Raw genomic sequence first — 233,399 nt, 5'->3', positions numbered from 1 at the left:
TGTGGTAAACTAATTCCCATTTTCCTGAGGAACCGCCATTCTGATCTCCAAAATGGCTATATGAGTTTGCACTCCTACCAGCAGAGTATTGCTGTTAAATAAGGATCAGGATAAACAAATAGGCAGAATAGATGTTTATTCAGGGAAAAATAACTTACAACCTAGACAGATGAACACCAGCAAATTTCACTGGATGCTCTCCTGTCTGAGTCCTGCCAGCAAGAGAGTTTTTCCCGGCTCTTCCTCTGACCTCCTTCCACAGGTCACTTCTGCCCATGGCTCCACCCCCAATGGGCGTGGTCAGTGCCACAGAAGACTATCTCACTACAATTCCCCTTTTAGTCTAAAGAAAAGATTTAGGCTTAATACAAAACTATATACAAAAAAGTGAATAACAAGTGTGCTCTAAGAAAAGGAAAATCAAGAACAAAACAACCTACATATCTAGTCCTAGGGTGAAGGCATAATGGAGGAGTTTACAATAGAGTGGTCCTAAGCTGGAAAACGTAAGTCTAGTACCTAATATATCTAACTAGGAAGAGAGAATAATAGTTGTGATAGTTAAATCTTCAACCTCATTAAGACCTGAGAAGGAAAATAACGATACTAGAGTAGACAGGAAGTGCGGATGGGCAACTTCCAAAAGGTGCAGCAAGGACAGAAACAGCAAGCCACCTGGACAGTCACCCTAGGTCTCATAGCAACATTGGTACACCCAGTTTTGGCTAAGGCCAAGAGAACTTGACAGACCATAACAACAGCAGGGAGGTAGAATGGCTGTCTTACCCTGACTTGGCAAGGTCCTGCAGTCTTCTATATTTGTCTCCTGCAAGCACATAGGACTGCATGTCCAAATCAGTGGTCAAGGTGGGGGCAATTCTTTGCCCAACAGGCCATTAGCTGAGGCGAGAATGAACTCCAGAAGGAGCAACAACAGTGTCCAACATATTTTCGGGAAAGTGCGCAGTGCTGTCAGGAGCTACAGTGTCTCATGTCAACATATTTTTGGGAAAGCGCTCAGTGCTGTCAGGAGCAACAGTGTCTCATGTCAATGGAGTACTAATATTAAAACATTTAAATGCCATGTTCTGCATGTCTATGAAGTGATTGAAGATTAAGCATCTATATCTGACTAATCTCATAGGTACAGGAAACATGAGTGAAGATAATCTGTAATACTCAGGAACTTAGCTAAAAAACTGATTAAAACTTTCCTGAGTAAAGCAGGAACAAATACTTAAACAATATAACTATATACACATACATACATATAAATCCCTAAAATAAAGGTAGAGTAGAAATGTCAAGACAAGAGGTAGAACTATAAAGGGCAGCATGATAAATATTCCAAATTGTATCAATATACAAAATGTCTTGAATACAAGAAAAGTATATATACATAGAATATGGTAAAAATAATGTGCATAAAACATCGTAAGTGGAAAGATTTCACACAATATAACAAAATATAAACTTAATTTTACATAGCTTACCACATATAAGAATATATAACAATGTAAGCTGTAAAATACTATCTCATTCTTACTCAAATTCACAAGAAAATAGGCTAATGTACCTGGCACAATTGGATGAGAGGGTTTAGAAGACTGCAGATAGACCCATGTCTGTCGCCATGCACAAAACTCAAGTCCAAATGGATCAAAGACCTCAACATCAATCCAGCCACATTGAACCTCTTAGAAGAGAAAGTAGGAGGTACCCTTGAACAAATTGTTATAGGAGACTTCTTCCTGAACATAACTCCAGTTGCACAGACACTGAGATCAATAATTAATAAATGTGACCTCTTCAAACTTAGAAGCTTCTATAAGGCAATGGACACAGTGGACAAGACCAAACCGCAGCCCACAGACTGGGAAAAGATTTTCACCAGTCCTACATCCAAGAAAGGACTGACCTCCAAAATATACAAAGAACTCAAGAAACTAGTCAACAAAACACCAAATAACCCTATTAAAAAATGGGGTACAGAACTGAAGAAAGAATTCTCAATAGAGCAAATCAAAAAGGCTGAAGGACACTTAAGAAAGTGCTCAACATCCTTAGCTATCAGGGAAATGCAAATCAAAACATCTTTGAGATACCATCTTACCCCTGCCAGAATGGCTAAAATTAGAAACACCAATGACAACTCATGCTGGAGAGGATGTGGAGGAAGGGGAACACTCCTCCACTACTGGTGGGAGTGCAAACTTGTACAGCCATTTTGGAGATCAGTATTGCGGTTCCTCAGGAAAATGGCAATTAGTTTACCACAGGACCCAGCAATCCCCCTCTTATGCATATATCCAAATGATGCACATCCATGCAACAAAGACATGTGTTCAGCTATGTTCATAGCAGCATTATTTGTAATAGCAAGAACCTGGAAGCATCCTAGATGCCCCTCAATTGAAAAATGGATAAAGAAGATGTGGCACATCTACACAATGGAATACTACTCTGCAGAAAAAAATAATGGTATCTTGAAATTCGCAGGCAAGTGGATGGCACTTGAAGAAACCATCCTGAATGAGGTAACCCAGTCACAAAAAGAGGAACATGTTATGTACTCACTCATATATGGATTTTAGACCTAGAGCAAAAGATCAGCAGCCTATAATTCACACCAGCAGAGGAACTAGGATACAAGGTGTATTCTAAGAGATTCATATAAAGTCCCTCACAGAACTGGGAAGGGACAAGTCCCCCAGAGCACATGGGATGTGGTGGGGGGCAGTGAATGGAGAGAGAAGTAGGAGAAAGAGAAGGGGAGGAGAGGAAAACATGTGTGACTAGGAAGATTGAGTCTGTGTAGGAATAGAAGACAGAAGAGAGAGAGAGAGACACATACACACACACACATACACACACACACACACACACACACACACACACACACACACACACACACACACAGAGAGAGAGAGAGAGAGAGAGAGAGAGAGAGAGAGAGAGAGAACATAAAAGAGGGAACCCATTATTGGTTTGAAAAGAAAACTGAGCCTAAAGAAAGATCTAGAGACTTACAAGACTGCTGCCAACTAACAATTTGAGCAACCATGGATAGGCTACCATAAATGCCCTTCCTGGATAGTGAGATCAACATCTAACTTATCCACCATCATGGAGCCCTCATCTAGTACCTGTTGGAAACAGAAGCAAACACCCATACCTAATCACTGAGTTGATCTAGAATCCAGGTGCAGAGGGAGAGGACAAGACCAGGTTGCAGAAACACATAGAGAGTTTCCTGAACAAGGAGGAGCTAAGGGGCCCCTAGACTGATAGCTTGGAATCCAGCATGGGACTGACTCAGGCCCCCCTGAATATGTGTCTCAGCCAGAAGGACTGAGCATCTAAGGGACCTCAGACAGTGGAACCACGATGTATTCCTGGTACACAAAAGGACCTTGTGTACACATCACCCATGGAGGGATACTGCCTTAACCTAGAGATGGGAGAGAAGTCCTAGTCCCTACTTCAAATGACTTGACAGATCTACATGACCCCACCTGGGTGGCATTGCCCTATATGTGGAATTGGGGTGGAGGGATGGGAGGGGAGGGTGGTCAGGGTGCATGTGAGGGGGCAGAGAGGGTAAGAGGGAGGGAGGGACAGGGAACTGGAACCGACATGTAAAATAAAAAAAAAAAATAAACATTAAGAATAAATGACTGATAAGAACAGATACTACAGTTGATCTTAGCCAAAAGGCCCCATCATCATGCCTTGACATCTTTTACTGAGATTGTATCTGGGTCCTGGTTTGTAGGGCCCCATCCTGCATTTTCATTCCTCATGGTCCCCTGGGACTCTAGTAGTTTTGAGCCAACTTGCCCTGGTGTCCACACTTCACTGTACAGTAGAGGCTGGCTTCCCATCCATTGAATATTTATTTTTACTTGTTTTTTGAGACTAGGATCTCTCTATGTATCTCTGACTGTCCTGGAACTTGTTACGTAGATTCAGGCTTACCTCAAACTCAGAGATCTGCCTGGCTCTGCCTCCCAAGTGCTAGGATTAAAGACATGGTGCCACCACCGCCTGGCATGGATGGGTATGGGGTTTTCCACAGGGCTCACACTTTTGTTTTGAGGTCCCTGTAGCCTGCTGCCCACATAGGGCCTGAGGTCTGGCTGCTTGGACATTTATCTGTTTGGACTGCTCTTTATCAGCATGCTTTTTTTCTCTCCATAATTTTTTCACTCAAACTCTTCAGAATGTAGGAGGGCTGCTGCAAACAGGATATGCTGTGAAGAAAATAAACCAAATAAAGCCTGACCCCAGTGCCTACTTGGAGAGCCCAGGCATCCTGGCACTCCACCCATAGCTCTGCTCCAGCTTTTCAAAATCCCGAGAATCTCAGGAGCCCAAGAATTTGACTTTTTGGGCAAGCCTGTTCTCCCCCAGATGATTGATGGACAATACCTCTAAAGAGGAGGACATGGACCCAACTTAAAAATCACAACATTTCCCACAATTATTGCTGTTCTACAAATAAAGAATAATTTCTCAAAAAAAAAAAAAAAGAATAAATGACTGTTGAATGAACATCCACACACAAGACACCTGTATCACCCTTTGAAGGCTCAGGAAACATCACACAAGAAGTGCGGGAAAGAATGTAAGAGCTGGAGGTAGTATGTATGTGTCTCGGTGTGCAATGCTGACTTCTACACATAATATGGCTGATGCATTCGTTCATTCATTCATTTTCATTTTATGTGTATAGGTGTTTTGCCTGCATACATGTCTGTGCAACCCGTCTATTCAATGCTCTTGGTGGTCTGAAGCTAAAGTTACAGATGGTTGTGAACCACTGTATGGGTGCTGGGAATTGAACCAGGGTCCTTTGTAAGAGCAACAAGTGCTCTTAACCACTGAGCCATTTCTCCAGCCACCATTGTATTCTCTAATATATAACAACTATGATAACCTGCATATAATGAAACCTGTCAACATTCTGTCATGGAAAATGGAGGGTCTCTGGGGTATCCACCCCTCCTTGAGGATTTTTATACAGTTAACAATTGATGGGGGAGGGAGAGATATTTTCTTCAGAGGTAACGACAGGTAAGATGCCCAGGTTTATGTGAACAAATTCTTATGCTCTTGTAAATATCCCAAATGTTTACACACACACACACACACACACACACACACACACACACACACACACACACTCCACTGCTTTCTGGAGTGAAGGGGAACAGAGCCTATGACTGTCAGTTATACAGCATCTCTTTCCCTCCTGGCCAGACTTCCCATCCCCTGTGTTTGCCACCACTCCCCAATGCCCTAGCAGGGAGGAGTAGAGGATTATGGGTAGGGTTCATATGCCTCCTTTCCCAGGCCAGACTTCTTGATCTGAGGGACTTCTAGGTCACTGGACTTGCCCTTCTCCAGGCCAGTGAGTTTTCCTTTTTATTATGACTCACAAACTGACTGAGTTTCAGTTTGTGAGTCTCCCCTCAATTTCCCAGAATAAAAGCAATTCCAGCATTATGACACCACTCCGTCTTCCTCCTTTGACTGGGGTAGACTTGCTGCAGGTTTCTGATACACAAAAGGAAGCTTCCCTTGTGGCTCAGTTCAACTGAGGTGTAAATATTTGCCTTGCAGGGAAGTATAACCAAATGACAAAATAATGAGACAGAACAGAATTCTGGCAGCCCCAAACCAAATCTTTCATTCTGACCTAGCTCACTTAGAGCTCTCATTGCTCTTGAAGACCCATGGAGACAGTCAACCCAGTAACAGGGGCCTGGCATGTGTGCAGCTGGTTCTCCACTCCACCTTTATGTGGGTTCTGGGGCTCCGACTCAGGTCACCTACCTGTGTGGCAAATGCTTTTACCCGTTGGGCCATGGTGAGGGTGGAACAGACAAGTGAAGACAAGGAGAGGGGCGCCCGAAGAGGGAGGAAGGTCCACAGAAGTAAATCGTTTGTGACAGTGCCACAAACAAACAAAATAAAACAAAGAACAAGATAAAACAGAAACCCAGCAATGATACAGCTTCTTGGAGCCTGACCCCCTTGTGACATACAATGTCTTACACAGACATCTGCATCTTAACTGACTGGTCCATGGCTCCTAACCAAATGTGTAGCCTTAAGAAAAACAGCAAGGAGATCTGTGTATCTTGATGTGGGAGTTACACCAAAGTTCAGGAGATAAGACCAAATAACTCCCCTCACAGCTACTATAATTTTGTCATATGCTGAAGCTAGATGGTTTTACACTAGAAGTTTAATGTTTTCTCCCTAGATTCTCACAACCAACTTTTAATCTAATTTTTGAAGCTTCATCATAGTGGCAGGTACAAGGTAACAAAGTTAAAGTTTCTCATGATTATTCTGAGGGGAAAAATATTACATGAAGGGCTTGGATGGTGTTGGGGGTGTTTCCCTTGTCCACATGTAGTGTTCTTAAGACATTCCTGGCAATGGAGATTTAGGAAGACTAGAAACCCTGGTTTGAACCCCTGATTCTGTCTATTCTTCAATGCAAATATTATGTATGGTTGGTTTTAATATCACCTTGCCAAAGATTAGAATCACTTGAGTAGGAAGCCTCTGACAAGAAATGTTCTGATTTTCCTGAGAAGACCCAGTTGACTGTGAGTTACACCTTCCAGTACTGTCTGGACAAAAGGGGTGTGGCAGAGGAAGATCACCAGGAATATTCCAGGCTTCCAGCCCCAGAAGGGGATTTCTGAGGCACCCAGCCTTTCGGATTACTGAGGTTATAGTCTACCATCAGAGAGGCAGCCACTGTGCCAGTGTGGGACTAGTGTGACCACTGGGACATCAGCATCAAGGACCAATTAATTACTGGGTCCTCAGTTTCCAGGTGTGATTATGCTAAAGCTGACAGTAAATTCACATACATGCAAGTGCGCATTTATACATATCTAATTAGTGGTTCTCAGCTTTCCTAATGCTTCAACCCTTTAATGCAATTGTTCATGTTGGGGTAACCCCCCCACCCATAAAATGATTTTCCTTGCTACTTCATAACTGTAATTTTGCTACTGTTATGAATCATAAAGTAAATATCTGTGTTTTTGATGGTCTTAGGTGACCCCTGTGAAAGGGTCATTCAACCCCGCCCAAAGGGGTTGAGGAACACTGTTCTAGTGACCCTGCCTAATGAACTGGAGTTTGAATCAATCCTTTCTGTCACCTTTGTTTGAGCACTAAGGACTGAAGCAATGGACTGTAAATCTGTGTCTCAGTGAAGGCACCAGACACCCGGACAACTCTCTGTCTCTCATTTCAGCCAGCCTAGTTGTTCCAGAGCTTGAATGTCACTCATTGGTCTCTGGGGACACTGATCTGAGTCCTCAGAATTCAGATACCTAGAACTGGACCTGAAGGACCATGTCTGCATGAGCTTAGAGTCCTCTGACAGGACTGACATATAAGATTGCTAGGACTCAGAACCCCATATGTAATGGAGCCAGCAACTGCCCCACACCCTTCCTCCTTAAGTCCTAGTGTGGGACCCTTGGTGGAACTAGGTCTCTATAGGATTGCCTCAGATGCTGTTGCTGGTGTCACTGGTCCCATACTCGGAGCCCCAAATCCTAACATTTGGGCCTACTGTCCCCATGGGTCTTGGAGGAGGTGAGAGTGGGCAGCGGAGAGAAGGAAGATCATGGGGACAGATGAACAAAGGGTCAGTAGCATAAGAAAATAGAATGCGGTGGTGCTTGGGAGACACAGTTTGTTCTGTGGATCTGAGACTGATACATTGGTTCACCGTCTTTGTCAACACCTTTATTGCTACCACTGTGGCTTCCCAGATGACTTGTGCCATAAATATTTGACATCCTTCATGTTGCTGTCCCAATCTTGGGCCAACACAGCTACTATCTGCCTGTGGTCAGAGTTTGTACTTTATGATATGTTGGGAACATATGGTTCCATTGGTGGCCAAGTCCAATTGTCACATGGTATATATGGAGTGGAGGCTGTCGTGTTTATCTTACCACTGGGGTATTCACCCTTGGGGTAAGCACAGGGCTGCTCTTGCAGCCACAGATGCAATTGCTTTGTGACTCTGGCAGGAGCCTGGGGTTGTCTGGCAGGTGGGTCAGGGATCTGAGCGCACCCTGACCCCTATCCCCACCCTTCTGAGTATGTGGCACGGTAAGCCTTGCAGGATGTGGGAATGGATGATGGCTCTTCCCACAGTGGAGGTTGCCCATTAGCACTAAGTGTTCCAGGGAAGGTGAAGGTGGGAGGCGATGAAGGGAGAAAGAAGTAGGCTGGTGAGATGAGTGCACTGATATCAGAGCAAGGCCCAGGAATGGAGTCACAACAGAGCAGTTCTGAGTGTGAGAAAGCAAGACAGTCGCGTGTCCTCAGTTTTTTCGACTGTTCTTGGAATTGTTCTTTGAATGTGCTTTTGTGCCCCTCTTGGATGTAGCAGGTAGGAGTCAGTTTACTTCAGATTATTCGTTACCACTGGCTATTGTTATTTGTTTATACACCTCTGTGGAAAAACATGTTTTAGCTGCATGTGGCTTATGTTTGTGATTGCACGCTTTACTCACACGATTCTTCTTAATTCTCAGGGGATTGTTGTAGAATATTATTTTAACATGTATTACATTTGTTTATGTTGTGGAACATTTGTTTAATGATGCAAAGATATGTTTTGTTCTTTTATGTTACATTTTTTAACTCTGTGAAGCTGTATCATTTTGCCTGCCTAAAACACCTGATTGGTCTAATAATGACGAGTAGCTAGGCAGGAGAAAGGATAAGGAGCGAGAAAAGAAGGGGCTAGCCACTGAGCCACACAACCAGCCACAGGGTAAGAAGGAAAGTAAAGATATACAGAAATAGAGGACAGTAAAAGCCTAGACGCAAGAGATAGATGGGATAATTTAAGTTAAGAAAAGCTGGCAGAAAACAAGCCAAACTAAGGCTAGGCATTCATAAATAAGAAAAAAATTCTCCTGTGTGATTTATTTGGGTGCTGGGTGGTGGGCCCCCAAAGGGCAAAGAGCCAAAGGGTATAAAGCAACAAAGTAAAGGGTATAAATTATCTGATACCCCGAATAATGTTGGCTATTGTCTGAGACTTTAGTCTGCCTCATTTTAGGCTCTATTCTCCCAGGTTCCACTCCCTAAGGGTCAGTAGACACACTAAAAAGGGGAGTGCATGTTGGGCTCCTCTCGGGTGTTCCCACATGGCGTGAATTATACTGGGAAATTGTCACACATTGTTTACACATGCCAAAAGTGGATTCTGGGAGCAAGAAAGACAGCATGTTTATTTCAACTGTGCTCCAAGACTCCTTGTCCTGGGGGCAAGTTGACCCCCTGACTCTGAAATAGGGAGGAAGCGGGGAGCAGTTGTAGGCATTAAAAACGCTGTGCTCTTGAAAACAAGTAGAAGGTGAGTCATTTCCAACATGTCACTATTGTTTGTCCCAAGGGATAAAATGTCTGCTGTGAGAACAAGAAACCAGAAGCCCAGGTATGGAGAGAACCCTCAGTGGCACCCGGACAGTTCTCAACTAGGAGCTTCAGCATGACATGCAGTCATTTCTGTTAGATAATGTAAAGGCCTAATTTGGTAATTTTTTTTTAAATTTTAATTGTTACTTATTTATTTTTGAAAAGAAAGAAAGGAAAGAAGGAAGGAAGGAAGGAAGGAAGGAAGAAGTACCTTTTGGTGGGCCCTACCAAGATGTGTCACTAAGCAAATACACCACACGCAGCACAGTAAACAAGAGGCTTACAGGGAAGGAGGAGCATGAAAGAGAAAAGGCCTTGTGGGAGTGTGGACAGGAGAGAGGTAGGCACAAGGGCAGACGTGGACAAGAGAGAGGTAGGCACAAGGGCAGGCGTGGACAGGAGAGAGGTAGGCACAAGGGCAGGCAGGCAGACAAGCAGATAGAGAGACAGAGCAGGGAAGAGACAAGAGCAAAAAGAGAGACAGGAGAAGCAAGAAAGGAAAGAGAGGAGCAGGAGAGGGACCCATGCCTGGCAGGCACTTTCAAGAGGAGCACTTGTTGCACAGCTGGCGGTGCAAAGACACAGGGCGACAGCTGAGGTGATTTACCTGCCTGGGTGGCTGAAGCAGGCTGCTGGAACTAACACTTGCATGTAATCCTTGAGTGGGAGTTTCCAGGTTTTTGTTTAGTTGTGTTTTCCTGTCTTACTGATTCTTTCATAAACTAATTTTAAAAATTTCATTAATTCATTTTTTAAAAATTTTATCCGGGGGTGTTTTGCTTACAGGTAGGTATGTACACCACTGGTGTGCCTGATACCTATGAAGGTCAGAAGAGGGTACTGGATTCCCTGAAACTGGAATTTGGTTGTGAACCACCATGTGGGTCCTGGTCATCAAACCCCTAGGTCCTCTGCAAGAGCAGCAAGTGCTCTTCATCAGCAAGCCATCTCTCCAGCCCCAGCTAATATCTTTATACACATACACAATGTACCTTGATCCTCCCCACCCCATCTCCCACCTCTTCACTCCCTTAAATACCTCCCAACATAAAGACTTCCCAGTCTCCTTTCATGTGCTAATCGAGATGCCCCTCTGCCTAGGACCTCACTCTCCCCACAGTTGTTTGTGAAGTGGTCAGCCCGAAGGAACCACTGGTTTCAAATATCTTACAAACTCTTCATGGAATGTTCTGTCTGGAAAATGATCCATGACAGCCAAGTTTCTGTTTCAAATGAGTGAGAGCACCCATGGGTGGGAGGAGGGGAAACATATTATACAAAAATGGGAGAAAGCAGGCGCTATGTAAATGTCCCATAAATATTCACAATTCCCGTTGGCTTAGTGCCATTGAGCCTTTGACATTTTCCTAGCTCTGATTTATTTCCACTCTCAAATGTTTTTCTCCCTTAATAAATCTGAGCTCAGGTCCTCAAATTTGAGCAGCAAGAGCTTTATTCACTGAGCTATATTCCCAGCTCCCATTTCAATCACTGTTTCCCATATTTGAAGTATTTTATTGTCTATTGGTTAGAATCTCCAAATAAAGCATAAGAGTGGTTATCTTTCAAAGTCTAGAGGTGAGACAGATCTCTCTCTCTCTCTCTCTCTCTCTCTCTCTCTCTCTCTCTCTCTCTCTCTCTCTGCTATGCATGTCAGGCAAGTTTTTCAACACTCAGCTACACCCTTAGCCCCAATGGGACTATTTCTAACTTTTAACCATTAAGATATTGGTAAATAATTTGGTTGGTGAGCCAATGATCTGGGACTCCCGAGAATGTAGCCCATAACTGATTTGGTTGAACTTTGATACCTTGATCGAATAGACTGACCTGTTAAGTACTCATGATCCCTTCTGTGTAACAAAGCTGCTTCCTGGCTCCCACTCACCCACTTTGACACAATTATGTACAAGTGCTTTGTCTCTTTGACCTTAATGATACATCATATTGTGGGAGTAGTGACCTGTGTACAGAAATAGCCTCCTGCCAAATACAGACTGTATATATCTACCTCAAGTTTTGAGACATAAGAGGTAGACAAGGCATGGGTGTTCTTTTTTTCTTTTTCTTTCTTTTTTTTTTTTTTTGTTTGTTTTGTTTTTTGGTTGTTTGTTTGTTATTTTGTTGTTTTGGTTTTTTGAGACAGGGTTTTTCTGTGCCTTTGGAAGATGTCCTGGAACTAGCTCTTGAAGACCAGGCTGGCCTTGAACTCACAGAGATCCACTTGCCCCTGCCACCCAAGAGCGGGAATTAAAGCCCCAGTGCATGAGTGTTCTTTACTCCCAGTTTCTACAATTTCACAAAGAAAGCTTATTGGTCCAAAAGCCCCAGTTGCCTCGTGAGATCTAGCCCTTGCAGATACTTCCTTCTTTGGGAAATTTCTAAAACTCCAAGGTTTCAGCCAAATAGTCCGTAATAACATTTTCATGTTTCCATATCTTGTTAGGCAGCTGGGGATTAGGAATTCCTTATGAAACATTTCAAGCTGAGGCTGGAGGTTTCCCGGCTTCATTTGTGCATCTGGGTCTTCCATGCTGATCAGATCTCTCGCACTGGGTACAGTTGAACAACTGAGCAAGTCTCTTCCCAGCCTCACCGCAGTGTTATGATCTCCCAACCTCATGAGTCTATAGAAGAAGTACACATTGTTTTTTTCCCCCATTTTTTGAGAAGCTTTTCGCATCTTTCTCCATCATGGTGACTTCCATGCATGTTAGGTGAGTTCTTGCAGGGTCCATAGCTGATTTGGGAGTGCTAGCACCTGGATCTGATCTGCCTTTTGTGACAACTACCTTTTGGGTTTGAAGTATGTAAATCTTTTCTGAGAGTTTCCTAGGAGTTCAGAGTGCATGCAAAACTTGGTTGGGGGAGCATCCTGCAAACCACGAATGTCTTCTTTCTTTCTTTTTTTTTTTTTTTTTTAGTAATTTTTTATTTGAATTTGAAACAAGCTTGTTTATCTGTCAGTCCCAGTTCCCTCTCCCTCCCTTCCTCCCCTGTTTCCTCCACCAATCCCCCTTCCCATCCACTTTCTGTTCCCCAGGGAGGGTGAGGCCTTCCAGGGGAGACTTCAAAGTCTGTCATATAATTTGGAGCAGCACTCAGGCCCTCCCCCATGTGTCTAGGCTGAGAGAGTATCCCTCTATGTGGAATGCGCTCCCAAAGTCCATTCATATACTAGGGATAAATACTGATCCACTAACAGAGGCCCCATAGACTGCCCAGTCCTCCCAACTAACACCACATTCAGGGAATCTGGGTCAATCCTATGCTGGTTTCCCAGGTATCAGACTGGAGTCCATGAGCTTATTATTCAGGTTTCTGTGGGTTTCTCCAGCTTGCTCTTGACCGCTTTGCTCATCATTCCTCCCTGTCTGTAACTGGATTCCAAGAGTTGGGCTCAGTGTTTAGCTGTGGGTGTCTGTTTCTGCTACTAGATGAAGGCTCTAGGATGGCAGATAAGGTAGTCATCAATCTCATTACTGGGGAAGGGCATTTAAGGTAGCCTCTCGACCATTGCCTAGATTGTTAGTTGGGGTCATCCTTGAAGGTCTCTGGACATTTCCCTAGTGGTAGATTTCTCTTAAAACCTAAAATGTCTCCCTCTATTATGGTATCTCTTTTCTCATTCTCTATTCTTTCCCTGACTCAATTTTCCTGCTCCCTCATGCCCACCTCTCCCCTCCTCTTCCTCCTAACTCCCTCTCCCCTCTCCTCACGTGCCCAATTTTCTTGGGAGATCTTGTCCCTTCCCCCTTCTCCAGGGAACCATATATGTTTCTCTTAGGGTCCTCCTCGTTTCCTAGCTTTTCTGGCAGTGTGGACTGCAGGCTGGTGATCCTTTGCTCTATGTCTAAAATCCATATATCAGTGAGTACATAGCATGTTTGTCATTTTGTGAGTGGGTTCCCTCACTCAGGGTGGTTTCTTCTAGATCCATTCATTTGTTTATGCATTTCAAGATTCCATTTTTTTTTTTTTCAGATGAGTAGTACTTACTCTATTGTGTAAATTTACCACATTTTCTCCATCCATTCTTCAGTTGAGGGACATTTAGGTTGCTTCCAGGTTCTGGCTATTACAAATAATGCTGCTATGAATATAGTTGAACAGATGTCCTTGTTGTATGACTGTGCATCTTTTGGGTATATACCTAAGAGTGGAATTACTAGATCTTGAGGTAGACTTATTCTCATTTTCATAAGGAACCACCATACTGATTTCCAAAGTGGCTGTAGTACGAGTTTGCACTCTAACCAGCAGTGGAGGAGTGTACCCCATTCTCCAAATCCTCTCCAGCATAAAGTGTCTTTGGTGGTTTTGATTTTAGCTATTCCGACAGGAGTAAAATGGTATCTCAGAGTTGTTTTGATTTGCATTTCCCTGATGGCTAAGGATGTTGAGCACTTTCTTAAGTGTCTTTCAACTAGTTTAGATCCCTCTATTGAGAATTCTCTATTTAGTTCTGTACCCCACTTTTTAATTTGATTATTTGATGTTTTAGTAACTAGCTTCTTGAGTTCATTGTATATTGTTGGAAATCATCCCTCTGTCAGATGTGAGGTTGGTGAATATCTTTTTCCATTCTGTGGGCTGCCATTTTGTCTTGTTGACCATGTCCTTTGCCTTATCGAGGCTTTTCAATTTCAGGAGGTCCCATTTATTAATTGTTGATCTCAGTGTCTGTGCCCCTGGAGTTATGTTCAGGAAGCAGTCTCCTGTACCAATTAGTTCAAGGGTACCTCCCACTTTCTCTTCTAAGAGGTTCAGTGTGGCTGGATTGATGTTGAGGTCTTTGATCCATTTGGACTTAAGTTTTGTGCATGGCAATAGGTATGGATCTATCTGCAGACTTCTACAAACCAGCATCCAGTTATACCAGCATCATTTGTTAAAGATGCTTTCTTTTTTCCACTGTATATTTTTAAGCTATTTTGTCAAAAATGAGGTGTTCGTAGGTGTGTGGGTTGTTATCAGGGTTTTCTAATTGATTCCATTGGTCTTCCTGTCTATTGGCATTGTGCCAATGCCAAGCTGTTTTTAGGACTATAGCTCTATAATAGAGCTTGAAGTTGGGGATGGTGATGCCTCTGGAAGTTCCTTTATTTTACAGGGTTGTTTTGGCTATTTTGGGTGTTTTGTTTTTCCGAATAAAATTGAGTATTGTTCTTTCAAGGTCTGTGAAGAATTGTGCTGGGATTTTGATGGGGATTGCATTGAATCTGTATATTGTTTTTGGCAAGACTGCCATTTTTACTATGTTGATATTACCTATCCAAGGGCATGGGAGATCTTTCCATTTTCTTTTATCTTCTTTAATTTCTTTCTTTAAAGACTCAAAGTTTTTATTATATAGGCCTTTCACTTGTTTGGTTAGCACTACCCCAAGATATTTTATGTTGTTTGTGGCAATTGTAAAGGTTGATATTTCTCTGATTTCTTTCTCAGCCCCTTTATCATCTGTTTACTGTAGGGCTACTGGTTTTTTCTTTGTTTTAGTTAACCTTGTATCCTGCTAGTTTGCTGAAGGTGTTTATCAGCTGTAGGAGTTCCCTGATAGAGTTTTTCAGGTCACTTATGTAAGCTATCATTTCATCTGCAAATAGTGACAGTTTGACTTCTTCCTTTTCAATTTGTATCCCCTTGATCTCTTTTTGTTGTCTTATTGCTCTAGAACTTCAAGTACAACATTGAAGAGATATGGAGAGCATAGGTAGCCTTGTCTTGTTCCTGATTTTAGAGGAATCACATTGAGTTTCTCTGCATTTAATTTAATGTTGGCTGTTGGTTTGCTGTATATTGCTTTTATTATGTTTGGGTATATTCCTGTTATCCCTGATCTCTCCAAGACCTATGTCCTAAAGGTGTGTTGGATTTTTCAGCATCTCATGAGGTGATCATGTGGTTTTTCTTTTTCAGTTTGTTTATATGGTGGATTACATTGATGGATTTTCATATGTTGAACCATCCCTGCATCCCTGGGATGAAGTCTCCTTGGTCATGGTAGATGATTTCTCTGATGTGTTCTTGTATTTGATTTGCCAGTATTTTATTGAGTTTTTTTTTTTTTGTTTTTTTTTTTTTTTGCATCAATGTTCATGAGGGATATTTGTCTATAGTTCTCTTTCTTAGTTATGTCTTTGTGTGGCTTGGGTACCAAGGTAATTGTGGTCTTGTAAAAAGAGTTTGGCCATGACCCTTCTGCTTCTATTGTGTGGAAAACTTTGAGGAGTATTGGTATTAGCTCTTTTGAATTTTTGGTAGAATTCTGCACTGAAGCCATCTGGCCCTTGGCTTTTTTTGGATAGAAGGCTTTTGATGACTGCTTCTATTTCATTAGGGGTTATAGTTCTATTTACATTGATCATCTGTTCTTGAATTAATTTTGATAAATGATAGGTATCCAGAAATTTGTCCATTTCCTTTGAATTTTTTGGAGTACAGGTTTTTAACGTATGACCTGTGTTCTTATACTGTCCCTTCCTCCAATGTGTACGGTGGGGTCTCTCTCTCCTGGTGGGTACAGGACCAAGGTTCTCTTTTGGTGGGTGCAAACAGGGCCAATATTCTGATGGCTCTCCTCCTCCAGTGGGTGGAGGTGGAACTAGGGAGCTGGCAGACCCCAGATGGGCTGGTCCACTGGGACAGCTTACCCTGTGCACAGTCCCTAGTCCTCAGGAGGCTCCTAGCAGGACACAGGAAGGTGGGCTTCTTCCCCTGGTCTGCCTGGATGGGCTCTCCCATGAGCACACAGGCCCCAGGCCTCAGGAGGCCCTGAGCAATGCCCTGGAAGGCAGGCCCAAGCTTATCTCCTATAGTGGTTGAAGTGGAACTAGGACATTAGCAGATTCTGGGAAGGCCAGTCTGTGGGGATGGCCCCTCTGCACACAGTCCCTAGTCCTCAGGAAGCTCTGAGCAGGGTACAGAAAGGCAGGCTTCTTCTGTGGGCAAAGCCCAGGATGTCTTTTAACTGAGAATTTGCATTTGGTGTTATCCCTTTGGACAGTTTTGATAAGCAGTTTTAGTGTATGGAAATTGACTTGCTAAAGGTGTAAACTGTTTAACAATAAAAAAGCCCTTTGTTTAGCAACAGTGAATCTATCTGCCAGAGACTGATCCCTTTGTAGCTGGAAAGGCTAAAATTCATCCTTAGAGTGCCTTAGTGTCTTCATTCTGTGGACCATCGTGAGCCCACACTTGATACAACACATAAGAATTTTGAGACAAGTTTTTTCCACAGTGAAAACAGGATTCAGGTTTTCTGTCTGGATTCCATTATGTTGATTGAGATTTGTTTTAGGACTGAGTCTTCTCCCAGAGGGGCCACAGTCTGAAGGCTTCTCACCAGTGTGAGTACTTTCATGGGAATTAAGTTAAGAAGTTTCATGAAACTGTTTCCTGCACAGTAGACACAGACAGCGCCTCTTTGTCTTCTGATCTCAAGTGTGGACAGTAATTTGACATCCACACAGTTTGAGAGGGCCTTTAGTGAACCACCATTTTCAGTAGCAGCTAAAAGACTCTTAAATTTCCTTTGCTCTGGAATATGTCATGTATCCTTCTTGGCAAGCCAGCAGTGGTTCAGTGACCATGGAGCAGTCCATCACATTGGCATCTGTGAAGCCTTCCTCTACAATCATCTTTTTGGAGCTCTTTACCTCTCTTCATTCTGGTTTAACCAGTAACATCATGTCTTATTTTCTGACTCTGACTTGTGTTGTTGAGCAGGATCTGTGCACATACATTTTTGGAAAGATGAGACACTCAGATCCCCAAGGACCATTAGTTCCTCAGAGTTGGTTTTAAAGCATGGTGAGACTATCTCCTGCTGGTCTCCTTCTCTAGCAGACACTTGACTGAAGGGTGAGTCGTTGTGTCCCCCTTTCCCCCATGTACTGAGACCTGGGCTGGGAAATGAAAGCCATTCCTTTGTCCTTCCAAGTGTTCCCAAAGAACCACTGGAGCTGGTTACTTTGGAGGACCACGTAGCATGTGGTGCCTTCTGGGAGAACAATAACCTTCATTTCTGAGAGGTCACAGCCAAGTATCTACTTACATCAAGAAACCTGGGCTCTCCATTCAGAGAGGGCACCTCATGCTGGGAGCGGGCAAGGCTATGGCTGACTGGCAGAAGCTACTGGATCCCTCTCCTCTAGAGGTGGGAAGCAGGTCCTCCTGCTGGGCTGGTACCCACAAGAATGGCCCAAGATGTCTTGTTTTGCTTTCACTTCAAAAATTTCTACTTGGGAACAATCCTTTAGTTTAGGACAAACTTCTCATTTAAAGTCACTTTCTACCATGTGTTCCCCCCCCTTTTTTTTTTTTGATCTTTACCCTTACTAGTTTTTTCTTTTTTTCCCCCCCAATTTGACATCATTTGCAGTTATTTGGGAAGAGGAACTTCAAATGAGAAAATGCCTTTATCAGACTGTTAGTAGGCAAGTCTGTTGGGCATTTGATTGATTAATGATTGATGAGGCAGAGCCAGGCCTACTGGAAGTGGTGCCACTGTTGAGCCCATAGTCCTGAATGGCGTAAGAAAGCAGGGTGAGCAAGCCAGTAAGCAGCATCCCTCCATGGCTTCCGCTTCAGTTTCTGCTACCAGGTTCTTGTCTTGAGTTTCTGTCCTGACTTCCTTTGATAACGGACTGTGTGATTTGAAAGTGTAAGTGAAGTAAACCCTTTCCTTCTCTGGCTACTTTTGATCAGTATTGTAGCAATAGAAACCCTAACTAAAACAACCATTTATTTTACTGAAAATATGCTTTATACAAATGGCTTTTCATGTTTTGTTTTTCACCTAAAGATGCAATTTTAGTCTTATTCTAGTAACTATATATTGCATTAAAGCCCAGGGCCCTATCTGAAACACAGGTAAAAATGTTTTATTTATTGTCTTTTCTTTCCACTAAGTTTTAAGTTAATCGGTTTGTTACAGATTGAAGCCCCACGGCACCGCTCTGCAGCTGTTTTATTTTGTAGGAATCCAGGGGAATGTTCTGGATGTCTGATGCTCAGAACTTCATGAATTAAGTAATCATGTACCTTGGGGAAACAGAGGAATTGGGAGGAAGACAAAAGGAAGCTTAAATCAAAGAAAAGGAAAGAAAATCCCACCTTGTTTCTCAGTAGGCTAATTGACACTTCAGACAATCCATGTCTGGAACTTCCATTCCAGGAAGACAGACTCTTCTGGGCGTTGTTCTATCTGCCAGTCAGTTCCTGATACCCTTAGAAAGCTTCACAAGCTACAGATTGGACTTCGGACTTGACACACTCTGCAGCTGCACACTGCCTTCCAGTGTTAACAACTGAGATCCGGAAGAAGACAGAAAGGTGCAGAGAAAGGGAGCTGGGGATTGAACCTGGGATTTCTGAAGTGTGGTGGATGCTCTCCACCACTAAGCTGTCATTCCAGCCCCCTTTAAATGCTACTTGTTTATTTTAAATGACATTCATTGAACTATAAAGTAAACATTTTATTAAGCTTCAAAATATTTTATTAGCAAAAGTGACACTGATAAAGATTTTCTTCCAAAACATATTTGAAAAAAAATTATTTCATTTTTACAGTCAATAATAACAAATATAAAAGAACACACAAATTGTTTATGTTAATCAAAATAACTCTAAATAACATACATTAAATACATCATTTATTATTGTAATTTTTATGTATTTATTTTCCAAGAATTTTCTTTCTATTAAAGATCTTACACTCTTGTTTCTTTTCAGATTGCAAAAATCTTTGGCCTTTAAAAAAATCCTTTTAATGTTATTACCTATTTATTTTTATGTGTTTGGGTATCTTGGTTGTGTATGTCTGTGTACCACATGTATGTAGTGCCTATAGGAGCCAGAAGAGGGTACTGGATTCCCTAGAATGGGAGTTACAGAGAGTTGTTATGAGTGTTGGGAATTCAACCTAGGCCCTCTGGAAGAGCGCTCAGTGTTTTTAACGGCTTAGCCATCACTCCAGTCATTAGGAATTTTCTTAATGTACAACTAGTAAGTGTAATATTTGAAAGCTATGATATGTAAAGTGACAACTATGTCAATAAAGATTCCTAGAAAGAAACTGTGTCAGCAAAGACTGATTGACTGATAGAACTACAGTAATGTGGAGAGGTCAGAATGTGCAGGCCCAGAGGCTAATGACCTTATTAATTACCCAAGAGTTAGCCTTAGCCTTCTGAATAGCCAGTCCTTTCCAAGATCTGTGCTGGAACTAACAACATGTACTAATAGGTAAAAGCTATCAACTTAAGCAGACCATTAGCTCTTGCTACCCTAAACCAGGACTATTATCAGGCATCATGAGACCTGTAGGAAACCCCATTTTGCTCTAGCTGCCTTTCTGATGTTCCCACAAATATATTTTAAAAGTGCCTTGACTTATGACTTTCTTTTTTCTGTAACCTCCTAAAATTACTTTTTTTTCTGTAACTAAAAAAAAAAAAAACAAAAAAAACTATGAAACTATTTCCATGTTGGATTTGAGGTGAACTAATCCATGTTTCTAAGCCATGGGCATTCAAATTTGGCTCCAGAATAAATTATCTTTTATTTCTTGTGTTTCTTACATCAACTGATGTATACATCTGTCAAGGATCATTGGGTTAAATTTCTTTTTCACAGTGGAAGGTACCACAGACAGGATCCCAATAATCAGTAACATCCAGGATCTGGGTCAACTTCCTCAACATGTAATTAATGGGGGCAGAGGCAGAGCATTAAATCATACCAAAGACACATAGTTTATGCTACAGTTTTAGGATAATCCCTAACTTTAGATTGTGACATTAAAGTATGAAAGTTCTTGCTTGCCTATACATGTTCACGTCCTTCAAACAAAACAAAACAAATTTTCCAAGGTTCTTATGTGCTCCAACTGAAAACCTAAAGAAAAAAGGTTTTAAAACCAATTTGCTAATGCCTGCTCAGTCTGCTTAGAAGTCTTATCAATAATCAGGCTAGGCTCTGTCACTAAGATCTACATTCATACTTTGTGAGTCATGTCATTAGAAATAAAAAGTTTTGATTAAAGATTGCTTAATCATATGGAATAAATGATGTGATATACAGTCTAATTTAAAAACTAACAGATGACCTAAATATAAACTGCAAAATCTTTTCTTTTAGAATGTCTTTATTATGAGTAAGTGCACATATGTGATGTCTATGCTGATTTGTTTTTCATTATTTAGAAAAGATTTATCTTTAATCATGTCTGTATGTATGTGTGTGTGTGAGGGGGGTTGTTCATGTGACTGTAAATTCACACTGAAGCCCAAGGCATCAGATACCTAGAACAAGGGTTACAGGAAGTTGTGAGCCTTTAGCTGTGGGTACTGGGAAGCAGTGTGCTCTCTTAAGTGCTGAACTGAGCCATTTCTCTGGTGCCATTTGAACATTTTGTATTATGAACATGATACAAACATAGACTTATAAGTAAACGGTTCTGTAAATTATACTTGGATGTTAGCATCAATTCCTTTCAGTTCATTGTGTTACTGGAATTGTGTAGGGAGCCGTCCCTGCATTCTCCATTACAAGATGGTGCCTGCATCCAGCTGGCGTTGAGAGTAAACAAGTCAGTGCGCAGGTGCAGGGTGATTTTCCCTCCCTTGGCCTCTGCCTCTCCCGGGGCGTCATATGGGCCGATGGGCTGCAGCCAATCAGGAGGTGACACGTCCGAGGCCAAGGTTGTAAACCTATATAAGGGTTGGGTTTTGGATGTTTGGGGTCTCCGCTCTGTAAGCTTATGCTCTCCCTCTCAAGATGCATTAAAGCTTTACTGCAGAAGGATCCTGAGTGTGCCGCGTGGTTCTTGCTGGTGAGATGGTAGCGCGGGACAGAATTGTAAAACTAAAGGTCTTGGCTCTGACAGCCCCCACAGCTTAACCTTAAAGGAACAGCAATGGAGAGGAGGAAAGTCAATTAAACTAAAACAGAAGACAAGAAGAATGCAGTCCTAGATAAGATGTTACCTGGTTGATCACTTCCTCATTTTGGATTTTATACCATGTTCCAAATAAGTCTCTGTTGTTTCGAGAATAAGCTGGCTCCCAGGACACAATTGTTCCTGCTTCAGGGTCCTGGTCATAGAAACCTGCCATCATAGGCTGATGGTGTTATCAAACTTGGGGTTCACAGCCTGTGCTTGGGATTGGCCACCCCTCCTCATTAATCCAATTAAGAGTCAAAATAGTGAAAAGTGATAGCTTTTTGATTTATCTCATAAACAGTGCTATGAAAATGAAGTGAAGGAACACAGTTGGTATTAAAAGGATATCATGATAGGGCTGAAGAGACGACTCTCTTGCAGAGAGCTTGGGTTCAATACCTAGTTCACAATGATCTCTAACTCCAGTTCCAGGCTCCCTTCTGACCTCCCTGGGTACTAGGCACACCAGTTACACATTGCTGTATACAACTCATACATGTACAATAATAGGGCCTGCTGGTTCACACCTAAAATATCAGCACCTGCAAGGCCGAGGCAGGAGGATTAGGAGTTCCATGCAAGCCTAGGCTACACAAAAGATCTAGTTTCAACAACAACAACAAAAACAACAGAAATAGGTAAAAGAATAAAAATCCATTGTTGGTTATGGATTGATTCATGGTGAGTTTGGACATTTGTCTGGTCCCTCCTGAATCCTTAAACTCTTGCTATGCTTCATGCCTCCTCATAGAACAGCCAAAGCCTTAAAAAGTACTGCCAGGGCTACTGTTTTAAAATTGTTAAAAAATGGTTTAAATAAAAAAGTTAAAATGTTTGTCCGGTCTCAAATCCTGGGAAGATTATTAAGACTTCTGGTACTTACAGCATTTGAAGGACATTTGTCGAGGGGTTTCACTCAACTGCCATTTTCAGTTTGTGTGGAAGCTTTCCCATGTAGGGTACCACTTGTAACAGAGTAGCTGGAAAGTTATTTGAAAACGTGTGTCTCTGAAGAAAACCCCATTGATGGAGACACCAAAGCTCATGTTGTCACCCCAAAGGCCAATGACCTGAGAGACAGGCACTGAATTATTCAGTTATACTGTCTGAAAAGACTGCAGATTAACACCCTAAAACTGCCTTCCTTCTCATCTCCAGCCAGAATTCTAACCACATCGGGGGAAGGTTTGTAGCCAGGAAAGGCAGGCAGTTTCTGGAGCTCAGTCTTGCCCCTCCTGTCCTGGACACTGGGTTGTCTGTCCCCCATTCTGCAGATGTTTGGGCTCAGATACTTCTAGAAACATAAAGTCAAGTCAATCTCTGCTGGTATTGCCTTTGTATTCCTTCAGGGTGTCTAACCTGGAAAGACAGGGAAGGCCAACTCAGTACAAGCAAACATTAATAACATGTACACACTAAGTGATAGGAGATGTCATTCTGTAAATATGTTTCTCTTATTGGTTGATGAATAAAGTCCTGTTGTCCAATAGGAAAGCTAGATAGGTGGGACTAGGAGACTAGGAGGAGAGAGGTAGAAGTAGAGAGGAGAATCAACATGTAAGACCAATAGAACAGAGGTCCAGGCCCTCTCTCCGGTAAGATAAGACCATGTGAAAATACTTAGATTGATAGAAATTGGTTAATATTTAAGACAGAGCTAGCCAATAAGAAACACTATTAACAAGCCAACAGTTTTATATGTAATACAGCGTCTCTGTGTGTTATTTGGGGCTTGTGCAGCAATGGGACTAGGTGGGTGAGAAAAACATATTGTAACAAAATGGTGCAGCAACGTGGCTACTAAGAACTTTCACTTAAGACTTGACAAAAGCTTAAAAAGGGGCTTTAGAAATAAAAGAACAGAGACAAGCAAGGCTTCTTGGTAGCAGCATTTTTCTCAGTTGGGCTCTATTTTGCTAGAGACAGAGACTTGTGCAGCTCCTTTAAGGGAGATTTCCTGACTCATCATAAGCGGCAAAAACACACACAGCTTTTAAGAAGCTCTGCTAACAATTCAATGGTGTGTATGAGCAGCTGGAGAGAGTAGCTGGATATGGTGGTGTATGCCTTTAATTCCAGCACTTGGGAGGCAGAGGCAAACATATCTCTATGATTTCAAAGCGAACCTGGTATACAGAGTTAATTCCAGGACAGGCAAAACTTACACAGAAAAACCCTGTCTCAACAAATAAAAAAAAAAAAAAAAAAATAAAAGAAATAGAGTAATAAAAAAAGCCACATAAAGATGGAAACCACAAAAAGAGTCTGGATACTATATGGTATTGTGTTGCCTTTGTATTGTTTGACTGCTGAGGAAATAGCAACAATTGTTAAAAGAAATGCTGCTGGATTATTATTTATATATTTTAAAAATGCTTTGAATTCAAAATTTAAGTCTAAGGACAGGTTACTGTGGAAAAGGATTTCTATTTTTGTTTCCACAGAAAATGAAAAGCTGTGGATTCCTTCCAGACTAATGTGGTTTGATCAAGCAAGACCCCCCTGAAGCAGTGTCCCAGGTGATCCAATATTCAACACAGCTGGGATAAGGCAGACTTGCAAACTACAGCCAGGATTTCTGCATCTTCTTATGATCCCCATGACAATGCCCCCTACCAGCAGGAAGCAGTTTGGAAAGAATAACGCTCAAATCCTCAAATATTGTCTATAAATGTTTGTTTTTATTTAATGGACTTGGTTATAAATGGTTAGTGATCACAACCAATCTCTTTTTAAAGGTAAAAAGGGGATTACGGTATAGAATGAATACTTTGCCTTGGAATGGATTTTCATTTATTGATACAAATTTAAGGTCAATTTTGTGATATGTATATTTCTCCTCTTGTTTAGGTACTGTGTTTATATAACTCATTTAGAAATGTAATGTATAAATTAGTACAGATTATAGATAATTACCTATGACAGTCAAACTTAGAGTTAAGTTAGTTAGGTTTTCAAGATATACAGAGATATATTTGAGATGGATAGGCACTCTTCAAACCTTTCAAAGACCAACAGAATATGGCATTTAAAATGGTTTAGGGTTTTTCTTAACAGTGAGACATAACTGCTTCTGGCAACACCACTTGTGTCAGAAAGGAAGATGGACATTGAAGAAACACATTATAGAGTTTGCTTTCAATATGGTAAGACTATATACCTTTGTTTCAGGAGCCCTAGGCTACAGGGGACTAACTTAGGGAAGAGCTGTCTTTGCAGGGATGCTATCAGGGTCAGCAGAGCAGCCTCAGGTTCGTACCTGAGATGGGGAGTATGAACTAAAGAAAGGATAATTAAAGACAGTAAAGGAAAGACAAAGACACGAAGTAAAATCAGGAGGGCAGATTCAGTTAACACTGAATTGCCACAAGTTTATTTTTCACCACTCTAATATACCTTAACCAAAAAGGGGAACATGGTATCATGTATACAGAGCAGAAAGTTCTTCCTTATTTCTCCAAGGATTCAATGACCATGCCTTAGATTAAACTTCTTGTTACCTGGCCTTGAAGGTCAGGAATAACCACACCGTAGACCAGTCGTTGTTATTTAGAGTAAGACAGCCAAGGCCAAGATTGAACATCCTACTGTAGCCATACCTTTGATCTGTAGGTCTTATGACTTATTGAGGACAGTTTTGGACTCTCTGCCCTTGAGCAAAGATGGAGTGTAGCCATTTTATGGGTACTATCAGGGAAGCCTCAAAAATCTGGTCTGGCCATTCACTCCAGAAGTCAAACTGAACATTTAATTGACTAAGTTCCCTTTCAGAGAGGCAGAAAGGGAATGTATTCTATGTTGCTAGTTTATTGGGAGAATAAAGAGATCAAGCAGCTGGCCTGGTGTTGGGGATGGGGATGCCAGCACCAAGACCATATAGTGAAGCAAGGCAAACACTGTATAGTCTGCAGGGTTGGCCAAACTGGACTTGGATTTCGTCCTAAATCTGTAAGGAGCTGGCAGAGAACCATCCTATGAGATGGTTCCTTCCTTCTGCTTGTGGGTGGGAGTCTTCTCATTATGGGGCTACTGTTCCTGTCAGGCTTAGGGCAGTGCCTGAAACAGAACAATCTGTCAATTATAATATCTCTGCAAAACTTGAAAATAGTTTTAATTGCTTTTCTCTGGGTTTTCAGTCTTGAAAGAAGAGGAGGAGAAGCTTTAGAGACATGTTTGTTAAATGACTAACACGTGCAGAGTTGTGCAGGAACCTGACCCAAGGGTATTTTTATTTTTTATTTTTGTCATAAAATTGCTTAAATGAGTTCTTTGAGAATTTTGTATGGTGTGTCTTAATTATATTCTCCCCTTTCCCAACTCCTCCCAGATGTCCTTTTTTTCTTTTACCCAACCACTCCACTTGGTTCTGGTCAGATAGTCTCAGATGTGTGGCCTTCTCCCACAGCATGGTCCACTTACTAGGGGCAGCACTCTTAAAGGAAAACTGACTCATCCTCTCCCAGAAATTATCAATTGCTTACTGTACTGGCTAATTTTTCTTATCACCTTGACATGAGCTAGGTTATCTGGGAAGAGATAACCTCAGCTGAGAAAATGCTTTTGTTTTGTTTTTTGTTTTATAATTTTTTTTCATTTTTATTTTATATATAGATCCCAGTTCCCTCTCCCTCCCTCTCTTCCTCTCTCCCACCTTCTCATACCCCCCAACCACCCTACTCTCCAAATCCCCACAACCACTCCACATGTAGGGTGATCTCCTCCAGGAGGGATCATCTAAATCCATCAAGTCATTTGGAGTAGGGACTAGGCCTTCTCTCCTGCCTCTAGGTTAAGGGAGTATCCCTCCAATGTTCTTTTATGCACCAGGAATACATCCTGGTTCCACTGTCCGAGGTCCCTTAGACTGCTTAGGCCTTCTAGCTGAGACCCATGTTCAGTGGGTCTGAGTCAGTCCCATGCTGGATTCCCAGCTATCACTCTGGGGGGCTCATTAGCTCCACCTTGTTCAGGTAAGCTGTCTCTATGTGTTTCTCCAGCCTGGTCGTATCCTTCCTCTCTGCATATGGATTCCAGTTCGGCTCAGTGTTTAGTTGTGGATGTTTGCTTATGTTTCCACCAGCTACTAGATGAGGGCTCCATGATAGACCCATATCTATCCCCATGCTCAAAACTTAAGTCCAAATGGATCAAAGGCTTCAACATAAATCCAGCCACACTGAACCTCTTAGAAGAGAAAGTGGGAGGTACCCTTAAACAAATTGGTATAGGAGACTACTTCCTGAACATAACTCCAGTAGCACAGACACTGAGATCAACAATTAATAAATGGGACCCCCTCAAACTGAGAAGCTTCTGTAAGGCAAAAGACACAGTTGACAAGACCAAATGGCAGCCCACAGACTGGGAAAAGATCTTCACCAATCCTAAATCTGACAGAGGGCTGATCTCCACAATATACAAAGAACTTAAGAAACTAGTCAACAAAACACCAAATTGTTAAAAAAAAAATGGGGTACAAAACTGAACAGAGAACTCTCAATAGATAAAATCAAAGACACTTAAGAAAGTGCTCAACATCCTTAGCTATCAGGGAAATGCAAATCAAAACAACTTTGAGATATCATCTTACTCCTGCCAGAATGGCTAAAATTAGAAACACCAATGATGACTCATGCTGGAGAGGATGTGGAGAAAGGGGAACACTCATCCACTGCTGGTGGGAGTGCAAACTCATACAGCCATTTTGGAGATCAGTATGGCAGTTCCTCAGGGAAATGGGAATTAGTTTACCACAGGACCCGGCAATCTCCCTCTTAGGCATATACCCAAATGATCCACATCCATGCAACAAAGACATCTGTTCAACTATGTTCATAGCAGCACTATTTGTAATAGCAAGAACCTGGAAGCAACCTAGATGTCCCTCAATTGAAGAATGGATAAAGAAGATGTGGCATATCTACACAATGGAATACTACTCTGCAGAAAAAAAATAATGGAAACTTGAATTTCACAGGCAAGTGGATGGCACTTGAAGAAACCATCCTGAATGAGGTAACCCAGTCACAAAAAGAGGAACATGTTATGTACTCACTCATATATGGATTTTAGACCTAGAGCAAAGGATCAGCAGCCTATAATTCACAACACTAGAGGAACTAGGATACAAGGTGTATTCTAAGAGATTCACATAAGTCCCTCACAGAACCAGGTAGGGACAAGTCCCCCAGAGCATAGGGGAAGTGGGGGGGGCAGTGAATGGAGAGAGAAGTAGGAGAAAGCGAGGGGGAGGAGAGGAAAACATGTGTGACTAGGAAGATTGAGTCAGTGTAGGAATAGAAGACAGGAGAGAGAAAGATATATATATATATATATATATATATATATATATATATATATAGAGAGAGAGAGAGAGAGAGAGAACATAAAAGACGAAGCCAATATTGGTTTGAAGAGAAAACTGAACCCAAAGAAAGGTCTAGAGACCTACAAGACTGCCGCCAACTAACAATTTGAGCATCTTGGAAAGGCTACCATAAGTGCCCTTCCTGGATAGTGAGATCAACAACTAACTTATCCATGGAGCCCTCAACTAATACCTGTTGGAAACAGAAGCAAACACCCATACCTAAACACTGAGTCGAACTAGAACCCAGATGCAGATGGAGAGGACAAGACCAGGTTTCAGAAACACATAGAGACAGCTGACCTGAATAAGGAGAAGCTAACAGGCCCCCAGACTGATAGCTGGGATTCCAGCATGGGACTTACTCAGGCCCCCCCTGAATATGGGTCTCAGCCAGAAGGACTGAGCAGTCTAAGGGACCTCAGACAGTGGAACTAGGATGTATCCCTGGTACACAAAAGGACCTTGTGAACACATCCCCCATAGAGGGATACTGCCTTAACCTAGAGACAGTAGAGAAGTCCTAGTCCCTACTTCAAATGACCTGTCATATCTACATGACCCCACCTGGATGGCATTACCCTATATGTGGAATTGGGGTGGGGGAATGGGAGGGGAGGGTAGTCAGGGTGCATGTGAGGGGACAGAGAGGGTAAGAGGGAGGGAGGGAAAGGGAACTGTGATTGACATGTAAAATAATAAATTAAATAATAAAAAAGTACAGGAGATATGAAGTATGCAATAGAATGCTGAAGGGTCCTCAAATGGGGAAAGATTAGGAAGATCAATAAAGACAGAGGAGGTATTGAGGGGCATGTAACATCAAGAATGTTTGATAATAGCCTGAACCTGGAAACAACCTCGATGCTCATCAACTGAAGACTGGATAAAGAAAATGTGTCACATTTAAAAAATGGAATATCATTCAACATTAAAAAAAATGACAACTTGAAATTTGCAGGTAAGTGGATAGAACTGTCTCCTCTTAGAGCATTACTTGTAATTCTCTCTGGGTCTGTGGGCTGTATTGTGATTATCATTTACTTAGCAGCTACTATCTACTTATAAGTGAATATATACATATATATATATATGTATATATTCATTAATTTCTAGTTATGGGACACCTCACTCATGATGATGTTTTTCTAAATCCATACATTTGCCTAATATCTAATGATGTCATTTTTAATGGCTGAGAATTACTCCATTGTGTAAATGTTCTACATTAACTTTTTGCAGTTTTTAATTAGGAGATGAGTATGCTGCTTCCAGTTTCTTTCTATTATGAATAAAGCCACTCTACATAAAAAAAAAAAAAAAGAAATTGCTCAACATCCTTAGCTATCAGGGAAATGTAAACCAAAACAACTTTGAGATACCATTTTACTCCTGCCAGAATGGCTAAAATTAGAAACACCAATGATGACTCATGTTGGAGAGGATGTGGGGAAAGGGGAACACTCCTCCACTGCTGGTAGGAGTGTAAACTCATACAGCCATTTTGGAGATCAGTATGGCGGTTCCTCAGGAAAATGGGAATCAGTCTACAGGACCCAGCAATCCCCCTCTTAGACATATACCCAAATGATGCACATCCATGCAACAAAGACATGTGTTCAGCTATGTTCATAGCAGAATTATTTGTAATAGCAAGAACCTGGAAGCAACCTAGATGCCCCTCAACTGAAGAATGGATAAAGAATATGTGGCACATCTACACAATAAAAAAACAATAGAATCGTTTTGCAGGCAAGTGGATGGCACTTGAAGAAACCATCCTGAATGAGGTAACCCAGTCACAAAAAGAGGAACATGTTATGTACTCACTCATATTAGAGCAAAGGATCACCAACCTGTAATTCACACTGCCAGAGAAACTAGAACACAAGAAGGAACCTAAGAGATTCATACAAGTTCCCTCACAGAAGGGGAAAGGGACAAGATCTCCAGAGAAAATGTTTTCAATAGATCGGCCTGTGTGCAAGCCTGGGGCAATTGAAAGAATGCTTGATGTGGTAGGGCTACAGTTGTGCTTATGAGATAGTCCTCAATTCTAGTCTGTTTATTATTGGCTCTGTTTTTATATCAGCACCATCGTGTTCTTATTATTGTAGTTCTGTAGTGTAACTTGAAATCTGGGATAGTGATGCCTCTAGCAATGTTTTCATTGTTCAAGACATTTTTAGCTATCCTGGGTCTTTTGTGCTTTCTCATGAAATTTAAGATTCTATTTTCAATTTCTGTGCAGAGCTGTGTTGATAATTTTCTAATGAATGCATTGACTCTATACCTCCCTTTTAGGGCTTCCTTCCTTTTGTCCCATAAGGTTTGGTATGCGATGTTTTTATTTTCATTCAAGCCTACGAAATTTTAAATACTTGATTTTTTTGTTGAACCAGTTGTCATTCAGTAGTGTGTTGTTTCTGTTAGCTCGTGTGCTGTCTGTGCTTTCTATTGATGTTGCTATCTAGCTTTATTCCATTTTAGTCAGACAGATGCAGGGTATTATTTCAGGTTTTCTGATCTCAGTTTTACCTATGATTGTGTCTGTACTTAAAGCATGGCCTACATATTTTTTCTCTATGCAATAAAATGTATCCAACCTTGATATGTAAATACAGCATTTATACGTAAGAGGAGGGTTACTCTTGTGACAAGTGTCTGAGTCTCAATCAGGAGACAACTATTCAAATCAAGTTCCAAATGGTACTCAGGAACTATGACCAAACAGATGTCTCTGTATCTCCCATGATTTCCTTCATGGTCCCTCCTTCTCTCTGCCTCTGACAGCACCTTGCTCATGTGCTCAGACCAGGCACTCTGATCCATTTTGGGTCTACACTGTTGCTCAAACAAAAAAGGACAAAGCCATCTAAAGATCTATGAAATTAAGTAGGAGAGCTCTTTCAGTCAGTTAAGTCAGCATGAAAATCTGTTTGAAGTGGAGACAGGCCATCCCTGGAATTCCCAGGTCAGCCAGCTTAGCCTCTTCAGGGAGTTCCGGCTTCAAATATCAAGGTGGACAGCATTTGAGGTGTAATGTCTGAAACTGATCTTTTGCCTCCACTTGATAGACATTCCTATCTGCATGAACACACATACACACACACACACACAGGATCTGTGAATCTAGCTTTGTTGTAATCTTCTCTCTTAAGACTGAGAATATTTCTATTGAACTACACATGCTCGATCTCATTCTAAGAGGCAATATACAGGTAACTAGTTTCACAAAGATCACAAGCTCTGCTCTTGCTATCCCAAGAGTGGCCAGTTCTGTTCACTTGGCTTTTTGTAGCTAAAACCCCTTTCCTAATATTTGGAGTCCTCACTCTGAGCCTCTATTCTACATGTCAGGGGGCACTCACATTGGGAGTAGTCAGCCCTTTCCCTGCAGCTGCCTGAACTACCTGTCTAGTCAATAGACACTTGTTGAGGGCATGCTGTATTTCAGGAAGTCTTGAGCTGCTGGGATCCAGTAATGAATTAGATGCTGATAGTCTCTGCTCTCACCAAAGCATGGGTTTATAGGAATGACATGTAAAATCCCAACCCTTTGGTTCAGTTTTTGCTTAAGACATGAGACTGAAATCCAGCTTACATTGGATTTGGAGTTTGATGCAACTGTAGAGTGCTTGCAGGGGTCAAGGTAAGGGTATGGACACAGACTCACAATTCAAAGTTGAATTAAGGTCAATGTCTTGAGAATGAAAAGTTCTAGATTAATGTTTCCCTTGACTATGGAGATAAAGGAGACAATGTTGGAAGTGTTCAGTTCTCAAAAGGACACAAAGAGTGCAGAGTACCACCCATGGGTGATGTTGCTGGAGTTATTCATGGACAATCCCCGTGTCTTGTCATAAAATGAATTTCTTTGCTTTATTTGTTGAGGAAGACAGGAAGCTCTTCTCTTCGAGACTGCATCAATTTTAAGGAATGATGATAATTTTTTCCTCTCCAAAGTAGACTTTTTCCTTTAATCTTTATTTCTGAAGTGATTAGAGTTGAGCCTGGAACCATGGGCATGCTTTCCAAGTGAGAACAACAAAGTTACATCCCATTCCTGGAAAACAGTCTTGAAATTCCTGAACTTGAGATGTAGCTTTATGGAATTGTTGTGAGAAAGTATATTTTCTTCACTATATTTGTTTCCAAAGGGTGTGCTGAATGTATTTACTACACAGAACTGAAATGTGCACATCAGCTGTGTGTGAATCCCCAGCCTCACTAACCATAGTCTGTGGTATTATTGTTCTAGAAATGACTGATGCCTTTGACAGTCATAAAACAATAGATTCTTTTGTTTTGACTTTATGAAATGCTTATAACATTATTAAAAAATTATGATGTCTAATAAAGGAATTTCCATTCCTTTTCAGTGCTAAGAGTTGAACTCAGGGCTTCATATATGTTAAACATACGCTCTACCATAGAGTTAAACCCTGAGTTCAGTAATTTTTTTTAATGTAATGAGAACTTGTCTAACTAAACCTTATGGTTGGAAAGATAAAAACAGACAACCCCCCCAAAAAAAAACCTCAAGAGGATACAGTGTAACATCAGGTAGGTGCTGGAAAGGAAATACCCGAAGCATTGGCTATGCAAGAACACAATCACGTCTGTTTAGAGTGTCATGGTCTTTGGAGAAGGGCTCTGAAGACAGTGAGCTATCCACTGGCAGCATGTGGGAAGCATTGCCACAGATGGTGGGGACTGGGAGGAGAAGAGAAGCCAGAGTGCATGTCTCACCTGTGTCTCGCCCCCTGGGCATTTCCCCAGCTGTGTGTTATGCTCTTTTGTATTTCTTGCTTTGCAGGGTATGTGTTTTTTTTTTTTTTCCCTCCAGAATCTGGCTCTGTGGCCACCAACAGGAATTACAAGTGTGTGTCACCAGGCCTAGACTCCTTCTTCTTCTCCTCCTCCTTCTCCTTTTCTCCTCTTTCTCTTCCTCCTCCTCCTCTTCTTCTGGATAGTTTTATTTTTGAGTGCTGGATTTTTTTTTACAGTTATAATTATTTTTGTTATTTTTCTGGACTTGTTATAACCTACAGCGTGTGGTCTGGAGTGGACAGAAGAAAGGATGTGTGTGCCAGAAGAGCAAAAAAATTCACAAAAAATGAAAACACAGTGAGAATAAGAAAATAAAACACCAGAAACACAGAAGCCCACGGGAAATGACAGAAGACATGATGTTCACATCATTGAGTAATGGGAGGAGACAGGGAAAGAGCAGGCTGAAGGGGTATTTAGTAAACTATCACATCTTTCATTCCTTTGGTTAGGTTTGCTCCAAGCGGCTTTTAGAGAAGGCGATTGGGAATGGGCTTGTTTCCCTCATTTGTTTCTCAATTGTTCTTGGTATTCAGGAAGGCTGTTGATTTGCTATATTAATTTTTTAACCTGTTGCTTTCCTCAAAGTGCTTATGAGCTCTGTGAATTTCTTAAAGGAGTCTTCTTGACTGTTCTCTCTCCTCTCTTTGAATATCTCTCAGTGTTGTGAGCCAGCTGGCTGGACACACAGTGTGAGAAAGCCAAGGCCGAGATAATAACCCTGCTGATCCTCCCGTTTTATTCCCAGTGCTGAGAGGTATTTGGGTGCAAAGGGAGCCTGGGATACCCTACAGGTTCTGACGCACAGTGTCCAGAGCCAATAGCTGCCCGTGGACACTGTCCCTGAAAACTGACCCAGTCACTGACTGTAGTGGATGCTGGCCTGAGGTGGCACTGTTGTGTCAAGGTTCTGGGAACCGCCCCCAATTCTTGGGGCATTTCATCCAGTCACCAGCAGTGATTGGAGCCTGAATCAGACCTGGCAGCCATAAATCTCCACTGAAGGTTGTGTTTCTGAGGCACCCGAGAGAGCAGGAGCTGCATGGACCTCTGCTCCCTGGCTTCCAGCAATGGCATACCTCAGGTGACCCTTTCTGCTTCCTCTGGAGTTGTCAGAGTCTAAGACCTCAGCCCTGCCAGCTCTTTGAGGCACATGCCCTTCCTGAACTCCCAAAACCCCATCATCCTGAGTGTGCTCACCTGGAGGCCTCTAGACTTCCCATACCGCATTCTGTAGGCCAGCCAGCCAGTCCACATGCAAGGATTTGTGGTGCTAGTACCCAGACTACCTTTTCAAGTCTCTATTCCAGCTCTTTCCTCTACAGACCCCTCTCTACCCTACCCTGCTAAGGGGCTGCATATTGACTCTGGGCATGACAGTGTGGTGTGGATGGTGAGGAGGTGCTTTGGTTGGGTCCTCCCTGGACCCTGTGCACGGAGAGCCCCACCTTTCCTAAATCCCTTACCCCCAAGTGCCTCTCCTTGTCCTGATGCGGCATGTCCTAAGTTTCAGGTCCAATGGGAGAGGATTGTGGGAGCCCTGGAGTTGGGGAACTTGGGTGGAGCCATGTGGAACTGCAGCCTCCCTTACACCTGGGAGAAGACCTGCCTGTGATGGGTGTCCTTTGCCACGGGCCTCTGAAAGGTTCTGGAGCAGTTCCCAACCCTCGTGGCTCACAGAGCCACTGTGTTCCCCTTGTCATTGTCTCTTTTCCTTGCAGCAAATGTCTTTCCTGGAAGATGTTGATGGCCATCTTCTTCCTGCCACTTGTTTTATCAGGTCTTGTTCCTCCCTCTAAATACAGAGATGGCATGTTTAAACTGTCTGCTGCCAGGTTGGTGCAAGCAGGGAGCGGGGAGCTTTGTTTCTTTCCATGGGGGGAGTAAGGAACACAAGAGGTCTATCCAGTCCTGCTAATGGGAGCCTCATTGCCCAGGAGGTCTGCAGCAGCCTCTATGCACTTTGCACCTCCTTCCTCTTTTCCCTCCAATCCAGGTTTAGCTGGTCTCGTCTCACTCCTTCCAAGCTGAAGGACAGAACTGTAGGACTTAACACTGAAAACAATGCTCAGGGCAAATTGTACTTCACCCTGGAAGGTCACAAGTTCATGATAGTTGGAGGCTCCATCCACTATTTCCGAGTGCCCAGGGAGCATTGGAAGGACCGCTTGCTGAAGCTTCAGGCCTGTGGCTTTAACACTGTTACCACGTGAGTACCTCTCTTCAGCCTTCCTGACCTAGCAGCCTACAGGGCTCCTGTCAGGATTGTAGACTGACAAAGTCAGGTTCTGTGTTTGACAGCACAGTGTGAAGAGTTAGCTCTGACAAGGCATTTCCAGAAGATCCAATTAGATTGTGCCCATTTGTCTCTTAAATAGCATACTTAGCTTTGTGATTCAAGTCTTGGACAAAATTGATAGAGTATTGGTGCTTTTTCAGCAAGTATCATTGGGTTACTTAGTGGATACATATTTTAATTTTTTTAATGGAGGAAACAAAGAGACCTTTCCTAAAAACGCATTAACTTATTTATTCTATATGCTTTCGTATTATGAATTTTGATTGTGTTCATTTCTAGTCCCTTTGCATCTGCCTCCTTCCCAATAAAACAAAATTCAAGAGGGAAAAAAGGGAAGAAAATAAAAAGGGGAGGAATTTAAAATCTCATCATGGAGGTTGCATTGCAACCCAAGTCACACAGTATGTGCCTTTGTCCACACATCTCTACTTGCAAATGTTCATTGCAAAGAGTCATTGGTCTGCTTCAAGGCCCCTGGTCTCCAATACACATTTGATACGGACCCCCTCTAGGACTCTTCCTGAATATCCCACTGGTACCCTGTGTTGTGGAGATCCTACAGCTTTGGGTCTGTGGGTCAGGTCCCTTCATGTACTCCAGCAGATATAGATTGGATGAATGTTGGGGCAGGCCAAGTCACAACCCATGGTCTGGGCCTACCTGTAGGGTTGGTCTGCCAGATGGGAAATGGAATGAGGACAACTCTCTCATGGTCACAGAAACAAAGATATCTCAATCTGAAGCTTCTATAACAGCCACCTATTCTTTGTTTTTTTTTTTTTTTTTTGTTTGTTTGTTTGTTTTTATTCCCTGACAGTCTCATACATGTATATAGTGAATTTTGGTCATTTTTACCTTCTGTTACATCCCAGCTTCCCACAGAAAACCTTCTTAACAAATACCTTTTCTATTTTCATGTCTACTTTCACAGACCTAGTTTAGTTAAGGGTTTCTTGCATGAGCATGAATGGGAGGTTGTTTCCTGGGGTATGGGCAACTTATCAGTGACCACATCACTAAAGGAAGTGATGTCCCTTCCCCTAGTCTGTCTGTAGTCCCCAGAGTGTTCATAAATTCTCCTCCCATGATTAAATTGACAGGTACAGTCTTGTGAAGATTTTTACAGGTAACAACAACCCTAAGGACGTCGTGAGAGTAATGGCCATGCCATGTCCAGAAAAAGTCATTCACAGCACACCCCACATTCCTTTGGTACTTCTATTTTCCCTCCTTTGGTGACATTTCTTAAGCCTTGGAGGGTGACACAGGCAGACCATTTAGAGTTGAGCAGTACAGCATTCCTTCCTCACAGCACTTTGACCAGCTACTATTTTAAATTTCTTTGATGAAAGCCAAGAACAGCACTAACCTATGGGCATAAACACGGGTATATAGAAGTTAATGTTATTCTATTTATATTATGTCATCCAGTTTAGTGTTTTTATAAGACTCTAATGTGTTAATGAATGGGCCTTTGATTCTTGTGCTTTCTCTTGGGCTTTTTTCCTTCTGTTTGTTTGTCTGACCAGCTCTGATGTGATAGTGCCCAGATCCTGAAGTTTAGCTATCTATTTGAAATCTATATCCACATCATTTCTTTGCTGATCATTATCTTTGTTTCTTTTTCATTTCATTCCTCCAACTCTGGCATTGGAGCTGCTTTATCCTTCTCTTCTCTGAGCAAGTTTCTTCTTTACTCAATACTACATTATTAAGTGGATAGAAAGCCATGATAGTGTATTTGCTGGATAGATCCTTTTCTGTTTTTATTTTAGAGCATATTTACTATCAGTTCACAAATTTAAAATTGATTTTCCTGCTAGTAGTTGGAGGAGCAGTTTTACCTTACCTTATGTTTTATTTTTACTTTTTCCACACCTTTTCCTTAAAGTCACTTGTAAGTAGCGTTCATAATATTCATTATGTTTTCACAGGTTATAACTATAAATGTTGCTATGGATATCCTTTTCAGAAGACCAACTTTTTTCCTTCCTCCACCGAAATGCAATCAGTTCCATTCTCATACAACACTCTTACCACCCTAAATCTCTCACTGCATGAAATTGTGTGTTTAAAAATCAGAGCTTCATCAGAAACAGAATGTTAGGAGCCCTATGCTCCAAACTGTGTCATCAACACATGCAAAGTCATACAGTATGAATAAAACACATGTCCTTTGACATGGGGTACTCTTAGCCCTGTGGGTGTTGGCACTGGCTGCTTCTCTCTTTCCTGAGTTTATCCTACTTGCTTGTAGAAACTATTTGATTATTCATATTTTAGTTAATTCTTAGTAATAATTGTTGGGAATATTTTTGTTGTGTTTTCCCATTCCATTTATAATTTTTGATAGTTATTTAAAAGAGTGGGGCTTTGGGAGAGCATATATAAACCTATGTAGACCTAGGACAATCAGTATCTTGAAGCATAGTTGTATAATAGGGGAAATATTGTTTTGTCTGTGTAACAGAAGTTAATTTTCATTGGAAGCTTCAACTCAGTGCAACTTAGAGACATACTAGGGCTTGGTATGCCATATGAATAGGGGGAAATATGATGTTTATTGTACTTCTTTGTCCCCTCTTCTAGCTACATCCCATGGAACCTCCACGAGGAGGAGAAGGGGACATTTGACTTTTCTGAGATCCTGGACCTGGAGTATGTGATCATTCTGCTTCTATGAGCTGACCCAAGGAAGCCTGTATCTGGGTGGGTGGGGGGTGGGTACTTGGCATCTAAGAGGAGCCTTCAGTGTGTCTCAGATCTGAAGTCTTGTTCATAGGGAGAAGGGTCTGCACCCTGAATCTGGGCATTCCTTAGCCATTACCTGCAATCCTGCAGCTTCTGATCTTCCTTTTCACAGAAGCTAGGGGACTAAGACACCAGATGTTGCCAGACTATAGAGGAGTCAATCACCTGAGTTGGGATTGGGGCTTCTTCAGGTTACCCTGATTCAAGCTGATGCTGGACATTGAGCCTGTGTACTCAATGGGACCTCTCTAGTAGGCCTCTGGGAATGGTTGTGATGTTGGGAGCTAGTACAGACCCACCTCACAGGGCCTCTGGTCTCCTCCCTGGAGCAGGGATTCTCTGCTAGGTTGGTTTAAGGAGAAGCCACTCCTTTCCCTGGTTGAGAGAAGAAGGGAAGGAAGATAGAGGACATCCCTACATCCTGTTATGTCTGTGGGTTCCCTCTGCCCAACCTCCCCTTTGGGCCATCCAGAAAGGGGCTAACTTTGTTTCCCCTCTTAGGGCCTATGTTTCGCTGGCTGCAACTATAGGGCTGTGGGTGATTCTTCGACCAGGGCCGTATATCTGTGCTGAGGTTGACCTAGGTGGGTTACCCAGGTGAGCTGCCCCAGAATCCAGTGTGTGGCTTAGGAAGGTGTTTTCTTTACAGTGAATAAAATTTCAAGGCAGTGAGTATCACTGTTCCTATCACCGGTTGTGTCCTGAATTGAACTCTGGACTTCCTGCCCTGACAGTGATTCTTAGAGTGGGTGGGGAGGTTTCTGTTCATCCTGGGTTGCAGAAGCAGACTTGACATGGAGGTCCTGGCGCATTGAGCACATACTGTGAAGACCAGTGCAAGGGCAGCTGTGGCCATGCAGGGATCACCTTCATGTTGCTTCACAGAAAGGGTGTAATGGACATGTGTGTTGTTTTCATGAGCTGGAAGAAAGGGACTTTAGAGGAACATGATGACAACTTCTGGGCTCATTCTAGAGACCCCAATTGTATGTCTGGCTGAAGACAGGCCACCTATCCACATGCTGAGACCTCCATTCCTTTTCTGCCTTCTTGCTTTTCTGGTTTGTTCTGTCATCATAACATCTACCCTGAGCCCAGTTGATAGAGGCCCAGAGTGAGAATACAGGGTCCTTTTCTGTCATCCTCCTCAGTGACAGGACACTAGTACTTCTAGGTTCTGCCTTCAGGTTTGCCCTGCTGCTCCTTGGATCAGAAAGCAAAACAAAGCTTTCCTTCAAGCTAAGGATCTGCTACAACCAGGTGATGCACAGAAGAAGCCTGAGCTTAAGTTGTGGGAGGACTGGGAAAGCCAATTACTCCATGAATGGCTTGGGAGCCTGGCCCTTCACCTCCCCAGTGACACGTGTAGGATATTCATCGGCCTGTGAATCTGCTTGGAATCTCAGATCTTAGAGAAAAATGTGACTCTGAGCGTGAGGCATGGAGACTATGATCAGTGCTAAAGATCACGCTATATTCTCGAGAGCTGAAGGAGTATGGAGTTCTGGTTAGCGTGGAAAAAAGCTAGCACCTGTGAGTGTTGCCAGGCTCAGTCCTTCAGCTTGATTTCCCAGAGCTGATCTAAAGTGCCTTGAGCTGGTGATGGCTTCTTTCCTTGTTTGACTCACACATTTCTGAAGTCCTTGGGGATATTGTGGAAAGCTCATATGATACAGATCTCTTGAACACCTTGAGGATTGTTATGCTTTGGTTGGTAGGAGGACCGAAAGACACCCAGTGATAGGTGGCTCTAAGCAGAGACTTCTGCTGCACTCAGCTGGCAGAGCCATCTTCTTCCCACTTCCTGGTTCACATACTAATGTTTTCCTTCTTTGTCCCTAGCTGGCTTCTGCGCTACCCTGAGTCACAACTGAGAACAACCCATCATGAATTTATTGAGGCTGTTGATAAGTATTTTGATCATCTGATTCCCAGAATACTTCATCTCCAGGTGAAAATGTCCCTCCTTATGGTCTTCAGAAAGAGTAGGGTGGTTGTGGGAAATGAACGCAGAGATGAATTACTGTTCAGGGGCACTTTATTAACAGGGTTAGAAAGCCACAGACTGAAGTTAGAAGAGTAATGACATCATACCACAGGCAGTATGATGGCATCTTGGGAGAGCCTCCAATTCCAAAGGATAGGGGGAGTTTATAATTGCTACAGACTTTATTGTTTCGTGTTTTGGAGAGGTCTGGGTGAGCTCCATACTAAGTGTCCTAGCTTGACCTAGCCTATAAGCCGACAGTCACAAGGCAGGGAGGGAAGCACTAGATAAAAGTAAGATTGTAGTTCAGACTCCCACAACATGGTTTATCAGTTCTCTGTTTCAGAGAACTGCAGGGAAGCCTGGCCTGACTTCTGAAGGGTGGGGGCTGCTAGAAGATCTGTGGTCTAACAACATTTACTTTAGAGAAATACTATGGTGCATCATTGAGTGTGTCATTCCCAGTCTTTCTGGTATATTAAACTGACTTTCTTACAAGTTAGATCTAGACCCTCAGTTAAGCATAGACCTCTTGATTGGTCCTTGTGGCTCTCCCTGGAGCTTCTAAAAAGACACCACATGAGACAGGGATCACACAAAAGGTTGCTCTAATTGTCTGTCTGTATGTGACTGATATCTACTAAACTCACTGATTAGCAGTCACTACTTAACGTTGGGGAATATTCAAAATAATGTAAAAAATCATGGTAAATTAAATTCTTTCCATGCTTCCCATAGTAACTTTAGTTGTCTTTTTTGGGGACAGCCAATCTTTTAAACCATATTTTTATATAATCCCCCCCATTTCAGCATACAAAAGTATGTGTATGGATGTTCTTTTTAATACAAAATATAGAACTCCTTGGGTTTGAAGACAAGAAGAAGATGACTAATGAAGCCAGATCCTTTCTTCCTGGGTATTGATAGTATCCAGTTAGTCCTTACTGTGCTCTGTGCCACATCCATGGTAACAGGATAATGGAAACCAGCCAGCTTAGAAAGAAAAGAGGAAGTACATAACAGATGGGGGACTATGTGAAGTAACTGCTCATGGGGGGTGGGGTGAGAAAAGAGAATGGAGGGGGTTCATTCTAAGGCAGGAAGAGTGGAGAGGAAGCCTACATGATGAATTAGGTGGAGAGGTAGATAGGGCAGATGTGGAAATGAGCTCACAGGTGATGAATATGAGAAACAGAAAAGAAACTGTTGGTCCTATAACCACAAAACATTGTGGAAGGTAGAACACCTTCAGGAGCTTACATGCCTGGAGATAAATGAAGGTACCTGAGAGAAAGCACCATATCAGTTCTGGTATCGTTATTAGCAATCCTAGGCTCCAGGCTTCTGCTCCAATAGCAAGGTTGTTTGTTCTTCAACCATCATCTGGTTCCTTTTTAGTACCTCCATGGTGGCCCTGTTATTGCTGTCCAAATAGAGAATGAATATGGTTCATTTAGTAAGGATAGTGACTACATGGAATACATTAAGGAGGTAAGTAAGAATAGTTGCTTTGCACCCATATTTTTAAGACTTCTTCCTAATTTTGTACCTCTAAATTGTATACCTGATTTCCAGCCTCATGGGTATTCAGTGACTTTTCTTGGAGAGATGTGAACAACCCATTAGGAAACTAATGATAGAATGAAGAGAAATGATTTCTCTCAAGCCTAGGTTAATGAGTCAGTGATCTTATTGGGGTAATTTACAGAGGCATGGGTGAGTCAAAGATAGCTGCATCACCGAAAAGCCCACACAGCGCTGACTTTAGAGCTCCTGGCATGATTTGCAGGTAATTTGGCAGGTTGTAGTCTCCCCCTCCAGCAGTTGTTACTGACTGTGTAACCCTGGGAAGGAGCAGTGTGAATCTTCTGTTTCAGGAGCTTTCTGGTAAACTTTGTTTACTTCTCAGGCTTTTGCGGTTTCATTTACTTTCTGAGCTTCTCTCTTCTGCCCAGGAGGTAATGTTTTAATTTGGAGGAAATAAATACTTACTGATGATCTCCATTATTAGCACATGAACATCAAGTTTAATTTTTTATTAATGTCCCACATAATCATGTCAATCAAGATAAATATGAATAACTTTGTTATTAGACAAAATGTGATGTTAGGAACCATTGCTCTAAGGACCTTATTAAAATATGGAAATTTGGTACCTCCACTCAAAATCCATTATGTCTTGCAGCTGTTTGGTTCATAGTGTTTATATCTGTCTTCTTGGATCCAAGATATTTACAGTCATGCTAGTGTATGCTATCTTGTAGCTTAGAGCCCTTCTTGTGCTTGACTTCCCTCCCTTAAAGAATCCAGGAGGCTCCAGTATCAGCTGGACTCTGCCCTCGGGGTACAGAGCATGTTACAACTTCCAGGTTCTGACCTGACTGAACTAAATATGGTTCTGACAATGCAGAAACTGGGAACTGATAGTCTGAATGCTGAATGTAATGGGTGGGAAGACCCTCTGCTTTCTGAGCCATCAGTCTGATTTCTAGGTTCTATGATACAAGCAGAGTTTTCAGAATATATCTTCCCCCTTCCCACAGACACGGTAGAATTTCTTGTTTCTGCTGATAGAATCCATGTAGAATTCAAGCTTTGTTAGTTTATTGGTAGTCTTCTTAGGACCCGACAAGGTCAGCCTCTCCTTTATAGTGTGGGGGAGTTTGAGGCAACTAGAAAGGCTATCAGACAAAACGTAAAAGATAAAAATCAATAGCAACATTATGGCAACAGCCTCTTTTGCCAATCTGAGAACCGCTGCAAAAGGGGAAGACAGACAGGGACTGGAGTTTTTGAAGGCACACACCACAATTGTCTCAACCCTGGGGATTTTCTGCTATGTGAGACATCCGCCCTCCCCCAGCAAGCAGCAGTTAAGTGAGATTACAGAAGCAGAATGAAAATTTCATTACTATTATTGGGTAACAATTGCATAATAAAGGAAGGGGAAATAATTTTGAGAGATAAGCCAAATGGCTCTGAGATCAGCATCCTCTTTAGAGCGCTGTCAAGACTCAGCCTGGGGCTGACCTTAGGGTCCATGTGTCTCATGGTTACCAATCCTTGGACTAAGAATAAGGGCCCAGGGTCTCTCTCTCTCTCTCTCTCTCTCTCTCTCTCTCTCTCTTAACATAACTTCATTTGAAATAGAGCTAGTTTTTAAGCATTACAACAGTACCAAATGTCTTCCATCTTTTTCCTCTTTATTGTAATTTACACACTTCCATAGTGTGGTCATCGAGAAACTCAGCTTTCATTTACCATGTGTCAAGTCCCAGAGGCCTCCACTGCTTTAGTGTAGCATCTGGAACCACATCAAGCTGAGCCTAAAGCAGCAATTTCCTCATTGTCTAAGTTGTAGATGGTCACTTCATCTTCAGGCCTTTCTGTGTTAGCCAACTTCTCACTACTGTAACAGATACCTTATATATAATCAAAGCAGTCTTATGCATGTGTGAAAAATCATGATGAAATCTATTATTCTGTATAATTAATGTATGTCAATTAAAAACTAAAAGATACATGAAATAATTAACCTACAAGCACAATAGACTTATATTCACTCATAGAGTAGTAAATCTAATGGGACTTGTATTGGAAAAGAGTGCATATCACCACACAAGTGCCAGGAAGAATCAAACCACTTACTTCCTGATCTGGTAGTTCAAGGAAAGAGAAAGGAACTGAATTACCACTGTCTCCTTTCAGAACATGCCTCCAATGACCTAAAGACCTCCCCTTAGGCTCCATTTTCTAAGGTGTCTACCATGATACCAGCTAGTACCATGCTGAGCACCAATTCTTTACCGTATGGACATTTGGGAGACATTCCATATACCTGTTTTGTAGTTCACACACTCTCCATCTGAAACAAACTGCCTTTATTATGTAATTTCCCAATCTCTGCTCTTTTCCATGGGAGTGAGAAAAGTGGAGTTATAATCTTCATTTTCCCAACAGGCTCTGCTGAAGAGAGGGATTGTAGAGCTCCTCTTGACCTCAGACAATGATGAAGGAATTCAGACTGGCTCCGTCAAAGGAGGTACTGGTTTACAGTCATTTTAGAGGACAACAAAGGCTCTTAGCCAGCCAATATACATTGTAAAGAAGAATAAAAGAGAACCAGATATATTCCTGATCCTCTTTCCCATGTCTATTGAGATTTGATATGATATAAAGTGAGGTTCAATATCAAAGTCCTGAGTTTAAAAATAACCATCTGTGTCATTAGTTTTCCTCTTTGAACAGAGCATTGATGGAGCTCTTCATCCTGAGTATACCTTTTAATTTTTAAAATAATTTCATAGGAAGGAATCTAGGCTGGTTTGGAACATGGATCAGGGCTCTGCTCCTCTCCACCAGCATGGGTAGTCACATAGGCAGGTTTTGGATGGGTATAAACAAAACACATGGCAACCAAACTGTCAGTCCTGGTATCGAATAGTCTTAGTCATAGTCATAGACTCAACATAGATACTTAGCAGATCCCGGAGAATTCAGTAGAATCACAAAGTGATAATAGTATGGGAAAATGCCAAGAGTACACGGATGGATCTAGGGAATATAATGAGGTGATCTTTACTACAGACTGGTAGCTATTGGGGACTGCTTCCTTCTTCCTTTTGGTAGCTCTGCTCTTATTACTATACCACAGAAAGTGCTGAGTCTGGGCTCCAAAGCTTTCATTCAGCTCATAGGTGTTGCTATTTTAATTGGACTTGCCTTGGCCATTTGTATGTTCACAGTGTGGTTAAATTTAACTGTCCTTACCAACAAAGATAGTGTTCCTGTATGTATGATGTGGCAATAGCTAGGACAGGCCTTTATGCTTTGCAAAGTAGGTTACGAACAACATCTTGTTATTTCTTTTACTCATCCCTTGTCACAATGTTTCAGAGGCACCTCTCTTTCCCTACAGCATTGACTACTATCAATGTGCCCTCATTTAAGAGAGATTCTTTTATTAAGCTTCATCAAATGCAGGTAAGGTTTTTCAAGCAATGCAGACTTCTGTCTTTCTTCAAGATTTGCAATTGATGTTAGAGAACACAGGATGTATGACAAGGATATGACCATCTTACCCTGAGCCTTGGTGGAGTCAAAAGCCACCTGGTGAGAAGTGGTAAGAAGAAACTTTCTTCTTCCATCTCCACTCATGGGTCATATCAGTGAGATTACTTTGGGAAGCATGAGGGTCTTGTGTTCAATGAGAAGTAAATATGATAAGAGAGGGTTGAAAATGGGCTTTTGCTAGTGCTTATGGGAGCTTATTCTCACTTGCTGGTGCTTCTATTAGGATGTTAGGGTTCTGGGCTGGTTGCTCTACTGAAAACCCAGAAGAAATATTTGTGAGAGGAGATGGCTATATTTAAGATCAGACTTAAGGAATGTTTCCAACCTTGATTTTAAGGGAGTAAGGCATCTTAGTTATAGTTTATGTTGCTAGCAGGAAACATTGGGACCAAGGCAATTTAGGGAGGAAAGGGTTCATTTCAGCTTATGCTTCCAGCTGATAGTCCATCATTGAAAGAAGTCAGGGCAGGAACTCAAAGCAGGAACCAGGAGGCAGGTGCTGATGCAGAGGCCATGAGCGAACACTACATATTGGCATATCCTCCATGTGGATGGCAAGCAGGCTACCCACCTCAGCCTGCTCTTCATGGCCTTCCCCTCTTCAAATCTATCTCTTTCCACAGGATATGAAGCATTCTATCTCTCTGTCTCTCATATCTCACCATATAGTTGCTTACCATAATAGTGACCAAACCAGGCTCCACAAGGTGCTAGGCAGGCCCGTTTTCTCCTCAACAGGGTAGATATGTGGGTCCCCTTCTCCCACTAAATATTTTTTTCTTTCATTTTTACATACCAACTCTAGTTCCCCCTCCCTTCCCTTCTCCCACACCCTACCTCTTCCCTTCCCACCTTCTATCCACTCCTCAGAGGAGGGGGGGGGTTAAGACCTTCCTTGAGGAGTCAACAAAGTCTGGCATACCAATTTGAGACAGTACCAAGTCCCTCCCCCCTGTATCAAGGCTGAGCAAGGTATCACACCATAGAGAATAGACTCTAAAAGTCAGCTCATGCACCTGGGATAGGTCCTGGTGTCACTGCCCCAAGATCAAGTTGCATAACTGTCACCCACATTCAGTGGGTCGATTTTGGTTCCATGTAGGTTCCCCAGCTGTCAGTCCATGTTTGTAAGCTCCCACTAGCTCAGGTCAGTTGTCTCTATGGTTTTCCCCATCATGCTCTTGATGCCCCCTTGTTTATACAATTTCCACCTCCTGCTCTTGAACTGAACCCCAGGAGCTCAGTCTTAATGGCAAAGGGAAGGGTCATGTTTTCTCCTTGCTGCCCTGGGTGTCAGCCTGCTTTCTTATAGAACCCAGGACCACAAGCCCAGGGATGGCACCACCCACAGTTGAGCTGGTCCCTCCCCCACCAATTCCTATTTAGTAAAATACCTTAGAGTTGGATCTTGTGGAGGCATTTTTCAACTGATGTTCCCCACTTTCATATAATTAACTGTAGCTTGTGTTAAGCTGACATAAAATTAGCCAGCATACAAGGTTAGGTGTTGAAGGCTTTAGTGCAATACTGGGTAGAAACTTCTTGCAGATGTTGAAATCTTCATGTGCAGCCTCTCCTTTCTTTGAAAGTGGTAATGGGTAAAATTTTATTCTGAATATAGTTTCTTGCCTTTTTCTCTGAAAGTCAAAGTTTATCAGGACCTTCCTAAGGTTGGATCCTCTATTTTTCATTTCAGACAAAAAATGGCTCTTCTCTCTTACCTTCCTTCCTTCCTTCTTCCATTCCTTCCTTCCTCCCTTCTTTCATTCTTTCTTTCCTTCCTTCTTTTCTTTGCCTTTTTAAAAAAGAACCATTTATGTTAGCTGAGGATGGGGGAGATAACTTACCTTAGTTATCTTGTCTTTGAAATAAATGCATACGTTCTTCTCTTAGCATGCAGGTTCAGGAAGGATGTGATGAGAGGTTAGAAGTAACTTCCTCTGCTGGAGTTTACTTTATTCTGTAGTGACAAATCCAAAGCTTTATTGTGAAAATGCCAGTTGTCAGTGAGAGGTTGGTCCTTAGTAGTATAACATAATCTTTTCTACTTTTCCTTTTTTAGAAAACTTGTGTGGGGTATGTGTGTGTGTCTGTGTGTATGTGTGTCTGTGTGCATGTGTGTGTAGTGTGGGTACAAGTGTATTGCCTATGTAGGTGCATGTATGGAGGTTAGAAGACAACTTTGAGAGTGGGTTCTCACCTTTCATATTAACCTGGGTTCTGGAGATCAAAACAATTTGTCAGGCTTTCATAGCAAGAGTGCTTTCCCACTGAGCCATCCCACTGGCCCCCTGTTCACTTTTAGCCAGCTGTTTCTCAGTGTTTTGGGCTTCCCAGGTTTTATCAATATCTCTTCTTGTGAGTGAAAGGGATGGAGTGGCTCATACTTTGGATGTGAAAACCCAGAGAGTGCAGACTAATGAAAAGACATCAGACTATGGCTTAACTGCTGTACATCCTTTTTAATCCCAGCTTCATCTTCTAACTTATTGGAAGAGCAATTATCATAGAGGCTAGAAAGTCTCTTTCATGCACAGTTTTAAAGGGACTTAGGTCTGTATTGAGGAGTCACATCATAAATAAAGCTTAGTGGATAATTTGAAAAGATTAGCCAGTGTATTGTTCTTTAATTAAAGTTTTATTTATCTTTATCTTATGTTTGAGTGTTTTGCTTTTGTGTAAGAGAACTATCAGTGTCATACTTCCAGAGAACAGAAGAAGGCAGTGTATCCCCTGGAACTGGAGTTACTGGTGGTTGTAGTCTGCCACCCCAGTCCTTGAACTCACAGAGCTCTGCCTGCCTCTGCATCCTGAGTGCTGGGATTAAAGGTATGAGCCATCACTGAGGCAGCACCACCTTATTAAGGAAATGGTTCACCTTTTTCATTTTTCACAAATACCATACATACAAATACAGTCTGATGGACCAGACAACACTAACCTAAAGATTACCAAATAACCCAAATTTGAGAATGCCCATGGTGAATGTAATATTTAAGTTATTAGGAAATCTTTCCTCACCATTTAGGTGACTTCAGAAACAATGGGTTGCTGTTTACTACCTTGAATCAGGCTCGGTATGCCAAACAGGAAAGAGTTTCCTTGAGCAAGCTTTAATTATTGGAGTTCTTTCCTCAGTTCTAGAAGGCTTTTTCCACCAGCCTGAAATCTGGTATTTCCCTGTTCATTTGTTGTCAACCAGTGTCTTCTCTTTTGTTCCAATAGTATTAGTACCTTATGAGGAAGAAGTCCCACATTAGACACTCTCAGAGAATTCGAATGCCTTCACCTAAAAATCTCACCGAAGATTGCAGGAGAATTTTCATATAATTTTTATAAATTGTTTGAGAATTTCTTTCATGGATAAAATGTACTTTGATGATATTCCCTGCTCCTACACCTACCCCGAATTCCTCCCAGATTTATCCCCAATTTACCCCTTCTAACTTTATGTCCTCGTTTGTTTTGTGTTGTTTGTTTGTTTTGTTTTTAAAATAAACTATGGACTGCAACTTGTGTGCTAGGTAGTAGGGCCATCTGTTGGTACTTGGTCAACCTCTCAGGGATCATACCCTTAAAGAAACAGGACTCCTCCACCCCTGGTAATCATCAACTGTCAGCCTGTCAAGTAGGATTGGGGCTTGTGGGCCCTCTGTGTTGGACTATTGACTGGTTTGCTCTTATGCAGGTTTTGTGTAGGCAAACAAGGAGAACTTTTGAAACCGAGATGGTATAGATCAGGAGTATTAGAAGGTTTTTGATGTTGGATTCCTGTAAAAGCAAATAACAATCTTTGGCTTTGGCTTTGAGTGGACTGTAAAAACAAACAAACAAACAAACAAACAGAAAAACAAAAACCAAAACAAAAAATAAAATGCTCCCAAGCAAACAAACAGAATGCAAACTAAGTAAAATATAAAGCAGATCCCCAAACATATACACACATACACCAAGAGAAACAGACACTGAAATAATCCTAAAGGACCAAAATTGGAAACCATACATTATTTCCCAGTATAAAGTTATTGAAGGTTTGGCATGGTGTTCGAATATATTATACAATATACAAATATGTTCTCAAATTGTGAAAAAAGTACATTCCTTTATATATTGTTTTTCCTTTTGGTTTCTTTATGTAGCTTTGGAGCCTGTCCTGGAACTCACTCTTTTGACCAGATTGGCCTCAAACTCACAGAGATCTACCTGCCTCTCTTCCTAGTGCTGGGATAAAGGTGTGCATCACCACCACCCAGCTATATGATTTTTTAAAACTGTCAGAATTGGAGTGTTAGAGGGAGGGCAATTGGCATTGCTGGATTAGTTCACAGTTAAGGAATTTTGCAATACTGCCTGAATCCATTCCAAAGTCTGTTATTTGGGGAACTAATCCTTCCTCTGAGATCCTGTAATTATTTTAAATCCAGGCTTTACCAACTGTGCATCTGAACCTCACCAGGGGTCCCCATCTATCCACATGGTTTTATTTTCTCACACGTCTCAGGACAAAAGTTCCTGGGTTGTCTGCTCGGAGAGAGCAAGCAGCATTTATAAGCATATGGCTTTTACTAATTGGGACCTGTAGGTGAATTCATTATCTTTCTTACAGGGAATGCCATTTGGAGAACTTAATTTACATAATAAAATATGTCCAATAGTAGAGCTCGGAATTTTAGTATATAGAGGAGACAATATTTTTAATTTGGTTTAGTCCAGGTTCCTATTTGACAGCCTCCGGTTAGGGGAAAAGTCTGTTGCATTCCTTTTGTTACTTCTGATTTCTGTTGTTTTGAACTATTGTGCATTAAGAACATTATAATTAGAACCTGTGTCCAAATGAAACTCCATAATTTGACTTCCCACTGCTCGCTGTACTGGGGGCTCCTGTGGGAATTTTGAATTGACTCTGAAATATTAGGGGAACACCTAGGCCCTTGTATGAATCCTCTTTTAATTCACAGTTTTGTCTTTCCACCTGGCTGTGAACTTTTCCTTCTCTTGCTTCTTTCACTTTATTTAAATTTCAGTCTTTGTGCTGGCAGTGTCCTTCTCCCTTAGAACATGCACACTGATCCAGATATTCTCTTTCCCACTTTTGCCTCATCAATTTCTCTTCTCTCCTCAGATTTTTAATATTTGATTCTTTGCATTGTATTCTTTGAAAGCAATACCTACAGCTTGAGGTATATACACTCCTGTAGCCATGTCCAGCTCTTTTCATCTTCTTTGAATATCAGGGTCACTTTATCCTAGAAAGGTGATGCCAGCCATTGCTATATTCCCTGGTTCAGCATCAATGTGCTTTCAATACACTTGAAGCAATATTTTTTAAAGAATTCTGAAGGGTTCTTATGTGTTTTCTTTAATGGCATTTCTTGTATTTTGTTTAAACTTATATTAGCTAGTCATTGGCTTAGCCCTTCCAGAATGCATTACTTAATCCAAGTTAGGCATTATCCTGATGTTTGGATTACAATTAGAATCTTCCAATGTGTAGCCTCTAGTATCAAGTGTCTCTACAGGATTTCCTTGGTGGGGTTGCTATGCTTCTCACTAACATTAGCTGTCTGTTACTAATGTTTTCTTTTCCTTTCTTTTCTTTTAAAGTTTATAGAATATTTAAAAAGATCTTGGATATATGTTCAGGTAGGGTGGCAAACAATAAAAATGGACACACAAGTCAGCCATTTTTTTCTGTAAATTATTTGTATGATTAGTGCTTTTCTAGTTTAACATATCTGGAGATGAGAATTGACTGTACGTTCAGAAGTGTCTTGTTGCTTTGCTCTCCTCATTCAGTCCTCTGACTAGTACTATGTTAAAGGATATTGTCTTACCTCAAAGTGGAATGCTTCCTATCCTGGCCAAATACTTTGTTAACTTTGCAAGGGGAAAATGTATGCCTGTATTTCAAATAATAGGAGAACGGTGCCGTGACTTCAACACTAACTGGATGGATTTAGAGGAGAGTAAAAACACAATAACACCAAAACCAAACCAAGTCACACACAGACATGAAACCAATTCATTATTTCCTGCTTTCTGCCAAGGAGAGGAATGAGGACTTTCACTCCTGTCAGAAACCTCAGTTTGACTTCTTCCTCAGAATCCTTATTAAGCAAGAGCATACAAGCTTATACACAACAAACCCGACTCCACTCACCCAACTTTTGACAAAAATGATTCCAATTAAAAATGATATGACAATTTAAAGAATCTTTAGTCAGTCATCAGTCACAAGAATCTGTCATATAAATTGTCTGACTCCATGTTTTGATAATATGTTAATCTTTCTCAGAGACCCAAAACAGTAATTTATCCAGTTAGTGAATATGTGGCTCCAAGTATTTCTGATACTGAAGCTGTACCACACATCCTAGGAATCAAGTTATAAGAAGAAAAAAATAAAGAACTAAACCAAACACATGACTACTCCTCATAGAAATACATTTTTCTGGGACTTGCTGCCCTCTGGTTTTCATCTTATACTAGCAATGCATCCTCACATTTGTCCAAACCACATATCAGGGAAATATTGCAGAGTGATCTAAGCAAGGTCAGATGGCGGTTTAATCTACAAACATGGAAATAATGAGCTTTGGTGTGGTTGTACCTAGGCTGGAACTCATCAACTCATAAAGCAAGCAGACAGCCAAATGAATGAAGGTCATTAAAAACAAAATCAAACAAATAAATATTTTCCAACAAAATAAAACAGGCAAGGAGGTACCAAACAGCCTGAGGTTCAAGCTAGAGCCTGCTGGCTGTCAAAATCCAAACCCTCTGTCTTCCACCAACAAGTTGTCTCTTGGCAGCCAATGCTATGATCTGGAAAGAAAGAATCTGAGATATAATGTGTCTCCCAGGAGCTGCTAGGATATCCCAGAACCTGAGTTATAGGTTTGGTTGTCTGTAGGTGAGCAGTTGAGTTTCTTCCCTAATGATTTCTGCTCCCCCTAGTGGGAACTGAGGGGAACCATGCAGTTTGGATGCTCTTGGTTGGCTCCATGGAAGCTTTCACCAGAAAGTGAGGTTTTTACTGCTGCACGCTCTACCAGAGAACCAGAAGATGGAGATAGATGGAAAGAAATGGCTTGATTCAAGCTCTGGCTTGAGGGAAATAGAGCAGTTTTCCTTCAGATCTCTGTCTTCAGAGAGAGAGAGGACTAAGTGTGGGACCTTATGGAACAGTGGGTAGGAAATTCACAGCCTGGAAGAGTCCTTTCCATTTTTCTGAGTAGTCATATGTCTAATATAAATATAGCTACTGTAGTTTTCTTTTAGTTAGTGCTCTGTGTGTGTGTGTGAGTGAGTGAGATAGATAGATAGAGATAGATAGATAGATAGAGAGAGAGAGAGAGAGAGAGAGAGAGAGAGAGAGAGAATTGGTGTGCAGATCAAAATTTAATACATTTGGTTCAAGAGCAGGGCTTGCTAGTAACATACTACTTTTTAAACAAGGGCCTTCATTGCTGCACTGTCTTGAGAAGGCTGGTGGAAATGGAGTGGATATAGTTATTAACTTGAAAATGTGTTTGATCAAGAGTTTAGGCATCCATAAGATAAAAGTTAAAAGGTAAACATGAGTTCTGGGGAGTTGGGAAATATAAGACTTTAATATATTTCCATATAGTTTGTGTTAACAAGTCTTTTGTGATCACCCCCATAGCACAGAGCAATGGTCAGGACTGTAGCTACAAGAACTACACTTGCTAGTTCAAATTCCAGCTCTAGCACTTCCTACCTGGGCCAAGTTGAGCAGTAGCCTAACCTCAGTTTATCATTTGTACAGTGGGGTGGTAGTTTATCATTGTGGGGTTGTTACATAGAACTACATACACAAAATGCTCTACTCAGTGCCTTGTAATAGTAAAAGTTCAATAATTACTAGTCATTTTGATGTGTTAGCAGTACATTTATAGCCATAAAAGGTATAATTTAGAAAGACAGGAGAATTAAAAACCCTTACAAAATAGTTTCTTAGCAAGAAAATATACAAGTATATACTGATAGAAATAAAAATTAGGGCTGGAGGGATGGCTCAGTGGTTAAGAGCACTGACTGTGCTACCAGAGGTCCTGAGTTCAATTCTCAGCAACAATATGGGGGCTCCCAGCCCTCTATAATAGGATCTGATGCCCTCTTCTGGCATGCAGGTGTATATGCAGATAGAGCACAGCATACATAAAATAAATAAATCTTAGAAAATGAAATAAAAATCATATGAGTATGAGAGAGTTTGTATCAAATAGGAAAACATCTGCATGGTGGGGGGAGGTGGCAAACATTGCAAGTGTTCTTTCTCATGGTACCCTGTTCTGCTTTATTTTCCTGTGTTACACTTACTATTTGATTTGTTTTCTTTCTAGAATGATAAACCCATTATGGTTATGGAATACTGGACTGGCTGGTATGACACATGGGGGCAGAAACACAATGTTAAAAGTGCAGATGGTAAGTGAATCATAGTTTCTGACTATGTCATGGTCCTATGCCATGGGTCGTTCACATAGCTCTGCTCATTGACTTGCCTGCACATACACAAATATCCATCTAATTTTTGCTAGTTACAAGCACCATCCATGTTCTGAAGATGACCTTGTGAGTACAAATTGTATGCTACCTACCTCACAGGAATCTTACAATTGAGTGAAACTAAGAGTGTTAGAAATGAAGACATTACTGTATAGCCCATATTTCTCAGGCTGTTCCCTGTAACAAAACACTTACAATGAGAGAACCGAAGCAGGAAATGGTTCTCTTCAGTTAGGGAAGGTGAGCATGAAAGTGTCCTAGAAAAGGTGCTGGTCCATTTGCATGGTGTCTTACTCATCTCTGAGAAAGATGATTCTTCGGCATTGTCAGCACAGTGGTAGTGATTGTGAGGGTCCCACAAGCACTGGGAGTTGAGAACTTGGATCTTGGAGCCAAAGAGCAGGACTTTAATCCCAGCACTTCAGCAGTAGCTTTGTGATTTGAGGCAGATTTTGTTCACTTCTAGGTTGAAATATCTATGGTCTCCTACCCTGCCCAATGGGGATTATTTAATTTAGGTGCCTGCCCATCAGTGACTGAACGGGTCAAAAGAATGTGGTAAACAATATAATCCCAGATGGAATCCACTCCCTATGGTGGGATACCATGCTCAGTCTTAATGCATGGGAGAAGAGCCTGGTCCTGCCCCAACCTATTGTGCTGGACTATGTTGACTCCTCATGGGAGCCCTTATCTGTGAGAAGGAGTGGATTGGGGATGGGCTGGAGGAAGATAAGGGGGTGGGGGTGGGGTGGGAGGAGAGGTGGGAGGGGAGAATGTAAAATGAAATCAAAAAATAAAAAAAGAAAGGATAAAAGAATGTGGTAAATATTCACAGTGGAGCATTATTCAGTCACAAAAGAAGGAAATCCTGCCCTCTGCAGCAGCAGGGATGAAACTGGAGCTCTCTGTGTTAAATGAGGCTACCTAGTTAAAGAATGACAAGTATAATTCCTCCTACATTTGTGGAAATTAAAAGAAAAAAAAGAGGTTGATCTCACAGAAGAGTGGAGTGGGATAGAAGTAATTAGAAAGCGAAAAGGATGTGGAGAGGAGCAAAGAGGAATCTGAGTAAGAGACTCCAAAATGCAGCAGAAAGGAGACATTAGGGCTGGCTTAGTGAGGTGACTGCTCGTTAAAACAATCTGTGAGGAATTTACAATGACTAAAGAAGATGGTCATAAAAGACACAGCATAAAATGGCCAGTGATTAATGATACAGACACATTTCTGGTTTAATTATTGTGCTTTGTACACATATATCAAACGACTATCAATCACTTGTAAAGATATACAAAGACTACATCTCAATCAAATAAGATGGAAAAAAAACCCTTTTACAAAAGCAAAGAAAGAGGGGAGGAGAATCTAAGATTTTTGAAAAGACTTAATGTTGTCACTCAGAATAATGCCTGGCAATTCCCATTTATCTAGCAAAAATGTGTTGCCACAAAGCTATTTTATTATTGCTGTATGAAAAGCTCAGTTGTCCTGAAGTGGGGCAATTACCTAAGTATTGGTGACTGAGAAGCAGACAATAGCAAGCCTCAGACTGCAGAAGTGAAAAGAAAACCCAAGCCAAGAAAAATATGACCACCATAACCTTGAATGATCCTGTAAAAATAACACCAACATTGCCGCAAACCTGGCCTCCATCTCCAACCTTTATGTCCCCATCAACAGATGTGTTCACTGGTGTCTAGGACACGATGTCATGATTGCTACACATAGCTTTTCATCAGTTAATTTACTCATAATCCCTGTGATGGTGTTGGAATTAAAGCCTTCATTTGATTGGTAGCCAGACAGAATCCAGAATCCAGGAGAGAGAGAGAGAGAGAGAGAGAGAGAGAGAGAGAGAGAGAGAGAGAGAGAGAGAGAGAGAGAGAGAGAGGAGACACAGAGAGAGAAAGTCATGTGTGGTCTTGTAAACAAACAGTAAAGAATACAGCTGGAGTGAAAGACCCATGCTAAACTAATGGCAGCCAGAAGGAAAGAGGAGCCCACTGTTAAACATGATGGCAAAATAGAAGTTTTTCCCAGCACTCGGGAGGCAGATGCAGGCAGATCTCTGTGAGTTCAAGGCCAGCCTGGTCTACAGAGCTAGTTCTGGGACAGGTTCCAAAGCCACAGCGAAACTGTCTTGAAAATCAAAAAAAAAAAAAAAAAAAAAAAAAAAAAAAAAACCAACCAACCAAACAAACAAACAAAACAAAACAACAAAACCCCCAAATAGAAGTTTTTGTGGTCAAAATTGTAAATAGCCATGGGCACAGTACAGTGATGTGATGCTTTTAACTCAACACCTCTAAAGACATTATTCTGGAAAGGAAGGAACGAAGTTATACTAGTTATGTGTAAATATTTTTGAAGTTTAGATATTTGCCAGAGAGTTTTAGACTATCACTTAGTATGTGCAGTTTGGATTCAGTTTGTACTAAAGCTATAGTGCAGGGGGAAAATTTTAAAAAAAGTAGTATTTTGAGTGCCAGGACTTGTTCTTCAAGATTGGTTCTGGATGGTTCCATCCATTTTCCTTCCATTTATTAGTATAAAAGATGAATAATTGGTTGTGATGGATGGAACTGGAAATAATAGTTTTTACCTAAGGTCTCTGTCTCCTTTTTGTTTTCACCCCCCCCAACAGAAATTCGATATACTGTGTCTAGATTTATCAAATATGGAATCTCTTTCAATATGTATATGTTCCATGGCGGAACCAACTTTGGCTTCATAAATGGAGCCCTTTATTACAATGAGCACCTAAGTGTTGTGACTAGCTATGGTAAGTGATGATTGTGGAGTTAATTCTCTGGGATGGGTGGTCCTACAGCATTGAGGAAGAGACTCCACAACCATGTACTTAGATCATGAGATTTTAGCATGTGCTCTGTGTCGTTTTGTCTGCTTTCCTTTATTCTTTGACATGTATGCTGCCCAGCCATATGTCATTCTAGCAGGTAGGATCCTGGGTATTAATGTGCTGCTTCATTTTTGTGTGCTGATCCCATTGTTCTCAGACCTAGCTAGGTGGGACTAGGACACCAGGTAGAAGAGACAAGAATACCTGTGAGAAAATAAGAAAGCAGGGTGAGCCCTGTGTTTCCAGATAAGAATTGGGGAATGTTTCAAGGTTGACATTTCATACCCACACCTCAGCCTGTAATAGACAGTGATGGAGACAGAGGGTGCATGTTCCATCTATCCAGAATTTGATGGATTCGGGTTGCCACATGTCCCCATGCTGAAGCAGGGCCTGCTGTGGAGAACTGTATGGCCCAAACATGGTCCTTTGCCTTGTAGACTATGATGCTGTACTGACTGAGGCTGGAGATTACACAGAAAAGTATTTCAAGCTTCGGAAACTTTTTGCTTCTGCTTCAGGTACGTAGCACCTTGGTGGGGGATGACACTCTCATAGGCTGCTGATAGATTGTGGAGGAGCGACAAAAGGGTGAAGTAATTTTGGGGGGGCTAGAAGCTTATGGGCTCTAATGAGCAAGGGCAATCTTACTTCAACTTCCAGGTTTCCTTCTTAAAAGCTAGATGGGCTGTGTTGGTTCTTGCCAACCTTTAATCTTCTTTACTGAAATATGAAAACAATGAAACTGGATTCCTATATGATGAAAGCGGAGTAATTTCCTATTTGCAAAGCTTAGTATTATGTGTGACTTAGTAACCACAGATGCAGAAAGGAAACTTACGATTTTGACTTTAACTGAATGTATGCAATTAGCTGTTGGTTGAGGGTTAGACTATAGGTAAAAGCCAATGTTGCAAAAGATGTAACACAGAACTTTCTACTGGTCTTCTTTCTCTATGTCTCTAGTTATACCAGGTACACATATTTACTAGGTATATGTTTCCTAGATATGTGTCTCTATCAGATCTCAAAATGCAAAGTGGCTGCAATTATCTCTCTTAGAGAAGCATGTCCTAGTATAAAGCTTGTTTTCCTTCTGTTTCTGGATGCGAGGTCACAGGTAGTCATGGGAATGCTTAGAGAAAGGAATGTTCACTTTAGCCACTTATCCCTGTGACCTTTTCTCATTGCAGCAGGTTCCCTGCCTCGGTTGCCTCACCTTATTCCCAAGACAGAGTACCCCCCTGTGGTTCTATCATTCTACTTGACATTGTTTGACATCCTACCATACTTAAATAAGGTGAGAACTGCTTCAGCACTAGCAGGGGCAGGGGTGGAGGTGGGACCATGGAAAAATAGAGCAAAAGGATATGGAGAGGAGATATTCCATCAAGGAACTTTTTTGTGGGGGAGTTTAAAAACTATTTCATGGCATTATTGGTCAGGAATTATTTTTCCTTTGGAGAAGATGGCAAAGAACTTGAAGAATTAGCATGGGAAAGGGGGCATAGCAGGATATCCTATCTTATAGAAGTTCCTACTCCCAGCTTAGATAACTACCTGGTGAATGCTGTTATAGGGTCTGCAAATGGAAAAAAAATCTCTTAGCTATGAATCCATGGAAGCTATCTTTCAATCTTCTTCATTACCCATTAGTTAGGATATATATATATATATATATATATATATATATACATATATATATATATATATATATTTAATTCTATATGTTTTCTTTCCCTCTAAATGAGAAACCTCTCTTATCTGTAGACAACAAACTCATGAATTTATACTGGCTTCACCTCTACTGTTGCTATTTTAGACAAGAAGCAGAGACTAGTAAATGTTTGCTGAGCTGAAAATCTGTCATATTCAGTTATTTTGCAATACATTTGCTTATTCTATTGATTCATTTTTATGATTACAGTGTTTATGCAGTCTTCACAATGCACTATCATTCCAAATTTCATGGACAGTAAATATATTATCATGGAAGCATTGCCATAGCATCTATTATATGATTATTTTATTTTCTAATTTTAATATTTTTTCTTATTTTACATCTTAATCCCAGTTCCCTCTCCCTTCCTCCCTCCCATGGCCCCTGACACTCCCCTCCCATCCTATTCCTCCCCACTGCACATATAGGGTGATGCCTTCCAGGAGGGATCATCAAAATCTATCAAGTCATTTGGAGTAGTGTCTAGGCCCTTCTTCCTGCCTCTAGGCTAAGGGAGTTTCCCTCCATGGGGAATGTACTCCCAAAGTCTTTTCATGCACCAGGGATACATCCTGGTTCCATGTCAGAGGTCCCTTAGTCTGCCCAGGCCTTCTAACTGAGAACCCCAGTCAGGGGATCTGAGTCAGTATAATGCTGGTTTCCCAGCTATCAGTCTGGGCGTCCATGAGCTCCCCCTTGTTCAAGTCAGCTGTCTCTGTGAGTTTCTGCAGCCTGGTCTTGACCCCTTTTCTTATCACTCCACAGTGTTTAGCTGTGGGTATCTGCTTCTGTTTCCAGCAGCTACTAGATGAGTGCTCTAGATGGTAGATAAGTTAATTATTAATCTCATTATCAGGGAAGGGCATATAAGGTAGCCTTTCCACTGTTGCTCAGATTGTTAGTTGGGGTCACCATTTTAGGTCTCTGCATATTCCTCTAGAGTCAGTTTTCTCTTCAAACCTATAATGGTTCCCTCTATTATGGTATCTCTTTTTTATGCTCTCATCTATCCCTCCCCTGACTCTATCTTCCTGGTCCCACATGTTCCTCTCTCCTTACTCCTCTTTCTCCTAACTCCCTCTCTACTCACTGCTCCCTCATCCACTCACAATATGTTTAGGAAATCTTATTCCTTTCCCCTTCTGTGAGAGACCTTGTATGAGTCTCTTAGGTTCCTCTTTGTATCCTAATTTCTCTGGTGGTGTGTATTATAGGTTGGTGATCCTTTGCTCTATGTCTAAAATCCATATATGAGTGAGTACATACCATGTTCCTCTTTTTGTGACTGGGTTACCTCACTCAGGATGTTGTTTTTCAAGTTCCATCCATTTGCCTGCGAATTTCAACATCCCATAGTCGCCCGCCCCCCCGCCATAGAGTAGTATTCCATTTGTAAATGTGCCACATGTTCTTTATCCATTCTTTAGTTGAGGGGCATCTAGGTTGCTTCCAGGTTCTTGCTATTACAAATAGTGCTGCTATGAACATAGTTGAACAACAGATGCCTTTGTTGCATGGATGTGGATCATTTGGGTATATGCCTAAGATGGGATTGCCGGGTGCTGTGGTAAACTGATTCCCATTTTCCTGAGGAACTGCCATGCTGATCTCCAAAATGGCTGTACGAGTTTGCACTCCCACCAGCAGTGGAGGAGTGTTCCCCTTTCTCCAAATCCTCTCTAGCATAAGTTGTAATTGGTGTTTATAATTTTAGCCATTCTGACAGGAGTCAGATGGTATCTCAGAATTGTTTTGATTTGCATTTCCCTGATGGTTAAGGATGCTGAGTACTTTCAGTGTCTTTCAGCCATTTTGGATTCCTCTATTGATAATTCTCTATTCAGTTCTATACCCCACTTTTTAAAAGGGTTATTTGGTATTTTGGTGACTAGTGTCTTGAGTTCTTTGTATATTTTGGAGATCAGCCCTTTGTCAGAATGGGATTGGTGTTTGTGGGCAGTCTGTGGGCTGTCGTTTGGTCTTGTCAATTGTGTCTTTTGCCTTACAGAAGCTTCTCAGTTTGAGGAGGTCCCATTTATTGTCGATCTCAGTGTCTGTGCTACTGGTGTTATGGTCAGGAAGCAGTTTCCTGTACCAATTTGTTCAAGAGAGCCTCCTACTTTCCCTTCTAAGAGGTTCAGTGTGGCTGGATTTATGTTGAGGTCTTTGATCCATTTGAAGTTAAGTTTTGTGCATGGAGATAGACGTGGGTCTATCTGCAGTCTTCTACACACCATCATCTAGTTATGCCAGCACCATTTGTTGAAAATGCTTTACTCCTTCCATTGTATGATTCTGGCTGTTTTGTCAAAAGTCAGGTGTTTGTAGGTGTGTGGATTAATATCAGGATTTTTTATTTGATTCCATTGGTGTACCTGTGTATTTTTGTGCCAATACCAAGCTTTTTCAAGACTATAGCTTTATAGTAGAGCTTGAAGTCAGGGATGGTGACGCCTCTTGGAGTTCCTTTATTGTACAGGGTTGTTTTGGTTATCTCAGGTCTTTAGCTTTTCCATATAAAGTTGAGTATTATCCATTCAAGGTCTGTGAAAAATTGTGCTGGGATTTTGATGGCCTTTGCATAGAATCTGTAGATTGCTTTTGGCAAGACTGCCATTTTTACTATGTTTATCCTACCTATCCAAGAACATGGGAGATCTTTCCATTTTCTGGTATCTTCTTTAATTTCTTTCTTTAAAGCCACAAAGTTCTTGCTATATAAGTCTTTCACCTGTTTGGTAAGCTTTACCCCAAGATACTTTATGTTGTTTGTGGCTATTGTAAAGGGTGATGTTTCTCTGATTTCTTTCTCAGCCTCTTTATCGTCTGTATATAGTAGGGCTACTGATTTTCTTGAGTTTATATTGTATCCTGCTAGTTTGTTGAAGGTGTTTATCAGCTGTAGGAGTTCCCTGGAAGAGTTTTCTGGGTCGTTTATGCAAACGATCATATCATCTGCAAATAGAGACAGTTTGACTTCTCCCTTTCCAATTTGGATCCCCTTGATCTCCTTTTGTGTCTTATTGCTTTAGCTAGAACTTCAAGTACAATATTGAAGAGATAAGGAGAGAGAGGGCAGCCTTGTCTTGTTCCTGATTTTAGAGGAATAGCCTTAATCTTCTCTCTATTCAGTTTGATGTTGGCTGTTGGTTTACTGTATATTGGTTTTATTATGTTTAGGTATGTTCCTGTTATCCCTGATCTCTCCAAGACCTATATCACAAAAGTGTGTTGGATTTTTTTCAAAGGCTTTTTCAGCATCTAGTGAGATGATCATGTAGTTTTTCTTTTTCAGTTTGATTATATGGTGGATCACATTGATAGATATTCATATATTGAACCATCCCTGCATCCCTGGGATGAAGCCTACTTTGTCTTGGTGGATGGTTTTTCTGATGTGTTCTTGGATTTGACTTGCCAGTATTTTACTGAGTATTTTTTGCATCAATGTTCATGATGGATATGGGTCTTTCTTAGTTGTGTCTTTATGTGGCTTGGGTACCAAGGTAATTGTAGTCTTGTAAAAAGAGTTTGGTAATGTACCTTCTGCTTCCATTGTGTGGAACACTTAGAGGGATATTGGTATTAACTCTTCTTTGAATTTCTGGTAGAATTCTGCACTGAAGCTGTCTGGCCCTGGGCTTTTTTTGGTCGGGAGGCTTTTGATGACTACTTCTATTTCATTAGGGGTCTATTTTAAATTGCTTATATGTTGTTGATTTAATTTTGGTAAGTGATAACTGTATCCAGAACAGAAATTTGTCTCTTTCCTTTGAATTTTCGAATTTTGTGGAGTACAGGTTTTCAACGTATGACCTGAAAATTCTCTAAATTTCCTCAGTGTCTGTTGTTATGTCCCCCTTTTCATTTCTAATATTGTTGATTTGCATGCTCTCTCTCTCTCTCTCTCTCTCTCTCTCTCTCTCTCTCTCTCTCTCTCTCTCTCTCTCTGGTTAGTTTGGATAAAGGTTGGTCTATCTTATTGATTTTTCTTTGTATTGTTTTCCTAGTTTCTACTTTACTGATTTCAGCCCTAAAATTGATTATTTCCTGGCATCTACTCTTCTGGGGTGAGTTTGCTTCTTTTTGTTCTAGGGCTTTCAGTTGTGATGTTAATTCTCTAATGTGGCTATCTTCATATGGGCACTTAGTGCAATGAATTTTCCTTGGAGCACTGCCTTAATGTGTCCCATAAATTCAGGTATGTTGTGTCTTCATTCTCATTGAATTGTAAGAAATCTTTAATTTCTTTTTTATTTCTTCCTTGACCCAGGAATGGTGCAATTGCACATTGTTCAGTTTCTATGAGTTTGTAGGGTTTCTGCAATTTCTGTTGTTGCTTTAAAGCATAGTGGTCTGATAAGATACAGGGGGCTATTCCAAGTTTTTGGTATCTGTTGAAGTTTGTTATGTTGCCTAGTATTTGGTCGATTTTAGAGAAGGTTTCATGTGGAGCTGAGAAGAAGGTATATTCTTTTGTGTTTGGATGGAATGTTCTATAGATGTCTGTTAAACCCATTAAGGACATAACCTCTGTTCTTCTTTTCTTTGTTAAGTTTCTGTCTCATGGTCCTGTCTAGTGGTGAGAGTGGGGTGTTGAAATCTACTATGAGTGTGTGAGGTTTTATGTGAGCTTTGAGTTTTAGTAGCGTTTCTTTTTCAAATGTGGGTGCCTTTGTATTTGGGGCATCAGTTGAGACTGATGGATTTCTCCTGTGATGAATATGAAATGACCTTCATCTCTTTTGATTAATTTTGGTTTGAAGTCTAACTTGTTAGATACTAGGATAGTTAGACCTGCTTGCTTCTTGGCTCCATTTGATTGGAAGATCTTTTCACAGCCCTTTACCCTGAGATAGTGCCTATCTTTGAAGCTTAGATGTGTTTCTTGTATGCAGCAGAAGGATGGATTCTGTCTTTGTATCCATTCTGTTAGCCTGTGTCTTTTTATAGGCAAGTTAAGACTATTAATGTTGAGGGAAAACAAGGACCATTGATTGTTAATTCTTGTTTGTTTTATATTTGTTGTTGTTGTTATGAGTATATTTGCCCAGCTTTTTCTTTTGTGTTTTGGTGAAGTGGGATTATCTATTGTTTATGTCTTTGTGAGTATAGTTAACTTCCTTGGGTTGGAGTTTTTCTTCCAGAACTTTCTGAAGGGCTGGATTTGTGGATAAGTATTGTAAAATTCTGGCTTTGTTGTTGCATATCTTGTTTTCTCTGTCTGTAGTGATTGAGAGTTTTGCTGGGTATAGTAGCCTGGGCTGGCATCTGTGAACTCTTTGTACTTGTAGAACATCTATCCAGGACCTTCTGGCCTTGAGAGTTACCATGGAGAAGTCAGGTGTAATTTTGATAGGTCTGCCGTTATATGTTACCTGGCCTTTTCCCTGGCTGCTCTTAATATTCTTTCTTTATTCTATATGTTAGGATGTTAGGTGTTAGGTGTTTTGATTATTATGTGGCAAGGGGCAAGGGTTTTTTTTTTTTTTTTTTTTTTTTTTTTTTTTTTTTGGTCCAGTCTATTTGGTGTTCAGTATGCTTCTTGTACTTTCAAGGGCATGTCCTTTTTCAGATTGGGAAAGTTTTCTTAATGATTTTGTTAAATATGTTTTCTGCACCTTTGAGCTGAATTACTTCACCTTCTTCTGTGCCTATTATTCTTAGGTTTGGCATTTTCACAGTGTCCCACATTTCCTGGATGTTTTGTGTTAAGGATTTGTTGGACGTAAGATTTTCGTTGGTCGATGAATCTATTTCCTCTATTTCATCTTCAACACCTGAGATTCTCTCTTCGATCTCTTGTATTCTGTTGGTTATGTTTGCATCTGTAGTTCCTGATCGTTTGCACAGTTTTTATTTTTCCAACATTCTTTAAGTTTATGTTTTCTTCATTGTCTCTATTTCAGTTTGAACTATTTGAATAGTTTTCTTCATCTTTTTGATTGTTTTGTTTGTTTGTTTGTTTTTGTTTTTGTTCTTTGGCTTTCCTTATTTCCTTTAAGAGATTTTTCATTTCTTGGAGTTTTTGCTTTGTCTTTTTCTCTATTTCTTTCAATTTTTTGTTTGTTTTTTTCTTCCACTTCTTTAAGGTATTTTCTCATATTGTCTTTGAGGGCTTCTATAATTTTTATGAAGATTTTTTAAGTCGTTCTCTTCTGCTTGAACTGCTTTGGTGTGTTCAGGTCTAGTTGGTGTAGAGTCCCTAGATTCTGGTGGTGTCATGCTGGTCTTTCTATTGTTGGGTTTCTTCTTGTATTGCCATCCTCCCATCACTTCTTCCAGTTGGTGCAGGTGGAGTCTGTCTTTCTCTACTCTACTCTCCCAATGGGCGTAGGTGGGTCATGAGTTTGATGTTTGTAAGTCTGGATGGTCCAAGCTCTCTTGGGGGGTCTCTCCTCTGGCAGAGGGCAGGTGATGCGGTCCAAAGATCAGGCTGGTGTGGTCTTAGAGTGGTTCAGCATGGATAGGCGTGTCTGCTCAGAGCAGACCCAGGGAGTTCCATGGAGGTGGAAGGGTTGTTGAACCTGCACTCTGGCCCAATGCTCACTTGGAGCAGTGGAGCAGCAGAGCATTGGGCCCAGAAGGACAAAGAGTTGGGGAGGGCAGGCTCTGGGTCGGTTGGTATATGTAACAGTACTTGGACTGTACTATCCAGGGCAGGATATAGGAAGGAGGAAAATGCAGAGATGACCCAGGGAGTTCCCAGGGAAGGATGTGGGGAGATTCGGCCTGAACTGGTCCCAGACTCACCTCTTGTAGTGGGCCAGTAATGGGGGTCTGAAGATCAGGTGGGTGTGGCCTCAGGGTGGTCCTGCATGGATAGACAGTGTGTACAGAGCAGACCCACAAAGTTCCATGGAGGTGGAGGGGTTGTTGGATCTGCACTCTAGCCCAATGCTCACTCGGAGCTGTGGAATAGAGGAGCAGCAGGCCCAATAGGGCCTATGCAATCGTTTTCATTCAAGAACTTCTTGAGGACCATTGTGTGGCCCAACAAATAGTGACAAGAGTCTTCAGAGAAGGAACATAGCCTCTCCTCATTTTGTTTTCTGTTCCTGTCCTGTTTCCATCCTAGCCTGTCATGTTATCCAGTCCAGTCACCATGGAGAATCTTCCAATAAACAATGACAGTGGTCAGCCATTTGGATTGGTCCTATATGAGACTTCCATCTGCTCTGGAGGCTATCTCCATGCTTCAGTTCACGATACAGCACAGGTAGGCAGCAGCAGGTATCTCTGATGGCATGTAGCCTACCTCTGCCATTGAGGAGTATAGTCACAGATTCATTTCATTATGTGCTAATATTTACTTTACTAGTATTCCAGAATCTTAGGAAACTTAGAGCCAAATCAAATAAATTTTTATTGTTTGTTTTGATGTAACAGTCTCTGAGGGAGTCCTGTTCAGTTTCTAGTCATCTGAGTCCTAAAGGCATTACCTATCTTTCTTTTCTCATGACCACTTTCTACCTAAAGCTCTATCCCTCAGATAGGCATGTCAATCAATCTGATGCAAACTCTTTTTTTCATAGGTGTTTTTGAATGACACAAGTATAGGATATCTGGACGAGAATACTTATGGCTTGACTATTCCTGAAATTCAGGTATATAATCCCACAGTCCAGATAATGCTCTTGACTGCCCCTTCCAAGCCAGCCTGGTTCTGGGGCTTGGCTTATCACCTTTGTCCATTGGGCTCCTCTCAAAGGTCTGTAGCAGGAAGTGTGTAGGGCTGTAATCTTAGGGTATCTTCTAGGCTTTAGTGATCTAAGGACCTATATTATGGATTATTTAGCAAGAGTAGAAGTTCTTCTTGGGCCCAATTCAACCACCAGCTCCTGTTTGGATCACTTATCAGAAGCAGATTGAAAGATTCTTTCAGTCTGTGCTAATGATATAGCAATAAAGAAAGAGCAGATTGAGTATGGGGTAGGAGCCCAGTGGTGTGTGTGTGTGGTGTGGTGGGGGGGGGGCAGAATGAATTGGAAAAAAGAATATGTTCTAGAATATGAGCTCTAGGCAGCTAGTAGTTTTCCACTAATTTGTTCGCTTAAGCAGGATTGTCAACCTCTGAGGATCCTGGTTGAGAATCAAGGCCGGATAAATTATTCAAGGAAAATTCAAAATGAGTGGAAAGGTAGGCTTTGGTGCTAAGAAACAAGGTGTAACTTCTCTTCACTTACCTGGAGTATATAGCTGTGGCTGTTTGGGGGTTTTGATGACAGAAATGATCTTCTGAGAAGTGGGCTACTTCTGTCTTAGGACGGATGATGTTACTCCATACCCTCTCCTTTGTTCTGCCTTTTCTTGTTATCCATAGCAGGAAAGCAGAGCAATTATTTTGAAAATTGGCCCAACTTAGATCAGGACTCATTCAGTCTTCTTTTATAAAAAGTCCCTATACTAAGTAGTAAACGTTTTCAGTAGTGTGGATGCACAGAACAAGACATTTTAAGTGACAATAGGTCAGTGTTGTATTTATTCTCATGGCTGTATTCCTCAACAAAAAGCATCCACAGTCTTTATTTCTCTGTGCCAAACTTTGAAGAATATCCAGCCTCTGTTGCTAGTCTCTTCTCTGCTTCCCATCCACAGGATTAGATGGTGATGTCAGTATCAATGACACTTTGCTGAAGAATTTCACCATCTATTCTCTGGACATGAAGATGAGTTTCTTCAAGAGGTATGCTCCTGCCTACTCCCAATGCATCCTGAGGATCTGAGAGTCATGACTTCTTCCTCCACTGATGAGAAGCCCAAGATATAGACAGCTGAAGGGGTACACTGCAGTTATCAGATGCTCTACTCAGCCTAGAACAGAATAGGTCTTCCAATGGCTCCCCCAGTACTTCTAGTTCAATGTGTAGATGGAATCCTGGTCTCTGTGGGAGAAGACTGGGTCGGTATTGGAAGGAGAGCTAGAAAGAGTTCTCCTGTCAATTTGATTCCTCCACCAGGCTCCGCTCTGCCACCTGGAGGCTTGCCCCAGAGTATTATCTAGGTCCTGCATTCTATCAGGGGACCTTGAAAGCTGGCTCTTCTCCCAAGGATACCTTCCTGGACCTATCAGTAAGTAAGCCTCCTCTTCTTCTCTGATGTTCTAAGCATGTTCTTTCTTTTAAGATGCATTTTCTTTTAAAAAAAAATCAAATGTATGTATGTATGTTTGTATGAATGTGTATGGCCTCTCCTGGAAGCCAGGGGAGGGAGTCAGATCCCCTGGGAATGGAGTTATAAGCAGTTGTGAACTGCCTGACATAGGTGCTGGTAACTGAATTCAGGTCTTCTGTAAGAGCAGTATGTATTCTTAATGACTCAGCCATGTCTCTAGTAACACACATCATTTTAAAGACTCTATGACATTGCCAAAGAGGAGCCAGAAAGAATGCAAGAACATGAATGATTACAAGTGTGTCTGGACACAGTAGAGCAGATAGACATGTGAACTCACAGGGGCTGCAATAGCATGCACAAGACCTGTGCAAACCTAAGCAAGGACAATCCCAGAATGGAGAGGAGAGTTGGCCCTAAAGTTCTACCCCTACCTGAGGAGTTATTGATAATTCTTAGCTGTTGGGAGTTGTTGATGATTCTACCATGATCCAGTGGAAACTGAGCACATCCAAGAATACTAGGGAAGCACAAATTAGCCTTGATGGAGAAAAACAGCTCAAAGTTTAATAGAAAGTGAGGTAGTTGGAGGGGGAGTTGGGGGATGAATGTTGATTATGGCATATATATATATATATATCAGAGAAAAAATATATATATATGTGTGTGTGTGTATACATGTGTGTGTGTATATATATATATATATATATATATATTTGTATGTATGTGTGAGAGAGAGAGAGAAAATAAAAAATATGTAAAAACTAAAGCAAATAAAACCCAAGCAAGGTCATGATATACCTGGAGGAATACTTGCCATTATTTATAAGGTTTATGAAAATGCAGTTGGAAAATTCAAACAATTATAACACTTACAGAACAAATGTCAGAGTCTCCTTCAGACTTATCACAGCCCACTTCATATCTGTGTTTGCCCAAAGTACATATTTATATTCAAATGTGCAACACATAAAATTTCTTCTTGGTTAGTCTACTAAAGCTTTGTGAATTTTGTCTTTTCAGAAAAGCAAATGATAGTTTTATTGATAATTTGGAAAAATACTTCATCTTTTATCTACATTTGTTTTTAGGGTTGAGTCTATCATCTTTTTTCTTCTATACATTTACTGTATTTGGGAATTGTACATTTTAATTGCTTTTCTGATTTTAGTTGTCATATTTTTGCTTTTAAATGTAGAACTCAATTAAGTATTTCTTGTGACTGTTGTAATCCCTTGGTGTCCAATTGTCTTAAGAAGGATTTACTCCTCTTTCATTTCTGAAAAACACATTTTCTAGGTACTGTGTTCTTATTTGGCATATTTTTTCTTTCTGGACTTTGAATACACCATTGCATTCATTTCTGCCTATATGTTTTCTTCTGAGAAACGTGTGGCTATTCTATTGAAGATTCCCTTCTGTTCAGCTTGATGCTTTGCTCTTACTGATATTGAATTTTCTTTGAAGTTTTGTTGGCTTGATAATAAAATGCTTCAGAGAAACCCGTTTTTTTGGTAGAATGTAATTGAGGTTCTTTGAACTTCTTGAGTGTCTAGGTCTTTTCCCTTATTTGGTTTTTTTCCCATTATTTTATCAAGTATGCCACTTCTCTTCATTCCTACCATGATGTTTGTGATGTGAACATTTATTTGCTACTGACATTTCACAATTTTCATAGGCTCTCTGTCTCCTCCTTCCTTTTTCTCCTTCTCTACCCCTTTTTGTCCTCCCCCTTCTTTTTTCGCTTTACTGGTGTAATTCAAACAGAATAGTGTTGAAGTTCAGAAGTTCTTCTGTTTGATCTGATCTGTTGTTGAGGATTTCAACTGTGTTTCTTATGTACATTTTTAACTTCCTTGATGCCAAGATTTCTGCTTGTTTCTTCTTCAAAATAACCACTATCTCTGTAGCTTATGTTATAAGTAGCTATGTCTTCAAATGTTGCAGTAAAACAATACAAAGAAGCAAATTATAGTGTTATGGGAGGTCCCAGGGATCCTTATACTTACTTAATAATAATTAAAATAATAATCTAATCCCCTATTATTTTATACATCATGCCTAACCATCCATGGCTCCCTTCTAGAATGAGTAGTAACATATCTTAGTATGGTGGGTAATAGTAGCAAATTTGTTAGTAGCTAAATGAGACAAGTGTCCTTGAAAGGCTTAAGACTTTCTGAGGAAAAGAAGCTCAAATGCCTAAAGGGCTTTTGTCTCCCATTTTAATAACATAAGCTGACTATTCCCAGAAGTGTTCCTTTTAAAATTTAAACATGTGTCCCATGACCTCAAAGTCCTGCCTAGTAATGTTTCCACCATCTTTCCTTATTGAGCTATGACATTAAACTGGGAATGCTTATTAACCTACATCTTAAATGGAGCTTGCTTATGAAAGTGCTTTCTTTAAAAAAGCTTTACTATACAATTATGTATAGGCTTCCTAACTGAAATTGCCAGAACAACCCAGGTAGTGTCATTTATTCTGGTGCTTTTGGGGATGCATGTCTTCTTATTCTTTAAAAATAAAATTTAAGTTTAGAGAAAGTGGGAATGAAAACAGAAGAAACAGTTGTGATAGAATGTATCTGTGCTTGCTGAACCACAATATGGTCTAAGGTGATTTGGTTATTGAACATGTTTGGCTGAGGAATTTATCCTTCTCTATTGAGCAGAAATGGCCCAGGCATATTATTAGGTACTTTCTTTAGAGTTTTGAATCATGTGTTCATGATGTCCCACCAGGGCAGAAATGTATTGTCAGATGTATGCTAGAATCCACTTTCCTGGTTCCAAGGCAAATAAATACTCAGAGGGCTTTCTTAATTCTCAAAAGCAATGTTGGTTAGCTGGACCAGTGTTTATTCTTTCTGTCTATCTATCTGTCAGTTGGTCAGTTGGTCTATCTGTTTGTCTGTCTGTCTTCTATCATCTATCCCGCCATGGGTATATATAAACCTCCACCAAACAAATGGGTATCTTGTTTCTAGTATATTGGTTCTGTGCTCTCTTTACTCTGGTGTAATAAATCCAGGGGGCTATGCTTGTATGAATATTCAATGAGGTTGTGGTAGTTTGACTAAGAATGGCCCCCATGGGCTCATATATTTGAATGCTTAGTAATAATGGGATGGCACTATTTGAACAGGACTAGGAGGTGTGGACTTGTTAGAGGAAGCATGTCACTAGGGGTCAGCTTTGAGGTTTCAAAAGCCATACTTGGTCCCCTCTCTTACCCTTCCCCACCCGCGGTACTCATCAGAGTGTAGCTCTCAACTACTTCTTCGCCACTGCCCTGCCTGCCACCATGTTTCCTGCCTTGATGATAATGAACTCGGCCTCTGAAACTAAAGCGAGTTCTCAGCTGTTTTCTCTTATAAGAGTTTCTGTGGTCATGGTGTCTCTTCAGAGCAATAGAACAATGGCTAAGACAAAGGTCTTTTTCAGGTTTGATTAAATGACTTGTCTTAGTCATTTTTCTATTGCTGTGAAGAGACACCATGTCCATGACAACTCTTATGAAAGAAAACATTTAATTGGGGCTGGCTTACAGTTTCAGAAGTTTAGTTCATTATCATTACAGCAGGGAGAATGGCTGCACTCTGGCAAGCATGTTGCTTGAGAAGTAGTTGAGAGTTCTACTTCTAGATCCACAGACAGCAGGAAGAAAGACTCTGGGTCTGGTATGAGTATTTGAAACTTCAAAACCCATCCCCAGTGATCCATTTCCTCCCACAAAGCCACACCTCCTAATCCTTCTCAAATAGTGCCATTCCTGATGACTAAGCAGTCAAATATATGAGCCTATGTGTACCATTCTTATTCAAACTACCAACCACACTACTCCTAAGTGGATCCTGATTTCCAGGTTTTGAAACCCCTACTTTTCTGTTAATAGGGGTGAAATCTTACCCCTGAATGAGAGTACACATTTAAGTATGTATACTGAACAAGGGTGAGCACTGCTTGCCCTAGATGGGTTGTAAGATTTATTGGCAGTTTAATTTATGCATCCATGGGTATGTGAAAGTTAATGCCTCCCAAGAAGAATTATTCATATAACATTTCACAGACATGAACTTGAGCTTCTTTAGTAGCAGCCCTGATGTGAGTCAGGGCAATGGGTAAAAGTAGCTTTCTGGGAAAGTTTGGCTAGGCTGACCTTAAGTGTGATTGACCCTTTCAGGTTTGCCAGAGGACTAGAGTGTCCAAAATGCATTGCCTATCATATTCTTGGCTTCTGGGAAAGCCTATCCACTATCTTTGAAATAAAAGTGAGCTCATTGTTACTATGGATAAGCTGGTATAATTCAAACCTGGGGATAATTTCTTTTAAACATCCTTGAATAACTTTCCCTGCTTTTCCTGTTCTGTCAGGGAAGGCTTCAACTTCCCCTTCCCAAGCCAAGGAATCCATGAAATATTTAAACACTCCTGGGGTAGTTGTTATGACTTTGCAATCTACTTGGAAGTCCTCTCCTGGCGGCATGCCTTTGGCTTGTCCTGCTCTTAGTTGAAGGTTATTCCTTTGGAAGTACACTGCCATGCCCTCCATGGCTTTGTTTTGAAAATCTGACTAAGGTGACAAAGAAATGAAGACAGTACAGATACATGGACAGAGAAGCTAGGCTCAGAGAGGCTCCATGTAATCTGACGAAGACACACTGGCTCAGCAACCTGGTAAATCTACCTTATTTTGTACATCTGAGTTGAGGAGGTGGGTTTATTGTGTATAGCTGGAAACAGAGATGGGTGTGATGGTTTGAATGAGGATTGCTCCCATTATCTCATAGTTAGTGGAAGTGTTGAGGATTAGGAGATGACTTTGTTGGAGGTGGTGAGTCACTGATGATGGTCTTTGATGTTTCAAAAGCTAAGACCAGGCCCAGGCTCTCTCTTTCTCTATTACTGCTTCAGCATCTTGCCTGCCTGTTTTGTGCTCTTGTGCATGTTATTTGTGAATTAATCTCCTGAAACTGTATGTAAGCCCCCTATTAAATGCTTTCTTCTATAAGGTGCCTTGGTCATGGTGTTTCTTCATAGAATAGTAACTGAGAGCGTGGGTTTGTGGTACCCCACTGCACCAGGAGGCAGGCTTAGCTAATTTAGGGTAGGGGTTGTGTGTAGGATAAAAGTTTCAGGCTGCAGTAATCCTGGAAGCTGTGGCTGATAGTTTCTGCACACACTGATCAATCCTTCAGAAACACAAATCCTTGGACTGGAGGAAGGCTTTGCCAATTCCCTGAGCCTGACCTAGGGAAGGCTTTGTCCTTCCCTTCCCTAGATAGGAGATGTCTGAAAGTCTATTGTTTTGTTTTGGGATGTTTTCCTCAGAGTAGGAGAGAATGTTTTCTATAGAGGCAGGAATGGGACCAAAGTCAGGCAGAGAATCAGGACAAGGACACTAACTTAGCTATAGTGCCAGTTGGAGTTTTCTTTTACTGTTTCTGAATCTTCTCTTCCATGTTCTCTGCAATATATAACTGCTCTTCCTTCTTTCCTTCCTTCCTTCCTTCCTTCCTTCCTTCCTTCCTTCCTTCCTCCCTCTGTTCCTTCCTCCTTCCCTCCCTCCTTTCCTTTCTTCTTTGACAGAGTTTCTATGTGTATCTTTGGAACCTGTCCTGTAAATTGCTCTGTAGACCAGGCTGGCCTTGAACTCACAGAGCTCTAACTGCCTCTGCCTCCTGAGTACTGGGATTAATGGTGTGCATCACTATTGCCTGTTATGGCTGCCATTTCTTCTGAGTCATTTACTGCCTGAAGCAACCTGTGGATTCTCTTTTTGTGTTAAATTTCTTTTACAATTGTATTTAGAAGACTTCTTTCTTTCTAGATTGTACCATGCATACGAAACTGAGAAGACAAATCTGGACTCTAAAAACTAAAGTTAACAACACTCTTTTCTTTTTTCTATTTCTGAGTCAGGATTAATTTTTCAGACTTTATCAAAGACTTTTTGCCTGGTGACAAAGACTTTTTGCCTCATCAGTCCCATGGGATAAGACTGTTGTGTAACCAGCTTGACACTCACTATCATAGAATTACTCCATCTAAAAATTATATTTTTTCCCTACTTGGTCAGAGCTCAGTCTGGATTTTCTGTTTAATGTAGCTGGTTAGTAGCTCTGAGAAAACCCACATTAGAGGCTCTTGTGAAACAGGCAACAGAGTGACTGGGTTAAGTTCCTGGCAAGATTTTAAAGTAAAATGGGGGGGACAATAAGTCTGCTGACTGAGAGTAGGATTGTAATCTTTATTCACTTATAAGCCAGTGATAGCTTTGTTTCTGAAACACTAGAGACCCGTGTGGGATTCAAACTGTCCAATACTGTAATCAGTATTTTGTTGTCTTTTATTAAACAGTGAAGTTTTAGCAACTGCACGGAAGCTTGATAACCACCCCCAAGGAGGCACCTAATTGTTGGGTGGCCACTCCCTTTCTTAAGAGTACCACTACCTGTGTCAACATCAACAGCAAGCCTCAGCCTTTTTAAAATAATATTTTAAAATTATTACCTAGTTACATAATTTCCTCATTCCCTTTACTCCTCCCAACTCCTCTCATATATGCCCTTTATTTTCCTTCAAGTTCATGGCCTCTTTATATTTAATTGTTGAATATAAATGTGTATATGTATGTATATATGAATAGATATATATTCATAAATACATAACTATAACCAGCTCAGTCCATATAATGTTACCTGTATGTATATGATCTAAGCGATTGCCACTTAGTATTTTTTATGTTATTTAAATTAAATAACCTATTTTTTGTCTGGTAGACTCAGTCCAGGAACTCAGTCCAATATTGGCCTCTTGGGTTACAAAGTTTTGATTATCTTTTTTATCCCCATTTACATAAACCAATCTTTAGTTTTTCCAGCAAGTTTCATGGAAGCTTTACAATGAACATAAAAGTGGAATCATATAGAATTTTGCTCCTAAGGGTGTCATGCAGTTGCTAGCATATTAAGGCTTCTGGTGAATGAACAATATCTATTTTACCCTTCCTAGGGTAAAGTCCCAACTCAGAGAGTACGTTATTTGATGAGTTTCCTTGATACCCATGTTTTTACCCTTTGTGAGCTAAGAAAGGCTCTATTTAGGTTCTCAGCAGCTTTCTCTGAGTAAGATTTCTCTAGTGGAAAAAAATCATCATGAAGTCTCCTTGCTACTTCATTTTCTTGTCATAAATATTCTTCCTGCAACTATATGGTGTATTGCTAGTAGATTATAAAAGATTATGTTCAGCAGTTGAAAGCACTGATTGCTCTTTCAGAGGATCTGGGCTTGGTTCTTAGCACTCATATGAGGGCTTACAACTGTCTAATTCTAGTACCGGGGGGCCTGATGCCTTCTAATCACCATCCAACTCCCAAATAAATACACGGAGATTTATTTTTACTTATGAATGCCTGGCATTAGCTTGGCTTACTTCTAGCCAACTTTTCTTAAATTATTTTGCTTCCCTTTGGCCTCTGAGCTTCTACCTTGCTCTGTTTCTTATATCTTTTCTTTTTTTCTTACTCTGTGTCTGCTTGTGTGGGTGGGTGGCTGGCATCCTCCTGTCCTCCTCCTTTTCTCACTCCTTCTACTTATTTTATCTGCCTGCAAGCCCCACTAATCATTTCTCCTGCCTTGCTATTGGCCAGTCAGCTCTTTATTAGACCATCAGGTGTTTTAGACAGGCAAAGTAACACAGCTTCACAGAGATAACAAATGCAACATAAAAGAATACAACACATCTTTGCATCATTAAACAAATATTTACCAGCATAAATGAATGGAACACATCTTCAAATAATAATCAACTCTCTACTCTAAAAATGCAACACACACATCATTCAGCAAAACCACATCAGCATCTCCACACATCATTCAGCAGAACCACAGCATCATCTCCATGGCAGAGTTGGCCCCATTTTCTTCTTGCTTGTTCACAGACAGTGGGGGGAAAAGAAAAGCTCTAGATGCTTTCCATTCTAAGTTGCTTTCATACTCCGTACCCTTGGGCTCCTTAATCTTGCTTTCACTCCATGGTGCCTTAGTTCTCACTCCATGGTGCCTGTCTCAAACCCCCATTCCTTTCAGAAGTGGCATTATGGGTTTGTATTCATCAATGGACGTAATCTTGGAAGATATCAGGACATTGGGCCTCAGAGAACACTATACCTTCCTGGTCCCTGGCTTCATCCAGAAGACAATGAGGTAAGCTACCCAACTTTGCCTTGAGGTGTCATAAGCTTTTAGATGACCTTTGTTCTTGAGTTCCAGTGTTTTCTTCTTCTTGTGCCAACCAGGCCTGACTTTTCTCACCATCAATTTTCTTTCTCCCCAGATCATTGTGTTTGAGAAGATAAAGAAGGGTTTCTACATCCCAACTACAAGTAAACCCCAGCTGCAAGGCTAGTACAACACAAGTCTTGGATTGTTGGAGTCATCCCAGAATGTTTCTTCAGGACACTGATCACTGCTAAGAATATCACGCATAGTGTTGCCTGCAGAAAAACACAAAACTAACCTTAATGCCCAGAGAAATTATTACATATCTTATACAATCAATTTAATTCCCATTTTTAGGTTATAGTCTTGAAAATCTTTAATAAACAAATTTATCAAGTTAAATGCTTAATCCTTAGTAGGTTCTTATTCTCTTCTAGATGTGCTTTTAGAAAGGGACAAAATAAAAACAAGTTTAACTTCTGCTTCCTCATTATTTCTAACTTAGGGGAAAGTAAGTATGCTGGCCTTCCACTGCAGCATGGTGTGTGTGTGTGTGTGTTTGTGTGTGTAGTGGAGGCAGCATAGGTCACTGTTCAATGTATTTAGGCATCCACCCACCATGTTTGTCTTTCAGTTGATCTCTTGGGTGACATTCAATCACAGATCAAATAGCCATTTGGTTTGGTTCAGACATATGTGGTGGCAAAGCCTGGCACTAAGTATGCTATATTATTCCTTCTTGGTTATTTGGGTATAGTGGACTCTCTTTCTTGCAATGGACAAGTATTAGTGAATAATGTATGTTTGTGTTCCACATTGTAGTGATAATCTGTATGAGCCCAACTTATTTGTGCCCCATGTTGAGAGGCCATCTGTAGAAACCATCTTTGTGGGGACTTCAGTTAGATCTAGTAGACTTGCCCGGTTTGTACCTGAGAGAGGGAGTATGGAGTAAGAAAATGTCAGGTAAAGATACAGAGAAAAGGACAGAGACACAGAATAGAGTCAGGAGGGTAATCTAGTGAATACTGAATGTCCCAAGTTTATTCTTCAACATTCTAATATACCCAAACCCAAAAAGGGAGAAAAATGGCAAGAGATTTCCTTACAAGGAACAAATAGACTTACTTCCTTAATTTTCCAAGCATTCAGTAGACTAAATTTCTTGTTACCTGACCTTGAGGGTTATGATTAACCACATCTTAGACCAAATCTCTTGTTATTTCCATAAGACCTAAAATCCTACAGTTGCCACACCTTAGACCTTTAGGTCTTATGGCTTTAACCTTGGAAGAGTAAGGATAGTTTTGAACTTTATGACTAAGCCAAGATGAAGCTAGTCATTTTTATGGACCCTGACAGAATAATCCAACTAATCTCAAATCACACCATTTGAAGTCAGTCAAACATATTCTCTAACATAAAAAATATTCTGGCCCAACTTCTAGTCACTAATCCTTTACAAGATTTTACCTTGTTTATTATAGTGGCCATGAACTTCAAGCAACGCAAATAAGCAGTTAAGCCAGGTTTTCAAAATAGGAAGAAACTACCTCTCTTTTGTATACTCTGATTTTGATTATTAAATTTTTTTGCAATAAAAATAGAAATACAAAAAAGTGACACTGATCAAAGAGTCGTTTTTAAGGAAGATTTTCAATAGTGTGTGTGTGTTGTGTATGTGACTATAAACATCCCTGGAGACCAGGGATGCAAGGATTCCCCCGGATCTGAAGTTGCAGATGGTTTGGAGAAACCCAATATGGGTTCTGGAAATGGGTAAGAGCAGTGCCCACTTTTATTGGCTGAGTCTTCTTTAGTGTCAAGGTCTTTTAAAGAAGCAGACTCTGGGTAACCAGATAACAGCTGTTAGCTATCCAAGAAGCTAGTGTCTTAGGCTTGAAATCATTTGTAAAAATATTGGGAGAGTAGCATAGGGGAGGGAGATGTACACAATTCATAATAATTGGCATCTCACACATGGGTAACCAAATCTCAGTTCTCGAGATGTTGTTTCTTTGATTTTATCCTTCATTGTTCACATTTTCCTCTCAAATACTGTTTTTCTTTCTTCACAAATTTCTCCTTCAAAGTGTCAGTTCTATGAAAAAAAAAAAAAAAACTATAAATACACCTTTGCACAGGACAGTTACAAGTACACAATTCAGATGTTACCAGGCCATTTGCATACAGATAAAATACTACTGAAGTTTGGGTAATCTGATACTATACATCAAGGGACAGGGGAAACTAAAACACTTCATTTTGTTAACACATGAGATTCAGATCTTCAGCCTAGAGACAATCAGTCACATTGTTCTTCTTCAATACTAGCATGGTTCCCTTGTGAATTCATGTTCCATTAATATTCTAAGCTAGGTTTCAAACTTCAAAACCAGCCAGCCAAGTCAAATAGGTAAACAGATGATTATCTGTTTCAAGACCTTCATCCCAGTAGCTATGAAGCCGATTTAGTGGCATGACTCTAAACACTAGATGGTGATCACAAATATCAGGTCCAGATTATATGGTCCTATTTTGCTGCAGCATATTGGCAGAACTCAGAGTAGAATCCAACATTGATTCTATTGCCATGCAAAGTCTAGTCAAGTCAGATGGATTAATTATTTACATGGTACAATAGGTTTGGACTCAAAGAATAGAGATGTCCTGATCTACTTTCTTTTACCTCCATAATAAAATCCCTGAGTTAGGTACTTCATAAAGAACATAGGCCTCTCTTTCTCTGAGTTCCAGAAATTCAAGAGATGGAATGAATATCAATGATAATGGGAGTCATGAGAGAAGAGTATATCTATAAGGAAATTTCTAGATTGAGTTAAGTGGTGTGGGAAAACCCACCCTGACTGTGGGTGACACTATTCTATGGGTTGTGTTCCTAGACTGCATAAAAAGAAAAAAGTCAACTGAGAACCAATATTTAATCTAGCCAGCCACCTGATGCTCCTGTCACCATGACTCTACCATCATGATGGACGTTATCTTCAAAATGGGACAAAATAAACTTTCTAAGTTGCTTTAAACAGGTATTTTGCCACAGTAATGAAAATAAATTAACAAAGTGGTGTTATTTTTAAAACTTTGTGAACATAAGTTGCTTCAGCACCCCAATATCTGTAGCATCCCACACACATTGGTCCTTTCTCAGCAGCTGCATTACCACAGTTCATCACTGCTTCTACCTGGGGACTTTGTTCTCGTGAATTTCAGGACACCCCACATTCTGACTTCTCTTATTTCCCAGGTGCTGCCCAATGAGTTCCTTCTCTTTTCTTATTAGGTGTACTAGAGTTTGTACTTGGTCCTCTTCATCTGTCAATCTTAGTTCAAATTAGTGATCTCATTCAAAACCCTTAATTGGTACCTTCATCCTCAGACTCTTTTTCAGCATCAGGCTTCTATATTTAACATTATACTTGCATTTACATTTAGTATCACTTGTATGTCTCACACACAGTTCAAACTCTGTAGGCTAAAGCCTGGTTCCTAGTACCTCCCCTCAGTAAATTAATTCTCCTCACAGTCTCCCTGTCTCATACAATGACAACTCCAATTCTTACACTTTCTCAAGCTTAATCTGTTAGCATCATTTCAAGTCCTCTTTATTTCCCGCTCCACAATAGTAGACTGAAGAAATCCACTTATCTTTCCTAATATATATATCCAGAAGTCCAGCATGTCTCATCGTCTCCATTGCTATCTTCCTCTTTTGAGCCAACATCAGTTTTCTTGCTGATATTATTTGGATGATGTCTGTATTAGTTACTTTTCTATTGCATGTGTCATCAGGTAGGTGAACTATAATGAGCCTTGCAAATCTATTGCACTCAGATGCTTTTTCATTCTTAGCTTTTGGGTTCATGGACACTAGACAAGTACAAGCTTAATAACACTTTCTGTGAACTTACACAGAAGTCACGGAGGGTTAGGTCAAATAGGCATGATGATAAAAATATGGCTGGTAAGACATAACTCAAGTTAATTTTGGTTCTTCATGTGTAACAACCCATACCACCACACTCACATTGTTCAGCTCACTCATGGGCCTGGTAGTCTAAGGCTTTTGAATGTAGATGTGGCTTCTCCAAGGAACTGGAGTTCAGTCTTGTAAACTATTTATCGAAGATGTTTTGTGATAGTAACAGAAGGTTGAGTAACGCACAGATTACAGCCATATCCCACACCATCTATTTTTTCCTTCATCATTCCTGCTTCTGAGATTCTTAAACACAACAGCCAGAATGACCTTCCTACATCATCATCAATTCCATGTCCAAAGTTTGAAGTGACTACCACCTCACGCAGGATTCAAGCCCCTACTCTTAGGCCCCACACAGCCCTGTTTCTGCATCTCCCTGATCTCATTTTCTGCCTTTTGATATCACCCTCCTCCTTCACTGGCATCCTTGACTATCCTTGAATTGGAATACCTGGCCCTGTCCTGCTTCAATGCCCTTGTACTGGTTGTTTTCTTTGCTTGGGCAGCCTTTCCTCAACTAATGGCTAACCTCTATCTCCAGATCTTTGCTCGGTTCACATTTTCCAGGGAGTCTTTCTTCTCTGCAGCCCCCTAGAGCCCACTGCTAACTCGCCTCCCCTTATCTACTTTTATTTTTGTTTGGTGTTTATTACCTTTGAACATATTCTACAGTGTACTGTTTTGCTATGTTAATTTTGTCAGTTTTCTTTCCTAGCCAGAATAATGAATTTTAAAGGGAAGGGATCATTGCCTGTTTTGTCCACTGATATATCCAAAGCACCTGAAAGTATCTGAAACAGTGTTCAGCATTTAACAAGTGGGTTTTGCTGTTTATTTTTTAATTAAAGATTTTTTTGAGTTTATAATGTAAATACATTATTTCCCACTTACTTTTCCTCACTCTAAACCCTCCCATATACCCCTCCTTGGTCTCTTTCAAATTCAGGGTCCCCTTTTCATTGTTGTTACATACTACACACACACACACACACACACACACACACACACACAGAGCCTGCTCAGTCTGTATAATGAATAGTGTATGAAACGTGTATTTGTATGCATGCATTTCCAGGACTGACTGTTTTATATTGGATAACTAATTGGTGAGCTCTTCCCTGGAGAAGACTATTTCTCTTGCTCTCAGCTTTCCGTAGTTTCCCATAGTTCTTTGTGTAGGGTTGAGGCCTCATGAGCCTTCCCCAGCCCTTGTTGGCATATTTTTAAATGAATTTTATGGTTATTGAGTTAGATCATGGTCACCTAGCCTTCAAAGGCTGAGGTGAGTGGTTTTGGACTATGAAGGCCACAGACATAATTCTGGGCATTCCTTGGGTGTACACAGGCTTCTTCCAATGTTGCTACCACATCATTTGGGATTTGGAAGCTTGTCTGCCTCTCAGCTTAGTCCTTTTCTTTCCCCAGGGCTAAAATCTTTCTTTCAGGATTTCCTGTTTCCTTTTTTCCTCTGGTTGAACTGGTCCTAACTTATTTCCAAAATTTCCCCCATATTCTTAATTTTTTTCTTTACAAATCCTGGCACTTTCTACCATAACAGGACATGGCTCCCACAAGCAGAATAGTATCTGGGCCAACCTCTGATGCTTCCTTTAATGTCAGGAAGGACCATTTTTTTTTTTCTAAATACTTATTAATGTAGCAAATTGGAGGGAGGGGAGGCAAAAGCTAACTTTTTATCTTTGTTCTTGGAACTGAAATTTCTCTTAATGCTTACCAGCTTCACCTGTTAGGGAAAAATTCAGACTGCAGCTGGAAAGATACTTTACAAACCCACATTCTGAAAGCCTGCTTTGCTTTACCCCAAAGCATAAATGCCACCCAAATATCAGATAATGTTGCTGGGACGATTGTATATCAGAGTAACTATACTCAGCCTTTCCTAAAATGTAGTAATTTTTATTTTATTTTTAATTATGTGTGCACTCACACACATGTGTGGGTGCAGGTGATAGTGGATGCCAGAAAATGGTGTTGGAGCCCCCAAAACTGTAATTACAGGCTGCTGTGAGCCACCAGTGCGGACACTAGGAAATGAATTCAGGTCCTCTGCTGTTAACAGCTGAGTCATGTCTCCAGTAAATGTAAAATCTAACTTATGACTCTTTTAAAAATAAAAGTTGAATATGCTCGGAGCCAGGGCATCTTCACCTTAGTGCTATTGAAACTTGAATTACACTCAACTATCAAATGTCTTAAAATTCCACAATGTCTTGACTTTTAAACTGAGTTATACTTCAAAACCATTTTTCTTTTTCAAACTTTGAATTGTTTTAAAAGACTTTTTTTTTTTTTTCCCCTTTGTACCTTCTAGTCAGGCACAATCAATCCTTGTTTCACACTGTAATGGAGTGACTTTCCTCAGACTCCGTGTATTCAAAGGCCACAATATTCAAAAGCAACACAGGCCCCATAGTTCTGCACCTGTCTGCATTTCATATGCAGGACCATATTTAAGTGCCTCTGGGACTCAGGGTGGGAAGCAGGCCGACCTGGGTAGATGTTAAATGTGAGGTACCTGATTCCTGCCTAAAGTCGGCAGCAGGGAATTCTGGAGCACTCCAACAAGCCCGGGCAAGGGCTGAGACCACCCCGCCCGCTCCTCTCTTGCCCGCCCCTCCCTTGACCACTCCCACCCACGCCCCGCCCTCCCTGGTCTTGTTTTGCCTTCGGCCAGGCAAGGCCCGGGCGCAGAGGCGGGGCCCCAAACCTCAGCCAATGGGCGGCGTCACACGGTTGCCCGGGTGACCTGTGTGCGGCCCGCCTCTCGGAGCTGAGGCTTTGGTGTGCCGCTGAGTGCGGCTGGAGTGGGAGCCCGGGCGTCTTCCCGCAGCGTTCGCGAGATGCTCACGTGGAACCTGCGGCGGAGGCCGGGCCGCACACTCGGACTCGTGCTGCTGCTGATCTTGAGCTTCTTGGTGCTCCGCAGGTGAGAGAGAGAGAGAGTCCCGCCCAGCACCCGTGGGACTCCTTTGGTCCCAGCCCTAAGCCTCGGGTTTCTAGCCCGCCACAAGCCTGGGAAACAGAGACCCTAACTCTCCTCAGAGCGCTGCAACAGCCAGGAGTCCCTTTGAGCTTCCAGTCACTCACACCTTGCCTCTGCATAACACCAGGCATGCGCTGCCCGATCACTTCACTCCCTTGGGGTCAGTGTGTTGTGTTTCTCAGCACGCCACACTTGGTGCTAGTCTCTCTGTCCTGTGGAAAGATCTGCAGAGCTGGCCTTCACATCCCTCGACAGACGCCCCTTCACTGCTTCACGTAGCCTCCCTCTGCTTTTTGGTTAGATCCCCGCATTTCCTCCCAAAGCTGGACGTTTCTATTCTGCAGTCAGTGTTAGATGCCCACGGCTAAGATGGACTTAGAGTCCCGAGGACTCGGTGCCTCTCGCAGACTCCCAGCCCCGGATTTATTTACACTGCGTTGCTATTTAGGTGTCTTCACTTTGCTTCTTCACTTTTGTGTGTTCCCCTCCCCTCTTTATAAACTGCTGCTTGTGGCAGTCGGTGGTGTTCATTGAAAGAATGGTTTTCCCACTGCCCACGAGCAAGTTTTCTGATGATCCACACCAGAAGTTTTCAAAAGCATATCTATTTATAGGAGCCTACAGTCCTGACGATCTTCCAGGTCGATGCCTGGCACTTTACATATTCAAAATCTCCAGTGTTGCCCGGAAGCACAGCAGCAGCATGGAATGTTTTGGCAGCCCTGGGGGTGGCCATCACCCTCAGTTTTGACTTTGACTCCTTTTTTTTATTCCCTTTCCTCACTTCTGTGAACTTCCTCTGGAAGACAGGAGCTTTTTCCTCCTCTCCTCTTTCCTCCTTCTTTTCAAATGAAGTTCTATGCTTTTTGCTGCCATGAGAACACATGGGAATACTCTTTGTTTCTGAGAGGATGTCATATTGTTTGGGAGAAGAAAATGGATCTTTTCTCATTCTAGGGCCCAAGAAACCCCTAAGTAATTTTATTTCCTTAGTTGTTCCAAGCACTTTCCCCATCTTATCCATTCTAACCGCCTTTGCTTTGAAGTTTGGTCATGGCTTCTGTCAGATACTCAGCTTTCCCCAGGGACAAGGTTGATGCAACTCCAGAAATATCACTGAGGGCTGAGCCAATAGGAGGTCCTTCCTAGAGCAGGGAGTTGTGAAGCTGGGCTCCACAGAAGTGTTTGCTTGTTTTTTTGATCAGAAGTGTACCTGTCCCTGCAGGTGACTGAGAAAGGTGACTGTGAGGGCAACTCTGGAAGGAATGAACCCGGTCAGGTAGCATTTTCCAACAGTCTTGAGGAAAATGTGTGGGAAGGAGGCAGGATGTTTGTCACCTGTCAGGACACTGATGAGTGTCAGGCAAGTGACTGGGCTGTGAAGAACCCTGACCAGAATTTTCATAGGTGAGTAACTGATTCCCCACCCAGGCAAGGTGGCCATGGCAGGAATCTGCCTGGGGCTGTGGAGTGGGTCAGGAATGGCAGCAGAGAACATAGCGGTGGTTTTAAGTCCGGAAAACGGGTTGAAATGCGAAGTTGCTTCAGCAGGTGAGGAAGCCTAGAGAGGTTCTGAGCCAAGGTCAGGACCAGTTTTTGGATCCCTGGGAATCCAAGTCTCTTTGGCATCATATGGACTTCTGCTTCTTGCCCAGTTTTTCTGTCAGATGTGTGTGGAACACCAATGACTATGAGTTGCATTAATAGCTCAGGAGCCAAAGGAAAACAAAGTGGCTCTCTCTTCCTGGCTTACCCCAGCTTTGACTGGGTCATTAACTGAGCAGGTGGGTGGGTGCCTCTCCCAGCTGTTGTTGGGGAATGCTGGCGTGGCCAGTGGAATATAGGTCACATGGAAACTGGCTACTCTGCTCACAGTGCTCTGGAGCCCAACTGTAAGGACCAGCCTTTCCTTTTCCTGGACCCTGACAGCAGGCATTTGGAGGTTGCCAGGGGTAAGATTGTAACATTGCTTTTCCTTGGATTGGTTCTTAGTCAATTATAGTTGTTTGGTTATATCACATTTAAGAAATAGGACTAAAAAATGACTTTGGGGGAAGATTTCATTCAACATTTTTTTTTTTGTGCCCCAGACAATGTCTTTCTTAAAAAGCTATTTTTTATATCTAGAAGTGTAATTGTAAGTGTACATAGTAGATTGATTAGCTTTGATATAGATAACATGGGATAGTACCAACACAATTAAAAGTAGTGGAAATAGCCATCTTTCTTCTCCCTGTATTCATTTGTACTCCGCTGTAGTCCTTCCCTCCTATTCCTTTCTTTATAGTACTCAGTATCCACTGGCATTTCCTGTGACCCCGTATGTTATCCGAGGTGTGTATTTTCCTTCTGTGTGGCTTCTTTTCACTTGAGAGTGGTAGCCTGTGTTATCAGTTTGAGCCATGGCTTTGAGCTGTTTGTATTTTCTGTTGTCCTTCCACTCAATACCACACAAGAATGCCTATTTGATACAATCAAGGCACGCTCTTTTTACGACCTTTTCCCTCAATATAAATGCTTCACTGAGCAATAATTCAGTCAGCTCTGCATATCTTAGACTTGAGATTTTATCTGTCCAAACTGGGGGAGAGAGAGAGAGAGAGAAATGGGAGAAGGGGAGAGAGAGGAAGGAAGGGGGAGAAAGAGAGAGAGGGAAAGAGGGAGGGAGAGAAGGAGGGAGGGGAGAGAGAAAACTAGAGGGCTCCATTAGGTTTCCAACTGTATGTTTCTAGTAGATGTGTTCATTTCTTCTCTCAGCTCTTTGTTAGTCGCTGTTCCTGTACTACTTACTAGTCTCAGGGCTTCTAGGCCCTGGTGTCTTCCTCTTAAACGTTTCCTTGCTAAAAGTGGCTAACTTAGCTATGATGGCTGATTTAAAAAAAATAAAAAATTAAATCAGTGTGCTTTCTAAAGGTAATCTGTGGACAGATTGTGTCTCTCTTCTGTGAAGCTACTGATTTTATGAGCTTTACAAACTTTAGGACTCAACTCTGAGGCCTGAGTCACAGACCCTGGAGTGTTACAACTCTTTGAGTGCTGTCCCTTTCATCTTTTAGTGGTAAAGCTTTTAGAATCTGGGAAGTGTCTCTGGGCAGGCAGTCACCTTACAGTGGTGAAGCAAAGTCACCTGGGAAGTGCTCACTTGCAGGAGAGCTAAGATGTCTGAGTTACTCTGTGCAGGCAGGATGGGGTTGGCACTGGGATTTTTATGGAACCACCTTAGCCAGTCAGTCTCTAAGGGAGACTGAAGTTCTCTTAGAACTTTGACACTTTTAATGGGAGCACAAAACTGCATCGCATTGGCATCAGGTATACCAGAAGGATGGGGGAGATTCTTTCCACCTTCCTCAAGTTAAGTAGCCAGGAAAATATGGGCAGTTAATCTTTGCTAAAATGACAGTTTTACCTTCTAACTGATCTCCTCCAGCAGGGGCAAGGTCCTTTTGGTGTAGGGATGCTTTCTACTCTGTCTAGTCTCATAGTTTGCTTGACTCTATTGCTGTGGATGTTAAAGCCCACATTGGAAAGAGAGTTCTCCTTGTGTGGGACTATTCCTGGGATGAAAAGGCAGGGATGTTTTCAAGGATCATTAAGAAAGCAAACACGTTCAGACTGGTGTTTGCCCAGGGGATACTCAGTTGACTGTCATGGCTCCTTTGGTGACACTCAGTACAATTCTGGGTGTATTCCATTTCAGTAAAAATGTTTTAAAGTATTTAATTTGTGGGTAGGAAGTAAATGAACATTCAGATGATAAAGGGAGGATTAGTGAAAAAAAAAAAAAAAAAAAAAACCCAAAAAACTCCTGCATCATAGCTTCCTTTCCACCAGAGACAGTAAGGGACAGTAGATTCTTTTAGATGTGTTGTATGCATAAATGAGACGATTGCAGTACTGTTTTCCCATGTGTCCATTAGATACATAATTTATTTAAGCATTCTTCAGTTGATGGACATTGATTGTCTTTTAGCTATTGAAGTAAACAGCTGCAATGAATACACAATGGATGGATTTCTACAAGCATTATTGCTGACCTTAACAGATATTAATTTGAAATCTTGGTACATTCTTCCAAAACAGCATATTCCATTTCTCCTGGGTCATGTAAAGGGCATTATGAGCTAAACTCTCTAGGTTAGAGGAAAAAGAAAATTCTTTTTAATTTGTGTGTAGGACAATATAGATTCCTGAGGTTTTATAAAAATTATTGTTTCTATCATATACCTTTGTAAAATAATCTCAAGAAATAGATTTTAAAACACTTACCACAGCTGCACTGTTTCCTATGTTAGGTCATTCTATTTATACTCCCCGAGCCCTACTATAGGCTTATTATTAAAGACCAATACTTATTTTTTTGAGTTATCAGAGTTGTCACTTCTCTTTAGGCTGATATACACTAATTTGTTGACTTATGAGGCTATTGATGAAATCCTTTTTCTTTTGGTCACAGTAAAAGAACAGTGTCCCAGAAGACCCTTGTAGCTTTGGCTTTTGTTAGGTGGTGAATTACTGAAACAGTCTCTGTTATTTTTGTTGCTGTCTCTCGAAGTGTTGGTCTAATACACACCTTCCTTGCGTATATATTTCCTACAGTATGTAGAAAATGTTGCCATCTGAAGCATAATGCTGTCTAGGGCCAAGTACACAGACATCTATAGCCTGGGAAGCAGTCTAGTTGCCTTCAAAGGGAAAAGTAGAGATGCAGTAGTGCTTGTCTCTCTGTAGAAAGCACATACTGGCTTTGGGTGTGAAAGTCCAGACCCTTGTGCTCAGGGGTGGGGTGGGGGTAGTGGGTGGGATGGGTTATGTTTGATGACTCTTCTAGTAAAGTAAGAGTTGAAAGCATTGGGCATATACCCAATAAGCTATACCATATGGGAGCTGATGGGAGGAAATTTCTATGTGTGTATAATGAGGTTTCTGAGCATTTTAGTGTAGCTGCTGTGTAAAATTGTCTCTGGCCTGGCCACTGGGATGAATGAGGTAATGGGTATTCTTTTGGTGTCTCTGCTAATAAGATGCCCGGAACTGAATTCAGTTGTATCTCTGGTTTAGGAGGCCCTAGAAAGCTCTGCTAATAAGATGCCTGGAACTGAATTCAGTTGTATCTCTGGTTTAGGAGGCCCTAGAAAGCTCATAGTGCATCTGGAAATTGAACCTGTAGGCTCTTATCTCAGACAGCATGTCATGTTTATTACCAAAGTAATCAACCCTTGGGATCGGCAGGTTCTCGATAGCTGCTTCAGGTGCCTAGCTTACTACAGGGAATGTGTTGCCTGGCTTTGCCTATGCCCAGCAAGCTTCGCTGCTCCTAGTGATGTCTATGTTGCATCCACTCATGGGGATTCTGGACCATCTATCCTGGTCAGACTGTAGTGAATAGATCCTTGAAGGAGGTGACTGTGTCTCTAATGAAGCTCCCTAGCCCCACTGAAAGCCTATTAATGATCAGTGTTTGCAGGATTCACAGACGATCCTCAGGCATGGTGAGAATATTCCACAATCACTCTGATTTGCATATATCGTTCAAGGAGGTGGCAGGAGCTGGTCTCCTCCCATGTCAGCATCCTACCAGATCTCCTTTGACAGTTGAAAATCCATTCTTGGGCTTGCTTATTCAGAGTGAAAGAGGTGGTAACCTGTGATCTGCCCCTCTGCCCTTTTCTAAACACAGCCACACAGCAGCACATCTTATGTCTAGGGACATTGTGCCTGCTGGAACCTGCTCCATTCAGTTATCAGTGGCAAAGTGTCAGGAAGCTTCACCCTTCCCCCTACTGTTTCACAGGTACAGCCTGATGAGAAGTCCTCACAGGGCTTATTTCATGTTTCCACGGTAGCCTGTTTCTATGTCTATATAGCCTTTAATAGCTGCAGCGAATACTGTGTGTTTCACTTGGCACTAGTGAGATGCATTTAATGAGGTCCCATTAGGGACACATGCGTGCGCATGTGTTCGTACACACACACACACACACACACACACACACACACACCTTTGTTCAGGACCCTTATCTAGACTGCTACTACCCTTTCTTTTGGATGGAAGAGCAGAACATAACTAGATCAGGCCTAAGGCTGCAGGGCCAAGCCCTTCTGGCCAAATTGCTTCCTTAAAACGAAGTGAAGATACAAAAGCAACAGAGGTAGAGGTTCTAGAAGAAAGTGGTAATATAAACTTTAGCCTCAAAGAAGGCAGGTGCCTCCGGTTTCATCCAGGACAAAGTGGTCATGAATGAACTCCTCACCAAGGAAAACAACAAAACACACTGGGTTCCCCAGGGTTTGGTTAGCTCCTTGGTAACACGCTTAACTTAGGAGTAAAGGCCCCCTGACCTTTAAAGTAGCAGTCAGAACCACACGGTTGGCATTTCCTGTATTCTAATATTACTGAGTTAATTGCTCGGGAAATTATGGGGTTATTCTTAATATGATGATCATGAGCATTAATGATCATGATTAGTGCTAATAACTATTTGCAGAGAGTTTTGTCCTGGAGTTTGGTACACGAAGATCTGACTTGCCTCATCTCATTTTTCTCACAATGAAGTCTCTGGAGAAACCCAACGTTTACCATCTTTGTTCTCTCACCGAATTCAACTCTTTTATTGAAGTTTTGATGTTTGGTTTAGTAGGCTAGCAGAACATTTCCAGAAAGCAGAAAAAAAAAAAAAAAAAAAAAAAAAAAAAGAAAGAAAGAAAACTTTACAAAATTCAAAAATTGACAACAGCTGTTTGCTTGTTTGCAGTGATTTCCTCTCTTGACAAGCAGTGAGAGTCTTTTTTTTTTTTTTTTTAATCTAGAATATGATAGAACATAAAAAGACAAAGGAAGAGAAAGAGGAGTCAAGGATGGCTCCAGGATCTGGTCCTGAACAACTGAAGTTGGGATTTGGTGGTGGAGGAAAGAAAGAGATATATCCAAGTATGGGGGTGGGTGGGGTAAACTGATCTGCTTGCTATACATTGCAGTAAAGATATTAAGTCATTAATTGGCTCATGGGAGTCTGGAGCTCATGAATATTTGGAATGGAGCTGTATATTTTCTGTGCTGTTGTTTTAAATCTCAAAGCAATTTTCTGAGTTTTTTTTTTTTTTTTTTTTTTTGACTCATTTGTTGGTTAAGAGTGTTGTTCAGTTATTACATGTTTGTGATTTTACAGTTTTACTTCTTTTACTGATTTCTTGTTTCATTTCATCATAGGAAAGATGAGTGTGTATGTGGGGGGGGGAGGCTGTACAAATATTAAAGGAGAAATTACAGACGGATGGCCCTTGTCTTTAACCTTGGGAATCTGGTTAAAGGGCAGGTTTTGGTTCAGTAGGTCTCTCAGACTTCTGCATTTCCAACAAGTTTCAGATGGAAATACGCTTCTTTCTGTAGACCACACTCAGAGAAGTCAACCTGCATTGGTCACCAACTGGGGCACAGATAAGAACTTTGGTTATTTGCAACAATGACAGTCACTGAGCCTGCCTCCAGCTGGCCCTGTCTTTCTCTGTGCTTAGCAGAAGGAGGACTTGCTTCCACCCATAAACAGAAATTTATAGGTGCTCACTGAGGAAAGTCAGAAGTTAGAACGAACGATGTGAACTGTTGTGTATTATAAATGTCTTTAAAACTAATGAGATTATGTGTATGTATATTTCCATAACCAGACTGTGTCCCCTTTTAAGACTTTTAAAGACAAAAGAAAAGAATTTCTCCTTCCAGTCATTACTCATAGTAGCCTGGCAAGTCTAACAGGTGTGTGTGTGTGTGTGTGTGTGTGTGTGTGTGTGTGTGTGTTGGGGATAGGTGAGCTGACAAGTAAAGCAGAACACATTCTTCAGAGGAAGTATCCTCAAACCAAGGGGGATGCACAAGTGAAAAACAGCCTAACCAACTGTTCAGAGCCACAGCCTTAGAAAGGACCCTGCTGAGAGGAAAGGAATTGCTGCCAGGAGGAGTGGGAATTTGGGGGTGGTGGGGGGATGAGGGGGGCTTCATTTGAATAACTTAGGGCTCCTCTACTAGGCTAGAGATTTCAGGGGTTTCTGGCAAGGGTTAGATCTTAACTGTTATTAGTAGTGTGAGCAACCCAGTCTCCACAAAAGCTACTTACCTGTTCTCCGAAGCAGCCATCCATCTATAGAAGGTGGATGTGGCAGTATGTCAGTAAAATTATTTATGAACACTGAAATGTGACTTTTATGTCATGCCATTCTTTTAATATTTTTGTTTTGATTCTTTTCCAACTATCTACAAATACAAAACTCACTTTTATCTTGCAGGCCTTGCATAGACAGACAGGTGGTAGGCAGGGTTTGGCCCTTGGTTGGAGTAAATTACCTGCTGGCAGAGGGATTGGATTGGTGGGTATAGATCCTTCAGTGCAAAAGTTTTGGCAGTGTAATAAGATAGCCTGACTCAAAGTTTAGCATTTCTACCAAATTAGGGGAATGGCCATGGGATTATTTCATATTAATGTCATTAAATGCACTAGACTGTTCTTTGCGCCACTCACTTTCAAATGATAAGACTCCTTCATTGCACTCCACAGAGTATTTCATTTCTACCTAACCCTCTCAAAGTCCTTTTTGAATGATAGAGAAAGGGATCAGCCTCATTCCACACAGGAAACTTACCCATATAACTGGAGTCATTAATTTAGAGTGATAGTATTCCCAGGAACTCACATCTAAATCTTCCAAATGCTGTTTTTATTTTCATCCCCACAAGATGATGGCCAAGTCCTCATATGTCATTTGCTAGCTATTTGCTGGAACACGAAGCTTTTCTGCAGAGAGAAAGAGAGACTAGGTCACAGGTTATCTGGGATGACTAAACAGAAGTGGAGTCCCGAATGGGTTTGTATTGCTGTTGTAAGGACCAGCATTCAGCAGTTTGGATTGACTGGGATCCACAAAGTTGACAAACTAATTGTTCAATTTGACTTTTCTTTCTGCCTGAGGGAGTAAAACTTAATTCTCTGGGGCTGGTGATGGCGGCAAAATTTAACTCTGGGGCTGGTGAAAAAGGGAACACACATATACCTTAGGGTCTCTCTGTCTTCTTATTATTTTCTTTCTTTTTTTAAAATCTGTATCCAGATGTATCCCTTTTGTCCTTATTTTTTTCCCTTGTGGCTTACATATTCCAACAAAATCTTTCAGGCAATATAAAAATTAGAATGTGGTTGCATTCTATTTTTCAAGTGAATGATTACAATGAATACAAGTTAAAAATGTCATATTTCTCATTTCCCTTACATGATTAAACGTTTTATGTATCACAAGTGAGAAACAAGTTATTCCCAGGAACCCATATACATTCATATTCAAGCAACTTGTTATAGATTAACAGAGTGTAAGCAAGCAAGGTATTTTCCTCAGCCAGTTCTTTTATTGGCAGGCTGCATTTTGTACTTAAAAGGAAATGATCAATAATTACTTCATTATTTGTCCTATGAAAATCTGAAAAGAATCATGAATCTAAACTTTTATATATGAAAAGCAGTCAGCTCTACTTTCAGTCCTCAGGGTACGTACCCATTCATCAACATTTTTTTTTTTTTTTTATATCAGGAAGCTGAGGGCAGAAATGGGTACAAGTAATTAATCATCACCTTTGATCACCAACCCATTCTAGCAAGTAAGGCACATCAGCTAATAGTAACCAGGCTGTTCTTGGTTTTGTTTCTTGACCTCAGTGAGTCCTCACTCAGTTATGTGCCTTTCTAAACTTTAAATTGTTTCCCCAAGATTTTCTACCTCAAAACCGTTAACAAAAATGAGCATCTTAACCTGACCTTAAGTCATTATTTATTTACAGCTTTGTTATAATTACACCCAAACCCATGAACACATCTCCCAGCATTAAGATTAAAAGAACTTGAGCTAGTCTAGCTTCTGGGACATAATTGTTATTCTTAATCATTAACCTAAGCCACAGTCTATATGGCTCCTCAAGAGAAACTCAAAAAAGTCCTAGCTGTGTGCCACCTCCTTGTTCTTATTTTCTATCCTCTGCAGCCCCTGCTTTATCAGGGGCAGGGACAACACCATATCCTGCCTTTACCTATATTAATTTTCCCACTAAACTAACCTTTATCACAATCACTAAATTATTAAAGCCCCTTAATCATCAAAATTCTATTTCAGCTGACACTATTGTATAAAATCATTGCCTTAGTTAAACAGTACACCGTAAAAGGAAATCATCTTCATGATAACCCATAGGTAAAAATGCCCAGTAGAACAGGATATTTCCATGAGATAATCATACTATCTTAAAGGCAGTGGGGATCCCCCTACACCTATTCACACCATGCCAGATAACCAGAGAAAAGTATCAGCAGCAAACATGTAAAGGCACAGCAGTAGCAAGGAACATTCTGGAGCTGAAGCCTGTGGGGCTTTGCCTATCCGAGATTCACCCATCAGTGCTCTATTTGTGGTGGGCCAAGCTCATTGCCACCTGCAGCACGCTCTTATGACATGTTTACTGTCAGGCTTGGAAGCCTGGGGTGTGAGAAGCCAAAAGGAGCAGATTAAAAGTAATTTTTATTGTCCATGAATGGTCCCAGAGAATCCGCAAGTAGACAGTGATGCCCATGTCTGCACTCTTAGTAAACTGCCTATTCTGGGGCCATCAGGGCCATAGTACTTGGTACTCAGGTGACAGTTTTATGCACAGGAGTCTGTCTGGCAGTATGTCCTCTTGTTGTAGGATCTATAATGAAAAAAGCTCAACTAAAAATTGCTTCTGTACCAAAGATTCTTATGGTCTTATTTTCTGTCTCCAACTTTCCTAAACCAGTTCTTGTTGACTTTTCCTAGTGACCTTTAAGAGTCTGGATAAAGAGAGATTTCTAGTTGTGTCAGTCAGTTTAAGGGCTCCCCTTGGCCAGCCAACCACTGAGACATCAACAAGGAGCTTTTTTATGGACTGTAGCTTCCCAATGGCCTGGGTGGGCCCTTGGCATTCTGTGTTAACTGTGGGTTGATGCTAGATTATCAGAAGATAATTAGTAACTTCATATCTGGTCAGTGATTGGATGCTTTTTAACCAAAATGCCTCTTTCTAGGTATCTGAACCCCAAGGTGGGCGGCTGTGACTATGAGGGAGCTCCGAGGTACTGTTTTGGTAGCTATTGCTTTAATGTCTAGTCTGATGGCTTAGAACAACTGCAGTAGTAGGGAGCCTGTGAGCCGCAGCTGTCCCTGTCTGGGACACTAGAGAGCAATTCCCCACGTAGCATGACCCTTCCTCATCCTCTCTCCTTTTTAGCCCACGTGTCTTCATGTTGAAGGTTGTGTCTGTCTTGTTCCTGGTTGCAGCATCTGCTTGCCCTTCCCCTGCAGTGGGCCTCAGCCCAGGAAGTAGTGCTGAAGAAAGTCACCTGCCAAGGTTTGGCTAAGTGGGATGGTGGGAGCTTTGCCTGGCCACCCTGGGAGCAGGTGAAAAAGAGGAAGCAGAGGACTTGTGACGGAGAGAAGGATGCAGTGTGCATCTGTGTACCCACACTCACTGCCGTGAGAGCGCCAAGGCTGCATGAGGGTCTTTGCTTCTGCAGGTTGAACTGGAGCACTCGGCTTCCTCTATGGCTCCAGCCTCAGCGCCTGGGACTTCGAACGAAAGGCCCAAACTTCATGTTGGAGGACTCCACCTTTCAGATTTTTGGGGGATCAGTACACTATTTCCGTGTGCCCAAGGAATACTGGAGGGACCGCCTGCTCAAAATGAAAGCCTGTGGCTTGAATACTCTTACCACGTAAGTGCTGCCTTCCCAGCCCTCCACCAAGCTTAGCTGTCAAGTTGGGGCCCCTGGTGCTTGCCTTGCAGGAAGAAAGCTATGAGAGGAAGCAGCCCAAGCTGCTTGCTTAGGTTTTCAAGCTCTATAGAACTCCCTACAGATGAGGTAGAGGAGATGCAACCAAGTAGGGAGAAGGGGGCAGGGAGAGGAGAGGAATTGAGCATTGATATGAGAGGTGGTTTGCTTATTCATTTTTGTGGCTTGAATAAATTAACTTACTCCACTCATGGCCAAGCTGCACTCATGGCCAAGTTGTCTACAAGCTTAGTTTTCTCCTGGGTCCTCCATAGCTAGCAGAGACCTGTCATCTCCTTCGTGTCCTCAAGTGACTTTTCCATTGTAGTTGTGCATTAATAGTGTCTTCTCTTTGTTGTTGTTGTTATAAAGACATACTACAGTGATTTTCTGTTTTGATAAAGGTTCTCAACTGTGCAGCCCAGGCTGGCTTCAAACTCTCCATCCTTCTCCAATAGAGCCTTGAATGCTGGGATTGCAGGTGTACACCACTTGGTCCAGATTGACAAGTCACTTTTTCTCACAAGCTACTTCTGCTTCCCAAATTTTAGGGCGGTGGCTTGTCATCAATTCAGCAACTATTTTCTGGAAAGAACTTTGGATTGTGGTGACTGTCATCCCTAAATGTTTCATGGCAGGCACAAGGTGAAATGTAGGCTATGCAAATCACCTAGAAAAAAGTAGGCTTAGAGGCTGGAGGTGGTGGCTGAGTGGTGGGTTTGGTTCTCAGCATTCATATCAGGCGCCTCACAACCTGCTTGCCATTCTAGCTCCCCAGGTACCTTTGGTCTCTGTGGGAACCGGCACTCATAGCCACATACCCCAGTCTAATTAAAAATAATAAAAATAAATAAAATGGGCCCAGTTAGGAATAATCTTGAACTTTTCATGGCTTTGTTTTCAAAGTTGCTAATATTTATTTGGTGCCATGTCTATGAAATAAAGAGGATTATCAGGTTGAAATGCTCCATTATCAGGTATAAAAGATGTGATCACAAATGAAGGAAGTAGACGGCCTCAAATGGTTTGTGAAGTAGCTTTGAAGACAGTCATAAAAAGGACAACCACTGCACTGTTGAAAGTAACATGCATGACCTCTTAGAGGATTCCTAAAGGTCATGAGAATACTGCAGTGTGTGCTAACCTGGGGTTACAGAGTCTGGTCTTTTACCCTGTGGAGTTCATATGTCACCTAAGTCTAGTTGACTTTCTGTCCTCCTAAGGAGATGTGATATTCTTCCTAGGACTTGCCTTGAATTCTTTATGGTCTCTGAGGTTTGAAGTTATTGAAAAGCTTCTCTTTAGCCACCATAATGGGTGTCAGAAATACAAATGTTTATGTGAATTATCTTTTATCTTACAGCTATGTGCCGTGGAACCTCCATGAGCCAGAAAGAGGCAAATTCGACTTCTCTGGAAACCTGGACCTGGTGTATGTGGTCTTGGTGCTTCTGTGCCTGGTCTGGGGTTGGAAGTTACTTGGGGTTGATGAAGAACACTCAGGATGTTGTGCTTAGGCTCTGCTTTGAGAAACTGAAAAGTTTGTCTGGAGCCTTGTTCTTAACATGCTTAAAAAGGTTCTGGACTTAAGGCCTAGTACTCCCCACTTGTGAATTGTTACCCAGGGGACTAAGCTTATAGGCTCAATCCTCCGTTTAACTACAGTCCAGTGGGCCAGGATCCCAGATCCCACTAGACTCTGTTAGATTTATATGCTTGGGATGGAATTGGGATTGCTTCTGGGTTAACAAGACTGTTGTTGGGGACAAAATCCTGTACCCTGTCTGACAAATCTCAGTGGGTCTGTGTGGATTGGATAGCCCTGATGCAAGGAGCCATTGCATACCCAGCACCCAGGGCTTCTGAGCTCCCACCTGGTGCAGGAATCCCCTGCTGTGTTGAGCCCAGGCCAAGCCTTCCTCACTCCATGTTACCTGGTTGAGAGAGAAGGGTCAGGGGAGGAACACGAGAGGTTTGATACCCTATGTGTCTGTGGCTCCTCCCATATCTAGCCATTATTTTGGATCCTCAGGGCTGACTTTCTTTCTGTCTGTAGGGCCTTTATCCAGCAGGCTGCGAAGATTGGGCTGTGGGTGATTCTGCGACCAGGACCCTACATCTGCAGTGAGATTGATCTTGGGGGCTTGCCCAGGTGAGAAAGGGCAGTGCAGGACTCCGGAGTTGCCAGAGGGGTCTGGATGCCCATTCATGAGGCATATGGATTTAGTTTTGTTTTTAAAGATAGTTTTCATTGTGTGCAACATTTCTTTTCTGGAGGAGATGTTGCTGACATGGAAGAATGCTGCAGTATTGCCCTTGTCTGGTACCCTTGGGTCTTTCCATGTGTCAGGTGGCAGCAGTGAACTGCTTATCTATTTGGAGGCCTTTCGTTCTTCTGATCATTTGGTCATTCTGGAGTGGCACCCAGGCAGGCTACTTATCTGATCTGGCCCTTACTGCAAAATGAGGCAAACCAAACCTGCCCTGTCTGTTTCTTAGAGATATTACTGTTGATTTATTAAAACCCAAGTATTGCCGTAGTATAGAGGAGTCAGTGTTGCGGTTTCTGTCCTCAATTCTCCTGGGCCTGTTCTTCTAAGTGCAGTTTCCACTAAGGTCAGTGTGCTAAGCATTATGCTCTGGGAGTGGTGTCTGGATGGGTATCTATCACGTGGGCCCACATCCATTCCTTTTCCTCAGCAAGACTGCCTTCATTTTCCATCAACTGGTGTTAGCATCTTTGGCTTCACAGCGTCAACCACTGGTGGCTAGTCATAGCCTCCACCCACCTGTGCTGTCTCCAAAGGAAAGAAGGCTGAACCTCTTTATCTGGAAGGGGCATAGGGGCATAAGGAACTCTATCTTCACAATGCAAGTGCTGTGCCCAGGACAGCATCAGGCAGTTTGTCTCCTCTCCAGCAGCCAGCATCAGTCTGATCTGGCACAGTGTCCCAGACAGCTGTGAGCAGGGACAGAGCTGCTTGCCCCTCTTTGGGGATTAGACACCTGTGCCACTGTCAGCATTTTCCTTGGGCTCAGCTGGAGCTGGGCATGGGAGGACAGCAGGGTTTAACAGTCTTAAATTAGAAACAGTGGGGACTGTCACTCTCAGATCTGCCCTCCCTTGCTGTGGTTGGGGGCTTCTGTCTATTCATGGGGGTTTCCCAGGAGAATAGGGTGTTAGAGCTGTGAGGAACTAGGCCTGTTTGATGGATGGGTACATGTAGGTCAGGCTAGAGGAGACACTCCCTCCAGCCTTTCATTACCAACTGACATTCCCTGACAACATTTCTGTCCCTTTTCAGTTTCTGAGTTAGGGGAAGGGAGACTGAAGTCTCCAGTTAATCAGGACTTCATTTGAATGGGAAGTACTTTGACTTTACCCTTGGAAATAGCCCCTGGTGTTGAGTTTCTGATGGGATGTGTGACCACAGCAGGTGAAGGGACGATGTCATCTTAGCTCCTTGCTGCAGCCCTGGTGACACACTGCAGGGCTCAGGCTCATGAGTCCCTCAGTCAGCATGTTACAACTCAGTCAGGTTAGTTTTTCTGGGGCATTCTGGATTTATGATCCTCTTGGCATTGTTTTTGCCCCCTGCCTTTGGACAGAGTCTTACTATGTAGGCCAGCAAGCTCACTGTTTAACTAAGGCTGGTTTAAAGCATGTGATTCCCCTGCTTCAGCTAAGTGCTGGGATTCCAGGAGTGCTCTATCTTGCCTGTTTTGGTTCTCTAGTGTAAAACCAGGCCTTGCTTTTTTTATTCCAGTGGACAGTGAGCACTCCTGTAGCTCTGAAATTGAACTCTAACTTCCCAAGGCATTGGGTGTGTAGGCTGGCTTGGTGGTGTGCTTGCCTCTGGCCTGTGCGCATAGCTTCTTGACTTCCTAGCTAGTTGGAGGTGGTGAGGTGGTGATTAACCCTGGCCTGACCTGTTCTCCATACTTAGTCTGGAGCTGTATGCAGATGCTTCCTTCGCCCTGCTCATCAGCCTGCCTGAGGGAAACCCACGGACTTTGGCACTAACACTCCTTTTCTTTCCTTCTCCAAGCTGGCTCCTTCAAGACCCCAACATGAAGCTGAGAACAACTTATCATGGCTTCACTAAAGCAGTGGACCTTTACTTTGACCACCTGATGTCCAAGGTGGTGCCACTCCAGGTACAAGAAAAAAAGGCTTCTTGATCCTTTCCTTCCTGCTTCTGAGTAGTAGGTAATCCCTGGTAACCCCTCAGATGAGAGTCCTGAAGTTCTTCTCAACACAATGATGCATTCTACATCTACAGACCAGGAGGGACTCCAATACTTACATTTTCAGATTTGCATCCTAGTGTGGTCTCAGCTAGTGCTGAAGCAGCAGATGGGCATGAAGACCCACATTAGTTTGTGCAGCCAGAGCTACAACTGGGCATGAGTAGTTAGAATGCCTTGGGAATCGAAACATGCATCTGTCAGAGTCCCAACCACACAGTGCCACACAGCATGGCACACATGGGCAGACCCAGGAGATGGAGAGTGTTGCCTAAGTATAAAGCTCTAACTGATGTTTTTTTAAAGTACTGCCCAATGCTACCAAAAGGTGCTGTGCAATTCACACTGACTATTCAAAACAAATCTACTGAAATGAAACTTAGGGAGAAAGCATCTTAATATTTTATGTAACAATTACAAGCAATAACAAACAGGAATGGGTTTAATTAACCCTGTTGCTACGTAAAACCACAAAGAATGATGTCCGGAAATTAGTACAGCAGTAAAAAAACCGGTGTGCTGACCAAAAAAAAAAAAAAAAAAAAAAAAAAATCACGGTTGGGTTAATGATTTGGAACATTCATAGCAACATAAGTCAAAATGAACAGCTAGATGAAACTGGATATTGAGAAGGGTTTGAAAGCCAGATAAACAAGGAAAAACTTTTATTTAAATGTACCATTATATCACTTGAGTCACATTTATGTTTACAAACTACTGCCTATTTATAGAAAATCTTCATTGTAAATCAGATGTAACCAAGTGCTTTTTACTTATTAAACCAGGCTTTGCTAAATAAGAAAGAAGCAGGAATCTTGGAAGTTCTTAGCCTAGGTTTCCCCAGAGAACATGGCATTCCTGAAATGGTCCAGTACATTTTATGATGGGAATAGCAGGGAAAGATGTTCTGGGAATGCCTTCTGAGGCATGGGAAAAGTATAACCAAGCTTGTTCATGGATACAGCACACTTATTTCACTTGGCTTTTTTATTGTGTAAAATGTATGTAACAAAAGCTGACCATTTCAGATATACAGTTAATCATCATTAAATAAATAATAATCTTCCTTATCAGAGGAGATATATTCCAAGATCCTTAATGGGTGCCTGAGACCACAGATAGTAAACCCTACATATAGGACATGTTCCTATTCATGGACACATAAATTGAAGTTAAATGGATCAGACACAGTAAGACATTAAGGATAATAACAACATAAAATAGAATAATTATAGCAAGATACTGTAATAAAGTCACCAGAATTTTTAATCTTATACTTTAGGACCATTTTAAAGTATAGCCAGGGCTACTCAAACCTGAGCAGTGAAGTCCTGCAACTCATCTGAAATTGAGGTGGGCAGTAAGTGACTGACAGACAGGTTGTTTACAGCATGGACACCCTGGACAAAGAAATGACTTACAATTAGGCTGAACATGATAGAATAGTGCCAGCTTTCATCAGATTACTCCTCCCATTACATTTATGCACAACTTAAAATTTACAAATTGTTTGTATGGAATTTTCCATTTCATATTTTCTTACTGTCATTTGTCATGGGTAGTTGAAACCTGCAATACAAGGCCACTACTATATGGTGGCTTAAAAACAGCAGCTAAGGGGAAACTAGTCGTGACAGAAACAACAGTTAGGGGGAACTGTTATATGATGGCTGAAAACAACATTGAGGGGAACTATAATGGCTTAAAACCATCAAGAAATCTGGGAAAGTTCTGAAAGCTTGAGGTTCAGTCAGTCAGTCAGTCAGCCAACCAACCAATCCCTCTAACCTCATCCCTGTTGTCTCCTCTATATAGGTAAGCATTCTTTCCCAAAACTAAATCCTATTTTTCATAAGGACGTTAATCTACTCGTGAGGGCTCCATTCTCACCATCTAATCACTTTTTAGAGGTTCTGTCTCTTTGAGGAATACCCAGAATCACCCAGGAAGGAAATGTGGGCTTCAGGATAGAGCAGGTATAGTGCAAGAACAGGAATTCTATCAGCTACTAAAAATGGGAAAGGTGAAGGAGATAAGAAAGGCATCTAAATATAATAAAGACATGTACAGCAAGTACATGGTCAACATTATCCTAAACAGAAACTCAAAGCATCTCCATCAAAATCAGGAGGAAGACAAGGATGTCCACTCTTTTTTTCCCCAAAGGAAACAAGAGATAGTTTATTTTGGAGACAAATATGAACTAGTATAGCCCCCACCACATAGATTCACATTGCTCCAAATATTATCTTAACACACAGTAACAGTTTTGTGAAGGTTGTATACTTGCAAAATCAAATAAAACCAAAAATCAAGATACTTTTCAAAGGCAATGGTGAAAATACCAGCTAGGCAGACTACCGGTTCTCTCTGACTGCATTCTTTACGTTGGGGTTGGTGGAAGCTAGCGATCGAAGTGAATACTTCCCCAAAGGCTTCACATGATAGTCCCAAGGATGTTGATGTAGGTGGACAGTGGATGGATATTAAGGGAACTTAAGACAATTTGGCTCTTGGTTTGCAAAATTTCATCTGTTCACAATCATTAACCTTGTAGCTGTTTAACAGGATGTTCACTCTTTATATACTTGATATTTTAGCGAGAGCAATAAGACAACTGAAGGAGATTAAGGGATACAAGTAGAAAGGAAGAAGTCAAGGTATTCATGTTTTCAAACAATATGATTATATATGTTAAAGACACTAAGAACTCTATCAGGAAACTTCTACAGTTGATAAATACTTTCAGTAAAGTAGCTAGGTACAAAACTAAAATGAAAATAAGTAGCTTTCCTATATACACATAGAAAATACACTGAGAAAGAAATCGAGGAAACAGTGTCTTTCATGATAGCCTTAAATCTTGTGCAATAAAAATTTTAAGACATTGAAGAGACAAATTGGAGAAGATACTTGAAGATGGAAAAATCTTCTGTTTATGATTGGCAGGATTAATACAGTAAAAATGGCCATCCTATCAAAAGCAATCCACAGATTAATGCAATCTTCATCAAAATTCTAACACAATTCATATGGAAATACAAAAATCATCCAGGGTAGCTAAAAAATTGTAAATAATAAATGTTGGAAGTGTCACTATCCCAGATTTCAAGTTGTATTACAGAGCTATATTAATAAAAACAGCATGATGTTGGCATGAAAACAGACATGTTGAATGGAATAGCATTGAAGATCCAGACATAATTCTACATAACTATGGATGTCTGCTTTTTGGCAAAGAATCAAAGGACAATACACCTTGGAGAAAAGATAGCATCTTCAACAATGGTGCTGGTCAAATTGGATGGCTGCAGGTAGAAGATTGCAAATTGGCCCACATCACCATCACACAACTCAACTCCAACTGGATCAGAGACTGTAATATAAAACCTGATACCCTGAATCTGATAGAAGAGAATGGAGAGCATTCAGCTGAACTCATTGTCATAGGAAAGGACTTTCCTAATGGGACCCATATCATAGGGTTCCATAAGACCAACAATTAATGAATGGGACCTCATGAAACTAAAATCTTCTGTATAGCAAAGGACATCATTTGACCAAAGCAGCAGCTTACAGACTAGGGAAAATATCTTTATCAATTATACATCAGACAGACGTGACTCCACACACAAAAGGACTGATGTCCATAGGACCTCAGAAACTGGTAGCATGCACATGACATCCACAAGTTCAAGCCATGAGAGGGGAAATGGATACAGAGTTCACATCTAACCAAGAAGCTATTTGGGATTGTCAGGAGAGGGAAAATTGTTTTTGTCCAATGACACTGGGTATATAAACCATACCCTAGGGTGGGCATCATTTTAGGGATAGTTGAACAACACAAAATGCATTCTATGTTTTTATCTTTTTTATTTGTTTTATTTAGATATTTTTGTTTTTGTTTTGATTTTTTTAAACTTAATGTTATTAACATTTTAAAATGTATTTTACATACTGACCATGGTTTCCCCTCTGTCCTCTCCTCCTGCCCCCTCCTACTCCCACCCCATCCATCCACTCCTCCTCTGACTCCATTCAGAAAGGGGCAGGCCTCCCATGGGTTTAAACAAAGCATGGCACATCAAGTTGAGGTAGGACCAAGCTCCTCTCCCTGTGTAAAGGCTGATAGGTAACCCAGCATGGGGAACAGGTTCCTAAAAGCCAGCTAAGTGCCAGGGAAAGGTCCTGATTTCACTTCTGGGAGCCTTACAAATGGACCAAGCCACACAGCAGTTAACATGCAGAGGGCCTCATTGAGTAAGAGAAAGAGCATAGAGTTGGGTGGGTAGGGGAGTGAGGAAGATCTAGGAAAAGTTGGGGGAGGGAAAAGAATATGGTTAAAATCTATTTTGTGAAGAAAATTTAAAAAGCTAGTAAATATTAAAAATCATGTCTACAGATAGTTTGTCATGTCACGATTGCTTGGCTTTGATAACTGACTTTGTAGTAAGTTTTTAAGTCAGAAGTGTGAGGTCTGTATTATTACCTTTGTAATTGTTTGGCTCTTAGGTGTTCAATTGGAGTTCAGATGAATTTTGGAATGTCCTTTTCTGTTTCAGCAAAAACTCTGGGGTTGTGTTAGGGATTGCATTGTACCTGTAAATCTCTGGGCAGCACTGATTTAGCAGCAACAATGGACCCAGAATTTATTTCTTTATTGGTACCTACTTTCTTTTAACATCAATTTGTAGTATTTTACTACCATAGTTAAATTTATTCTTATTTCATTCTTTTTGATGTTGTTTGGAATTGTTCATTGGTTGAGTATGGAAATATAACTGATTTTATTTTTGCTAATTTTGTGTTATGTAAGCTCTCTGATTTGGTTCATAAACTGTAGGGGACTGTTGTGTGTCTGTTGTTGGTGATTTTCTATATTTAAGGTCATGTGTATACAGTAGCCATGATTTAGTGGTTGTCATCTGTATACTTTTTCTCTTGTCTAATTACTTTAGCCAGGATTGGAACTGTGCTGAGCAGAGTCAGTGAAGGACTGTGTCTTGGTCTGCATCTGGAGGAAAAGGTCCCAGTCTTCACCGATGAGTATGGTGTTGGCCATGGGCTTCTCATGTATGGGCTTATTATGTTGAGGTAGTTTTCCTATGTGCCTAGTTTGTTGAATGTTTTTATTCTTCAAGTCTATTGAATCTGCCAAGTGCTTTTTCTGTATAAAATGGAAATTGTGTGAATGTTTCCTTAATTTTCAGAATATACCTTATATTGGTTTTTATATAGACTCTTTACATCCCAGAATTTAGTCCCATTTGTTCTTGGTGTGTAATTCTTTAGATTCAAGGATTATTTTTTAGTGTGTTTTGTTTGCTTGTTTTTGGACATTGTCTCTCACTTTGTAGCCCTGGCTCACCTGGAACTCACTATGTAGACCAGGCTGGCCTTAAACTCACAGAGATCTGCCTGCCTCTTCCTCCTTGGGTGCTGGTGGCTAGGTCTTGTGTTCATCTATTTATGGTGTTCTCTGATTCGGTAGTGCTGGCCTCATGGAATAATGTAAGAAGTATTTCTGAACTTCAATTGGTGTTAATTCTGTTTTCAATATTAATAGACACAGAGTATAATCTTCACTAATTATGGAGACAGAAACAGGGAGATTGAGAATTCATGGATACCCTGGGCTACTGAGTAAGCTGAAAATAAGTTTGGACTATGGCTAGGACCAGAGAAACCTGTGCTACACAGTCAGAACCCATAAAAAAAAGAGAGAGAGAGCTAAAAGAAAAGCAAAATAAAACTCATCAGTGATGCCTATGGCCCTGGTTTCTTCTTGATTGAGAGGTAGGTTCTTGATTACTGATCCAGAATCCTTACCAGTATACAGGTATATTTGCATTTTATTTTTCTTTATGTTTTGGTATATTTTTAGGGATTATATATGTCGGGGAATTCATGTATTTCATCCAGGTTATTCAATTTGTGTATAATTGTTTAAACTTCTCTTTAAAAATATACTTTTATTTATCCTTTGATCATTTCCTACATATATTCTATTTAATTTTTTTAGCGTATACACTTGCATTCCCCACTTCAACTTCTTTTGGGGCTCCCCACAACCCATGCGACTATTTCCCTTTTCCAATCTTGTCATCCCCCTCCTTCTCCTCTCTTTCTTCTCCTCAGTTGTTGTTGTTGTTGTTTTTAAATAACACTGAGTTTGTTCAATTAATACTGCCCATATATGGGTTTCAGGTCATCCACTAGTGCATGGGCAGCCAGCTGGGGTGGGGGCACGGTACACCTGAAGAAAACTGACTCCCCCTCCTCCAGCAGATAGCAACTGCCCCTGGCTCTAATTATCCTCCTGCCTTCTGCTCGGGGATTTTTCTGAGCCATGGGGGAAAGGGATGTGATGAAGACAAAGGAAAGTTGAAGGAGTTGATTCCATCACACTTAATGTGCAGTTAATTCTTTGAGTTGAAATGAAGATGTCAGACAGTAACCTAAAGCTATATAAAACATAGTGTTCTCCAGAAAAGGTAAACATGTGATACAAACATACAACACTGTACCCTGAAATAGCTCAATACATATTGTTGTCTTTTCTTTCAATGAGTTGAACATACTATAACTTTTGACATGCAGGTTTTTTTTTTTTTTTTCTGGGGGGTCTACCTGGAAGTTTCACTGACAGTATTTTGTAAAGTGATGTGTCATTTTTCTTTATATACATCTCTCTCTTGTATTTTAAAGCATTTGATTTCATAAAATATCACTATGTGGCTCTCTGTAATATTGTAGTGGGAATTTCTGAGATTTTGGAATACACACACACACACACACACACACACACACACACACGTATCTATGTGTTTAGTGCTGACCACTTGGGATTGGATAGAAAACTCAATGGGTGGGGTGGGAGGGGGTCTTATCTTTAGAGAAGACTGGCTCTCCCTCTCTCAATTGGCATTAATTGCCTATAGCTCTTCATCTAGAGGTAGAGCATCTTCTCCTTTTCTTCCTCCCCTTCCTCTGCCTCCTCAATTTCAAAGAATAAATATATTGGCCTGATTAATGATGTCCCTAAGTTTCTTAGGGCCTGTTCACACTTCTTCATTAGTTTTTATTTTTTCCCTTAAGGTAGATAACTTTAAATAATCATTTCAAGTTCATTTATTGTCTATTTTGCCTAATAAATCTGTTGTGTGTGTACAGTTTTTCTATTTTTTCCATTCTTTTCAGTTTCATATATGAAATATATAGCACACATATTGATAAAAGCCCTTCTATTATCCTTTCTTATCTCTTTTTCCTTTCCATCAAATCAAACCCCACCTTTTCCCCTCTTTTTTTGGTTTGTGGTTATGAGGATCCAACCCAGGGACTAGCCCATGCTAGCCAAGTTTCTTCCCCTGGATTATGTTCCTTAAACCCATGTTACCGTGTGTGTGTGTGTGTGTGTGTGTGTGTGTGTGTGTGTCTGCCTCTCTGCTTTTGGTTCAACATTAAGCATTAAAAACACTGCAGTTGGTCAGGGAAGACCTTCACTAATTGATGGGGGGTTTGAACTTAGAAAATCATCGCAGGATGAAGATATACAATCCCTTATAATTTCTGGACATATATCATCTCTTCCATCTTCCACCCAAACCCTGATTTCCTTTATAAGCCACCATGTCCCCAAAAGTTTTACTCCAGTTTCTTCTTAGGTGTTGCCATATTCTTTGGCCAACAATCCCATTGCTATAGTCAATCACACGTTTATAGTCTTCTTCAGTGTGGACATATGGCAGCATCTGCAGCTGCCTTCTTCAGCTTCCAGCCTGGATCTAAACTCGGCTGATATTTCCTATCTGAGAACTAAGTCATCTGAGCTAAAAGCCATTCTACTAGACAGTTTACAGACAGATCATAATACTGCAAATAAGTTTCATCTTGTACTTCCATCCTGGGAGAGGGAAGCGGGAGTTTGAGATCTTTTCTCTTAACCATGCCATGCTACAACATAAGAGGCTTGGGGCCAAGAGGAGTTCAAACGTGACAGACTTTTCCATTATGGCTTGCAGTGGCTTATTGATTGGTGATCAGGACAGTTGTTTGCTTAGGTCTTTGACTGGTTTCCTGAACTGCTCTGGTTAGTCTGTGGTTGATTGATGTTTCCACAGCAAGACATGGGTCTGATGCTCCTTTCTTTGATGTCTGACAATGTCATTCTCAGCCACACACAAAGCCTACTGAGATTGTTGTTGTCAGTATAATGTGCTACTGGTAATTTGTGATGGATTTAAGTTTAGATATTGTGAATCCCGTGACTCATTTAGCTTCTAATTGTTTATCTCTTTCCCCTAGTATAAGCATGGGGGGCCCATCATTGCTGTGCAAGTGGAGAATGAATATGGTTCCTATAACAAAGACCGTGCATACATGCCTTACATCAAGAAGGTAAGAGTCATTTAATTCATTTCTTTACATTCCTTCTCCTGAAATATATCACAGACTGTGACATGTCACCCCAATACTTTTCTGAAATTAATATATCATGCCTCCCAACACCACATTATTCATTAGTGAAATTTTCTTCAGGGTTCATCTCTACAGAGTTATCACTTACCCTTTATCATTTGAGTTTGCTGTGATATTTTTAGTGGTCATGTAGTGCCGCAGGGGCTAAGAATAAAGGAATTACCTTAACTAAGTGGAGTTGATGCAGGCTTTGAGGAATGTCTCCCTCATCCTCACAGAAAGCCAGATACATAGATTTTATTGAGGAAATGTAAACAAAGTCCCTGGTCAGCTACATACCTACACACCACACTTGTCATACGGATTTCTGGGACCGTACTCAGTGAGGGGACAGGTGAGAACTGCCAATTCACATGGCATGACAGAAGGGTGGCGGGGGTGACAGCAAAGAGAGGCCTGACAATCTGCTCTGGTTTCTTTCTTGGTAGCTGAGGCTTTGACCAGATGTCTCTATTTTCCCCAAGTTTCCTCCTATCGTCTACAAAGCGGGGCTGAAAAAGAATGCCTGCCTCTTTTCTTATGTGAAATTAGGTGGCCGGGTACTGTTCTAGGTATACAGTAAGTTGTCAATAAATGGCTTTGGTAGAGTCATTGGCAGCATGTCTTCCAGCACACTCTGGAGGTTGGCCATGGTATGAGCTAAGGAAATCAGAAACGGGTTCTCTGGATCTGTCTGACTAAAGGTTGATGGCTTTGACTCCATGGTTTGGCCAGTGTCCCTACTGCTATCACTCCCAGTTTAACTTTCCATCTAGAAATTCCTTTTGTTCCTACAGCTTGGAGGCTGAAGCTCAAGTGCTCCAATTTCTAGTTCCTGACTTTGTTCCCCTTCCTTTTTACTTAAGGAGAGCTCTTAGTAGGATATATGCTGTCGATGGAGGGTGGTATTTGGAAAGGAGCAGGGTACATGCTTGTCCACATCCTGGAGAGAGCACACATCTAACTTCCTTGTCATGGGTTACATCGGAAGAAGCCAGTCCTGGGCATAGACTCCAGGGTTTCTCTTGCTACAGTCCTCCATTGTATTCCCTGGAGCACTGGGACATCTCCAGCAGTTGTTTACTGATGATGAAGCTGAAGAGGAGAGCTCCGAGAAGCATCAGGAGTAGACAGTAGCTACTTAGGGGACCTTGTCTCTACAACCATGCTTCCCTGGTAGCCCAGCTCTGCCTGCTTGAGGCTTTTGGGAAGATCTCCCCTGAACTATGTGCAACTTCTCTGGGGGTGTGGACAAGATATATGTCTCACTGGTATTGAATGACCTTGGCCATGACACCCTCAATTTTCTGAGTCTACTTTCATCGTGTGCAAAATGGACACAAGAATGCCCTTTCCTAAGGCTTCTGTAAGAGTGTGTGAGCTCTGTGCTTGGCAAGTGGCTGGTACTTAGGAAATAGTAGTTGGCCTTTAAAGAGTAAGGTTAAATTAATGCCTGTAAAATTGAAGGGTTTAGAAAATGAATTGTTCTGTGTTAGTGAGTAACTAGTTGGGTAGTTGAAGGAGGGTGGTCCAGGGCTTTTAATAGACATTTCATCAATATTCATTATGGGTTAAGTGCTCCAGCCCCTGAGAGTTGCTGCTCTGTCTTTACAGTACTTGGAATCTGCCATTAGGATTAGATGTTACTCCTCTGTTTCCAAAATAATTCAGTTAAAATATACTTTTGTCTTTTTAAATCAGCATTGTAGGACTGTTTGAGTCCAAAGTTCCAGGGTGGAGCCTATGTGGGTGGACATATTCTGAGTTCAACCCCACCTCTCACATGACCGCTGCAACTGATTCTAACTTCATTCAGCCTCTCTGGTGCTTTGTCTGTGCTGTTCAGATGTTGGCTATGAAGAGTAAAGGAGACAGTCAAAGTGCTTAGTTAGCATCATGGCTAATGTTCTGATGGTACCCAGTTATCCTGAGTGGCAGCAGTCCTATTGCTCCCCAAGCAGTGGTTTCATTTATGACCTCCAAGGATTGCTTCTACTTCTGCTGGGCATGCCATTGCCACGGTTGCCTCTGCCACTGACCAAGGTCACACTGGCTTAGAGTGGGGAAGAGACAAGTTTCTTGTTCATGATGTGGATGAAGGGGACAATATAGTGTTCTGTCCTCTGGAGACCTGACCCTCTCACTGGGGCTCCTCAGGCTCCATGTGATAGCATGGAGTTACCATGTGATAGCATGGGGTCTAGACCCACTGAGATAGCCTCTGAATAAGCTTGTGTGCACCCCAAACTGATCAAACCTTCAGGAGCAACCAAGGCCTGCCAGAGCTCAGCATCCCTGTCCTTCACCACACTTGGAAACCAAACACTTATTGGAAGTTTGCTGACTATTGTGGTCAGAGACAACATGTAGGGAAGCACTTTGGATAGATTTGATTTCTCTCTTTTTCTCTGTGGATAACCTCAGCTTCAGCTGTGACCCTGCAGGAGCTTTGAGCAACAAGGACAGAGTTTAACTTGCCTTTTACTCTCCAAACAGGCCTTGGAAGATCGTGGTATTATAGAGATGCTCCTGACCTCAGACAACAAAGATGGCCTACAAAACGGAGTGGTCAGTGGAGGTACCTACAGGAGGCTGCCTGGTTGGCTCTTCTGCACAATTCCCTGGGTGTGGTCTGAGATAGAAGCAGGAGTTTCCCTGGTGCCTGTGGTGCTTAGCACAGGGCTTGGCACTCTGGGCTTCAGGAGTAATAGGGTTCACAGTATCACCCATGGCCCCTTTCTCTACTTTTTAGTAAATGCCTTGCTTTTAGTAAATGCCAAGTACCCGGGCAGCTGTATCTGGTGGTTCTTGCTAAGTACATAGGGTATTCACAGTGCTAAAGGTGGCTGCTCCCATTGGCAGGGTTCCTTTTATCAGAAAATTGTAGCTCCATTTCTCCTCAATTGCATCAAACCTTGCAGTTATTCTCAGCCCTCTCCTGCCCAACACAGCAGCCATCCTTTTATCTTACTCTTCTCTTCAAAGTGTATCTGGAACTCAGATGTGTTTCACCACCTCAGCTCTTGCCACCCTTCACACGTGCAATACAACAGTACTTCACTAATCCCTCCAGCAAGCTTTGCTTAATATAGCAGTTTGTCCCACCTTTGAGAATGCAATCCATTACCCACTAGGGTAATGATGGCAGGAGGGTCATGAGTTTGAGGCCAGCCAAGACTACATATTCTCTAACGGATAAGCATGCAGCCCAGATCATCTTGTGCTACTGCCTGAGCTCCAGGTGCTCCACGGGGAAAAGAGGGAAGCCCACACTCTGAGAACAGCCGAGTGGGCTCCCCACATCTTCTCTCCCACAGCCCTTCTCCACTGCCTGCTTCCATAGTCCCACACATGACCCTGATACACCCCAGCAGCATGCCTCACAGTCTCCACACACACGAGTGACCCAGCTGCTCTCCAGGTGTGTGCTCTTTCTCACTCTGTTCTACTCTCCTGGCCCCTTTCTGTTTCTCAGGTACACAGAACACCCTCAGATTCGGTGACTCTGCACATCTTTTGGGAATCTGCATAGCTTGCCTCCCAGTGGCGAGTGAGATTTTTCTCTGAGCACCCTGTTAGACAATGCACCCCTTCACAAGGCTCGGCCCTCTCCGCCATTTTGACTTTTAACCTCTGGAGTAGCTGGCTTAACTCACCCCTCTATCTCACAGCAGCAGTGAGCTCTAGGGGCCTGGGGCTGTCTCATTTGGCCTTTGCTTGGCCATGCGCTCATACATGGTTCATGCTCACAGAGCTTGAAGAGACCTCTATTCAGTTGCAGTGTGACTCTGTGGGTCCCTGTACTGTGCCTCTCTGTCATCACATCTCCTCATGTCTGCTTTGCCTCTTGTATTTCCCCCTCTGGACTGACCCGTTTGTAGATGGTGCCTTTAAATTGATATCCCTTCCACAATACCCGGTGTGACTATTGGGTGGATGGAGAGGAAAAGGTTCTTAGCTTTCTTGGTTGTGACAAAGATCAATAGTGATTCCTGTTAGTTCCACCAGGTGGCAACATCTACTCATGTTTGCTACCAAGGCTTTCTTTATTCCCACCCATTCTCCTCTTCAGGCTCCAACCCTTGCGCACCTGCTATCACTGCTGCCTGGAATGATGGTTTTTAATTTAAAAAGTTAAAGCATTCATTCACATGGCCTGTAAGTAAAATATTAAAAGAATACTTACCAAGAAATACACCTTTATGGTGTAGCACACACCTTTAATCCCAGCAGAGGCAGGTGGATCTCTGAGTTTGAGCCCAGCCTGGTCTGCAGAGCGAGTTCCAGGACAGGCTCTAAAGCTACACAGAGAAACCCTGTCTCACAAAACAAGAACAAAACAAAAAACCAAAAAAGGTAAAAAGAAACATACCTTCCTCCTTACCCCGTTCCCCAGAAACAGCCGTCTTGAGTTGTATCTTTTCCTTTCAACTCTCGCTGACCTGTTTCTATATAGCCCACACACTTCTGTTGACTTAGGAATCTGAAGCTGTCCTGTTTTTCTGTGGATGGCTGGGGTTTCCTTGGTCTCACATACCTTCTGTTTCTTAGCGCTGGTTCAGTGCAGATGTGCATCTTGGCTGTAGGTCTGCGGGGTGGGCTGTGCTGCTTTGTAGCTCGTGAATCTGGTGGCGAGTCAGAGTGCTTAGTTCTCACCTTCAGTGGAGTCACTACGCCATTTGCTTTATTTTTCATCTCAGATCTGCCTCTCTCTCCCCCTCCCAGCATCCTCTTTTTTATGTGTAGTTGAGGCTGTCCTCAAACTCTTGACGCTTCTTACCTGGTCTTTTAAGTGACAAGATAATGGTATTACAAGCATGTACCACACATGGGGGCCATCCTGACTTTTGTTCCCAGCCTTATCACTCCCCCATATCTCCTAGCAAATGTCTTAACAGAGATCTCTTTAACTGTGTTTGTAAATATTTTACTTGTTCCTTATATTAGTCCTGCTTGCCCTGACTTTCTGTTACTATTCTAACCATTTTTTTGAGGGGAAATGCAGCTCTTAAAATGGGTAAAGAAGGTGAACAGGAGTCTTTCCCTGGGGTGGTGCCAGTGGGATTATTAATATCAGGAAACTCAAATGCCAGTGTCTAGAGATAGCATTTTTAAGCAGCTACAGAAGCTGCCTCTGGCTTTTTGCACAGATATTTGAGGAACAAGAGTAAGGAATGCTTAGGAGCCACTTGCTCAGGAATACCCTTCCGTCTCCCCTTCTATTCCTCTCCTTCTATTGCTTTCTAAGAGTACGTGAACCCCACTGAAGGGATGGACACGGGTGCAGAGGAAGCTTGGCAACAGGGAGGGAGGATGCCTGTGGATGGAGAGGCCCTCTTCATGGTGCTCAAAGTGGAGCAAGGGCTTATGGGATCTGGTAGAAAGAAACCCCCTCATAGATGCCCTGCTATCCCGCCGTGGTTTTCACTTTCCCAGGGTTCCCTTGGCACTTTGTGCTCATATCCCTTTTGTACTCTGCTTGCAGCTGCTTTCTGTCGCCTTGTGGTTGATGAAGTGTCAGGATGACACAACCTAGGTGTGTGTTTTCAGCTGGCCCTGTGCATTGGCTTGACTTGGAGGTTTAACATTTTTAAACAGGCTTCCTGAAAGGGGTGGTTAACTTTAGACAAGGAAAGTTCTAGTTGGAGGATCTTCCCCTGTGTGCTGCTAGAAGACAGTGACATACTGTCCTGGTGTGAAGGGTCCTGAGTTTGCAGCCCTACTCTGCTGTTCACAAATTGTGGACCACGAGGGACATTTCTGTACCTTTGGAGCCTTAGCTCTGTTTCCTTCACTGGTTACTGTGGCTTGATATCTTGGGTTTAGCTGGGGTTGAGCAGCCTGTCTTTGTCACTCCTAAGCCAGTCATCTGCAACTGACCATTCAAGTGGACAGTAAGCAAGTAAGGGTCCTTGGAGTCAAGTTCTACAGTTGTGTCAGGGCCATGGCCACCAGCCAGCAGTACCATTTTTCTTGAGCATGCATTTCACTAGTGGAAAGCTATATAAAATACTGGTTAAAGTAAACTCATTATGGAATAGAATAGAATGCATTCTTATCAAGAAATGAGACATGAGTCTTCATTGAGATCATTGCCCTTGTGTACAGAGGCATTACCATTGCACATAGAGTGCAGTGTAGAGCTTAGGCTCTGTTTCCTGTGACAGTAGTTCAGAGAAGCAGAGAAGCCTTCTCTCTGCTAACATTACAGTCAGTAAAATCAGATGCTGCGTCTTGTGGTTCCACTCCTGTATTGACCAGTGGAATTTCCAAAATAACACTAGCATCACAGGAGCTAACTTCCATTCTAGTGGGAGGTGGGAAACAATATCTATCCTAGCTTTCATTCATTCATATATATATATATATATATATATATGAATGCAGACACATACATATATATGTGTATATACACATATGTACATGTATGCACACACACACACACACACACACACACACACACACACACCTATCTATATATGCTGGTGGATTGAAGATTTGGGTAATTCAGAAAAGTCTTTGTGACTTCAAGACTATGCTTTGTTTTTCTTTCTTCCCAGTGCTGGCCACCATTAATTTACAGTCCCAACAGGAGCTGAAGGCACTCAACAGTATTCTCTTATCTATACAGGTAGGTCTGTCCAAAGGATGCTGTGGATCCCATGCCCAGAGTTCTGTGATGGGGCGACTCTTAGCTCTCCCAGCCTCCTGGTTCATGCCACATTGCCTCATGGCTGGGATGGAAGCGGCTCTAAAATTTTGTTATGGAGACTGACAGCATCCAAGTGTGCTGTGCTCTGTTAGGAAGGACACCTTTTTGAAGCTTTTGGCTTTTATGGACTCTGCAAGCCCCAGCCTTGCTTTGAGAGATTGAGAGGGAAAAGAAGCCCCTCTGTCCCATACCATGGAAGGCACCCTACCTTAACCTTATTGGCATTGGAAATGTTTCTGTTATCCATAGGACAGGAGGCCTTGTTGATTACAAATTGGGAATAGAGAGAGGATTCTGGGTGTATTTCAGATTTTCCAGGTTGATGGTTACGCATAGCCCTTTTCCAGTTGGTGTTTCTAGTTTGTGTGTCTCCCCTAAACAGACAGATGTGATTGGGGCCTAGCTATATCCCATATGTAGAACTGAGAGTCTTTCTCAGCCTGGCTTATAGAGGGGGGTGAATGCCTCCAGCTTGCCCCTACCAATTGCATATCCACCATGGTCCTAGAGTGAAACTGCTAAGAGTGTATTGGCAGTGGATAGATATCTATTGGAATACTGGGTCAATATTGTGGGCATACTTGTGGTCCATTGAGTAGATTGTTTTAGCTGCTGGCCTTTCAGAGTAGGGATGACACCCTCAGGTACACTCACATGAAGTCATAATGACAGGTAGTACCTTGTAAGGTGAGTATATATGTAATGTGTGACTATTCCTGCAGTATAGATGGTGGCCAGGAAGGGCTGGACAGGCTTTTAAGAGGAGGGCAGGCCTGATCACTGGTAGACTTCCCAGAGGGGAGGGTTAATACATGTACATGTTTGGGATCAAGTGGAACCCTTTCTTCTCATCTTCTTTCTCCCAGTATATCCTAGGTCTTTTCTCTGTCTGTAGAAGTGCCTGGTCTGTCTATCTTATGTCATAACTGATTGTAGGGCCTCATTCCTTGTGGAGTCTGTAATCTGCGTGGGAAGAGAGACTCACAAGATACTGTCTCAAAGTGGCTAAGCAGAGTTGCAGTTGAGTGCTGTCAAGGGAAGGTGCAGATGCCAGGAGCTGCTTAGGATCCACTTGGTCACTCTACTGTGGGACTTTGGACACATTGTTTGCCTCTGCTGTATTTCTCTTTCCTTCAGTTGAATAGGTATAATGTGAACCTTGATTTGAATAAGGTAATATTTGAAAAGTACCTCACAGTACTGGTGATGGAAGGGGCATCTGTGCTGGTCCCTAGAAAACTTGCCATATTAGTGCTATTGGCCTGGCTGTGTTATCAGCAGAATGTCACTTTCTTGTATAGTCCATGACATCTGCCCTTACTTAAATGAGTGGTTTTATATAAAGGGCTCATTGAATGTACACTGTAGACCCCAGCACTGGTTAACTCTGGAGTATTCATTAGTCCTCACGTATGTGCCCAGTGAGGAAGGTAACTCATGCTAGAAATTTTTGAGTACTTTCTAGATACCAGAGATTTATATGCATCATTCCATCTAATTCTCCCAGTGAGCATGGGTGCTGACCACTGTTACTGTTACCTGTGGTCAAACAAATGGACAGAAAATGGAGAAATCACCCAGAAGATGGCCAATTGGGGTTGGTTGCACCACATTCTGCAGTGAGACAGCTTGATCCATGCTGGGCTTTCACTCCATCATAACATCACAGAAGGCCTTAAGCAAACAAATCCACTGTTGTCACTGGAGGTTATTGGGATTTAGACCTTCAACTCTGCTTCTCCCTTTTGGGTGACTTTAATGTGTGCATAGTACAACATATCTTGGGATGTAGATATTTTGTAGAGAGAAATAAAGCTACCACCTTGCTAAAAATTCTTGTGGCTATATTGGCTTTTTCCCAGGGAAATTGGTATGTTCTATGCCATGGACTATTGAGTATGCCCCATCTCTCTGGAACGTGTTCTGTTGCTTTTTATGCAGTTTCAAATGTCAGGCAAACCCTGAGAGAGGGTACTTAATTAGCTGTCACCAAATAAACAAGGAATGCTTCCTGACCCAGAGCCTAAAATCTTAGCAAATGAGTATACCTGCCAAGGTGTTTTCAGCTTTTGCAAACATGGTGGAGCTGAGTATAGTCTCCAAATGGTCTCCATATGCTTGGAAAAAGCAGATGTCATGTCAGTATTCTGAAATAATAATTAATCAGTATCCCAGGGAAGGTATAAATGAATCCAGACTGCAGCTGTAGAGCTTGCACCCTGATTTGCTTCTCTGTTAGGATCTGAGTCTATGGTTTAGTTCTAAACTGTTGTTTAATTCAGAGCTTAAAGAAGACCCAACCTGAAGCCTGCTGACTTCCAGATATGGGGAAGCAGTACTTTGGCGTGTCTGCACCTATGGTGTGGCTCTTGGATGTACTCATCCAGAATAGGACATTCTTCTTCCCCGGTGGACGATAGGCAAATGTTTTGAGCCAGAATGCAATCCAACCAGTGTTATAAAGGGCATCCAAGTCAGTTGGAAAATTCTGATGAAGTCTTAGCTTGAACATATACTCCTGTCTTGCGAACACCCATCAGATGCACCCTCAAAAGCACATTAAACATCAACTCTGGTAGCCTCTTCTTCCACATTCTACCAGTGGGTGGTGAGGCCTCTTGTGGTGGGTGAGTGATCATCAGTGCTGTGCACTTACAAGTCTCTGAGGAAGGGGTAGATGCCCAGGGAGGAAAGAGGTATTAGGATTCCTTCCAAGAAGCAACCTCGACGTCTTTTGATCAGCCCATCTGCCTAATTCTTATTTTGTGGTACCCAGGGGATTCAACCGAAGATGGTGATGGAGTACTGGACTGGGTGGTTTGACTCATGGGGTGGCCCCCACAATATCTTGGATTCCTCTGGTGAGTGCTTTATTTTGCCTACATCTAATATGTATGTTGGCCCTGAGTAAGAATGTATTTTATATTCCTTACATTCTTGACATTGTGTATGGAGTTGTAGGGTGCTAGGTTCCTGGAATCCTAGGTTCATACTCAGCTCTTGTTATTTCAGTCTTGACTTGAAATAGCAGTAGGAATTTCATCATTGCTTTTCTGTGTAACACATGCTTATTGCATATATCTAAGAAATGTAGGAAAGTTTAAAGAATAAATAAAAGCCCTCAAGTCTAGATCAAGCATTTTGACGTACTTAACAGTATAGGCAGCCCATAGTATATCTCCATCTATGTACAGATAGATAAAACTAGACACAGATTAATCAGATCTTCACACACATGCACACATGCATGCACACACACACACACACACACACACACACACCATCTTGTATTGCTGAACATAGGAATACTTGGAGTAATTGGACATTACTGTCTTAAAGAGTTTGAAAAGCCCCATTGTATCAATGACTAAACCACCATTTAGTGACCTAGTTCCTTACTGATAGTTGCTTAGTTTTGGGTTTGATTAATTGGACACTATTTAAGTGAGTATCCTTCAACATCTAGTTTTGTATACTTGGCATATATTTCTATATGAAAAAGAACAAATTGCTACATCAATGCAGTTTTAATATATGCATTCACCACTGCCCTTCATAAAGCAGTACTCATTTCCTGCAGATTCATCAGTACTAAGCAGTAAAATGATTTTTAAAAATTTGCCAGTTCACTAGGTTTGTATTGAATCAGTATTGAGTTTGCATTTACTGTATATATCATATAAATATATATTAACCAACCTTTTATTTTGTTGTCTGATACTCTCTTTGCATATCATTGGCTCATTTATTAGTTAAGGGAGAACTTAGGGATATAGGCAGGACTATTGTATAATGGGGTCCCATCTTTTTTGCATTTCCTTGGAACAGAAAGCCACTGGGTAACATGCCAGCTGCTAGTGTAGAAACAGCCTACTGGCTACAGATTGTCCAGGAAAAGGTGCATGACCCAGTGATGGATCAAATGGACCTGGTGGGGATTGGGAGGTAAGGGAACCAGGGCCTAGTTAGGGTTTCCCTTATACTCTGACATACTAAACATCCCTCCTCCTTGCTCTCCTTGAAGAGGTCTTTCAAACAGTGTCTGCTATCATCAAAGCTGGCTCCTCCATCAACTTATACATGTTCCACGGAGGCACAAATTTTGGCTTCATAAACGGAGCCATGCATTTTAATGACTACAAGGCTGATGTCACCAGCTATGGCAAGTATCTGCAATGGTTCTCTCTCTTCCTTCCCAGTGTTTGTATGGCTAGTTCTTTTGATGGAGAGTTCTTTAGAGACAGTTTCTGGCTTCTTTCATGTCTTTGGCTATGTAATGTCCAGGGAAGATATAGGCTTGGTCTGCTACTTTGAAAGTTCTAGACCACTAGGTGCCTATGAACAGCTTGCTGTGTTTAGAGAGCTCTTTGGAGGACCAAGTGAAGGGAGGCAAATCTGGAGTGGTAGGGATGGGGTTAGCCTTTCCCCTTCTGACTGAGTTCACAAGGAGTAGAACAGATACTCCGTTGTATCCACATGCAATAAAAAATTTAGGATCATGCTATGTTTATAGGTACTTTTGTAGCATATGGTACCTACTGTATTTTGACTGAATGGCTCATTAAAAGGTGTTTTCCCCAAGATTGCTGGTTTGAGAACTCTGTTCCCCCAACCCAGTTCCGCTTCTTCCTTTCTTCTTTTTTCTTCATCCCTTTGCACTTCATCCCTGGTCACAGGAGAGACTGTAAAAGGTCAATGGGTGTCTTTCAGACTATGATGCTGTATTGACAGAGGCTGGAGATTATACTGCCAAATACACCAAGCTTCGAGACCTCTTTGGAACCTTCTCAGGTACAAATAGGCAGCAGAATCAGACATCCATCTGGATCCATGCTTTTGCCATGAGTCCTTGGAGCTTCTACTGTGTTGCTATCCTATCTCAACTCCAGCTGAACCATATTCGAGAATATTCTAGACTACTAGGAATATAGTTCCATGGAAGAACTCTTGCCTAGCATGCATAAGGTCCTATGTTTCACTGTGATCACTGCCCAAAACAAATAAACAAACAAACAAGCATTCTAGAAAAGGAAAGTTTGAGAGACTATATTCATCATGCCATGCTTCTCATATTTAGCTCATACTAAGCTTGTTTATGACATACAGAAGACACAAGGAAGCCCTTCCCTTGCCCACACCTTGTGTTCTAGAGTAGTTCCAGCACTGAATAGGGCCTGTGGTTGATACTGGTGTTGAGATGAAAGGAATGCATTGGACTGTGGGTATGAGGCTGGAAGAGAAGTGATGATTGAGTCTTTAAGGGAGGGTCATGGTTCCTGTTTCAGGTATCCCTCTGCCTCCTCCACCTGAGCTTACTCTTAAGATGACCTATGAGCCAATGAGGCCATCTTTCTACATATCACTGTGGGATGCTCTCCTGTACTTGGAAGAAGTAAGTGCTGCAGGCTGGGCTTCAGGGATGGTTATCAAGCAAACAGGAACTGGGAACTTGCCAAATGGGGTTCTGGGATGAGCAAAGCCATTCAGTGGCATTGGGGTCTCTTCCTAACCAGAGAACTGAGTAAAGAGAATACAGTGGTGCTAGAGTGGGAAGTGGGAAGGCATAGAAGAGCTTGAGCTTGGTTCCTCCTCCTTTAGCCTCAGGGGTAGGCTTGGATCATGACTAGAGTAAGGAAAGGAGGGATGATCCTCCCCCCCCCCAATGGAGAGGAGAGGGCACCTTACTCTACAGTTCATTCTTTTGTGATGCAGATGTGACAGTGGGTTAAGGATTCTAATAGACTGTAGGACCTTTGTGAAATCTCCCTGTTCCTGTCAACCTTATTTCTGGGACTAATGAGCCATGAGTTTAAGCTGGCTAGAAGGTGGGATAGAAAAAAGAGCCTAGAGAAACCTTGCATCCTGTCCCTGATGTCCTTGCTGCTGAGGTGAAGACTTAGGATTAGGAGCAGCCTGGCTCCTGTGCCTTCTTGTGTCTTCTTATGTAGCCAATCGAGTCTGAGCTTCCCATCAACATGGAGAACCTGCCAGTAAACAACGGTAATGGGCAGGCCTTTGGGTACATTCTTTACGAGACTACCATCTTTTCATCTGGAGTTCTCAGTGGCAATGTGCGCGACAGGGGACAGGTAGGAGCATCTCTGAACTCCCAGGACTTTGTAGTGACAAAGCACGGCAGTACATACCTTATTCTCTGCCTTCACAACCAGCTGTTGCCAGTGTGTAAAACTGGCTATCTCTGCTAGCTGGAGATTGCATGGTCTTTCCCTCGTAACTGTGGTGTTTACTTTTCTTCCTTACCTGCCAAGAACCTTCAAAAGTCCCCACAATGGTACTTGTTTTGTTGTTTAGCAGAAAGTCCTCCTATCTTCCTCTCATTGACTATGATTTTCATCTGCTCACTTTGGCAGGTCTTTTTGAACAGAATATTCATAGGATTCTTGGACTATAAAACAACAGCGATTACTATCCCCTTGACCCAGGTTTGTTATCCTAGAGAGCTGGGTGATGGGTAGGAAGATCCTTAATTAAGAACTGGGAACAGAAGGGGCACACCTAGCTTTCTGATCAGTGGTTTTCACTCCCATTCTCATGTCTGGGGAATACAGAGATCCCCAAGTGTAACTGGCTTATCAGTCAGTGATAAATGGCCACTCTGTTCCTGGCAGGGCTACACCACACTGAGGATCTTGGTGGAAAATCGTGGGCGAGTCAACTATGGGAATAATATTGACACTCAGCGCAAAGGTGGGTCCTAGTATAGACCAGGAGAAAAGCTGTCATCACTCATCTGGCTTGTTTATATGTTTGCCATCGAGTACGTCAGCAGGCCACTGGGGCCCCTTTTAGGGAAATGGTTTATGCTGCAGGGAGGTGGACCGTGGATCCCATTGCAAGAGAGGTGGTTCATGGAGGTTTATTGAAGAGAGAAGGTACCTGGTTTACCTAAATATAAGTCCTGGTTAATAGACTAGGAGGGTTTGGCCACTTTCCCTTTAGTTCTTCATAATTGTACAGTTCATGTGCCTGTGGAAAAAAACCTCTGTAAGCCCTGAGTTGGCCTCTCAATTTTTATACCAAAATTTACTTTGTGGGAGTGGGCCTCTCTGCTTGCAGGGTTGTGGGTAAGGAACAAGGAATGGGAGTATCCTTGAATCCATGGAAGAATTTCAAACACCTGCCTTCTGAGTTTCTGTTCTTTATCTCTCTCAGGAAAACTCACAGACATTGCTCTGGGCTCAGGAGGAAGTTAGGCATGCCATGAGCACACCACAGTTTGTTGTCGTGCCCTTCTAGGAGTATCCCTCCAGTACACTTGCCCATGTCCCTGGCTTCCTGAATCAGACTTTTAGTCCCTTTCTTTCCCTGTCTGTTTGTATGTGGGTAGTTCCCCGAGAAGTGTAGGAAGGAAACTAAGTTAAAATAAGATCTTCCTATGGAAAGGAGTTGGTGACATTCCATTTCACTTTCCCCCATCTGCATTTGTGGTGGAGGAAACTTTCCTGGTCAGGATATCAGCTGAAAGCCTCTGGCACATGCCCAGAAATTGATATGGCCTCAGCCTTTGGGGCTTCCTCTCCAGAAGAGCCTCAAATCAGATCCTCTAGCACCATCTAGCACCATCCTTGGAGTGCCACATAACAAAGTAGCTCCATCTAGGCCACCATCCTCAACTGTCAGTAGTTCTTCAGTATTTCTCCATAGGCCTCAACGCTTTCCTTAGTCTTCCTTCTTTGGACCCATCTTTCCTCTTCTGTTGTTTTGGAGTTAGAAAGACCCATCAGACTTTCCAGTCTTTATTTCCCTAGGGTCTTAATTGAGTGTGTCTGACCATCTTGGCCAGCTCAGTGTTTGCAGTTCACATACTTTCCCATCAGAAATACATATGCTCACATGCTTGTCCTTGCCATGGAGGTTGATCCAGACCCAGTTGTCTCCACCCTTAAGGTGCTGAACAGCTGCCCTTCAGGTATGCAGTTGCTTACTGCTAGATACCTTCATGATGTTATCATCTGTTCATGATTTAGATGTCTTTAAAGTTAACTTTAATCTTAGGTCGTATAGAGAGTTTCTGGCTGAGTGACCAGGTCTCTTCCTGGTCTGAGACCTCATGATACCACAAAGTTAGGCTGTCTGTCACCACTTAGCCACCCCACCCCACAGAAAGAGTCCAGAAGCCAGATGTTACACATTGACTTCTTAGTTTGTCACTGTCCTCAGATGCACTGCTCTTTATGACAAATCGTAGGCCTTGACAAACAGTAGTCTTGTTTATTGTCCCTTTTTTGAAATTTCAAGGGAGGCTTTAGTCCATGTACAAAGTACTTTAGGCAGCACATGCTTTAGGAAAATCCTTGCTTCATCTTTCCTGGAGCATCTACACATGCCTTGGCTGCCATTGTGCCTCCTGTCTCCTGATTTGGGGCGCGTTTATCTTTCTTTGCCATTTTCTCCAGGTTTAATTGGAAATCTCTATCTGGACAATGATCCCCTGAAAAAGTTCAGAATCTACAGCCTGGATATGACAAAGCAGTTCTTTCAGAGGTGGGTCCTTGTGAGTCTGGTAAAGAGGTCATAACTAACATGTACCAAGAGCCAGAAGTAACCTGGCCTCCCTATCAGGGTCCTGCAAAGTTATAAAGAGATCCAGAGGCCAAAGTGACCTACCTAAGGTGATGGGTAGGACCGGCACTGGAACCCCTGTTTCCAAACTGGGAAATGCCCATCCTGCTGTCTTGTTGCCATGCTATGGCCTGGTTGGGGGATATGTGGCTCCTAGCCTTGTTGGGAGAATGAATGTGCCTTAAGAATTAGAAGCAGCTCTGGAAGCAGATGTGAGATGGTCCTTCCCTCTTTTTCCTCCTTACATCCTGTTTTTAGGCTCGATGTGGATAAGTGGAGTTTCATCCCTAAAGAACCCACCTTTCCTGCTTTCTTCCTGGGTGCCTTGTCAGTTGGCATTTACCCTTCAGACACATTTCTGAAGCTAGAGGTTTGTAGGACCCCTTTCCTTTTATGTTCGTCTTTCTATGTTGCCTCATATGATAGGGACCCTGTGACTTCTCTGTGGTAAAGGAGTAGGCTCAGAGCAGAACCACCTCTGGTACTTCTTAGTACATGGGTCCTCATGGACAGTCTGAGGTTGACTACTCTGCCTAGGAGTCTCACAGCAGTGGGGTGGGTTGACCTACATGGATGTCAAATGTGGGTTCACTTTGGTCTCTCAGGAACATGGCCTATATCTCACTGTGTTTCTGGTGTGACTTTATTTTTGGGGCTTTTGTAGTAAATCAAGACCTTCCCTATTTTATTTCAAGGGCTGGACGAAGGGGGTTGTATTTGTCAATGATCACAATCTTGGACGCTACTGGAACATAGGACCTCAGGAAACTCTCTACCTCCCAGGTGTCTGGCTGGACAAAGGACTCAACAAGGTGGGAATATTTCTAGGCTCCATCCCTTTTCCATGTTACTGTTTTCCCATCCTTGCTAGCAAGTTGCTTCTCTACCCCTGAAATGCTTCGCCAGGGAATAGGAGAGGGTGGGTATTCCAGCTGACTGTTCTTCCCGTTTCCTTGGTGATGACTCTGCACTCACTCCCACACTCTTCCTTCTATCCTGTGGTACCATCCAGCTCTCATCTGTCCACAGGATGGACCTCACAGTTCAGCTCTTGTTTTCCACAGGTCATCATTTTCGAGGAGACAATGGCAGGCTCCGTGGTACAGTCTACTGATACCCCGTACTTGGGCAGGAACCAGTATGTTAACTGAACAGCAGTCCCAGCCTTTCTGCTGTGGTTGGCAGCTTCCTTCCTTTTCTACAGAAGGGTCTTCATACCTAGTAACCTCAGGGATTGAAGGGCTATAGTCAACTCAGTCTAAAATCCTAAACCCAAGGGCACTAAAGAGAAGATGGGGTAGCATTGTCTGGGATGGCTTCTCTCTTGGTTCTGTGGTTGGGTTCCTTTCTGCTCCTCTGATCTTTCTGGGGAGGCCATAGGGCCATAGGGTGTAGTATGCAGTTGTATGACCTTCAAAGAAGGTGATAATGCTAGGTGGGTACTAGAAGTGAAAGCCTCACCAGACCAACCTGCTGGATATAGGTAGTTTTTTGACAGTGCTGAGTAGGATGTGGCCACCTCCTATAGAGGAGCTTTGTGCTCCTGAATTTGTGGGTTTGTCATTGTTTGTAGAGCAAAGAGAAAGTGTGTCTTGCTTGAGTCAACTTGATTTTATTTTTCAACTTTCCTCCAGCTAGTTTGGGGGTTCTGGAAGAAACATCTTTTCATTTTCATTCTTTTATTTCATTGAATCAGTTGATAAGCTGGCCTTAAGAGAAACAGACATATTCAGTACTTACTTTCCTAAGCTAAGAGAGCATTTGCTATTGTCCTCGGTAAGGAGGAGTGTCACCAAAGAGGAACAACCTTACCAGGGGAGGAGCTGGGCATTTCAGCAGAAACCACCTCATGCCCATCCTCTCAGGAATGGAATAGCAGAAGGCTTGGCTAAGTGGCACTGGGCAGCTGCCTCTGACCACACAGAGGAATTTGGGGTTAGCTACAAGCCCACAGGTTAGCACAGGCCTTGGGTCCAGCTCAGCTGGTTCTTTGAGAACTCTCCTTCCCCTTCCTGACAAAGCATCAGGAGGAGGAAGGGCAGCCATCTGTCTACCATGTTGTCCCAGTCCAGATTGAAGGGATCAAGTGCAATGGCTTGATTTGGGTTTGCCACCCTAAATTGCAATAAAGCGATATATTTGAAGCAAATCTTCTTTGTGGATGTCTCCAGCTTTTCTGTGCCACTCTAAACCATGGGAGAAGGTGACCCTTAAGAATCCAGAAACTGATGTTACCCAGCTGGTAGAAGGCATGCGCTTCTTACCACCTTTCTTGATTTCAATTTTCCTTGAAATGTAATTGCATTAAGAGCAGCCCAATGTCATGCTAGTGGATAAGAGTAAGAACATTCTAGAAAGTCAAAACCTTTCTTTATAAATTATATCTGATATGTACTTTCTTCATAAATTAAATCTTATATGTTCTATTCCAAGCTGATTGTCTTCCATAGTAGCTGAAATCAAATAACACACATATGTGAGCACAGTGTCCATAGAGAAGCCCAGTGAAGATGGGTTAGGCAAGCACAGCCTGGCAGGCCACTTTCCTGAGTGTGGCTGAGAACAGGGCTTGCACTGGAGTCAGGGTATGCGGCCTGGTGTGCAGCCACTGAGTGAAGAGCCCAGCTCACTTCCTTGTGTCCCACTAGATCTGAGAAATTGAGTTTATGTTTTTTCTCTTTTTCACTCTGTCTCTTTTTTAGATGGGGTCATGTTATATAGCCCAGACTGGCCTTGAATTTTCCGTTCTTCTGCCTTAGCTTCCCCAGTACTGAGATTATAGGGTTGTTCCTGCATGCCCACCTCAAAGGAAGCTCTTTTAAAAAGCCCTTGCTTCTTTAAAGTTTTAAAATAAAATCACATGATAATTATTTGGTGTGTGTGTGTGTGTGTGTGTGTGTGTGTGTGTGTGAGAGAGAGAGAGAGAGAGAGAGAGAGAGAGATTAGGTGTATGTGTGCTATGAGGTATGGTTAGAGGGCAACCTCCTTTTTGGTCCTGGGGAACAAACTCAGATTGCCAGGGTTAGGTGTCTACCCACTGAACCATCTTGATGGCCCTCAAAGGGAGCTTTGTAAAGTGCTGGTTGCAGAGGATGCCTGAAGAGCTAGACAGACAGAGCCCCAAATTTTACCCACTCTTGCCAGTTCTTTCTGAGATGCCTTGGAATATGAAGCATTCAGCTAAGATGCAAATGAGTAGAGCCAGAGTAGAGAGCAGTGTCATATTGCCACTTTGTCTTGCATTACATAAGAGCCGATTTCTACAAAGCTGTATTAAGCAGGGCTGTCCTAGGAAGTGTGACAGGCAATCAGGATATAAAGGAATCTTACATAGCATCGTTCTGAAAGGTAGCGAAGAATTCTGAGTTAAAGCTTTGTGCATACATGATCAGGCTATGTATTTATTGGACTGGTCAAGATGAGGTCTTTCTGCAGCAACAGTTTTTTCTGCTTCCCCAGCATGTGTCAGCTGACCTTAGCTCTCCAGAGTTGACTAGTTTATCCAGATCCTGTGTACCATGTACCTCCATCTTAGTCCCGCCAACATTCAAATGTCCTGAGACTCTGCATACCTATTCTTTCTTTTGACTACTCACTGTGTGGACTTACACCTGTGGGATCTTGACACCAACATGTTCCAATGTCTGTTTCCAAACTCACAGCAGGTATATAAACTGCTGACCCTCACCATCTGTTGCACGTGCCTGACAATGTCAGAAGTAGAACTCTGCTTTCCCTCATGTGGCATCCCCTGCACTCTGTCCTGTATCAACACATGGAAATTCTGTTCAGTGTCCCAGATAATTTTGGCTCCTCTCTCTCCATTCCACAGCCAACCCATTCTTAAGCATGCTTGGGATGTAGCCACTTAGGTCTTCTCTGGACCTTGTGCCCTCATCCCATCTGCCATCATTTTAGGGGCTGCCTCTGCAGTCCCCTACCTTGGCCCATTTGTCCTCAGCACAGGAAGCAAAGTGGCTCTTGAAAGTTAGTTCCATCAGTGGCTGCAAATTTCAGTTAGAGTAGAAACCAAACACCTTACTTGCTTTCAGAGGCCAATTGATTCTAGGCTTTCTTCCTGACTCTCCACCCCACACCCGTCACTGGCCCAGTCCGTTGCAGCCACACCTGTCAGCATCGTCTGCCTCAGCTGCATGTTGGCATGTTGCTCTTCTGCTCAAGGTTCCCAGATCAGGGAGGCCTTTCTCCCCATGTTTTCTGGAACTGCAGCCCCTCCCACTGCTACCCTCCATCTTCCCCAGCACTCCATTCTTCTTACAGCACCTCACACCTGAAATTCTGCACAAGTGCCATTGTCTGTGACCTGCATTTGGTGGGCAAGCCCCATAAAGACTGCTGTGTGCTGGCTCCTAGAAGAATACCTGTTCAGAACAGGCATCTGGCAAAGATTTGTTGGATGGTTAAATTAATAAACGAGACTAAAATAAGGCAAGGCTGAAGAGAATTACAACTGTTAAAAACCATATTTGACTTTTAATTTTGAAAACAAATTAAATAGAGTTAAATTAAAACAGACCAGATGGTGCAGCCACTTGGGCTCCACCCTCACACCAGCCTCTGCCTGTGGAGCCCCTACAGCCCTGGCTTGACTCCTCTGTGGTGGGGCTTCCCAGCGAGAGAGGGGGACAGCCTGGATTTGGAGAACAAGTTGTCAACATGGACCCAGTTCTGATTTTTAACAAACTCATTCTCAACACAGATGAAGGCTGCAGTCCACCAGGGTTGTAATTATAAATAAAGACACATGCAGCTAAGAGAGGATATTAGGTAAAAACAACTGAGCTAGCATCTTTCAGAAAATAATAATCATAAAAAGATCCCCATTTTGTTTTTCATTTTCAGTTTCCTAAAGAGGAGCGCTGGGATTTGGCTAAGAAGGTAGCCTCAGCAGCTGGTTTGACCTTGGCATTCACTCTCGGTTTCTATGAATGAGCAGTAGAGTGCCCAGATATAAATTCACTCAGCAGAGAGATGCCCTGTGCCCATTTCCTCCCTCTCCCTTGCCACCCACTTGATGCCAAGGGGTAAATTTCCAAAGTAACATCCAAAGTATAAATGGTCAAGGGAGGAGGATATCCTGCAAGGTGGCTGTGGAATCTGAGCCCACCAGATGGTTTCCTGAAGGCTGTGGGAAGTTAAATCCATGTCAAAATAGGCAGCCGATGCTATTCTCTGAATGTTAGATGTGTGGACTGAGTCCCATCCACCCAAGAGTGGTTCTGCATGACTCTTGGGCCTGTCCTATGAGCTTTAATGGAGAGGGGAAAGCTGTTAGCGGTTAAAAAATAAACACCTCTTCAGTGGGCTTGTGCCCTTTCCTTTTCCCCACGTGGGAGGAAAATTGTGCTTCCAACTTGTATGAGCTGGAGTGAGATTACCACCAGGGGGCCCCAGCCAGCCGGAGCCAGGGGCCTCACAGATGCTGGACACCCAGGCAGATGCTTCTCTTGGGTGGGTCGGGACAACAGCCAGTGTTCTCTGGAGTGGAAAAGGGGCAGTGCGCACAAGGCAGGCTGGCTTTGCAAGCTTTCCCATTTTGTGTAAGACAGAGTGATTTCCAAAGCAGCATGTGCTCATGTCTCCCTCTCTCAGTGTTCAAACTCCCTCCCTGCCCTTGTCCTTGAGACCCCTGCTAAAGCACCCCTCACTGGAATCAGTGCAGGAAAGGGCTGTGGCTGCTGAGTCTTACACTTTCTTGGGAAGAGCTCTGCCTATTTATTACTGTTAACTCCAGCCCTGAGGTCTGAGATCTGGGAAGAAGGCATTTTGCCTCCCCGGTCCAAGCCAGGCAAGGGGCATTGCAGCCCAGGGGTATTAGAGAGGCAGTGTGGACATTGGGTGACACGGTTCTTAATCCAGGTCAATCTGTGCTGGCTCTAGGGCAACCACCTTGCCAGTTCTGGCATAGGAGGCTTGAGGGACACAGGAAGGGGCTTTGTTCCCCCACAGCCTGAGGTACAGGGGGAGCTGTAGGTAGGCCCAGGCTCCCCGATGCAGGGCTGGGTGCCAGGTGGGATCCAAGACAGCCTTATGCCCTGTAAACAAGAACCAGAGGAGAGCCAGAGGTATTTCTGATTTGGGAGCAGCTCTGAGGAAGAGCAGGTGTGAAAGAGAAGTGTTGGGGCCCCTCCATGCCCCGGGCTGCTCTCTGGTCTTCACAATGTCCTGGCTGGGCACATGCTGTATAGTCATGCTGGGCCCAAGAGCAGAGAGCCATGCTGCACTGGACAGTGGGGTTTTCTGACCTTCCTCAGCTCTAGCATCACTTCAAGATAGGATCACCTGCTTACACAGCCCCATCAACGCAGGAAGCTTCTAAGGAGGTGTGCTGAGCCCGGGCTTGGCTGGCAGCTGGAATCCCCAGCCCTCCGGTCTTTCAAGCCCCTGGCCATGTTGATGGAGAGAATAACGGGTCTGGGATTCTGTGCTTAAATTCTCTGTCTTTTATCCTGGCATCAAGCTGGGCTTTCTTGGAAGCTCTCAGAATAGACAAGAGATGATGCTGTTCCTCAGGAGTCTGCCTCAGAGTGACTATCAGCCATGGGAGAGGATGGAAGGCCAAGATCAGGGTCTGAGAAGGAGATTCCTGTGTGAGGAATTAGGAACAACACAGGTGTCAGCACAGGTGTGGAGTTGGGACTGAAAGTAGAGACAGAATGTTCAGTCCTGAGCCCCTAGTGGACTTTTGGGTTCCCCTAGGAGACAATGTTTGAAAAGCAAGTGGTTGAGATTATTTTAGTGACCGGGTGAGGTGACACCTTCTAAGAGGCACTGGACAAGGACTTTAAGTTCAGGGATGATTCCCCATAATCCCAAAGACATGGTGCCTGCTGATGTCCTGACAAAAATGAAGCTCCCAGATCTGTGGTAGGACCTACAGTAGCAAACTGTGAAAGTGGAGCTTCTGAAAGGCAAGAGCAGAAAAAGCCCCCAAATACTTGGCCTGGTCAGTCACTTAGCATGCATCTCTTGGGCTAATGTGTCATTTTAGGCAAGTCATTTAGCTTCTTTCCTGAACATTACTGTCACCTCTAAAGTGTAGGTAAATATGGTGGCCTACCCCAATGGGATTAAAAAAAATAACAACAAAGAACTATTATATGTTTGTTATAGATTGATTTCAGTGCCCTGGCAGCCCATTTCAGATAAAAACATAAACAAAACAAAAACCGGGAACAGAGACTTAATACCAGGCTGAAAGAGGAAAAGGGATAGCCTGGCAGTGGTGTGGGCTCAGGGTTCCTGCTCAGTGGGCTTCTTCACCTGCTACTGAAAGCCATGGGGCCACTGATCTGGTGTCGTGTACTCTCATCACAGCTTTGTATCTGAAGTAATCTGTGGAACCACATGAAAATGCCCCCCACTGTGGGCCACACATCATGGCCAGCATACTAATAACAGGGAAGGAAGGTGATGCTTGCAGAAGGACCCAGCTGTATTCTGGAAAGCTGCCAGTTAGTTGTTGGGGCCACAATAGGTGGAAGACTTTGGTCAGGCTTCTACCCACATTGGTCTTGTCCTCCCATAATTAAGGACCAAAAGCCCTCAGATATGGAAGATATACCCCAAACCGGTGCTGCTTGTGCAGTGCAGAGGCCATGCTGGCTTTCTCTCCTACCTGCATCCCCAGCCTCAGATCTCCACCGAGGGGTCAGTGAAGCCCTTCTTCCCCTCATTGACCAGTACTGGCTTTTCTGTCCGCGTATGCCAGACCAGGATCTGCAGGTCCAGAGACACAAAAGCAGTGGTGCAGGTCCCCAGCTCATTCTGCCATCTCCTGCCTCCCACACCCTGCAAGTATTTCTTCTGCCCCCTCCCTTTCTATCATTGCCCCATCAAGACTTTTCAACTCTTTATTTCTATCTACACCCTCATTCTTACACTTTGTATATATGATACATTCAAAATATCCTTTGGAAGCAAGAAATGTAGAGCTACAGAAAATAGACACATCTCAAGATTTCTCAAGTGTGCATGAGTGTATGCATATGTGTATATGTGCATGCACACACATGTAGGCATCTGAATACATGTCTATCTGCATATGTGCATATATGCACCTGCCTGCGTATTCTCAGCAGAGGTCATGGAACACAGATGTACATATGAAGTCAGTAATCCTTGAAATTGCTCAGTGCCCCCCCCACCTTACAATAAGATCCTTCTGGGTGGGGACTATAGACAAAGCTATTTTGAGGCCTTTTCTCCCTGGATTTATAGAAGGTCTGGAAGTGCATGGGAGAGCTTGCATTACTAGCCATCAGTTCAGAAGAGGGTCTTATTTACCTTGGTACAGTTTGCTGCCTTGGGCTCCAGGTCATTGAGGGTGACAAGTTCTCGAAGGAGGCTGCTTTCCTGGTAGCCTCCCTTCACACCACGGAGCTTGAAATAGGCCTGGCTTCGCTGCAAGATGAGCCTCAGGTTGACGGCAAATCCAGCCATGTCTATTGCAAATGGCCGGTGGGGATCAAACACTGTCTTCCAGCCAACTACCTTCCCTGCCCCATTCACCCTTGGAGCCTCATACCGAAGGCCACCAACGAAGGCCACAGGCCACACGGACACCCTCCTTGTGCTGCGCATCTACAAGGCAAGAACATGAGTCAGGCTATGGATCTAGGATGAAAATCGTACCCATTTCCATAGGAGGTAGATCACTTAATAAGTATATGATGTGTATAGGCTCCTCCCCATCTGCTCTCCAGATCTCCTTCCATTGATGTCTAGAGGAATCTTACCTAGGCATTCAAGACATCTTTCAGCTAAGATGTTGGTCAATGTCTCAATGGCCTGATGACAAAATTTCCAAATCTTATCATTTTAAAATTTGAAATGAGCCTCTCTCCTTAAAACTTAACTGGCATACTCTAACTGTCCACCCAAGAGGTTTCTGGTGACCATGTTAAATGATCCCATAAAAAGGTCTCTTTCAGACAACAAACCTCTAAGGCCAGGACTAGAATTTGGGAGCTACAAGCCTCAACAGTTTTCCTTTTAATGGGCTGGATTCATTGAACCTGTACTGAAGTTTTCCCCATTTCGTTTCCTGGTTCTTTGCAGTGTAAAATGAGCCCAGTGCAAGGCTTCCTGCATATGTCTATGCATGTCATAGTGTCCCCTCATGGGGACTACCCTCTGCTCCTTTCTCGGTCTGGGCCCCACATCCTTCAGTCTCCTTGAGCCCCACCTGCTATCTCCCTCCTTTGGGTCCTAACTCACCTCTTCAAAGAGCTCCAGACTGTAGGTGTTGTCATCATCTGCGAAGTACACTACGCCTGGCTGAGTGGAGTTCCGTGGGAAGGTTTCCCGCAGCCAGCGCAGGGCCAGGTTGCGCTGCATGGTGCCACGTGGGATGCGAGGGTCTCGGGCATCACCTCGCAGCTTGTAGTTGCGGGGTGTCTCCACGTGCAGGTGTGTGTAGTTGAGGCCAGTGTCACGCAGCAGGCGCGCTGTCAGGGGTGTCCTGCGTGGAGCGTCCTCCACCACCAGCCAGTGCAAGTTGGGCACATGCAGTAGTGTATTGGCCATTCGTGTCAGCTCTGCCTTTTGCACTGGTCTACTGTAGGTGGGCGTCACCACGTGGATGGTGGGCAGCGTGTCGGACCACGGTGGCGGCCTTGTGTACACATACTCTGTACGCACCACCTCCACGATGTCTCGGTCGGACATGCAATACTCCCTAGGGTCCGCACCGGGTGGTGCCTCACGCCGGGGGTCACTGCCCTCATCTGTAGAGGTGGGAGAAGGTGGTGCGGGGAGGGGGTGGGGGGACGAGGGCGCTGGCCTGGCTCTGATACAGGGCTTTCAATATCACCCACCCTTCCAAGACAATCCTGTCCTCTGCCCCTCTGAAGAACTGCTTTCATCTTTAGACCTGAGGTTCCAACCTATGGTCCTGGAAGTCTCATGAAAATTTCCTAGTTTGGATTCCTGGGATGACACACAAATGAACCCCTCCCCACCCCCATTGTGTTTAACATAACTGTAGCTTTTTGGATGCAGCTGGCCACCTTCCAGTCATCTATCTCCAGTTCCTCAATGCATCAGGTTTTAAATGACAGTGCCCTAACTCTCACCTCCAAAGTGTCTTCCTCGCGTGGTAAAATTGACCACATAGCAGGAAGGAACAGCCACGTTCTGTGGTGTGGATTTCATAAAGCCAGGAAGTGGTGGAAGTGGGTGACTACAGCACAATCTGGATGTCAAAAGAACTCAAGTTTTCCCACAAATCCTTGAGTCAGGCCAGGCCCTGCTCTTCTGTGGAATGCAAGCTGCTCTTTGGATTTTGGTACACAGCACAGCATTTAGCTACTGCATTTGGCTCCAGTGGGTTTTTACTCATAGTTATCAATACAGTTTTGAATCCCAAATGTCATTTGAGTTTAGACATTTTTCCGTTTTGTTTAGACACTTTTTTAGGTTTCCCAATTAGTCTGATGTCAATCTTCCAATTACTACCTTATTTTCCCTTATTTTCTTCTCCCCCCCCCCTCTCTCTCTCCTTTGAGATAACTTTTCTCTGACTGTCTTGGAACTCACTTTGTAGACCAGAGTGGCCTTGAACTTGCAGATCTATCTGCCTCTTCCTCCTGAGTTCTAGGATTAAAGTCATGTGCCACTTTATCCAGCCTAATTAGTACTTTCTGGACCTATGCTCTGTCCTAGCATTCAGTAAGTGTTTTGCATATAAACCCCAAGGATGTCACCAGGGACAATGATGCCTGCAAAAGCCTGTCCTCTGGCCACATGCTCACAGACATGGTTAGAGGGAGCCATTACCTTCTTAATTTTTGAAAGTAACCTGTTTCAAGTTGGGGCAGCTCTGAGGACCAAGGTTTTCTTATATCTGGAACATTTTCCTGATTGGAGAAGCTGGCAGGCCTACTAGGAGGAGCAAGCAGAGCTTTTGGCATTCACTAACTCCCTGATCTCCAAGTTACACTTTTGGGTTTGAAAAATGCATGTAGTGTAATGCTACTACATGTATATATGACACATTCAAAATACCCTTTGGAAGCAAGAAATCTAGAGCTACAGAAAACAGACACGTCTTAAGATTTTCCAAGTGTGCATATGCAGATATATATGTACATATGTGTACATGATGTGCATATGTGTATGTACGCATGTGTGCTCCTGCCTTAATGCACCTGCATGCATGTTTATACTCAGCAAGGTCACTGTGTAATGCTCACTGCTCATATGTATCACAGTGGGGATGATGATGGCCAGACTTGGAAACTTAGCTTAGAGCTTACTGTCTGCTGTGACTAACTGCATAGTCTGAAATACGTTTATTAGATTCTGGTGCCTTGGTTTCAGTGACCATAAAATAGAGCTAATAATATTAGCTAATGATAATAGCATCTGTTTGATGAAGTTATTGTATAGATAACAACACACTGAGGGCTTGGACCACTACTAGGCGCAGTTAACTGTCAACTCCTGTGTAGGACACTAGCTAGCTCACTTCCTTGTGGCTCCATGTGTTTATGTGAGGATGATATGAGCAAGCAACAAGAAAGGGCTGACTGGAATGTGGACACAGAGGGTCCTGGGCCATGGCTCCCCTGTTCTTTCCTACTGTCCTGCCATCACCATTAACAACAAGGTTTTGCAAAGTGTGGAGTCCAGTGCAGATAAACCTAAGTGATCCACTTTTGTCTCCTGTGGGTTGCTTACAAGCTAGTGTCTCAAGGGACTTGGAGTCTGTTACCCAGGCCATAAATCGAATGCTAAGTGTGGGGGAACAGGAAGACTGGCAGAGATGTAGCTTGTCAAAGGTAACTTTGAGGTTCAATTGAAAATAAACAATGCTAAGGAAAAAGGGATAAACACATCCAGGATATTCTAAGCAGAATGTTAGAATTCATTTACCTAGTAGACAATAATATTTTGGAAACTGGGGTTGAGGGTGAAGACTTGGAGCCATTTTGTCCAGCCCTCTGCTATCCAGATCATATTAAACAGATAGAAGTCTGTGTCCTGGGGGAAGTTCTCCATGTGTTAGGGTGTGGCTGTAGCCTGCACTCCACTCTTCCCCCTGGCTTCAGGGCTTTTGCAACTCTGAATCCTAAAAGGCTCTTGGTGTGATGCCTCTGACCCTCACTCTGCCAAGAGGCGACAGACATTATGTCATTTTATGTATGGCAGTTTTAATCCCTCTGGAATGATGTCAAAGGATAACAATGAGTCTAAACTGACACGCTCCACAGAGAGGCACCTGGGTCATGAGCAGGGGATGACGTCATGCAGAGAACCAGAGTGCCCAGCAAGGGCAGTGTGGCTGAAGGATGGAAAGGAGGTTGAAGGACTGACTGCCTTCCATGGTGGAGAGGGCAGCATGGGCTGTGATCTGAATACCATTGTAGCCTTATCAGTGGAGGTCTCTGACTACAGCTGCTCCCCAGGCCCTACCACAAAAAAGCCACCTGTTATGAGGATGGCTTGGGCACCTTCTTCTTTGCTCCCAGGAAGTATGGTGCCCATTGCAATGAGAGAACTGCCTGCCTGAGATTGTCACAGCTAGGTGGGGCAGAAGGTAGCTTTAGTAAGGCTGAATGAGAGGTAGCCAGATGTTGGGGGGCAAGAAAAGTCTGAGGGTGGAGATTCGGTGGGAATAAAAAAAGATGACTCAGGACTCATAGCCCAAAGGACACTGTTCTAATCCTAGTTCTTCCCCTTGCTCTTAGGAAGACTCTTGTCTCTTCAGGCCTTTGCCCAGTTAGTCTCTTAAGCAAGACAAAAGGGGCAAGTGACATGCTGCCCTTGAAAGGTTTTGCAGCACAATACAAGCAGGATGTAGCTCTGTAGGTACAGCACTTACCTATAGAGCAAGCCTAGGGTTGTCCCTCAACAATTCAAAATTAAAAAACAAAACAAAACCCAAACACTATAGGCCAGGACTCTGCTTCCTGGCACCCCTGCTGAGTGGCCTCTCCTTGGGTACTACTGAAGTGGCTATACATGTTTGTATGCACATTAATCCTGTTTGCTTTAATTATTTAAATTTGGTACTGCTTTGACAGTTCAGAGATGTGTAGTCTTTAGAAGGGACTGACCTTCTTAGTGGTACCTAAGAAACAGTAAACAACTGACTACATTCCTGCATCTTCATCAAACAACCTACAAACCAATCTTCCTCTGACCTAAATCACCCAAGACCAAATCCAGGGCAAATGAACCCACCCTAATCTTCAGAAGCCCACAGAAATCAATCATCCATTCTACCCACTTTTGAGCCTGGCATGAAGATGTATACTGGTAGTCTCAAAACTTGAGGGGTTGAGGCTACATAGTGAGGAATAGGCCAGTCAGGGCTTTATAGTAATACCCTGTCTCATAAAAGGAACATCTGACTGAACCATCCACTTCTAAGCCTGCTTAGCTGCTCATATGGCCTTTCTCTAATCTGAAATAATCACAGTGTAGGGTCTATCCTAGTTTGGTTCACCCCCTCTGCTTCCCGAGCCAGGGGCTCAGTATTCCCCCATGTTGCCTTATGTATCACGGGATACCCACTCATCTTGGGAACTGAGAGCAGCAAGTTGATTTTCAAGTCCCTTGACTTGTTGTCTGTCTGAATTGTGTCATACTTGATTATAACAAATCCCAGGTACTTAAAACAATGTGTTTCGGGAGATGAGAGGGGCCGGGAGGAAGGCAAGAAGGAGGGGGAGGAGGAGGCTTTCAGTGGAGTCTTAGAAGGCCAAAATTCCCCCAAGGTAAGGGCAGGGCCCAGGCAAGAACAGCAGCAGGGTAGCTTTTATTACCAAAGCCAGGCCAGGGGGGAGTGGGATTGGGCTCACCCTTGTGCACAGCAAGCAGAGGTGCGAGGCTGCTCTGGTGCCAGACGGTGATGAGCAGTGTCCAGGGAAGCACGATGAGGACAATCGCAAGGATGTCCCGTCTCTTCGGCATCTCCAAGGCTGGCTGCACCCACAGCTCCTCATTACCTGAGCGATGGCAAGGTCAGGAGAGAGTGGCCACGGAGCAACGGCAGCACAAGGGAGAAAAGAATAGGCATGGGCCGGCCAGGCACAGGGAGGCAGAAGCCGAACACTGGCCAGTAACTCTCACCAGTGCTCACACCCACCCATTGCGGAAGCAAGTTTGCAGAGTCCAGCCTGATGGGAATCTGCGAAGGGGCAGTAGTCCAGGGCAGGTTCAGGAACCTTCCGAGGTGGATACCTGTAAGAGAGAGCAATGGTAAATGGCCAGAGATGTGGACATGGACCACAGAGACTGGCTGGCCTACTCCAGAGCCACATCATCAAGAGTTTCTCAGCAGAGAATCCACCTCTCCAGGGTCTTTTCTGTATAGCTTTCTGGCTGAATGAGCCCTTGACATACAAGAACAGTAGGATGCAGTGTCTAAGGACAGAGACTTCAGAGATGCCCGCCTTGGTTTAATCCTAACTGGAGCACACAGAAGCTGTGGCCTTTGAACAGTTCCATCAACTAGTTTGCACTAGTCTTTCAATTATTGATCAGTCACCTGCTTGCCATAGCTGTCCTTAGGATTAAATGAATTAATTCTCAGAGACCACTCAGGGTGGTTCCTGATAGAAATGTGCCAGGAACTCTGGCTGCTATGATGTTCGTATTAGCATAGGTGGTTTCTTTATAGCTTTGGCCCAGGGTCATAGTTAGGCCTCCTTCACAGGTAAACAGAGGTGGTTAAGATTGGGCATCGTGAGGAAATGCCCTAAGTGCCCTCCTCTGTTTATGTCTGTAGGGGATTCTTGTAGGGCACCTTCTCCTCACAGGGTGAGGCTCAGATCAGAGGTGGCTATCAGCAGGGAGAGGGGGCTGTTCTTTGAGGAGCTGCCAGGTAGTAGGGAGACACTTCTCAAAAAACAGCGGTAGGGAGAGCCCCAAGAAAGCCCCTTGTAGAACAACCTGGTGGAATCCACTCCAGGTTCTGCAGAGGATCTGCCGGTAGACACTTCCGTGGGTACTTGCTCTCCTTTGTGACAGAAGAACAAGTGTAGCCAACTCTTAGCTCCCTTCAGAATGATGACAACCTTTCTCTCTCTCCCCCTCCCTTCTGTGCTGGGGCCATAGCTGGTATAGCACTTAGCATTCTGGCTGGCCCACCATGCCAGAGTCCATTACTACATGGTAGACAGTCACCCTGATAGTCACCTAGAGGCTATAATGTCTGCTTCACCCAGGCCACATGTGCTTTCGGTCTCTGCCAAGGTTGCAAGTTATGGCCAACCAGAAGTTTTTGTGACTCCGTTTTGAAAATAGTGTGCATCTTTCCTCCTCACATCTTCTCTCCACTTATCCTAGTGTCTTCTGGGAGACCAGGTTTTGCTGTCCACTAAAGAGCACTGCCTGAGTGAGCCAGCATCCATGCCCAGTCCTTCTCATGAAAGGCTCACAGCTTCCGGAATTAGTGTTAGCTACCCACCACCCCATTGCTTAGGGAATGAGACCAGAGGGTTAAATGGCACATTATAAGCCAATGGTGGGGCCCCCAGGAAGGAGCAAATGTTGTTATATGCAGCATTTCCTGCAGCTCCCTGTGGATGCAGTGTCTCCCCTCTGAAACACAGGTTGAGATGTGGCAGTGTTGGGAGGTGAGGCCTATAAGAGCTGATTATGGAATTAAGAGGGATTAATGCCTTTCACACTCCTTGGAGAACAAGTTGTTGTGAAGCAGAGGTGCCCCTCATGCCCCTTTCTTCTATAGCTGTCCCCTCACCCTTCTGCCGTCCTCTGTGAGCAGAAGCAGCACATGGTCCTCACAAGACTCTTTCACTCACCCTCCAGAGCCATGGAGCAAACTCCTTTCCTTTTAAGCTCTCAGGTATTCTATTATGGAACAGACACCAGGCCAACACAGGGTCAGGGCTTCAGAAATGAATGGTTCTCAAATGAACCTGATGCAGGTGAAAGTTGGGAAAAACACAAGAAAGAAGGTGAACTCCGCACGGCCTCGGCCGGTGTGGCCACTTGCTTTCCTGTATTCACACCTCTTCTTCTGGGCAGCCGCTTAGACCTATGGCTCACGCAGCCTCCCTTGTATCTGCCTGGGCCTGCTCATGATAACCAGTTTTCCTACAGCATTCAAGGGGTCCAATGACAAAGACAGTTAATTAACAGTGTTTACACATCTACTCTGTGCTGCACTCATAGCTACCCCAAGAGGCAGGTACCCATGTGTCTCTATTTGCAGCTGGATTCACCGAAACAAGATGGGTAAGCAATATGCCCTGGTCAGAGACAAAATGATGGAGCTGGAATTATGTCGAGGTCACGTGGCTCTAAGCTATTGCCTGGATAACCACTGGCTTAAACACTTCCTCCACCGTAGCTCCCTGAACTGTGAGTTACAACATCTGCAGGATGCCATAACAGACAGAAGGATCAGGATACAGGAAGGGACAATGAGAAGGATATGGTCACACTGTAGGGGGCATTAGTAGTGTCTGATTCCCCCACAATTTTTTTTTTTTGGTCAACAAAATCTATGAAAGAAAAGGGAGGGGAGATAGACAAGCTCTAAAAATAAACTTAGCAATAAAGCCGGTTGTGCATTAATTACTCTGGAAGCCATTACAGCTTGAAAACCCCATAACTTTAATGGAGACTATTATAAGCATAGTGGCAAAATTGTGGAGCTAATTACCAGACAGTTATTAAGTAGAACAGAGAGTGCCCCCAGACTTGGAGAACACCATCTGGCCAGCAGGAGATGGGTCTACTGGCAATAATGCCTGGGTGTAGGCAGGAGGCCAGGGATTGGGGCTGTCCCTACACTGGAGTCTGAGATCAAGGTGGCTTCTGACACAGGCTATGGTTTCCACATAGGTTAGGAGGAATGTGGTGATTGCCTGTGGCATCAGCATGTACCTCAGAATGGCTTTCAGAGCCTTGGCTGGGGCAGGCAGAAGAACCAACAGAAAGCTGGGAGAGGGCAGAAGTCAAGGTGGAGAGAATGGTCTTTGAGAAACAGGTAGCTGAATGGGGCCTTATAGTCTGTGTAGAGAAGTGTGGGAGCTGAGGATCTGCTGTGTTCATGATTTCTCATGCCATTGCTCACACCCATGCTCCTGATGGACCACAGCGATGCTGGCCTCTCTGCCCAGCAAGTTCTGACATAAGGAGCTTCTGCTCCCCTGGTGTTCTCTAAACATTCCATGAAAAAGGACAAAGGCTATATTGTGGGCTCCATGGGTAAATCTCAGTGAGGAATTTCCACTGAATGGGGAGCAAGAGCTAGGACAATGGCAGGCCATGTTCTGGGTATCAGAACTGCTCACCACCCTGACCTCTGCTCTTGGCCTTAAAGCATGGGACTTGACTGGAATGATTCTAATGAGTTTGCAGCTATGCTATTTTAACAACCTGATGCTAGGATGACTAGGCTCTGTGATAATAAAGACATGTCCTACATAAGGTAAGAGAGGTCCAGGTGTGCATCCAGTCCAGAGTCAGTTTCAGAGGGTTGCTGTTACAGCTCCCCATGGAACTATGTCACACTGAAAGCCCACAAACCCTTGGAGATAGTTGGGGAGAGCTATTCACAGGATTTTTTCTGTAGGCTTCAAAGGGCTGTGGGCTGCAGATAAACGAGGCGTGACAGGGTTTCAAAATGAAGAGCTCTTATCACCCAAGGCTGGAGGAGCAATAGCTGCTGGCCCAGGAGGGCCAGGGTGGTGTGTGAGGTAGACTCAAGGCTGGCCAATTCTACAGAGACAGAATGGTTTTCTTCTGAGCTCATAGGTATTTGGACAATGGCCCTGGTACCTGAAGATGGGTTCATTGATCTCTGCTTGAAAAATATTAATTGTGCATCAAGGCTTTATGCCAAGTAATTCTATAGCATAGTTAGCTTTCCAATTAGAAAATCCATGAAGATGTGTCTTCCCGACAGTTATTTTCAGAGAGATAGTTCTTGCCTAGTATGTGTGAGTTCCTAGGTTTAATCCCCAGCATCATAAAACAAACACACACCAATAAAACACTTTTCATCTATACTCAGAAGGATATGGATTACTGGGGAGTGTGGCAGCTGACACAAGTGACAAAAATCTCTTTCTATGGTATGACAGTCTGCTTCTCTGGAAAGGCTGGAGCTGGGGACCCTGGTGACTGGGGAGATTTTTGACTTTTCTTGAGAGTGGGGGTAGAAACAGAAGGATGAGGGGGCAGTAAAGAAGGTAAAGATGATGAGATGTCAGCCTCAATCCCAGCATCTCTCTTCCCCTAGACAGGGCATCTCCACAGGAATGGAGGCACAGACTTTGTCCCAGAGATCTACAGGAGCCCCTAATGGGATCAAGGGATTAGTATTGATTCTGCAGGCACTGCTCAGGAAAAGCCCAATGCCAGAGCTAATCAGCTTGCAGTCTAGTCAATCCATACTTCATTAACCCAGCCCCAGCCTTTCAGCCACAGCACTGATGTCTTGGGCCCACAGTAGTCTCTCTTGGGGTGCAGGACACAGGCATTGACGGTTCCCAGAGTGACAGGTCATAGAACACATAAAGGGCCTGTAGAGCCTCCTGCTCTTCACTCAGTGGAGAAGAGGGAGGGAAAGGAAAGGAGGAAAGAACAAGGGATCTTCTAAAAGTTCCACTCTGAATCTTTCATTGACACAGGGGGTGTGCATTTTGTAGTCAGGAGACCCTGTCCCTACCTTGCATAGGAGGGCCCAAGATCCAGAGATGCCACATGATAGGTTCAGATTTCAGTGTTAAATGTAGGTGAGGCTGTGGACTGTTCCTTTCAGCATCCACCCCACTTCATTTGTGTGGATTCTTCTGGATCTTGCTTTCTGGCCCTCCTAGTTCACTCACTGGAGACTTCTGCCTCAGTAAGCTCCTAAGGCTGCAGTGTTTCTTCATCATACTTCCATGTTGCTTTAGGAGAGGAAGGACTAGACCAGGAAATGACAGTGTCCTCCTGCTTTGTGGCCTGGACCCTGCTGCCTGACACTTGTGGTACAGGAAGGGCAACATGAGGCTCTGATCTCCTGTCATCTTGTCTCTTTCCAGTTTCAAAACCAAGCTGAGGACTCAAGGAGAGGGGGGCAGTATATTATCCCAGATTTTGTGTGAACGATTGTCTTCTTTCAGCCCAACAGTGTGTCAAAAACCATGGTGTTTGTTGAAAAAAAATTTAAGGGAGTTCCTTTATTTTAGTTTTCTGGAAATAGCCTTGAATTATATTTAGATTATGAGTATGTGAAAAATGAAACTGGGTTTTAGCATGGTTCCCCTCAAACCCAAGTCCTCTCTAGTCCATGGTGGAAATTTAAACAGAATAAACAATGGTACTTGACTGGGCTATGTGGGTAATGTTAGTGGTCTATAGACTAAGCTGCATGAAACACTCACTTTCCAGATCAAACACCCATATTTTGTCCCGTGGAACCAACACATGCCCATGCCTATTGCTGGGAACAAATAGGCATTAGCAATAGATACTTCACTGCTTGACTCTTGAGGATGGGCAGAGCCAAACATGTCACAGCAGTTGGAGAGCTACTGGAGAACTGAGGACAGCCAGAAATGGTCAGCCAATCCATGGAGAGGCACCAGTTAAGAGCCACCATGTAGCAGAGGTATGATGGATGACTCTTTAGGCAGAGGGGACAGTACTTGGTGCTTGGGTGGGGGAAGGTGTGTAATGACTAATAATAGGACAGTGGTTAGATAGCATAGGGTCATTCGGCACTTACCTCCATGATATGGAAGTCCCTGCTCACAAAGAACCCTACATCTAATTTGAGGGCAGAAAGATGTTCAGTTTCTCCCATCTCCTTGGTTCTTCTTTGTGGTTATCTCTTCTTCCTTGTAATGGGCTTCTTCCGAAAGCCATGCGAACTTTAGGGAGAGAATGTCACCATCCCCAGCAAATCAAATGCATAGCTATTGCTGTCTAACAAATTACTATATGCTAAGGAACTTAAAATAGTATCCATTTGCTGTCTTCGGTGTCTGAGATCAGGACTCCAGGTCTGGATGATGGAAGTCTCACCAAAGGATTGGCTGGGCTGCATTTTATCTGCATGATTGACTGGGGAAGAACTGCTTGCATGATTACTTGGGCTGTTGGCAAAACTCACTGGGGCCACAGGTGCCTGTCCCTGTCATAGCACCTTGTCTTAGTGGCTCTCTTCTGTTTGGCCTCTTACTGTGTGACGTCATCAAGGAGAGAATCCAGAGTTAACTGAAGTCCTACATGGTGGAGTATAACTGTGGTAGTGATAACTGCAATCTCTTTGTTAGAAGTTAGTGACAGGAATAGGAGAACTTTGATATATGAACACTTGGAATTACAGATCATGGGGGCCATCTTAGAGGCTGCCTGCCTACCACAAACAGCCAGGTGGTCCTCCCCTTTTTTGAGTTCCTTAGCTCTTGCCTATCCGTCACAGACCTCAACTGTAACACCAAGGACCAGCCAAGCCATATGTTCTATCATCATCTATGGCCTCTCTGCCAGCGCTGTGCTCTTTCCTCTGCCTAGAAACAATGATCCATGTAGGAATGGTGCAATAGCTCAAGAGCTTGGGTCCTGGGCATCTCATGAATCTCTCTCCTCCTACACTGTGGCAAGGGAACTTTGCTGAGATTTCATTTTCTCATGTGACTAAAATGGTGTTCCCCCAGGCAGGTTATTGGGTAGTTAGGAAAAATTAGCATAAACGATGTGCCATGTGGTTGGTACCAATAAACAGATACTCCAGTAACTGATTCACTCAGCCCGGGAAGGGTCTGGCATGGGATTCCTACCTTCCTACCTTGCTTCCCTTTGATTACTTCCAGTGAAACCCCAGATGGTCCCCTAGAGCTCCCTTAAAAGAACCTGTGGTTGAGGGAGAGAGGGACTGGGCTAGTCAGAGACAATTTCTTCCCAAGGGCTAACCTTGGCTTTACCACATGATACATGAAGCTGTGAACCAAAGTGGGGGGCAAGGCCAGCCCCAGGGAAAGGGGCTTACAAATGCTCTGGGAGCAAGCCCAGCAGAGCCTTTTCCCCCCATGACCCCTCAGCTGGAAATCTGCCTCCCTACTCTGACCTCCAGCCCCTTGCTCCTCTTTGCCAGGTTTCTGCCATTGTTTGGTGTACCTGGGGGTGATCACCTGTGTTCAGTAGCTATTACAGACTCTGGGAGGTGGAAGTTTGGTATCACATCAGCCACTGTACTTCTCCCTACTGCCCTCATGGTGTAGAAAGAGATCATCTTGTAAAGGTGTCTCAGATCCCTGCCCTTCATCTTCCTAGGTGTGATATTTATAATTTAAATCTGGACAAAGGTTGGATTGAATTTTTCAATCTGACAACACATCAAGACTGATGGTAAACCACAGACCACCTACAGAGTGATTTCAAGGGTGGGAATTCTCTTCATGACACACATATGTACTTGCACATGTGGGCAGGGGTCTAGTGTGTCACCTGAGTGATAGAGCACGGGTTTACAGCTCAGTTTTGGTTATGGCTTCTTGGAGAAACTTATGATTGTGTCCTTGTTGGAATGAAAGACTATTTCATGGGCCCTTGGCTTCCAATCCTTGGACCTGGGATTATTATAAAAGAGATGGTGCCAACATGCCAGTTTGTTCTCTCTTTCTCTCTCTCTCTCTCTGTCTCTTTCTCTCTCTCTCTCTTAAACCTTTATAAGTACAAATCATTTTCCTTCCTTCCTTGCTTCCTTCTTTCCTTCCTTCCTTCCTTCCTCCCTCCTTCCCTCCCTCCCTCCCTTGTTTCCTCCCTCCCTCCTTTTCTCTCTTTGTTTTTTAATAGACTAAGAAGCAAGGGCACAGGGTAGGGGTTATATTTCTTCAACTGTCCCAGGTAAAGGTAGTATGACCTTACCACATCTCTTTTGGCTAAGGTCTGTTGTTGGCTTCTGGCTGGGATGGTCTTCTGCCTGAGAGTGGCAAGTCCTCCCTCTCAGCCCTGTGACAAAGGGCTCTTCCCTGCTGGAGCTGCATGCTAGAATGACAACTGAGAAAGTGAGATTCTCTTGCCCCTGGCTCACCAGGGTTCCTGTGACCTTACACTTAAAAAAACAATAACTCACAGGAGCCAACAATCGGCCACAGGTAGACTGTAGGTCAGATGGGTATCACCAATGATCTAGGACCCACTGTTTAATCCTTGTTAAGGTGCTCTGAGTGTGGGAGTGAGTGCTGAGCACAGATGAGTAGGTCACAAGTCTTCATGATATCCAAAAACTGGCCTTCCCTCCTGCACTATGAGCTCTCTGAGAGCTAATGAGTCTTACTTGCTCCAAACAGGAGCCTTCTCATATCCTCCCCCAACCTCCCCCATTCCCTGGAGACAGGCACAGGACTGGCAGTGTACTCCATTAAGTGCCACAAAGACACCACATGCGGGGTTTGCCCCGCCTTTAGATTTTCCAAGGTATAGCAAAATGCGCTTTATTTAAGCGCCTGCCCATTCTGGTTTTGAAGACTCTCTCCACCCAACCTACTGCAATGCTTAGTGTCCCGTGAGAGGTCTGTGGGCTGCACAGTACATCTGTGGGATGGCTCTATCTCCTGCTAGTGAATACCCACTGGGCTAGCACTACCAATGGATGCCTGCTTAGCAGAGGAGGGACTCAGCCTATTTTGCTACCTGGCAGGCACCAGGAATGAATAGAGCGACAGCTGCTCAAAAACAGAAGCAGCAGAAGCCACGAGGACAGCTGGCCAGGAGGCCTCATCTCTCCCTCTGCCAGGCTGCCATGCACCAACAGTTGGCAGAGAATGGTCCTAAACCGAGAAGCACTGCAATGTCCCTAGAATCATTGGCTCTGAGGCAGGGGGAGATACTGGCTATGCCCTCCAAACCCTCAAGACAGAGGACAGCCTATGGTCATGCTGCCTGAATGAAGTAGGGGTGAGTTTCCCCATATCTAGATTGGAGCCTAGCACAGATACCTACTGGATCCTTACTAGATGTGGGTACTGAGACCAAGCAGGTCAAGGGACACAGAATGGGTCTCAGTCAGGACCCATGTGTCTCAAGCTTGAGTATGTTCATAGAGCATGCAGAGCCTCTCAGGTGATTTGTGTCCCAGAGGGAGGGTGGGTCAGCTGGTACCAGTTTGCTCTCCTAGCACTGTCCTCACTCTGATGCTGTTCCAGGCATCACATTCCCTTGGTATTGATGTCTGTGCTGTACCCCGAGAAGGGTGCTGGCAAGCTGAGATGCCCTTGAGCCCTGTGCCTTCCTAACCTTACTTGCTTCCCCCCAGCTCCAAGCCCAAGCATCCAGTGTACAGTCATCAGATGTTGGGCGTTGTAAACTGCCATGCACTTGCTGGATTTGATGTTTGTCCTGCAGGTCAAGCCTGTGTATTCCCTCCTGGGATCCGGGGCGCAGCACAAAGTAGAAATGTCGCCAATATCTCTGAAACTTAGTTTCCTTAACTATAACCCTCACGAGGCTATTTGGGGAGCATATGGTTCACAATTAGCACAACATTTTCATAGATCATGAAAAATATAATAGCTGTGGCAGCTAGCACTGTTACCTTGTTTTTAAAAACAGAACTCCAGGAGTAGGAGGGGGCATGAAAGGATAACAGCATTATCAAAGTACATTCTACATAGGCATGAAAATATAACAAAATATGTTAAATAAAATTAATATATGCCTATTAATTAAAGCTTTAAAAAGTCAGTTGGAACCCACCACCTGAAAAGATGCAGAGAAGGGGGATACTATAGTTATTTCCAGGAGTCAGCATCAACTGCTTGCTGGGCAATTTTTTTCTAGCATACTCTTCCTTCCACAGAGCTATGTGATGCAGGGACCTCAGCTCCTGTGGATGTAGGTGGCTGACATGAAGTAGCATGATAAATGGAGGTGGCCTGAGCCAGGTTGGCTTCCCATGTGTGGGAAGGTTGTGTTGCCTGGAACCTGGTATTGTGCCCTGGTTCACTCTGCTTTTGTTCATAGCAGGCTCCCCTAATGATGATCCAAAGCCTTGTTCTGTGCATTCTCCCATATTGCCTTAGGAGGGCGCTGCTTTTTCAGTCTAAGTAGCAGAGGTTTAGGATTAAAGGCCAGAAAAGATGAGAGTTGGTCTCTGTGGCTGCTCTGTGCTCTGTCCTCTCCTGAAGACTATTCCTTCCTCTCTTTCTGCACAGGATAGTCCTGCATCCCTCTCTAGCTTCCAAGATGCCCACCTACAGGACTATGGCTTGCTAAGATACTAAGATACATCAGTGGGGATCTAGGGCTAGGGCCTCTCGCATACAATGATTTTCCTGTCCTTTTAACCCAGGTTGTAAGTTCTTGTTACCTTCTAACCTTAAACTCTCTCTTCTAGAATGCCTGCTCTGTTCCTAAAGTTCATGCTGTGTGACATCAGCTCTCCCTACTCAGAGGATAAGAAATGGTTAATGTGATGTGCTGAAGGTGGTTGGATGAGCATGCTAATAAATGTGTGTTAGCCAGAGTGGCCAGCTTGTGTGTGCCACTCTTTGTAAACACAGCAGGTGTGGAAGTGATGAATGGAGGGACCCTTAAATCTCTTTCCCACATGTGGAGATTATGCTGACACTATCTCTGTGTGCCATGGGCTGTATATTACATGGCAAGCTGCAGGGTGGCTATACATCATTGATCACCTCTCTGGAAAGGGAGGCTGAACACCGCAAAGGCACATACTAAAGACAGATTTGCCTGCTACATTCCCAGAGGGCTCACCAGGGCCTTGTGGGCTCTGAGCCCAGACAAATATCATAAAAAGGCTGGTAGATTTCACATTCAGGGCTCCAGGAAGACAGTAGGAGTGATGTGGTACAGGGCATTGGCATCCCTGTGGCCAGGATGTCTGTGTGGAATACACTTCCCTTTGTCTATCTCAATACTTGCTAAACTGGTCAGCTCCCAGGATTAGGAAGGCCATAGTTATCCTAGAGACTGAACACCTAAGGATGTTTAGGACATGCAGGATGTCTGGAGGGATCAAACAGAGGTCCAAAGAGACTCCAGATAAAATGGGGCTCTCCTGCCGGCTTTGTACTCCTGTGGCATCTAGCACATAACTTCACTCTGAGTATCAATATATCTGCTGGGTCCTTTCTGCATCAGGAAGGGCAGTTGAAGCCAACTGCCATCGATCCACTTTGTACTACATGTTTGGCAGAAAAGAACCAGGCCACAGAATGAATGTTTAAATAAAATGTTGCATGTACATACGGCAGAATATCACTTAGCCTTACAAAGCAGCAGGGATGGGGGGGATGGTGGTGGGGATTCTGACACATGCTACCACATAGATGAACCTTGAGGACATTATAAGAGAAACAAATGAGTCACAAAAGGATAGTGTAATTTCTACTCATATGATATAGCTAGAGCAAGGGACAGGACTAGGGTGGTAGTGATCAACAGTTATAGAGATTCCAGTTTGCAAGATGGAGATTGGTTTTATAAAACAATAACTATATTTGACTACTGAACTATAAATGGCTAAGATGGTAAGTTTTATGTTGCATATTTTTTCTTAGCACAATAAGTTAAAAAAAGCTTGTTATACATGTGGTCCATTTAGACCTGGCCAACAAGGACAGTCCCACACGCCTGGGATTCTGAAGAAGCAGGTCCCAGCAAGCTTCCCTTGAAGCTGAGTTAGGTTTGGTGTCCTGTGTGGTCCCAGGTGAGCTTCTCAGTACCTTTCTGGTTGTCTCCTGGAAATGACACCTGGAAGAAATCAGTTTGGAGCACACCTGTGGGTGCAAGCCTTAGAATAATGGGTATTGGTATTTGTACTAGGCAGCCTGCAGTCTGTCAGGGGAGGAGGCTAGAGCAATGGCCGCTTGCTCTGAGACACAGAGGGAGATTTATGAGGGGGAGAAGAAGTTAATATCGACAAGTGATGAGTTAGGAGAGTAATACGTCAGCTTAAGTTCAGAAACTCTGACGGAGAAAGAAAATCACATGCCTAGAGGCTGTTCATCATCCTAAGCAGGCTGCAGAACCAGGGTCCCTGGCCTGTGGCTGAGCAGTCTGGGTGCCAGCTGGTCAATCCCTCAGACCCTGAAAACAGTGACATATCTACTGCCATGTCTACTGTGAGGTTCATAGTCAAAGGAAGGTGAGAAGGGAGAAAGAACTGATGACACCGATAGGAAGGCTATGAAGATGCTGAGGCACAGAATGATTATCTACTAAAATGGCCATGGAAATGTCTCTGAAACACAGCATTTTCTTTGATGTTGTATGGATGACTCCATTCCCTGTGCTTCCCAGGGGACCAAGCACCAACACATCCTGGAAATAGCTTTGCTCTGAGAGGGTGCCAGGGCAGTGATGCTGAGGGGTGGGAGGATGATCACCAATCTCTGAGACTCAAGAATGTGATCTGCAGTCAGAAGGCTGCAGCCTGGACTATGAGTAGTTAGAAGCCAGGTCTTAAGCCAGTGAGGATTCCAGCCCCTCATCCACCTCTGTTTCACCCAAGTTAGAGCACAGTGTGGAAGGAGACACTTAGGTTTGCATGGCCTTAGTCAAGGGTGGGGCCACTGAGGCATCTGCCCCATCATCCACAAGTGTAGGAAGCAGCCTCGGTCACAGAGCCTAGTTCTAGGGAAGCCCAGTGGCCCAGGCAGCCTGGACATCCACGCACCATTCCTCACATGCTCCCTGTTTGTTGTCCCCAACTTTCACTTCCCATCTCTGGGATACCAGTTCCCAGGGTGTGGTATAGAGGACCTATGTGAAGTGATTTTTTGCTGACTGGGCATATGTTATTTGGTTCATGCCCTTCAGACTTTAGGTGAGAAGACAGGTACCTCACAGGTTTTGTCACCAAGTGAGTTACTGATCCAGCTGGGGCAATAACTTAGGGCTCTGCTGCTCTTTTACTCACTCAGTTGCTAGATAGGTGACAGCTGATTTCTGTTTGCAGGACCCCTTCTGGCTTCTGCCCTCCATTTAATTCAGAGCCACAGCCTCCTGGCTTTGCTATTCTCAAGACCAGGGATGGGAGTAGGTCTGGGAAAAGATTCCTCAAATCAGCATGATGGCACAGTGGCTGACCTTGTGGCTGAACTTAGGTTTGCTGCTTTGTGTGTGTGTGTGTGTGTGTGTGTGTGTGTGTGTGTGTGTGTGTGTGTGTGGTGTGTGTGTGGTGTGGTTTGTGTGTGTTTCCTCTAATGAGTTACAAGTTCCATTTACCCCACCTTCAGACAGAAAAAGAAGCAGCCATGTAAAGTAAGGACACATACCCGGTCATATTTTATCTCTAGAGTCATATTCTATCTCAGGTCAGAAAACTGAGGCTTTGGAGGGGTTGGTATTGCAGGCAAGGCCATGTGCTGCTGACAGAGAGCCTGGCACAGAGTGGGCTGCTCAGCAAGTGCCTCTGTGAATTGCTAAATAAATGAAGAATACAAATTGCTTTCTATTTTCAAATAAAAAAAACAAAAAAGCACCCGCGTTCTGAGCGATTAGCATGAAGAACTACAATGACTCATCCCCTCTCTAACATCTTAATATTATTCCCATTCTAGAGATGAAGAATCAGAGGCATAGAGAGGTAAGCGGCACCCCAAGGCCGTACAACCACAACCAAAATGAGGAAGATATGAGATCTGAATCCAGTCACTGTGGCTCCTGCCACCACACTATGCCAAACTCTGTACAGAGGCTTTGTTACAGGAGCCGTTTAAGAGCTTTCTGGACTGCAGGCAGCATTCTGAATGCATTGTTGAAGATGGCATTCATTGGCCACAGGTAGCTCTTAAGCCCTTGAACTATGACTGGAGTGGTGAGTGACCGCTTGGTGTGCCAAGGGAAGCAGTCCACCCCACACTCAACATTGGTTGTCACAAGCTCTGAACCGTAGTCAAATAACTAGCAGCAATCCCAAGCCTAGGGAGTCAGATCTGGCCCCAGTGGTCAGATCCTTCACCTGCCCTAGAAACAAAGAAGTCAAGCAGCATAGAGATGACAGAGTCTCACCTTTAGGATCTAGGCCACACCATGAGAATGGGGAGCACCGAGACACTTCTGACCACCAAGACTTTTGTCTCTGTCCTTTCTGCCCTTCATCACTGTCCACTTTCCCTCACCTACGCACCATGACTGGACTACACAGTTTGTGTACATAGGGAGAAAAATCTTGCCCATGGCTCTGCACATTGAGCAGAGGACCTCCAACCCCTTGGGCATGCTAAGTCCTCCAACCCATCCAGCTCTTGATCCAGACTTAGACTCCCCACCTTGGGGCTTACTGGTGATGGCAATGCCTTCATCCATGCCAGGATCTTGGCGCAGAGCCTGCCTCCTGTGCTGCTGTCAGCTGGTGTGTGTGCAGGGAGTGCAGACTAATTTTAATATTGGCCGGAGCTAAACCTCATTAGAAAAGTAAATTTGCTGTAGCTGCAGGGGAAGAATGCAAGCAATCCACACAACCTTCCCAAAGCTAAATAGAAAACACAGGGTTTAGGCTGTTTGATGCAATATGTTACCAGGTGCAGAGCCTGGGACACAGCAGGTACTTAGAGTCAATGCAAGTGAACTGAATTCTGGGTGATTTCTGGCCATAGTCACATTTCAGCATGGAGGATAAATGGTCATGGATGTAGAGTGCTTGTAAATCCCCCCCAAATTTTAGACAACCATTTTCTGGTACTATGGAATGATTACAATGAAGAAAAATCACTAGATACGAAAATATCATTCTTGCTGCTTTTTAGGGGAGAGATACTCTGGGTAATTTGATTCTGTTTGAGGAAGAGTTGGGTCCAGTTCAAAGTTAGAAGTTAGATAACTACATGGGTTAAAGGTGGGAGGGAGACTGTAGAAGGTGTGAAATAGGGAGAGGGGTCTCTAAAGAGGGTTTGGATGGGGCCAGCCTGAACTGCCCAGCCCTGACTACTGGCCTTCCAATTCTAGAGCTGTCCAGATTCTGGGAGAGTAGGGCAGGGAAGGAGAATGCATACAATATATAAATTAAATTACTGTTCACAGCCCTGGGACTTAACTGTTTAAAAAACGATGGTCCCCAATTTACAGACTGTCAGGACAACATCCCTTTCAAAGTTCACTTAGCTGGGGATGGAGGTACTGAATTGTAAGACCTGGATGAGCCTGTCTAGTGGCCTGTCTCTTCTGGACCATGACCATGATGTCTCCTTGCTGGCCTCTGGAGATTTCCAAAGATTTTGGAGCCCTGGCAAGTGCTATACAGAGAAGGGTTCTCTTCCTGTTCCCTAGGTGTCTGGCTTTTCCATGCTCTGCTTTCTTCCCCATTGTACTACATTCCAGGACCAGGTAAGATTGGCGAAAGCCAGAAGGTGATCATTCCTGGACACAGGGCAATGGCGCAGTAGGGTCTCCTTCACACTCTTGGAATACTTTGCTCTCGAGTCCATGAACTGTCCCTGCTGTGAGACACCCTGACTCCAATCTTTCTCAGTACAACAGTCCACCAGCTCCAATGTTGGGATGCTATAGACTTGCAGAGGAAGACTTCATACTTCAACGTCTGCTGTACCTTAGTACCTTATCTAAGCTTTCACTCTCTCCTTCTTGTTGCCTGTCTCAGGCCCTGATCTCTTCTTTTGCTAAGGCCTCACCTCTCCTACAGCTGTCAGTCAGAGAAGCACCCAGGAATCCTCATTCCTTCTCTCCTAGCCACATGGGGCCACCAGAATTCCTGGCTCAGAACCTGGAAGGGTTAGCTTGCCCTCTTCCATAGCTTACCCTTGCAAAAATCTCATCCCATTGGGCTCCATATCATGAAGGCAAGGTAGACTTGTTCCTCTCCCCTGAAAACTGCAGGAAAAAAATCCAAGTCTATTGAAAAGCCTGAGCAGAAGAAGTGGGCTTCTTCCTTTGGGAAGCTGCTCTCTGCTACAGGCTCCCATTCTGTGGTTGAGTTCCCTTTAGTGATTTACCTGCCTCCAGCTTCAGGTGGAGAATTCGGTATTACTGCATCCAGAAACATGCACATATCCAACCACACCTACAGGCACATGATGATCCCCAAGCAACAATACAAATAGGAACAGCAAAACAATGGCTTCCATGCCAAGCGGGGCACAAATGCTTGCATTTTTGTTGTTGTTATTGAAAGGGGCAGGAAGGAGGTAGCAAGCAACTCCAGGACCTTTGGGGACCCTGAAAGTGAACTGAGCAGAGTGGGAGGTTTCTTGAGAGTTTCGTGGGGAAGGATCTTTATCCTGCATGAACACAGAGAGGACTCAACGTTTGGTTCAGGGAAGCCAAGAGAGCTCACCAACTGAGCAGGCTCTAAAAAGAAATGCCTCCCTCTGTAGTGAGTCTTGCCAGAAGAGAGACGTAAGGATGGAAGAGCTAGAGCAACAGCCCTACACTGCTAAATACCCACCACTACACCAGTCACTTATGAAGCTGTGTGCATGCCATTTACACATACACCCCCACCCCTCACCCCTTCACCCCATACCCTCATCACACCATTGTTTCTGTGCTAGGCACATGGATGTCCACCTCATTTGATTGAAACTGTATGCCAGATTGTCCAAGATCAAGATCTTACTGGGCACTCCAGCTAAACTGGTCTCCATAGAGAAGTACTCCTCAAGCATGGGGGGGGGGGCACTGTCAACAAAAGGTCCCTTTTAGGGTCCTATGCAGTAGAAGTCTGGGGCTCATCTCAGCTCCAGCTTCTATAAGCTATCCAGAGGGTGTGTAACTAGGACTACATCTGGCTGGGTGAGAAAGTGGTAGCTGGTCAAGATCAACATTCTGTGTGCCGGTGAGTAGATGGGGTCTTAACCTGAGCTGCTCAGTAGGAGGCTGGCACCCCAGTTTCCTGAGGTGCTGGATGGAATACTTTCTTTCTTGTCTCACATCTTAGTTTCCTTTTCTGAACTTGGTATGATCAACTTCACAGAGGAAGGTGATGATCTGGTGGTCCTGCCTCCTTTCTCTCTGCTGCACTGAAGGATTTGCTGTCACTTTTGACATCTCTCAGTGCATCAGCACCCACAGAAAAGATGCAGCGCTTGGCTTCCCGGAAAAGAATTAAATTGTAAAAGCCCAGGAGAGGAGAGCGGTTGCAGGGGTGCGGCTAGAGCTGGCCCCCCCAGTCCAGCAGGGAACCACCTGCTGAGGTGGCAACGGACAGAATAGCTAAGAGAAAGACCAGTTGTTTGAAGACTCTCAGAACCAGTTCTTGCCTTCATCCTGATGGAGCGGGGCAGGCAGCGTCCTAGCTTCATTTCCTAGCCCCCTCAGGTGCAGGCCCTGGCAGTCGGCCCTCTTTCCCCGTTTGTCCCCGTTTTTTGCAACACACACACACACACACACACACACACACACACACACACACACACACACACACACACGCCCCGCGCGTGCACGAGATCGGACATGGCGTGGGTACTGTTGGGGACACATAAAGGGGCTCTGTGCACCGCGGCGATAGGGGCGCGGGGCTCGGGACACTGACCTGCGGCGGCGAGTCCATATCGTCCCCCGCGCGGTCCATCGCGGGTGGCAGTCCTATGCTCTGGCCCCAGCGCCCCAAGGTTGGTGCTGTGCGATGCGCGCGCTTCTCTCTCGGGGCGTTCTCCGGCTCCGTGCCCTCGGGGGCCACTTCATAGCCGCGGGCCCGCTCATCCACCACCCCAACCTGCCCGCTGCCACCGTCAGGCTGCTTCTGGGCTCAGCCAGGCGGCGGCCGGAGCCTCGGAGCGCTCGGGAGGGCGCGGGCGGCGAGGCGCGGAGCGGCGCTAGGAGCTCCAAGAGGCGACGCGCGGGCCGGCCGGGCCGGGGTGGCGGGGCGCGCGGCCGGAGCCCAGCAGAGCGGGCCAGCGCGTGGTGCCCTCGGCGCTGGCGGCGGATGCGCGGTGCGGCCGCGGCTGTGACAGCGCCTCCCGCCCCGCCCCGCCCCCACGCACCCCGCCCCCGCGAGCGCGAGCTGCCGGCGGGACCAGAGCCACTAAGCGGTCCGTACCAACCTCGCGGGCTGAGGCGGGGGCCGACGCTGGACCCATCCCCGAGCTTGGTATCACCTAAACGCGCTCCCCGCAGTGGCCCTCCTGCTTGGGCGGCTTGGGCTTTGGGTGCTAGAGCGGCCGCGGGCGGGGCCCAGGGTACCCCAGCTTTGGCTCGAGGGACGAGGGCACGCACGCCCGTCCTCCCGCACCCCTAGCCCAGTCGCCTTCATCCCTCCATCCTGGCTGCTCAGGCCCTTGGCTTGGCAGCCTCTCTCAATGGGCGATTGTTTCAAGGCTGGGATGCTGGGGTTGGGGGTGGTGGCGTGGGGATGGTTCTGTGGGACTAAGGCTGAGCTGGAAACGAAGGAGGGTGCGGCCTCCAGCTTGGTTTCGGACAATCCGAAGTGGATACAGGGCTGTTTGTATGGGTTGGAGATGGGAGTCCCCAGGAGCCTGCCAATGGGGTAGCCCCACCTGTGGGCACTGTTTCTTTCATAAGGATGTGTCAAGCTGTTGAGTGTCACTTTCTCATCTCCTGCCCCACGCACTGGGCATTCTAACAAGGAAGCAGGAGGTATTGCCTAGTGCAGAGGAGCCAAGAGATGGCCAAGGTGGGTGGGCAGGCCATCCAGGAATTTCTCAGCACTGGGGGGCTGGGAGGCAGAGAGCAGTGTGTGTGTGTGTGTGTGTGTGTGTGTGTGTGTGTGTGTGTGTGTGTGTGTGTGTTCGCACAGAGGCCATGCAGTCATCCAGCGGGAGGTTTCTAAATGCTTTTGTCTTCTTGCCAGAGCCTATGACACCATCCATGTACCTTCAGGTTCACATTCCAGACAGTCCTCACTGATACCTGAGGTCAGGGCCTGCAGCTCTGTCCTCTTCAAAACTCCAAAAGGCCAATTCTTTGCTCTGTCTCCTCCTTTCTTAATCCAAAGATCCACAGCTAGGCATTGCTGGATCGAGCCCACAGGACTTCTCTCTCACCTCAGCTTGCTGCTCATCTTGGGTGATGGTGAGAGCTGTAGAAACTCCAGAACCACTTATGTTGTTCAAGACTCTGCGGATGTGTAGGAGCCACTGTCCACACCATCCCATAGATGATAGAAAAACATGATTATTGTCTCTAGGGAGAGACTTCTTCCAGAATCTTTCCCCCTTACTCCGTGCCATGGAGCTCAGGGTATGCTGCCCTTCTGCATCTCCCTGAGTTAACCAAACTACTCACAATTACCAAATGGCAGGGCAGACATGGCCTTGGAGACTGGACTCTTAACCAGCAGGAAAACTGATGGCCCAGACAAGACCATTTGTGTGTGGGGTCATACCCACTCCTCATCTCTCCCCCAGGACTATGCCCAGTTCCCAGCTGGGAGTTCCAGAGAATGGAGTAATGAACAAGTAAAAGACACTAGCTAAGTGTCTTGGCCAAAGATCACCTTCTGGGCCTATCTCTTCAGCAGTAAGACAGACTTGCAGTAAGCTATCAGACTCTTGTCTGGTCCCACAAGGCTGTGGCCAGCAAATGTCCTCAGGTTTTTTTGTGGGATGGTTATCCCTCTAGCTTGGGGTTCAGTCAGATACAACAGGAATGGTGCAAGTTTTATCCCATCATTCCTGTGAGAACAGCAGTGATAATAAAACCCCATTCTGGAGTCCTGTCTTGAAAGTTAGCCTCAGGCTCTGTTTATCGTGCTTTTTAAAAATATTAATTTATAAAGCCAACTTGAAGCAATCATGTGATATTAAAATTAGTATGAGAAAGGCAAAAGATTTATACGATCTAAAGAGAAACCAGAGAAACCATCCTGAATGAGGTAACCCAGTCACAAAAAGAGGCACATGGTATGTATTCACTCATATATAGATTTTAGACCTAGAGCAAAGGATCATCAGCCTATAATTCACACCACCAGAGGAACTAGGATTCAAGGTTTATTCTAAGTGATTCATATAAAGTCCTTCACAGAAGGGGGAAGGGACAAGTCCCCCAGAGCACAGGGGAAGTGGGGGGGGCAATGAATGCAGAGAGAAGTTGGAGAAAGAGAAGGGGAGGAGAGGAAAGCATGTGTGGCTAGGAAGATTGAGTCAGGGTAGGAATAGAAGACAGAAGAGAGAGAGAGGGAGAGGAAGAGAGAAAACATAAAAGAGGGAGTCATTATTGGTTTGAAGAGAAAACTGAACCTAAAGAAAGGTCTAGAGACCTACAAGACTGCCGCCAACTAACAATTTGAGCAACCATGGAAAGGCTACCACAAATGCCCTTCCCAGATAGTGAGATCAACAACTAATTTATGGAGCCCTCATCTAGTACCTGTTGGAAACAGAAGCAAACACCCATAACTAAACACTGAGTCGACCTAGAATTCAGATGCAGAGGGAGAGGACAAGACCAGGTTGCAGAAACTCATAGAGACAGCTTTCCTGAACAAGGAGGAGCTAACGGGCCCCTAGACTGATAGCTGGGAATCCAGCATGGGACTGACTCAGGCCCACCTGAATATGGGTCTCAGCCAGAAGTACTGAGCAGTCTAAGGGACCTTAGACAGTGGAACCACGATGTATCCCTGGTGCACAAAAGAACCTTGTAGAAACATCCCCCATGGAGGGATACTGCCTTAACCTAGAGACAGGAGAGAAGCCCTAGTCCCTACTTCAAATGACAGATCTACATGACCCCACCTGGATGGCATTGCCCTACATGTGGAATTGGGGTGGGGGGATGGGAAGGGAGGGTGGTCAGGGTGCATGTGAAGGGGCAGAGAGGGTAAGAGGGAGGGAGGGAGACAGAGAGGGAGGGAGAGGGAACTGGGATCGACATGTAAAAAAAAATTAGTATGAGAAGGCTCAGTGAAGAAACAACTGCTTGCCTTCATTTTGGCAGTATTCCACATGTGTGGAACCACAGAAACACATGTCTGGGTATACATAAAGTTATGTACGTAGAGGCAGATACACAAGCACAGAAAAATGAGTACAAACAATTGGTTTCTATCTACCTCATATGCATGTGCACGTGTGAATGTGTGTACAAACCTGCCCCACCCCCCCAGTCCTTCTCCAGCCCTAGTTGCCACTTTCCTAGTTACCACTTTGTCTATGGAACAGCAGCAGTGTTTCCATTTCACATGTGGATTTCCTGCATCCCCACAACTTGGTCCTTGCTGCAAACATCTGGAGCAACTCCTAGATCTGTCTGAATGGATCATCTTTATTTATTCCCCCTCCTCTGCAGGAAAGAGCCCCTCATCTCAGAAGCCTAGCATCAGAATGTTTAGTATGCAAAGCTCAGGTCCTATCTGCCTTCTGGGACAAGCTGTTATATGTTTATTGTGTAGTTAAGCAGGATAGGATCCCTGCCCCATCCTCTGATTCTGGCCCAGTTCCCATAATATGAATCCCAGAAGGGTCCCATAAAAGCATAATCTGCAATACAAAACCTAAAAAACATCTGGGACCAGATCACCTGTGCCCAAATTGAATATGAATAGTAATCCCTTTAGTCTGGCTGGTTCATTGTTCCCCTAGGGGTTCCTTTGCTCTCTTTCATAGGGAGCTTTGCTCTGCTCCAGGCCTGTCACTGGTGGTTTCTTTTCAGGCCATCTTTTCCTTCTCAGCTAACTATGCAAGGAGCTAAGACAACTGAGCCATGCCTTGGCCCCAGGCTATAGAAGGCTTTCTTTTGGGCCACCACCTAGCTCCCAAATAAAGACACAGAGACTTATTAGTTATGGATTCTCAATTTTATCTTATGCTTGTCTCACCAGCTCTTATAACTTAAACTAACATGTTTCACTTCATCTACATTTGGCCTCAAGACTTTTTACCTTTCATTTCTTATGTCCTACTCTGTGTCTGGCTGACTGGCAGCTGCCTGGCTGACTGGACCAGGTGTCTCCCTCTCTTTCTCTTTTGTTCTCTTCTCTCTTGAATGTAGATTCCTCTTCCTACTTATTCTCTCTGCCCACCAGCCCTGAATATCCCTCTCCTGCCTAGTCTAGCTATTGACCGTTCAGCTTTTTATTAGACCAATCAGGTACCTTAGGCAGGCAAGGTGAAATAGAAACACATCTTTACATAATTAAATAAATACAATATAAAACAGATGTAACAGATATTTGCCTAGTTAAAGTAATATTTCACAACACCAGGCCCTTGCTCTACATGTCCTCTTAGCCCTTCTTATCTGTCTGATGGCTGGGGATTTGATTTTAGGGAGTCTTCTGCTATCCCTTCTCTTGTGCTGGGACTCTTCAGTAGTAATTTCACCTCTATTAATGGACAGGCCCAGTGAGGAGTCCCTCACTCCCCAGTGCATGAGTTCACCTGTCATGGCCCAGGCAGGGACATATAAATATGTGCATACCCCATCCCCCCAGGTGCACTTTCACCCAGAAGTACAGTGGAGAGAGAAAAGCTGTTTTTCTGGTTAGGGTCCCAGGGGATTGCAAAATTTGGCAGGAAATTTTGCCGGATATATGATCTTAGAGGTTTTTTTCCCTGATGATGTGGATGTGCTATTTGAGGTGGTTGAGTTTGTGGCTCTGGGGAAGGTGAGCACACCTTTCCTCTCTTCCCTTGGTCCTGGTTTGGGATCTGACATCTTGTTTCTCAAGAACATTTGATCACAAAGACTCTCAAGCTCCCTTCTTGGCCCCATTCCTGAACTTTATCCATTGCCATAGTGTAGCTGCACAGCTTTAGACTACTTTTGTAATTTACTGACTGCCCTTTGCATTTGAGGACTGAGCGAGATGGGAGTAGGGACAATGGAGTGAAGCCCCATGCCTTGGAGAGGCTCTCTCAGAGGCAAGTCAAAGACTCTGCTGTGTGATCTGGGAGAAGTGAGAAGACTCCAGCTAAAACCTTCCTACCTGCTCTCCTAGGGCCTCCCTGGAAGTCCTTCTAATCCAGACATGAGCTACTGCTTCCCCACAGCCTCTGCTGAGTCTTGGGTGTGAGCTGCCCTCCTCTGATCCCAGCTACACTTACCTGGGTTCTGGAGGTGGAGGGGGTCATTTATTTAGATACACATGCTTTCATTTGTTCCCCTAATTTCTTCCCCTAACTTCTTCACAGAGTTAGAACAAGGATTGACAGCCACCAGAACAGCTAATGTTGATAAGGCTTTTCATAGGCCAGGCAAGAGTCTAAGTCTTCAAGTACATTAACTGACTTCATGACATAAGGTGCTATTTATGAGATACCACTTATGACAAGGCTCTATTATGATTTCCATTGCAGAGGTTAGCAATCTAGAGCAGTGTTGAGGTAATTTAATCAAGGTCACCTGCTCAGCAGTGACAAAGTTGGCTTTGAATCAGGTGGTTGAGCTCCAGGACTCAACTCTTCATCATCAGAGTACCTCAGGAGTTTGGGAGCTGTGGGGTGCCAAAGACAAGTAGCCAAGGAACATATGGATATAAAATGAGCTGTAGGAGGGAAATAAGAGAGTCGGTTCAGACTCTGTTGGGACAAGGAAAGGGTTTTTAAGGAAATCACATTTGGGCTGAGACCTGCAAAGTGCAACAGTAGGAATGGTGGTTGGGGCAGGCCAAGGGACCAGTAAGGCAACCAACATTGGAAAAAGTAAGTAGAGCTGTAAAGCAGTGAGTAAGGAGTCAGAGAGAGAGAGAGAGAGAGAGAGAGAGAGAGAGAGAGAGAGAGAGAGAGAGAGAGAGAGAGAGAGAGAACCACAAAGTAAGAAAGACATTCTGTCTTTGGACTTTGACCATGACTGATATCATGGACTGGTGTCTTCCAGAGAAAAGCTGTTCAATAAATATGATGGATGTAGTTGTTTAATTTCCTGCCTAAATGCTCCTCCTTAGCTCGGTGATGAGCAAACATCTGTATATTGGAAGAGCTCCTGTAGAAACTACTCTGCACAACTTAGAATATGCAGGAAAGGAATAAGAACACATCTTTCATAGGTTCTCTAACTCTAGCATCCATCCATCCATCCATCCATCCATCCATAGTCTTTCCTTCCTGACTTCAAGGACTTCTGTAGCTATGAAATTACTAGGTGCTGGAATCACAGAAATGGAAGTCTAGTTTCTTTTGCCAGGCCAATTGTTCTTTCAAGAATGAAGTCTCTATATTTCAGTTTCCCCATCTGCCTTTCCTCTTGGATTGAATTCCTCTGAACAAAGGAAGAGGCAGGCAGAGGGCAGATTTTGGGGCAGATGGAGATCCTGAAAGGGGCTGCTGCAGAAGGAAGAAATGAGAGAGGAGCAGAGGCAAATAGTGGGAAGTGGTCCAAATTCCTTTTGCTGTCATGTGAAGGTATGTTATATAGTAAGCTTTGGGGATCTAGGGAAGGAGAAAGAGATGCTTATAATGGATGCAAGTAAATTTCAGACATCCAGGAATTAATTTTGATTAGGTGAATTAAAAAAAAAATATTGTTCTGAAAGGCTTTAGGGGAAACTCAGTGAACTGGAAGGCTCTCTCTCCCTCTATCCCAAGCTTCTCTGGGCCTGTGATTTCTCCTTATTGCTCTTTCTGGAAGCAGCAGCTGGGGAGAGGACGATGAAGAATTAGAGCACAGATGCTCCTATGCACAGATGCTCCCTGTGCACAGATGCTCCCTGTGCACAGATGCTCCCTGGACAGCCTGCCCACGGTCTAAAGTATGTGCTGTGTCAACTAGGGGTGGGTGACTTGTTCCTGCTGCATGACAGTCACCAGCACTAGGAACTCAAAAGCAAGGAAGAACATTCCCTTGTTGGCTTTGTGGGACAAGCCTAAGCCTGTTAGGATTCTCAGGGAATAAGAAGAGAAAATATGGACTTATATACTCATGGGGAGAGTGTTGCATGCCGTGCAAGTTTGCCCTTCTGGGGACATCTGGGAGACATGATGGGGCAAGGCCACATGGAATTCTCTGGAACCTACTCTCAACAAATCATGTAGCAGGCTGGCCTTCACTGAGATCCCAAAGCTTGTAGTCCTTGGTGGGCTGTACAGACAGTTTGCCTGCAAGCCTCTGGTCTTCACCCATGCTGAGAACTGGAAAAACTGTATTTTATCCTCTGTTTCTTCCTGCCTGAAAGCACACTGAAATCTCTGTGTGGAGCTGGTGATCTGTTCTCACATAGTCCAGTGAGAGATAAAAGGGTCTACGGAGTTAGGAGAGTTTTAATCAGGACCCTTGGGGTTGAGCACACATCTGACAGTTTTAATTCTCCAGCTCTGTTTCATGAAAATGGATGGTCATTTTGAGCTTTCTGGTCTCTAATCCCCCATTCAGAAAAGCTAACACCCTAAATCCTCAATAATGTAGGTTTCACAGTCTTACATGCATATCTGTGTTCAGCACCAAGGCCAGCACCACTCACAGGCAGCATGTGTTCTCACATCTGGTCTCAAGCAGTGTCCAGGCTCTGGGTGCCCAACTTGTACTTGGCAGGAGGATATCACACTGTAGAAGCCAGGCTGGCATTACATGAAGCCTCTTCTAGACATGGTAGTTGTCTATCTTTGAAAACAAACAAACAAACACAACGGTAGGTTCTTCTTTGTAAGTAGAAACAGGGTGTTCAGGGGATGCCAGGCTAAAGCTAAGTGACTTCTCAAGGATAACAAAACAATTTTACTATGCATGTCAATTCTGTAAATTTGCTGTGAATGTATGAATGTGATATGTTCTGAAGTTACTCATAGGCTAAACAGAACAGAACACCATGGCTACTTAGTGATGTTTGCTTTGATTGGGTAGTAGAATGTTAAGGTAATTGTGTGTACATGTCAGAGTATGTCTTTGTGTATGTGTGTAAGAGAAAGAGGGGAAAGAGGGAAGAAGGGAGGGAGAGAGGGAGAGAGGGAGAGAATGGTGTGTAGCCATTTCTAGTAATTAGGCAATATTACCTAAATTTCTAAGATCCCTTTAATTTTGAGAATTGTATATCTTTCACATTCAACATTGTTTTTTTTTTTCTTTTTGTTCACTCATTTCATCAACATTTTCTGAGTACTTGGTAGGCTCTAGCTTAGAGTCTACAACTAGAGGGATACAAACAAATACAGTTGTGGAATAAAGACTGCTTGGAAGGCTTGGTGACATGTTCTTGGGATATAGAAGTCATGATGGGTTCTGGGCCAGTACATTATTCAGATCAAGTTATGATCATTTCTACAAATGGGCAGCCTGTGGGAATCAGGAATGAGGATTTCTAAGAGTGAAGTGATGATATCTAGGGCAAGGCCTCCACTGTGGAGCACAAGCATTCTGATAAAATAGTGCATGGCTTTTGCCTATTATTTCAGGCTCTGTGATTATGAAGTCTACATCTATGTTGACCTTGGTTTTGAACAACAGAGCTCCATGGGTACCATACAGAAAGGCCCAGCAAGTTCTATCTGGAAATCACCATTGGATTTTCAAATGCTATTTTAGGGGTGGCAAGGGAGACTAGGATGTCTGCACTGTGGACTAGGTTGAGGTACAGGAATGGGGGTACCCTTACATGTGAGCATTTGGGAAGGCTACGGCTTAAGAAAATCATCATGAGTTCCCTTCAGGTGTTTCTAAACAATTCTTTCCTATGAGGTTGCAGCCACAATAGCTAAGACAAATCTTTCTAATGCCTGATTTTCTTATTCCCTGGTACACTGCTTCATTTTGTAGATCTCCATGTTATTTATTTGTAAAAAAAATAAAGCTAAGCAGATATTTTGTAACTGGGTACACAAAAGCCTAGGGAGGAAAGGAAGCTACCAAGTCATATGCTGTGGCATGACCTTCAGTAGACACTGACCCCAGCAGGTTTGGAAAAACAGGGCACACCCAGGGTCAGGAGCATTCAATGTCTGGCTGAAACCCTACCATTCATCACAGTGGTAAGCAGAAGATCCCACAATTAAACAGTCAGAGAAATGTATTTCATAAAATATGCATATTGTTTCCTTCCAACAACAGCATTTTAATCTCTCTTAGCTCATAGCTCAGATGAGCAATGGGAGGAACAATCTTTCAGTGCATATTAAAATCAGTTGTCAGCCAGCACTGTCTTCTGGGGTGAATGCCTATCATTGTCATTGTCACCATCATCACCACCCCACTATTATCATCCCCATTATTTCTTTTTACAGTCAGTGTCTAAGTTCACAAGAGATCCAGAGAAGTGCACACTGTGTCTTGCTATTTCACCCTGTAAAACGTTTGGCACATGCCCAGTGAATGTCTGGTGTTTTGAATATTTTTAAGTGGACAAATGAATGAGGTTTAACATAAATTATGTTGTTTTCTCTTAAGTGTTACCTTATGAGAAGAGATTCTGTGTGTTACCACATTCTCACTGAATCTAACACAACAGATGCACAGACCATTGTCTTGAAGTAGACCTTGGATTGTGGCCTGACCTCATGGAGATATATTATACTTGGATCAAGTCCCCCTTCCCCATGAGCATCTGTTCACCAGGTTCTCTGCCTCAGTTTCCCTCTTGGCTCTGGATTGCATACATTCCAACATCCACTTAGCTCCTGTGCCCTGATGCATGAGCTCACTGCCATGGATAATGGGTCCTTGTCAGCACTAGAGCCTGAGGAACACATTTTTCATTATTGGACAAAGCTGACATGCAAGAACAATTGAACTAAATTGATTGTATTTTCCAAATCATCACCCAGCTTCTAATTCTATCTGTGAGATAGACTAATTTGAACGAGAATTAGCTTCTAAATTGAGAATCCAGGCCCTTGATTGGGGGTTGAGGAGGAGGGTCCTTGTGCCATTCAGCAAGGAGTAAGTCTATAGACTTTCCAGAATTACACATTCAGGATAGAACTGGTCACACTGCCTGTTTAGTCTGCTTTCATATTCCATTTCCTTCACACTTACTAATGCTATCTCAACAGGCTCCGAACAGCAGTGACATGGATTGTGGCTCTACTGCCACCCCAAATGAAACCACAGCAGTTGAAAGCAGTAGACTGAAGGAAGCCCCCTGCCTTGTTCAAACCCCTATGGGTTCTCCACCCTTCATCTCAAAGAAAAACTGGTTCTACTTCTGTTTCAACCTAATGGCAGAGGCCCCATGACCTTCCACTAATCCCATTTCATCTCCAGTCTACTTACTACAGAAGAAAGTCCTTCTTAGTCAAACTGAAACCTGCCTTTAGGTGGGATGGTGCTCGCCTTTACATGTGGGGTGATGCTCATCTTTACGTGAGATGGTGTTCACCTTTAAATGGCATGGTGCTCACCTTTACATGGTATGGTGCTCACCTTTAGATTTCTCTTTACCAGAACCAAATGCATACATTCTGTTAGGTGCAGAGTAGACAGGTTTTAGAAGTTCACACAATGCAAGTCTAGATGGAATTATCCTCCATAGGAGTTTTGTCTAATTTTTATTAATATTACAAAAGGAGCAACCAATGTCCACAAAGATCAGAAGAGCCATTTATAGTCATAGAGACAAAGCAAGCAGAACCCAAAACTAGGTGTGGGGAGCTAAGTTTTTCTTCTCTGAAACTTTATTGTATGCATACCTGGAGGAGGAGATAATAGGATTATGATAAAATGTGATGTCCAGCTGCTGTAGGAGACAGTAGCACAGATGTAATGGTCCTATCCCTGTTCCCAAAAGTTAAGATTGGCAGGGGTTTGTAGCTCCTGCCAGGATAGGGTTGTGTGCAAAGAAAGAGGCAATTCTCAGGGAAAATATGCAGTGGAGACATAATGGAAACAGACTACTAGAATCTTCTACTGGAAAAAAAAAAAAAGAGATGGTGAAGGTGGAGGGAAGAAGTTGGATTCCCTTCACACATTTCAAAGAAAATAGGTATCCATAGTCCCATTCCTACAGTACTTAGCCCTCATCCTCAAACTATACTTAGGCCTCTGTATAGCATCTGCTCGTTGCATATGTGCTTTCCCATTTCTATACAGTAAGCATCCCAGGGCCAGAAGCAAGATCTGGACACCATTACATCCAAGCACCTATCCCAAGACCTTGCATATAGTAGATACTTAATGCATATTTGTTGCATGTATAAATACTGAATAAATTTTAGAAGTAGGATGTCAAAATGCAGGACTGTATATCCCAATTAAAAAAAACCTGATTACTGTAGACAGAAGTACAGATTTTGCTAGGATAAGCTAGTAATTAAGCTTGGAGGCTTTGGCAGCACACAGTAAAGGAAGTTCTATGATGAAGGTAACTCCTAACTCTTAGTTTGTGGATTAAGGAAGGAGGTATATATCAGGGTGATAAGTTTCTTAGGAAAAACCCAGAGTTTTGTGTTGGGCATTAGGGTTGAGGTATATATTAGATGTTTCAAGAGAGTTGTTAACAGATGGATGTGACTGGTCTTCCTGGGTCCAGAGAAGCTTTAAAAGGCTGCAGATGTAGCTCTCTCTGCCCCCTCTTTCTCTCTCTCCCTCTCCTTCTCTCTCCTTACCTCCCTCTCTCTCACTCTTATACTGGAAGGGGAATAAGCATGGTGGTACCTCTTAAGCATCTATAGAGGAAAGAGAGCTAACTATGCTCTTGGAAACTCAGCAGCTTCAAAGGCTCAAAGTTAAGCTGTGGAGAATGAAATCACAAGTAAGGCAACCATCAAGAGGGAAGCATATGTCCAGCATAGCTGTTCCCTGCCATAGGGCAGGAGTTATAAAAACTGAAGCCTGGGGAAAGAGGCAGTCATGGCACAACGAATACTTAATGGCACTAAAGATCCTGTTTTCCAATTGGAAAATTTGGTGGTTAAATTAAAGGAGATGGCAAAGTAAATTAGTGGCTTCTAAGATCGGTGGGAGAAAGATGTTCAATCATAGAATTAAAAATAGTTGAAAATACAAAGGAGAAATAGGATATTTGGAAGACATTTTGGAGACTGCTTGTAAAATGTGGAAAAAGTGGATAGAGAAATATCACTAAAAATAATGATTGCAGGATTTTTTTGGCATTTTGCTTTTTGTTTACCAAATATTTAACTTGAGAGATTAAAACTTTGAAGTTATAGATGACATGACAAAAATGTCCTACTTAGGCATGGCTTTGGAGAAGCTCAGAGGTGTGTCATCTTTATCACAACCCTCACTGATCCCAAAGAGACAGGTTCCTTTACCTGAGCATGACATTTCTCTTGGTAGCTGCCCCAAGTGGGGCTTTGTCAGAAGACTCATCCTTGGACTTTAGGGATACTGAGTGTGTATATGAACACATGAGCTGAATCTCAGGTTCATACTAGGGAAGTCTGGGGCTAGGGCCAGTCGACACTCCTAAGCCAGCTGGTTTGACACCTGAGGGAATTTTTAAAATCAAATTTCTTTTTACTTATTTCTTTTCTTATTTTACATATCGATTCCAGTTCTTTCTCCCTCCCTCCCTCCCTCCCTCCCTCCCTCCCTCCCTCCCTCCCTCCCTCCCTTCCTTCCTCCCTTCTTCCCTCCCTTCCTCTCTCCCTTCTTCCCTGTCTCCCTCCCTCCCATGCCCCTTGACCACCCTCCCATCCCACACCCCCCACTCCACAGGGAGGGTGGTGCCTTCTAGGAGGGGGTCAACAAAATCTGTCAAGTCATTTGGAGTAGGGACTAGGTCCTCCCTCCTGCCTCTAGGTTAAGGGAGTATCCCTCCATGGGGAATGCATTCTCAAAGTCCTTTTGTACATCAGGGATGCATCCTGGTTCCACTGTCAGAGGTCCCTTAGACTGTCTAGGCCTTCTAACTGAGACCCATGTTCAGGGGGTCTGAGTCAGTCCAATGCTGGTTTCCTAGCTATCAGTCTGGGGTCCCAGTAGCTCCCCTTTGTTCAGGTCAGCTGTCTCTGTGAGTATCTGTAGCCTGGACTTGTCCTCTCTGAGGTTATCTTTATATACTCCCTTTCTTGTGTGCACATGCCAGTGTATCTGAATGGCCCCAGGATATTACATAGTTCTGATAAAGTAATGGTAAAACTGGGCTATAATTCTACACCATTTAGGTTGTCATGATTAATTAAGGTACTTGTATGGAGACACCACAGCATCAGTTTGTAATGACCCTGATATTAATTTTAAGGTACCAGTCAGAACACAAGAAAAACACATGGTAATCACAACAATACATTGAATATAACAAGTATTTACCAGAAGCTGTTTAGAATGTGATAGGTAACAACAAGTCTGACCAAAGCATCTCCCCCAGAGACCTTGTGCTTGACTCAGGATGCCTTCTTTTGACTTCTGTGCTGTGGTGAAGGCATGTGAGCAGGAAGAGTGCATAGGTGGATAATAGTGTGTAGCAATATATAATCTACTCTTGCAGTATGAATTAGGAGAATTTGGAAGAATGTAAGGTCATCTGGTCTAGCACAATCTTCCAATATTTAAGGTTCCTGTGACAAGAATGATAGTCAAAAAATGGACAGATCACCTATACTTTTTAGAAATTACTGTCAAATGCAATCACTCACTACATACTAGCAATACTTTCAGGAGATAGATTAAGATATGACTTAATGGACTCTGCCCATTTTATGGACAGGAGAATTGAGGCTCTTGTTAAAGGAAATATTTGTAAGGCCAAGGTGAGTACAATTCTTTACCCCTCTGTGAGCATGAATCCTTGCTGTGATTTTGTTGTAGATAGTAAGTTTCTCATTCTTTTACTGTGGGCCTGGATATGCAACTTCCTTTGGCCATTAAACGAGGTAGAAGTATCAGAGAACTAAATGTGACTCTGGGCCTAAAGAGACTGTTTGGGTTTCCACATTGCCTTCCTCCACCATTGCTGTGGCTATGATAGGCGTTAGTGTACTCCCAGCCTGGACCCTGAATGAATACACAAGGAACAGCCTCCCATTCCCACCTTCCCAAGCACTTCTGTTGACCATCGATTTCTGGAAGAAAGTGCCTCTTGTTTCAAAACATTGAGATTATGTAGGTTATTCTTGTTATGTGAATTATTATGACAATATGAACTGGTGCTTTCAGAGAGTTTATAATATGACACTTCAGTTTTCATGTGCAGGAGAATCACCCTAGGTTCCCGTTAAAACACCAATTCATAGAACCCTAGGAGATTCTGGTCCACTTAAGGTTTGAGGAAGTTAGCACTTTACAGTTCTGGGACAGCCTGTTTGCTCACTGCACAGGGAAGGGGCAAAACTCTGTAATTTGTCACACATTCACCTGTGACTGGTAGGCATGGAGCACATTTACAAACCTAGGGCTTTTGGCTCCCAGAGTACAAATATTTTCCCCCTATATAGCCCAGTGACAGCACATGGAATGCAAGTGCGGTAGGGACAGCCTGTTAGTATTGAGACTTAGCCGAGTCTGCGTGCTATGAATGGCATAGTGCTAATCTAGCAAATTGTTTGAGAAACTTGGTTAATGCTGTACTCACAGCTGCAGCTTCCTGAAGGGAGCTGTTTCTCCCTGCATGTGCACGCACACACACATGCACGCGCGCGCGCACACACACACACACACACACACACACACACACGCACATGCAGACGGCACTTGTCTCTCTGCAAAGATCAAATTGGCCTCCTTGTTCTACTTCAAAGCAGCTGTTTATTTGTTGTTCTCATGTTTTCAACTGCTGTGATGAGGTTTGCTTCCTTCTTCTTTAACTGAATTACGTTCAGTTTAGCTCTTTAGTACAGGCTGCAGATTGAGCTGGATCTTTCTATCATGTGGGCTTCAGTTTCCTCTCATCCTATAGCCCAATTAGAACAGCACACACATGGGTGCCTAGGTTCAGAGGCCCCCACAAAGAGAACAGAAATGGGGGCTCTTCCTTCAGCTGTCCCTGCTCTTCCCCTTCATCTATCTGTGGGAATACAGTTTTGAATGGGCCAGACAGGTAGTTTGGGTTGGGTGGCCTACAGGAATTCATTCTCTCTCCCTAAGGTATCCCCAGGCCCACAGTTAGAGAGTGGCTGGGAACTCAAACAGCCAGACCTATGCAGTTTGTCTTAGTTTATGTTTTGGCAGATGACTCTGAGCTGACTTATGGCAGCTGAATGGAATTTGTGGGAATTTTCTCATGAACAGAAAACATAGTGTGTTGAAATTCTGGGAGCATAGACCATGTACCTCAGAATCTTCCTTTGCTCTCTTGGGCTTCAAGTTCAGACATAGACCTCAAAAGGGCCAGAGAAGCTGTGCCACTCAAAAATTCTTTTCATCTTCCTGTTCCTCCATGGTGTGGTGTGCTGTGGTTGCAGAGGGTGTGTGTGTGTGTGTGTGTGTGTGTGTGTGTGTGTGTGTGTGTGTGTGTCTGTGTGTGTCTGTGTGTATGTATATTTCCTTAGGAGAATACTTGCTGGGAGACCACCGGCAACTGCTTCGCTTTACAGAGACAGGTTTTTAACACTGAAATGAACTGGTGAAACTTTCTCTAACTCCAAGTGCATGTAATTTGCATTCATGTCAATTTCTCAACTTCATTACTTCTTAGTAATCCTACAGGTTCAGTTTAGTATCACCATGAGGAAGAACTTTATTTTCAGCTTTCATGGAAAGCTGGGGTAGGGAGGAGCTCCAAATATGACAGGTGGGAGCAAATGCTGGTGGTCACACAGAGGGGTGCAATGGTATGTATCCCTCTGCACCCACAGCACATGGTAGAGATAGCCTTGGCCCTTTCTTATTGGGAGATAAGAAGGCAGGAACAGCACCAAGGGCCAGAATCAAAGGATAGCCCAACTGGCTGCCAGGTGAGTACTCACACACTTGGGGCCATCCATCTCTCAGGGAGGTGTAGAGCTGTGAATCAGGACTTGCAGTGTGGACTGGGGTTTCCACGTCTGTACATGAGTGAGAGTATATGGGTGTAGGAGAGCTAAAGGAGAGCAAGTGCTGAGGCAGGAACAGAGGCATGGGTTCATGCAGAATGAGGCAAGCATGGAGGTCAGGGGTGGAATGTGTGTGGTCTGCAGGTGGTTCTCTCTGTAAGCCACACAGTATTTGTGTGAACCTCTGTGTATACTGCAGGCCAAATTTTCTGAAGGAAGGATTGAAGTCCTTCTCTTTCTTGGGCAACAAGGTGGGGCATGCTAATGCTCACAAGAGTGCTGAAGGGAGGATCTGCAGGGGCAGTGGTTATTTTCTTCTCTGCTTCCTGACACCCAGTGCATCAGTAGAGCGCTGATGTATCATGTTAGTAGCCAGCCACCCCCAATTCCCTCCTTCTGAACCTTTACTAAGTAAGCCTCACCTCTACACAGTGAAATTAACTGGTGCTTTAATAACAATGCTATATAGTTTCCCTTCCTGATCAATCCTCTACAAATGAATAAACCTCAATGAAGGCTATCTCTTAAGGCAGTCAGTCTGTGTTTCCTCCTTTTGGGAGAGGAAGGAAGTCTTGAGTGCAGCTCACCTATGTGCCTTTGGTCTGTAGAGATCACATGTCCTAAGACATCATTGAAGGGAGTCTTTCAGTGATGTCATATTAAGTCTAACAATCAAGGTGGAATATAAAGGACAGCAAGGACATTCCTCCTTTTGGCAGACCCCTGTAGCACTCTGTGACCCTCACTGTTGGGTGTGAGTCTGGAGGGTTGCTCAGGGGCCCACCCAAGTGTGTTGGCTCACTATTCATTACACTAATTTACAAATTGTTTTACCAGCTTTGTGTAAGATCAGCACTGTACACCTTAGCCCAAAGCTCCCTGAAGTTAAGTGCTTATGCCCTCAACTCCATAAAAGCCTTTTCCAAGTGGGGCAGTCTTAGGAGCTCCTGAACTTTACAACATACTGTTGAGTTCTTACATTTGTCTTTATTCTTACAGAATGGATTCTTTAAGTGGGACACCATTTTCCAATTGTAATTTACAAAAAAAAAAAAAAAAAAGAGAGAGAGAGAGAGAAAAGTCACAAGTCACTCTAGGTAGAAGAAATCAAGATTGTGAAGGCCTTGAATCTAGTGAGGTTAGTGGTCCTACATGACAGAGTGGAGGCATAAGTAAGGCATGGGCCCTCAGAGCTTGCAGGAAACTGGGGTGGGGCGAAAGTAATCAGAATCTACATGACCTGCAGTCACATGGGGTGACAGGAAGATAAGGAGCCACATGAAAGGGCTTGGGAAAGCATCCTGCATGCTGGGAATGGCAGATGCAGGACTGACTGACAGCCCCCACCACATGCTGCCTACACTGGATCTTTTCTAGAGAGTCAGGGAGTGTATCCGAAGGCCCTGATCCTATTTTCCCTGAAAATACCATTACAGTGAAAGAAAATCACCCAGGAAGAATCCCTTGGTTCCAGCCCACAGGCAGCTGCCCAGCTGTGCGATGCAAAGCCAAGCCAGGAAATCACTCATCTTCTGGCTGCCCAGTGATGAAGAACACCCTGGGGGAAGGTTAACACAGGAACATCGTCATTAGCATCAGCAGACAGAAGGCTCTTTTCTGGGCCCAGGCGGCCTCCTGGAGCCGCTCTAACGATGGGAATCAGGGGCTAATTACCTCCAACCTGCCCTCTACACCACCACCCAGCAACAACAGGGTCGGTAGGCATGCCAGGCAGGTTCTTTCTCTTCTATTATGTAAAATTTGGCATCTTACCTATCCTCATGTCTTGTTTTGCCTGATGAATAATGCCCTCATCCATTATTTGTTGTGCATGTTCTCATTGTTATTTAACTGGCATGAAGAGGAAGTGTTGAGAGGGTCTAATTTGCCTCATTAAAAAGTAGAGATCAGGGATTTTCTGTTTTTGAATAATTTTTCTTTCTGGGTCATCTCTCCTTCTGGGGTAGGAAAAGGAAAGAAAGGGCCCATCCTTGTTACTTCCGCGTGGGAGGCATAGGCACATTCCTTGTATTAACCCATCCAGCTAGCAATGCCCATTTATAGATGCAGCAATTGCAGCTTAGTGACGTTAAATACTTAATCGAGCATTGCCAAGTTGCCGAGCAGAGTTCTGAGAATTGGCCCCAGAGCTGTCTCCTCCCGATGTCCTTCCTTTCCCAGGATTTCCCCAGGTACTTGAGCTTTTCTTTTCAGTCATTCCCTGTGCAGGTTGATACGGTATATAACTGAATCTGGATCTGCACAGCTGAGCCTTGCAGAGGGAGTCTGTGCCTTCATCTAGCCAGCATTACATGTGCTGGGTCCTCTGCAAAGCCTTGTCCTCTGGGGCTGGAGGCTGTCTGTGAATAAGAATTCATCTTTGTGGTGGCGAGGCATTTGGGAATGGATTGCCCTGCAATTACTGCAGATAAGACTGTAGACGCCATAGAGTAAGAGGACTGCCCTTAGAGACAGTGGCATGCTTTACAGAGACCAGGCCAGGGTCACTAATATGCCATCTTAATTTCAAAGTCCAGTGGGAGGGTCCTCAGGGTCCCCTGTTCCTATGTCCTGCTTTAGTCATCTGGGACACTGGCTTGTCCTTGAAGTCATAGTCGTGATGCAAAGTAAAATTGCACTTTGTGTAATTGAGCAGGGACAGTGAATGAGAGCTTCCAGAATTGGCTACTAGGTGAGTAGATTGGCATGGGCAATATGTGAGTGGCTGGTGGAACTCAGTGAGGAACGGACTATCAGAATGGAATGGTCTGGTCCACCCTACTTCCCCTGCCAGGGGAAGAGACTGCTCTGCCTGGCAGGCAGCTGGGAGGACTGTTTCATAGTTGCTCATCCTCCCCCTTGCTCCTCTTCCTCCTTCTCTCCTGTCTTTTCCTCCTCCTCCTCTTCCTTATCTTCTCCCTCCCTCCCTCGTTCTCTCCCTTCCTCCCTCCATCCCTCCTTCCCTCCCTCTGCCTGTAACTGTACCCTGATATTGCTATTTCTTGAATCCTATATCTCATCTTATTTTGGCTAAATTTGCCAATGATTTCAGATCAAAATACTCATTTGAGTTGTAAATTAGCTGAATAATTGCCTTATGAATTTCACAGGAGCACCTCCTTCAGAGATGCCACAGCTTGTGAGCCCAAGCCAGCCTGGGCATTATTTTGCTTGAAGTAGGAGATAGCTGCATGGGGGCAGAGTACTTCTGACTCCCAGTGTCCACCCAATGACATTCAGGATCCTCAGGAAGAGCCAAAGGAAAGGTCAGTGAGAAAACCGAGTTGATGAAGAAACTGATTCTGCTCATATTAACATGTACATTTAAATCAATTTTCCTTATATTAACATATACATTTGTTTCCCCCAAAGTCTGACATCTTTCAGTGTGAGGGGAAGACTTGGAAATAATTTTAAAGGTTATATATAAGTCAAACAGTTGAAAATAGCCTAGAGTTATGACTAAGACTTTGAATATAGGAAGACTCATTTTACCATGAATTAGGACATATCATAAACCATTGGTGTGCAAGATGAAAGACTGAAGAAACCTATTGTATGGGGTAGCCCTGAGAAGGACACTTTTATGGCCAGGAAGTATGGGTCACTGTGAAGATACAGTAAAGATTGGGAAAATGCAAAGTTTCACTCGTCACTTTTTGATACATAGCAAGAGGAATATATATATATCAATGAAAGAGTATGAAGCCATTTTAAGATTAGAAGCAAATTTAAGCTCGTGCTTGACTCTAAATGAAAAACAATATTTTCAAGGCAGAAAATAATGGAATGAATAACAACAGATTTAAAAAAATCTTCATGTATCAAAATGAGTCTATAATGAAAAGACACATATTACAGATATTGAAAACAAAGCATGAATGTTCTGAATAACTCATCTGTACTAAAACTGAAACTATGAAGAGTCTAGTAGGAAAATGGACAAAGGTCACGAATAGACAATTGGATCAATGACAAATAAATTAAAATTGTTGATTCTTCCCTGACAGAATAATGCAAACTAACAAAAACAAAAATTCCATTTTCATCTGCCTGTTTGGCAAACACTTAGAAGGTACATTTTTAATGTGCTGCAATGTGTAGAGAACTTGACAAATAGCCTTCTCATATGCTGATGAATGGTTGAAGGATAAATTGGTACTATGCACATATTCAACAGAAACTATTCTATATGTTCAGTGTAAGTTATCTGAATTTGAGTCACACAAGACTGTGCCTGTATTTTTTGCACATGTGTTCAGATGTCCACAGAAGCCATAGAACATCAGATCTCTTGGAACTGGAGTTGAAGGTGGTTGTTAGCTATCTGATGTGGGTGCTGGCAACCAAACTTGTATTGATAAGTACTCAATAACTGAGCTATTTCTCCAACCCCTCATGGTTTATTAACATGACAATACATTGGAAACAGTTCCCAGGGCCATTAATTCTTATTTTTAAAATTTAGTAACAATAAGATCTGTTAAAGCTGTTCATTATAAATACTGTCCTAATTGCTGGGGACACATTGGTAAGTGGAAGTCACAATCATCTTTGTTCTTTATGTATTGTAAGAAACCAGTTTGTATTTCCCAGTTTAGTGGGGAAAGACAAACAATAAATGAATTAGACAATAAAGGATTGTTCAAAAGCTATTGTTGAACACTGGAATTATTGAATATGCTCAATTATGGCATATCCTTAAAATAAGGAAATGCATGACCATGAAAAGTAATGTTTAAGAAGTAATAATGATATCTACCCTTCCAACAAGTGTCTATTGAATAGTAGGCACAAAGAGCAATGCCTGCTTAGGGATTGTTGATTGAGACTGTAAGAAAAATACAAGACCAAGGCAGTCTATAGGAAAGGTATGGATGGTGAGTGGGTAGGGATGGCTTCCAGGAAGGAATCTTACCTGTGAGGATGTATTCCACTGCCACTGCAACACAACTGAATTTGGGCTTATCATCTCACACATACTGAGACTAGAAATCCGAGAGAGAACAAATGCTTTGGTTTAGCCTCTAGTGAGGAGCTATGTCTGTTTCACATCATGGTAAAACTTGTGTGAAAAGGAGAGATCCCATAGAGACAGGAAGCCAGAGGAAGAAACTGGAGAGGGGTTATCATCTCATGAGAATTTCCTCTAGAAGACCAGCATTCACTCCTTTAGTGAGGTCAGTAATGGACCTCAGTGGCAGACCACTAACCCACAGGGCCCTGGGTTATATTTTGAGCATCATAAAAATAAAATAAAACCCAAGTCAACAGCAACAATAAAATAAAAAAGTAAACAGAAGAAGGGAGAGGAGTAAGGAGAGGAAGCTGAAGATGTGTCCTCAATAATCTAATCACCTTCTACTAGGCTGACCTCTTCAACTTTCCCTACTACTTTTCAACATAGCTATCCTGGAGCATGCCTCTAACAGGTTAGACTTTGGGGGAAAACCTACCTAGAAAACTATAGTATTATCCAAGTTGGTACCCAAGAACAAGCAGGAATGAGCCAGGTCTAAAAAGAAAGAAAGAGATGATGTCTCTTAGCGGTAGAGCCAGCCGCAACAGAAACAAAAAATAAATAAAGGAAAGGAAAGGAGGAGGAGAAAGAGGAGGATGGAGTGGAAATAGAGAGTGAGAGCAAGATAGATTCATAGATTTATAGATAGAGAATAGTGCTGTTCAGATACTGGTCTGTGTACACAAAGGGCAGAAAACACTATGTTCACACTCTGTTGGGGACATCGATGGCAAGTAGAAACAGTGCACATAGAAATACATGATGGCATTAGGAGTAGTTGGTGGGGTTCACTTCCTAATTCACCCCCCCCAGAGGTCAAGCCTGGACTTTGGTGGGCTGCCTTATCCTTCTTGTACATTCCTAAGCATGAGTGCCTAGCTCTATCTGAGAGTCTGCCAGTGGTGTGTGGAAACTCAGAGAACACAGCATGCTCATCTGGGTTCCATGTACTGTGTGAGCAAATTGCCTTGAGCAATGAGGGATAGAAAGGGAGCCCTTGCCACCCACAGAGAGCAAGTGGAAAATGGCAATTTTAAGATAAGCTGTTTTCAGGAGACCTGGAGATTTCTGTTTTGTTTTTGATAGAAAAAGCACTCTGAATCAAGTGTACCCACGTGGTATGATGTTGGAGGGTGTGGAGTGAGGGTGGCTTTCTTAGCGCTTGAAGTGATGGGCTTGTCCTCTAAGCCTGAGACCCAGATCACATTTCCCTGGGTTGTAGTTGACCTTGGCTCCCCCTTCCCCAACCTCCCCACTAATTCTCCATCTTCTGGTTCCTGCTATTTTTGTGGACCAACCGTCTCAAATCTGCTTACTACCAGGGAGGAAGGTGACAAGGATGCTCAGGTGAAGCCTGCCCAGTTAAAAACAACTGTGTTCTCTCTGTGTACCTTTTCAACCACCTCAATTCAAACAGGCACATCTTCTTACCTGCTATTTGCCATTAGAAATGCTCAATTGGCATTTATCATTTTGCCCTTTATTGCCAGTTGTCTGTCATGGTGTTTATAGTCTTGTTGTGTGATTATAACACTGTTATCTTTATTGAGAAAGCTTTCCATTCTCTTTCTACTTCCAGGAGACCAGCTCAAAGAGTCTTCTCGGAATACTCACTCTTTTTATACCTAGACAGTGTTCCCCAAAAGAGAGAAACTATATATGGTTTCTCTTAGCTCCTCTTGTGGTGTCTAGTTCAGTGGAGAGACCTGAAGAATAATGTGATTCAGTGAAGAGTCAATGGGAGCATGATGCTGGGTGGGGGTTTTGGAGGTCTGTTGGGATTTATTATGGGTTATAGGTTGGCAGTGCTATGCATTCCCCTATACTACTTAGAGTACTATTCACATAGCAAGTGTTTAACAAATATGAATTGTAGATGAAGGGTATCTCCCACTTTCTCTTCTAAGAGGTTTATGGGCAAAGGAGTCAAGACCATGTTGGGGAAACCTACAGAAACAGCTGACCTGAGCAAGTGGGACTCATGGACCCCAGCTAGACGTCTGGGGAACCAGCATGGGACCAAAGCAGGTGCCCTGAACATGGCTGACAGTTAGGAGGCCTGGGCAGTCTATGGGACCTCTTTTAGTGGAACCAGTATTTATCCCTAGTGCATGCATGGACTTTGGGAGCCCATTCCCCCATGGAGGGATACTCTCTCAGCCTAAATACATGGGGGAAGGCCTATGTGACAGACTTTGATGATCTCCCATGGAAGGCCTGAGGAGTGTATGCGGGGGGTGGGGGTGGGGGGGTAGGATGGGAGGTTGATGGGGGGGATGGGAGGGTGGGAGAGAGAAGGAACTGGGATTGATATGTAAAATAAGATTGTTTCTAATTTAAATAAAAATATAAAAAACAAATATGAATTGTAGCATACATATTGTTACAGTTATTATTAACATTATCATTCAATACTGCCATCTCCATCCAAATGTCTGTCACAGATAGGCAGGTGTTTGATAAATTGGCTTGTCATCTTTGTGTAAGTAAACTTCCTTCTGGAGCATTCTGAGCCCTTCAGAATTAATTTCTTCTCAATGTTAGCAAGGTTTAAATGCTGCTCTTTCCCACCTCTGGGACTTGGTTCCTTGACTATTTCTAGGTGTTGTCTCCAAGACTGGCTTTCATACATGGGAGTTGTGGTAGTTTGAATGCAATTGGCTCCCATAAGATCATAGGGAGTGGCAGTATTAGGAGGTGTGGCTTTGTTGGAGGATGTGTGCCACTGTAGGATTGGCCTTTGAAGTATATATGCTCGAGCCATGCCTGGTATGTTAGTTCACTTCTTGTTGCTTTTGAGTCAAGATATAGAATTCTCGGCTCCTTCTCTGTCACCATGTCTGTCTGTATGATTCCATGTCCCACCATAATGAAAGCAGACTAAACCTCTGAGCCACCCCACTAAATTTTTTGATTTATAAGAATTGCTGTGGTCATGTGTCTTTTTACAGCAATAGAAACCGTAACTAAGACAGGAGTATAATGTCTATGTAAACCCTTGTATCACGTGAAGACATAGGGGCTAGGAACAGATGCCCATATCTTCTCTCCTTCCAGACTGGCCACCTGTGTGTCACTTCCATCTGGTACATGAGTGGGACAGCAATAAAAATAACCCAATAGTTCTCATGAGGCTAGGATCCACTACCGTTTGTGAATGCCTTTCCTTCTGTGACTCACTATGGGGGCAGACTTCAGAGTTCTGGGTCCAAGTCCAACATCAGCAGTTTATAGACAGTTCAGCTGGAAGCAGGATCACTCCATCCTCCCTTTGTGCAGAGATACTCATGTTTCCCGGTTACAGGCAATTCTACTGTGTCTTAGGAAAGAGAAAATGGACAAAACAAAACAACCCTCCCAAACCCCAGCTCCATAGAGACTTGTTGTCCTATTGGCTGCACTTACCTTGACAATTTGTATCCCTTGTTCTTTTCTCCTAGACTAAAGCTGCTTGATCCCCACAACTGTTTTAATTATGTTGCTGAAGCATCATGAGTATGAAGTATGCCTACCTCGCTGGAAGAATAGCTTTTGCTGAGAGCAAATCTTTCTGACCTCTGTTTCTGGTCTTCCAGAGACAGGGCCTTGCTTGATTACAAGAGAGAGGTGAGGTGGTCACTGCCTGGAGTGGTGCTGGCCCATTGCCAGTTCTAGACACAGGTATCACATGATAGATTTGAGTCAGAAAGTTCTCCTTGTAAAGAACTTGGGTATAAATCCAGGACAACTCAGAGAATGGGGTCGACTGATGTTCTAGGTATGAGATGACCGAGAAGGAGGCCACACCCCTCTTTCATGTATTTAGTATACATCCTTACATCCTGGATAGTAAAACCAATGTCAAAGACCATTTGGGGTCAGGGAAGATTCCAAGCATCCCCTCCCCCAAATACAAGGGATCCTCATCCTTCTCTGGACAGGGTGCTTCTAGAGGCAGGGTGAGGGAGGCTTGCCTTCCTTGACCTACTAGGAACCAACTGAAAGTGCTCAAATTTGACAGCTCAGTCATCCTCTGAGACAGAGTCAAATTATTTAAGGACTTTGCCTGGGACATTCCCTCCAGTGTAACTCAATACCATATTGGCCTGTAGCCGAACAGGGCTTGTCCTTCACATCCTGGGAGCTCTTCTAGCCTCTGGGATAGTCTGTCTGCTCACCAGAGAAATGAGGGATGTGCAGCCCCTTTTGGTGTCCTCCCCTGGTGGACACCCTGCTTATGAGTGCATGGTGTTTGGTCCGAGACTGCTCCTTGAACCCTGCAGTCTCCACAGTGGTCAAGGCAAAGGCTAGTTCCAGGAAAGCCAGGGACATCCAAGTGACATTTCTTTCCTACACTTTCTGTATAACCTGAGATTATGAGAGGGAAATCAAAGCCCTGTTGTGGTTGTTGGGTGGGTCTTAGGATGGATGGATATTGAGGCTCTGGAATGAGCAAATGCATCACACTCATCCCACCAGTCTGGGCTGTGGACTTAGTGTTGGTTTACAGTTCCACCCATAAGTGATGATCAGCCATCTTTTCTCTTCACCATAAGATAAGAAGGCCTGGGTCACCTGGATCTGACCTCCTCTGCTTTTCTGCTCTTTACTATGGTCCTAACACTCCATTAATATGCTGGGACTTCATAAGTCTGCTCAGAGAGTGGTTAGGTGTATACCAGAGGGTTTTGAGGAAGAGAGATGGAGGGAGAAATGTTGAAATTAAATTCAACAACAACAAAACAACAACAACAAGAAACCTGCTCATTGATGGGGCCGTCTATTTGGACATGTAGAGGGGACTCCTCAAAACCTCAAATGGTTCTTGAAAATTCCTGGGGGAAGGAGAGGTCCTTTATTTGCTCTATCTTAACAAACTAACCAAACTATTATATGACTCAGCATCAGGACCAAGAGCTAGCAGAGGGATGCTGCTTTCTGGATGGATCATTATGGTGATGGTCTTTCTTTCCTTTGAGTTCTCACAGAGATAGGTGAACTTGTGAATTGACTTGGTGGGCACAGTGAAGAAACCTCATGGATTCAGTGACTGTCTATGGGCTGCTCCTCCAACTGGGTTTGGGAAGGGCAGCCTGCTGGGCCCTTTGCTCTCTTGTTCTACCAGTTTCTCTCAGGACCAGGGCAGGCTTTCTCCACTGGACCAATGCTGACTTTCTTCTCTGAGTATGGAGGGAATGTAGTGGATTCTGGTGCTTTGAGGAGGAGCTGAAGGGAAGCATGAAAAAGAAACATATGCAATAAATGTCACAGGTCAACAATGTCCTTTTAATATCTTATGTGCTGGATAAACATTGAACATGGATTCCAGCTCCTATCTCATGTGGGCAGGGTATGAAGGCTAGAGAAGACAGCCACACTCATTCATTTCCATCTGATGACAGAAGAAGAGCTGTTTGTCAAGCAGATGACACACTCACCAGCCTTGTCCCACTCCTTCACCCCTAGGCACTCATAGAGGTGCATGTTACAGCAGAGGTAGCCCTTGACTAGCTCATTCCCTGGTGATGTCTCATTTGGCCTCTTTTTCTCCCTGGATTTTAGAGGCAGCAGCCCTAAAGCTCTCTTCTCATCATCCATCTCTTCATAGAGCTCATTCCCTCCATAAAATGTCAGGAGGCTTCATACTAAGGGACAATATGACCCTTGTTTTCAAGCTAAGACACAGATGCTGAAGAATGATTTCTCTCCTGAGAACTGGAGTGACCTCTGCCTCTAGTGACCATGTTCAGAGTCACTTCCTTCCAGCTCCTCTACCCCTTTCTCTCACCCTAGGTCTTTTTGCTGTCTGTGTGTGACAGGGGCCTCATTCTCACCTCCTTTTGTTCTCCCTGCCTGGGGCTCAGGCACCTGGCTGTATCACCCAGCTCTAGCAATAAGCCCTGCTTAGATTACTTGAAAGCTCAAGCCAGATTAATCATGCCAAGGGTATGCTTTGATGATACCTTTTTATAGACACATAAAAAGAAGCATTTAGGCAGTCGTGCTAAATCTTAACCATCTTTACAGAATTTTTAGTGCAGCACATCAAAGTTGCCACTAGCCCTGAAGGTTCACATTTATAGTGCCTATGAAGCCACTTCTCTAAGCAGGAGGTGGTGGTCGTTTTCCATTTGTCGTATCACATCTATGCTTGGCCTGGATATGTAACACTCCTTTCCTTGGACCTACAAGTGTGCCCTGCACATCACACCTTGGCTTCATTGTCCTTAGGTTCCCCAGGACTTGTTGTTTTAGTGGGATGTTCAGTACTTTATATGTGACTCCTTGTTAGTGAGCAGTAAATACATGCTATGTGTGTCTACTCATGTGTATATAATGTGCTTTGTCAACATGTTGGTCAGCTTTTGAATATGCAGAGTTAACTCAAACTCCCTCCTGCCCCTAAGGTGTGCATGGTAGTTTTTGATTATTGCAGGATTCTGTCTAATCAGGGGAAATTTGCTCCCCTGGCTGGTGTGTGCTGCCTGGTGGAGACTGAGTGGATGCTGACTCACAGGGGCACTGACCACCAACTTGACAACAGGCTGTCTTTGTCCTTGCCCTGATGAAAGCATTCCATTTGTGGCAGGATGTGAATGGAATTCATCTTCTGCCTCTCACCTTTGGAATTCAAAGGAAGAAGGCTCCTCCCCGTATCCACGTAATGGAAGAAACAAATCTGTTTATTTCAGCGGAGACAGTAGTCCTTTCCAGCTGTCACAGGCGCATGAAGCTGCCTGCAGGAAGGGCAAGTCTCTCCAAGGGTGCACTTAGCCTTGGGACACCCAAGGAAAGGGCAGGGCAGGCTGGAGCCTTCTAGTCTTTGAGGAGTCATTGAGAGGAGGACATTTCCGTTAAGCACTGCAGCCCGAGCCTGTGCAGGGAGCTGGCACTGCCATGCTATTAAATAATTAACTGGTACTTCATAGAGTAAAACATGCATTGGACTGGGTAAAAGGCTAGATTAATTGCTTTCACTTAAGCTGTGTATTGTGTTTCCAGGGGGTGGGGATAAGAAGGGAGAGAGTGTGGGTTTGAAGGCAAGCTTAGAGGCAGTTTCTCAAAAGATGACAGGTGCCTCTCTTCTCAGGGAGTAGGATCTGTTTAAATACACACTGAAGTCTGTAGGGTAGCAGAGTTTCCTATCCTGGGCTCTGGTCGCCTTCCAAAGGCTATGTGTGAACCTGGGTGAGGAACATGGGGATCCAGATTTTTGCTGATGGGTGGCATGTGACTGGCTGCCTCTGATGGACTGACCTAGTTCTGCAATAGAAGAGAGAGCAACATCGGCTGCTTTTTCCTAATGCTGTGGTTGGAAAAGCTCTGAGTCATTACACACCTGCTTTCTGGGCCTCACAGAAGATGCTTGATGTTTATAGCAAGGGCATGTCCAGGCCACAGACATCCACAGTTGTCTGTGATGAAGGGGTAATGAGGGAGAGAGGGGAGGCATGGTGTCAGAATTTGCTTCACTATCCACAGATATAATTTGCTGCACCATCCCCATCCCATGTCCTGTCTTTAAGGATACAGGCTAACCTTCCTCTCCAGGCTTCCTGACTTGAGTACAGCATCCATGGACTCTGTCACCACATGGCCTGGCACATTGTCCACCATGTTGATGGGGCCTTCTGGAGTTGTACTGTGAGGAGCCTTGATTGTAGACACATAATAATTTGTTTTGAGTGGAAACTGACTATAGAGAAGTTAGGCAGGGGGACAGGGATGGTAATAACAGATGGATATTAGCCACAGGAGGTGAAACTCTAATAGGGCATTAGTACATTCAGTTCTACCCTGAGCTGAGTTGGGGACTTCTTGTGATTACTCTGGCATTCTGAGTGTTGCCATTCTTAGCATCATCCAGGCCTCTTCCACCAAGACGGGCTCTTGTCTGGAGTGCTTCCCATTGTGTAATTCCTATCCTGTGGCTTCTGAGTTTAGTCTATGAGTAGATGACTCAGAAGTCCACACATGTGGCTCCTCTTGGAAAAGAGTCCCAGAAGTACTGCAGGTGACTGAAAACAAGAATGAAAAGAAACATGTCCTCAAGAAATTGTCACACCTGTGAAACACTGCAATGACCGTGTGTGTGTGTGTGTGTGTGTGTGTGTGTGTGTGTGTGTGTGTGTGTTTGTGTGTGTGTTTGAAGAAATCTTGGAGGGGTATTCATAGGGGAAGAGGGACAGCCACACAGATGTTCAGTGAATTGGAGCTGAACTTCAACCCAGGCCCAGGCAGGGGATGCCAACTCTAGGCTGCCCAGCTGGGCTGTGCCTGCCTGTATCTACACTTAGGGTCTGGGTCTTTTGGTGTACATGGTGCTTTCCCAAGCTGAAGGACTGCTCCCCATTCTCAGTGTTTTGTGGGGAGGATTGCTAAACTGTACCTTGCAGTCTGTAGCATCTTCTACTCAACTCACTTTTCTCTGAAGTCTTCCCCTGGGGCTTCTTGTTCATATTCCTTTTTCATGTCATGCTGAGAATGTTTGAATGATTGATAGGAGTCGGCTTGGGCATCTATATGCCACTTGGAAAAAATGTTCATAGCATTTCTTCCATTGCCTAATATGTATGAGAAGTTACAAAATATACAGTTTTAATAAAGATGAAATAATATTAGACAAATAATAAAGGATAGTACACATTAATATATAAAACTTATAGAAATCCATAAACTCTATTAAGTAGGAAATCTGGGCTGGCTTTCGCCAGCACAGCCCTTTTTATATGTCAATGTCTATGTTCAGAGGAGCTACAACAGTGCAATTCACACCTCAGGCATCGTGATCATTTGTTCAAATTCCAGGTAGACACCCATGACAAGGAACTTGTTCGCACGAGTAAGTGTTAAAAGTTTTAAAACCATTTTTACACCCATTCAGAATTTTACAACAGTTCAGTTGAAATTATATTTAAAGCCTCAAATAGTTCTTCCTTTTCTTTCACCAATAAAAATAATGTTGGGATGCCTAGTAATAATGCCAGTGGAGTTTTTACTGTACTTTTTCATGGTAGGTATTTGTAAAAACCAAGGCTATGCATGTGTGCTGCTAGAGAGAAGGGCTAGCTTAGATGATAAATGACATGACCTCTGGGCACAAATGGACAGCCAGTCCCAGGTTTATCTCACAGATCTCTGGCTCTCAGTCTATAGCCAAGTGTAGCAAGTGCTGGCCCAGGACCCAGGAAGCCTGGGGGCTCCTTCAGGGGAGGGGATAGGGGACAGGTTTTCCCCAACCCACTGCTCACCAGGAGGAGAGGGTGCTGGAGCATAATGCAGTTAGTAGAGGCCCTCATTGGCCATATTCCCAGTACCACCCTGAAGTGCTTGAGCTGCTCTGAGAAGCCACAGGCAGGAGCTCACACCTGCTGGGCTAACCTGGTGTTCTATCCTCAGGACTGACTGCTGGCTGTCGTGGCCCACTGGCCCGTCCCGCCACCCCGTGAGAAACTGTGTAGCATATTGTGCACTGTGGCAGTCCCACACCCTCACTGTGATGCTCAAGCTCCAGCACTCCCTCCATCTGCTACACTCTGAGCAGATAACATTTTTTGCTCCTTCTTGACTGAAGATGCAGGGATCTTCCTGCAGGAGATCTTCTGCAGGAGAGCTTCCATTTCTTTTCTTTTCTATTTCAAATGCTTCATCCCTTAACTTTTTTCTATTTTTTCTTTTTTCTACCTTTTAGTAATATTTAAAAATTTATTCTTTGAAATGTTTATGTATGTACACAAAATATTTTCATCATACCCATCCCTGCAATCTTCCATCAGCTCCCTCTGTAACACCTAAATACATCTCCCTCACAACTTTATGCTTTCTTCCTCTTTAAATAATTAATAACCTGCTGAATTCAATTAATGCTGCTCATATGCACATGGATGTAAGACTGTTCACTGGGGCATGGGTAACTTACCTATGGCTACATCATCATCCCTACCTCCAAAGTAATTCTCAGCAGCCAGCTGTCAATTAACAATAGCTTCTAAGCTAAGGATGGAGATTTGGGAGTCCCTCCCCCATCCCTGTTGATTGATCTCCTGTAGGTCTTGGGCAGGTAACCACAGCTGCTGAATTCATGTGTGCAATGATCTTGTCATGTGCAGAAGACAGCATCTCAGAAATCTCTTTCCCACCTTCCCTCTCTTACATGCTTTCTGCTTCCCCTTCTGCAATGTTACTTCAGCCTTTGGTGTGTGGAGATTGGTATACATGGCTCATCTATGGCTGAGCACCCAGAATCATTTATTCTCAGCACTTTTAAAGTTACAGATCTCTGCATTAACTGTGGCCAACTGCAGAAAGAAGCCTCTATGACCAAGGTTGAGAGCAACACATATCCATGAGTTTAAAACTAATATCTAAAAGGCAGTTTGACAACATGATCATTTACCAAGGCAACACTAGTGTTATTCCCTAGGGCCTGTGACACAGGCCCCAAATCCAATCAGAACACAGCTGGTTATCCCCCATCACTGCTGTGCTATGATTTCACCAGTGGGTACATCTTGGCTGGCAGATTGGTATTGTAGGTTGCAGAAGACAGCTCTGAGTAAGACTACTGATGTCATACTCCTGTCTCCTGCCCCTCCTATTTAGAGCATACATATAACCTTCTGATTCTATGAAAGCTAGCCATCAGATAGTTTCCTGGTCAGTTCAAGATTAATTTCTCTGTGTTCTGCCAAAATGTGTTATATCTTCAGCATTAAGGTCTTGCCATTTAGTTATGGTGGGCAACCAAAAGCAATGACAATATTCTGTATTGCTTGGGTGCTTGTGGTGTCTGCCTTGCCCAATAACTCATAGGGAGTTACCCCAAGTCTGGCACTAAGATTTTCATTTGACAGCTCATGTCTTCTGGGAGCAGCATTGTACTTCCATGCAAAGTGTCTCTGTTGAAACTCCCCCTCTTAAATTACATTTTAAAATTAGCTTTCAAATTGGTGGGTTTCTGTAAGGCTTCTTCATACACCCTTTCGTTTTCATTAGCCCCACCTCTTTCCTGTCCTTTAGCCCCATTCCTGCTTAAACCTTTTACTTCCAGCATTCCCTCTTTATTCTTTTATGTCATATGTGTTCTATTATTCACTTATAACAATACTTTTTACTTGGGTTGCAAGATCACAGGTTTTCACATACCTTTTCCATACACCCTTCACTTTTGTTATGCCTTTCTCTGTTCCCCCATCTCCCTTTCCTCCTGCTCCCTGTTCGTGCTTGAAGCTTTCTGCCCTGGTATTCCATCTTTCCACTTCCATGTTACCTATATTTACTACCCTGCCTTTGGTCCATCTACCCTTTTTCTTCTAGTTTTATTTGCAAGTGTGTACACTGCCTCTGGTGTGGCTGGCATGGATGAAGATGAGGCTCGGTGCCTCATTTCACTCTCTGTGAGTAGGTCCTTCCTAGTATCTCCCACACTTTTCCCTATTGCTACCCCAACACAGTACCCACAACCCTCAGTGATACTTCTGGTATCCTCTTTTCCTACCCTGCTTCTGATATTTTCTTCACTGTCTGGCTTATCTGAACATGGGTTGCTGGGATGCTCCTGTTCCTCTCTGCCCACTCAGCCTCCAGCTTCATACCATCTGGATCCTGCATCATCACACAGCAGAAACTGCTTTTGCAAAGGTCACTAGACACAGAAGCACCAGCCTGATGGCATTTTCTTAGTCTCCTCTTCCCGCCTCTCTGCGTGATCAGATGTTGATGATTGTGTCTCATGTGTTAGTTCTTCCCTGTTTCAGCAGCATGTTCCCTCCTGGCTTATTTCTTAGTCACAAGGGCTCCTTTTATCTCTGCTGAAAGGATAAGCATGGAAAATAAGGACCTTTGCAGCAGGAGAGAAGGTGGGACCTATTCTTCCCTACTCCTGGACATGGAGTTACCATTACTGCTCTGAGCACCTGTTTGGATTTTTATTCCTTGCCATTTGAGGGTAGTGAACTTCCAAAGAGAGCAGAAATATACCCTGAGTTTAAGAAGAAGCAGGGAACAGGTTAGTGACCAGCATCTGTTTTCTGGATCAGCTACTTGGATCAAATGGCAAATCTCCAGAAACAGCTCACAGCCTTGCAGCCCATCAGCCACCCAGGCAGAGAAGTGGAACTAATCTGTCTGGCACCGAGGCCGATGATGTCCTCTCTGGAAGGCGTATGTGCTGGCACCCCGTCCTCTGCCACTAGCTGACTAAGTGACAAACTGTCGTCTACTTGCTGCTTTCCCAACAGTGGTTGATGTCTTCACTCCTCAGCACAAAGTCCAAAAGTTAGAGCAGACTGATTTTTTTTTGTCTCAAGCTTGCCCCAAAGCAGGGCCTGGGCACCATTTGTTTAATGGACAATCTCCAAGCCGGCTCTGGTAACCTCTGGGAGATGTCCCCAAGGTTTCCCTAAAAGAGGAGCCAGGGACGTGGAGAATGGTCCCTGGAAAATTAATGTGCTTCACTCACTGACCCCTGGGAAGACAACAGTCTAAGGATTAATGCCAGAAAGCCTCTTCAACAGTGAGATTTGAAGAGTATTCTGGGTTGAGCAGAAGGGGAACAGAGAAGTGGCCCTATCTCCCCCATGCCATGCCCTAAGTACCCTTCACTTGCTGCCTGTAGAGCAAAGTGGTAAACACACACAAAATGTTATGGGTCCCAGAAACAAAGCCAGCAAAGTAGCACCCCAAGGGTGTGGAAACTTCTTTGGAAAGTGACCACAAGTACAAGCAATGGTGTACAGCTTGTCACAGGCATGTACTCTGGGGGAGGCAATTTTAGGAACTGGAACCTCATGCATGCGATTAGAAATGAATTATTAGATACCACAGCAACATCAAATACGACATGTTTGGTGTGTATGAGAACCCTTTTCACACCAGGTCACACTAGAGAGCAGAGAGAAAAAATTCTGATTTTTTTTCCTCTATGAAAGGTGGCATGTCCAAGATCCTACTGCCAAGAGTCAAAGCAGGCCTCTCACCTTTAACTCAGGAACTCCCTCTCTCAGCTAGAGGTAGTTAGTTGGAACACTTTATGGTGTAGGTGGTACTTGTTAAGGCCATCAGACCTCCAGATTCAGAAGACCATAGGTCCACCATCAATGTCTCAGTCCAGATACCCAAAGCTGCAGAACTGAAGATAATGGGGGCAGAGCCAGGCGCTGGGCAGACATGGGCCACTAAGGCTGTGGTGGTGCCTTAGCTGGACTGTGAGTCTGCACATGGAGAAGACAGGAAGAAGTTATGTGCACATAACAGCTAGCCTGGGATTCCAGAAGGGTTCAGGGCTATTGAAGACCCCTTTACGTGCACAGGGTCTCAGGAGAGCTTCAGTTAGAAAAGGAAGCTTCCCCTTCTCTTAGAGATGAAAAACTGTAGCTGGCACCAAAGCCCACCACATATCTTCATTGCTGCTATATGCAGCCATGAACTAAACCACTGCATATTCAATAAGAGCTTGAGCATTCTCAGTAGACACTTAGGCTCTTTCGTGGGGTTCCTGAGATAGACAATCTGTCTAGCTATTATATTGTATAGATAGATACCTGGGCTTGATGCTGCAGAGTCAATCAACAGGCAAGGGGGGAATACAGAGTTTAGTTATTGATGTCATACTGGAGATTGAATCAGAGCTTCTCACATGGTTGACAAATACTCAGGCACTAAATTACATCCTCAGACCAATACCCAGAATTCCAAAGCCATCCCTGGTCAGTTTTGAGGACTGTGCTTGAAGAAAGAGATAAGAACATGCTTACCAGACCAAGTCCTGAACCTCCAAAATCTTGCTTCCACTTGGGGGACCACCACAGACCTCTGACTCCTAAGGAATCCACCCTAAGGTTCCTCAAAGTACCTTTTAGTGATCGGGGGTGGGTGGGAAGAGTGGACCATGTTACCTTCAGGCTGAAGCGAGTAGGCCTGCTACTGCTCAGCAGGTAACAGGGAGATGAACTCTGTGTAGTTGGCAACATTTTAAAAGGCAACCCAAAGCCTATTGAAAGATGCAGTATTTGTCCAATGATATGTTTGAGATCAGGAAGTGTTTCATAGTGTTTATCCAAGGGAATAAAATGTTAATAATCTTTTTTGTGAGTTGAGACCTTGGCTTTCTTTCTCTTCTATTGACACAGTGCACTGCCTTATTAAGTGTGAGATGTGTGTACACCCATGTACTAGTTTCCTTATCAAAGTGTCCCTCTGCCTGGAGAGGAGTGTCAGTAGCTTTTCCAAATGTCTGCCTGTGACTTCAATGTGGCCTGTCTCAGAGCTGTGTCAATGATGCTCTTCCACACATGCCCATTGTTTCATTCACTACCAGCTACCACTGTTTAGTAACATTGTAAGGGCCCTTCCATGGCACAAGTTGAATGTTAGTGTTGGAAGGGCTGCTCTCTGTCCTCAGACAGGCCTTCCTAAAAAGTTCCTTGTTCTTAATAACCTATAGTTTTCCCATCAGAATTTTGCAGGGTTATCAGAACTGTCCCCATGACAGACACTAAAACATCTGCTAGTCTCCATTGCCACCTCTGAGAAGTGTAGTAATTTGTTACGAGTGAGCATGTACACCTTTAGTTGTATAAACATGTGGCTTGAATATGCCTTTCTTGTTCTTGGACTCACAATGTGAAGCAGGGTCAGTTGCTAAACTCCCATGATACTTCTCTGTGCCCCTCAGTATAACTGGTATGTCCATTAAATGGAACAAAGTGTGTGGGTTCTTAAGCTAGAGACCACCATATTGCCAGGGTCTGGTGATTTCTTATCATAAATATATTTTTGTGGACTTGAAATGTACACTTCTTGTGTCTCACTTGTGTTTTTAACAGAAACAGAAATTGGAATATATCTAGATCTCTGGCAAGGACTTCAGTTGAGTACTGACTGCCACACGGTGCTCATGGCTGGTGGATATACAGATATCCCAAACTCCAGCTTCAGAACCTGCAGACTGGGAGTTCGTGGCCCAGAAACACACCCAGGAGACAACATAGATGGGTTTTCTAGGCCTGCAGAAATAAGACTGCCCAGTCAGTGAGTTAGTAACATTCTTGGAGCAAGAGACAAAAGTAGGCTCACTGTACATAATTGCAAAACTCACTTAAGGGCTCCCAAAGGCTTTCAGATATTATATAGTTCCCTATGAATGTGCTGCATCAGCCCCCTTGTGATATAGGGAGGCAATATTATGTGGAAAAAATTGAGCATCACAAGCTGTGAATTAAGAAGTGATACAAAGGAGTTAGACTTGAATGTGAAGAGGTTTAAAGAATACCTTAATTTCCTTCACTGATTTTTCCTTTTTACATAAGTAAAAGCATAGTTTATAACAAAAAGTACTGCCAAAATTAAGCTTCAATAACTCTCTGAATAAATATCAAATAAAAACCATGTCATAAGAATGCACTTTTCTTTAGTTCAATTGGCAGTCATTTTTCTTAATACATAGTATTCATAATAATAAATGCAATCGTTTCATAAGTGTCTTAGATTTAGTGAGATGCAGCATGTCAGACACTGTAGGTAAGATACAAGCACCCTTGGTTCCTGTAAATATCCCTCATGTGATACAGCGATACCTTGCTGTGTTTCCTCCCCTCTGGATGACTTTAGACTGTTATATAAGATTTTCCTTGTGATGGTTGATTTTTCTTTTTTGTTTTGTTTTGTGTGTGTTAACTTGGTGAAATGTGGAGCTGTTGTTTTGTATATGCTAGTCTAGGTGTCCCCATGGCAGTATGTTATAGATGTGATTAACGTTGGCAATCTACAAATAGTAGAAAAGATTATCTTCCATACTCTGAATCCTTAATTAGTTGAGGGTCTTGACCTCAGAAGCCAAGGTTTCTCAATGAGGAAGGAACTCAGCTTTACCTGAATTACCTGCCCTTGGCCTTGCCAGCCTCCATAATCATTTGATGAGCCAATTCTGCACACAGTCTGCTTCTCTGGAAGATCCTAATGTAAGTGTTTTAAATTTTCTAAATGATTATTGCACAGAAAGAACACTGAAAAGCGAAGGCAGAGAATAGCCTTGCAGAGTCACATGCTGATATAACATACATTATGTCTGCCCTGGTTTTGTGCAAGTCTGGTGAACTCCTTTTAAAAAGAAACTTATTAATTTTTTGTCATACAATTTATATTTATTATAATATTTTCCATCACCCTCAACTCCTTCCCGATCTTCCCTACCTTCCTACCAACCAAACTTAGATTCTTTCTCTCTCTTGCTCATCCATGTTCACTGCGGCTCTATTCATAATAGCCAGAAATTGAAAACAATCTAGAAGCCGTCAACTGATGAATGGATAACGGAAATATGGTATGTTTACACAGTGGAATATTATTCAGCTGTTATGAAAAGTGAAATTTACAGGTAAGTGGATGGAGCTAGAAACAATCATCCCAAGTGAGGTAACTCAAACCAAAAAGGCAAATATTGCATGTTTTCTCTTTTATTTGTATGTTAGCTTTTAAGCTTTTTATTTGTGTCTTTCAATATGGATAACCACAGAGGTCAGATAGCTAGCAAGGAACCAGAGGGGAGAAGGGGAACTCCCAAAGATGACAGACACTTAACATATGCCTATCTGTGATCCGTACATTTTCTGTAGACTCATGTGACTAATTTTGGCTGACTCATACAGGAATTTATATCTGTCTCAAGTAATTACCACTTCACTAAATTTGATCCATTTTTTGTGTGTTATTTAGCACTCAGTGGGGTGCCTTTTGATGCTCCACCATCAGAGAGGGACCTGTCAGCTGCAATTGTGGAACCTGGACGGACGGAGGCATTGCCCTTGCAGGTGCCAGTGTGGTGGCACCAATTATGTCCTCATTGTAGGCACAGAGCAGTCATCTCCAGTTCTCTCTTCACAGCTCAGCCTCTCAAGATTCAATTGCTCTGGGCTTGAGCTGCACGTGGGCAGACGTGAATGAATTGTATTAATAGTTTCCCCGGCATAATCCATCATCCCCTCAACAATGCATTTCTGGCAGTTAATTAGAATCCACACAGTGGAATAACGAACATCGTGTTTAGAATTACAATCTATTGCTAAACAACAGACCAGACAGCTCATTCTCTCCCATCACCCTGGATGTCTTAAGTGTCTGGCTTCTGAATCCCATTTAGTACTCTTTAGCCCGTAATTCTGCTGAATGGTTTCAAATAGCTTAATCACATCTGTGTGGTGGAATCCCTCTATCTGTCTATGGGTGAGAGATAAGAGAAGAGAGAGCTGGAACTGGAGAGGTGGCTTTGTGGCTTAGAGCACTTGATGTTCTTCTAGCAGACTATTTTAGTTTCTCAGTGTGTCCATAATATGTGGCTCACACCTGCCTGTAACCTCAGTTCCAGAGGATCTGACACTCTTCTGGCCAGTGTGTGTGTGTGTGTGTGTGTGTGTGTGTGTGTGTGTGTGTGTGTTTGGATGCATGCACATATGCAGAGGCACACATTCACACATACACATAGACTCATGAATAAATATTAAAGTACATCTTTAAAAGAGAGGGAAGCAGAACTTAGCATTTGGAGAAAGGAAGAAGCCACTACTGCCTAAAGCAACAAGGAGAACTCTGCCTTGGGAGGAGCCTCTAGGCTCTTCTGTGGGTGTATCCAAGGGGGAACACTCACAGAGTTTGAGTTAATGGGGACTTCAGAGACTTAGGTCTCACCCTCTTCCGGTTCAGAGTTTCTACTACCTTCTACTCCCCAGCCTGCTGTGGTCTCTTATTTCAGGGCATTGCTTCAGCCAGGCACAGACAGCCAGCCCTCTCAGGCTCAGCTGCTCTCAAGGATTCCTTTGCTGGCCTCAGAGAGATCCGTAGCATCCTTGGCACCTCCAGACAGTAGATGACTGGCAAATTCAAAATCTCTCAGTCTGGTTGTCTCTAAAGTCGGTTTCTATCCCTATGACAGATGTGGAAGGAAGCAGCAACCTGTGACAAGTCCCTTGGTTTTGATAGAGTGGGCCTTTGTTTCCATTCTTCTGTTGTCATTGTATGTGTATTTTTCCCATTTCAGGGACTAAGGGGACTATGTCTGTGGGGGAGAACTTTCTGAGATTCTGCCCTTGAGAGAATCAGGCTTGCCTAGCTAACTGGTATCTGTATCTCCTAAAGGAAGACTCATGTCTGAATGTGTCCCTCAAACTTGGAAACTTAATCTCCAGTGCAGCAGGATAGGAGGTTTGCCTCTGGCCATAGGGGCTCTTCCTAGCTAGCATTGTCATGGGGGTCGGCTAAAGAAGTGCGCTTGCCCTACTCTCACCCCTGGCTGTATTCCCTTCATCCCAAAGGCAATGCATGGTGATGCACGGAGGTACAGCCCGCAGGCTCTCCCAGCTGCAGCTGTGCATGGCCCCATCTCACAAACCATGAGCCAAATGTAAGTTACCAAGACTGCACTCCTCTGTTTTATCAACATAAAATGGACAGAGGCACCGTCATATTCTGTTGGCCCTGCTTGGGGCTCCTGTGTGCACGCACACACTACTGTGCTCTTGTGGGTTCCCACAAGGTAATTCCCATAGAATCTCTGAGACAAAAGCCCAGCTCCACAGCACTGGCTGGCACCAGGTGTTAATAGATATGGGAACAAGCCAGTATGCTTAGTCTCAGTCTCCTCATCTAAAAAAGCAGGCAAGCATTCCTGTAGTTTTTACATTGAGAGAATACATCATAAGTAAGGTCATGAAAGTTCTGTCAATCATGAAAGAAAGACCTCCCCCACCCACCAGTCTACACACAGAGAGTGCTGTCAGTATGTGATTTCTCCCCCTTCTCTGTATGTGTGTGTGTGTGTGTGTGTGTGTGTGTGTGTCTGTGTGTCTGTGTGTCTGTATGTCTGTGTGTGAATCACAGAGGTAGTCTTGCCTTCAGTGATCATTATCACTTAGTAATCTCAATTCCCCCCCCCCCCATCACAGGTGGACAGCTGTTCTTGGAAGATAGGTAGGATACAGATCTATATCTCCTGTTATTAAAGTCTGACTCTTTGGTGATAGGGTGCGTAAAATGGGTTACGGCATAAGTGAAGGACACTGAATTCCAACTTATTCTAAAGCTTCAGCTTTGGGGGTTGTGTTGTACTATCAAATGCCTATCAGATGACTAGGAACTAGAGACCTTGGTTGTAGGTGTTGTGCCCATTTTTCTGCTACTATAACAGAGTAGTACAGGCTTGGCCATTTGTAAATAATAGAGGTGAATAGGGCTCAAGAATCTAATGAGAGCAAAGTGTGAGGTGGAGGGGCTCTGTATGGTGAGAGAAGGCCCTTGTGCTGTATTACAATGTGGCAGGAGGGCAATTGAGCATGTGGGGACCACAGAGGAGCCCCTTTCACTCAAAACAAAGGCACTGTCCCTTGATGGAAGTAGGTTTTAGTATGTAGTCACCTTTCTCCTATTTCCCACTACCTTAACAGTAGCAATTAAATTTCTATGTAGGTTTTGGAAGGGGCTTTTTCGTTTGTTTGTTTGTTCGTTTGTTTGTTTTTTAAAGGACAGCAGTAATGTTTGGTAATGTTTGGTAGTTGGGGTGACATAAATATTCTCTGCCTAGCCGATCCTTACTTCAGGCGTTTGGCAGAGGGTATGCAGTCATCTCTCCAGTGTAGGATTGAGTCTGCTGTGTAGCTGAGGAAGGACAGAAATGCAAGGAAGTTTTAGGTTCCTGCCTGGTTGACTGTCTCCACATAACCATGTTCATTCCACTCACACTTGTTAAAGCATCGTGGAGCTAGCATGTCCCCTTTGTCAATCGTGTCCAGTCCTGGTCTGGCTGCCTTGCTGGATCACAGTGCAAGAGTCCCAGAATCCGCAAGTGCCTGAGCAACTTGGCTGCCAGTGTCTCCTGCTGGATGACATTTTAGCCACCTTTGCAACTGCATTCTCCATCCACCCACTCTTTCCTCATCCATGGCCTGGCACGTTGGAGGTGTTTTATGAGTGCCTGTTCAATGTGGAAGTTTTCAATCACAAGTCCCATGTAGGCAATGGTAGGAAAGTCCAAGACCCTTTGAAGCCTCCCTTTTCCCGAGTCTTCGATGGTTGGCACAGGCTTTTCTTCCTCACTGTGGGTGGGATCTAAGTCCACATGAGAGAGGCAGCCTGGTGCTTGCAGGGAATGAGGTCTGAAGTAGCTCTAGCTGTCCGACCCTGTTTCTACCTAACTATAGCTTCATTGGTCTACAGACCCGAGTTGGATGTCAAAGTGCCTGCCGAGTGGGGAAGCTTGTTCGCTGGCTCTACCAGACTGGAGAAAGTCACACTAAGTGACTCACCAACAGTTGCAGTGCCTTGTTACATCTCTATGAATAAATTGGGTGACTGTGGAAAGATCACTACATCTCTGATGCAAATCTCCACAAGACAATAAATATAGATTCCATTGTCATAATCACAGTTGCATCTCAATCTGCCTGTGGTGATTAAAGTGTAACAGAACTGCCACTTAATCTCATTTCAGACCATTTTCAATTTGTGTTGTGTAAAGACAGAGTGATGCAGAAATACTCTGTGTAGCTTGAGCTTTAGTGTTTAGAATCTGTTGAAAATTACGGCATCTGCTGAGGAATAGATCAGATTTGTCTGTGTTGTTGGATGTGAACAGGAACAATTTCCATTGTCTGTCTTTGGTTCTTTTTACAGAGGCCATTTTTGCTCTGTCTTGTAGAAGCCTTCTCCATTCTCCTATCTACTGGAAAAGAAACTCATAGTGCATCTCAGAGAATCAGAGCCCCTCCTGGGTCTACCTAATGACTCCCAGTAGTGAATTCCTTTCAGGACAGTTTATGTGCATTGCCCTGGCTGGCTGATCATGTAAAGATGGCTTTCTCTTGGGATGCCAGGCATTGCAGAGGCTTGTGCTGCAGGTTCATGCCTGAAGGATAAGGGAACCCTCTTCTCAACAGAGATTTTAAGCTTGAGTTGAGAGAGATGTAGAAAGGAAGGCATGGGATGAGGGCAAGTAGCTGAGAGGACGACCAGTGATCTAGTCCAGCCAGACTGACCAGCTGGCTCCTGGCTCTGCTGTTGTAGCTGGCAGCCAAGCAGCATGATTAATCTGATTTCCCTGCAGCAATTCATTTGAGGACTTGAGGTCCATCTGCATGGGCATTCTCTGGCCAGCTCTGGGCTGGCCAGGAGTGAGGAGGGCCCTGGTGACTCAACACTATTAGTAGGGAGCTCCCAGAAACATCTTTTCACCTTATTGGAATCAAAATAAGACCGAAATGTGAATATTGTCGCTAGGGTGGGAGAATATACTGGCTGGGACTCCTTGAGCATCTGCAGGCCCAGTCAAAGGGAGGGAAGACTGCCTAGGTTAGAGGGCATTATTCTAAGCTTTCTGTTCCTGATGTTTGAGGCAGGGACTTTGGAGGTTCTAAGAGAGGGAGCAGGAAACTAAGTGCAAAATATGCAGGAAATCACAGTGGAGTTGCTGTGTGTCTCAGAGGATAAGCTATGCCTGAATATACGTGTGTGTATGTGTGTGTGTGTGTGTGTGTGTGTGTGTGTGTGTGTGTGCACATCTGTGTGTAGTTCTAACTGCTGCTCCAGAAACAGCAGGAGAGCAAGGTCTGGCTGTGTTGGTGTAGGAATGCCTGTTGTCCCTGGTTTGGGAGTTATGCCCTGGAATCCAGTGTTGAAGGGAAGGTCTTGGGGAACATTTTGGCAGTATTACTTATGGAGCTATAGAGCCGCCTTTCTTCTTATCATTTTCAGGACTTATTATCACCACGGGATTAGTCACTCAGAGAAAGATAAGGCTGTATGAAGAGTACTAGAAGGTGTTCCTGAATCTGGTCAGCTCAGAACTTATATAGCCCAAAACCACAGAGTACATGTGTTCTGTAGGCATAGCCTGTACAAGCTAGGGGCTTACATGTTAAAAGCGTTTTTTGTTTGGTTTCTCAAGCATAGTAAGTATAAAGTTTAAATGTAATGTTAACCATCATGCCATCTTTAGAGAGAAGCTGAAGATATAGAATGTTCTAAAGAGAGATGAAACTTCATTCTGCAGGGCCTCTCCTTAAGCTCAGGAAATACACAACCCAAAGGCTTCAGGAAATTGCTAAAACTGATTGGATATATCAAGCCCCTCCCTCCCCAAGCATATACAATCAGGACTCCTGAGAGATACTATTAGACAAGCAGAGCTGCCTAGTAGAGGCTCAGATCAGGAGATCTGCTGGAAAGAAGCAGAGACAAGTCAAGGACTAAGAAAGCAAAAGCCAGTCCAACTATCTGGAAAAGATACTCTTCAACCTATTGAGATGCCTACAACTTGTGCAGTGAGCTTCAGGGTTATAGGTTTAATAGATATGAGCCTGGACACATGATGGAGTAGATTGTGTTTATGCAGCTGTCTTTGAGTCATTTATGCTTCTGTAAATAATCCCTCACCCACACTTCTGTAAGTAATCGCAGTAAAGCTCATTTGTTCATCAGGTTGGACTTATTTTGGTATGCCATTGGTTCCCTATCTTGGATGAGTAGACATTTGCTGTCATCTCCCCAGGGACAATGCCACTCATCAATCTCTTTATCTGCATCCTATGTAGTACCATTTATAAGAAACAAAGAAGCCTGGTACATGTTTTCCATTTTTCATGAGGCCCTCAGATCTAAGGACACCGGGCATCTTGATAGCTAGCTAGTTAGTCAAGAGTTCATGTCATAATCGGGGACTTGAGATTGACTATCCAAATGGCAAAGGGCAATCTTGGGTCTTGAGCTCTAAACTTGGAGGATCCAATCTCTCTTCTGGTCAGCTAATTAAATCAGAAGATCCCAAGGTAGCATCCCTTGCTCTTAGAAATGAGCTCCAAATCCCATAGGTGAATCCTAAATGGATTTTCCACTTTCCCCTATTGTTTTCCTGCTTACCACTGGCTGTTATCTGGCCATTCTCCCCCACCCATTGCTTCTACATCCCAAATGCTCTACAGTCCATTAACGTCCTCCCACCTTACACCACCACTTTGGTTTGAAGCAACTTTTTTGTTTCCCTGCTGATTGAAGCAGGTTCTTAACTTACCTTGTGGCTCTTGCTCTGTGTTGAATTTTGGTTCCTATAAAGTATTCAACATGGGGCTGGAGACGAGGCTCAGTATTTTTTTTTTTATTATTATTTTTATTATTTTTTTTTCTTTTTTGTGTGAAGCATGGGCTCTCTCTTGTGATATAGACCTCAAGTTAGAGCAGTCATTGCTTGGCCACTCCCACAAGCTCTGTGCCTCCTTTACCCCAGCACATCTTGCAAGCAGGGTAGGTTGTAGGTCGAAGGTTTTGTAGCTGGGTTCATGTCCCAGTCCCACTACTGGATGCTTTGCCTGCTTACAGAAGATGGCCAGTTCACACTCCATATCTTCCATGAAAGTATATTTCTTTTTCTTTTGCTTTTACATATCGATACCAGTTCCCTCTCTCTCCCTCCCTCTCTCTTTCCCTCCCCCCCACATGCACCCTGACCACCTTCCCCCCTCATCTCCCCCCCCCACTCCACATGAAGGGTGATGCCATCCAGGAGGGGTCATCTAAATCTGTCATTTGAAGTAAGGACTAGGACTTCTCTCCTGTCTTTAGGTTAAGGGAGTATCCCTCCATGGGGGATGTGTCTGCAAGGTCCTTTGGTGCACCAGGAATACATCCTGGTTCCACTCTCCAAGGTCCCTTAGACTGCTCAGGCCTTCTAGCTAAGACCCATGTTCAGGGGGTCTGAGTCAGTCCCATGCTGGATTCCCAGCAATCAGTCTGGGGGCCCGTTAGCTCCTCCTTGTTCAGGTCAGCTGTTTCTATGTGTTTTTGCAGCCTGGTCTTGTCCTCCCTCTCTGCATCTGGATTCTAGTTCGGCTCAGTGTTTAGTTGTGGGTGTTTGCTTATGTTTCCAACAGGTACTAGATGAGGGCTCCATGATGGTGGAAAAGTTAGTTGTTGATCTCATTATCAGGGAAGGGCATTTATGGTAGAAGCTAAGTGTTTTATAGTGCTTACTGCTCTTGCAGATATTTGCTGCTTGGTTCTCAGAACCTGTGTTCCATGGCTCACAACCACTTGTAACTTCAGCTCTAGGCATCCAATGCACTTCTGGTCTGCACAGATAAACACACAGAGAAGTAAATAATAAAACTATATATATATATATATATAGTGTACATATATAATTGTTCATAAACATTTATTTATGGTATAATTTATATTTTCATAAATATATATTTACATTATTTATCACAAATAATTTATTTATAACTATATTTCATATATAAAATATAATTTACGTCTATATATTTTAAATATATATTTAAAAGATCCTGAACATCTGCTCCTATCATCCTTTCTTAGATCCTTTTTCAACCTCATGTTGCCTGCAAGATGATGTCCAAGACAAATTCCTGGGCTCTGCAGGGTTGCAACTTAAAACTCTAACACCATTCTCCTCTCTCACTGTTCTCCCATCTCCCAGGCTTCCAGACAACCCTGAGCTCCATGCAGCTCCTTCAGAATACCACACTTTTGTTTTAGTCTTGGACAGGGGCATCATTATCTCTCAGCCAGCAAGTCTGGTTAGTGTTCTTTTGAGAACTAGCTTTCCCTGTTGGCTACATCACCCTCCACCTGCTGCTGAGAACAGTAGTATTGCTAGTCCTTGGCCATAGTGCTCATCAACAACCTGCTCCATAAATGGTTTGTGAGGATTTCAGGCCAAGATCTGTGGCTCACACAGGGCCCGCCCACAGTAGAGTGGCACTGCATTGCATTTTCTTGCTTCCTGGGAAATTCCATAACATAAGCCATGCTAGCTACTTTCATTTCAGGGGGAAACAGTGCAGCACATTGAATGTACACTGAATTGTTTTTGATTAGCAAGAGGACATGGATTTACCCAAGATATCACAGTCCCTTTTCAGTGGACCAAGACTAATGTGTGGCCCTGTAACCTCAGGTTAGTCACTCTATCCCTCAGCAGGTTAGTCACTCTATCCCTTAGCATGCATTTACTGTGGACCTCTGAAATACTTACAGATTGTCCATTTAAGGAAATATTGACAGATGCCATGGCATCTTCTGCTTTTGCCATGAGATTAAATTCTATTTTCTTGTTCATATTGACATACACTGTTGGGAGCAAGCAACCTGTCTTTAGAGTCAGTGTGACAGGTTTGCAGAGACTGCTCTGCTCCCAAGTGATGGTCCCTCTAGACTGCCACATTGACCTCCCTTTCCAACTCTGAAGATCTTTTAGCCCATGTTAGGGGCTCCCAGCTTCCAGTCCTGTCATTGTGTGGCTGACTGTTCAATGAATGGTTACCTCTAAGTTGCAAGGTTGCTTTTATAGCTAAGGATCTGTCATAGGGAATAGTTCATTTTCCTTTTAAAGAGAATATGGGGTGGGGAATCTGGATTCAGGCAAACTCCACTTATGAGATGCTATAAAATCACCAACTGAAGCACCCTCCCTTGCTATGAATTCAGGCAAAGCCAAACCTGCCCAGGTATTGTTCTATGATTACCTACTGGCAAGTTCCTTTAGGTCTCAATTTGTTTTTATGAACATTCCTCATGAAACTCATCTTATAATACCTCAGAGAGGAGAGAAATGTTGAAGAAGTGGCATGACTCCTTCACTATGTTTAAAGGTGTCTATTAGACATGGAAATTGTTCTACAAGTTATATCTGTGAGTTTGTCCTTCCAGGTTTTGATAGTTGTAGTTTTCCCATGAGAATAAAAATCTCCCTAGAGTAGGAACCATTACTTCTACATTCTAGCTCCTGTCCTGCAGTACTTGGGGTGTTTGGGAAGAGCTAATGTCCCACCCTAGGCTCAGGAATCGATCCCTGAATGGATATCCCTGAAGGTAGATATTTTGAATTTTCATTTCAAAGCTGATGCAAACAAGGCTGAATGAATGGTCTCCTCATCCTAATTTTATTCGTCTTTGATCAGAATTCTTGCACATTTAAAGGGCTCATACTCTAGTCATGATACAGTAAACTTAAAAGGAGAAAAGGTATGTCTTGGTTCAGAGCAGCAGAGGTTTCTGTCCAGTTCTCGGGGCAGTTGGTTTGTTGCTCTGAGGCCTGAGGCAAGGCAGGGATTGAGGTGGGTGGTATGATAAAATCTCTTCCTTCAGTGATTAACAATAAGAGAGGAAAAGTCTAGTCTTAAAGAGCATATTCCTAATGCCTAGAACTCTTACTGGCCTAAACCTTGCAAAGCTTCACTACTTTCTTGTAGCATCAATTTGGAGACAAAACACTTAGCTCCCAGAACACTATGTAGGAAGCATTTTAAGTAGCACTATGTATAGTCACTTTTCTCCATTTATTTACATGGTCCCCCATTTCCTAGTATTTATTTGTACAGCCTGGAGAGGATCTTCAAAGACAATGTTGGCAAAATGGAGGGGTGGACATTCAGAGTCTGAAGTTAGTGCTTGTGGAGGGCCAGCCTTCCTTATGATGGGTGAGTTTCCTGTAATCATCTACCACTAGCCATTTCCCTGGAGGAGAGCCAAGAGTGTAGCTACAGCCTGGGCATTGATCTGTTAATTCATCCTCCTGTTACTCATCTGCAGATTTCCAGTTGGCCTACTTTTCAGGGCTCCCTGGACATGAGAAGAACTAAGGAATTCACAGCAGCTCTCACTGCAGACAAAGAAAATTCACTCAAGATCTTCTGAAAAACAAAACAAAGAAAACAAACAAACAAACAAAAAAACAGAAACAAACAAACCCAAACCCAATACCACTTCAGAGAGATACACTTGACTTCAGAGGGAGCCTTAATTTTTTTTTTTTTCTGTTGCTATGATAAGTTGACTAAAGCAACTTAAAGGGGAAAGGGCTTATTTGGCTAACAATTCTAGGTTATTGTCCATCATTGCAGGAAAATCAAGGGGACAGGAACTTCAAGCAATTGGTTACATCACACCCACAATCAACAGCAGAGAGCAGTGAATTAATGTATGCATGCTAGTGCTTACCTCACCTTCTCCACTCTTATAGTCCAGTAAGCACTGTTTAGGTGGCTCCACTCACAGTGGGTGGGGCTTCTTAAATTAAGGCAAAGAAAACCCCTGTAGACATACCCATAGACCAAATTAATATAGACAGTCTTTATTGGGTCATCCTTCCCAGGTGATTCTAGATTGTGTCAAATTGACAAAACACACAGATGGCTACCTTCTCCCTGAGGCCTTCAGAGCTAGGCTCTTCGAACACCATTTGCTGACATCTCTGCACCTGAGGTCTCATGACATCTTCCCTGAGGATCTCTGTGACTGATCTCACATGAGAATCTATATCATAGCTTCAGTCTTCACCCACATTTGAATAATGATTAACAAGCTTTATAGTTCTTGTATAAAATATATTGATACCATTTCTCAGAGACAATTACTGTAATCCCCATTTCAGATATGGATAAGTTTGCTTATTTTTTTTTATGTTTGTATTCAGTTATCCATTTCCAAACTCTCACTGAACATATAGTATGTGCATGTCATGAACTCAGTTAAATGAGAAATGCTTTCTAGGAACATGTAAACCAGGTAATAAAATACAACAATGCAAAAATACAGTATATGAGAAGAAGCATAGGGATTGTTAGGTAAAACGTCCCATGCGATCACATTTAAAAAAAGGCAGTTAGAGTCGTAGGACTCATTGAGAACAGGAATAGCCTACTGTGTTCGGCACTGGGGCCCTCAAGGAGGGGGTGGTAATGGTAAAAAGCCTTTTGGGAGCTATGAATGAGAAGGGCTTGGATTCCAGACTTGGAATGCAGTGCTGGTTTTGACAGTAGTAGGTGGCCCGGAAGACATTTGAGGGGCAGCAAGGCTCCTGCTCCCTGTGGCAGAATGGAGACTGTGTGAGAAGAGAACCTTGATTGAGGTCCTCGTCAGCCAGTGGCCAGTCAGCATTGAAGCTAGGACTTCAGTGCTTCCCACAGACACAGGCTCCCTGTTCTCAGGAAATGCTCCACTTTCAAGGGGACAGGAACTGAGATGCAGAAACTGAGTCAGTGTTTAGGAGATGCACTCATCCAGCTGCAGGTATCCATCTTTCTCAGGGTTCTGGACATTGTCCTAGAGAAGGTCTGGGATGCTGAGCCTACCCTCACCTGGGCTCTCTCTGGGCTATGCCCCCTCAACTAGCCTGTTCTCTGCATCTCCCTCAGAACGGCCTCCAGAGGACTCAGAGAGGTAGATGAAACGAAGGGTTCCTTCTTTTTAGCATCTCCAAACCAGGTAGGGCCTCTACCTGCCTCAGTTGCCCTCCGCCTGCCTCAATTGCTGCCATCCTGGTGACCAGCCAGGTTTGAGTGGGAGTCTGGGGCTGAGGGAAGGAATCCCATCTGCTTAGCTCTGAAGCACTTGCTCCTGAAGTCTCTGTCATCTCTAATTTCTCTGTGGCAACAGCTTTGACATCCTCTGATTGAGTCATTGTCATTTTGTTGATGGTGATTTATACATCAAATAATTGCAGCTAGTGTGGGATGCAGGCACAGGTACCTGGGAGCTGTGAATACTTACATTTTGGAAGAGCCATTTTGCTTCAATCTACAGCCAGGAGCCCTGGATACTGGGTTTCCTGTTATTTGCTGTGCTAGGCATATCTTCCTACTCCAGAGACATCCCTACCTCCAAACGCTCTGGTCTCAAACTCAGTATAAGGAGCTTGGGGAGGCAACAAAGGATGGTAGGGTGGTCCTTGTTTTGAGAAGTTTCTGGTCCACAGAACAGAAGAGACTCATGCACAAGTAGTTTGATCCCAAAACGCTGTAGGTCAGTCACAGAGTGCTCTATGCTCTGAGACCAGGAGGCAAGTAGCACCTTCCACTTAGCTGTCTTCCATTCAGTTCCACCATCTGTGCTGAGGAAGATCGGTGGAGAGATGGGGGCTGGGTGCAAAGTCACAAGGCCTGCAAACACTAACACAGGCTGGCCTTTCATTCTCTTTCCTCCCTCGTGCCTGTCCCATCTTGCTTCTGCCATCTTTCCTTCCCTCTCCCATGCCCTTTCCTCTCTCTCTCTCTCTCTCTCTCTCTCTCTCTCTCTTTCTCTCTCTCTCCCCCCTCTCTTTCTCCCTTGTGTCTGTCTTTTTCATTCCTTTCTTCATTTCTCCTGGTTGTTGATCTTCTTTCTTTTTTCTATATTTTTTGAGATTATGATTACATCATTTTCCCCTTCCCTTTCTTTCCTCCAAACCCCCTGTGTGTCCCCTTGTATTTTCAGATTTATAGTGTATTTTAAAAATTGTGATACACACACACACACACACACACAAACACAAACACACAGCATTACAGCTAATAGGATTAACTTCTGGCAAGAAAAATGGATTTGTTTTAAAAAGTGGAATATCAACAGAAAAAAATGTAAACATGCTTTTAAAGATAACATCCTAAAAGGGTCCAGGAGACATAGGTGGATATTTGTATAATATTTGAGTAGATGGACCTTTCCAAAGGATGAAAGAAAAGGTAATAGCATAAAATTTCAATGATTTGGAAAATGGTAAATAAAGTGCAGAGACCTGAGAACCTGGAAGGCCTTGGCCTTACACTTTGTTTACTGTTAATGCAGCCAGCCTAGAAGCCAGTGCTATTCCAGTGTACTGAACACTGATTGGCTGGTAAAGAGCAGATTCTCCCAGCTTCTTTCTATCCAGCCTTTGCTCTCCTACTGATTCCTTATGACCAGCTCACCACACTGCAGGAATGAACTCAAGACTGTTCCTCCACACTGCAGGATGGACTCCTCAAGGCTACCCCACCTCACTTCAGGAATGGACTCCTCTGGACCAGCCCACTTTACTGACAAAAATCTTTAACTATAAATATGTTCATCCCTTGAATCACTGCTTGGTAGAGAGTATGCATTCAGCAATGGCTGTAGATAATGGCTTACAATCACAAAACAATGTTAATGACCAGACTGCCCATTGGTAGTGAACTAGTGCACAACAAATGGCAGACCTTAAAACAAAATACTGTAAACCTTTTAAAAAGGCACCTAAAGCACACAGATTAGAATTACCTGTGCCATGGGACAAGGTCATAAAATGGTTGGTATTATGTTCTAGACTATACATCCATAGTTGAGAGAGATACTGTGTTTTTAATGTCAGCTTCATATATGGTAGGGTCATGGGGAAGAAGGAATCTTAATCAAGAAAATGTCTCCGTAGGATTGGCTGATAGAAAGACCCAGCTCATTGTGAGTGATGCCACACCTGGGTAGATAAGAAAACACCTAGCAGATCAGGAAAATCAAGACAGTAAACATTACCCCTCAATGATCTCTATACCAGATTCTGCCTCCAAGTTCCTGCTCTTTTTGAGTTCCTGCCTTGACTTCCTTCAACAATGAATTGTGATATGAAAGTGTGAGTGAAATAAACGTTTCCTCTTCAAGATGCTTGTGGTGTTTTGTCACCGTGATAGTAACCCAGACTACAACAGTTACATATGGATGTGTATATACATAAGGTATTCAGAGAGAAGGAAATCGGTGGATATTCTGGGGTATAGGGGATTCTATCACTTTTTGTGTAAAAAGCCATATGGTTTGAATCGTGACACTCAAAAGTGTGATTTTCATAAAAAGAGTAACAATATTTAGTCTAAAATTAGACAATAAGGTTTTGGGTGAGGCTTTCCTTTGAGTTTGCAGAAGGTGTCAGAGAAGGAGTCTGAAAACTACAGGTTAATATCTGCTACTAGTTATGAAATCAGTATGGCAAAACCCATCACATCCACTTGTACAGTTTATTTGTATACTGTTGTAATTTAAAAAGCAGCACTCAAAAGAAAGACACCATGTGGCAGAGATTGGGTGGAGGTTTTTTTTCCCTGGGGGGGGAGTAAATGGGAAAGGAGGGAGGACAGGGAGGGGGAGACTGGCCTATGGGGACAGTAGTGTCAGAAGAAGGAGAGGGAGAAGGAGAGAGAGGGGAAAGGAGTGAGAGGGAGGGAGAGAGAGAGGAAGAGGGAGAGAGAAAGAGATATGAGAGGTGGGCAGGGCCCTTTTTAAAGGGAATGTAGTGCTCAGATGGTGCTCTTAGTGGCTGCAGCTGAAGGCATATCCTGTTAGAACCCCAAGGACAGACCAGTACAGATGGCTGAATACTAACAATTGTAATAGACCCCCAGACCTCAGTGGACCCCCGGATCTTAGAACAACTGATACCGTAATAGAAGCCTGTTCAGGCCTTGGAACCCAGCAACACCTACCAAAACAGGAACAGCTGGGACATTTTGTAAACATAATAACTTTGCTTTTCTTTTTCTATAGTTCTGGTTTTGCTGACTATTCCTCTTAGCTGAAGTGTGTCAATCCACAATGTGGTTTTTGTGCTTAAAAAGCCAAGAACAGTAAGGTTCATGGTTGCATGATTTGGGGGAGTTCTCTATGTTGCTGTCAGCAAGCTCTAAAGACTATTTGGCTTTAAGGGTCCATGAGATCCCACTTCTAGGGGTCCCACAAACATATCTAGCTACTCAACTGTCACCCACAAGCAGAGAGCCTAGGTTGGTCTTATGTAGGCACTCTAGCTGTTAGTCTAGAGTCTGTGAGATCTCACTGGCTCAGGTCAGCTGTCTCTATGGGTTCCCCAGTCATGATCTTGACTGTACCTTTGCTGGTACAATCTCTCTTACGTCTCTGCAACTAGACTTCTGATGCATGAGCTGTCTGTTTGGAAACTATTCCCCATGCTGGAATGCCTTGCATTGATGACCAGCATTGATATAGGGGGAGAAGCTTGGTCCTGCCTCAACTTGAAGTGCCATGCTCTGTTTACTCCCATGGGAGGCCTGCCCTTTTCTGAATGGAGGAGAAATGGGTAGGTGGGGGTAGACAGGAGCTTGGAGCAGGAAGAGAGGAGGGAGGAAAACTGTGGTTGGTATGTAAAATAAATTAAAGAAATTAATAAAAATACAGAAGTTCATGCTTTCTCTCTGAAGGACTGAAGGAGTTACCCATAACATTATATCACCCAATGGAATGCAAATGCAGTATGTTTTTATATTGCATAGCTTGGGGAAGAATGGCAAATGATGTCTGTACAAGTTCCAGATAGATGCAGTTTTTGACAACACATTTGACTTGTCACTGGTTGATTTTACAATGTGGAGGCTGTGGGAGCAGAGTTCTGTATGTAGCTTCTAGCTCATGAATAAAATGTCTATCTTAAAATTTAACAGAATTGCACTGGAGTGTGCTAAATATATGTCCTTGGGTGCTGGAGAGATGGTTCAGTAGTTAAGAGCATGCACTGCTCTTGCACAAGACTTGAGTTCAGTTTCCAGCACCCATGGCAAGCTGCTCATGATTGTTTGCAATTCCAGCTCCAGGGGGGATCTGAAGCCTCTAGTCTCCATGGGTACCCCTCACCATTTGCACATACCCTTACTTACACACACACACACACACACACACACACACACACACACACACACACACAAAACTAAAACTAATTTTAAAAAAGGTGTGGTCTTGGACAGTCAGTTTCCAGGGGTTTACATATTGAGGAATCTTGCGCCCCCATACCTGTACAAGCTCAGAAAGTGAAGGTCCCACAGAGAAGCAGGCTCGCTCTTCATGCTTTGTGACACTGAAATCCACACGATGACACTCATGCTCAAGTCTCTGTTCTCTAGTTTCCCTTCCTTTTATCGAGTGCGCTCGATGTTCCCAGCAGATGCAGTTAATACAGAGAGCCCAGACGGAGGCCAGGCTGCTTGCCCAGTAGAGCTTTGCTCTGAGCCTCTTTGGAGAAGATGAAAGGCTGCCTGACAAAGCTAACGTGGAGAATAAGTTAATGCTTCCTCTTGAGTGAATCAAACATTATCTTGATAATGACTCACAAGAAGGCTGAACTAAAAGAGCAATAATAAGACTCATAAAATATTTTATTACTCAAATGCAAAATAGCCACTGCGAAGAGTTACATTTATCTTGTTTTTTTTTTTTTTTTTTTTTTTTTATTTTCCATGTGCCTTGGTACTTTGGGGCCCATGGAAATGGGGAAATTGCTCTCTTGGAGTTAGCTAATTCTATTGATTTTTTAAAATTTTAAATGGGTGTTTTGTCTGCATGTATATCTGTGTACCAAGTGTGCACCTATTGCCCACAGAGGTCAGAAGAGGACATCTAATCCCCTAGAACGGGAGTTATAGGTGTTTATGAGCTGCCATGGTGAGGGGGGAGGCTATAAACCAAACTTGAGTCCTTTGAAAGAGCAGCAAATGTGCTCAACTTCTGGGCCATCTCTCCAGCCCCAGGATTAGCTAATTCAGAAATCAAACTCCTTGCTAATTAGTGGGTCTTTGGTATACAGATCAAACGGTCTTGAGTCCATACACGCAGAGCCTCCTATTGTCAGGCTTCTGTGGTATCCCCATGTCTGTGCCACCCATCAAGTAGTTATTGAAGGAGACACATGCAAAGGTCAGAGTCTGTTGAAGGAATTTACACTATGGAATCCTAAGTGTGTTTAGCTGCATCCTGCTTGGCCCACCCTTTCCAGGACAACCACACTGAACTCTGGATTTGCCCCTGTGTCTTGTCAGTTCTGACCAACATAGTGCTTCTTTCTGTGGTCCTGAGTAGTGTAGTGGGTTGTGCCCCTCCTCACAAGGACCTGAGGATAACAAACTACTTTTAAATAGCAATTGCCTCCTGAGTTTGGCTGAATTACACCCACTAAAACAAACCCTAGGTACATTTTAACAGCCAATCAACTCCAATCAATGTGGGCCCTAAAGATTCTCAGAATGGATCCAGCTCAGTGACATAGCACTTGCCTAACAGGTCCCATCCCTAGGACTTCAAAAACCAAAACCAACCAGAGAAACAGCAAGACTTCCTAGGTTGGTCAGAAATACTAATAGGTTCAAGCTATCATTGGGGTTTTATGCTCACTTCATTAATTAAGAACACATAGAACTTATTGTATGAGGAGCCACCTGGAAGACGGAATAGCATCTAAAATGTATTAGAAAGGAGTGCAGGGAATGGTTCTGGCTGACCTAGAGATTGCTATGAGAACTAACTGAAGAGGTATGCATCAAGAGGCTTTGGAGGAACACTCGTGTTGGAAACCAATTCTGGTATGTGTGAACAATTGAAGCAATGCTTTTCAGAATCTGTTTATAGGTCAGCCTAGTGAGTACCATTCTGTGGTGTACTACTGTATTGTGAATGTGAGGTCACTCCCTGGCTTTCCCAGAAGAGTTTGTCCTTTTCCTGTCAAAAGCTTCTAGCCAGTTTACACCAGGGAGTCGCAGCTCTTACATTCATGCTGCTAGAATAACTTGACAACAGGAAGTTGTCAGCTGATTTCTCAGGCTCCAAGGAGCTCCTAACTGGGCGTCCAGAATCCATTTCACTGCATTCAAGATACCAATTCACTTGCAAAAGTGAGATGTTATATGTGAATAAGAGCTAAGCACTTGCATCTCCTATCAAGTGAGCAGTTTAAAAACACTCCTGTATCTGGACTGGGATCCTACTGTTTTATCTTTAGCACAGTGGCTGTGTCTTAATCTGCTGCCATTTCAGCCAGCAATTGCGATTTCACAGTTACTGGCCTTCTTCTCTAGGAGTGGCCTGGCCACTCAGGTCACAGCCTGGAGAGAATTCTGCTGCCACAGGCTCATGCCTGGTTGCTGCTGCTAAAGGTGGCTTTAACTAAGTCTCTATAGTTCTAATTATGAATAAGACTTGAGCTTCACAAGGCTGTGGTCAAAACCTGGAAGCTCAGAGAGGCTGAGTACCAACTAGCTAACCCTCTCTCCTTGTTGGCATCCATGGAAGACCAAATCACAAAAAGGTGCACTACTCCAAACCCCACCCTACTACTTTTAGTGTCTCTCTATCTCTCCCAGATGTCCTCTGGGGCTCTATGGTTACTTCTGTCAACTAGTTGCTAGTGCAGCCTCTGGACCCAAGGTTAATTTTATTTAATTAATGCAAACGCAAACTCAGGATTTAAAAGTATGATTGAATATCCCCCAACAACTGACCCTTGGTAGGACAATTTGGTGAAGACTGTTGGTATCTCTGAGTGCTTCTGTTTTCAAGTCCTGCTGTCAGTTGTGCCTTACTGGGCCTGCTGGGGGCAGGAGTGTGGAGTTGGGGAGGAGTGGAAGAGAAGCTGCAGGGTAAGGCACTGTATATGCCTGTATGCCTGTGCCTATCTATGTTCTCTCGATGGACCCAGACTTTCTGGATTTGGAGATACAGAGCTGTGTTTCAGTGACATCCTGACACCGTTGAAGTAGGATGGTTGTAGGCAAAGAAAGATGAAGGTCCTAGTACATCTGAAGGTAAGGATGTAATTATATCACCAGATCCAAGAAAAATGATAAATGAGTGTTTATTGAGGAACAATTACACAGAAAAATACAAAGAACCACCTGGGCATTTCCTTGCCCTTCCTACCAGATCCACTGACCCTACAGAAAGAGCACACAAAGGAAAAGGAAAGCCACAGCTCAAGTTCCTGTCTTTCTGCTTCCGTCTGTCTGAAGCCACACCCAAAGTGGTGTGGCCGCCATTTCACGTCTACAGACCAGATGCCTACATAAACCAGCACCCATTGGTCCTCCCTAACATTGGATTCTGGTTTCTCTTCACTGTAATACTTGCTTGGGTGGGGTGGAGACTAAGAACTGAGTTCCTTCCACCCACCTCTTCCCTCTTTAATCTTCACAGTGACTGTTGATACTACTTCATCTCACAGATATGGCTTTGAAGGGGTTTGAGGACTGTGCCTTGAGCAAGGGAGGAGGAGGATAGTGTGTGACTGGCCTTTCCAGAATGGAGCCCATGTGATTAGCTCACCCTGCACGGCCACGTCATGCCCATATCTGACCAGATTTCCCATATGCTTCTTTCAGAAGGGGAATAGGAGGTCAAGCCTTCTGGAAGCAATTCAGTTTAAAACAAACTTCCCTCTCTCCTGAGGCACTGTGACTGGTCACCTCCTGCAGGAGGTTCATGTGGTCTTGGAATTACCAACTTCAGCTGTTTTCAGGAAAATCAAGCAACGATTGAACTCTGAGCCCAGTAAATCTGTGGGAAGAGTCTAAAACACCATTTGTGAACCAAACTACTTCCATATTAATTGAAGATGGGGTGTGTGCTGTCACAGGAGGTGCCATACCTTCTTGCCCTTTAGGGAAGACCCAGCAGGTTTGTGGGGGAAGGGCTCAGAGTGCCTTCATAACCCCCACTAGCCTCATTGTAGTCATTCCCCATCCCTCTGCCCCCCGTTTGTACCCTTCCATACCTAGTATGTCACATGTATGCTGTTGTCTCCCAACTTCATTAACACCTATTTTTTCCTTTGGCCCCCTTTTTTAGTACCATATCCTGTACCCATATTTATAAATATATGAAAATATTAAAAACTAGGATCAATATATGAGATAAAACATTCAACATTTGTGTTTTTGCATGTGTACATATTTGTGCATGTATGCATGTTTTTGTCCGTATGTGTGTGTGTGTGTGTGTGTGCCTGCCTATGTATGAGTATATCTGTGGAGGTTCAAGATTGATTGACTCCAGTTTTCTTTACTGATCATTCTTCACTTTGTTTTATGAGATAGGATCTTCTCCTGAACTGAACCCAGAGTTCATCGAGTCTGTCCAGTTTAGCTAGCAACTCACCTTGGGATTCCTGTGTCTGCTTCTTGAGTGCTGAGATTACACGTCTCTGTCATGCCTGCCTGGCTGTCATGTGAACTCTGAACTCTGTTCTTCACACTAATGGAACAAACATTTTATCCACATAACCATCTTCCTAGTCATATGGTAGGTATTTGTCTGTCTGAGTCCAGGTTACCTTGATTAATATAATAGTTTCTAGATACTGAATAAAATTAATATATCCATTTATCTGTTGATGGGCAGACTAGATAGTCTATGTGCCATTTCCTTGTTGCTGTAACTACAGCAGTAAATATAGATGAGTCTTTTGGATATTTGCATGGGAATGGTAGACCTGGGTCATATGGTGGTTCTGTTTTTGATTTTCTCCAAACCCCTCTATTACTGATTTCCATAATAGCTTACTAGTTTGCTCCTTAATCCCTAATCACGAAGTCACTTGCTTTCTTGGCTTTGCAGTATTACCTCAGCCTGTGAGAATTCAGCTGTGAGAGAAGGAGGGGAGAGGGTCACCTTGACATTTGAACAAACATGAGCCTTGGTCTGATAAAACATCTTGAGACTTTACTTCCCTCCTTGAGGCTCAGTGTCCTCCATCACTAAAGAGGAACCATCTCATCTTCAAATGACTGTTGCAGATATGAAGAAACGGAGTACCAAGTGTGGAAAATCCTCCACCTCTGAACTGTGCCTGTCCTCAATGCTGCTACTTACTGTATATTTCTTCAGACTTTCCTCTGCTTTCTTGTATTCTGTTTCTGTTTTCTCCATCCCACTTCCCATGAACCACATGCTGCCTTGTGGGCTAGCACAGCAGGAGAAAAGAACACACCCTTGGACTGTGGAAAGTGCCATGGAAGGCTGGATAGCAACCTTCTGGTCACCCAAGGAGAGCCATGATACACTCCTGTCTAGCTCTACAGGGGGACAGAAAATGTGGGGTTCTTACTGTGGGCTCTGTTGAGCCTGCCCTTTCATATTAACAAAAAAGAAGAAACCCTGGAAGAAGAAAACAAGGCATCTGCATTCCCTCAAAAATAAAGCCACATTTAAAAAGTGATCCTGCTGCAATGGAACAGAAGGGGACATCCCTTGGCATTATGAGGTCACCAAGCTTCCTGCTCGTGTTTGAAGCCAGCAGTCTATACTGCTGCTGGCTACAACATTTCAAGAATTAATTTTCTATTATGTGCAAAATTAATGACTTTAGCCAATTTCGTGTGCTCATAAAGCTGTGCTTTTCATTGCCAAGGTTAACAGCCTGCTGGTGATGTGGTCTTCTGGCAGAGTGCCCACAGGGAACTGGGACTGGGTAGGGAGAAGGGCAGGGGAGGAATTCATGATTGGATTGGACACTCCCTTGGTATTGCTAACATCCTAACTCCTGGTTTAAAACTTCAATTTCCTAGGAGCTGACTTTGACTGACCCTTGTCACATTCTTGGGACCTACTGTTCAGGAGCATGGGGAGTTTGCTGAAAGGTGTGGCATTTGGTGTGTAGGCTGGGACTACAGCTGAATAGGAATTAGTGCTGAGCAGTGTAAGGATGGGGGAGGATGTGTTTCACACTGGTTATGCCAGGATAAGCACAGCTTGCTCTAAGAATTCCAGGAAGAACACAGTTGAAAGGTCCTGAGGGCAAGGTAAAAGCCGAGCAAGGTTTCTTTATGCTTGCCTGAGGCCTGAGGACAGGCTTCTATAGAACTTGGCACCCTCCAGACTGTACCTTTAGGCCAGGAGTCAGTGAACTAGAGGCCCCTGTCCAGAACCAGTCTATTGGCTATTTCTCTAAATCAAGATCCATGGGCACATAGCTGTTTTCATTCTTCTACACAGGTCCTGTGACTGCTTTGTATTAAAAGGGCAATGTGGTAACTGACAGAAATCCTCTGAACTGTAAAGCCAACATATTTACTAGATGTCTTTTATTTCACAAGTCACAGGATCCTGCTCTCGGCTCTTTCTGCTGTTTGCGGGGAACATTCCTCATGCATGGCCTCAAATATTCCTGCTGTCGGCTCTGATGGGTTGAGTCTATAGTAGCAGCAAGGTGTTAAGGTTTGAAAGGCAAACGACTTCAAAGGCAGATTTGCATCTTGCCTTGAACTAGTCACTGACTACACAATAATGGCAGTAGTGGTAACTGTAGTAAATGGAGAAACAATTTTATTTTCTTAGAAAGGATTATATGACAGATTTGGTGGTTTTTCCCCCTCTGTCTAGGACTTTTTTATTAATGTATTTTTTACATTCCAATCCCAGTCCCCCTCCTTCCTCTCCTCCTGCTCCCCCCACCTCCCATCTGCTCCTTGGAAAGGGTAAGGCTTCCTAGGAAGTCTACTTAGCCTGTCCCATCATCTCGTTGAGGCAGGACCAAGGCACTTCTCCACCCCACACCCCTGAGATAGGCTGAGCAAGGTATCTCTCCATATAGAATGGGCTCCACTAAGTAAGTTTGTACATTAGTGTTAGATCTTGGATCCACTGCCAGAGGCCTCTTATGTTGTTCCAGTCACACCATTGTCACATATATTAAGGGAGTCTAGTTTGGTCTTATGCAGGTTCCCCATTTGTGAGACCTGAGTCAGATCTCTCACTAGCTTGTGTCAGTGGTTTCTGTGGATTTCCCCATCATGGTATTGACTCCTTTGTTTATATCATCCCTTCCTCCACACTTTAATTGTACTTCAGGAGTTTGGCCCTATGGTACTTGTGGATTTCTGCATTTGCTTCCATCTATTTCTAGAAGAGGGTTCTGGCTTTTCTGGGGTTGTGGATTGTAGGCTGGGTATCTTTTGCTTTATGTCTGGTATCTACTTATGAGTGAGTACATACTATATTTGCCTTTCTGGTTTTGGGTTACCTCACTCAGGATGTTTTTTTCTAGTTCTGTATTTGGTGGAGTTTTTTTTTTTTTTAATCACATTAGTTCTTTTAGATTCTCACAAGGTTTGTTTGGATGTAGGTGCTTTTAAAACTAATTTTGTAGACACTGACACAAAGACTCAGAATAAGTGGTGAACTTGAGCCAGTTAAGAAGTATATTCTGCTTCTGGCAAAAGAGAAGGATATGTAAAATCAATAGCTCAAATGAAATAAAATCTTTCTCTCTTCTCATAACAGAGTGAGCAGACCTGATGTTGATATGGCAGATTCACAGATACCTAAGAGCTGTACTCTCGACACATTATTTTCCTGTTTCCAGGGCTCCAAATACCTGAGAGTGTCTTGGGCTCTGCCCATCATGATCATGTCTACATTTTTGATAAGACAGATGTGGGAAATAGCAAAGAGCAAAAGAGAAAAACATATTTTTCCCCCAAAGGTTACTTAAAACCTTTTGCCTTTATTTTATTGGTCAGAATTTAGTCTTGTTCCAAGGGAGGTTGGGAAATGTTTTGTGGTAGTGCATATTGGTACCCTGCATAAAAGAAAGATATTCTTCTAACAAAAATGAACAGCAGAATGGTCACAGGAAACATTGGTGCAACCGGCACAGTGACCCCTCATTTGGATTTCTGAGGCATGGCCATTCCCACCCCACCCCATCCTAAGGTCTTTCCTTAAGTCCCAGATACAGTCTAGTGACTTATAAATTAAAGGACATTTCTGTATTTTTCTTCTAAACTACTGAATTTTGAAGGAAAGAGAAAATAACTACAATTAAAAAAAATCAATCATTCTTTCAGGGAAGGATGAGAGAAAAGCACAGCAATCATTGGCCTATGACAATGGCTAAACTGCATTCTTCAGGAAGGGCTTGATGTTGCAACAGCAGACTGGGGACTATGGCTGACCCATGTGGATGCTCCTCTGATGACCTTAGGTTTCAGCTCCTTGGGCACTGTCCTCAATGGCTCTGACTTGGTTTGTGGGAATGTCCTTCCTGTCAGTAACCCTCTGCTACCATTCTGCTGTGGGTACAGAAGAGTAGATCTGTCCTGGAGAATGCCAGGTATGGATACCCTGTATGTGTCCACAGGACTAGGGATGTTTGTAGTCATGACTCATTGACAGTTGGGGTTAAGGTTTCCTTAGAATCGCAGTTCCTTCACAATGCAGATTGGTTTCTAGTCTATTTTAAATGATAATTTAATATGAAAATAATCTAATTAGAAAATAATCATACTTCTTTATGTCCAGATAATTGTAGGTGCAAGCTTTAATATTTGTCATCCCACTCCTTGACCTCTTAGCTCTTAAATTAGTAGGAACTATAATAGCACCTTTAACCTGATCTTTGCTAGTATGTAGATTCTCAGTGTCTCTAGAGAACTCCCAGTATGATATGCCTGACAAAATGTGGTGGTTATATTTACAGCCACCATTTATAATCACTCCAGTTAGAACATAGCTCTAGTGGAATATGCTTCAGACTTTTGAAAAAAATTCAACTCATATAAAATGAAGGCTAGAAAATGTTTATTTCCCTTCTCATTTGCTTGCATACTCCCTAATTCTAGTTGAAGTCCATCTTTCTTTTGTAAGATTTATGGAGAGTGGAAGAATGATTTGAATCACATCATCATTCTTTTATTCTTTATACCACTGGGAATGGTACAACCCCCAGAAGCATGAGATTTGACCACTTTGTTAATGCCATTAAGGATTGTTGACTTCCCAGTATGAAGGCTCTCCCACTCAGTCCTCATGATGCTCTTCTTCGAACATCTAACTCGGCCATGCAGCTCTCATGCCTGAGAGGAAATACTATCAGTTAGAAATCTCATCTTTCTGTTGGCAGAGATACTACATCAGTTGCCTGAAACACTTAATGGCCCAACTGATAGCCAGTACTTAACTTTGTCACCAAATACCATCATGAGCACTGTGCTACACACCTTTTAGTTTAAGAATGCAGATCTTATACCTTAAGCCACCCCTACTGCCATTCAGTGGCTCTGTCTGGAGAGAGGCAAGATTCTTTGATTGCCTCTTGGGGCTGCTTTAAGATGAAGTATAAAATGCTGTGTGAATATTTGATGCTATTATGAATGTATTTGTCCATCTAAGAAACCTATTTGCATTTTAAGCAGAGTTTCCTGTGTCTAGAGCCAAAGGACTAATGATGCAAGTTAGATATCTCAGGCACCACACAGAAACAGTTAAGATAAAACACAGACAATTTTAAACCACTTCTCAATATTGCTTTAAAGTTCCTCCTTCCTATGCTTTTTCCATCCTCTTGAAACTCAGCAAGCAGGTAGCCAACCTGGATTTGCTGTGACATCTCAAATGGAGCCAGAAGGTAGGAAAAAACTAAAGTTCCATTGCCAAACTCTTTTTATGACATCACAGTTACCCTGATACCCAAGCCACACAAAGATGCAACAAAGAAATAGAGCTATAGACCAATCTTGCTCATGAATATCGATGCAAAAATACTCAGTAGAATACTGGAAAACTGAATTTAAGAACACATCAAAAAATTCATCCACTATAATCAAGTAGGCTTTATCCCAGAGATGCAGGGATGGCTCAACATATGAAAATATATCAATGTAATCCACCACATAAATAAACTGAAAGAATAAAAAACACATGATTATCTCATTAGACACTGAAAAAGCTTTTGACAAGGTCATGATAAAGGTTCTGGAGATATCAGGGATACACAATAAAACAATATAAAGTAAGCTGACAGCCAATAGCAAATTAAAAGGAGAGAAATACAAAGTAATTCCACTAAAATCAGGAACAGACAAGGTTGTCTTCTCTCTACACATCTATCCAATATAGTACTCAAAGTTTCAGCTAGATCAATAAGGCAACAAAAGGAGATCAAAGGGATACAAATTGGAAAGGAAGAAGTCAAACTTTTGCTATTTACAGATGATATGACACTATATATAAGTGATTCCAAAAATTCTACCAGACAACTCCTATAGTTACTAAACACCTTCAGTAATGTGGCTGAATAGAAGATTAGCTTAAAACAATCAACCTTCACAAAACTCAAGTCCAAGTGGATCAAAGATCTCAACGCACTTACACTGAACCTGATAGAAGATAAAGTAGGGAATATCCTTGAATGCATTGGCACAGGTGACAACTTCCTGAATATGACACCAATTGTATAGACATTGAGGTCAACAACTAGTAAGTGGGACCTCCTGAAACTGAGAAGCTTCTGTAGGGCAAAGGACATGGTAAATAATACAAATCAGAAGACTACAGAATGGGAAAAGATCCTCTCCAATCCCACACCTGATAGAAGGTTGATCTTCCAAATATATAAAAAACTCAAGAAAGTAGACATCAAAATAGCAAATAATCAAATTTTAAAATGGGGTACAGATCTAAATGGAGAATTCTCACAGAAGAATTTCAAATGACTGAGATAAACTTAAATAATTGTTCAACATCCTTAGCTCTCAAGAATATGCAAATCAAAATGACTTTGAGACACCATCTTACACCTGCCAGAATGGCTAAGATAAAAAAAAAAAAACACTAATGACAGCCTATGTTGGAGAAGATATGGAGTAAGGAGAACTCTCCTCCATTGCTGGTGGGAGTGAAAACTTATACAGCTACTCTGGAAGTCAGTGTGGCAGTTTCTCAGAAAATTAGGAATCACTCTACTTCAAGACCCAGTTATACCAATCCTGGACATATACCCAAAGGATGCTCAATCACACCTCAAGGACACTTGCTCAGCTATGTTCACAGCAGCTTTATCATAATAGCCAGGACCTGGAAAGTACCTAGATGCCTTCAACTGAAGAATGGATAATGAAAAATGTGGCACATAATGGAGTATTACTCAGTGGTAAAAGGCTATGACATCATGTAATTTGTAGGCAAATGTATGGCACTAGGAAAAAAATTATCCCGAGTGAGGTGACTCAGACCCAGAAAGACAAACATTGTATGTACTCAAGTATAAGTGGATATTAGATATAAAACAAAGGATAATCCGGGTATGACCCACAGTCCCAGAGAAGCTAGGTAACAAGGAGGACCATAAGAGGGATGCATGGATTTCCCTGGGAAGGGGAAGTAGATGAGATCTCCTGGGTATATTGGGTAAGGGTGGAGTACATGGAGGGAAGGGGGTGGGAGGACATGGAGGGAGAATGGGAGGATCTGGGTTGGTCAAGTTGGATTAGGATGGAAGGAGATAGTAATGAAAGAGATACCTTGATAGAGGGATCATTTTGGGGTCAGAGAGAAACCTGTGATCAGAGAAACTTCAAGGTTTCTAAAAGGATGATCCCAGCTAAGACTCCTGGCAATATTGGAGAGGATGCCTGGATTGTCCTTCTCTTGTAATTAGATTGGTGACCACGCAAATTGTCATCAGAGAGCCTTCATCTAATAACTGATGGAAGCAGATGCAGAGATCCACAGCCAAGCCCTGGACTGAGTCCTGGGAGTACATTTGAAGAGAAGGAAGGATTATATGAGCAAGGTGGGGATCAAGATCATGATGGGTGAACCTACAAAGGCAGCTGACCTGAGCTGGTCAGGGCTCATAGACTCTGGATCAATAGATAGGGATCCTGTGTAGCACTGACCTAGGCCCTCTGAATGTGAATGACAGTTGTGTAGCTTGGTCTGTTTGTGGGGGACCTTAACAGTGGGATAAGAACCTGTCCCTTCATGAGCTGGCTTTTGGGAACCTATTCCCATTCTGGATTACTTCTCCCAGCTTTGATACAGTAGGAGGAGCTTGGTCCTACTTCAACTTGATGTGCCATTTTTTTTGTTGATTCCCACGGGAGGCCTGCCAGTTTCTGAATGGAGGAGGAGTGGTGTTACGCGCACTTTTCCAGCCAGCCTGGTCCCACTGCTGTGTCAGCCCCAAATAACACACAGAGACACTATATAGATATAAAGCTGTTGGCCAGTTACTGCCATTTCTTATTGGCTAGCCCTGTCTTAAATATTAACCCATTTCTATTAATCTAAGTGTTTCCACGTGGTCTTATCTTACCGGAGAGAGGGTCCAAACCTCTTCCCTCAAGTCCCTACATCTTGAATCTCCTCTACTACATCTCCAGCATCCCTCTTGTCTCCTAGTCCCGCCTATCATGCTTTCCTATTTGCCAACAGTTTTTTTTATTCATTAGCCAATAATAGAAACATATTTACAGAATGACATCTCCCATCAGAGTGGATGTTGTGGGGGTAGATGGGAGGTGGGGCAAGGAATGGGAAGAGAGGAAGGAGGGGGAAATGTGGTTGGTATGTAAAATAAATGAAAAAAATTTAAAAAAGAATCTAAAATTCCCATGTTTCAAAGGAGCATGAACCTTTCCTCATGGAGTTGCCATGTAGAAGATGGGGTACACTGTGTGGCAGAAACAGATATTCTTTTGGAGTTGACAGAATATGATATACAGGATGCTGGGAGGAAAGGCATCCTTTCTGGCAGGACTCTGGCTAGCTTGGCAATTGCAGAAAAGAGTCCTGACATGCCATATGGGAGGACATTTTGCAGAAGTCATTAGCAGGCTTGGAATGTCATAATTTGGGTAGTTAAGAGAGAAGGAAGCTGGAAGTCCTGTGGATTGGGAGCAGAGTCACAGAGCTAGCTAGGTAGGAGGAGGACTCTGACCTGTCCTATGTGCTGGTGTTGTTTTCATAAGGGAGGGAAATGGGCCTGTCATGATAAGAAGCCCCAATCCATGCCTAGAAAACATTTTTCAAGTACAGAAAAAGCAAGATAAGCCACAAGCCCTATTTAATACGTTTATGTCTTTTATAATATTTTCTACAAAGATTTTTTTCCAAGCTATTATAAAAGTACCAAAACTACAAATGGGAAATAAAACCTATTACTGAGAGTTGGCCCATGCTACTTATATGCTCTGTGACCTTCTGACTGCCCTTTGTGGGTACAGACACTGGGGTATGATCCTTCAGCGTGCAGAAATGTGGTTCCTGTTTTATACTGCTTCCTTCTTTCCAGCATTGCAGTGATGCCTGTCTGACTTAGTATCATAGGTGTCAGCTCTGGGATATTCTCTCTTTTCAAATAGAGAGAAGTAGAGATGCTATGCCTGTGGGTAGAGACCACTTTGAGAAGGGTATTATATCAGATATCTTTCATATTAAATGTTTACATTACAATTCATAACAGCAGCAAAAATTATAGTTATGAAGTAGCAACCAAATAATTTTATGGTTGGAAGTCACTGCATCGTGGAGAACTTTATCAAAGGATTGCAGCATTAAGAAGATGGAGAATCACTACTCTAGACCATTGTAGGAAGCCTGGGTTTTGCCTAAATGGGTAAACTTTTACAAGACCCCCTAGCGTCTAACTGTGGGCACATGAAGGCTGTGGATTCCAGGTGGTCCAGCACTATGCTCATCTATGATCCTGGCTGGCATGTGCTTTGGGAGAGAGCCAGGTTTTGCTCCACCCAGGAGAGAGAGGATCTGAATGCTTGCAGTTGCCTGTCCAAGCCTATAACTACTCATGGAGCAAATGCTTATAAAATAGACCACTGAGTTCAGCCCACCATGAGATAGGATCTGCAGGGCTCAATCTGTGCCACTTAGCAGGCATGAGGGGCTTGTTTTCCTCTTATCTGGCATACTGCTCACAGGTCAGGGGCCAAAGACTTGGGCTGGCAGATGGGCTTGTGAAATTTTTTCTCCACTGGCATTGGCTACCTCTGTGCATCTTGCTGTTTAGCTTAGTTCACACAGTCAATCAACAATGGACTTCCTTGTATTTTCAAAGGCTACTTAGCTAGGATTTACATTTGGAGTCAGTCACATTCCTGCTTATATGCTTCAGTAGCTCCTTATTGTCTATGATTTTCTTTTTCTCAAAACAAACTAAAAAACCCTTGCATGCTTATTGTGGCTGCTTGTGATCTCCTAAGTCAAACTATCTCTTGCCAACATGCCTTCTTTCCTCCCACATTCCTCTCCCAATCAACACTCAGACCTCCCCCATCCCAGGAATTAAGTGCATTATTCACTTCTGCTTCATGCCTGTAGCTACCCCGTGAAACTGCACACTGCAGGCTGTGGATCTGTGCCATGCACTAGACACAAGTCTCTTCACCCTGACTATGGGCCTACAGTGTATAGTTCATAGAGTTGGAATCGTTCTGTCTATTGTGAATGAATGAAAGATAGAAGCCTTATTTCACTTTTACCTTAGAAGGTTGTACCATGTGTTCATGGAAGAGCACTAAAGGAGTACACAGACTGTTGACACACAGTGCACTTATGGCCTGGATACACTATTTTGCCACTACTTATCTGATAGCTTGTACCAGTTCATTGGCCTGGGAGCTCAGCTGGGCTCCAGGCAGGGTGGGTTCACTACTCTGAGGCCTTCTCTGGAGTCCAGACGTGATTCTGGGGTTGACTTGCAGCCAGTGCTTGTGACATTGGCCAAATTGTTATATCTTTTTTGGCCTTAGGTTCCTCATGGAGGAACATGGAGGCCCTTATGTTCCTTTCACATTTTCCAGTCCTGCCCTGTCAGGCTGTGAACTCATTCTGTTCTGAGAACTGCATGAGAAAAAGAGGCTTGGGAAGGGGAGAAAGTAGGGAAACAGAGCGTATTGGACTCTTCTATTTCATTCACCCATAAATATGAACATCCCTTCAGATTTCTAAGAAGTGCCACAAATAATGACAGTTTCATAAGGCACAGCTAAAAACCCCTCTCTGTTCCTGTAAATGAGCCTTGGTCTCTTCCTGTCCCATCACCAGAAGATCATGCCTGAAAAGTCAGTCTCAGCACTTCAGAGTCATAGGGTACCTCTCTCTTCCCTATGCCACCAGCACCCCCCAGCGTGCCCCAGATGATCATGTCTCAAATAAAGAGGTGAAACCTCCCAGGAAGCTCTTCACTCAGAGTTCCAGGGCCCCTCAAGATCTTTTACACCAGTAGGAATTACAGAATCCTCTGCTGATGCTTTGGAGCAAACTGTGTTGCCCCCACTTTCAGGCTGCAGAGGCTGGCTAAATTATGGCCTCACACCTAGGTATCTCACACCTAATCAGCAACTCTCCATGGTGACCTCCATCCTTTGCTTGCTTTAAAACTGGGAGTTGAAGGAGTCAATAATGTTCTGTAAATAATTCTCTTCGTCATAAGGTACAAACAATAAAAGAGGGCCTTAGGAGGAGAAGGGTTTACAAGCAGGAAATAGCTCTTCATTTGATAAGCAAAGACCTGGGACAGGGAAAGGGGGCATTGTGGTTTAAGTGGGTCACCTGTTGGAAACTTAATCCTGAAACTCACAGGTTAATGGCATTTACCAGTCTCAATTGGTAGAGTTTGGGGAATCAGTTGAAAATAAATGAGTTGGTAAGAATAGGGTTCCCATAACAGTATAGTGGCTTGGTAAGGTTTACAGTAGTACATTTACCCTTTGCCACATTATGAAGCGGCACGAGTCCCTTGCCAGAGACTGAGAAGAAAGCAGGGCCGTGTTCTTAGGTTTCTCATGCTCTAGATCAGAAGCCAAACAACTGTGTGTTTCCATTATCAGTTGTTAATCTTTAGATATTTTGTAATAGCACAAGAAATCAGACAAAGACAGATGGACTGGTTCACCCTAAACAAAATGGGCAGAACTCAGCTCTCTCACCCTAGCTTAATGTCACTGGCTGTGAAGGGACACTTTCCACTGTTTTTGTTTTCATATGGACAAAAACTCCTAAACCAAGCAGTTCAATGTCTATTGGGTCTGACTCTTGGGCAGTAACAAATGGTTATGCCAAGGAAGGTCTGGTTTCTTAGAGGGTTGGTGGGACTGCCCTAAAGCCGTCTGAGATGACTGCTCTGGAGATCACATTTCATGTGAGGGTCTTCCTTTCTGTTGAGTCCCCAAGATCTCCACAGTTTGGATTTAATAAGCTGTGTATGACAGCAAGGTCATGGTTCTAAGTCCTCTACAATAAGAAGAAATACTTACCAAGCAGAAGAGTGATCCAGCGTGACATGAGCACAGTCATGTTCTGTCCATTTGCCAAACACACCCTTTGTGCTGGGCATATGCAGAGAGTAGTAATGGTAGAGACAAGGATGCTGTGCACAACAGAAATTGTATCTAGGAATAAGCAAAGTGTCAGAAAAGCTTTTGGATGTACAAAGAAGTAAAGGCAATGCATGTTCTATTTTCAGGGAATATGTTAATGTTAGTGTTCTGGGAGGAGCTAGCATTGGTCATTGACAGAGCAAACGAATCATGAGAATTAATTTCAGTGAACAGAGAATCAGGGCTGACATCCAGACCAGGGGTGTAGTCTGGTGGAGACACACAAGTTCAGGCCTAAAACAAGTCTGAAGAATACAGAGGTGTGGTGATCTCCTGGTCAGGGTCCATATCTGCATTGTGTGTAGGGTTTCTGTGGGAAGCAGTTGAGAATGAAGTCTGAGACTAGTCACCTGCAGGGCCCTGATTGCCAGCCAAGACCATTCCATTCCTTTAATGGGACATGGAGATGCTGTAGAGCTTCGCTCAGCCTTCCTCTCTAGCACTGGTGTGATGCCGAGGAAGGGAGAAGGGACCAGAAAAGAGGTAGACTCTCCAGGCTCTGTTGTTTGGCATTTGAGTTTCTTCTTTGCCTGTCCACACAAAACAGCAAATCTCCAAGAATTCATGAGTAAAATGTGACTGGGTACCCTTCAGTTTCAGATTGGGAGGCATCTCTGGGTAAGAGCAGTTGACACAAGGATGAACTGGAGTGCCAACAACTTGCCCTCAGTTTGTTCCATTGGCTTGAGTCAGGTGAGTTGGCCTGGGAAAGTGCTCCGCAGGGGCCAGTTCGCAGAGATCTGCAGAAGTCTGGAGCCAGCTAGGAAGGAGAAGCACAGCTGAAAGGCAGAAAAACAAATGCTTGTTGTGTCCTTCTGGGAGCCGACTGAACAGTCTAAAACAAGCCATTTCATCCCGATTCTTACAACAAATTTTGTGAGTAGCTCCTATTTTAAAGGCATCTACCTTAGGCTCAGAGAGATCATGGGATTTGTCCTAAATCACAGAGTTAAGGAGTGTGTGAACATAACTTTGAACCCAGGTATCTGCCTTTAGGTTTCAGTTGCCCTTGGAAGACTTGAGAGAAGATGGGATTTGAGGGGTATTTCAAGTATGACAGTACAATTTCATGGCAATGTTCAAGCAGAAAGAATAGCATGAGCAAAGAGGTTTCTAGTCTTTACAAAGATAAAGGGAAGGAATCTGGGGGGGAAGGTCAAAGACTGAACGAGGAGGGGGAGGAGGAGAAGGGAAGATGAAAGAAGCTTTGGAGGTAAGTCATGGGAGGTCATGTGCCTGGCTGCTGCTGTTTCCAACTGTATGCTGGGAATTCAGTCAGGAAGGAAAGAGCTGAGCATAAGGGGAGGAAGAGGAACTGAGTGAGGAGGAGAAGAAAAGAGGTGAAGGTATGAGTCCACAACACATCCTTTTGGACTCTGACTTCTGCGCTCAGAAGATCTCCATGTCACAGCTGGATCCAGGATTCAGAGATGGAGTCACGCAGATTGTAATCGGTTTCCCCTTCCATCCCCCCTCCCTCCATCACTTCTTCCTTCACAGCTCAGAGCTAAGGTGAAAGCTGTCAAGGAGGACTTTTGACCTGCTCTATTAGTTAGAGTTTATTAGTCAGAGTTCTCTAGAGGAACAGAACTTACAGAATGCATCTATCTATCTATCTATCTATCTATCTATCTATCTATCTATCTATGTATCTATCTGTCTACCTACCTACCTATCAGCCATCTGGATTCTAGATGCAGTCAACGGCCACCATACATGGTTTTGTGTTAGCTGTCTCCATAGGTATTTTCTCTTTGGGGGATCAGAGTGTAGGCATCACAGTATCCTCATTCTAGAACCAAAGGAAATCATTTTATGCCCACTTTAGGGCTGGAACCTCTCTCCTTCCCCTCTGTGCAGCATTATTGGCTCTCATCTGTTGCAGGAAGCCTTTGCCTGATTGCTGTGCCAGCTTAACTATTGCATTTCTTCAACCTGTTTTTTTTAGGGTTGACTTGCTTTCTTGTATCCAATCCCATTTAACTGGATGAGTGTCCCACCTCTCCACACACCATGATAATAACCTCCATGAACCTTTAGTCTTGTTCAAGAAGATATGTTTTGACTGCAATGAGAACTTGTTAATACCCTCACTAGCAAGATATACTATTTCTGTGCTGATATTATAACCTTTTCTCATGAACACTTCACTCTCTTCCCATTTAGAAATGAAGGGGGACAGTTGGGTGGGAGATAGGACACTGGGAAGAATATTCTACAGCTAAGGAAAAGGCTCCTTACAGCAATTGTAGCTTTTTATTGCTCAGTTCATGCTTGCTTTAGTGCTGTAGTCTCATATAATAGTCCAAGCCACCTTCCTCCTGTGGACATTCAAGAATAGTTATCTTCTAGGGTGAGATATTTAGTTTATATCCCATAAGAAAACCCCAAGACCCAAGAATTGCTGGACATGCATACTTTTTTTTTTTTAATTGGCAAAAGTGGCTCTAAATAGCCCCAGTGGAGATCAGATTAAAGGTCGTGGTAGCCTGGCTTGACTTACCCTTCAAACACTGATATATGAAATTCTTAATCTCTAGTTGAGTGACAATACTACCTCACCTCCCTCCACACTATCCTAAAGAAGCATGGCCATTTTATCTTTCTTGAAAGAGAATGGTTATGTCCATTCTGAGAAGCAATTGATTTATTTGAATCTGCATGCAATTAAAAACTAAATTAAGCAGGTCCAGAAAATCTCCTAATTTAATAAGTCTGCTTATGGAAGGTGTCACTCAGATCTCCACTGAAGCTTTTGGGGAGAGGTAGGGAGTGCACAGCTATGAAGGAAGGTGTGGAGAGGATGATCTGTAATTCTCTTCACTTCCATCTATCAAGAGTCTTCCCAGCAAGAGCAGTAGGAACAGATTCTGTGCTGCTAAGGGAATCTCCTGTGATAGGTGGGTATACTCTCCCGATAATGCAACTTCTGAAACCTGTGTTGGTGGCTGGGAAAGGCCTCTGCTCATAGCTCCAGTAAGTTCCAGTACATCTTACTAGCCAGGTCTAAATTCTACATGTTGCATTAAGGAGCATGCGGGCACACATATCATGATAGACACTGTTCTTCTTTAAACGAATCTAAAAGAAAAGTTTAACAGCAACACCTAGGCTGAGTTTTCAAAGAGTTGAATGAGGTTGATTAGCAGGAATCATTACCCATGCATGTCCACGTGGGATTGGTTCTAGTCTCTTCCCACCCTAGTTATCAGAATCTTTGCACGCCCAAGTCCTTTATGTAAAACTATACCATTGAATATAACTCATGCACACCCTCCCTGAAACTTTAAATTATCTTTGACTTACTCATAAGCCCTTATACAATGTAAATGTTATGCAAATAACTGTTAGACTGCATTGCTCAGGGAATAATAACAAGAAGAAATGTCTGAATACATTAAGTACAAGTACAAATATTTTTCGGAGTATTTAAAATTCGAGGTTGTCTAGATCCACAGATAGAGAACCCAAGGATATGTACACTTACCCAACTCCTAAAAGAGTTGAGGAGCTTGAGGGAATGAAGCCTAAGAAGAAAACTCACCATGGAGGGAACTTGTTGCAGGCTTGTATGTAGCCAGGCTAACCCAAAGAGCATAGGAAAATATAGAAGGCTGGCAATATGGTAAGTCTTTTTAATTAGGACAAATGAAAATCAGTGCATGGAAGTTGTTAAAAAAATCTGGCTGACTTAGGAGAAGGTATTGTAGTAAGACAAGCCAGAGGAGATGTGAGCCAATAAACAGGCAAGAGGGATTACAGAGACAGGCCCTGTGCAGGCCTGTAAACAGAACTCAGCCAATTTACAGCAAAGGGCAAGGCTTGACATTTGATGATGTGTATCCTGAGTCACAAATCTAAAGGTACTAACTAGCTTGATTCTGTATATCTTATATACATGATGATTCCTTATTTGTATTAGTTAATTGCTATGATTTGGCTCAGGAGAGAAGTAATTCCTAGTGAAAGACTGTTCTTGGTTTCTTTCTGCTTATATATCTGTGCCCTTTCCAGATTATTTCTAAATAATTTGCTTAGTAGTTCTAAGCATATTCAAACAGAAAAGCTTTGATCATGTTACTGGAAAACTGGCACTTTCCAGTGAAGACACAGAACCCGAAAAGACCCAATATGTGGTCACCTACAGTCTGACACCTGTAGACGAGTGGTTCTCAACATGTCATTGACCCTCTCACAGGGGTTACCCAAGATCATCTGAAAACACAGATATTTACATTACAACTCATAATAGTAGAAAATTGCAGTTATGAAGTAGCAATGAAAATAATGTTATGGTTGGGGTCACCACAACATGAGGAGCTGTATTAAAGGGTCACAGCTAGGAAGCCTGAGAACCACTGTTGTAGTCTGTGGCTCGCCTACCAAGTCTGTTGCTTCATTCCTGCCTTCATTAGGGGTATGCCTTCGTCTGTGCAATCATGTGCTTCAAGGGAAACCAGCCTCATCAATCATGGTCATATTTACCTTGTCAATCATCGCCTGTGCTATATAAGGCAAGTAACAGCAGCCTGGGACACAGTCTTGGACAATGGGATGATAGAAGTGAAGTGAGACAGTTTCTTTAAAAGCGATAAAAGAGAGATAGCCTTATTCTGAATATGTCACAGGTAGACGTGAGCACAGAGTAGTGCAAGGCCTATTGTGACCACAGAGAGCTGAATTTGAGGACAGGTCAACAACTGAGAAGTTAGACACCCAGTCTCTTCCTGAAACAGGTTTTTTCTTCCTGGATAAGCTTGCCTTATTGGAATAGTTGTTACTGGGAATATTTTTCAGTTCTACATATCCATATACTGATTCTCTAAGTCAGTGACAATGTGTAATAGGATCCTCGTAGTCAATCTCATATCTTGCTAAAGGGCTAGTAGGTTTCAGAGGTGCAGCTGGAGCCACTGAACCTGTCTATTACACCATCCCATCCAGTAAAGCTGTCAGGGACCACAAACCTGGAGGTTAGCCAGGAAGAAGCATGATCTGCTAGGCTAGCCAAGAAATGAGCCCTGGCGATGGTTGGTTCCTATTACAGCAGCAGCCAGGTTCTGTCTTCCTTTGCTGCTCCTTCTAGTCAGAGTAATGCTGCAGTGACAGCATCTTTTATTGCAAAGGGTGACAACTGATATCTCCCATTTTATCTCCCATATCTACCAGCAGCTATGCAGTTCAAATCCATAGTGACTCAATCCCCAGCAGAGATGCTTCTGATCACAGCAAGCATCCCCTGACTGCATCCTGGATGAGGACCACAAATTCCCTGAGGCGTATTCTGCTCTCTTGGCTTTAGTGTAAGGGAGGTGTAGGCTCCTCTTGATTGCATCTCATGGTCACTGTGGTCACTGGCCACAAAACACAGACCCAGTAGTAATCAAGACACAGATGGTTTATAGGCCTTTTTTTTTGTTAAAAATATTCTATCCACTGATGTGTCAATCCTGCAGTCAGGAAGGCCATGATTCAGAGAGTGATGGGATGTCCAGAGAGTCTTGGAGACTTCTGGAGTCAGGAAAAGAGCCAAGAAGGGTAGGATCTGACAAGGCTGGGAACATAGAGTCCAGAATGATGAGGGCGTTGAAGAAGGAGGGACTTTGAGATTCTTGCTTAAGAATAAGTAGGGCAGTTTGTTGCATCTGTTTTTTCAGAGAGCTGTCACCTCTTAATACTCCAAAGACATGAGGTTAGTCAGTGTAACCATGAACATGTGGTAGAGATCAATGGCGACAGCTTTCTTTTGAGTCCTTGTTCAGTGACATCATCTAATTATTTTGTGTAGATGACCTTATGCTCCTCAGGACAGCCAGTGAAGGAGATACTGTTTTTATTGCTAGTGAGGGAACAGATTAAGAGTGACTAAGTGAGTTTCACAAGGTCACCTACTTAGATCCTGGGTTAGAACCCAGGTTTTCTGTTTTGAAGCATTAGGCCCCCAGCCTGTTTCCAGAGAGTCTCATAGGTGAGCGCTTAGCTGTGTATAGGGATAGCTTGCTTACACATAACTGGGAGCTGTGGGGATGGAGTTACACCTCTCACCAGCAGCCAGAGATAGGAGGCCCATTTTGGAATTCTCTTGTGGAGCTGTTTATTACCTAGTAGGCATTTTGCTGAAGGTGCAATTTGCAGAGCTGTTAATGGCAATGAAGTTCCAGCAGGTGTCAAGAGACATGGGAAATGTGGAGAATACAGCAGAGGCTGCAGCTCTTTCAGCTGCCCTTTGCAAGGACTAATGAAGCCTATGCACTCTCCTGATCCTGACAGCTCTAGGAAATGTCAGGTGCCACCTGACCTTGTGAAGCTTGTCAGCCTTCCTTTGTGTGCCAACACCAGTCACTGGAGGAGAAATTGCTAGCACATAATGCTGTTTCTTTGCCTCTCATGCTCAGAGTTCTGCAGGATATTCAGAAACAACTTTGGATTCAATTGCTGGACCTCTAACATTATGCGCTAATGGTGTTCCTTTGTACAATAAACGTTGAGAATAGCTGGACTCTATAATGAGGAATAACTCGGTTCTAGTAATTTAATCTCCATTAAAGTCGTCACAAGCTATTTATTGATGTTTTTAAGAAGAGTGATGTGAAAGAACACACACCTCCCATTACACGGCCTTCCATGTCAGCTTTCATGGTGTAGGCTTTGAGCAGAGATGGGGCTCAGCAATGTGGGGTTCTGCCTTGTCTAGGCACTGTTTAATGCCAACCACTAGGGAAGCTGAAAAAAACAAGGGCCAGGAGTGACACTGATGATTCTGGTTTCTAATGGAGCTGTGCAGCACAGTGTGCTCTGTCCTTTTTGCATTCTTGGAACCCTCCTGTGAACAGCTGATCCTCACACAGGCTGAAGTTCTGTGTGAGGTCAGGGCTGAACATCGGCTCTGCCTGGCAGGATGGTCAATCAGGGAAGAAGAGAGACAACCATTAGGGACAGCAGCAAGGACAGCAGAGAAGGGAGCAGAGGGAGAAGCACTAAAAGGACCGCCTGGAGGAGTGGACTCAGGGAGAGGAGTATGATTCTTCCAGACGTGCCAAGGGGCTTCAGGGAGATGGGTTGCATGGCTCAGAGCTGGTTCCAATCTCTGCATTGTACTTGCTGTGGGACCTTGGGCAAGGTAATGAGCTGATTGAGGCCCCTATTTTTCATCAATGAAATAAAGATAACAATGCTCATTTTACATAATGTGTGATAGAACATGCTTCAGGGGCCAGCCATTTGAGAGAAATTCACAGAATATGGGCTTATCCTCTATGTTCTAGAAGTGACTGGCTGAGAAGAGTTAGTGTGGCTCAAGTGTCAGAACAGCATTTCTGCCTGGGTGAGCTTGTATGTGAAGCAAGCATTTTCAACATGGGGTGTGCTATTCTCCACCTATCTTTCTCAAATAGCACTGCTTTCTCACATTAATATTTGTATAAAATGTTGATAATTGATGAATGTGTATTGGGGAAATATTGCATTGAAATTATATGAAGAAAAAAAAGAATATTTAGAAATGTCCAGATGGAGAAACAAAGCCCAGGAAGCAAACACTAAATTTATCACACACTGCAATGGAGAGCATCAGGAGCTCTGTCTGAGGTGACCCATATTGGCTCAAGGCACTTGGTGAATTTCTGAATCAGCCCAAAGCCCAGTGTTTCTCGGTTGAATTCTCAAAGTAGCTGAGTTGGTCCTGGTGGGTTTGTATTCTCAGGGGAATGACTGGATGATGCTGAAGCAGCAGGGATTCTACACATAGGGCTCCCCTCTTGCAGTCAAAGTCTCCCTCACTAGGCCAAGGACCAGAAACAAACATGTGGAAATAAGGTATTTGGAAGGGTTCCATCCTAGAACCAATAGGAAACATGCTAATGTTTTTCTTTGGAGCTTTTTGGGATGGTTCAGTTTGAAAATTATCTCTGGGTGCTATTGAGATTGCTATTCCCTTCTGGAGAACAAATGTGTGCACCAAAGAGGTCAGCCCTTCCCCAGGTCAATCTGAGAATTGTAAGCACATGAAATTATCCCAGGGATCCTGTTTCCTGATGTCTCCTTCTCTGGCCTGAGCTCTAACTCATCCTGAGCCTCTAGCTTCTGAGCCAGTGTGTTATGCTAAGGGGAGTCAATACACTCCTCAGGACTGACCCTGCAAGACAGCAGAAACTGGGCCAGGCATGGAAGGAGGGATATATGAGTTCAGTCTAAATTGTGAAGAAGTTTGCCTAGGTGGGTGTGGAAATCATATTACTTGATGAATTTTACTTATTTTCTTGCTCTAAATTTATTTCTGTTCTCCTCTCAACACTCTCTGAACCGTGAGCTAGGATGAAACAAACATCAGTGGGAAAAGTGGATGGAGGTGGTCAGAGTCCAAGAGGGGGTGATGGCCTATGCAGGTCCAATGTCACTGAGTTCAAGATTCTCCCAGAAGGTGGTGGTGGTGGGACTGAAAATCTCAAGTGCTGGTCTTAGAAGGGGCCTGACACTCAAGATTAGTCCCAAGGGCTACTCAGCTGAAAGTTAGGATTTGAAAAGCTGCTCCAGTCTAAGGCTGCAGGGGACCAGCTGATGTCAAATAAGGAACAGTTGAGAGGCTTATAAAAGTATGCATTATGCTCTCTGAGGAGTGAATGGGGGTGGGGCGGAGGAAGAGGAAGGAGCAGGAGGAGGGGAGGGATTGGGAACTGGGATTAATATACAAAATGAGAGAAGATTGTTTTAAAATAAAAAAATGATTTATAAAGTGTCTAGATACAGTGGAGCCTGCATTTATTAGTTATCTTTGGAATAGATGGGCTCCCAGGGAGTACTTGCTGAGTGCTCACTGTATGTGGGGGTTCAGTTGGGGACTGATTTTGGCAGTCAGCTGATATTGGTGCCGTGACCTTGACCCTCCTGTCAGTCAAACAGCATGCCAAAATGCTCTGGAAACATACTGGGAGGGACACAAGCACCTCTCCTGAGTGTACCTTTCAAGGCGTGTCATGCTGCTTACTCTCAGGAGAAAGTGGAGATGGAGAAAAAGCCCTTGTCTTTCCTCAGCTCACCAGTTAATACGTGCAGACCTTGGATTCCAGCCTGTGTCTTCTAGGTGTGAAATAGCAGAATACTATTTGGTGACATGTCCCGATGGTGACTATGGGGCTGGGAGTGGTGGGGAGTGAGTTATCATTTCAGAACTTTCCACTGAGGAACATCGCAGCCCCAAAGATGAGGTATTAATCATGCTATTCCACAGAGACTAACTGATTAGCATAGCTGTTAAGCCCCAGTCCCTCTGGCCTCTGGGACCACCTTAATGAAGGCTGGCTCTGTGCTACCTGGGTAGCTGCTGTGAATTTCCTTCTGGTGCTTGGTATCTGGTGTTTCTCCTATGCCCTCTCTAGAAAGACTTAGTAGTGGGGTTTTCTGTCTTGGAATAATGTTGAGGATAAGGGTCCGTTCCGTACAGCAAAGCCCTTCTCTGCTTTCTCTGTCTCCTAGGCAGCCGACAGTATTGTCAGGACTCTATTTTCCTTCCCTTGTAGCAGGGTGACACAGGGGACTGGTACCTTGTGGAGTGGGGAAGCTCCTGGGCACAGAAAAGAACGAGTTCCCTTCTTCCATGAGGCCAGCTTTCTAGCTATCCCAGCTGCATCCAGGCAGCCACAGTGCTGTGTCAGCTGAGACAGATCACACACCTTGCTCTGGGCTGGGCTGACTGCCTGGGTTAGGGTTAGGGTTAGGGTTAGGGTTAGGGTTAGGGTTAGGGTTAGGGTTAGGGTTAGGGTTAGGGTTAGGGTTAGGGCTCTCTTCTTGCTCCAGCTCATCATGCTATTTTTTACAGGTTGTTCTCACAGCTCCCAAAACAGGAAATTCAATTCAATTCTGTCCTATTGCCACATACATTGGAGTTGCTACAAGCCCCTCCCGACTCTTATCCCTCCCCCCCAGCACTATAACTTTCAACATGCTCCTCTGGTCAATTCCCATCTCCATACACTCACTTGATTTTCAACTCCTT

The 233,399-nt window shown here is 43.4% G+C and overlaps 3 protein-coding genes across 5 annotated transcripts; 2 read left to right on the top strand and 1 right to left on the bottom strand.

Moving 5' to 3' along the window:
* The first annotated feature begins 34,498 nt into the window (after positions 1–34,498).
* Positions 34,499–75,559, top strand: LOC127231339 (beta-galactosidase-1-like protein 3). The gene is made up of 18 exons (XM_051196882.1): positions 34,499–34,833; positions 37,513–37,581; positions 38,176–38,271; positions 39,517–39,625; positions 41,060–41,152; positions 43,622–43,703; positions 44,580–44,644; positions 53,101–53,185; positions 55,914–56,051; positions 56,570–56,650; positions 57,323–57,429; positions 64,928–65,068; positions 65,385–65,456; positions 65,911–65,989; positions 66,448–66,535; positions 66,810–66,921; positions 75,058–75,174; positions 75,305–75,559. The coding sequence occupies exons 1-18, from the start codon at positions 34,499–34,501 to the stop codon at positions 75,374–75,376; spliced, it is 1,941 nt and encodes a 646-aa protein (XP_051052839.1). The 3' UTR covers positions 75,377–75,559.
* Positions 75,560–82,001: 6,442 nt separating this feature from the next.
* Positions 82,002–123,182, top strand: LOC127231396 (beta-galactosidase-1-like protein 2). Of its 2 annotated transcripts, XM_051196924.1 has the most exons (20): positions 93,277–93,313; positions 93,469–93,588; positions 93,755–93,952; positions 95,373–95,441; positions 96,066–96,161; positions 98,059–98,167; positions 106,568–106,660; positions 109,217–109,298; positions 113,281–113,351; positions 116,209–116,293; positions 117,457–117,594; positions 118,143–118,223; positions 118,718–118,824; positions 119,381–119,521; positions 119,804–119,875; positions 120,062–120,140; positions 121,850–121,937; positions 122,274–122,385; positions 122,711–122,827; positions 123,080–123,182. In XM_051196924.1, exons 2-20 carry the CDS (start codon positions 93,482–93,484, stop codon positions 123,164–123,166), a joined length of 1,932 nt encoding a protein of 643 aa, XP_051052881.1. In that variant the 5' UTR covers positions 93,277–93,313; positions 93,469–93,481; the 3' UTR covers positions 123,167–123,182. The 2 variants fall into 2 exon arrangements, with proteins under 2 accessions (XP_051052882.1, XP_051052881.1); XM_051196925.1 differs by lacking the exons at positions 93,277–93,313; positions 93,469–93,588 and adding an exon at positions 82,002–82,136.
* Positions 123,183–128,343: 5,161 nt separating this feature from the next.
* B3gat1 (beta-1,3-glucuronyltransferase 1) lies at positions 128,344–153,850 on the bottom strand. 2 transcript variants are annotated; one of them, XM_051197018.1, is made up of 7 exons: positions 153,466–153,850; positions 136,132–136,226; positions 135,845–135,991; positions 131,256–131,764; positions 130,323–130,619; positions 129,655–129,755; positions 128,344–128,622 (listed from the first exon to the last, which is right to left on the bottom strand). In XM_051197018.1, the coding sequence occupies exons 2-6, from the start codon at positions 136,133–136,135 to the stop codon at positions 129,669–129,671; spliced, it is 1,044 nt and encodes a 347-aa protein (XP_051052975.1). In that variant the 5' UTR covers positions 136,136–136,226; positions 153,466–153,850; the 3' UTR covers positions 128,344–128,622; positions 129,655–129,668. The 2 variants fall into 2 exon arrangements, with proteins under 2 accessions (XP_051052975.1, XP_051052976.1); XM_051197019.1 differs by having other exon boundaries at positions 136,116–136,226; positions 153,466–153,609.
* Between the last annotated feature and the right edge of the window lie 79,549 nt (positions 153,851–233,399).

The sequence above is a fragment of the Phodopus roborovskii genome, unplaced genomic scaffold (genome assembly GCF_943737965.1).
Source record: "Phodopus roborovskii unplaced genomic scaffold, PHOROB, whole genome shotgun sequence".
Classification (NCBI taxonomy): Eukaryota; Metazoa; Chordata; class Mammalia; order Rodentia; family Cricetidae; genus Phodopus; species Phodopus roborovskii.
This window is presented reverse-complemented; position numbering and strand designations above follow the sequence as displayed.

Coding starts and splice junctions, on each gene's coding strand:
- LOC127231339 (XM_051196882.1), top strand. CDS start 34,499: ATGGGGGGAGTAAGGAACACAAGAGGTCTATCCAGTCCTGCTAATGGG. Junction 53,186..55,913: donor CAATGTTAAAAGTGCAGATG/GTAAGTGAATCA, acceptor CCCCCCCAACAG/AAATTCGATATACTGTGTCT. Junction 75,175..75,304: donor TTCATCCAGAAGACAATGAG/GTAAGCTACCCA, acceptor CTTTCTCCCCAG/ATCATTGTGTTTGAGAAGAT.
- LOC127231396 (XM_051196924.1), top strand. CDS start 93,482: ATGTTGAAGGTTGTGTCTGTCTTGTTCCTGGTTGCAGCATCTGCTTGC. Junction 113,352..116,208: donor GTATTCTCTTATCTATACAG/GTAGGTCTGTCC, acceptor TGTGGTACCCAG/GGGATTCAACCGAAGATGGT. Junction 121,938..122,273: donor ACAAAGCAGTTCTTTCAGAG/GTGGGTCCTTGT, acceptor TCCTGTTTTTAG/GCTCGATGTGGATAAGTGGA.
- B3gat1 (XM_051197018.1), bottom strand. Junction 131,765..135,844: donor TCTGCTTGCTGTGCACAAGG/GTGAGCCCAATC, acceptor CCACCTCTACAG/ATGAGGGCAGTGACCCCCGG. Junction 130,620..131,255: donor GTCTGGAGCTCTTTGAAGAG/GTGAGTTAGGAC, acceptor CTTGCCTTGTAG/ATGCGCAGCACAAGGAGGGT.